The sequence below is a fragment of the Scyliorhinus torazame genome, chromosome 9 (genome assembly GCF_047496885.1).
Source record: "Scyliorhinus torazame isolate Kashiwa2021f chromosome 9, sScyTor2.1, whole genome shotgun sequence".
NCBI classification, from domain to species: Eukaryota; Metazoa; Chordata; class Chondrichthyes; order Carcharhiniformes; family Scyliorhinidae; genus Scyliorhinus; species Scyliorhinus torazame.
In genome coordinates, this window is record NC_092715.1 from 267,920,192 (window position 1) to 268,189,843 (window position 269,652).

The following is a 269,652-nucleotide window of genomic DNA, read 5'->3' on the forward strand; positions in this document are numbered from 1 at the left end:
AGCAGTGTGTCAAAGGGCAACGAGGAACAGGGAACTGAAGGCCCAAGTGGGGGAGGGGCGGGGAGGACAATAGTGAAGGAAAAACGGATCGATGGAAGAAATGAAAATGAATTGATAGAAATACCAATGGGGTGAAGGTGGAGGAGAGAGTTCACAGTCTGAAGTTGTTGAACTCAATGTTAAGTGCGGAAGGCTGCAACGTGCCTAATCGGAAGGTGAGCTGCTGTTCCTCCAGTTTGTCCTGGGCTTCACTGGAACATTGCAGCAGGCCCAGGACGGACATGTGGACGTGAGAGCAGGACGGGGAGTTGAAATGGCAGCGACAGGAAGGTCTGGGTCCTGCTTGCGGACGGACCGGAGGTGTTCTGCAAAGCGGTCACCCACTCTGCGTTTAGTCTCTCCAATGCAGAGTAGGCCGCACTGGGAGCAGCGAATTCAATAGACCAGATTGAAGGAGGTGCACGTGAAGCGCTGCCTCAGTTCCTGACTGCGTCAGACGAGGTCCACCTCTTTATAGAGAACATTTGGTCTGTGTGATTGCCTGGACTGCGCTTGATCTGCTGAGGAGGTCAGAGAGGAACGTTCCAGAATATTGTGTTCATTGGCGCTGGGTCTTTCTCTCTGGAATTTCCATCTCCCAGGGAGAAACCAGGAATGGGCAAGGAATGCTGGCCTAGCCAGCGAAGCCCACATCCCGTCAATGATTTAAAAAATGGAGACAACATGATTGTTGTTGGGAGGGAGAGACTTGTGAAGAAGTTTATCGCCATGATCTTTAAGTCATTGTGAGTGTGGACAGGCTGGATAGACCTCCCCCTGATACATGATACCCTTCGGGTTGAGAAGGCCTCTTTGGAAGGCGCTCCGACATTAACCCTTTCTCTCTCCCCAGTTGCTGCCAGGCTTGCTGAGTAATTTCCAGAATTTTCTGTTCTTAATTCAGATCTCCGGCATCAGCAGGGATTTGATAGGGCTGCTCAAAATCATGAACAGCTTTGATGCAGTAAATACGGAGGCTGGAGAGGTGGAAAACAGAGGGCAGAGATCTACATAGAACATACAAAGCAGAAGGAGGCCATTCGGCCCATCGAGTCTGCACCGACCCACTTAAGCCCTCACTTTCACCCTATCCCCGTAACCCAATAACCCACCCTAACGTTTTTGGTCACTAAGGGCAATTTATCATGGCCAATCCACCTAACCTACACATCTTTGGACTGTGGGAGGAAACCGGAGCACCCGGAGGAAACCCACGCAGACACGGGGAGAATGTGCAGACCTCGCACAGACAGTGATCCAACGGGGAATCAAACCTGGGACCCTGGCGCTGTGAAGCCACAGTGCTAGCCACTTGTGCTACCGTGCTGCCCATAAAGATCTAAGATATTTGACAAAAGAATGAGAAGTGGTATCAAGTGGTTATGATGTGGGATACACTGCCTGAAGGATAACGAAAACAGATTCGTTCGGAACACTCAAGAGGAAATCAAACAGTTACTTGAAGGGGACAAAGTTGCTGAACTATGGAAAAAGATTGTGGGTTGGCTGAAGGGGGCAAATAAGATAGACCGACCAAGGAAGCAGCACTGACACAATATGCTGCATGGCCTCCTTCTGTGTTATGTTACTCTGTGATTCTGCATGTATGCTGAAAATACCTCACCATTACCACTCTGGACACCCCCAGTGTATCGAAATGATCAGACGGTTTATCTGACATCCTGCACTGGAAGAGGAGAAAGTTCCGCAACTAAACATTGGGAAGTGATTGTCTTTGGTGCCTTCTCCAAACTACGTTGCCTGGAAACAGACTCAAGACCTCTCCTGTTAACTGCCCGAGGCTGCTTAGACTGTTTGCAATTTTGACCTCGAGATGAGTTTTAAGCCACAGATCCTCATCGTCGGGCGGACTGCCCATTCCCAGCTCGGTAACATTGTTATCTCTGCCTCCGCCTCAGCGGATCGCTCATCCCACTGTTGTCGTGTTGGGTGTTCCGCTATACAGACGAACCAACACGGTTGCAGATGGTACAACTCTGTTTTATTACTATCAATAACAACATTCGTAAACTTATGACTGTGGTTCGTTCTTTACCCTTTAACCTGTGGACCCAGCCCTAACACTATCTTAGAGAGGCACTCAGCACATGGTGAATGTCTGAGTGGCTTGCTGTGAGCTCTGTGCCCTGAGCTGTCTCCTGCTGGAATGAGCGGGAACTGTGGTGTTCCCCGTTTTATAGTGTGTATGCTCTTGCTTGTGATTGGCTGCGATGTTGCGTGTGTGTTGATTGGTCCGTTGATCTGTCCATCAGTGTGTGTGTGTGTTTGCACCATGATGTTTATCTGAATATCATGACAACAAAGAACAAAGAACAAAGAAATGTACAGCACAGGAACAGGCCCTTCGGCCCTCCAAGCCCGTGCCGACCATGCTGCCCGACTAAACTACAATCTTCTACACTTCCTGGGTCCGTATCCCTCTATTCCCATCCGTATGCCTTCTTGACTACCTTCTCCACCTGTGTTGCCCCTTTCAGTGACCTGTGGACCTGTACACCTAGATCTCTCTGACTTTCAATACTCTTGAGGGTTCTACCATTCACTGTATATTCCCTACCTGCATTAGACCTTCCAAAATGCATTACCTCACATTTGTCCGGATTAAACTCCATCTGCCATCTCTCTGCCCAAGTCTCCAAACAATCTAAATCCTGCTGTATCCTCTGACAGTCCTCATCGCTATCCGCAATTCCACCAACCTTTGTGTCATCTGCAAACTTATTAATCAGACCAGGTACATTTTCCTCCAAATCATTTATATATACTACAAACAGCAAAGGTCCCAGCACTGATCCCTGCGGAACACCACTGGTCACAGCCCTCCAATTAGAAAAGCACCCTTCCATTGCTACTCTCTGCCTTCTATGACCTAGCCAGTTCTGTATCCACCTTGCCAGCTCACCCCTGATCCTGTGTGACTTCACCTTTTGTACTAGTCTACCATGAGGGACCTTGTCAAAGGCCTTACTGAAGTTCATATAGACAACATCCACTGCCCTACCTGCATCAATCATCTTAGTGACCTCCTCGAAAAACTCGATCAAGTTAGTGAGACACAACCTCCCCTTCACAAAACCATGCTGCCTCTCACTAATACGTCCATTTGCTTCCAAATGGGAGTAGATCCTGTCTCGAAGAATTCTCTCCAGTAATTTCCCTACCACTGAAATAAGGCTCAGCGGCCTGTAGTTCCCTGGATTATCCTTGCTACCCTTCTTAAACAGAGGATCAACATTGGCTATTCTCCAGTCCTCCGGGGACATCCCCCCTTTTTTACAAGAATATGAGCCTATGTGGTAATAAATATAGATGTGTACTGAGTGCAGCTGAATGTGTGTGTGCAATATCTACAACATGTACATGAGGCTAAACTATATACATTGGAAGGTGTCAGGTGCAACATAGCAACGAGGTTGTACCATAAACAAAACAAGTGTAATCATCAAACATCAAAAACGAACTCCTGTAACGACAGAAAGAGAAACATATTAACATTGTGGCATAACACTTTAGTGAGTCCAATGTTCAAACAGGCTCATAAATCCAGCCTAGTACGTGGGCGACGAATTTGGGTTGACCGCCACAAGGGTGGGTCAGGATCCACCGGCTGAGGAATGGGCCTGGCCACGGGCGATAGAGGAATAGGCAGAGTGGCAGGAAGCTCCACGAAGTCGACATCAGGGACAACAGGAGGGCGTGGCACCGGTGTATGATTACGTAGCGAGCGCGGAAGCAGGCAAAGAGCCCGGCGATTACGCCGGCGAATGGAGCCATCAGGCATATGAACCAGGAACGAGCGGGGAACCACGGGTTGGAGAACTTCGGCAGTTGCCGACCAGCCACCCTCTGGTAGGTGGATGCGGACGTTGTCTCCAGGCGCCAAGGCAGGAAGATCAGTTGCCCGAGTGTCATGTGCCACCTTCTGCTAGGCACGCCGCTGTCGCATCCTTTGCAGTACTGGAGCATGGTCGGGTGTAGGAACAAGAATGGATGGCACAGTGGTCCTGAGGGCGCGACCCATCAACAGCTGAGCTGGTGAGAGGCCAGTGGATAGTGGGGCCGAGCGATAGGCCAGCAGGGCTAAGCAGAAATCCGATCCGGCATCAGCAGCCTTGCAGAGGAGCCGCTTGACGATATGAACGCCCTTTTCCGCCTTGCCATTTGACTGGGGATGCAGAGGGCTGGACGTCACGTGTGTGAAGCCATATGAAGCAGCAAAAGAAGACCATTCTTGGCTCGCAAAACAGGGCCCATTGTCCGACATGACGGTAAGCGGAATGCCATGGCGAGCGAAGGTTTCCTTGCATGCCCTGATGACAGCTGATGATGTCAAGTCGTGCAGGCGTATGACCTCTGGATAATACAAAAAATAGTCAATTATGATGACGTAGTCCCTGCCGAGCGCATGAAAAAGGTCCACACCCACCTTCGCCCAGGGGGACGTTACCAACTCATGGGTCTGAAGCGTTTCGGAGGGTTACGCCGGCTGAAACCTTTGGCAGGTGGAGCAGTTGAGCACTGTGTTGGCAATGTCGTCGCTGATGCCCGGCCAGTACACCGCTTCTCGGGCCCTCCGCCTGCACTTCTCAACCCCGAGATGGCCTTCGTGTAATTGTTCGAGGACCAGCCTGTGCATGCTGTGTGGGATCACAATCCAGTCCAACATTAGGTGGACACCATCAATGACGGCCAAGTCGTCTCGGACATTGTAGAATTGTGGGCACTGCCTTTGAGCCACCCTCCCGTCATGTGGCGCATCACACGTTGTAGAAGGGGGTCAGCCGCAGTCTCCCGGCGAATACGGGCCAGACTTGAATCATCAGCTGGCAGATTGGCCGATGTGAAGGTTACATGTGCTTCGACCTGACATACGAACCCCTCCGAATCGGTGCTCACTGCTCTGGACAGGGCATCCGCGATGATGAGGTCCTTTCCCGGGGTGTAGACCAGTTGGAAGTCGTACCTCCGGAGCTTGAGCAGGATGTGCTGGAGGCGAGGGGTTATCTCATTGAGGTCCTTTTGTATGATGCTGACCAGGGGGCGATGGTCGGTTTCCACGGTGAACTGGGGGAGACCGTACACGTAGTCGTGGAACTTATCAAACCGGTTAACAAACCCAGGCACTCCTTCTCGATCTGCGCATAGCGCTGTTCTTGTGGGGGTCATGGCCCGCGAGGCATAGGCGACCGGGGCCCATGATGCAGTGTCATCCCGTTGCAGGAGTACCGCCCCAATGCCGGACTGGCTGGCATCAGTCGAGATCTTTGTATCTCGAGTAGTGTCGAAGAACGCCAATACCGGGGCGGGGGTGAGCTTAATCTTGAGCTCCTCCCATTCCTTCTGGTGTGCGGGCAGCCACTGGAACTCCGTGGTCTTCTTCACTAGGTGGCGAAGAGCCGTTGTGTGGGAGGCAAGGTTGGGAATGAACTTCCCCAGGAAGTTGACCATCCCGAGAAAGCGTAGCACTGCCTTCTTGTCTGCCGGCTGCGGCATGGCTGTAATAGCTGTCACTTTGTCTGCATCCGGACGCACCCCTGACCGGGATATGTGGTCCCCCAGGAACTTTAGCTGAGTTTGGCCAAAAGAACACTTGGCTCGGTTGAGGCGCAGGCCGTGTTCTCGTATCCGAGCAAAGACGCGCTGGAGACGACTGATGTGCTCCTGTGGTGTGGTGGACCAGATGATGATGTCGTCAACATAGACACACACCCCTTCGATGCCCTCCATCATCTGCTCCATGATCCTATGAAAGACCTCGGATGCCGAGATGATGTCAAACGGCATTCTGTTGTAGCAGTATCTGCCAAAGGGAGTGTTGAAAGTACACAGCTTCCTGCTGGACTGATCCAGCTGAATCTGCCAAAAGCCCTTTGAGGCATCAAGCTTTGTAAAAATTTTAGCCCGGGCCATTTCGCTCGTGATCTCTTCCCGTTTGGGTATGGGGTAGTGTTCCCTCATGATGTTATTGTTCAGATCTTTCGGGTCGATGCAGATCCGGAGTTCGCCAGAGGGCTTCTTAACACACACCATGGAGCTGACCCATGGCGTGGGCTCCGTGACCCGAGAAAGCACCCCTTGGTCCTGGAGATCCTGCAGCTGCTGCTTGAGGCGGTCTTTGAGTGGTGCTGGGACTCTACGAGGTGCGTGAATGACCGGGGTGGCGTCCGGTTTGAGCCGTATTCTGTAAGTGTAGGGCAGTGTGCCCATGCCCTCGAAAGCCTCCTGGTTGTGGGCGAGGAGCGAGTGGAGCTGTGCCCTAAATTCTGCATCCGGGAAGTCGAACGTGCCTTCTGGAGACAGAATGTGTAACCGCTGAACGAGGTGGAGGACCTTGCACGCCTGTGCGCCTAGCAGGGAGTCCTGCGAGGATCCAACTATCTCAAAGGACAGTGTGGCTGTGTGTGAATTGTGTGCAACCTCGAGCTGGCAGGACCCCATGGCCGGGATAACATTTCCGTTGTAATCGACCAACTGACAGCGGGATGGCCGAATCGGTGGTTTGACCTTCAAGGTGTAGAAGGCTGACCATGCAATGAGATTGGCGAAGGCACCAGTGTCTAAACGGAATGTGATTGGTGATCGGTTGACCGTTAGGGTGGCACACCATTCATCGCCCGGATTAACGCTGTTCACTGGCATCGGCTGGTGGGTCCTACTTGGGGACATCCGGTTCCTGTCAATGACTGCAACACGGAAGGCTTCCCGGTCGTCGGTATCACCGGTCTGTACATCTTCCGGGTATGACTCGGTGTATGGAGGCTGAATGGTCCGCACGTCCCTGCGAGGCTGGCGGAATTGGGGAACATTGGCAGGTTGAGCTGCTCGACAGCAGGCAGCGTAGTGGCCCATCTTGCCACAGCGGAGGCATTGTCGATTCTTTGCTGGACTTTGCAGCTTTAAATGTGCGGATCCACAGTTGCTGCACATCGTGACGTCATGGCGTTCGTTGCACCACCGCGCATGCGCAGTTCGGTCCTGCGTAGAGCGCGCCTGCACGTCACGTCCCTCTGCGTCGACGTCTCTTTTGGCGCGTACAAGCGCGGGAGGCCGCGGAAAGCGCGCGAAATGGCCGCCCTCGTCCGGGCCGTGGGCTCAATCGACTGGACCTGCTCGGCCTCGTAGGACCCCTGCCGTGCCGATTCGGCCGCCTGGAATTGGGAGTAGCGGCTGGTCGCGTTTTCATGGAGGACGCAGGCTTCGATGGCTGTGGCTAAGGTGAGGCTCTTAATTTTGAAGAGCTGCTGGCGTAGGGTGCCCGAGGTGACCTCAAAAACTATCTGGTCCCGAATCATGGAATCGGAGGTGGCCTCATGACCGCAGGACTGCGCGAGGATACGGAGGTGTGTCAGGAAAGATTGAAAAGGCACATCCTTACCCTGCAGGCGCTGCTGGAAGAGGTGCCTCTCGATGCTCTCATTTACCTCGACGCTGAAGTGTTGCTCGAGTTTAAGAAGGACCGTCTTGTACTTCGTCTTGTCCTCTCCTTCCGCGAATGCCAGGGAGTTGTAGATGTGGATGGCGTGTTGCCCTGCCGTGGAGAGGAGGAGAGCGATTTTTCTGGTATCCGAAGCATTCTCCCTTTCTGTGGCTTCTAGGAAGAGCTGGAAGCGCTGTTTAAACAGCTTCCAGTTGACGCCGAGGTTTCCAGCGATTTGGAGCGGCTGCGGCGGGCTGATGGTGTCCATGGCGCAGGATAGCGGATCCCTGAAGATGTGCAGGTAGGTCTCACAGTTGCTGGGTTCCAATCCTGGTACTATGTCGTGTTGGGTGCTCTGCTACTCAGACGAACCAACATGGTTGCAGTTGGTACAACTCTGTTTTATTACTATCAATAACAACATCTGTAAACTTATGGTTTGTTCTTTACCCTTTAACCTGTGGACCCAGCCCTAACACTATCTTGGAGAAGCACTCAGCACATGGTGTATGTCTGAGTGGCACGCTGTGAGCTCTGAGCCCTGAGCTGTCTCCTGCTGGAATGAGTGGGAAGTGTTGTGTTCCCTGTTTTATAGTGCGTGTGCCCTTGCCTGTGATTGGCTGTGATGTTGTGTGTGTGTTGATTGGTCCGTTGATCTGTCCATCAGTGTCTGTGTGTGTTTGCACCATGATGTTTATCTGAATATCATGACAACTGTTTCCTCCAGATTTGATTATTCCAGCGGGCAGCCCCCCCCCCCCCCCCCCCCCCCCCCATAAACTACACCCTAACTCTGCTGCCTGGGCATTGACACACTCCGAGTCCTGTCAACACCCCGTCCTCCCTGATCTACACCTGCCTCCCCGTTCAGCAGCCACTCGATTTGACAATTTTCACCCTTGCTTCCAAACACCTCCAAGACCTCCTCTTTCTCACTCCCCCTCTGTAACCTTCTCCAGCTCCCCCCCTCCCCAGCCCTCCACAACCTTTCCCATGACCCTCCAAGGTGTTTCCACTCCTTGGCATTCCGGCCTCTTCAACATTCCTGATTTTAATCACTCTGCCATTAAGGACACAACTTCAGCCTCCTGGATCCTAATCTTTTCAATTCCCTCCCTAAACCTCGCTCTTTCTTCAAGACGTTCCTTACAAGTTAGCTCTTTGACCAGGTTTGTGGTTACCAATATCTCCCCTACGTGGTTTGATGCCAAATTGTGTTTTGAGTTACCCCCATGATGGGAGGTTTTAATACGTTAGATGCAAGTTGTTGCTATAAAAACAGAAATACAAGTTGTCACTGGTGTTGGATAATTCTATGTGCAAAGACTTAAACGAAATAAACCGGCCATTGTGAAAATGAACAGTATTTTTTTGCTCAAGGTTACCAGGGTCAGGGTGTCTGCAGGCAACTCAATCTGGTAACTGATCAGGTAGGGAGCGACCAACAGTTGTCCTTCGTGGCTCAACCCCAGAAAAGACCTTCACGGAATGAGTGCCGTCTGGAGTCAGGACTGAGATACAGTCGGGCTGACCCTACAATCCGGCAGAACGTTGTACCTGGCCCTCTGGTCCCTCTATCGTGGTCTTTGGCCGCGTAGTGCGGAAGGGGCAGCTGGGGGGGGGGGGGTGGGGGGGGTGGCCATTCACGGGCCTGCTAGTTGGACACGGCCTGCCAGGTGGGGATGCCAGTCTGGCTGCCTGCCTCTTCTCCGCAGTCTTCAACCCACCCAGTCTTTCGAACTCTGTTCCTCAAAATGTGGCGGAAGTGGAGTCTTTGAACGTTTTCAAGGCAGCGGTGGACAGATTCTCGATAAGCGTGGGGGGGGTGGGGGGCTACCGGGTGTGGAATCGATGTCTCAATCAGTTCAGACCAATAAGACATGATCATACTGAATGACCAATTCCTGGTCCTAATTCGTATGCTCGGTTTGTGAGCCTGGAGACAGAATGCAAGGTGTCCATTGCTTCCCCCAGGGGTTTTCTGTGACCAACGCCACCCCAGGGTCGAGGGGAGGCTGTACAACAACAACCTGCATGAGGTACCCTCAATAATGACGCTTAGAGATTAAACTGTAAAGAAGGCTTTATTAGACTAATAACTATGCTAGAACTAGAGACGAGAGCTGACTGTTACAGCCCATGAGGCAGCCCTTTATGTATGGCTCCCAGATGGGCGGAGCCAGAGGCGGAGTCCCCAGGGTTCCAAGCCCGGTCTTAAAGGGGACATCACCTTACAGTAACCGTACATCACATTCACCCCCTGTTTAAAAAGGAGTCCGGCGGGGGTGAAGTGCCATCACAGGTCCATCCGTCTCGGTGGCCGGATCGTCCTCCTCGACCTCCTCAATTTGGGCGGTGGTGCGGCGGGCACGGTTGAGGGCACATCCGGGAGCACAGCGGTCAGAGCTTCGGTCCGGGTCGGAGCAGAGGAACTAGGCAGGGCCAGGGGTAGCGGAGCCGGCACCGGCGGGGCGTGTAAAGGGGGGGCGCGGTAGGTGCTCACCAACGGGTGGTAGGGCCGGAAGGGGGTGTGTTGTAGGGGGCGACGGGTCCTGCAGGGGAGCGGCGCGGTAAGGGGCGTCTGTGGTGGAGGATCCAGCGGGTGCCAGATCCCGGAGGGAAACCGTATCTTGCCTGCCGTCGGAGTACTCCACATAGGTGTAACTGGGGTTGGCGTGGAGCAGTCAGACCTTTTCAACTCGGGGGTCCGTTTTATGGCTCCTCGCGTGCCTTCGGAGAAGAACAGGTCCCGGAGCCATCAGCCAAGGTGGAAGCGAGACCCCGGAGGTAGCCTTCCTGGGGAAGAGAAACAATCGGTTGTGAGGGGTCTCATTCGTGGCCGTGCCGAGGAGTGACCTAATGGAGTGTAGGGCATCGGGTAGGACCTCCTGCCAGCGGGTGGTGGGGAGATTTCTCGACCGCAGGGCCAGAAGGACAGCCTTCCACACTGTCGTATTCTCCCTCTCCACCTGCCCATTTCCCCGCGGGTTATAACTTGTCGTTCTGCTCGAGGCGATGCCTTTGCTGAGCAGATACTGGCGCAGTTCATCGCTCATGAACGATGTACCCCGGTCGCTGTGGATATCAGCGGGGAAACCGAACAGTGTGAAGATGCTGTGCAGTGCCTTAATCACCGTGGCTGAGGTCATGTCGGGGCAGGGAATGGCGAATGGGAAACGGGAGAACTCATCGATCACGGTGAGGAAATAGGCATAACGATTGGTGGACGGGAGGGGCCCCTTGAAGTCCACGCTCAGTCGCTCAAAGGGGCCCGAGGCCTTCACAAGCCAAACCTTGTCTGGCCGGTAGAAGTGCAGTTTGCACTCCGCACAGACTTGGCAGGCCCTGACCATGGCCTTGACCTCCTTGGTTGAGTAAGGTAGGTTGTGGGACTTGATGAAATGGACGAGCCGGGTAACCCCCGGGTGGCAGAGGTCATTGTGGATGGCTTGCAGGCGGTCCTCCTGCGCGTTGGCGCATGTGCCGCGGGACAGGGCATCTGGGGGCTCGTTGAGCTCCCCTGGACGATACTTGATATCGTACGTGTAGGTGGAGAGTTCGATCCTCTACCTCAACATTTTATCGTTTTTTATTTTGCCCCGTTGAGTGTTATCGAACATATAGGCGACCGACCGTTGGTCGGTGACGAGGGTAAACCTCCTACCGGCGAGGTAGTGTCTCCAGCGCCGTACAGCCTCCACAATGGCTTGTGCCTCCTTTTCGACTGCAGAGTGTTGAATCTCGGAGGCGGTGAGGGTTCGGGAGAAGAACGCTACTGGTCTGCCTCCTTGATTGAGGGTAGCAGCCAGGGCGATGTCTGATGCATCGCTCTCTACCTAGAAAGGGATGGTTTTGTCCACCGCGTGCATAGCGGCCTTGATGATGTCGGCCTTGATGCAGTTGAAGGCCAATTGAGCCTCAGCCGAGAGGGGAAAAATGGTGGTCTTTATGAGTGGGCGGGCTTTGTCCGCATACTTGGGGACCCACTGGGCGTAATAGGAGAAAAGCCCCAAGCACCGTTTGAGGGCCTTGAGGCTGCGGGGGAGTGGGAGTTCCTTAAGGGGGTGCATGCGGTCGGGGTCGGGACCTAGGACCCCGTCTTCCACGACATAGCCGAGGATGGCCAGCCAGGTGGTGTGGAAAATGCATTTGCCCTCGTTATAGGTCAGGTTAAGGGCTCGGGCGGTCTGGAGGAACTTTTTGAGGTTAGCGTCATGGTCCTGCTGATCATGGCCGCAGATGGTGACATTGTCCAAGTACTAGTTTAGTCTAATAAATTGAGGTACCCTCAATAATGACACTTAGAGATTAAACTGTAAAGAAGGCTTTATTAGGCTAATAACTATACTACAGCTAGAGACGAGAGCTGACTGTCACAGACCAAGAGGCAGCCCTTTAAATATGGCTCCCAGATGGGCGGAGCCAGAGGCGGAGTCCCCAGGGTTCCAAGCCCGGTCTTAAAGGGGACATCACCTTACATGATGATAAGGCAGTAACCGTTCATCACACTGCATTCATATGGCATTCATTTAACCTCCTCAAATATTCCAAGTTGCTTCGTAGGCGTGATAACGCAGCACCGAAATAAATGAGGAGGTAGGTTTCAGAGAGGTTTTACGAGCATAAGAAACACGAGCCTGAGCGAGCCATTCAGCCCCTCGAACATTCTCCGCCATTCAACATGGTCGTGGCTCAACGTCTCCCTCAGCCCCACCTTCCTACCTTATCCCCCTATCCCTTAGTAATCGAAAAGAGGAGAGGGGCAAAAGGTTTATGGGGGAACCCTAGCTTTTGAGGCTCAACAACAATAACATCATCGTTACTTCATTTTCTGATTTTCTAAAGGTCTATTTCCTTATTAACTGCACCAGTTGAAAAGGGAGCGCTGTCTGTTTGTGCTTCGTTAGATGACACGGGAGTAACCCCATTGCCTGGTTATGGTATTATTTAGATAAGACGAGACAGGATCAGGGGCTGGCGCAATAAGCCTGGCTGTTTTTGCATAGGGTACAGCAGGTGCACGCTGTGCCTGAGCTAACAATCTGTGCTACGGCAGGCACTGGGTGTCATTCCTCATTCATATGTATGCTGCCATTGTGTCTCGTGTTCTGCTCTTGATTGATGCTTTAGCAGCCCCAAGCTGCCTGACCCCAGGATTTAATGTAACAAACCTGTCTCGGCATCTTCGAGTTCACTTGGAAACTGTCCTTCTGGGCGAGTGCAGCAGGAGAGGAACCTTCAGCACCTCGAGCACGTTCTGATTCATCAAACCTCAGTTTAATGTATGCTGGAAAGGGCGAGGAATCTTAAAACAAACTCAGAGGTTAATCTCAGCACGCAATTTAATGTACCAGTGAAAATTAAGTACTGAAGTGGGCGTCAGAGTAGGATGTCCATAGTTCAGCATTAACTGATAGTAAATTGGTAATCTCACCTCGCAGAGCCTACTGGAATATCGGGTTCGTGGCGCTAGCTGCAACCTGACTGCAATGGCGATGCTGCGGCTGCAATGGTGGCACTAGCTGCAACCTGACTGCAATGGCGATGTTACTGCTGCAACAGCGGCACTAGCTGCAATCTGACTGCAATGGCGATGTTACGGCTGCAACAGCGGCACTCACTGCAATCTGACTGCATTGGCAATGTTGCGGCTGCAACAGCGGCACTAGCTGCAATCTGACTGCCATGGCGATGTTGCGGCTGCAGTGGCGATGTTGCAGCTGTAATGGCGATGTTGCAGCTGCAATGGCGATGTTGCGGCTGCAATGGCGATGTTACGGCTGCAATGGCGATGTTGCGGCTGCAATGGCGATGTTGCAGCTGCAATGGTGATGTTGCGGCTGCAATGGCGATGTTGCAGCTGCAATGGCGATGTTACGGCTGCAATGGCGATGTTGCAGCTGCAATGGCGATGTTGCGGCTGCAATGGCGATGTTGCAGCTGCAATGGCGATGTTGCGGCTGCAATGGCGATGTTGCGGCTGCAATGGCGATGTTGCGACTGCAATGGCGATGTTGCAGCTGCAATGGCGATGTTGCAGCTGCAATGGCGGCACTTGCTGCAATAGTGACACTTTGACTGCAGTGGGTGACCCTCCTACGTTCTTTCACATTGCAAAATGTCCTAGAACGTGTGATTGTCTTTTACAAGAGTAACACAACAAAACCTGTGTTTGTAAAACACCGTATCATTATCTGTGGGCATTTCGCACAATGAATTACTTTGAAGTATAGTGTCATTTGTAATTAGACAATTGTTACTGTTCTGCGCTGTTATCTCCCGCATGCTGTCAAGTCTCCACAGGCATCTTGCTGACACCAGCAGCGCTACGTAAATGACAATTGCCAAATCTTGTGGGGGTGACGGAGCAGGGAAAGGAATTTGAGATGGGGATTGTCATGATATTCAATTACGGCAACACTGGGGGACGTGATGCGCAGGTGCCCTCGACGCAAGACCGAACTGTGCATGCGCAGTGGTGCAACGAACGCCATGACGTCACGACGTGCAGCAACTGTGGAGCCACACATTTAAAGCGGCAATTTCCCGCAAGAACCCGACAATGCCTCCGCTGTGGCAAGATGGGCCACTACGCTGCCTGCTGTCGAGCAGCTCAACCTGTCAATGTTCCCCAACTCTGACAACCTCGCAGGGACGTGCGGACCATTCAACCTCCTTATTACGAGTCGTGCCCAGACGATATCCAGACCAGTGACACAGACGACCGGGACGCCTTCCGTGTTGCGGTCATTGATGGGAACCGAATGTCTCCAGCCAGGACCCACCAGCCGGTGCAAGTTAACACGATCAATCCGGGTGATGAATGGTGTGCCACCCTAACGGTCAACCGATCACCGATAACATTCCGCCTGGACACTGGCGCCTCCGCCAACCTCATAGCATGGTCAGCCTTCTACGCCATGAAGGTCAGACCACCAATTCGGCCGTCCCGTTGCAGGATGGTCGACTACAATGGGAACGTTATCCCGGCTATGGGATCCTGCCAGCTCCAGGTGACACACAACACACACGGCCACACTCTCATTCGAGATAGTCGGATCATCGAAGGACTCCCTGCTCGGCGCACAGGCATGCAAGGCTCTCCACCTCGTGCAACGAGTCCACGCTCTCTCTCCAGACGGCACATCTGACTTCCCGGGTGCAGAGTTCAGCGCACAGCTCCAATCGCTCCTCACCCACAACCAGGAGGCATTCGAGGGCATGGGCACACTGCCCTACACCTACAGAATTTGGCTCAAACCGGACGTCACCCCGGTCATTCACGCACCTCGCAGGGTCCCAGCGCCACTCAAAGACCGCCTCAAGCAGCAGCTGCAGGATCTCCAGGACCAAGGGGTCTTATCCTGGGTCACGGAGCCCACACCATGGGTCAGCTCCATGGTGTGTGTTAAGAAGCCCTCCGGCGAGCTCCGGATCTGCATTGATCCAAAAGACCTCAACAACAACATAATGAGGGAACACTACCCCATACCCAAACGGGAAGAGATCACGAGTGAAATGGCCCGGGCTAAAATCTTCACGAAACTGGATGCCTCGAAGGGTTTTTGGCAGATCCAACTGGATCCGTCCAGCCGAAAGCTGTGCACCTTCAACACCCCTTTCGGCAGGTTCTGCTATAACAGAATGCCATTTGGCATCATCTCGGCATCCGAGGTATTTCATAGGATCATGGAGCAGATGATGGATGGCATCGAAGGGGTGCGCGTCTACGTGGACGACGTCATCATCTGGTCCACCACACCACAGGAACACATCAATCGTCTCCAGCGTGTCTTTGCGCGGATACGAGAAGACGGCCTGCGCCTCAACCGAGCCAAGTGTTCTTTCGGCCAAACCGAGCTGATGTTCCTGGAGGACCACATTTCCCGGTCAGGGGTCCGTCCGGATGCAGACAAGGTGAGCGCCATTACAGCCATGCCGCAGCCGGCAGACAAGAAAGCAGTGCTACGCTTCCTAGGCATGGTCAACTTCCTGGGGAAATTCATTCCCAACCTTGCCTCCCACACGACAGCTCTGCGCCACCTCGTCAAGAAGTCCACGGAGTTCCAGTGGCTGCACACACACCAGCAGGAATGGGAGGAGCTCAAACTTAAGCTCAGCACAGCACCGGTATTGGCGTTTTTCGACACATCTCGTGCCACTAAAATCTCGACTGATGCCAGCCAGTCCGGCATTGGGGCGGTGCTCCTACAGCGGGATGACACTGCGTCATGGGCCCCGGTCGCCTATGCCTCGCGGGCCATGACCCCCACAGAACAGCGCGACGCGCAGATCGAAAAGGAGTGCCTGGGCTTGCTAACCGGGTTGGACAAGTTCCATGACTATGTGTATGGTCTCCCCCGGTTTACCATTGAGACTGACCACTGCCCCCTGATCAGCATCATAAATAAGGACCTGAACGAGATGACCCCTCGCCTCCAGCGCATCCTACTTAAACTTAGGAGGTATGACTTCCAACTGGTCTACACCCCGGGTAAGGACCTTATCATTGCGGATGCCCTGTCTAGAGCAGTGAGCACGCCGCCAGATTCGGAGGGTTTCGTCTGTCAGGTCGAAGCGCAGGTGGCTTTCACATCGGCAAATCTGCCAGCTGACGACTCCAGTCTGGCCCGCATGGATCCATTCGTAGGCGCAATCGCCGGGCTCTTCGCCTACTTCCACGCTCGCTACGGGACCTTACACCGACACCGCGCCCTCCTGATGTTCCTGATATCGACTTCGTGGAGCTGCCTCCCACCATGCCCCTTCCGTCGTCACCCGTGGCCTGGCCCATTCCTCAGCCGGTGGTTCCAGACCCACCCTTGAGGCGGTCAACCCGAATTCGTCGCCCACCTACTAGACTGGACTTATGAGCCTGTTTGCACATTGAACTCATACTATCACCGTGTTGTTTCTGTTCTTATCGATACAGGAATTCGTTTTGTTGTTCAACATTTCCCCATTCTTTGTTTATGGTACAACCTCGTTGTTATGTTGCACCCGACATCGCCCCTTGTATATAGTTTAGTCCCATGTACATGCTGTAAATTTTGCACACACACATTTAGCTACACTCAGTACACATCTCTATTTATGACCACGTAGGCACATGTTCTTGTAAAAAAGGGGGTTGTCAGGATATTCAGGTAAACATCATAGCACATACATACATACATACCGATGGACAGATCAACGGACCAATCAACACACACAACACGACAACCAATCACAGGCAAGAGCATACACAGTACAAAACAGGGAACACGACACTTCCTGGGCACTCGAGCAGGAGACCACTCAGTGCACAGAGCTCATTACAAGCCACTCAGACATCCACCATGTGCTGAGTGCCACGACAAGATAGTATTAGGAGTAGGTCCACAGAATCAAGGGTCATGATCGAACCTCAGTAAACAGTTTACCAGTGTGAATAGATGTTTGAAATAAAACTGCGTTGTACCATTCGCAACCGTGTTGGTTTGTCTGTGTAGCAGAGCACCCAACACTTCAGGGATGGGAGGGCGTAGTGGAGGGATTGGCCTGGTCACTGTGCTGCCAGGCAGAATTGATGAAGCAGCTGATCCCAATCCCGTGTTTGGATGTCCTCGCGTTGTACTGGCCAAAGGGTCATCTCCATTTCACACTTGAGTGCTGTCGTGGTATGGTGATTTGCGTTTAAAATAAAATGAATGTAATACAATCAGAGTTTGATTGTATTAGCATATTTTGAAGTCATTATAAAAATCAGCTATACTTGTGTTGCATGAACTAAAAGACATTATGCATTAATATATACAGTCAGTTAAGATGGATTTGTCAAGGTATAGGATTAATGCTCTGGTTGGCTGTTAAATTTAATCATGAATTGAGTTGATGACGGCGGCAAAGCAAATGGGCATTAAACAAGGAACTGGGAGATTAGCTGATTTGCACGAGATCCTCTCTCTGATTATTAGCTTATTTGATATTTTGAGTTTTAAAATCTGCAGCACCCTTCGAAACTCCAGAGAAAGTCCGAAAGAACTCCACAGCCAATTAATTAGTCACTGTCGCAACTTGGGAAACACAGCAGCCAATTCGCACACAGCAAGATCCCATTCATAACAATGTTGACAGTGACCAGACAAGCTGTGGTGTTTCTGAGATGCGGATTGAGGGATAAACATTGACCGCCTCACGCTCTCTGGGGAGAACTCCCTTGTTCTTGCTTGGAAGAGTGCCGTAGCAACTTGACCGCAAGAAAGGTCATCGAACCCATTGTGAAAGTTAAATCTTCTGTCCTTCAGTAAACAGTACTTCAAAAACTAAAGAGCTGGTCAATGACTTCAGGAAGCAAAGTACTGTACACACCCGTGTCAGCATCAACGGGGCCGAGGTGGAGATGGTTGGCAGTTCCAAATTCCTAGGGGTGCACATCTCCAAAAATCTGTCCTGGTCCACCCACGTCGACGCTACCACCAAGAAAGCACAACAGCGCCTATACTTCCTCAGGAAACTAAGGAAATTCAGCATGTCCACATTAACCCTTACCAACTTTTACAGATGCACCATAGAAAGCATCCTATCAGGCTGCATCACCGCCTGGTATGGCAACTGCTCGGCCCAGGACCGCAAGAAACTTCAGAGAGTCGTGAACACCGCCCAGTCCATCACACGAACCTGCCTCCCATCCATTGACTCCATCTACACCTCCCGCTGCCTGGGGAAAGCGGGCAGCATAATCAAAGATCCCTCCCACCGAGCTTACCCACTCTTCCAACTTCTTCCATCGGGCAGGAGATACAGAAGTCTGAGAACACGCACGAACAGACTCAAAAACAGCTTCTTCCCCACTGTCACCAGACACCTAAATGACCCTCTTATGGACTGACCTCATTAACACTACACCCTGTATGCTTCATCCGATGCCAGTGCTTATGTAGTTACATTGTGTACCTTGTGTTGCCCTATTATGTATTTTCTTTTATTCCCTTTTTTCTTCTCATGTATTTAATGATCTGTTGAGCTGCTCGCAGAAAATACTTTTCACTGTACCTCGGTACACGTGACAATAAACAAATCCAAATCCAAATCCATTGAGTTTGAATACAGTTTGGCTTCAGACACCAGCAGCAGTTCGACACAACTATACATAAACTCCTCGTGCCGAGATTGTTAACTTGCACAAGCCGCCTTCCTGATGACGTCACATACAGATGCACACTTTTGTTGAAGGCATCCATAATCAAATAGGAAACCACTTATTAAAACACCATTAAAACACGCTGTAAAACTTTGCCCCTCCTTAAATCTCAATTCCCCTTAAGGAGAGGCAACAACAAACATCATAACACACATGTCGCAACTAAAACGGCAGTTTTTCAGGAACTTCAAGGGTGGCACAGTAGCACAGTGGTTAGCACTGCTGCCTCACCGCGCCAGAGACCCGGGTTCAATTCCGGCCTCGGGTAACTGTCTGGGTGGAGTTTGAACATTCTCCCCGTGCATTCGTGGGTTTCCTCCGGGTGCTCCGGTTTCCTCCTGCAGTCCAAAGATGTGCAGGTTAGGTGGATTGGCCGTGCCAATAAATTGCCCTTAGTGTCCAAAAGGTTGGGTGGGGTTACTGGGTTATGGGGATAAGGTGAGGGAGTGGGACTAGGTTGGGCGCTCTTTCAGAGGATCTTCCAGTGCGGATTCGATGGGCCGAATGGCCTCCTTCTGCACTGTGGAGGTTCTCGCTGGTGACGCAGTGGGCACTGGTCAGTGTTGGTTCAGCTGAGCTGGACTTGAGGGCGCAGAAGTAGTTTGGTTGTCAGTGAGAGGAAGTCCTTCAACCTCTCCACTGAGTGCCCATGAGCAACAGGAACCACTTCCTGTCGAATTTCCTCAACAGCGTTTCCTTCTGCCGAGTGATCCGGAGCCGTAGCTGTCTCAGAGTCGTAGACGGTGTCTGTGGATTACCCTTCCATTCGTCAACTCACCACTAACAATACTGGGCAACTTTGGTTCATCATAACTCCAGGCAGCCATTGTTGGTCACTGCCGAAATTCCTGACACAGATACAGTGATCCGGGTTGAAATGTCTCTCCTTCGCATGGTAGTCCTGCCTCTCCTACATTTCCCCTCTTCTTCCAACTCTCGCTTTGACATCCGGTTGTCGCGGATCCAGATGGGACCTTGGCTTTCGACCCATCAGCATTTCAGCCAGCGAGAGTCCTGTTGCGATTTGCGGCGTGATATAATTTTTTAAAAATTAATTTGCGGGATGTGGGCGTTGCTGGCTAGGCTGGCATTTACTGGCCATCCCGAGTTTGCCCTTCAGAAGGTGGGGCTGCTTTCTCGAACCGCTGCAGACCTTGAGGTGTAGGTACACCCACTGTGCTGTCAGGGAGGGAGTTCCAGGATTTTGCCCCAGCGACAGTGAAGGAACGGACGATATATTTCCAAGTCGGGGTGGTGAGTGACTTGGAGGGGAACCTCCAGGTGGTGGGGTTCCCCAGGTATCTGCTGCTCTTCATACGATACTGGACCAAGAACCGTGAGAGCTCAGTTTCCAAAGTACCGCCAGCGATTGTCGACAGTCCTTCTTGCAGAGTCTGTACAGCTCTCTCTGCTAAACTATTCGGCGGTGGATGAAAAGGAGCAGAACGCACGGGGCGTATTCCATTTCTTTGCTTAAACCCGTGGAACAAATCACTGGCAAGCATTGTGCTGTTTCCAGACACCAGAGAATCCAGTCAGCCATGGGTCGCAAAAACTTGCCGTAGCTTCTGTATTTTAATGGACGCTGTGATGTTGCTCATGATGTGACTTCTAACCAGTCAGAATGCGCACCCACGATGACTTGAAAGACATGACCCATAGAACATAGAACATAGAACGATACAGCGCAGTACAGGCCCTTCGGCCCACGATGTTGCACCGAAACAAAAGCCATCTAACCTACACTATGCCATTATCATCCATATGTTTATCCAATAAACTTTTAAATGCCCTCAATGTTGGCGAGTTCACTACTGTAGCAGGTAGGGCATTCCACGGCCTCGCGACTCTTTGCGTAAAGAACCTACCTCTGACCTCCGTCCTATATCTATTACCCCTCAGTTTAAAGCTATGTCCCCTCGTGCCAGCCATTTCCATCCGCGGGAGAAGGCTCTCACTGTCCACCCTATCTAACCCCCTGATCATTTTGTATGCCTCTATTAAGTCTCCTCTTAACCTTCTTCTCTCCAACGAAAACAACCTCAAGTCCATCAGCCTTTCCTCATAAGATTTTCCCTCCATACCAGGCAACATCCTGGTAAATCTCCTCTGCACCCGCTCCAAAGCCTCCACGTCCTTCCTATAATGCGGTGACCAGAACTGTACGCAATACTCCAAATGCGGCCGTACCAGAGTTCTGTACAGCTGCAACATGACCTCCTGACTCCGGAACTCAATCCCTCTACCAATAAAGGCCAACACTCCATAGGCCTTCTTCACAACCCTATCAACCTGGGTGGCAACTTTCAGGGATCTATGTACATGGACACCTAGATCCCTCTGCTCATCCACACTTTCAAGAACTTTTCCATTAGCCAAATATTCCGCATTCCTGTTATTCCTTCCAAAGTGAATCACCTCACACTTCTCTACATTAAACTCCATTTGCCACCTCTCAGCCCAGCTCTGCAGCTTATCTATATCCCTCTGTAACCTGCTACATCCTTCCACACTATCGACAACCCCACCGACTTTAGTATCGTCTGCAAATTTACTCACCCACCCTTCTGCTACTTCCTCTAGGTCATTGATAAAAATGACAAACAGCAACGGCCCCAGAACAGATCCTTGTGGTACTCCAGTTGTAACTGAACTCCATTCTGAACATTTCCCATCAACCACCACCCTCTGTCTTCTTTCAGCTAGCCAATTTCTGATCCACATCTCTAAATCACCCTCAATCCCCAGCCTCCGTATTTTCTGCAATAGCCTACCGTGGGGAACTTTATCAAACGCTTTGCTGAAATCCATATACACCACATCAACTGCTCTACCCTCGTCTACCTGTTCAGTCACCTTCTCAAAGAACTCGATAAGGTTTGTGAGGCATGACCTACCCTTCACAAAGCCATGCTGACTATCCCTGATCATATTATTCCTATCTAGATGATTATAAATCTTGTCTCTTATAATCCCCTCCAAGACTTTACCCACTACAGACGTGAGGCTCACCGGTCTATAGTTGCCGGGGTTGTCTCTGCTCCCCTTTTTGAACAAAGGGACCACATTTGCTATCCTCCAGTCCTCTGGCACTATTCCTGTAGCCAATGATGACATAAAAATCAAAGCCAAAGGTCCAGCAATCTCTTCCCTGGCCTCCCAGAGAATCCTAGGATAAATCCCATCAGGACCCGGGGACTTATCTATTTTCAGCCTGTCCAGAATTGCCAACACCTCTTCCCTACGTACCTCAATGCCATCTATTTTATTAGCCTGGGTCTCAGCATTCTTCTCCACAACATTATCTTTTTCCTGAGTGAATACTGACGAAAAATATTCATTTAGTATCTCGCCTATCTCTTCAGACTCCACACACAACTTCTCATCCCTGTCCTTGACTGGTCCTACTCTTTCCCTAGTCATTCGCTTATTCCTGACATACCTATAGAAAGTTTTTGGGTTTTCCTTGATCCTACCTGCCAAATACTTCTCATGTCCCCTCCTTGCTCGTCTTAGCTCTCTCTTTAGATCCTTCCTCGCTACCTTGTAACTATCCATCGCCCCAACTGAAACTTCACACCTCATCTTCACATAGGCCTCCTTCTTCCTCTTAACAAGAGATTCCACTTCTTTGGTAAACCACGGTTCCCTCGCTCGACGCCTTCCTCCCTGCCTGACCGGTACACACTTATCAAGAACACGCAGTAGCTGATCCTTGAACAAGCTCCACTTATCCAGTGTGCCCAACACTTGCAGCCTACTTCTCCACCTTATCCCCCCCAAGTCACGTCTAATGGCATCATAATTGCCCTTCCCCCAGCTATAACTCTTGCCCTGCGGTGTATACTTATCCCTTTCCATTATTAACGTAAACGTCACCGAATTGTGGTCACTGTCCCCAAAGTGCTCTCCTACCTCCAAATCAAACACCTGGCCTGGTTCATTACCCAAAACCAAATCCAACGTGGCCTCGCCTCTTGTTGGCCTGTCAACATATTGTGTCAGGAAACCCTCCTGCACACACTGTACAAAAAACGACCCATCTAATGTACTCGAACTATATCTTTTCCAGTCAATATTTGGAAAGTTAAAGTCTCCCATAATAACTACCCTGTTACTTTCGCTCTTATCCAGGATCATCCTTGCCATCCTTTCCTCTACATCCCTAGAACTATTTGGAGGCCTATAGAAGACTCCCAACAGGGTGACCTCTCCTTTCATGTTTCTAACCTCAGCCCATACTACCTCGGAAGATGAGTCCCCATCTAGCATCCTCTCCGCCACCGTAATACTGCTCTTGACTACCAGCGCCACACCTCCCCCTCTTTTGCCTCCTTCTCTGAGCTTACTAAAACACCTAAACCCCGGAACCTGCAACATCCATTCCTGTCCCTGCTCTATCCATGTCTCCGAAATGGCCACAACATCGAAGTCCCAGGTACCAACCCATGCTGCCAGTTTCCCTACCTTATTTCGTATACTCCTGGCATTGAAGTAGACACACTTCAAACCACCTACCTGAACACTGGCCCCCTCCTGCGACGTCAAATCTGTGCTCCTGACCTCTATACTCTCATTCTCCCTTACCCTAAAACTACAATCCAGGTTCCCATGCCCCTGCTGCATTAGTTTAAACCCCCCCAAAGAGCACTAACAAGTCTCCCCCCCAGGATATTTGTGCCCCTCAGGTTCAGATGTAGACCATCCTGTCTGTAGAGGTCCCACCTTCCCCAGAAAGAGCCCCAGTTATCCAGAAATCTGAATCCCTCCCGCCTGCACCATCCCTGTAGCCACGTGTTTAATTGCTCTCTCTCCCTATTCCTCATCTCACTATCACGTGGCACGGGCAACAACCCAGAGATAACAACTCTGTTTGTTCTAGTTCTGAGCTTCCATCCTAGCTCCCTGAAAGCCTGCCTGACATCCTTGTCCCCTTTCCTACCTATGTCGTTAGTGCCAATGTGGACCACGACTTGGGGCTGCTCCCCCTCCCCCTAAGGACCCGGAAAACACGATCCGAGACATCACGTACCCTTGCACCTGGGAGGCAACATACCAAACGTGAGTCTCTCTCGCTCCCATAAAATCTCCCATCTGTGCCCCTGACTATCGAGTCCCCAATTACTAATGCTCTGCTCCTCTCCCCCCTTCCCTTCTGAGCAACAGGGACAGACTCCGTGCCAGAGGCCCGTACCCCATAAAAGGTCCTGCAAAGTTCACCTGAAGTCTAGACCAGGGACGGAAGACCACTCCCGTGGGTGGAGTGGGTTTGGTGCCACCATCTTTTGGTTTATTTGACACGCAGAACAGGATGGCACCTTGTTCTCCAAGTCCTTATCCATCTTTGACCCACCCAAACCCATAGGCCCATGCTAAACCTTGGGCGGCACAGTAGCCCAGTTGCTTCACAGCTCCAGGGTCCCAGGTTCGATTCCCGGCTTGGGTGACTGTCTGTGCGGAGTCTGCGCGTTCTCCCCGTGTTTGCGTGGGGGTTTGCTCCGGGTGCTCCGGTTCCCTCCCACAAAGTCCAAAGATGTGCGGGTTAGGTGGATTGGCCGTGACAAATTGCGCATTCGTGTCCCAAAAGGTTGGGCTGGGTTGCGGGGATAGGGTGGAGGATGGTCTTTCCAAGGGCTGGTGCAGGCCCGATGGGCCGAATGGCCTCCTGCACTGTAAATTCTGTGGTTCATTCGGGAGTCACCCTAGACGAGCCTCATGGGCTTCATCTACAGCTGGCGAAAAAAACAGGGGCGGGGGGGGGACCCACCACGCTGGACACCCACAGAAAGCAGTCGTCCTGCACACTCAGCTCAACCTTGCGTTTTGCAAATGGTCTCAGCACCTCATCATCTCTAACGGGGGCGGGGGGGTAAGGAATCTGTCCACCTGGGACAGGACGGGATCTCTGCCTGTCCACTGATTAATCTGGTCGGCATTCACAGGAGAATTTGAAAGTCGTTGGAAGAAGGGAATTGTCTCCGGAGGAAGTACTGTCTTGGTTGGCATGTCCGGTAAGGGAAGGCGATTCAGTGCGCCCGCATCTGGGTTTGCTTGTCCTCCCCTGCTCTGTACACAGCGTTGTACAGACAGGCTGACAAGGTGAGAGCCCTGCGCTGTAATCGCACCGAGCCCGTGGGAGGGATGCATCTGGACTCGCTGAAAAGACGCATCAAACGGCTGTGCTGTGGTCTGTTACATATGGCGAATGATCGCCCGTAAAGGTCCTGAGGGACCTTTCCACAGTGGAAACGATAGCTGGACCTTCCTCGCCCAGCCTTGAATATGTCTTGTCCCCTGAGATCAGCCTGGGTGAGGCAAATCCAGTGGGTTTTTCTGACCGCTCGTCTATCAGATGAGACAGCGGTGCCCGACGTCATAGGGCGAGGTGGCACGCGAGAGGATGAGCTCTCTGCCCTGATCACTGTGAACCAGCAGGATCAGCTGATTGTAGCAGCGTTTTCACATTCTTGGAAGCTTTCTCTCGGTCCTGGCTCCCCACTTCCATTGGGTCTCTATGTGGAGCGGCAGACGCAGTGGTGCCAACCGGGGTGAAAGCTCTGAGCTGGGACACATTCTCGGGATTTGGAGCTTCCTGGATAGCTCAAACCCTCGGACCCTGCACGGAGATTAACTCCTCTTCCACTTTGCCTTTCATGGCGTCGGGCAGCGTCCTGGGCTTGAAGAAGCGAGGGTCAATGAGCAATTTAACTGCCGCAAATCCTCCTGGAAGGTCTCCTCGCTGATGACAGATGCGGAGGGCTCCCCTGTCCACCTCCATCTTCTGTCCACTGACCTCCACTATCGCATGGAGAAGCCTCCGCACGCACATCGAACGCGTTGCAGGAGCACTCCTCCCTCTCCTTGCTCTGTGTTTTCCGGGTGATGTGTGGCAGAATGAGGTTTCTGTGAATTTAAATTTGGAATTCCGTGCTCAGCTCTTAGCTCTCCTGCACCTTTTAGCCAAGTGTTCCATTTTGTTGCAATTATGGCACAAGGTGTCCCTGGACTTGCAACGGTGAACATAGCGTCTGCCTCTGCACCTAAAACATTCCACTGTATTGGCCTTTTTGTCTGCTGACTCTTTTCTTACTTGGTGCTCTCTCTCTCTCTCTCTCTCTCTCTCTCTCTCCCCCCCCCCCCCCCCCACACACTTTGTAGCCTTGTCTGCAATTACATTTGCCAAGAAAAAGTGTCCCAACCTTTCCACATACTTAGTCCAGTCCTCATGGTCCTCCACAAACTCACTGATAGACCTGATCATAGCCATTGCCACTGACCACATTGTAAACAGTTGTGCCACCACGCTGTACCTCAAACTCCCTTATTAATTGTCCTTTTAAATCCTCATCGCCAGAAAAAAGTTGTGGTAACTTGACCACAAGAAAGGTAGTCAAACGAGTTGTAAAAGTTAAATCCTCTTCACTTCAGTAGGGAAGTAAGGGAGTCAAACAGTTTGGACACAGATACCAGCAGCAGCTAAACATGACAATACACAAGCTCCTTGTGGATAAAGTGTAAACCCGCGCAGGTCCGGGCTCCCAATCACGCCACAGCTCGTGCGCACTTTTGTTTAAGGCATCCATACCCATAATCAAATAGGAAGATGCGTATTAAAACATAGACATCGAATTTTCAGTGCAGAAGGAGGCCATTCGGCCCATCGAGTCTGCACCGGCCCTTGGAAAGAGCACACCAAACCTCCACCCTCTCCCCGTAATCCAGTAACCCCCACCTTTTTTGGACACTAAGGGCAATTTACCCTGGCCAATCCACCTAACCTGCACATCTTTGGACTGGGGGAGGAAACCGGAGCACCCGGAGGAAACCCACGCAGACACGGGGAGGACGTGCAGACTCCGCACAGACAGTGACCCAAGCCGGGAATCGAACCTGGGACCCTGGAGCTGTGAAGCAATTGTGCCAACCACTGTGCTCCCGTGCTGCCGTAAAACACTATTGAAACACTCTGGGCACGATCTAACGGCCTCGTCGCGGCTGACTCGGGGCGCGATGAGGCCGGTAAATCTTGCAAACGGTCTCATGCAGGATTTCCACAAACATGGATCAGGCGTACCGGCACTTGGGGGTCCTCCAGGCGATCGGTGGCCCCTGGGTGGTGGGGCTCTGGGTTGGGTAGTATCCGGGCACTCCCAATGCCACTCAGGCATGGCAGCCTGGCACCCTGGCAGTGCCACCCAGGCTGTGCCAGGGTGCCCAGGTGACATTGCCAGACTGGCTGGGGCATTTCTAGAGTGCCGGGCTGGCACTGCCAAGGTGCCCCAGGTGACATCTTGCCCGTGCTGGGAATTGGGTCAACGGGTGCCCTGTTCTTATGAGGTGGGATGCAGGGGGCTCGAGGACCCCCCTAATTGGGTCTTTGGTGGGGGGGGGGGTCCAGAGAGATGGCGTCCCGATCTCTTGCTGCACTGGTGAGCTGAGCTCGTTAGTGCAGGAAATGAGTCCACCCGCAGCCTAGGCAGGGCGCTCCTCGCTGGGGCCCAGAAGTGAAGCAGAGTGCCGTTTCCATTAAATAACGCCCTCGGTAACAAGTGCCGTGGGATCTTACACCCACCTGAGAGAACACGCTGGGCCTTGTTTTATCATCTCACCCTCAGGATGCCACCTCTAACAATGCCGCACCCCCTTAGTCCTGCGCTGGGAGTGTCAGCCGAGAGTCTTTTCAAAGTGTCTGGAGTGGGGTTTGAACCCACGACCCACCGACTCAGAGGCAAAAGTGCTCCCCACCGAATCCAAGGCTGACACCCTCTCAACTCATTGAGATACTCGGGGACAGACAGACAGGAAGGACAGCGATTATACCACCGGGCAAAGTAACTTCCTTGCGATAATTCCTAAACACATCACAAGGACCGACCGCATGTCAATTAATTAATTTATAAAATAAAATAAGGGCAGCACGGTGACGCAGTGGGTTAGCACTGCTGCCCCACGGCGCCGAGGTCCCAGGTTCGATCCCGGCTCTGGGTCACTGTCCGTGTGGAGTTTGCACATTCTCCCTGTGTTTACGTGGGTTTCACCCCCACAACCCAAAGATGCGCAGGGTGGGTGGATTGGCCTCGCTAAATTGCCCCTTAATTGGAAAAAATGAATTGGGTTCACTAAAAAGTTTTTAAAAAATCAATTTATAATATACCGTTACTGTTGTGACAGCTGATTTATGCACAGCATGGTCCCACAAACAATGAATAAGATAAATGGCTGGATGTTCTGGTTTTGTGGCAATGGGTTAAGGGTGAGCCGAGACACAGACTGCCAAAAGCCAAAGTACGATCTCCGTTCCATTCGGTGCAACGTTTGTTGTAAGGTTAACAGTTAATTCAGGCTGGCAGACTGTCACACATAATGCACAACAAAGCTTCTGCTACAACAGCTTGCATTTGTACAATGCCTTTAATGTTGTAAAATGGTTCAACTCGCTCCAGCGGAGCGATTACCAAAAGCAATAGGAACAGGAGGATTCCATTCGGACCCTCAAACCTGCTCCACCATTCAATATGAGCATGGCTGGATTGGCCACTTTGCTGCCTTTCCCACCCACCATTAACCGATTTGAGAAGGAGCCACATCGAGGATGTTAGGGCAGGTGTCCATAAGCTTAGTAAATGTGGTACGATTCAAGGAGCATCTTAAAGGCAGGGAGGTGGAGAGATCGGAATCCTGGAGCTTGCAGCTTCACCAGATGAAGGCATGACGGCCAATGATGGAGTGATTAAAATTGGAGATGTGCAAGGGGTCCGAATTGGAAGAGGGCCGAGGTCTGGGAGAGCTGGTGCAATGGGGGAGATGAAACGTACGTAGAAAATAGAGGGCAGCACGGTGGCGCAGTGGGTTAACCCTGCTGCCTCACGGCGCCAAGGTCCCAGGTTCGATCCCGGCTCTGGGTCACTGTCCGTGTGGAGTTTGCACATTCTCCCCGTGTTTGCGTGGGGTTCGCCCCCACAACTCAAAGATGTGCAGGGTAGGTGGATTGGCCACACTAAATTGCCCCTTAATTCGAGAAAAAAATGAATTGGGTACTCCAAATTTATTAATCAAAAAGAAAATAGAAACACGAGGCCATTCGGCCCCTCGAGCCTGCTCCACCATTCATTATGTTCCTGGCTAATGATCAAATTCGATATCCTACGCTGCATTCTCCCATATCCCCACAACCCTTTAGCTGCAAGAACTATATCTAATTCCTTCTTGAAGTTACAAAGCATTTTGGCCTCAACTACTTTCTGTGGTCGTGAATTCCACAGATTCACTACTGTCTAGGTGCAGAAATTTCTCCTCACCTCAGTCCTAAAAGGTTTACCCCCTATTGGTTGATTAATAGAAAGCAAAGAGTGGGGATTAATGGGTGTTTCTCTGGTTGGCAATCGGTAGCTAGTGGTGTCCCTCAGGGATCAGTGTTGGGCCCACAATTGTTCACAATTTACATGGGTGATTTGGAGTTGGGGACCAAGGGCAATGTGTCCAAGTTTCCAGCAACACTAAGATGAGTGGTAAAGCAAAAAGTGCAGAGGATACCGGAAGTCTGCAGAGGGATTTGGATAGGCTGAGTGAATGGGCTAGGGTCTGGCAGATGGAATGAATGTTGACAAATGTGACGTTATCCATTTTGGTAGGAATAACAGCAAAAGGGATTATTAATTAAATGATAAAATATTAAAACATGCTGCTGTGCAGAGGGATCTGGGTGTGCTAGTGCATGAGTTGCAAAAAGTTGGTTTTCAGGTGTAACAGGTGATTAAGAAGGCGAATGGAATTTTGTCCTTCATTGCTGGAGGGATGGAGTTTAAGACTAGGGAGGTTATGCTGCAAATGTATAAGGTGTTAGTGAGGTCACACCTGGAGTATTGTGTTCAGTTTTGGTCTCCTTACCTGAGAAAGGACGTACTGGCACTGGAGGGCGTGCAGAGGAGATTCACTAGGTTAATCCCAGATTTGAGGGGGTTGGATTACGAGGAGAGGTTGAGTAGACTGGGACTGTACTCGTTGGAATTTAGAAGGATGCAGGGGATCTTATAGAAACATATAAAATTATGAAGGGGTTAGTTAGGATAGATGCGGGCAGGTTGTTTCCACTGGCGGGTGAAAGCAGAACTAGGGGGCATAGCCTCAAAATAAGGGGAAGTAGATTTAGGACTGAGTTTAGGAGGAACTTCTCCACCCAAAGGGTTGTAAATCTATGGAATTCCTTGCCCAGTGAAGCAGTTGAGGCTCCTTCTTTAAATGTTTTTAAGATAAAGATAGATAGTTTTTTGAAGAATAAAGGGATTAAGGGTTATGGTGTTCGGGCCGGAAAGTGGAGCTGAGTCCACAAAAGATCAGCCATGATCTCATTGAATGACGGAGCAGGCTCGAGGGGCCAGATGGCCTACTCCTGCTCCCAGTTCTTGGACGCAATTCTCCCATCGGGAGACTAAGTCCCGACGCCGGAGTGTTTCACTCCGGCGTCGGAGGCCGTTCCCAAACCCCTATTCTCCCGCCCCCGGGGGGCTAGGAGCGGCGCCGTGTCATTTACGCGTGCCGGGCCTTGGCGCCGCGTAAATGACGCGACCGGTGCCGCGTAAATGACGTCACCCGCGCAGGCACAGTTGCCGTCCTCCCCGAGGCCACCCCGCAAGAAGATGTCGGATGGATCTTGCGGGGCGGCGGAGGAAAGGAGGTTCTCCTTCAGAGAGGCCGGCCCGCTGATCGGTGTGCGCTAATCGCGGGCCAGACCCCTTTTGAGCCCCCCCACCCCGGTGCAGGAACCCCCCTAGCCCCCCCGCAGGCCGCCCCCCCCCCCCAGCGTTCCCGCACTGTTCCCGCCGGCAGAGACCAGGGGGCGAGATTCTCCGGCCCCCCACCGGGTTGGAGAATCGCCGGGGGCTGGCGTGAATCCCGCCCCCGCCGGTTGCCGAATTCTCCGGCACCGGATATTTGGCGGGGGCGGGAATCGTGCCGCGCTGGTTGGCGGGCCCCCCCCCCCCCCCCCCCCCCCGCGATTCTCCGGCCCGAATGGGCCGAAGTCCCGCTGCTAGGATGCCTGTCCCGCCGGCGTGGATTAAACCACCTCTCTTACCGGCGGGACAAGGTGGCGCGGGTGGGCTCCGGGGTCCTGGGGGGGGGGGCCGCGGGCGATCTTGCCCGGGGGTGCCCCCACGGTGGCCCGGCCCATGATCGGGGCCCACCATTCCGCGGGCGGGCCTGTGCCGTGGGGGCACTCGTTTCCTTCCGCCTTTGGCACGGTCTTCACCATGGCGGAGGCGGAAGAGACCTCCACCACTGCGCATGCGTGGGGTGCCGTGAGTGGCCGCTAACGCTCCCGCGCATGCGCCACCTGGAGATGTCATTTCCGCGCCAGCTGACGGGGCGGAAATCAGTCCGGCGCGGGCCGAGCCCCTCAACGTTAGGGCTCAGCCCCCCAAGATGTGGAGGATTCCGCACCTTTGGGGCGGCGCGATGTCCGACTGATTTGCGCCGTTTTTGGCGCCTTTCAGCGGACATCGCGCCGATACTGGAGAATTTCACCCCAGGTGTGGACAGCGCCGACGGGAACCTGTCGTGTTGGGCAGGCCGCTCGGCCCATCCGGGCCGGAGAATCGCCCATCGCCCATTACCAACGGCAAGCGGCAATTCTCCCAGCGGTCAGCCATGATTCGCTCCGCGCCGGTTTGGGGGGGGGGATGGGAGAATCGCGTGTGGGCATTGGGGCGGCGTGGCGGGACTCATGCGGCGCCCGGGCGATTCTCCCACCCGGCGTGGGGGGGGGAGAATTCCGCCCCTTATGTTCTTATCATCTTCAAACTATAACCCCAAATCCTTAAGTGGTGACCCCTGGTTCTGGACTTCGCCCACATCGGGAACATTCTTTCTGGATCTGTTTTATAAGTTTCTATGAGATCCCCTCTCACTCTTCTGAGCTCCAATAAATATAATCCTAACTGATTTGGCCTCTCCTCGTGTGACAGTCCCGCCCTCCCAGGAATCAGTCTGGTAAACCTTCGCTGCTCTCCCTCCATAGCAAGAACATCCTTCCTCAGAGGAGGACACCAAAACTGCTCACAATAGTCCAGGTGTGGCCTCACCAATGCTCTTTACAATTGCTGTAAAACATCCCTATTCCTGGGCGAAATGCTCCGTTATCGGCGGAAAGTCCGCCGATCGGCGCAAAAAACGGCGCAAATCCAACTTGCGTCACGTCGGAAAAATGGGCCGCTAGTCTCCGGCCCGAAATGGGCTAGCAGCGACGTAACGGGAACCGCGCTTGCGCAGTGGTTCACGCCGTGCAGCGTCATACGCGCCGCACGGCGTGACGGCTCATAAGGCCGCGCTGCTCCCCCCCACCCGACCGGAACACCCGACCGCAACACCCGACTGGATGGCTGGCCGTCGCTCAGCCCCGAGGTTCGAGTCACGCGATGTGGAGGCGCTCCTGGACGCGGTGGAGCAGAGGAGGGACGCCCTGTATCCCGGGCACGGCCGCAGAGCTGCCCCACGCCACAGCCGGCGTCTGTGGAGGGAGGTGGCAGAGGCCGTCACCGCTGTGGCCCTGACACCACGGACAGGCACCCAGTGCCACAAGAAGGTGAACGACCTTGTCAGAGCAGGCAGGGTGAGCCTCCCCCATATCCCCCCTCCCCCATATCCCCCATCCCCCATATCCCCCCTCCCCCATATCCCCCCTCTCCCATATCCCCCCCTCCCCCATATCCCCCCTCCCACATATCCCCCATATCCCCCCTCCCCCATATCCCCCCTTCCCCATATCCCCCCCTCCCCCATATCCCCCCCTCCCCATATCCCCCCTCCCCCATATCCCCCCTCCCCCATATCCCCCATATCCCCCCTCCCCATATCCCCCCTCCCCATATCCCCCCTCCCCCATATCCCCCCTTCCCCCATATCCCCCCTCCCCATATCCCCCCTCCCCCATATCCCCCTCCCCATACCCCCCCTTCCCCCATATCCCCCGTCCCCCATATCCCCCTTCCCCCATATCCCCCTCCCCATATCCCCCCTCCCCCATATCCCCTCCCCCATATCCCCCCTCCTCCATATCCCCCCTCCCCATATCCCCCATATCCCCCATATCCCCCCTCCCCCATATCCCCCCTCCCCCATATCCCCCCTCCCCCATATCCCCCTCCCCCATATCCCCCATATCCCCCCTCCCCCATATCCCCCTCCCCCATATCCCCCATATCCCCCCTCCCCCATATCCCCCCCTCCCCCATATCCCCAAGTGAATCCAGCCCTAACCTTAACCTCTGCAATACACGCGCAACCGATGGCGTGCATTCATATACCTGCCTAACAGTGTTGCCTTTTACCCCTGCCACCGCCCCCCCCACAGGAGAAACGCGCACACAACAATAGGGAGCATGTGAGGACTGGAGGAGGCCACTGACCGAACACGAGGAAAGGGCCCTGGAACTGGCTGGCGGACCTGAGGACCGGGAGGTTGCTGATGCAGAGGTCGGGGGCGTACTAGCAAGTGAGCCACCAACAGCCCGTCCCCATATCCCCCCTCCCCTATATCCCCCTCCCCCATATCACCTGATCACTGCCTGATGTCTAACCATGCATGCTTCATTGTGTATCGCAGAACCAAACGTCCAGGCACCCATCCCCGCAGATGCAGACCGCCCGCAGGATGCCCCTCGGAGACCACAGGAGACGGAGAGACCCGGACCCTCCAGCATGCGACGCCCGCAGGATGCCCCTCGGAGACCACAGGAGACGGAGAGACCCGGACCCTCCAGCATGCGACGCCCGCAGGATGCCCCTCGGAGACCACGGGAGACGGAGAGACACGGAACCTCCAGCATGCGACGCCCGCAGGATGCCCCTCGGAGGCCATGGGAGACGGAGAGACCTGGACCCTCCAGCATGTGACGCCCGCAGGATGCCCCTCGCACACCACGGGAGACGGAGAGACCTGGAGCAACAGGGAGACGACACCCCCGTCACGTGCGGGAGCGACCACCCAGCGACGAGGGGGGCAGCCACAGGCCCCCGTCACACCGAGCCAGGACACCATTACCCAGGACACCACTACCCAGGACACCACTACCCAGGACACCACTACCCGGGACACCACTATCCGGGACACCACTACCCGGGACACCACTACCCGGGACAGCACTGCCCGGGACACCCCTACCCGGGACAGCACTCCCCAGGAAGACAAAATACCGGACAGTGACTCAGAGTGGATGGGTGGAGACGAACACCCACCCCAAAGTGCCATGGACTCAGAGTGGGACTCAGAGCACGACACAACGCCACTGCTGTCACCAACACCCTCCACCATCGCAGAAACACTCACCTCGGTTGGGCACTTTAGTGATGAGGCGTCTGGTACACTCACTGGTGCGCACAACACAGCCGTCCCGGTACAGCAGGTGGAGGTAGGAGCAGCAGAGGGGCCGGGCGGTCGGAGGGCAGCCCAGCCCAAGCGAACATCTGCCGCCCAGATGGATCCCGGGTTCCTGGAGTTACCACACCCACACATAGAACCGATGCAACCACCGACCCGGAGAAGAGCGAAGAGGGTGACGGGCGGCTTGCGGCGGCTGCAGTCGCAGGTGGAGGAGTCCACCCGCGTCCAGGAGCTGGGAGTGGTGCCGGTCATGCGTGCCACCCAGGCCGACACCGCACGGGTGGCGTCCGCGGTGGAGGCAATGGGTGCGACGGTGTCAGACATGGGGAACGGTTTGCGAGGCCAGGGGCTTTCCGTGCAGGCGGCGTCTGTGGCCCAGGACATGGCTGCCCTCTCACAGGAGGCCATGAGCCAGTGCCAGCGCCAGTTGGCAGAGGCGCTCAACGCCATAGCCCAGTCTCTGCAGGCCATGGCCCAGTCTCAGCAGGCCATGGCCCAGTCTCTGCAGGCCATCGCTGAGGGCATCGGCGCCAGTGGCCATGTGCGAGCCGGCGTCGCACTGTCACAGACAGGGTTTGCCAACCCCCTGGGCTCCAAGGCTGCAAACCTGCAGACCCCCGTCGATACCAGCACGGGCCTCCAGGACTGGCAGCGCCAGATGGCGGGGGGGCGTCGGATGGCCAGTCCGTTCGCATCCCCCACCCATGTAGAGGCCTGGGGGCCATCGGGCACCCCGAGGGAGGAGGAGGTGGTGTGGTCCGTCCCGGCTCCCCCTGTAGGGGAGGTCCCGGTACACCGCGACACCTCAGACTCCCCCCCCTTCCGTCCCAGGTGCCTCGGGTGGGCAACAGGCAGGACAGGCTGGCAGCTCGCCATCCCAGTCGCCCGGGCCACAGCCTGGCCCATCTAGGCCAGGACGCCCCAGGAAACGGCCACCAAAGGGATCCAGTGTCAGAGGGCAGGAATCACAGGAGTCCACCTCCAGTTCTGCTGTACCGTCTGGGGAACCACGTCGACGTAGTCAAAGGGCTCGTAAGGCCAAACAATTAGACACTGAGTAAGTTGGCACGGGTGCAGGGCACAGATGAGTTTTAGGGGCTAGGGCACGTGCATGAACTCCTTTGGTTATTAAAGTCAATGTTACACCTACAGAAGCTGCCTTTGTGCTCTGTCCAAAGCGTGCGGGGGTGTCATGTACGTTGAGCGCAAGTGTGTGTGTGAGGGGTGGTCTTACCTCAGCCCCAGGTGAGTCTGCCCCCTTCCCCCTGGGCCACCATCAACATCCCCCGGGCAGAGGACGGGACCGTGCGCTGCAGTGTCACAGCCGCATGCAGGGATGGTCCGGGTGGATGGTGGTACTGTGGCCATGGGTCAGACATAGTCCAACGATGTAGAGCCAGGAGCTCACCGCAGGGCGGGTTGTCATCATCCTCCATGGCCTGCAATAGACACGCGTCCATCCGCAACTGTGTGAGCCCGGCCCGTTGTGCCGCAGGTGGATCGGCAATGGGGGGGGGGTGGTGTGCATGCGGGTGGGGTGGGTGGGGTTGGGGAGGGGGGTGAGGGTGCTGGGTGGGTGGATGGGTGGGGGGTGTGGGTGGTCGGCTGTTGCCATGGTGTGCGGTCTGTGGCCATACTACCCGATTCCCACGCCCATCTAGTCAGTGAAGCGGGCGGCTATCAGTCTGTCCCGTGCCCGCTGGGCCAGCCGGTAACGGTGGACAGCCACCCGCCTGTGTCTACCCCGTCTGCCCTGACCATTACCCCCATCCCCCTCATCTGGGGAGGACTGCGCCTCTTCCTGCTGCTCCTCCACTCCGCCCTCCTCTGCCTGCGGCACATCGCCCCTCTGCTGGGCTATGTTGTGCAGGACGCAGCACACCACAATGATGCGGCCGACCCTATCTGACCGATACTGGAGGGCGCCCCCAGAGAGGTCCAGGCACCTGAAACGCATCTTAAGCACGCCAAAGCACCTCTCTATCACTCCCCTTGTCGCTACGTGGGCATCATTGTAGCGGTTCTCCGCCTCATTGCGTGGCCTCCGTATAGGCGTCATCAGCCACGATCGCAATGGGTAGCCCCTGTCGCCCAGCAACCAGCCCCTCAGCCGGGGATGGTGTCCCTCGTACATGCCGGGGATCGATGACAACACGTATGAGTCGTGTACACTGCCTGGGTAACGGGCGCCGACGTGCAGGATCATCATGCGGTGGTCGCAGACCACTTGTATGTTCATCGAATAGGTCCCCTTCCTATTGGTGAACACGGCCCTGTTATCTGCAGGTGGCCGCACGGCGACGTGCATCCCATCAATCGCGCCCTGGACCATGGGGAACCCGGCCACGGCAGAGAAGCCCACAGCCCGGGCATCTTGGCTGGCCCGGTCCACGGGGAAGCGGATGTAGCGGTGCGCCATTGCATATAGGGCATCTGTCACTGCCCGGGTGTCACGGACCCCCCATCCCCCTCCCCGGCACGGACCCCCCCCCCAACCTCCACCCCGGCACGGACCCCAACCTCCACCCCGGCACGGAACCCCATCCCCCTCCCCAGCACGGACCCCCCCCCCCCAACCTCCACCCCGGCACGGACCCCCCCCCCATCCTCCACCCCGGCACGGACCCCCCCAACCTCCACCCCGGCACGGACCCCAACCTCCACCCAGGCACGGACCCCCCATCCCCCTCCCCGGCACAGACCCCCCCCCAACCTCCACCCCGGCACGGACCCCCCATCCCCCTCCCCGGCACGGACCCCCCCCCAACCTCCACCCCGGCACAGATCCCCCCCCAACCTCCACCCCGGCACGGACCTCCCACCCCCTCCCCGGCACGGACCCCCCCATCCCCCTCCCCAGCACGGACCCCCCATCCCCCTCCCCGGCACGGACCCCCCCCAACCTCCACCCCGGCACTGAACCCCCCCCAACCTCCACCCCGGCACGGACCCCCCATCCCCCTCCCCGGCACGGACCCCCCCCCCAACCTCCACCCCGACACGGACCCACCATCCCCCTCCCCGGCACGGACCCCCCCCAACCTCCACCCCGGCACGGACCCCCCCCATCCCCCTCCCCGGCACGGACCCCCTCCCAGAACTCCCCCGGAGCCCAGCCCACTCTAACCACCCACCACCGCACACACACACACACACAACCCGAGACACACCTCTCCTCACGCATTCAGATTGCGGCCACGCCATCGCCTGCCCAGAGCCAACTCCCCAGGCCGTCACTCACCTCCACGCTGGTCGGCGTGAACCTGGAGCACAGGTTCACGCTGATGAAAAGGAGGTTTAATTTACGTCGACGTGAACGGTCATCACGTCGACGGGACTTCGGCCCATCCGGAAGGGAGAATATCGGCAGGCCGAAAATCGGCTGCCTTGCGCAGACCCGTGACATTCTCCGACGGCAGCGGCGACATTAACGCCCCGCCGACTTTTCTCCCTTCGGAGACTTCGGCAACCGGCGGGGGCGGGATTCACGGCGGCCAACGGCCATTCTCCTACCCGCTGGGGGGTCGGAGAATGACGCCCCCGTACTCAAATCCTCTCGCTATGAAGGCCAACATACCATTTGCCTTCTTTCCTGCCTGCTGTACCTGCGCGCTTACTTTCAGCGACTGATGACAAGGACACCAGGGTCTCGGTGAGTATCCACCTCCCTCAATTTACACCATTCAAATAATAAGCTGCCTTCCTATTTTTGCAACCGAAGCGGATAACCTCACATTTATCCACATTTTACTGCATCTGCCATGCATGTGGCTACTCACTCAGCCTGTCCAAATCCCACTGAAGCATCTCTGTATCCTCCTCACAGCTCACCCTCCCACCCAACTTTGTCTCATCTGCAAATTTGGAGATAATATATTAGTTCTCTCGTCCAAATCATTGATATATAATGTGAACAGTTGGGGTCCGAGCACAGATCCCTGCGATATCCCACTAGTCACTGCCTGCCAATCAGAAAAAGACCCATTTATTCCAACTCTTTGCTTCCTGTCTGCTAATCAACTTTCTATCCATCTCAAGACACTATTCGCAATCCCATGTGCTTTAACTTTACATAGTAATCCGCAATGTGAGACCTTGTCAAAAGCCTCTTGAAAGTCTAAATAAACCACATCCACCAGTTCTCCCTGGTCAACTCTACCCGTTACATCTTCAAAGCATTCTTGTGGATTTGTCAAGCATAATTACCCATTCATCAATCCATGCAGACTTTGTATAATTACACCACTGCTTTCCAAATGCTGTGCTATGAAATGTTTGATAAAGGACTCTAGAAAGTTCCCTCCTACCGGCGTTAAGCTCGTTGATCGATAGTTCCCTGTTTTCTCCCGCCCTCCCTTTTTGAATAGCAGGGTTACATTAGCTATCCTCCAATCTGTCTTTACATAGAAAGAGGCTACTTGGCCTATTGTGCCTGTGCTAACCCTCGGAAAGAATTATCCAATTAGTCCCGCTCCCATTCTCATCCTGGAGGTGACTTCCTTCCAAGTATTTATCTAATTTCTGTTGAAAGTTACTGCTGAATCTGCTTCCAGCGCCCCTCGTGATAGCACACCGCAGATCGCAGCAACTCCCAGTGTGAAAAAAAGGTTCCTCATGTCGCCTCTGATTGTTTTGTCTTTTAATACTATGTCGTCCGGTTACCGACCCTCCTGACACTCAGCTTCCTTACCCCACCAAAGCCTCTGGTGGTTTTGAGCACCTCTACTGTTATGGGCCACGGTTTAGAGAAGCCCAAAGTGTATCATGGAGTTCACCTGACCCACAACTTTTACTAGATTGTGGTGTGGGGAGCACACGGCCCACTCTACAGGTGTGGTACAGCAGAAATGGAAAAGTATTTTTTAAAGCAAAACAATGTTTATTCTATGACCTCAAGTTAACCTTTCTAAAACATACAGTGAACATCTTAGCAACCATTAATTCAAATACAACCCCCAAAGACTACAATACTAAATAATCCTTAATAACTTCCCAAACAACATCCAGAAGACAAAAGAAACACCTTTTAACAGAAGCACATTAGGTTTACATTCACTACTGAGAACATTCATAATTCTGAATTCACCAAATTATCAAGATTCATGGCAGAGAGAACAACAGTACACCTGCTTTGTCTGGCTTCAGCTCCAACACTGAAAAAACGGAACCAAAAAAACCCAAGCTTTTCTCAAAGTGAAACTAAAAAGCAGAGATAGAGCTCAGCTCCGCCCACACTCTGACATCATTGCAGTAACATGAGCAGACAGACATTTCTTAAAGTGACATTCTCATGACACTACCAAATCTCCTCTTTCTCTCTACGACCCCAGCTTCTCTGTACACCCCTCGTCAATGATGCTATTCTGGTAAACCTCCCCTGTCACCTCTCCAAGGCCTTCACACGCTTCCCAGTGCACTTGCTCACCCGAGCGTGCTGGGCCATGTGTCAAGCTTTCAAAAACCTGTTACTGACTTGTTAATGCCTCAGTGCAATTGTGCAATAAGTTAAAGTACCTCTGCGTAATATTAGTGAAAACAAAGTCCCAAATCTCCAGGTTTCCGGATTATCAGAGACCAGTATGCAGTCGGATATGCACATGGGGGCCACACGGATGTTTAAACCTCCGATGCGCAACTGTCCAGCCACGCTGAACCCTTGGCCAATGTCTCTGATTGCGTTTGAGTCAGAGACTTCAGACAGTTCCCCAGTACTTATCAGATAGTTACCCAGGATATGTGAAACAGAAAGGTCCCAGCCGAACACCTGGGTAACTACACAATTGACACCTCAACTGCCCCCCAGATCCACCTGCCCTCCCACCCACCTGCCACCTCAACCACCTGCCACATCACCCATCCTGCCCACTGGCCTCACCCACCTCCCACCCTACCCATTTACTCATTTATCCTTCCATCCATTCACACAGAAACTCAAAAAACTTACATACGGCAGCGGGGGACCATAAATAGGGAGCAAGCCCCCTAGAAGATTAAGAGGAGGCCTTATTGAAGTGTTCAGAATTCTGAACAACTTTGACAGGGGAAGGAAGGATATTCTCTTTGCACTGGTTGGTAAGTCAGTGACTCGGTGGGGGTGGGGGGTGTCACAATTTCAAGATGGTCAGCGAGAGAGCCCAGGAGTGAGATGAGGAGACACTTCTTTACTCAGAGAGCTGTTGGGGTTTGGCCTCCTTTCTGCGCTGTAAAATTTGATGATTCTATCTCCTGTCCCAACTCCCCCCCCCCCATACTCCGCCCCCCCCCCCCCCCCCCAACCCCACCCTGCTGCGACGGAGCTCTCCGAGGGCCACTGTGCTCCATATTCCCGGGAAATTCGGAAGGCTCGGAAAGAAATGCGGAGCAGCGTCGAGTGGTGGAAAATCCCGGCCATTTGTACGGAATTCTCTTCGCGGTTGAGAGGCCAAACTATTAGTTTTGAAATGGTTCAACACCTTTGTCAAAACAGCTGAGGGACACCAACGTGTACAGGACTTTTCAATCTGAGTGTCTTTCCATCTCGGCAAGAAGCATCATAGCTAAATCTGTGGGACACCTGACCTTGTTTTAATTGACTTTGGTTGCATCCTGTTATATCATCTAATATTAAAAGAGGGAAAGACTGCCATCTGCTCAGACATCTGTCACCTGGGCCCACATGAAGTTCAACGAGAACATTCCAAGAGGTGTTGCAGCTACGCTGAAGCCAAATCTGTGAGTTTTCTTTCAAAAAACATTGAACCACTCCCCGAGGTCGGAAAGGGAGATCCAGGGTCTCAGTGTCCCCTGGACAACTGGGATCTTACCCCCTTCTGGCATGAGCGGCGAGGCTTTGAATACCCGAGCCAGCTGCTTGGGAAGAAGGTTTCCGTGAGTCTCCGAAGGATGCTTCCTTATCCTTTCCCAAGGACGTGTCTTCCTCGTTAGGGTGGTATCGATCTCCTCAACTCCATCAGAGCTCTCAGTTCTTCGTCTCAGATCAAGGCTGGTTTTGCGGCCACCACGGTGGCGCAGCGGTTAGCACTGGGGTCTCACGGCGCCGAGGTCCCAGGTTCGATCCTGGCTCTGGGGCACTGTCCGTGTGGAGTTTGCACGTTCTCCCCGTGTCTGCGTGGGTTTCGCCCCCACAACCCAAAGATGTACAGGGTAGGTGGATTGGCCACGCTAAATTGTCCCTTAATTGGAAAAAATGAAATGGGTCCTCTAAATTTTAAAGAAAAGGCTGGTTTTGCATGTAGACACCGGGATTGCTGTTAGCTTCTGCACTCATACCCCTGTCCACCCAAACCAACTTCTGCGGCAAACCAAATCTATTCAATAATCTCTGCTCTTCTTTCAAATGGGATTTCCATTTGCCTCTTTTATTTTGTCGCTTGCTCAACGTGTGTTGCATCTCCAACATTTTCCAGTTCTGTTGAAAGGATATCACTGTAGCACAGCGGTTAGCACTGTTGCTCCACAGCTCCAGGGTCCCAGGTCCGATTCCCGGCTTGGGTCACTGCCTGTGCGGAGTCTGCACGTTGCCCCCGTGTCTGCGTGGGTTTCCTCCGGGTGCTCCGGTTGCCTCCCACAAGTCCTGAAAGACGGGCTGTGAGGTGAATTGGACATTCTGAATTCTCCCTCAGTGTACCCGAACAGGTGCCGGAGTGTGGCGACTAGGGGCTTTTCACAGTAACTTCATTGCAGTGTTAATGTGAGCCTACTTGTGACAATAAAGATTATTATTATAAGCTGAAAGGCTAACTCTGTTTCTCCCTCCAGACTTAGAATCGTAGACACATAGAATGGTTCCATCACAAAATGAGGCCATTCAGCCCACCGTATCGCTGCTGGCTCTCTGCAAGAACAATCCCCCTGGTCTCACTCCCTTTTCCCCCATGCACCTGCAATTTCTCTCCTCTTCAGATAATGATCCAATTCTCTTTTGCGAGCCGCGATCGGACAGGCCGACACCACACTGCCGGGCAGCACATTCCAGATTCGAACCCCTCGCCGTGTACAAAAACCTTTCCTCGTGTCGCTTCGATTGCTACTCGCCTTAAACGGGTGGCCTCTGGTTCTCAAACCTTCCACCGATGGGAACAGTTTCTCCCTGTCAACTCTGTCCCAATCCCTCATGAGTTTGATCTCCTCGAACAAATCTCCTCCCAACTTTCCCTTCTCCAAAGATAACAACCCATCTTCTCCAATCTGTTCACGTAACTGAAGTTCCTCATCCTGGAACCATTCTTCTGAACTTTATCTGCGTCCTCCCTAATGCTTTCACATTCTCCCCAAAGTGTAGCTCCGAGAATTACACCCCATACTCCAGTTGAGGTCAAACCAATGTTTTCTCCAGGCTTCTCGTAACTTCCATGTTTTTGTACGCTGTGACTCGACAGAATTCTACAGTTGAATTTATAAAGCCAGTGCAGGGAGCCAGTGCAAGGAACAAGCTCAGGAAGCCAGTGCAGGGAGCCAGTGCAAGGAGCAAGCTCAGGAAGCCAGTGCAGGGAGCCAGTGCAAGGAGCAAGCTCAGGAAGCCAGTGCAGGGAGCCAGTGCAAGGAGCAAGCTCAGGAAGCCAGTGCAGGGAGCCAGTGCAAGGAGCAAGCTCAGGAAGCCAGTGCAGGGAGCCAGTGCAAGGAGCAAGCTCAGGAATCCAGTGCAGGGAGCCAGTGCAAGGAGCAAGCTCAGGAAGCCAGTGCAGGGAGCCAGTGCAAGGAGCACGCTCAGGAAGCCAGTGCAAGGAGCCAGTGCAAGGAGCACGCTCAGGAAGCCAGTGCAGGGAGCCAGTGCAAGGAGCAAGCTCAGGAAGCCAGTGCAGGGAGCCAGTGCAAGGAGCAAGCTCAGGAAGCCAGTGCAGGGAGCCAGTGCAAGGAGCAAGCTCAGGAAGCCAGTGCAGGGAGCCAGTGCAAGGAGCAAGCTCAGGAAGCCAGTGCAGGGAGCCAGTGCAAGGAGCAAGCTCAGGAATCCAGTGCAGGGAGCCAGTGCAAGGAGCAAGCTCAGGAAGCCAGTGCAGGGAGCCAGTGCAAGGAGCACGCTCAGGAAGCCAGTGCAAGGAGCCAGTGCAAGGAGCACGCTCAGGAAGCCAGTGCAGGGAGCCAGTGCAAGGAGCAAGCTCAGGAAGCCAGTGCAGGGAGCCAGTGCAAGGAGCAAGCTCAGGAAGCCAGTGCAGGGAGCCAATGCAAGGAGCAAGCTCAGGAAGCCAGTGCAGGGAGCCAGTGCAAGGAGCACGCTCAGGAAGCCAGTGCAGGGAGCCAGTGCAAGGAGCAAGCTCAGGAAGCCAGTGCAGGGAGCCAGTGCACGGAGCAAGCTCAGGAAGCCAGTGCAGGGAGCCAGTGCAAGGAGCAAGCTCAGGAAGCCAGAGCAGTGAGCCAGTGCACGGAGCAAGCTCAGGAAGCCAGTGCAGGGAGCCAGTGCAGGGAGCAAGCTCAGGAAGCCAGAACAGGAAGCCAGTGCAAAGAGCCAGCTCAGAAAACCAGTGCAGGGAGCAAGCTCAGGAAGCCAGTGCAGGGAGCCAGTGCAAGGAGCAAGCTAAGGAAACCAGTGCAGGGAGCCAGTGCAAGGAGCAAGCTCAGGAAGCCAGTGCAGGGAGCCAGTGCAGGGAGCAAGCTCAGGGAGCCAGTACAGGGAGCCAGCTCAGAGAGCCACTGCAGGGAGCAAGCTCAGGAAGCCAGTGCAGGGAGCCAGTGCAAGGAGCAAGCTCAGGAAGCCAGAACAGGGAGCCAGTGCAAGGAGCAAGCTCAGGAAGCCAGTGCAGGGAGCCAGTGCAAGGAGCAAGCTCAGGAAGCCAGTGCAGGGAGCCAGTGCAAGGAGCAAGCTCAGGGAGCCAGTGCAAGGAGCAAGCTCAGGAAAACAGTGCAGGGAGCCAGTGCAAGGAGCAAGCTCAGGAAGCCAGTGCAGGGAGCAAGTGCAAGAAGCAAGCTCAGGAAGCCAGTGCAGAGAGCCTGTGCAAGTAGCAAGCTCAGGAAGCCAGTGCAAGGAGCAAGCTCAGGAAGCCAGAGCAGGGAGCCAGTGCAAGGAGCAAGCTCAGGAAGCCAGTGCAGGGAGCCAGTGCAAGGAGCAAGCTCAGGAAGCCAGAGCAGGGAGCCAGTGCAAGGAACCAGCTCAGGAAGCCAGTGCAGGGAGCCAGTGCAGGGAGCAAGCTCAGGGAGCCAGTGCAGGGAGCAAGCTCAGGGAGCCAGTGAAGGGAGCCAGTGCAAGGAGCAAGCTCAGGAAGCCAGTGCAGGGAGCCAGTGCAAGGAGCAAGCTCAGGAAGCCAGTGCAGGGAGCCAGTGCAAGGAGCAAGCTCAGGAAGCCAGTGCAGGGAGCCAGTGCAAGGAGCAAGCTCAGGAAGCCAGTGCAGGGAGCCAGTGCAAGGAGCAAGCTCAGGAATCCAGTGCAGGGAGCCAGTGCAAGGAGCAAGCTCAGGAAGCCAGTGCAGGGAGCCAGTGCAAGGAGCACGCTCAGGAAGCCAGTGCAAGGAGCCAGTGCAAGGAGCACGCTCAGGAAGCCAGTGCAGGGAGCCAGTGCAAGGAGCAAGCTCAGGAAGCCAGTGCAGGGAGCCAGTGCAAGGAGCAAGCTCAGGAAGCCAGTGCAGGGAGCCAGTGCAAGGAGCAAGCTCAGGAAGCCAGTGCAGGGAGCCAGTGCAAGGAGCAAGCTCAGGAAGCCAGTGCAGGGAGCCAGTGCAAGGAGCAAGCTCAGGAATCCAGTGCAGGGAGCCAGTGCAAGGAGCAAGCTCAGGAAGCCAGTGCAGGGAGCCAGTGCAAGGAGCACGCTCAGGAAGCCAGTGCAAGGAGCCAGTGCAAGGAGCACGCTCAGGAAGCCAGTGCAGGGAGCCAGTGCAAGGAGCAAGCTCAGGAAGCCAGTGCAGGGAGCCAGTGCAAGGAGCAAGCTCAGGAAGCCAGTGCAGGGAGCCAATGCAAGGAGCAAGCTCAGGAAGCCAGTGCAGGGAGCCAGTGCAAGGAGCACGCTCAGGAAGCCAGTGCAGGGAGCCAGTGCAAGGAGCAAGCTCAGGAAGCCAGTGCAGGGAGCCAGTGCACGGAGCAAGCTCAGGAAGCCAGTGCAGGGAGCCAGTGCACGGAGCAAGCTCAGGAAGCCAGAGCAGTGAGCCAATGCACGGAGCAAGCTCAGGAAGCCAGTGCAGGGAGCCAGTGCAGGGAGCAAGCTCAGGAAGCCAGAACAGGAAGCCAGTGCAAAGAGCCAGCTCAGAAAACCAGTGCAGGGAGCAAGCTCAGGAAGCCAGTGCAGGGAGCCAGTGCAAGGAGCAAGCTAAGGAAACCAGTGCAGGGAGCCAGTGCAAGGAGCAAGCTCAGGAAGCCAGTGCAGGGAGCCAGTGCAGGGAGCAAGCTCAGGGAGCCAGTACAGGGAGCCAGCTCAGAGAGCCACTGCAGGGAGCAAGCTCAGGAAGCCAGTGCAGGGAGCCAGTGCAAGGAGCAAGCTCAGGAAGCCAGAACAGGGAGCCAGTGCAAGGAGCAAGCTCAGGAAGCCAGTGCAGAGAGCCAGTGCAAGGAGCAAGCTCAGGAAGCCAGTGCAGGGAGCCAGTGCAAGGAGCAAGCTCAGGGAGCCAGTGCAAGGAGCAAGCTCAGGAAAACAGTGCAGGGAGCCAGTGCAAGGAGCAAGCTCAGGAAGCCAGTGCAGGGAGCAAGTGCAAGAAGCAAGCTCAGGAAGCCAGTGCAGAGAGCCTGTGCAAGTAGCAAGCTCAGGAAGCCAGTGCAAGGAGCAAGCTCAGGGAGCCAGAGCAGGGAGCCAGTGCAAGGAGCAAGCTCAGGAAGCCAGTGCAGGGAGCCAGTGCAAGGAGCAAGCTCAGGAAGCCAGAGCAGGGAGCCAGTGCAAGGAACCAGCTCAGGAAGCCAGTGCAGGGAGCCAGTGCAGGGAGCAAGCTCAGGGAGCCAGTGCAGGGAGCAAGCTCAGGGAGCCAGTGAAGGGAGCCAGTGCAGGGAGCAAGCTCAGGGAGCCAGTGCCGAGAGCAAGCTCAGGAAGCCAGAGCAGGGAGCCAGTGCAAGAAGCAAGCTCATGAAGCCAGTGCAAGGAGCAAGCTCAGGAAGCCAGTGCAGGGAGCCAGTGCAAGGAGCAAGCTCAGGAAGCCAGTGCAGAGAGCCAGTGCAAGGAGCAAGCTCAGGACGCCAGTGCAGAGAGCCAGTGCAAGGAGCAAGCTCAGGAAGCCAGTGCAAGGACAATCTCAGGAAGCCAGTGCCGAGAGCAAGCTCAGGAAGCCAAAGCAGGGAGCCAGTGCAGGGAGCAAGCTCAGGAAGCCAGAGCAAACAGAAAGTTCAGGAAGCCAGTGCTGGGATCATGCATAGGAAGCCAGTGCAGGGAGCCAGTGCAAGGAACAAGCTCAGGAAGCCAGAACAGGGAGCCAGTGCAGGGAGCAAGCTCAGGAAGCCAGAGCAGACAGAAAGTTCAGGAAGCCAGTGCTGGGATCATGCATAGGAAGCCAGTGCAGGGAGCCAGTGCAAGGAGCAAGCTCAGGAAGCCAGTGCAGAGTGCAAGCTCAGGAAGCCAGTGCTGGGATCATGCACAGGAAGCCAGTGCAGGGAGCCAGTGCAAGGAGCAAGCTCAGGAAGCCAGTGCAGGGAGCCAGTGCACGGAGCAAGCTCAGGAAGACAGAGCAGACAGAAAGTTCAGGAAGCCAGTGCAGGTAGCCAGTGCACAGAGCAAGCAAAGGAAGCCAGTGAGGAGCCAACACAGGAAACCACTGCAAAGAATAATTACAGGAAGCCAATACAAAGAGCCAGTGCAGGCAGCAAGCTCAGGAAACCAGTGCAGGGAACCAGTGAAGGGTGAATGCTCAGGAATCCAGTGCAGAAAGCAAGCTCAGGCAGCCAGCGCAGGGAGCCAGTGCGGGGACCCAGTGCAGGGACCCAGTGCAAGGACCCAGTGCAAGGAACCAGTGCAGGGAGCCGGTGCACGGAGCCAGTGCAAGGAGCAAGCTCAGGAAGCCAGGGCAGGGAGCCAGTGCAAGGAGCAAGCTCAGGAAGCCAGTGCAGAGAGCCAGTGCAAGAAGCAAGCTCAGGAAGCCAGTGCAGAGAACAAGCTCAGGAAGCCAGTGCAGAGAGCCAGTGCAATAAGCAAGCTCAGGAAGCCAGTGCAAGGAGCAAGCTCAGGAACCCAGTGCAGAGAGCCAGTGCAAGAAGCAAGCTCAGGAAGCCAGTGCAAGGAGCAAGCTCAGGAAGCCAGTGCAGAGAGCCAGTGCAAGAAGCAAGCTCAGGAAGCCAGTGCGAGGAGCAAGCTCAGGAAGCCAGTGCAGAGACCCAGTGGAAGAAGCAAGCTCAGGAAGCCAGTGCAAGGAGCAAGCTCAGGAATCCAGTGCAGAGACCCAGTGGAAGAAGCAAGCTCAGGAAGCCAGTGCAAGGACCCAGTGCAGGGAGTCAGTGCAGGGAGCCAGTGCAAGGAGCCAGTGCAAGGAGGTGCAGGGAGCCGGTGCAGGGAGCCAGTGCAAGGAGCCAGTGCAGGGCGCCGGTGCAAGGGGCCAGTGCAAGGAGCCAGTGCAGGGACCCAGTGCAGGGAGTCGGTGCAGGGACCCAGTGCAGGGAGCCGGTGCAAGGGGCCAGTGCAAGGAGCCAGTGCAGGGACCCAGCGCAGGGAGCCGGTGCAAGGGGCCAGTGCAGGGACCCAGTGCAAGGACCCAGTGCAGGTAGCCGGTCAGAAGATAATTTTGCACGTTGTCTTCTTGTTAAAGCGAGAGGAGGATGTGTATTGCATAGAATTACATCAGCCAATAGTACAGAAACGGGCCAATTGTTCTACCTGGTCTGTGTCAATGTTAGCTCCACACAAGCCTGCTCCCACCCCTCTTTATCTCTCTCCCTGTCAACAGATCCTCCAGTTCCTTTCCCCCTCACCTGTTCATCCAGTTTACCCTTATATGTAACTTTGCTGATCACCTCAACCAGACCCCTTATTGCGAGTTCCACATTCACTCCATTTCTGTCCCCTGATCTCCCGTAGGTGGGAAACCGTCTCTCCGTCTACCCTATCGGACACTTTGACAATCTGAAAAGACCTCAGCCTTCCATTTTCTATAGAAAAGAACCCAAGCCTTTTCAGTCTTCCCTGCAAACTAATGCACCCCAGGCCCGGCACACGCTCATTTTGTTTTTAAGGAAAGAAATGAATGAAATGAAATGAAATGAAAATCGCTTATTGTCACAAGTAGGCTTCAAATGAAGTTACTGTGAAAAGCCCCTAGTCGCCACATTCCGGCGCCTGTTCGGGGAGGCTGTTACGGGAATCGAACCGTGCTGCTGGCCTGCCTTGGTCAGCTTTCAAAGCCAGCGATTTAGCCCTGTGCTAAACAGCCGACCAACAGAGAAATAAATAAATCTGGAACGGAGAAGAACCCTTCGTAACTGAGAACATCAATTCTTGGCGATCGGAATGAAAATATGATGCGGGGGGATGGTCCCGATTAAACCCTTGGCCAATCCCAAACATGGCTCGTCTATTATCGACACTCAAACATCCAAATGGATAAGATAAAACTGGGTCCGTTTAGCGGCCGAGATTCAGATTGTTTTAACCCTGGGTGAAGTCCAACCCTGGTGGGACGGAGATGTTGTTTGACTCAGAGCTCGAGGTGGGGCGTGCGGAGTTGAATTCTGTCGATCTTAATTAAACGAGCCATTAACAGCAACAGCCTTAAATCTAGTACCTAACTGTGCAGTCGACTCGGGGAGCTTTATCTTACTAATATATTCCTGCAGCAGCAGGTGTGATTCTTGTGACTCAGATATATAGTTAGGTTAAATGTAGGGGTGATAACTATGAATTGAAGATAAGAATGATTAAATGTTTCGGATGTAATTGGCTTTTAATGCGGATACAACCAGTAATTTAACAGAAACAATCATATCTTCAGATCCTTGCAATGCTGGAAGACTAGAGTATAAAAGCTTTACAATTAACAGCACTACATGTTTTGAAAAGAGACTAGAGAACGTCTGCCTCATCATATTAGTGGCATCATTACGAAGGATGGGCTAGGGAAAGAGATGGTGATTAAATGCTGACGGAGAAGAAAATAAGTGTGGAAATGCGTTCTGGAGATCGGAGCGTGGACAAGATGCAATTTTACCGTGTTGACAAAACCTGGACCTAACTTCACGGAGGGAAGTGAACTGAACTACTGCAACTTCTGACGCCCCATCCAGAAATCTACGCAGCAGTTTGAAGGTTCTGGGAATCTACATCAAATATCAAAAATACAGGGCGGCACGGCGGCGCAGTGGTTAGCACTGGGACTACGGCGCAGAGGACCCGAGTTCGAATCCCGGCCCTGAGTCACTGACCGTGTGGACTTCGCACATTCTCCCTGTGTCTGCGTGGGTTTCACCCCCACAACCCAAAGATGTGCAGGGTAGGTGGCACTAAATTGCCCCTTAATTGGAAAAAATAAATTAGGTACTCTAAAAAAATACTGCAGATGCTGGCAATCTGAAATAAAATCAGTAAATTCTGGAAACACTCAGCTTCTGTGTGAGAGAGAGACACAGTTAACAGCATTGGTATCAACTTAATTTCAACCCCATTCCCATTGCAAGATGGAGAGGGGGCTAAACACTGAAAAAGATGAGCAAAGCTTACCGTTCAGTTGGCCTTTTGTATGACGATGGTCAGTGATGATGGTGGGGGGGGTGATGCACAATCAATTGCACAAAGATGCAGATTGGGTGCAACTGTGGCTTTATTACAGTCAGATGCGTGGCCTCCTGCTGCAGCTGGCGAAATGGCAGGGCACTGGAGGTCATGCATATTTATACAGATCTTAGTGGGCGGAGCCAGCCGGCAGGAGCTACCGGCGAACCTGTAGTGCAGGTCCTACCTTACATCTCCTATTACAGTGGTTCACCACATTCACCCCCTGTTAAAAATGAGTCCGGCGGGGGTGATGTGAAACTACATACAATTAGTGCAATTATGTACAGTGGTAGGGAAAGAAAAGTCCCATCTTGACCGTCCGGAGTCCGTCAAAGGTTCAGCCGGTCCGGTGCTTTGGTGCTTCGTTGGGAGCGGCGTAACGGTGGCGGCGAAGTTGGTGCTGGCGGTGGTGGAGGTGGCACCGATGGCGGTGGTGGCAGTGCTGATGCTGGCCAGTCATCGGGGAACTCTGGGAGCGTGCAGAAGTCCTCTTCGTCCTCTTGTGCGGAAAGGGGGGGGTGGTCTGGTGGGGTCAATGTTGACGGCGTGGTGGGAGGGGGGGCGGCGCAAGGCTGGGGGAGTGTGTTGGGGTGTAACCTGACAGTGCCAGGTCCCTGAGTGAGACAGTATCTTGGCGGCCGTTGGGGAACTCAACATAGGCATATTGAGGGTTGGTGTGGAGCAGGTGAACCCTGTCCACCAAGGGGTCCGCCTTGTGGAGTCGGATGTGCCTACGGGGAAGGACCGGTCCTGGAGCAGCGAGCCAAGTCGGGAGCGACACCCCGGATGTGGACTTCCTGGGGAAGGTAAAAACACGTTCATGGGGTGTGTTATTAGTGGCGGTGCACAATAGTGACCGGATAGAGTGTAGAGCATCAGGGAGGACCTCCTGCCAGCGAGAGGCTGGAAGGTTCCTGGACCATAGGGCCAGCTGGACGGCCCTCCAAACCGTCCCATTCTCCCGTTCTACTTGCCCGTTTCCCCGGGGGTTGTAGCTGGTCATCCTGCTGGAGGCTATACCCCTGCTGAGCAGGAACTGACGCAGCTCATCACTCATGAATGAGGATCCCCTGTCACTGTGGATGTAGGCGGGGAAACTGAACAGAGCGAAGATGGTGCTGAGGGCCTTGATGACGGTGGCAGACGTCATATCGGAGCATGGGATGGCGAAGGGGAATCTGGAGTACTCATCGACCACACTGTGAATGTACGTGTTACGGTCGGTGGAGGGGAGGGGCCCTTTGAAATCCACGCTGAGGCGTTCAAAGGGGCGGAAAGCCTTCACCAGGCGCGCACGGTCTGGCCGGTAGAAGTGCAGCTTGCACTCCGCACAGACCTGGCAGTCCCTGGTGACTGTCCTTACTTCCTCGATGGAGTAGGACAGATTGCGAGCTTTGACCAGATGGTACAATCGAGTGACCCCCGGGTGACAAAGGCTGTCGTGTAGGGCCCGGAGTTGGTCCACTTGTGCGCTGGCACATGTACCTCGGGAGAGGGCGTCTGGGGGCTCGTTGAGTTTGCCGGGGCGATACAAGATCTCGTAATTATAGGTGGAGAGCTCGATTCTCCACCGCAAGATTTTATCATTTTTGATCTTGCCCCACTGTGTGTTATTGAACATGAAGGCTACTGACCGTTGGTCAGTGAAGAGAGTGATTCTCTTACCGGCCACGCAATGCCCCCAATGCCACACACCTTCAACGATAGCTTGAGCCTCCTTCTCGACAGATGAGTGTCGAATTTCAGAGGCATGAAGGGTGCGGGAAAAGAATGCCACGGGTCTGCCTGCCTGGTTTAGAGTAGCGGCAAGGGCGACGTCTGAAGCGTCGCTTTCTACTTGGAAAGGCAGTGACTCGTCCAGTGCGCGCATCCCGGCCGCGTGTACCGATTGATGGTCTGGCTGTAGTCCATGACCATCCTGTGTTTCTCCCCAGTTTTAACCACTACCACTTGGGCTCTCCAGGGGCTGTTGCTGGCCTCGATAATACCCTCCTTAAGCAGCCGCTGGACTTCGGACCTGATGAAGGTCTTGTCCTGGGTGCTGTACCATCTGCTCCTGGTGGCAACGGGCTTGTAATCCGCAGTCAGATTGGCAAAAAGGGAGGGGAGATCGACCTTGAGGGTCGTGAGGCCGCAAACGGTAAGGGGGGGTAGGGGCCCACCGAATTTGAGGGTGAGGCTCTGGAGGTTGCACTGGAAGTCCAGGCCCAACAGGAGTGCAGCGCAGAGATTAGGAAGGACATAGAGGCAGAAGGTACTAAATTCTGCGCCCTGGACCGTGAGAGTGACTGTACAGAAGCCTCGGATCGGGACGGAGTGGGATCCGGAGGCTAGGGAGATTCTTTGATTGGCAGAATGGACCGCTAGGGAGCAGCGCCTTACCGTATCTGGGTGTACGAAGCTTTCGGTGCTTCCAGAGTCCAGCAGGCACGAGGTCGCGTGGCCGTTGATTTTCACCGTCGTCGGTGGCCAGGTTGTGCAGGCGAGATTGGTCCAGCGTCATCGAAGCGAGCTGCGGGTAGTCGTCGGATGCTTCGGATGGCGAGCGTGTGCGGTTCCGATCTCGGGATGTCCGAAGACTCTGTGGGGAACAAGATGGCGGCGCCCATGGTGCGCACATTGCGGGGTCGGGACAAGATGGCGGCTCCCATTGTGCGTTTGACGTGGCGGAGGGGCCGATAGCGGGCGCGATCGCAGCGACTGCGCGGGCCTGGCACATAACCGCGAAGTGGCCCTTCTTACTGCAGGATTTACAAACTGCAGTGCGGGCCGGGCTGTGTTGGCGGGGATGCTTCTGCTGACCGCAGAAGTAGCAGCGGGGACCCCCGGGGTGCGCGGATCGGCGTGCGGCGCAGGCGTATTGGGAAGGCAGGGCCCCGGCTGAGGAGGACGTCGGCGGGGTCCAGGAGGGGTAGGAAGGGGGTAGAAGGGTGGGCAGCGCGGCGGGAGAGGTACGATTGCACGGTGCAGGATGCGACCGTCATGGAGAGCACCAAGGTTTTCGTCTCCGCCAGTTCGTGCATGGCCCCTTCCAGTAATCGTTCTCGGATGCGGTCCGACGCAATCCCCGTCACAAAGGCATCGCGCATGAGGAGGTTAGCGTGTTCAACAGCCGTAACGGCCTGACAGTCACAGTCCCGGACGAGTGGAATTAGGGCGCGCCAGAAATCTTCGATTGACTCACCAGGTAGTTGCGAGCGGGTGGCGAGTACATGCCTGGCGAAGGTCATGCATATTTATACAGATCTTAGTGGGCGGAGCCAGCCGGTAGGGGTTATGCATGACCTCCAGTGCCCTGCCATTTCGCCAGCTGCAGCAGGAGGCCACGCATCTGACTGCAATAAAGCCACAGTTGTACCCAATCTGCGTCTTTGTGCAATTGATTGCGCTTCAATTTATTGCAGTCAGATGCGTGGCATCCTGCTGCAGCTGGCGAAATGGCAGGGCACTGGAGGTCATGCATATTTATACAGATCTAAGTGGGCGGAGCCAGCTGGCAGCGGCTACCAGCGAACCTGTAGTGCAGGTCCTACCTTACATCCCCTAATACAGTGGTTCACCACAGGGTGTCTGAGAAAGGCTTAATTAACACATCAAGGCTCCTGCCCTGTTATTGGGAGCATGGTTGATATTTAACAGCTGTAGCCGAGGGTGTGGGGAAACAGGCAGTGATAGGGTGTGGGGAAACAGGTGGGAGCAGACAGGTCCAGAAGGGAAATGGGTTTTACAGCACTCCTTGTGGACCAGGAGGAGCAGGATTGTGGCTCAATGATTGTGACCCCATTCCCTCTCGCTCCCATTTACTAGGCATTGTTCCAGTGATTCTCTCGACACTGCTCATGGGGCTGGTGTTTCCTGCTTTTCAATGTGTCCACTGCTGGGGAAATCGAAGTAAGAAATGTGAATGTCCATGCATCTTCCCTGCCCCATTCCCTTCACCATCCTCACCTCCTCCCACTCTCCCTCTCCCTGCTATACTCTTCCTCCTTGTTCTTTCACTTTTCCCGGCTCCTTCCTCATACCCGCTCTGTACTCCATCGTCTCCTCTCCCTTACCTCCTCCCCTTCCTCAGAGCTGCTTCACCTCTCCCCTCCTCCCTACTTCCCTCCCCACCCGGCTCCCGATGACAAGGTCTCGGGGGTATTCCTGTCTAACCACGAAGGAAAGATGTGCCTGGACAGTGATCCATAATCACTAACGATTCAAGGTTGATTAAAAACAAATGAGATTTTGTAACCGGTAAAACAATCCCGTTATTCATCACTTTTCATAGCTCTCAGGAGGTGGCACAATGGGTTAGCACTGCTGCCTCACAGCTCCAGGGTCCCAGGTTCGATTCCGGCTTGGGTCACTGTCTGTGCGGAGTCTGCACGTCCTCCCCGTGTCTGCGTGGGTTTCCTCCGGGTGCTCCGGTTTCCTCCCAGAGTCCAAATATGTGCAGGTTAGGTGGATTGGCCGTGATAAATTGCCCTTAGTGTCCAAAAAAAAGGTTCGGTGGGGTTACTGGGTTACGGGGATAGGTTGGAAGTGTGAGCTTAAAGTGGGATCCTCTTTCCAAGGGCCGGTGCAGACTCGATGGGCTGAATGGCCTCCTTCTGCAACTGTCGGGATTCTCCCGGGTGCATCTCTGGAATAGAAATAAACAGCAAGTACTTCATACATGTTTTGAACAGGAATTTTTAAATCACTAGAATTAAAAAATTCTCAGCCTTGTCAATTATATAGATATCTAAAATAATAGAGTGTCCCAAGATGCTTCACAGGTGCCTCAAAGCAAGTTGAGAAGGAGATATTAGACTAAATGTTCAAATCCCTCCATGTCCTCATGCCCTCCCTATCTCTGTAATAACCTCCAACTTAACAACCTTCTGAGTTCTCTGCACTTGTCCAACCCTGGTCTCTTGTGCATTCCCAATTTTAATTGCTGCACCATTGTTGGCCGTGCCTTCAGCTGCCGAGGCCCCCAGCTCTGGAATTCCAGCTATAAATCTCCGCCTCGCTACCTTGCATCCCTCCTCAGGTTGCTCCTGAAAGCCGACCTCTTTTATCGCCTGTCCCACTCTCTCCTTGGGGGCGATTCTCCAAAATGGAGACGAAGTGTTCGCGCCGTCGTCAACACCGTCGGGTTTCACGACAGCGCGAAACAGGCACGACCGATTCTGTCCCCCACAGGGGGCCAGCACGGCGCCGGAGTGGTTCGCGCTCTCCAGCCGCCCTTCCCGGCGGCAAATGGGCGCCGCGCCAACCCGCGCGTGGCGGGGGGCTCCTTCCGCGCGCCGGCCCCGACTCAACATGGCGTCGGTGTTCCGGGGCCGGCCGCGCAGGAAAGTAGGCCCGGGGGGGGGGGGGGGGGGGAGAGGCCGGCCCGCCGATCGGTGGGCCCCGATCGCGCGCTAGACCCCATCGGAGGCCCCCCCCCCCCCCCCCCCACAGGCCGCCCCCCGACCCTTCGCGCAGAGTTCCCGCCGGCAGCGACCAGAGCTGAACGGCGCCGGCGGGACTCTGTCGTATCCGCGCGGCCGCTCGGCCCATCCGGGCCGGAGAATCGGCGATTCCAGTGGCCCGTGGCCGGGGGCACGGCAAACGCGCCGGCGCAAATGGCGCTGGTTCTCCGCACCTTGGAGAATCGCGCACCGGTGTCGCCGCGCCGCGCGCGGTTGCGGCGATTCTCCAGCCCGGCATGGGGCTCGGCGAATCGCCCCCCTTATGTGGCTCACGGTTAAACATTCTTTGACAACACTGCTGTGAAAATATTAATGGTGCTAAAGAGGGCAGGGGGTGACACTGTGGTATTGTCAGTGGATAATAACGCAGAGGCCCAGGATAATGCTCTGAGGCCCCAGGTTCGAACCCCACCAGGGCACGTGGTGGAATCTGAAAGTCCAGTGATGAGCACGAAACCATTGCCGTGAAATCCCACCTGGTTCCCTAATCGGTGGCACGGTAGCACAGTGGTTCGCACTGTTGCTTCACAGCTCCAGGGTCCCAGGTTCGATTCCCGGCTTGGGTCGCTGTCTGTGCGGAGTCTGCACGTTCTCCCCGTGTCTGCGTGGGTTTCCTCCGGGTGCTCCGGTTTCCTCCCACAAGTCCCGAAAGACATGTTTGTTAAGTGAATTGGACATTCTGAATTCTCCCACAGTGTACCCGAACAGGCGTCGGAATGTGGCGACTAGGGGATTTTCACAGGAACTTCACTGCAGTGTTAATGTAAGCCTACTTGTGACAATAAAGATTATTAAATTAATGTCCTTTAGGGAAGGAAATCTGCCGTCCTTACCCAGTCTGGCCTACATGTGACTCCAGACCCACAGCAATGGGGTTGACCCTTAACCGCCCTCCGGGATGGACAATGGATGCTGGCCTAGACAGCAACGCCTGCATCCCATAAACGAATAAACAACCCAAAGATGTGCAGGTTAGGTGGATTGGCCACGCTAAATTGCCCCTGAATTGGAAGAAATGAATTGGGTACTCTACATTTATTTAAAAAAAGAAGAAATTGGGCAGCACGGAGGCGCAGTGGTTAGCACTGCTACCTCACGGCGCCGAGGTCCCAGGTTCGATCCCGGCTCTGGATCACTGTCCGTGTGAAGTTTGCACACTGGATTGGATTGGATTGGATTTGTTTATTGTCATGTGTACCGAGGTACAGTGAAAAGTATTTTTCTGCGAGCAGCTCAACAGATCATTAAGTACATGAGAAGAAAAGGGAATAAAAGAAAATACATAATAGGGCAACACAACATATACAATGTAACTACATAAGCACTGGCATTGGATGAAGCATACAGGGTGTAGTGTTAATGAAATCAGTCCATAAGAGGGTCATTTAGGAGTCTGGTAACAGCGGGGAAGAAGCTGTTTTTGAGTCTGTTCGTGCGAGTTCTCAGACTTCTGTATCTCCTGCCTGATGAAAGAAGTTGGAAGAGTGGGTAAGCTCGGTGGGTGGGGTCTTTGATTATACTGCCCACTTTCCCCAGGCAGCGGGAGGTGTAGATGGAGTCAATGGATGGGAGGCAGGTTCGTGTGATGGACTGGGCGGTGTTCACGACTCTCTGAAGTTTCTTGCGGTCCTGGGCCGAGCAGTTGCCATACCAGGCTGTGATGCAGCCTGATAGGATGCTTTCTATGGTGCATCTGTAAAAGTTGGTAAGAGTCAATGTGGACATGCCGAATTTCCTTAGTTTCCTGAGGAAGTATAGGCGCTGTTGTGCTTTCTTGGTGGTAGCGTCGACGTAGGTGGACCAGGACAGGTTTTTGGAGATGTGCACCCCTAGGAATTTGAAACTGCTAACCATCTCCACCTTGGCCCCGTTGATACTGACAGGGGTGTGTACAGTACTTTGCTTCTTGAAGTCAATTACCAGCTCTTTAGTTTTGCTGGCATTGAGGGAGAGATTGTTGTCGCTACACCACTCCACTAGGTTCTCTATCTCCCTCCTGTATTCGGACTCGTTGTTCGAGATCCGGCCCACTATGATCGTATCGTCAGCAAACTTGTAGATGGAATTGGAACCAAGTTTTGCCATGCAGTCGTATGTGTACAGGGAGTAGAGTAGGGGGCTAAGTACGCAGCCTTGCGGGGTCCCGGTGTTGAGGACTATTGTGGAGGAGGTGTTGTTGTTCATTCTTACTGATTGTGGTCTGTTGGTCAGAAAATCGAGGATCCAGTTGCAAAGTGGGGAGCCAAGTCCTATGTTTTGGAGCTTTGATATGAGCTTGGCTGGGATTATGGTGTTGAAGGCGGAGCTGTAGTCAATAAATAGGAGTCTAATGTAGGAGTCCTTGTTTTCGAGATGCTCTAGGGATGAGTGTAGGGCCAGGGAAATGGTGTCTGATGTGGACCGGTTGCAGCGGTATGCGAATTGCAGTGGATCAAGGCGTTCTGGGAGTATGGAGGTGATGCGCTTCATGATCAACCTCTCGAAGCACTTCATTATGACTGAAGTCAGGGCCACTGGTCGGTAGTCATTGAGGCACGTTGCCTGGTTCTTCGTTGGTACCGGTATGATGGTGGTCTTCTTGAAGCAGGTGGGGACCTCAGAGTGGAGTAGGGACAGGTTAAAGATGTCCGTAAATACCTCTGCCAGCTGGTCCGCGCAGGCTCTGAGTGCACGACCAGGGATCCCGTCTGGGCCCTTCGCCTTCCGAGGGTTCACTTTCAGGAAGGCCAATCTGACTTTGGAAGCTGTGATGGTGGGTATGGGTGAATTATGGGCTGCTGGGGCACTCGACAGCAGATTGTTGCTTACCTGCTCGAACCGAGCATAGAATGCATTGAGTTCATCGGGGAGGGGTGCGCTGATGCCAGAGATACTGCTCGGCTTCGCTTTGTAGCCCGTTATGTTGTTTAGTCCTTGCCACAACCGCCGAGAGTCTGTCTGTGACTCTAGCTTGGTTTGATATTCTCTCTTGGCATTCCGGATGGCTTTGCGGAGGTCGTACCTGGATTTCTTGTATAGGTCAGGGTCGTCTGCCTTGAACGCCTCAGACCTGTCCTTCAGTAGGGAGTCAATCTCGCGATTGAACCATGGTTTCCGGTTGGGGAACGTACGTACTGCTTTCTTTGGCACGCAGTCGTCCACACATTTGCTGATGAAGTCTGTGACGGTGGTGGCATACTCATTTAAGTTGGTCGCTGAATTCTTAAATATGGACCAGTCCACTGTCTCCCCGTGTTTGCGTGGGTCTCACCTCCACAACCCAAAGATGTGCAGGGTAGGCAAATTGGCCACGCTAAATTGCCCCTTAATTGGAAGAAATGAATTGGGTACTCTAAAGTACTCTGCATGAGTGTGTGAATGAGTGAGTTTCAGTGACTGAGTGAGTGAGTGTGAATGAGTGAGTGTGAATATGGGTGAGTTTCAGTGAGTGTGAATAAGTGAGTGAGTGTGAATGAATGAGTGAGTATGAATGAGTGTGAATGCGTGTGTGTGAATATGAGTAAGTTTCAGTGAGTGAATGTGAATGAGTGAGTGTGAGTGAGTCAGTGTGAATATGAGCGAGTTTCAGTGAGTGAATGTGAGTGTGAATGAGTGAGTGTGAATGTGTATGTTTCAATGAGTGAGTGTGCAATAGAAAGAAGTTGACATCACAGCCTGCAGGTAAGGGATTGGCTGGTGACTGGTAAGTAGTTTTTCTTTTATTTTCCATCAGGTGTTATCGTGCGGGGTGCAGAGGTTGCTGAGTGATAGCTTGCTGAGAAGGGGAGTGAATAACAGGTAAGCTCTTTCATTCTTTTTCTTTTTTTATCTGGAGGGGATGACAGGGAAGGTAGTGCAATGTTCCTCCTGCAGAATGTTTGAGGTGAGGGACGCTGTCAGTGTCCCTGCTGATTTCATCTGTGGGAAGTGCACCCATCTCCAGCTCCTCACAAACCGCGTTAGGGAACTGGAGCTGGATGAACTTCGGATCATTCGGGAGGCAGAGTTGGTCATAGATAGAAGCTTCAGGGATGTAGTTACTCCGAAGAATAAAGATAGATGAGTGACGGTGAGAGGGGCTGGGAGGAAGCAGTCAGTACAGGGATCCCCTGTGGTCGTTCCCCTTAGTAACAAGTATACCACTTTGGATACTGTTGGGGGGGGACTTACCAGGGGTAAGCCATGGGGTACAGGTCTCTGGCACAGAGTCTGCCCACGTTGCTCAGAAGGGAAGGGGGGAGAGGAGCAGAGCATTAGTCATTGGAGACTCCATAGTTAGGGGGATAGATGGGAGATTCTGTGGGAACGAGAGAGACTCGCGGTTGGTGTGTTGCCTCCCAGGTGCCAGGGTGCGTGATGTCTCGGATCGTGTTTTCGGAACCTTTAAGGGGGAGGGGGAGCAGCCCCAAGTCGTAGTCCACATAGGTACCAACAACATAGGTAGGAAAAGGGATAGGGATGTAAGGCAGGAATTCAGGGAGCTAGGGTGGAAACTTAGATCTAGGACAAACAGAGTTATCTCTGGGTTGTTACCCGTGCCACGTGATAGCGAGACGAGGAATAGGGAGAGAGAGGAGTTGAACACGTGGCTACAGGGATGGTGCAGGAGGGAGGGTTTCAGATTTCTGGATAATTGGGGCTCATTCTGGGGTCGGTGGGACCTCTACAAACGGGATGGTCTACACCTGGACCAGAGGGGTACCAATATTCTGGGGGGAAAATTTGCTAATGCTCTTCGGGAGGGTTTAAACTAGTTCAGCAGGGGCTTGGGAACCTGAATTGTAGCTCCAGTATACAGGAGGTTGAGAGTAGTGAGGTTATGAGTAAGGTTTCAAAATTGCAGGAGTGTACCGGCAGGCAGGAAGGTGGTTTAAAGTGTGTCTTCTTCAATGCCAGGAGCATCCGGAATAAGGTGGGTGAACTTGCGGCATGGGTTGGTACCTGGGACTTCGATGTTGTGGTCATTTCGGAGACATGGATAGAGCAGGGACAGGAATGGTTGTTGCAGGTGCCGGGATTTAGATATTTCAGTAAGCTCAGGGAAGGCGGTAAAAGAGGGGGAAGGGTAGCATTGTTAGTCAAGGACAGTATTACGGTGGCAGAAAGGACGTTTGATGAGGACTCGTCTACTGAGGTAGTATGGACTGAGGTTAGAAACAGGGAAGGAGAGGTCACCCTGTTAGGGGTTTTCTATAGGTCTCCGAAAAGTTCCAGAGATGTAGAGGAAAGGATTGCAAAGATGATTCTGGATAGGAGCGAAAGCAACAGGGTAGTTATTATGGGGGACTTTAACTTTCCAAATATTGACTGGAAATGCTATAGTTCGAGTACTTTAGATGGGTCCGTTTTTTTGTCCAATGTGTGCAGGAGGGTTTCCTGACACAGTATGTAGATAGGCCAACGAGAGGCAAGGCCATATTGCATTTGGTACTGGGTAATGAACCAGGATGGGTGTTAGATTTGGAGGTAGTTGAGCACTTTGGTGATAGTGACCACAATTCGATTACGTTTACTTTAGTGATGGAAAGGGATAGGTATTTACCGCAGGGCAAGAGTTATATCTAGGGGAAAGGCAATTATGATGCGATGAGGCAAGACTTGGGATGCATCGGATGGAGAGGAAAACTGCAGGGGATGGGCACAATGGAAATGTGGAGCTTGTTTAAGGAACAGCTACTGCGTGTCCTTGATAAGTATGTACCTGTCAGGCAGGGAGGAAGTGGTCGAGCAAGGGAACCGTGGTTTACTAAAGCAGTCGAAACACTTGTCAAGAGGAAGAAGGAGGCTTATGTAAAGATGAGACTTGAAGGTTCAGTTAGGGCGCTCGAGAGTTACAAGTTAGCTAGGAAGGACCTAAAGAGAGAGCTAAGAAGAGCTAGGAGGGGACATGAGAAGTCTTTGGCAGGTAGTATCAAGGATAACCCTAAAGCTTTCTATAGATATGTCAGGAATAAACGAATGACTAAGGTAAGAGTAGGGCCAGTCAAGGACAGTAGTGGGAAGTTGTGCTTGGAGTCCGAGGAGATAGGAGAGGTGCTAAATGAATATTTTTCATCAGTATTCACACAGGAAAAAGACAATGTTGTCGAGGAGAATACTGAGATTCAGGCTACTAGACTAGAAGGGCTTGAGGTTCATAAGGAGGAGGTGTTAGCAATTCTGGAAAGTGTGAAAATAGATAAGTCCCCTGGGCCAGATGGGATTTATCCTAGGATTCTCTGGGAAGCTAGGGAGGAGATTGCTGAGCCTTTGGTTTTGATCTTTAAGTCATCTTTGTCTGCAGGAATTGGGCCAGAAGACTGGAGGATAGCAAATGTTGTCCCCTTGTTCAAGAAGGGGAGTAGAGACAACCCCGGTAACTATAGACCAGTGAGCCTTACTCTGTTGTGGGCAAAATCTTGGAAAGGTTTAAAAGAGATAGGATGTATAATCATCTGGAAAGGAATAATTTGATTAGAGATAGGCAACACCGTTTTGTGAAGGGTAGGTCATGCCTCACAAACCTTATTGAGTTATTTGAGAAGGTGGCCAAACAGGTGGATGAGGGTAAAGCAGTTGATGTGGTGTATATGGATTTCAGTAAAGCATTTGATAAGGTTCCCCACGGAAGGCTACTGCAGAAAATATGGAGGCATCGGATTCAGGGTGATTTAGCAGTTTGGATCAGAAATTGGCTGGCTGGAAGAAGACAAAGGGTGGTGGTTGATGGGAAATGTTCAGACTGGAGTCCAGTTACTAGTGGTGTACCACAAGGATATGTTTTGGGGCCACTGCTGTTTGTCATTTTTATAAATGACCTGGAGGAGGGTGTAGAAGGATGGGTGAGTAAATTTGCAGATGACACTAAAGTCGGTAGAGTTGTGGACAGTGCGGAAGGATGTTACAAGTTACAGAGGGACATAGATAAGCTGCAGCGCTGAGCTGAGAGGCGGCAAATGGAGTTTAATGCAAAAAAGTGTGAGATGATTCATTTTGGAAGGAATAACAGGAAGACAGAGTACTGGGCTAATGGTAAGATTCTTGGCAGTGTGGATGAGCAGAGAGATCTCGGTGTCCATGTACATAGATCCCTGAAAGTTGCCACCCAGGTTGAGAGGGTTGTTACGAAGGCGTACGGTGTGTTAGCTTTTATTGGTAGAGGGATTGAGTTTCAGAGCCATGAGGTCATGTTGCAGCTGTACAAAACTCTGGTGCGGCCGCATTTGGAGTATTGCGTGCAATTCTGGTCGCCGCATTATAGGAAGGATGTGGAAGCATTGGAAACGGTGCAGAGGAGATTTACCAGAATGTTGCCTGGTATGGAGGGAAGATCTTATGAGGAAAGGCTGAGGGACTTGAGGCTGTTTTCGTTAGAGAGAAGAAGGATAAGAGGTGACTTAATTGAGGCATACAAGATGATCAGAGGATTGGATAGGGTGGACAGTGAGAGCCTTTTTCCTCGGATGGTGATGTCTAGAACGAGGGGACATACATTTAAATTGAGGGGAGATAGATATAAGACAGATGTCAGAGGTAGGTTCTTTACTCAGAGAGTAGTAAGGGCGTGGAATGCCCTGCCTGCAACAGTAGTGGACTCGCCAACACTAAGGCATTCAAATGGTCATTGGATAGACATATGGACGATAAGAGAATAGTGTAGATGGGCTTTAGAGTGGTTTCACAGGTCGGCGCAACCTGTACTGCGCTGTAATGTTCTATGCTCTATGTTCTTTGTTCTCTGTGCAGATGAGTGAGTTTCTGTGGGCAAATGAGTGAGCGTGAATGTGTGAGTTGCAGTGAGTGAGTGAATGTAAGTGTGGCTGAGTGAGTGTGAATGAGTGAGAGTAAATATGAGTGAGTTTCAGTGAGAGCGAATGAGTGAATTTCAGTGACCGAGTGAGTGAGTGTAAATGAGTGAGTGTGAATGAGTGTGAACGAGTGAGTGTGAATGAGTGAGTTTCAGTGACTGAGTGGGAATGAGTGAGTGTGAATGTGAGTGTGAGTGAGTGTGAATGAGTGAGTGTGGATGAATGAGTGTCAGTGACTGAGTGTGAATAGGCGAGTTTCAGTGAGTGTGAGTGAATTTCAGTGACTGGAGTGTGGAAGAGTGAGTGTGAATGTGTGAGTGTGAATGAGTGAATTTCATTGACTGAGTGAGTGTGAATGTGTGTTTCAGTGACTGAGTGTGAATGAGTGTGAGCAAGGGGCTCATCTCGATAGTTTTCACAGTTCTTGGCCATTTCCCCTGGGACAGAGTCTCCTTGTCCAGCATCGAATCTAAAAGGTGAAAATGAAAACACTGGACAACAATTTTAGCAAAGGTGGCGGAAAGAGATGAAACACAGAGGGAGAAGTGAGCTCTGGAGAATGGCAGGGCTGTCAACTGGGATTTCTCTGATGCACGATTTGAAGACACTGCCTTGTGTTCAGTCCTCCAATAATCCCAGATTCAACTGATCTGCATAACTTCAAAGCTCCCGAGCCTTTCACCCAGCCTCAGCCCCTAGCTCAGCATTTAGATCACAGGCTGCCTTCAGCTCTGTCATTGTACAACTCTGCAGCAGCAACAGATTAGATCCCAGTTAAAGTCTAGCTCTGCTGCTGCTGTACAGCCACACACAAGCTCGCCCCTTGTTTACAGCCTGGGATTAATGGTCTCAAGCTCCTTCTCCCACACAGCAGCCACCCAGACAAGGTGAGTGGTGGGGTGGGGAGGTGAGGGGAGTGGGGTGACTGGGTTGGGGGGGGGGGGGGGGGTGCCTTGCAGCTCAAGGGTCCAGGGGGCATTTTTAGCCACAGAGCTGGGAACTGGACCTTCTTAATCTTTCTCTTTGGGCAGTGTGTGCCTCACGTCACAGGCTAGTTCACTTCGCCAAGAGGGAAGGGACATTGAGACATCTTAAGGGTGAAAAAAGTTTCATCACAGAGAGGGGGGGGGGGGGACAAGTGTCACACTCTGGACCTACTGAGAACTTCCCCCAGACCTTGTCAGTGTAATAAAAAAATACATCAAGGTGGTGGTGGTGGGGACAAGACCGAACAATCCCAGGACTTCACTGGCTGGCAAGGCAGATGCAAGAACTTTTAAATAGTTTTTCCTCCCAGTCTTGTGTCCTGCCCTCCCCCCAATAAAAAACCTCCACTCCTTCCTTCATGGGTTCAAGTGTCTGTCCCTGGCACCTGTTAGATTGGCTCATTGCCTGGGGATGGTGGGAAGGCGTCTTCTCTCTCCCCCCCCCCCCCTGTGGCTGCTTTCTGCTCAACTCTTTCCAACCTCCCCCACACCAACGCTTTGTCAGCAACTTTTTTTTTCAATCTCTCTCTCTCTGCCTTCTCCCTTCTCTCTCTCTCTCCCTTTCCTGCCAAGTGCCCGTCACAGATCAGGTCATCTGCAGTTTTAACAGCAAAGAGGAGGAGAGAGGGAGGGAAAGGGGAAAAAAAAATAAAAGCTGGAGTGGGGGAGGGAGAGAGAGAGATGGCGACCCTCTAAGATCCCTGCAGGCAAGCCCCATGAAGGAGGAACTTTCAACAGCAGGGCAGCCAGAGAGAGGGAGGAGGTGGTGGGGGAGGCAGATCCTGCTCCTCCTGAGCTTGGGAGTGAATGGTGCCGGCAGGAAGACTGCTCCTCTCCAACTTGCCAATGCTGATCAGTGAGAGGCGAGCCTGTGTTGCATTGATGTGTGCCTCTGCTTTCTCCAGTGGCAGAGGTGGTTAGTGCTTGCACACACACAGGGAAGGCAGCTCTGGAGGACTAGGAGCGAAGCCAGAGTCCCATCTTTTTTCTTTCTCTCCCCCCACCCCCCCTCCCTCTCAACATTTCTCAACATTTCCTCTTCCCCTTGCATGGATCTTGCGCTTTCCAGGAAGGAGGAAGGTCCCTCAACACACTGTGGCCGTGCAAGAGGTGAGTGGTCTCTTTGTTCTTTTGTTTTTTTGAATGTTTCTCGTGGCTCCCCTTTGAGTTGAGAAGGGAAAGTGCTCCTCTCGCTCTCTCTCTCTCGCTGTGCCTCAGCTAACGCAGAAGCCATTGCATCCGGAGCTTTTGCTTTATTTGGTTGGTGTATTTTTTTTGTTTCAGGAGCTGCCTGTGACCATGCTAGCATTCTCTCCATGAAAGCTCCTTTAGCTGTGGTGCAGCTGGTCTCAGGTCTGGAGACAAAGGCAGCGACAGCAGCAGCCAGAGCTGAACACCATTACACTTCCTCATAAGCCACCTCCCCCCACTGCTCTTGGTGTCTCTGTTCTCCTAAATGTGCCTCAGACCTGCCTTCCTCCCCCCCCCCCCCCCCCTCTTTGAAGGTCTATCTCAGTTTGAAAAGCAAGGTTTTTTCATGTACTTGAGTGTGTTGTGGAGAACTCCCTCCCTCCCCATGAGGGTCCATAGGAATGACTCCTCCTCTAGCCTGATGTGAAGCCATTTTTTTTAAAGAACAGGCTCAGGGGAGTGAGTTGTGTGAAGGAAGAACGACTTCTTAGTCTGTAGATGTTGCTACCACTGGAAGCGCCAGAGATCCCTCTTGCATTCAGGTAGGCCCACATCATTGTCCTTCAGAGAGAGAGAGAGAGCAAAAACAACAGAAAATGGTGGAGAAAGAAACTGTTTTCAGCCTTGCATTCTGGGGGAGATTAAGATGCTTTTGGTAAGCGAGAGATCTTTTTTTAAAAAATCCCTTTCCAATTTGATTCAGTTATGGTATCCAAGTTCTGGGGAACTGTTTGCGTGGCCATGCTAAACCTTTTTCAAATCATTTTTGTGTTGGGTGGTTTAGGAAAGGTGAAATTCATTCCTCCCTGAACGCAGGTCCTGGCAGAGATCAGGAAGGATGGACTGAGAGAGGCGTTGCAAAATGTGATGGTCTTTCCATGTATGTTCTGAAATCTCAAGGACAGAAAATTGAAAGATCTCCAGAATGAGACATGCTGCATTTCTCAGAACCTTGTTTTTTGAGTTTTAATTATTTTTGAATGTTGTCTCTGTTGCTGTTCTCCAATTAAGACAATTAAGGCTACAATTAAGCTGAGCTCTGCAGATATTTGAGAGCTTTGCTTCCATGGTTTGGTTGAATTTAAAGGTTTTTTGGGGGGAGTGTCCAGCATTGATGAGATTTTTTTAAAAATTACATATTGATGACGGTCTAGCAATAAGTGCATCATAAATTAAAATGAGATGGTTCATGACTATTAGATGACTATTAAATATACGATCTTGGACATTGAATCTGTGACAAAGTATTTCAATATGCGCTGAAGAGAAAATGGAGATCATTTCTCACCGATATCAAGGAACAATGATGCTTAAACAAGAATATTGCCCATGTTTTGAAAGCCATGTTGTGGTGTCCTTTCAGCATCACCGTAGAGAAGTTGCTTATGGAGGTTTGCTTGTAAATATCTTTAGTGTTGTCCTTGGTTTGGAGGAGAGACCTGTTGTTAATAGAATGGGAAATTGGGAGAAGTTGTTCCTGCTCCCCTCGTGCTCAGTTCTCCTTGCTGTGCAGTCATGGTTGCACAGATCTTGAATCTGCCGGGTCCACACCAAAATAGTTGTCAATTTCTGGCATCCCCAACTCATCATCTGCTTGTTGAAGGAGATACAGTGGGCAATTTCTCAGGGCAAGTTGGACTTGATTGCCCATAGTACCTTCCTGTGTTGTTTTTTTGAATAAAGGAAATGCCAGATGTGAATCCATGTTGGTTATTCTCAATGGATGCTCCTTAAAAGTAGCCATTTTGTAGAGACAACTCCAGTTTCAATGTGGTGACCAAGACTATTGAATGTTGCATCAGATTTACAGTCGAAGGTTTGACACCAGGAAGGCCTGATTTATTCGAAGAGATGTTTTGCAGGACTTAATTATTTTACGAATTTGTTACGAATGGAAACAGAGGGCCAGGTGAGACATTTATTTAATGTCTCAACCAGCCTACATTCTGGAATGCTGAAGATCCCTGGACGAACACTGACTTTGCTGTTCATAGTTTTATAAATATGTCTTGGTGGAAGCTCAATCTTTATTAGATCCCAAGAAAGTATAGGACATTCAACCTAGTAAATGTGCCTGATTTCTGTGGGGGAGGATTTTGGAATACATGTTCCAAAAATATCGGGATTTGTTCTGGGAAAGATGGATAGGCTTCTGGGATGTGTTCTAGAAGCCATGGGGATCTGGACTTCAGAAGTTGCTACTTTTCAAAACTTTTAAAAAGACGATAATTTGAGGGTTACATTAGAGTGGTCAGAGTGCATGGAAACTTCTAGAATCTTGAACTTTACAGATGTGTTTGTTCTGTGTCCTATATCCTTGTGATTTAAAAATATGCAAGCAATATTGGTCACAATAGAATACGGACTGATTATTTCTGATGTACTTTTGCAACATCTGTGGAATTTTCCCCTTGGCACAGGATCTGGAAGCACCTTTAGGCAGGAAATATAACTTAGCTAGGTGACAGGATGGACCTTATTCTGAGAGAGATTTGGACACCGCTCATCCATTTTAGCAAGAAGCTAGCTTGTAAAATGGCAGACAATCTTAAAATTATGGGATACATGAGAGGAGTTCAATTTTGCAACTTTCAGACCCCTTTTTATTCTGAAACTCTTGTGTTTCTCTTGTGAACAAAGGCAGTCGCTAGATCTTTCTGAAATGTGGCATTTGCTGGCTCAATTGTGAAGTGCAGTAGTCAGTCATTTCCTCTTGAGCTTTTAGGATTTTCCACGTTTGACCATTGCTTTACTTCCAGTTTGCAAACCTGTATGTGGGGACTGCAACCTTGAGGAGCTTTACTCTAACTCTCAAATGAGATAGCTGTGATAAAAATGCTGAATAAACAACATGTAGCTGACCACGTTATTAGTGATGACAACTTGTTTTATTGGTAAAACTGAATTATTTTAATGCAAATGGAAACTCCATCACCCATAGTCTTTCTGCACTATCTGTGCTCCCTTCTAGATCGTTCCATTTTCTATTCATAATACCTGCTCTGCACCTACTTGGGACATCCAGAACTTGTGTAAAAATGTATATTTTCAAGTCAGAACCATGTTAAAGTGAAGAGAAGCCTTTCGTTCTATACAATAAGCCACCTTCCTGCAGCTCATCGTAGCAGACATGGGCATCGGTCTGCGAAGGGCTGAGACTTGATTGGGAATTCTAATAGTGCAGTTGTTGATGGCAAGAAAAGTGTAAAGGTTGTTTTTCTGAGTACGAGGTTTAGAAGGTTCAGCACTGAAGACCTGGTGAGACAGGGAAGCAATATGTCGGTCTCAGTGGGGACTTGAGTCATATGATTGATGTTACCCTGTCCACGACTTTAGATTGTTTAACAATGAGTGCCTCTCAGTTCTGTGAATTAATGTTTTGGGTGCTTTCCAACGAGCCTAGCACAAGATGGTGGTTTAGACACTCCAAGAATGTAGCCTGTCGAGATCTGTAATGGCTGCAACCTAATTGTTCTTCCTGAATTTCAATGCGTGTATAGACAGTGGTCTTCTTACCCTGCTCTGCTGGAACTATTTCACTGTCAAGTCTCTCGTGTTAGACTAATGAGATGCCTAAGAATGATGGATTAAATTGGTGTAAAGAAAGGTGGTGTGTGTCTTTGTGTCATGCGTAGGCTATTGGAAAACGTGAGAAGACTTTTCTCTTGAAATATGGAAATGGGATCTTTGTAGACTAGAGAGATTTAATATTATTCAGGATAGAAGGTCATCAGATTTTAAACTCTGGTTGGGAGATGAAGACTCACTCGGGCATCATAGATGTGAATGAGTGATGAATCAGCCAGTGTGGTCAAAAGCTTTGACTGATAAAGGTTGTTGTGGGAGCTACAGATTGTGATGTATATATTGTTTAATTTGTCAGTTTTATCAAGAATACTTGTCAGCCACAATACAGACAGATCCTTAAAAAACAATGTCGGTTGTGAGTTGGAACCTTTTTTCTGTGGCTGCACGTTTTGAGAAGAATTTGACTTGATATTGCAGGACCTTCAGAGAATTTCATATTTCTTTGCAAACATCACCTCCACAAAGGATTGTGCTGGGAAAGGGTTAAAAAGTGGGAAAGAGTCATTGTTAGGGAATTCCATTGTTGTGTCAGGCCGCCTTTTCCTATTATATGCCTGTGCTAATCTGAGAGGAAACCATTCTTTAGATTAAAAACTAAGGACTTGGTTGGAGAGACCAGAAGAAGACTAAATAACGGTGTAGCTCATGAAAAATGAATGAAAATCGCTTATTGTCACAAGTAGGCTTCAAATGAAGTTACTGTGAAAAGCCCCTAGTCGCCACATTCCGGCGCCTGTTCAGGGAGGCTGGTACGGGAATGTTTATGGAACGTTTGGCCTGGACAGAATCCCAGGTAAACATGACATGATTTACTTTTTTCTTTAACACAAAAATTACCTCCATGTTGTCTTAAGGATGTTCCAGTAAATGGAAACTTGTATCCTTTTTCGAACAAAATATCAGAGCTCTTCAGCAACTGCATCCAGGGATTAAATTGGTCTTGATCTGAGAGAGCATAGTCATCCACCTCCAGTACCAAAGACTGCGATGGCACCTTGAATTGCAGCTTCTGAGAGAGCTGGTGCAAAGGTGGAGTTAATATACCTGCTGAGCTGCAGAAGGACTGTGCAGACTGTAACTTGGATGTGTATATGCACTGTTGTGCAAACTCATGAAGTGCAGGAGCAAAGAGAACGAGAAGCCACCAAATCCTGTCAAACTGGATTCCACGTATTTGGACAACTGCCAATAGGAATCTTGTTTTGCTTCAGAGAAGCAGAAAATGGCGATTTGAAGTGTGACCTGGAAAACTGCACCCTCCATGGGAGGGTTGAGTCTGTTAAGTATGAAACTGGTTGCATTTTAGATCTCCACCCGTCTTTATTTTTTGTGAAGCAGAAGGTAAAAGGTGAAGTAATCTGTCCTGACTCTCTCCTCATCTGCAAGTCCACACAATGAGTATTGCATGAGCTGTCCCTTTAAAGGAAATAATGGGATTGGTGATTGATGTCACTTGCTGAGAGAGCAACCAGTGAATGTTGACGCTGTAAGGAGATAGTGTCTGGGTAATCCACACTGTCCTACTTTTTTACCCAAGGTTGCGAGGGGGGGGTGGGGGGGGAGAGAAAAAAAACTGCTTTGCAGTTTGACTTTCCAAGGTGGGCAGTAGGCAGGCAGGCTGAGATTTTGATAAAAGAACTCATGGGATCTAACATGTGCATTGTGGTCGTGTTCAATGCTTTTTTTTTAAAGAAAAGATCTGCATCTGGAGAGTTGCAAAATGGGGCCTCTGATCTGCAAAGCTAGCAAGCCTCTGCTGCCAGAGCTGTGACGCAGGAGATAAAATTGTTGGGCAGCAGCAGCTGGGGGGTGGGCCCACAGAGAAGGATGTAGTGTCTACATGAAGAGCTTGGCTTGGCAGAAAGCAGGCAGCCATTTCATCTCTGTAGATTATAATGCTGGTTGCTAGGAGAGTTTGCAACCAGCACCAAAGGAGGAGGGGGGGGGGGGGGGGGGGGGAAAGAAAAAAAATGTAGAGTTAGATTCAGAACTTCAAGAATAATTTTTAAACACCTGGCAAAAAAAAAGTCCCAAGTTTGATTTTTCCTCAGAAACAAAATCACCTCCTGACAGGACCATTTCATTTACTCTTTTTTTTTCCTCTCTCTTTTCCACCCCCCCCCCCCCCCCCCCCCACCCCTGCCCCAGCTTGAACCCTTTCCTTTGTGTGCATTGACTTGAGATTTATAAAACTACTGCACAATTTTAATAAGAAAATGGTAGTCACAGTAGTGTTCATTTTTTTCCTAGGGACCTGCTGAACTGTTGGTTCGTGATTGTCTAGTTAACACTTGGTGCATTACCCCCCCCCCAAACTTAGATCCAGTCAGTCAGTAAAGATTCTGATGGAACTCTTCTGCAGCGTCGAGGCAGATATGTGCAGAATTCCTTGGTTCAATTAGAGATGGAAGGTTCAGAGATGATGGTTAGCAGCTTGCCCGAGATGTGGGTTTAGCCTAATTTGAGGGAAGCGGGACGGAATTAGAAAACAGTTGACGAAGAAGAGCAATTAATGTCCTTATCTTCAGATCCCCATATTTTATCGAGTGAATGCGCTGGTGGAATTGTTCAAAGTTCAGGTGCTGGATCGGTAATTTGCATGCAGCAGTGTGTGTGTTCAGCTTCGCAAACCTGTTTGGCATGCGTAGGGCATGCGGACCAGGCAGGCATCGAGCCGGACCACTTATTTGCAGATGGGGCAGAATGTTTTGTCTTCTCATCCGGTCGGGTGCTATCAAACCAACATTAAATCCAGCCGATGGAAGCGGCAGTCTTTGCTCACACCCTACTGCATTTAGGTCTATTGTCAGGATTGGGAGCTATAAAAAGCGGAGGGTGGGTGGGGTGGGATGGTGGGCGACTAATTTAGGGTGCATTGGTGATCTTTGCTTTTTGTGTTATTTAACTGCCGGATGTTCATGTGGATTGTTCAGGGTGTCAGATCATGGAAGCCCAGAGGCACCAGATCTAACACAACCATTTACGTAATTAGCATTTACTGGTGGCAAACTAAATACTTGTCTGTGGGTGTTAAATGTGCCGCCAAGGTGGATGCGCTACATTTGAGAATAGGACAAGGGCCTTTGTGCTTAAAATTGGGCCTGCCTTATCGGGGCCCGTTGTGACCCCAGCAGCCCCTCATCTTGTTCCGACTCTCTCCATTTCCAACTCTCCCTCACCATTTCCGGTTTCATCAATTAGATTAACCCAAGACGCTTGGGATGTTGGCGCGTCCGGCCTGGACTAAAACTCTTGAACGTTTGGGAATTGTCTTTTCCTAATGGCAGTGGGTCACTTGAGAAAATCCTGCAAGGGTGGGCTAGTTTTCCGAGAAGTTGGGATGCACGAGTAGATCTGTATCAAAATGTGATCTTTGCTACAAGCAATGGATTTTCAATATAGTGGCTGCGTTATCCCTAGAATCTCTACATTGCAGAAGGAGACCATTTGGCCCATCGAGTCTGCACCAACCCTCCTGAAAGGGCGCCCCACCCAGGCCCACCTCCCCGCCCTATCACCGTAACCCCACCCCAGCCTGCACATCTTGGGACTGTGGGAACACCCGGAGGAATCCCACGCAGACACTGGGAGAACGTGAAAACTCCCCACAGCCAGTCACCCAAGGCCGAAATTGAACCAGGGTCCCTGGCGCAGTGAGGCAGCTTAAAGTATGCTTGTAAGATTCTGTACCTAAAGAGCAGGACAGGTTTCTCTGACAAGTGCCAGATTCAAGAGTTGAAAATTCCCCTTGGCTGGGAATCTTAGAAGCTCAGTTCTTGCCTGGAGGCCTTTTGTTTTATGGTATGTCTGACTGGGAAGGCGACAATTATTCATTATCCTCCCCTGGCCATTTTCAAATTGGTTACAACACTGAAGAAAATCTTCCAGTGTCAGATCGCTCAGAAGCATGTAATTTTGCCTTTGTTGATGTGCTGGCTCTGGAAGCAAGCTGTCCCAATTGGTCCCACTCCCCATCTCTGTTCCCCCTTGAGAAGCAATTTTCTCACTATCATCTGCCAGGGTTTCCAAAGAAAAGGGCACCTTTAAAATCCAGAAAGATGTTTATAGAGAGGCTCTCGTTTGGCGATGAGCACGGTAGAGGGTTTGGTACACGATTGGTGATCACTGTGAAGATCTTTGCCCTTAATGCCTGGTCAGAATGATGTATCTATCAGCCAAGTCTTTGCTGAAATGTGAATTTTAGGAATAAATCCCATCTCGGATGGTAGACAAAGGGAGACTATTGTGAATCGCTGATGCATAATAAATCATGTGGGGAACTGGTTCACTTTCTTGAAGTGTTGGGGCGCATGGTTTAAAATGGTGGCCATGTGTAGAAAGGGAAGTCAAATGGAAGTTCTGCAGCCATAGCACAGCCATTGCAGAGTGAGTTACCAGGGGAGGCCAGTTGTATTTGTTTGTGGAGGTGGGGATTAATAGCAATTAATAAGGTGACGAGCACGTGTGAAATAATGTGCGAGGTTAGGTACAGGGGCTCGATGGGCTGAAATGATTTCTGCTTCAGAATACCCTCATCAGCATAGTTTAAAGCTGGTTGAAGACGAACGAGGCCCTTTTTCTCCATTTAATCTCTCTTTGTGACATGAAGATGGGGGAGGAGTCGGGATGAATGTGCTATCCTTTCAAATGGGACTGTTGCAAGACGATTTAAAGCCTTCTGATCTATCTGCTTTTGTAATGTGCGAGTCTGCCAGCATTTCTGAATCGTATTGTGTCAGGACCTGCCTCATAAGATGATTTCCTAGCTTCAAGGTAATATTGGGCTTGATAAATGGACAACTTGCCTTGTGAAGTAGGTGGCTTCGTGCAAGTTTCAGATAAGTTCAGTTAACACAAGGTATTTGAATGGTTTAAAAGGACCGTTTGTTCTTTCGAATGGATCAAACGTTTTATTTTGGGAAAAGAAATCTTTGCATTTTACTGCCAATATCTTACAGAAGCTTGAATTCATTATTCTTCAGGTTAAGGAGAGATTTAATCGATATATTCTAAATGGTTTGATAGACGAGGCAAAACGGTTTTGAGTGACAGGATGGTCAGTAATCCGAGGACCAGACGAGGAGATTATTTTTTTAAAAATTGCCAGGTACCTGGTTTTGATCAGTCTTTGAAAGTGCGGTGGAAGCAGATTCAATTATAACTTTCAAAAGGGAATTGGATAAATATTGAGAAAGGGAAAAAAACCAATGGTAGGGCAGTGGGGAGGAACGGTGGAGAGTGTGACAAATTGTGTAGTGCTCTCAAAGACCACAGGAGCGAAGGGCCAAATGGCCTGCTTCTGTGCTTTATGCTTGTCTGGATTTGGGGAATGTATGGGACAGGGATTTCCAAACCGTGGGTCCAGGATCGTTGGCCCCATCATTTAGGATCACACGGTCCGAGACGACAATGGTGACTCCCAAATAGATTACCAATAGGACGGCTTTTTACTGTCCTGATTCGTCAAATGGTGCTTACCATTCATTGCTCCGAGGCTCCACCGGACCTGCAAACAACCTCCTCCGCGCCCCAAACCATTCACAAACGCCTCAACTCAATATCGTTCCCCCTGCCCACATTCCCTCCGCCGGCGTGGATTGTGTCCAGATCTTAAACCCACCTCCTTCTAACTCGGGTTAGAAAGTGCCGTCCGCTGAGACATCACATTAATGTTTCCAGAGATGGACTCAATCTGTGTTCCACCTTCTCACAATGTCTCATCTTTCTCTTCTAACTTCATCTGCTCAGCTTTGAAATATAGATTGCATGATTCTCCTCTGCAAACTTGTGTGGCACTCTTTCCCTTTGCATCATAAGGTTCTCGGTTCAAGTCCCAATCCAGACACTTGAGTGCAAATGAGAGGCCGACGCTGTCGGGGTCGCACTAAGGGCGTACTGCACTGTCAGAGGTGCTGTCTTTCAAATCGGGTGTTAAACAGAGGCACCATCTACTCTCTCGGGTGGACCTAATAGATCCCATGGCACTATTTCCAAAAGAGTAGAAATTTCTTGATCTCCTGGTCAGTATTCATTACTGAACCCACATTGTGTGTAAATTGGCCATGATTCCTGTATTACAACAGTGACGACACGTCAGAAAGTGACTTACTTGCTGTAAACACCTTTTGAGACGTACGGAGGACGTGGAAGGTGCTATGGAAATGTAAATCTGTATGTATATTTGCAGTAAGAATGCCTGGAGGTTGTCGCTGTAGCAATGAGGTAATCTCTTTGCTTCGTTGCAGTTGAATGTCCGCTTTGGCTCTGTGACTTGGCCCATCCTGAAGTGACACTTTGCATATTTGCAAATGCTAATCTGATGGATGCAGGTCAGGTATCTCTCCTCCGTGACGGGAAATTGGCACTTTGCTTTAAATCGCCTCCACCAAGATGGCTCTTGCTTTTGTGGTCGTGCGGAGACCATTTGTATTGAGATGTCTGCACCAGTGCACCCTGAACTCTGTACTATTTGAGGGAGGCACAGTGTGCAGCAGGAATGAGCGCACTCTGGTGAGGAAGTGCATCGCAATACAGTGTCTTTGTTTCCAGGAGGGCTCCCAAGTAATGGTAGTTATTTGCATTCCACATAGAGTGGTGTCTCACTGCCACTCATCTGTATGCTGATGCTGTCGCATAGCATCTCGAGCCTGTGAGCACAGACAATGCACCATCACATTGTGCCATTTGAAGCTCTTTAAACCCTCGATGCATGTGAAGGTCCATTGTTGTGTTGTACCAGCTGACTCTGCACCTCGCAAACAGCACTGACGCTTTGTGCCATCAGTTTCTATGGGAAGGGATCTTTGCATGATGTCCCTCTAGCAATCGTCATGTCTTCCAGTGTATGAAGCGCACTATCGCAAACTAATGGTCCGTTTCTCTGCATATGCCTGATTTGTAATGTCATTGAAGTATTTAGCTTGTAGGTGTCGGGCATGTGCCAACACGATGGGCTGACCTTCGCTGTAACTTTACTGCACTGAATATTCAGACTTTAATGAAAGATTTAATTTTTAAAAAAAAATTTGAGTACCCAATTAATTTTTTCCAATTAAGGGGCAATTTAGCGTGGCCAATCCACCTAGCCTGCACAGCTTTGGGTTGTGGGGGTGAAACCCACGCAAACACTGGGAGAATGTGCAAACCCCACACGGATAGTGACCCAGAGCCGGGATCGAACCTGGGACCTCGGCGCCCTGAGGCAGCAATGCTAACCACTGCGCCACCGTGCTGCCCGGAAGATTATTTTTTTCAAACTAAATTTAGAGTACCCAATTCTTCTTTTTTTCCCAATTAAGGGGCAATTTAGCGTGGCCAATCCACCGACCCTGCTCAGCTTTGGGTTGTGGGGCTGAGACCCACGCAGACACGGGGAGAATGTGCAAACTCCACACGGACAGTGACCGGGGCTGGGATCGAACCCGGGTCATCAGTGCATGAGACAGCAGTGCTAACGATTATGAAAGATTATTATTTGTATTTCACTTATTCTATGGCAAACGAACCACCGGGCGTACGAGGAAAAGGTTTTCCATGCAGCATGTGGTTAGGGTCTGGCTTGCGCTGCCCGAGAGCATGGCCGGGACAGAATCACTCCGGGCATTCGAGAGGGAATCGGATAGTAATCTGCAGGGTTACAGGGAGGGGCACTGGGTGAGGTGCTAGCTCTCTACAAGAGCAACGTCATGACTGACCGAATGTCCTCCTGTGCTTTCACCATTCTCGAGTCCAGCTGCATGGTTCAGTGTCATCATAACCTACAGTTAATCCTCTGTTAGTTTCCCTGCTGTTGGACCTTCCACATCTTTTGTTCTCTCTGGGGACTGCCATTAGCTCTCTTTCCCATTGGTTTCTGTGGCCATTAGCACCCGGTTTCCCTGGGTTTCTGTGGCTATGGCTCATCTTTCATTCTCACTCCACAGTATAAATATTTCCCACTTTCTCTGTCGTTAGCTTTGACAAAGAGTCATCGGACTCGAAACGTTCGCTCTTTTCTCCCCCTACAGGTGCTGCCAGACCTGCTGAGATTTTCCAGCATTTTCTCTTTCATCAAAACCTCCAGTTTGTAGGGCAGCAGGGTGGCGCAGTGGGTGAGCCCTGCTGCCTCACGGCGCCGAGGTCCCAGGTTCGATCCCGGCTCTGGGTCACTGTCCGTGTGGAGTTTGCACATCCTCCCCGTGTCTGCGTGGGTTTCGCCCCCACAACCCAAAGATGTGCAGGTTAGGTGGATTGGCCACACTAAATTGCTCCTTAATTCGGAAAAAAAACCCTCCAGTTTGAAATGCTGGGATGAAGAAATTTGCGGGAATTATGCGGTAAAGTCTGACAATCGAGCAATTGAAGATGGGGCAACACCAAGCTGGAGGAGTATATAGATTTCGAACCGAAGAACAGTGAACGGACAAAGTGTGAACAATAATTCCTGTGCAACAAATTTTCGAACAGCTGGGTTTGGTGAGGGAGGCGGGCCACTCGGCAAAAGTGGGTGTTCATCAACTGGGAAAACTCGCCATGATTTTAAGCATGCCGCTCCAGTGCCAGGGTTTACAGAAGCTAATTGAGTGTGAGGTGCACGCCCGCCCTCCCCAAGCACTCTGAGATTTGAGCATACGTTTTATAATCTGCACTCGAGGAGAAATCTGTTGTTGGGTCCGGGGCAGAAAGAGGGGGGAAAAAAAAAAATCATCTGGCTTTCCTGGTATATGGAGTAAAGACTGTTTGCGCAAAACTGGGAGGAGAGTAATCAAAGCAAAATGATGCCTGCTTGTGGAAGATTGGAGCTGGTGGGTGATGGCTCGAGTCACCTTCTGCAATATTATATTCTGCGATTATATAAATAGTAATCGAGGGAAGGAGAGGAAAATAGACTGGAGAGAATTGGTTTAGACCAAACCTGGTCGTATCGTATCTAGGTTTGTAGAAGCAACCCTGATTGTTGAGATTGGTTAAAAACCGACACCATTATCAGATTTCCCACAGTGAGAATTACATAATTTAGCGGTGTGGGGGGGAGGGGGGAGGTGTTAGCCCATTATGAAACCAGTCCTTAGTTTCACTTGGCATTGTGTCTTGCTGTGTGTAGAATTAAGTAAAAGATAAAAACAGCTTTTCTTAATTGAAAGGACAGGTTAGCCTCTCTCGCCGAGGAGCTGTGGTGGGACCACTGGTTGTGTGCTGCTGATTTAACATTGTGTTTGTAACGTTGTGACCCCATTCAAACCTCTGCCCCTGCCCTAACTCCCATCGAGCCCCATTCACCCATCGTTCCCAGTGCTCACTGATCCACATCAGCACTGCCAGCAATGCCTCAATTAAAAAATAAAATAAAAATCCCACCTTTGTTTTCAGATCCCTGCATGGCCCTCGCCCTATCCCGGTTCTCCTCCGGCTTTACAACCTGGATCTCTGCGCGCCTTCGACCCTGGCCACTTGGGAATCCTATATATATCCCTCCATCGCTGGAGGCCGTTATAACACCCGCAAAATCCTCGGGGGATGGTCAAACCCGTGGGGTTTGTGCAATCGGAGTTCCCGTATTGAGCGGGTGGAGAGTCGTCCATAGGGACTCGGTAGCGGGAATTTAAATAGTGTAACTCAGGCCGGACTGCTGTCCCCGATGGACCCGCGCTGGGACGCTTGTGTTGTACGCCCTGGGCTAAGGCTCCTGTTTTGTTTTAGAATAAACCTTGGGTTTGCTTAGCTTGGCTTCCACTGGCGACGAGGAAGAAGGAGAAGCCTTTACAGTAAATAAAATAGCTCGCTGGTAAGGGGAAAAAACCAGAGTGGAAAATGCTGTGTGACACGAACATGGAAGACTGAGCCCAGTATGCTGAGCAAATTCGCTATTTCTTTCGTGCCAACAACATAGGAGATGACAATCAGAATATGATCCTCCTCCTCTGTTTAGCGTCACAAAGAGCTTAATCGACCCAGCGGCCCCCAACTCCAAAACCTTCGAGCTGGTAGACCTACTGAGACCCAGTGCCATCAATGATACTCCAATGATACTGTTCTGATACGGCAGGGAGGACTCCAGGGAACCCGTCATGGAATTCCTTGGTGGGTTGCGGAAATTGGCAGAGTACTGTGAATTTGGCCAGCCCCTGACCGAGATGCTGCGCGACAGATTGGTGTTTGGAATTAACGATGTCCACAACTCAAAATGAATTACTGGTGGAGCCCAACTCGACGCTGAAAAAAAGCCATCTGACATAGCCATATCCCGAGAGAACATTGAAAAAGGGTCTCGGGAACTTCAAGGGTCACCAGACAGTGTCCTCTGGCTGAGGGGGGGTGGTGGGGGGGGGGGGGGGGTGGTGGTGGTGGTGAGGTGCCTCGCCTAGAGGGGTCTGCGTTTCAGTTGAAAGCACCAACGTGCATCGCCACGATCAACCCAACATCCTGTAGGGACGCCCTGTAGGTCTAAAAACGAGTGGCAACCCCGGGTATACCAGGAAACCACGCCGGAGGAAGGTAAAGTGCCAGCCGCTGGATTGTTACGAGTGCTGCAGAAAGGCACAACCTAGGTGAGGCTGCCAGAATGGGCAATATGGTCTTACCCATAGGGCAAGAAAGGAAGGTCAACTTGGGCTCATAACTCGTTGAACTACATCGTCGCAACCAAGGTTACCTCAATCAGGATAAGGTTACTTGCGAATGATCATTCCTTACAGGTGGAGGTGGATACGGGAGAGGCTATCGCAGTCATTGGTGAACATGCATTCAATCGCCTCCAAACGGATATTCCACCCGTATACCTACAGGATGCCAGAACCAGCCATGTATACGGGGACCACCACGGCCCTGGTAACCGGCTTGACTTTCGCTCAATCGTGCGAGGATCAGGAAGGAGCAAGTCTCATGGGCAGGGATTGGCTCCCGAAGATCCGACTGAACAGGCTGGAAATTTTTAAACTGGGGATTGGAGGACGCTGTGAGATTATCAGTAAATACCCAGAAATCTTACAGGAGGGCCTCGGTGAAATAAAAGGAGCCAGGACCAGAATCTATGTAGACCCCAGTCCCTGTTGAAATAGTTTGAGCACGACCAGTTCCATACTGTTGCTCGAGAAGGTGGAAACTGAGCTTGAACAATTGGGAAAACCTTGGGATGTTATAACCGATGCAGTCCGCGGGGCTGCACCCGTTGTTCCTGTCCTCAAACCCGACGGATCAGTCCGCCTTTGCGGCGATTATAAAGTCAAATAGGGTCTCAAAAACTGTGCCAGTACCCCGTGCCACGCAGAGTAGCATTTGTTATCTAAAGGAAATGATGGGCAGACCTTCACAAAACTGGACATGAGCCATTACTACCTCCAGCTCAAACTGGATGAACTATCCTGTAAATAGGTCACAATTAACGCACACAACGGCCTGTACAAGTGTACCCGCCAGTCCTTTGAGTCTCATAAACATTTACCATGTTTCATCATGTTATGGAGAATATCCTCCCAGGGACTTTCCAAGGAGGCAGTGTACCTTGATGACTTAGTGATTACAGGGGCTACAGAACGGAGCCTCCAGCAAACTTGGAGGAGATCTTGAGACGGTAAAGCAATGCTTCTTGTGCTAAGAGAACCAGAGGCTGCACGTTTCCGCTCTCCTACACCCGTGGGAGGGGCCAGGAAGACCTTGGGTACATGTCGACTTTGCTGGTCCATCTTCAGGTACCATGTTCCTCATCATGAGAGATGCCCATTCTAATTGGATGGAAGCACACTTCATGGCTCTGGAGCTTCTCATCCAGGATAGAGAAACTCCGGCAGAGCTTTTGCATTCACGGAATCCCGGTGGTCCTGGACTGCGACAATGGCACAGCCTTTACGTTCCAGAAGTCGCACGGTATCAAACACATTCGGACGGCGCGGTATCGCCCATCGTCTAATGGCCTGGCAGAGTGGGCAGTCCAGACTTTCAAATATGGAATGAAGAAACAGCCGACAGAATCCACGGAGACCAGACTCGATGGGCAGAATGGTCTTCTGCACTATCGGAATTCTATGATTCAACGAAGGTTGGCATGATTCTTGTTCGCTTATGGAAATGCATCCCTCCTTTCCTCCTCTGACGCTCATTTAAAAACCTACCTCTCAGACCAAGCGTTTGGTCACTTGCCCCTAATGTCTCCTCGTGCAGCGTGGCGTCAAATTTTGATCGTCTTGGCTCCAGGGAAAAACCTTGAGACGCTTTATACTGGAGGTGCAATACAAATGCAAGTTGTTTCTGCAACATAAGAATGCCATTGTTTGAACAGACAACTTGCATCCTGGAAAACGCAGCCGGAGAAATTCTTATTCGAAAACCGAGATTCCACCTGCAGAATGATTTGGGAATGGGGAGAAAGAAAGTATTTTTCCTAAACGAGCCTCTCGCAATGATCAAGCCAGCTGTAACTGGTTCTGGATTGGTCTACCTCCGAATGGCATCGTGTGTGTCTTGTCCCTGCCATTTGACTCCCTATTCCTTGGTGGGTTCCTGTGGTTATTTTGCATGTTCTGCACCTGGTTCAACAACACTGATGTCTAGCTAACAGATTCAGGAGTTTTATACTGTAGCCTGCGACTAGGCTGTTTTCTTGGCTAGAAGAGGCTCGCTGGAACTTCAGCCTTTTCTTCCAGTTCTCAAAGTGATTCGGAAAAGAAGAATGTGGGGCATGTTACCGAGAGTCATCTCTGAAGATGTTGTGTCTGAGGTTCTGTGTAGACCTCGCAAGAAGGACTCAACAAACCATGTTCTCTCATGGATGGTTTCCTCGAGTCTAGTACAGCTCATCACTGTCTCCATGGGGAACATTATATATTTTAAAAAATATATAAATTTAGAGTACTCAATTCATTTTTTCCAATTAAGGGGCAATTTAGCGAGGCCAATCCACCTAGCCTTCCCATCGTTTTTTTTGGGTTGTGGGGGCGAAGCCCACGCAGACACGGGGAGAATGTGCAAACTCCACACGGACAGTGACCCAGAGCCGGGATCGAACCCGGGACCTCGGCGCTGTGAGGCAGCAGGGCTAATCCACTGCGCCACCGTGCTGCCCTTGGGGAACACCATTAACCTCCCGTTCTTTCTTCGGGAACTTGAGGCTCCAGTCATATGCCTAATGAATAACGCAGGTGGCAGTAGAACATAAGGCAGAGCCTCTTCACTTGAAGCTGTCCAGTCCAACATGACCCTGAGGTTTCCCATTGAGTTATATTGTACCAATTCAGTCATGAATCATGCTACAGACTATCCAATAATGACTGGACTCCAGGAATGATGCATTGCCCACTCCCCCACCGACAGCCATGCATGCGTACCATCTACAAGATGCACTGCAACAGTCCCCAAAGGCTCCTTCCAACAGAACCTTCCAAACCCACAATCTCTACCACCTAGAAAGCCAAAGACAGCAGACACATGGGAACACCACCACCTGCAAGCTCTCCCCCCAAGTCACTCACCACCCTGCCTTGGAAATATATTGGCCGTTCCTTCACTGTCGCTGTGTCGAAATCCTGGAACTCCCTCCCTAACAGCACAGTGGGTGTACCTACACCACACGGACTGCAGCGGTTCAAGAAGGCAGCTCACCCACCACCTTCTCAAGGGCAACAAATGCTGCCAGCGAAGTCCATGTCCTGTGAATGAATGAATTTTAGAAAGTAACGCAATGTATTGAAGATATTTATTGCACCCTGTTTCAAAAGCAGGTAAGCCTGACTCTAGGTTTATGTGAATATTTTACAGAACGGAAACGTTAGCGGTTTGAGAGTGCAGCCAGAAAACCTGAAGGAACTAAATTGTACTTGGTTGATTCCTAAACACAACATGCAATTCATACTGGGGGGGGAAAAATGTATCCAGGTCCCTCCAGAGGAATCCTGTCACGTCGGGAACAGGGAGGAATCAAACTGGAGCTGGAACTGTTTTGGAAAAAGCGTGGACGGTGTTGTGTAGAATTGTCAAGTTTCTCTCCCGCCTCCAAGTACGTTGATTTCCAAAAGACATTGGGGACTGAAATGTAGATCCTGAAATGTAGATCCTTTTCCCCATGTTCCTGTGGTTTTGATGCGTGGATCAAACTTGCCGACAATCTGTGTGTTCTTACCACAAAATGGCGGCTATAAAAAAACACTTCCATACTTGGCCTGTCTAAAGTACTTAATATTCAACTGTGCAGAAAGACAAGTGATAAGACGCAAACATTTTGCATGATAAATTGATGACCTCTATTAATTAAACACTAAAATCCAATAAATTATAAAAGCAGCGTTTTTAAGGCAATCTCAAAGAGGACTACCTCCAGGCGCTGGAATGTGGCGACTAGGGGCTTTTCACAGTAACTTCATTGAAGCCTACTTGTGACAATAAGCGATTATTATTATTATTATTATTATTATTATTATTATTTTTTAAATTATTATTATTATTATTATTATTATTATTGTATTTCAAATCACATGAAGAGGATTGTCTCTATTCACGGCATTCTGGTGGCCTGTGTATTGTGCTTAGAAACAGGAAAAACGCCTCTCCCCATTTTGGGTGGTGCTATTATTCATTCAAAGGTGAGGTGCATCTTTCTGTGTGGCAGTGTCTTTGATTTATTGTTTTTAGCTGGTCTCACGTTACTGAAACCATCTACTTTGTTACTTCCACGTTGGACTACACCAGTGTTCATCTAGCTAGCTTCCCAGCGCGGTACAGTTGTGAGCTGAAATCCTGCGGCCCACGACCGAAGTCGTATCCTATTCACCCTTCACCCCCGTGCTCACTGACCAACAATGGTTCCTGCCAAGCAGATGCCGGACTGTAAAACGTTCACCCTTGTTCACCAAACCCCCCCGTGGCCTTGCCCCTCCCGATCTTTGTAACATCCTCTAACTCTACAGTCTTCTGCGATATTTGCGCTTCCTGCACGTGTGTGATTTCCATCGCCCCACCATTGGTGACCGTGCCTTCAGCAGGTTGGGCCCTAGGTTCTTGAAGTTCCTGCCTAAACCCGCTCGATGTCTCTCCTTTCTGCCTCTGACCAAGCTTTTGGACACTGATCTTCGAATCTCCTTGTATGACTCCATGTCAGTTGTTTTGATAAAGCTCTTGCAAAGCACCTTGGGTTAATGGTGCTATATAAATGCAAGTATTTGATTCATTGTGGATTAGTGTTTGCAGGACAGGTGGTTTCACCTGCAAGTTTTGATCAATTTAAGACTGAAAACTATGATAAAGTAACCTCCTTCCCCTATCCGGAACCAGTTCCACCCCAGGAATCAATATTGTTTGTACTTTTTATCACTTGTAAGGATGTAATTGATCTTGAGAATGTACAAAGGCCAGTAGCTGATATGATTTCAGTCATCACGTTGATTTGGAGCATCGGGAATTTAAGTGAGGATTGAGAAATTGGGCAAGATTTTTCTTTGGACGAGAGGAGACTTGACTATTGTTGTGCTGCCAATTAAATATATCTTGAGCTTTGTCTTGGCTTGTGATTAGCCTGTAATGGACAATGCTCGAAGAGCTACCAAAGCTAATAACCAGATTGCAGTAAAAACGCATCTGTCCTTTTAGGGAAAGAAATCTGCCATCCATACCTGGTCTGGCCTACATGTCATTCCAGATCAAAGCAATGGGTTGACTTGTAATTGCCTTTGGAAATGGCCTAACAAAGCCACTTATTTATTTTTTGTTATAAATTCAAGAGAACCCAATTTTTTCTTCTTCTCCAATTAAGGGGCAATTTAGCGTAGCCAGTCTACCTAACCAGCACATCTTTGTGTTGTGGGGGCGAAACCCACGCAGACACTGGGAGACTGTGCAAACTCCACACGGACAGTAACCCAGAGCCGGGAATAGAACCTGGGACTCTGGCGCTAAAAAGCTCTAGCTCCCTTTTTTTTTTAATTTAGAGTACCCAATTTTGTTTAACTTCCAATTAAGGGGCAATTTAGCGTGGCCAATCCACCTAACCAGCACATCTTTGGGTTGTGGGGGCGAAACCCACGCAAACACGGGGAGAATGTGCAAACTCCACACGGACAGTGACCCAGGGCCGGGATTCGAACCCGGGTCCTCAGCGCCGCAGTCCCAGTGCTGTCCACTGCGCCACATGCACCCCACAAAGCCACTTATTTGTGGGTAGCACAGCACTGCCTGCTCGAGGCCAGTTTGAGATGGGCAGCAAATGTGACTCCCACATCCAAAAAAATATTATATACATCCAGGTTTTGTGTCGGTCCCTTTTCCAGGGGGTTGCAGGGTAGGTGATAGTAAATTGTCCCTGCATCTGTCTGTGAAGCGAAAAAACTGAAGAATGGCTTTGCATGCAGTTTCCTCTGGAGAATACGTTCCTGCTTTCAAAGTTGAGTCTTATCTGATAGTCTTTTGTCAGAGCAGTGCAGATTATGGTAACATATATTTAATATCCGCGAGCTCTACTGGTCAGAATGCTGACAATATAGGTTCATGATACAACAGCGTGCATTCCGATGGTGCCGTTCACATGGCCAAACATCTCCAGGCACTTCAAAGCTTGGTCAAAGCTGAGGATTTGAGCAGTTTCCTGAAGGAGGAGACAGGCTGAGAGGTTTACGGAGGGAATGCCAGAGCTTGGGAGACGGAGGGCATTCCTGCCACTGTTGGAGAACGGTCAAAATGGGAGATGCGTAAGTGCACAGAATGAGAAGAATGCCAAAGTCTCGGGAGGGCTGGAGCGGGTTCCAGAGATGGGGAGGAATTCGATATTTAAATAAAAGCTCAGGAGCCTTGTAACTGAGCTGATATTTTAGATGATTAGAGTAAAGCTGCTGAAAAATTCATGTAAGGAGTCACTTTTTTTCTATCCCCCCACTGGTGGGGAAAATTGTTCTCGAGGTTTGCTTGTTCCTAAAGTGACCTGGCTTCCTTTTAAATAAAAAAAATTTCCCGAAAGGTATGTGGCTTGTGAACGTTGCATGGATTGGTATTTGCAGGATTCCATTTGCTGTTTTTTTTTCTGTTGAACGTTCATGCGTTGAACCTTCTGTATGTGAACACTACAGTAGGTTTACAGGCTGGCATTCTTGAGCACACTGCATGACTTTGGTGAAGGTCATGCACTGAGAAGATTAAAATCCTTGTGTAGGGTGTATGCAGTTGGACTTCCTCTTGCTTGGTTAATGGTTGACCTAGTTCTGTTACCATATGCTTCCTGCAGTACTCTGTTTCAGTGGCTCTGGGCTGAGCTATGAGTAGGAAAGTGGAGGCAGCATTGCAAAATGAGAACACTGTGAGGCTGAGAACTATTCTGGAGATGAAACATTCCTGTCGACGAGGATCTTAAATTAACCCATTCTGCGCCGCATCGGTGCAATAACTCCATTGGCTCTACCCTTTTTCACCTTCGTAGAAGCTTTTAGGAGTTTTTTCGTTTTTGACATGCAAACTTCGCAGCATTAAGCTGGTAACTTCAGAGAAACTTCATGTGATTTTTGAGACTTCGTCAGGCCATCAAACTGTGGCAGTCCGATGAACTGTTTTAACACCAGCATGCTGTTAATGGCAGTGTTTGTCTGGGCATGCGGCCCACTTCCTATGTATTCTACTGTTTGTTTAATTGAAACAAGTGGATAAATTTGCTTGCCATGGGTGTGGTGGCAGCTCACTGTCGGTGAAAACATGTCCTACGCTGTTCAGGACTTAACAGCGTTCCAGGCGGGATGGAGCGTCTTTGAGGTTGAATTGATGCTGCCTCTGTTTCTCAAGGTTGGAACCACAGAACAAGTGACCAAAGTGGTGAAGGACGCACAACAATTGGGTTGTAAATTATCCTTTTTCCGTACAGGGCCAGGATGTTTTTTTTGTCCTTCCCCATCCCATTATATTCTCTCTGCTGTTGATTGACTCCTCGCTGCGATATTGCACAACCAGAAATTCAGCCCATCTGCTCCATGCCGGTGCTTAACTTGAACCTCCCCCTACACCGTCGGCAAATCGCTTTCTTCCTCGTATCTATCTGGCTTCCCCTAAAATCCATCTATGCTATTTGTCCCAATCACTCCGCATGATCGCGAGGTCCATATTCTAGCTGCCCTCTGGGTAACAAATTTCACTGGATTTATTTCTGATTTTTCTTTTTTTCTTTGTGCATTGTGTGTGTAGGTTTCATCTCCAAAGTGGAAAGCTCTCTCCATTTACCTGATCGCTTGATAATTTTATAGACCTCTGTCCAATCACTTGTCCTCCTGCTCCTTGTTCGGGGAAAGAGGCCCCATTTGCTGAAAAATAATTTCCCAACTCTGGTAACGTCCTTCCACGCCTTTGTTTAATTGAGAGAGTTGCTCACCCTCCGATTCCTTGTCCACGGTTGTGTCGTGCCGATGTGCTGTTTGGTTTCATTGTCCGTTTCTGTCCTTCTCAGTGTCGCAATGTGTAACTTCAGGAGGGGTTTGCTGCATTTTCTGGTCAGGAACAAGGATCTTGGCTGGTAATTCCACACCTTATCCAGGAATGTCCTGTCCCATGACTTTTCTAAAGGCGTTTGCCAACTCGAAATATAATACACCGCAGCCTACACCACAGGTGTGAACAGAAGATGTGGCTGTTTCAGAATATTATGTATAATGCATGTAAAACTTCTGTTTGGGCAGAACTCATATGGCAATGTAAAATTCAGTGTTTTAAGTTCCCGGCATAATTTTTGCAATTAATTTCTTGATAATTTAAGAACATACGTCAGTAGGGAGACCTACAACCCTCGGGTTATACCATTCAGTTTGATCATGTCTGATCTGTATCCTCAGTGTATCTGTGTTGGGCCAGTATTCCACCCCCCCCCCCCCCCCCAGTCACATGCCACCAGGGAGCCCACTGTGGGAGAGGGGGGGATGGGGTGGCAATTGACCCAGCTGTGTAGGGGGAAAGAGTTGCAGATTTCCACACCGCATTGTGCTTCCTGACATCACCACTCCATGTCCTGGCTCAAATTTTAAGCTTCTGCCCCCTCTCCGTGTGTGCGTGGGTTTCCTCCGGGTGCTCCGGTTTCCTCCCACAGTCCAAAGATATGCAGATTAGGTGGATTGGCCATGATAAATTGCCCTTCGTGTCCAAAATTGCCATTAGTGTTGGGTGGGGATAGGGTGGAGGTGTTGACCTTGGGTAGGGTGCTCTTTCCAAGAGCCGGTGCAGACTCGATGGGCCGAATGGCCTTCTGCACTGTAAATTCTATGATTGTTCTGGACTCTCCCCAACAGAGGAAATAGTTTCTCTACATCAGGATCTTGTATGTTTCAGTAAGATCACCCCTCACTCTTCTGAACTCCCAACAGGTACGGGCCCAACCCGTTAACCTATCCTCGTAAGATAAGTCTCTGGATAAGGGGTAGCAAGGGCAGCAAGGTGGCACAGTGGGTGAGCACTGCAGCCTCACGGCGCCGAGGTCCCAGGTTCGATCCGGGCCCCGGGTCACTGTCCGTGTGGAGTTTGCACATTCTCCCCGTGTCTGCGTGGGTTTCGCCCCCACAACCCAAAGATGTGCGGGTTAGGTGAATTGGCCACGCTAAACTGTCCCTTAATTGGAAAAAATAAATTGGGTCGTCTAAATTTGTATAAAAGTAAAAGGATTAGAGGTAGCAAATTTAACACCGATTTGAGGAGAAACTACTTCTCCCAAAGGGTTGTGCATCTATGGAATTCCCTACCCCAGAGTGTGGTGGATGCTGGGACATTGAGTAAATTTAAGGAGGAGTTAGACAGATTTTTTTTTTTAAAAAGAGTTCCCAATTATATTTTCCGAATTAAGGGGCAATTTAGCGTGGCCAATCCATCTACCCTGCACATCTTTTGGGTTGTGGGAGTGAGACCCACGCAGACACTGGGAGAATGTGCAAACTCCACACGGACAGTGACCCGGGGCCGGGATGGAACCCGGGTCCTCAGCGCCGGGAGGCAGCAGTGCTAACCACTGTGCCACAGTGCCGCCCAAGATTTGTAAATAATAATGGTTTGAAGGGTTGGGGAGAACAGGCAGGGCAATGAAGTTAAGGCCATGATGAGATCAGCCACGATCCTATTGAATGGTGGAGCAGTCTCGAGAGGCTAAATTGCAGACACCTGCTCTTAGTTCATATGTTCTAAGAAATAACTATTCTGTCTAATTCCACCTTCCAGCTCTTGGTTTGTAACCCTGTAGATAACAGCACCTCAACTCAATTCTTGATGAGTAAGGGGATTTCTTGATTAATAAGGGGATCAGGGGTTATGGGGAGAAGGCAGGAAAATGGGGATGAGAAACCTGGGGATGAGAAACCTATCAGCCATGATTGAATGGCGGAGCAGACTCGATGGGCCGAATGGCCTAATTTTGCTCCTATTTCTTATGCTCTTGTATCAATCTCATCAAATTACTTCATTTTAAACGCTTCAAATAGATTCATAAATTTTATTTCTTTATTTGTAAAAATAAATTTAGTGAGTTCCCAATTCCCTTTTTCCAATTTAAGGGGCAATTTAGCGTGGCCAATCCACCTAACCTGCACATCTTTGGGTTGTGGGGGTGAGACCCACGCGGACACGGGGAGAATGTGCAAACTCCACACGGACAGTGACCCGGGTCTTCGGTGCTGTGACGCAGCAGTGCTAACCACTGCGCCACCGTGCTGCCACCATAAATGTTATTGATGATCATTGTCAATACCTTTTGATGTGCCAATCTGTTTGTCTTGATATCGATGAGGCGGAATTCCCCTATTCTGGGAGATGGTGGACTATATTTTGGCCGTTGTTGCATTTTCTGTGGAAAGCTTTCAGAAGGACCTCCGTAAGATGGAAACTTTAACCATACTCATTCCTTCTAGACATCCCTTCTATTTCCTGGGATGTTGTTGTACAGAACCTCTTGTGTTTCTCGCTTTGTAGAATTACATAGGATTCTGCCTCATGTTAATTACCTTCATCTTAAATACTATATATGAATACTATTGACCTCCAGCCACTCCCTTAAGTAGTGTGATCCTGCATTTTGTAAAGAAATTCCCCCCCCGAATTCCCAGTTGGATTTATTAGTGACAATCCTATGTTGTCAAAGATGTGCGGGTTAGGTGGATTGGCCATGCTAAATTGCCCCTAGGTGGGGTTATGGTGATAGGATGGGAGATTGGGCCTAGGTAGGGTGCTCTTTCAGAGGGTCGGTGCAGACTCAATGACCCGAATGGCCCCCTTCCGCACGGTAGGGATTCCATGGTTTCTGCCCCCCTAGTTTTTGACTGTTCCCACATCGACTCTTGTGACGACATGTGTTGGTCTGGTTCCTGGTGTTAACCTTCTAGGATTTGATCCCTTGTTTTCCGACAGTGCATCTGTCATGAGAATGTTGCTTTAAGAAATGGTGAGCTGCTCATGTTACTGCAGTGATGTCAGAGTGTGGGTGGAGCTGAGCTCTGGTTCTGCTTTTTAGTTTCACTTTGAGAAAAGCTTGGGTGTGTCTGTCTTTTTGGTTTCGTTTTTCAGTGTGTTTGCAGCTGAAGTCAGACAAAGCAGCTGTATTGTTGCGCTCTCTGCCATGAAGGACTAGCTCTTAATCATTTGGTGAATTCAGAATTATAAATGTTTTCAGTATTGAATGTAAACCCTAATGTGTTTCTGTTTAAAGGTTTGTTAAGTCTTCTGGGCGTAAAAGGACAGCATACAGGTTACTTAGTGATGTATTCTTTGGGGGTTGTATTTGAATTAATGGTTGCTAAGATGTTCACTGTTTGTTTTAGAAAGGTTAACTTGAGTTCATAGAATAAACGTTATTTTTGCTTTAATCAATACTTTCCATTTCTGCTGTACCACACCTGTAGAGTGGGCCGTGTGCTCCCCATACCACAATCTATTCAAAGTTGTGGGTCAGGTGAACTCCATGATACACTTTGGGATTCTCTAAACCCTGACCCATAACAATTGGAGGCTTGTCTGGTATAAAAGTCTATCTATTGGATTGGCTTAGTGAACTTAAAGACAGTGAGGGGTAAGCATATTGTGGTTGCTTTTCAGGTGTGGTATTTTAGTTTAAGCGGGGAGTGTGTTGTGGACAATGGCTCTTTCAGAGGCTCAGAAGTTTTTGGGGTGGAGACGGTCACACGCAGTACATTACGGACAGGGACTGTTCGATTTGGCAAAAACATTGCAGTTAACATTACCTGACAAAATGCAAAAAGCTGAGGTAATTATGGCGGTGGTTAAGCATTTAAAGTTGCCTGAGATACAGTTTGACTCATTGGAAATGGCAAAAAATTCAGTTTAAAATTAAACAAATGGAACATGAGAAAGATTTAAAGCAGCTTGAATACGAAAGAGAGGAAAAAGAAAAAGAGAGAGAAAAAAGGAAAGAAAGAATAGCCCTAGCAGAACAAAAAGAAAGGGAGATGCAGATCAGGGAAAAACATAAAGAGAGAGAGTTTGAACTTCAGAAAATGGCCATGAAACATGATAGTCAGTTAAAATTGGCAGACGTAAAGGGAAACGTACAGTTGGATGATAGTGATGAGGATAGTGAGAAAGAGCATCATAGTCTAAGGCGTGGTGGGGATCTATTTAAATATGTCCAAGCATTGCCAAGGTTTGATGAGAAGGAGGTAGAAGCTTTTTTCATTTCATTTGAGAAGGTAGCTAAACAAATGAAATGGCCACAGGACATGTGGGTATTACTGCTTCAAACAAAGCTGGTAGGTAGGGCTCGTGAAGTGTTTGCATCACTACCGGAAGAGGTAACTGGGACGTATGAGGAGGTGAAAAAATCCATCTTAGGTGCATATAGTGCCTGAAGCCTACAGACTAAGGTTTAGAAATTTAAGGAAAGAATTTGGTCAAACATACATGAGTTTGAAAGGCTCAAACAGAGTAATTTTGATAGGTGGATAAGGGCTTTGAAAATAGACCAAACGTATGAAGCCCCCGGAGAAATTATACTTTTGGAGGAGTTTAAAAATTCAATTCCTGATGTAGTGAGAACTCGTGTGGAAGAGCAGAGGGTTAAAACTGCGCGATTAGCAGCAGAAATGGCAGATGATTATGAATTAGTTCATAAATCAAAGATTGGTTTCCGACATCAGTTTCAGCCTGTGAGGGATAGAAACTGGGGATATGAAAAATACTCAAGTGGTAGAGGTAAAGGTGATCTGATGGGAGATAATAAGGAGAGTGTACCTCAGATTAAAAAAGTAATCCAGGAGGGTGGAAAAGAAATGAAAAGTTTCAGATGTTTTCACTGTAATAAACTAGGCCATGTAAAGTCAGTGTTGGTGGTTGAAGAAAAGCACTGGGAAGGCTGATGTGGTAAAACAGGATAAGACAGAGTGGTAAAGGAAAGTCCAAGGGAAGCGAAGGAGGTGCAAAAGATTGTACAGCCTGATCAAGAGGTGATTGATAAGAAGGTGCCAGATGTCTTTAAAGAATTTACTTGTGTGGGTAAAGTTTACTCGTGTATCTGGAGGAGCAGGTAAAGAAGTCACAATTTTAAGAGATACGGGAGCTAGTCAATCTTAAATGGTAAAAGGTGAGGAGTTATGTAGGTTGGAAAGAATGTTGCCAGAAAAGGTGGTAATATGTGGAATTCAGGGAGAGAGGAGTAGCGTTCCATTATATAAGGTAAGGTTGGAAAGTCCAGTGAAGAGTGGTGAAGTGGTAGTAGGAGTAATAGAGAAACTATCTTGTCCAGGAATACAGTTTATCTTGGGTAATGATATAGCTGGATCGCAAGTGGGAGTAATGCCTACTGTGGTTGATAAGCCAGTAGAAAATCAGACAACTGAAGTGTTGAAGGACGAATATCCTCGCATTTTTCCGGATTGTGTAGTAACAAGGTCGCAAAGTCACAGGTTAAGCCAAGAGGAGAAATCAAAGAGTGAAGTGGAAGTGCAATTATCAGAAACGATTTTTGATCAGATGGTTGAAAAAGAACAAGAACAGGTGGAGGATGAGGCGGATATTTTTAATTCAGAAAAATTGGCGGAGTTACAACAGAAAGATATAAATATAAAACGGATGTATCAGAAAGCATATACGGAAGAGGAATCTGAGTGTGTACCAGAGTGTTATTACCGTAAAAGTGATGTGTTGATGAGAAAATGGAGACCTTTACATATGCAGGCGGATGAAAAGTGGGCAGAAGTTCATCAAGTAGTATTGCCGGTAGGGTATAGAAAGGAGGTGTTGCGAGTTGCACATGCGGTACCAGTGGGAGGTCATTTGGGAATAAGGAAAACTCAAGCTAAAATCCAGAAACATTTTATTGGCCTGGACTACATAAAGATGTAGTTAAATTTTGTCAATCATGTCACACATGTCAAGTGATAGGGAAACCTCAAGCAGTGATAAAACCAGCACCCTTAATACCCATTCCAGCATTTGCGGAACCTATTACAAGGGTCCTAATTGATTGCGTAGGACAGCTTCCTAAAACAAAAAGTGGGAATCAATATCTTTTGACTATAATGGATGTGCCTACTAGGTTTCCAGAGGCCATTCCAGTATGTAATATTACAGCTGAAAAGATTGTGGAGGAGTTACTTAAATTCTTTACTAGATATGGACTACCCACAGAAATACAATCGGGTCAAGGATCAAATTTTACCTCCAAGTTATTGAACGAAGTTATGGATCGCTTGGGAATAAAACAATTTAAATCAACTACGTACCATCCAGAATCGCTGGCATCAGAAATTAAAGACAATGTTGAGGGCTTATTGTCAAGATTATCCAGAGTATTGGGATAAAGGAATTCCATTTGTATTGTTTGCAATTAGGGATGCACCTAATGAGTCAACCAAATTTAGTCCTTTTGAACTAATTTTTGGTCATGAGGTAAGAGGACCATGTAAATTGATTAAGGAAAAATTGGTTGGTGAGAAATCGGAAATTTCATTATTGAATTACGTGTCAAATTTTAGGGAACGATTAAATAGAGCAGGTGAATTGGCGAGACAACATTTGAAAGTTGCACAAAATTTGATGAAACGGGTCGCGGACAAGAAATCCAAAGTTCGTAGTTTTGCCAGTGGGGATAAAGTTTTAGTGTTGTTACCAGTGGTAGGTGAGCCTTTAAAAGCTAGGTTTTGTGGACCTTATCTTAAGTGAGGTGAATTATGTGGTTAAAAACACCAGATAGAAGGAAGACTCACCGAGTGTGTCATGTGAATATGCTTAAAACGTACTTTGAAAGGGAAGGAGAGAAAAAGGAGGAGGTTTTAATGATTCTAACTCAAAGTGATGGACCAAATCCAGATGACTGTGAATTTGACATACCTCAAATTAAATTAGAAAATGAGGATGTTCTTAAAAATTGGGATAAATTGTTGAGTTACCTTCCAGAGGAAAACAAACTGACCTGAAAGAGTTATTGATATTACATGGGCAAGTTTGTGGAGATAAATTGGGAAGTACTAAAATGGCTATACATGATGTAGATGTGGGAAATGCTGTTCCAATCAAACGACATCCATATGGACTTAATCCGTTAAAATTGGCACAAGTTAGCAAAGAGTTGAGAGTATGCTTAAAAGTGGCATAATTGAAGTGGGTTGCAGCCAATGGAGCTCACTCATAGTGATGGTACCTAAACCAGACGGTACCCAACGGTTGTGTGTGAACTATAGAAAGGTTAATGCAGTTGCAAGAACGGACTCTTATCCTATCCCACGTTTGGAGGATTGCATTGAGAAAGTGGGACAATCAGCTTTAATTTCCAAACTGGATTTATTTAAAGGTTACTGGCAGGTACCTTTATCCAAAAGGGCAAAGGAGATTTCAGCTTTTGTGACTCCAGGTGGTATATACCAATTCAAAGTTATGCCATTTGGCATGAACAATGCCCCAGCCACATTTCAACGGTTAACGAACAAAGTTGTTTCAGGATTACCCAATTGTGTGGTATACATCGACGATCTGATCATTTTCAGCCCGACATGGAAAGAACATTTAAAACATCTGATGGAGTTATTCGATAGACTTCAGGAGGCGGGGTTGGTGGTAAACCTAGCCAAAAGTGAATTTGGAAAAGCCCAAGTCACTTTCCTGGAGGAGTTTCCGATACCCTCGAGACAAAGGGAAATAATGCGATTTCTTGGCATGAGTGGATTTGATCGAACATTTATGCAAAGGTTTTGTAGCGTGATTGCTCCACTGATGGACTTGCTGAAGAAACGTCGAAGGTTTCAATGGACAGCGGACTTTCAACAGGCATTTGACGGCCTGAAAGCTGTGATAACCAATGCTCCTGTGTTGGAGAATTACAAGGGACTCTGTGATCAGATTGAACTAAAGTATCTGACTTTAAAGAGACATGCCGAGGCGTAGAGAAATGGACGGATTGTGTAAGGACCTTCTTGTTCAAAGACACTGTCAAATCGAGACGGATTTCAGTTGGAGGAAGAAGAACGAAAAAAAATGGACTATATTATTACACCTGTTTGAGTGTTTTTTTTGAAATGATAAAAGTATATTTACTGTGTGCATTTCTTAAAGGATAGTGAAAAGGTGAAAAATGAAACCATCTTGAAGTTGATGGTTTATTTTTTTTTCTTGGGGGGAGGTGTCATGAGAATGTCGCTTTAAGGAATGGTTAGCTGCTCATGTTACTGCAGTGATGTCAGGGTGTGGGTGGAGCTGAGCTCTGGTTCTGATTTTAATTTCACTTTGAGAAAAGCTTGGGTGCGTCTCTCTTTTTGGTTTCGTTTTTCAGTGTGTTTGCAGCTGAAGTCAGCCAAAGCAGCTGTATTGTTGAGCTCTCTGCCATGAAGGACTAGCTCTTAATCATTTGGTGAATTTAGAACTATAAATTTTTTCAGTATTGAATGTAAACCCTGGTGTGCTTTCTGTTTAAAGGTTTGTTAAGTCTTCTGGGTGTAAAAGGACAGCATACAGATTACTTAGTGATGTATTCTTTGGGGGGTGTATTTGATTTACTGGTTGCTAAGATGTTCACTGTATGTTTTAAAAAGGTTAACTTGAGTTCATAGAATAAACATTGTTTTGCTTTAAAAAATACTTTTCCATTTCTGCTGTACCACACCTGTAGAGTGGGCCGTGGACTCCCCATACCACAATCTAGTAAAAGTTGTGGGTCAGGTGAACTCCATGATACACTTTGGGATTCTCTAAACCCTGACCCATAACCATCTTATCGGATGTTTAATTTTTACACTCCCGCCCGGATGCCTATTGGATTCGCAAGTGCTGAAATAACATTGAAATAAATGCAGAGTTGTAAAGAGGAGAGTAATATGGTTATGTTATCAGTGGACTTTGCACAAGGCTGACCATGTAATAATAAAGTTTTTATGTGCCATAAATAGGCTTCTGGTGTGTGAAAGTATTGCAAGAAAGCCAGGGTTGGGTCTCCTGTTAAATCTAATCCAACTGACCATAGTTTTGGAAATGCAACTTTGAGGGGTTCATTGTTTTGGGGAAAAGCTTTGTTGGATTACACCTTATTATGAGAGTTGTGGACTGAAATTCAGGAGGCATTTTGTAAGTTCTGGCCCATGCACTCTCCTGAATTACTGCCCATGATTCAAGACTGCCTATTAATTCGACATTTTTTAATTGTTCAGTTAAAAACACTGACAAATAATCTGCGCAGCATCTCAACTGTTTTCCAAATTTAATGCCAACAAATAGGCTTGTAGATATGATATTTGGGGGGGGGATGAAATGTGGTTCTGAGCCTGTCGTGTAAGTGAAGTGTGTCACTTGCTCTGTTGTGAAATTGACAACTTTTAAAAAGAAATTTAGAGTGCCCAATTATTTTCGTTCCAGTTCCGGGGCAATTTCGCGTGGACATCTTTTTGGGGTGTGTGCGTGCGTGCGTGTGTGCGCGTGTGTGCGTGTGCGTGTACGGACACGGACCCGGGGGGGGGGGGGAAGACCCACGCAGACACTGGGAGAAGTGCAAACCCCACACTGACAGTGACCCAGCGCCGTGAGGCAACAGTGCTTACCACTGCTCCAGCGTGCTGCCCGAAATTAACCATTGATTCCGTGTGTCTACCTGTTGCAAAATTCAGAATTGTTAGCATCTTGCCACTTTCCTGTGAGTGGCTCTGTGAGCGGGTTCGGCAGGCTCAGAAAATCAAAGCATGTGCAGGTTTGATCACCGATGTGTTGTGTCTGCTTACCTCTGCTATTTGAAGCAGTGTGGCGGCTAAAATTGTTCTCTGCGTTCCTAGATATGGCTGAAATGTGGAAGAAAACAACCAAGAGATCTCTGCTGGAAAGGTTAGACATGGTGGGGGCCCATGCACATCCATGTGCATCCAGCCGAAGCTTTTTGGTGCATCAGAAAAATGTTACACTACTTTTCTTGATGATGGGTTTATTGACCGAATGCAGCATTACACATGCCTGCTTCCTCTACCTATGTCCCAGCAGACTCTCTTTGTACATGCTCGAAGTACTGAATTACATAATGCGCTTCATCCTGCATATCTTCACGTAATTACCGTACCATTAGCAGGGGAGACAGGATGTGCCTGTATTCACTAGTAACCGGTCTGTAATCACTGAAGGCTCATGTGCGGTGTCATTCAAGGAGTCCAAGAATTGACAGCTTCAGGAAAGATGCAGGTAAGGGTGGAATTGGAAAGCGAGAAAGTGTGGTAACATCAATGTAAAACAGGGCAGATAACCACATTTATACAGCACTTTTAACACAGGAAAATGTCCCAAAGCACTTCATAGTGATTATTAAATAAAATGTAATACCATGTCAGGGCGCTTGTTCAAAGGAGGAGGTTTTATGAAGCATCTTAAAAGAGGAAAGAGAGAGGGCGGGGTGGGGGGGGGGGGGGGGGTAGTGTTGCTCCTAATCTCCGTTTTAAATAAGGAGGCGCCTCATTTTAAACTGTGTCCTCCAGTTCTAGTCTCACCCAAAAGGGTTAATATCCTCTTGGTATCCATCGTGTCAAGCCCCTTCAGCGTCTCTTGTGTTTCAATAAGATCACCTCTCATTCTTCTAAGCTCCAATGGATACAGGCCCAACTTGTGCAACCTTTCTACATAAGATACCCCCCCCCCCCCTCCAGTCCAGCTATCAGTCGAGTGAGCCCTCTTTCAACTGCTTCTAATGCATTTTCTTAAATAAGGGAGACCAAAGCTGCACAGTACGCCTGATCTGATCTCAGCAATACCCAATACGACTGCAGCAAAACATCCCTACTTATATTTATCATTCCCCTTGCAATAAGCGGCAATATTCTATTTGCCCTCCCAACCACTCTGCAGTGGCATATCCGCAGACTAACTTTCTGTGACTCATGCAGCAGGATACAGATCCCTCTGTATCACACGCTGCATTTCTATTCTTCCTGCCAAAGTATGTTGCATTTTGCCATTCGCTCAACCTTTCTAGATCCCTTTTTCCGACCCCCTCGTGTCCTCTTCATAACTTACTGCCCCGCTTATCTTTGTGCCATCGGAAAATTTCGCAATTCTACGCAGGGATATGCTGCTAGGGTGAGGCGCGAGACGGCTTCTCGGGAGCACAGACACCAGCATGGACCAACTGGGCTGAATGGCCTGTTTTGATGGTGTGGAATTTTGTAACATGTAAAATTACATATTTGTGGATTTTGAAGAACGAGGATATTTCTAACCGCACTGACCTCATTAACATTGATCCACTAAAGAGAGTGGCGAGGGAGTAGGTGAAGGTACTTAGTTATATGCAAAGCTTTTCATACACTGGTAACTCCCGTGTGCAGGGAGCTCGGCAAATGTGCCCTGTTTGTATGGTTGAAAGTGAAAACCTGCCTGGCCTTTGGTGCGACCATACAATGGTATTGGAGACCACAGCAGCAAAGGCCTTTGTGAAATAATACCAGTGGATAGAGGAAATAAGAGCATTTATTGGGACTGCTTTGCACTGCACAGAACAGCGTCTTGTGAAAGTTTGGGCTGCATTTCTAAAGAACATGTTGGAGGTTTCAGCTGAATCCTGGCAAGGCCGGCCGAGCTTTAATTGGGGGCAGTGGGCTCAGTGGCGTGCCATGTAGGCAAGGAGGAGCCACTGGCGGCCAGGTGGAAATATCCTGACAGAGTGCACTGACTGTGCCATTAGACTGGCACTTGAGCCTTGAGGTTTTCGCAGTCAGTTAACGGTGGTTCTGTTTGATAACCGTTTGAGGACTTGAGACACGTGCCGAGTACATCGTTCATTAAGTGTCTGAACTTTACACGTTTTTATGCAGTGTTCATACAGGGAGTGTAGATCATGTTTAATCGCATGTTATCAATGTGCATCGATAATCTGGATGCAGCCCATAGGCCTCCCACCTGAAGCACTGCCGGGCGTTTTGGTATTTCATCGTCAAAAGTAGGAAAAGAGAACGTTCTTCTGTCGTGCATGTTTAGCGTGTTGGTCCCGTTTCTCTCGCCTGGCGACTTCATGCCAGCTGAGCACTAATTTTTGAAATTTACGAGTACCCAATGCAAACACGGGGAGAATGTGCAAACTCCACACCGTCAGTGACCCAGAGCCGGGATCGAACCTGGGACCTCGGCACCGTGAAGCAGCAGGGCTAACCCATTGCGCCACCGTGCTGCCCGAGGACTATTTCTTGTTGGACATGAGGGTGAGAGCATTCTCGGGCGCATTATGGGTTTATCTACCAGTTGTACAGAATGTTTCAGTAGCTGGTCTAATAAAAATTGCATGGAGAAATTATTTGCTGCCATGTTTTGTGTCCCAACATTTTGGGTTCAGAGGTTTTATTTGCATTAGATTGTTCTGAACCTGCTTTACGTTTTTAAAAAGAGTTGGCACTGGGCCACACTGGCCCATGCATCAATCCATTTGCAGCTCTGCATTAATTGTTATATGATAGCCAGAACATTCTATCCTAGAAAGTTGCATTCGAACCACTTTTTTAAGGACCTTGGCTTGAGGCAGTTGGGCGTTCCTGTAATTGGGGATGGTCTCCTGAAGCAGGGAGCTGGTTGGGTCATTGTGGCCTTTGTCTTGCTATGTTCTAGTCTAGCGCATTACTGCTGCCAATCCACTCTTAATTTTACACAGTGCGATCCCAGTAATTCCACATGCACTTTTCCCGAGAGCCTTGGCGACATCTGTAAAAAAAAATTTTTTTTTGCTTTAATTGAAACACCGAGGGGCCCCGATTCTAAACATGTAGGAATCCTGTCGCGAAATGTCGGAGCTAGCGCAAGATCAGTTATGAGTAAAAATTAATTTGACTTTGTTGTCATCCCCTTGTTTGAAGAAATATTGCTCATCCATGTTTTGTCTTCACATACACCCCGCCTAATTCACGAGGATCTGCATTTTTAAAAAATGTTTTGAGATTACCCAATTATTTTTTCCAATTAACGGGCAATTTAGCGTGGCCAATACACCTAGCCTGCACAATTTTTGGGTTGTGGGGGGGGGGGGGGGAGCGAAACCCACGCAAACACGGGGAGAATGTGCAAACTCCAGACGGACAGTGACCCAGAGCCGGGATCGAACCTGGGACCTCGGCGCCCTGAGGCAGCAGTGCTAATCACTGTGCCACCCTGCTGCCCGACGATCTGCATTTGATGCCGTTTGAGACGGCTGTGGGCTTTTGTTAGGCGGTGTGGGGGCGCATTAACATAATGCTTTGGTGGTGCAGTAATGCAAAATGCGTTGTCAGCTCATCCGCCCGATAAACATCGAGGGTGGAAAAGGGATGTTTCCCAAATGAGAAACCCCGGGGGGGGGGGGATGGGGAAGAGTGGGCAGTAAAATTGCAAGAAAAGGCTGGTTAATAATATGACTACAGGGCTGGCAGTGGATCTGCTGACCCCTTTGTGTTCTCATCCTCGCTGATTAGCAGTCCTTCTTGTACAGTGAGCTTTTTTATGCAGATTGTTGAGTGGATCTCCTGAAGGCATCTCGTAGGTGCCGTGCCTTAACCCATTGTGTGTATCACTGAGGAGGGGGAGGGGGCTGCTGCTCGGGAGCAGATTGTTCTTATTCCCCCTGGTTGGTGTTGGATTAGTCAGCGACAGGTTTCGGTGTTTTTTATTTGTCCTGGAGAGATGGGAGACCTGAAAGCAAAGGGTCACCAGCACTTGTGTGAAACTTGTCATTTTATTAAAAAAAACGTGTGCTGTTGTCTATTCCAAAGGACCTTCTTTCACCAGTGCAGCAGTGTGTGTGTGTATGTGTGTGGAGGGAGGGTGCTAACATTGGGAGAGTTTGCTTATTTGCAGAGAGCCTGGCTGGTGATTAACAAAGGTCAGTAAACTTTGGAATCTCCTGAGTGGAGCTAGATGGTCTTTGTCTCTCTCTCTCTCTCTCTCCCTCCCTCTCCTTGTGAGACCATTGAAAGTTTTGAGGGTGGTGCAGGTATTATGGAATGCTTGTATCTGCTTGCTTCCACCAACAAAGCCATTAGAAGCAGCAGCTCTGTTTGGAGGGCGGGGGGAGGAGGAGGAGGATTATGGAGTAGACAGAGCTTTCTCCTGTTAAAATGAACGTGCGTCCAACTTGCTTCATGTGAGCAAGTGTTATTACTGTCTTTCCTCTGGCTAAATGACTCATTTCAAGGGGAGTAGAGCTGTGCTAATTTTCATGGGGTGAAGAGCTGTGTGTGATTTTCTCTTTTTCTGTTGTTGAAGAAAGTGAGAAAATCTTAAATCACTTGAGAGAGGAAGGGGGAATTTGAAGGGGGGGGGGGGGGGGAGAAAAAAAAACACCTCCTCAGACAATCTCATCCCTTTTCAGCAAGGTGTTGGCAGGAGAAGCTAGCTAGGAATTTTGAGCAGCATTTTTTCAGTGCCTCAGATGCTTGAGATGAATGGTAGATAAGTGAGGCCATGTTGTGCTGCTGCCTGGAGCTCTGCTACTGAGAGCTGGTGGATTGTCTGGAGGTAAAATGGCTGCTCCTGGTAGGACTAGGCAGCTTTATTGTGTGTCTTAAAGCTGCACTGACGAGGCAGCAGATACCGTGTGCCTCCCTCCCTCCCTCTCTCTCTCTCAACATCTAATGGTTGCTAGAAACTGGTCTCATTTTGAGCAGGAGGGAACAAGGGGTGGTGGTTGTGTGGGGAACTGAAGACTTGAATGATCTGCTAATTCTGTCCTCAGAGCAGGAGCCACATACAGAGTGCGCGCGCGAGAGAGAGACAGAGCCTTGAGATTTGTTCAATGATGTGCTGGCCTGCCCTGAAGAAGAATGGGGTGGGGCCTGTCCTTTTCTCTGTGCTGTAATTTGATCCACATCTCAGTTGGAAACAGCTCTCTCTCTCTCTCTCTCGTCTCTTTATTTTGTAGATACAGGTCTGGGAAGTAAACCTTCAGCTCTGTAGGTGTCTGTGCATTTTTTTTGTTTTGCTTTCTTTGTTCTGAGCAATGCCAGGTCTTCTATGAAATGGTACACTGTCTCAAGGTGGAGCTACAGAAGATTATAACCTCCTTGTTTTAACATCATTTCAGAAGATGGAGGAGAGTGAATGAAGATGGAGGGGAAATGGAGCTGAATTTCAACAGTAAGTACTGCTAACGTGGTTGCAAATTTGCAGGGAACGCCGTCCTTTGATAGCACCCTTGCAGTGTTGCTGCATATTAATGTGCAGGAGGATCAGTGAAGCAGGGAAGCATCTTACCTTTTCAGCCTTTGCAGACCTCGCTGGATCTTGAGAAGATGTGTGATGGATGCCCCTGTGTGCTTCTGGCTGTGCCTCCTCCATGGGTTATGGTGCAGCCAGATTCTGCACGTTCCACTCCAGCCCCCTTCACACCATGACCCCGATTAAGGGGCGGGCAGTAGGGGAAGGTCACTGTGGAGGGAATTGTCTTGGCTGCAGGAGATGATTGTGAACTGTGCTAGATGATTGCAACCTTCAGTCACAAGTGAGACTCATTTTGAGATGCACCTAATTTTCTTTCTTTTTAAAAAGCTTATCTTATGCAAGAGCGGAACTGGACGGAGAGGACAACCTTCCCTCGTCTACCAGATCCACTGCAATGATTCAAATTAAAGAAAAAAACACCTCGCTAATTTTTCTTTTAAAAAAAAAAATATATATTTTTATTGTAACTGCATTAGCAGCTTTGAGCACACAACTGTTCAAATGCAGTTGTTTCAAGTTGTGTATATTGCTGTTTAGGACATTACAATTCTTCTTCAAACACATGGTTGTTTTTTAATCTGAGGGGGTTGTGTCTGAGCACAGTCAGAAAAGAGAGGAATCAGTGAATGGGGAATGAACGTGGAGATGTTTAATTTATAACTTTGGGGATGCTCCTTCTGCTTGTAATCCACAGCAGGACGTCTCTTCTTGAACTCGCTCCCATTTCTTTTGGGATGGCACCAACTGACTGTCTCTCCCACAAAACTCCGAGGGGAAAGTTTTTTTTCTGTCTCACCCCGTGTCCTCCTCGGACCTCCATCGCATCCCAGTCACCATTCTAGACCACCTCCTATCCGCTCCCCGTACCCGACAATCTCATGCTCCCTCCCGTGTGAGCCGGCCAGTTTTAGCCCCGTGGACGTTCGATGTATTTTTGGATGCTCTTTACTTGCAGAAAGCTGTCCCAAGCTCCTGTCCACCGACCCTTGCACCCCCTTGGTCGGAGAGTTGGCACGTCTGAGTGAGCCCCAGAGGTGAAGGCATGTTGTCCAAAAACCCAATGTACTTTCCAAGTTCTAAATGTTCTCTCATTTGTAACAAAGTTTGAGCAGTGGTTGTTCGGGGGAGACGCTCTGAGTTTACTGGAGAAGGACTGCGAAAACCTGTTACTTTGGTGTTGGATTTAGTGCAACACTCGGTGAATGGAGCATTCATCTATGGAGGATTTTGGTTTAACTTGCTTATTAGTGGTTACATCTTCTAGTTGCCATGAATTCAAAATAATCACACTTAAGACTCAGAATGTTGGGTCTTCGAGTGTTGGATCTTCATTGACACCCTAGGATATAAATTCACTTAATTAGTCCCCAGCTCTATAACATCCCACTTTTTTATATATATATATATATTATATGTATGCCTCTATAAATGTTCCAGTCAACTTTTTTCTAGACCAAAGATTAACAATCGACTTGGCCTTTCATAGACTTTTTTTCTTTTCCTCAGTAAAACATTACTCATGGTGTCACTTGGGACCCATGTCTTCTGGTCTTGTGGGTTATGGGGAGAAGGCAGGAGAATGGGGATGAGAAAATATCAACCATGATTGAATGGCGGAGCAGACTCGATGGGCCGAGTGGCCTAATTCTGCTCCTATGTCTTGCGGTCGAATGTTGTGCCCCCCCCATCTTGTGGATTTGGCATTTATTACTCTCAGCCGACTACGTTAGGAGTCACCCTTGATGCCGCGAACATGTCACTTGTTGGTGATGTTGCACCGTTTGTTTTTTAAGTTTACTTTTTTTTCTTGGGAGTTGTGGGCGAATCGATTAGCCTTCCCTAATTGCCTTTGCTGGGCCATTTCTGAGGGGCAGTCAGGTGCCGATCACATAGCTGTGGGTCTGGAGTCACATGTAGGCCAGACCAGGTAAGGACGGCAGATTTCCTTCCCTGAAGGGAGATTAGCGAACCCGATGGGTTTTCATGACAATCGGCAATGGTTTTTCATGGTCATTACCGAGACTGACATTTTGTCCCTTATTTCATTGAATTTAAATTTCACCATCTGCTGTGATGAGTTTTCAACCCTGGTCCCCGAGACCTCTGAATTACTAGTCGAGCGACATTACCGCCACTCCATCGTTTTGGTGACATTTGTTGATCTGTCACTGGTTGGTGTTGTTGATGTTATGTCACTGGTTAGTGATGTTGTTGGTGTTGCTGCAGATCTTTTCTGCTTTTCTAGCTCCGAGAAAGATGGGAGTATGAACTCTGTTACTTCTCAATTGCTTACTGGTTTCAGTCTCAACGATGGGGAGTTCTTGGGAGTCCCAGCTTCACCAATAACTTTGCCGGGTTCCAGGTTCTCGTGATTGAATCCTGTACACATACAGTCCGTCCTTTCAATAGCTGGATACAAAAGGTGGATACAGAACTGGCTAGGTCATAGAAGGCAGAGAGTAGCAATGGAAGGATGCTTTTCTAATTGGAGGGCTGTGACCAGTGGTGTTCCACAGGGATCAGTGCTGGGACCTTTGCTGTTTGTAGTATATATAAATGATTTGGAGGAAAATGTAACTGGTCTGATTAGTAAGTTTGCAGACGACACAAAGGTTGGTGGAATTGCGGATAGCGATGAGGACTGTCAGAGGATACAGCAGGATTTAGATTGTTTGGAGACTTGGGCGGAGAGATGGCAGATGGAGTTTAATCCGGACAAATGTGAGGTAATGCATTTTGGAAGGTCTAATGCAGGTAGGGAATATACAGTGAATGGTAGAACCCTCAAGAGTATTGAAAGTTAAAGAGATCTAGGAGTACAGGTCCACAGGTCGCTGAAAGGGGCAACACAGGTGGAGAAGGTGGTCAAGAAGGCATACGGCATGCTTGCCTTCATTGGCCGGGGCATTGAGTATAAGAATTGGCAAGTCATGTTGCAGCTGTATAGAACCTTAGTTAGGCCATACTTGGAGTATAGTGTTCAATTCTGGTCGCCACACTACCAGAAGGATGTGGAGGCTTTAGAGAGGGTGCAGAAGAGATTTACCAGAATGTTGCCTGGTATGGAGGGAATTAGCTATGAGGAGCGGTTGAATAAACTCGGTTTGTTCTCACTGGAACGAAGGAGGTTGAGGGGCGACCTGATCGAGGTCTACAAATTATGAGGGGCATAGACAGAGTGGATAGTCAGAGGCTTTTCCCCGGGGTAGAGGGCTCAATTACTAGGGGGCATAGGTTTAAGGTGAGTGGGGCAAGGTTTAGAGTAGATGTACGAGGCAAGTTTTTTATGCAGAGGGTAGTGGATGCCTGGAACTCGTTACCGGAGGAGGTGGTGGAAGCAGGGACGATAGTGACATTTAAGGGGCATCTTGACAAATACATGAATAGGATGGGAATAGAGTGATACGGACCCAGGAAGTGTAGAAGATTGTAGTTTAGTCGGGCAGCATGGTCGGCACGGGCTTGGAGGGCCAAAGGACCTGTTCCTGTGCTGTACATTTCTTTGTTCTTTGTTCTAGCTCGGGCAGAAATTTAGCATGTTTGTGGAAGTGTTGACCTGTGCACCAGTCTTCCTGCTCACTAAGGAGGAGTATCTTGCTTGGTAGAGTGGTTGTGTATTTTCGAGCATTGAGCAGCTCTGTAGGTGATTTCATCCCAGCCTTGAGAGGTAGGTGTCGATCGGGATGGCTTATTTCCAACCCTCTTACTGATCTGAATGTGTGTGTGAATTTCCTCTCTGGGGACTATCACAATTTCGCTCAGCTGCATGGTTCCTCTGCCAATCGTGTTCTCAATCTCAGCACCCTCCATTCTTTTGCTAATCATTTCCCCCTATTTGCTCAGATAGCTCATTTGCCTTCTTTGTTCTGAACATCTTCTCCCAGTGATTGGTCTTTGCAGAAGCTCATCTGGGACATTTCCTTCAGTCTGAGAATTTGTGGTCAACAGCTGTTGTACATCTTTCCCTCTGGTGGGCATTCTCTTGTTGCTGTTTTACTGCATCGGCCTTGCTGCCTTTCTCCTGACTTAACCAACAGCTAGCCATCCGGGCAGTTCGCGTCTTCACCGGCTTCCGGTGCCCTGGCAGTGTCTACTCTACAGCCCGCAGTATTGTCTCCTCCAATTAAATCTTTTTGGATTTCAGTGTGTGCAGAGCCTCAAATGAACTGATCCATCATATCTTTGTCCTTGAATTTACATTTTCAGGTTGCGGTTTTCAATCTTGTTCGGAAATTGTCAGCAGGCTCACCTCGTTCCTGCCCCGGCCCGGAATTTCATAAGGGCAAATCTGATGATTTGACTTTGGCTGGGGATGTGTGCTGAATTTTTCAAAACTTTTGTTTGTCTGCGGTTCAGCAAACTCCCAAGTAGCAAACAAATTTAACTCCTTCCATTCGCAAAAGGGTGCCGTTGATCCCTTCCTCTTCATTAGTGCCCTTGAGATAAATGTTCATTTTTAACTTCATTTACGGGATGTGGGCGTCGCTGGTTAGGCCAGTGTTTATTGCCCATCCCTAGTTGCCCGTCAGAAGGTGGTGGTGAGTTGCTTTCTTGAGCCGCTGCAGTCCCAGGGGTGTAGGTACACCGCAGTGCTGTTGGGGAGAGAATGCCAGGGTTTTGACCCAGCGACAGTGAAGGAACGGCCGATATATTTCCAAGTCAGGCTGGTGAGTGACTTGGAGGTGAACCTCCAGGTGTTGGGGTTCCCAGGCATCTGCTGCTCTTGTCCTTCGAGATGGCAGTGGTCGTGGGTTTGGAAGGTGTTGTCTAAGGAACCTTGGTGAGTTACTGCAGTGCATCTTGTAGATGGTACACATGGCTGCCACTGTTCGTCGGTGGAGGCATTGAGCGTTTGTGGAACGGGGAGCAATCAAGCGGGGCTGCTTTGTCCTGGATGGTGTCGAGCTCCTTGAGTGTTGTTGGCAAGTGGGGAGCATTCCATTACACTCCTGACTTGTGCCTTGTAGATGGTGGACAGGCTTTGGGGGGTCAGGAGGTGAGTTACTCTCCGCAGGATTCCCAGCCTCTGACCTGCCCTGGTAGCCACAGTATTTATGTGGCTGGGTCCAGTTCAGTTTCTGGTCAATGGTAACCCCCAGGATGTTGGTTGTGGGGGATTCAGCGATGGCAATGCCATTGAATGTCAAGGGGCGATGGTTAGATCCCCTCTTGTCAGAGTTGGTCATTGCCTGGTACTTGTGTGGCACGAATGTAACTTGCGACTTGTCAGTCTACACTTCCGTTCAAACTTCTCAAATGCCTCTACAACAACTCCGTTTCCCAATTCATCAGGGGCTGGAACAGTGTCTCTTGCTGCGTTAGGAGCCAATTTGATTTTTGTACGATTTGCTAACCCGGGTTAATCTAATTCAGCATTAGCTTTGTTGTGTTCATGCTCACTTACAACGTGCTGCCACCATATTATGTTTCCTGGATCCCATAAGTTAGAAATAATCCAACTGTAGACTCCCATCATATTTCCTGCTCTCTCCATGTGGCTGATAACGTCGTTAATCGACACCTGACTAGTGCAGAGGTAAAATGTGGCACCCGAGGATATATAATCACGTAAGAGTTCAGACATTCGCCTAAGGTGTCACAAGTAGGCTTACATTAACACTGCAATGAAGTTACTGTGAAATTCTCCTAGTCGCCACATTCCGGCGCCTGTTCGGGTTCACCGAGGGAGAATTCAGAATGTCCAATTCGCCTAACAGCACGTCTTTCTGGACTTGTGAGAGGAAACCGGAGCACCCGGAGGAAACCCAGGGAGACACTGGGAGAACGTCCAGACTCCGTGCAGACAGTGACCCAGCGGGGAATCGAACCTGGGTTCCTGCAGCTGTGGAGCAACAGCGCTAACCACTGTGCTTCAGCTCCTCAAAGGAGAATATTGTTGTTGTTTTTTGCTTGGTGCTGATGCTCCAGGATAGTGGTCTAATCCCACAGTTTAGTACCTTGCAAAACGAGTGGGAAAGCAAGTGTGTTATCACGCAATTCACCGTCTGAGGCCGGAATTCTCAGGCCAGAATTCTCCGGAAGTTCGCTGGAGGCGGGGTTCTCCGGTACCGCAGGGGGTGCACCCCCCCACCCGTAGGTTTCCAGACGGTGTGGGGTAGCTTCAATGGGGATTCCCATCCGCAGCGGTGGGCCGCCTCCTGCTGGGAGGATGGAGAATGCAGCCCTTCGCGTTGGGGTCGTAGATGAGAGGGGTTTCAGACAAACGTGCCGCCGATATTTGGAGAGGTCTGCGGCATTTGGAAACGGAAACATTTTGCACCGTATGCTGAAATCCAAAATCAATCCGATAGACTGACGAGGAAGACTGATTCACGGGATGGGGGGGGGGGGGGGGGGGAGGACGGGATGGGGGGGGGGGGGGAGGGAGGCCTTTCAGACACACTGTGTATATTTTATCATTGAAGCATGACCACAGAAGGTTGACTATCCTTGTATGGACTTTAGGGCAGCGCAGTGGTTAGCACTGCTGCCTCACGGCGCCAAGGTCCCAGGTTCAATCTCGGCTCTGGGTCACTGTCCGTGTGGAGTTTGCACATTCTCCCCGGGTCTGCGTGGGTCTCATCCCCACAACCCAAAGGTAGGGTAGGTGGTTTGGCCGCGCTAAATTGCCCCTTAGTTCGAAAGAATACGTTTATTTGAAAAAAATCCTTATATGCCCTTTGCTCACAAAGCTATTGACAATCGATGCAGACTACAAAGGACGAGGTGGTGGTCATCTCACTGGGTGGGTGGTCCAGGCTAATATCCTGGGGACAGCGGTTCAAATCCCACCACGGCAGCTGGTGAGAGGTGAATACACCTGGAATTGTCAAGCCTGTCTCGGCGATGTTGGCCCTGAAATCGTCAACGATCGTTGTAATGGCCGACAGGTGACTCCAGGCCACAGCAATGTGGTGGACTCTTGACGGCCCGGTGAAATGGCCGAGCGAGACACTCCGTTCAGGGGCAAACGCTGGCCAGGCCAGTGGAGCCCACATTCCATGAAATACTTAAGAAAATAAAAATCACTCCTTGCTCATTTTGGTGAGGAGTCTGCAACGTAACGGTAACGTTAGTACGAGATTTTTGCATTTCCCGCACCTGTCGTCCAAATTTATGATGTTGCAACTCCCATTATGCTGAGGTTTATTCCTATCAATGTGCTTGACCGAGCATGCAAGGAAACCTTTATCGCAGTGAAGGAATTCGGGACTGCAGTGATGGAGACGTTGAGGGCAAGGGGAGGATTTGGAATACACTTTGCTAGATTTGCATGATTGCCAAACGGGGATATGTACCTTGAATAGGCAAAGTACCTGCAAAGACACGTTGCACATCATTGATCTTGCCTCACCTACATGCCTCAATAGCCACTCTGTTGTCACAATCCAGGTGTTTTTGGAGAGTGGAGAGAGGGCGGAAGGAAAAGAGAGCTTATGGGAGTTTGATCAATTTACCTGGCTCCGGTTGATCTTTCAACTAAAAACTGCAGCAGTATTTCCAGATCTGACAATGCCCATCTTGCCCGCAATGAATACTCTGCTGATTTTTGCGATGGGAGCTCGGGAAATTTCTCAAATTAATTTGGATGGCGACCGGTTGTTTTTGGTTTCTGTTTTTCGTCACTGTTTTATCGACAATGGAACTCGAGTTGTGAAGCGAGCCTATTGCTTTCCCTATCCAATTGCCGGTCACTGTGCCTCCTGCCAATGTAAGATGGCAGCCCTGCCTGTGGGCGCATTCACACTTGGGGCCAGCCATGTGCCAAAGCCAGTGGCCTGTCATTTGCAAGCGACGTGGATGTGGATTGCGGGTCGATTGTATTTGGAGCCTGAAGCCGTTCGCTGGTCTTCCGATCCCCGTTTGTGACGGGCTCGCGGGGTGCATGCAGCCCCCCTACAGATTCCGGGGGGAGGGGGGGGTGCTTTTGATCCACCCAGTCCTGGCTGCAATTCCATTTGCGGTATCGCGCGCGGTGTGTTGCCAGTGACAGACACACATTAAGGGAAAGAGGTGCCGGAGCAGGAGATTCGGCAAGTGTGAGGGAGGGGGACCTGCTTTCCCTTTCGTAAAAGAAGTTATCTTGATGATGCTGTTGATATTTGGAATTCCTGGTTGTGACGACTGTGTATGTGCCCTGCTACATTAGGCCCAGACCGGAAGATGGCGACTGTGCTTATGACTGTGCATGCAAACACAGCCCTGTCAATCTGGCTAAACTCAAATCTCTGTGAATTGATTTTTCTCTATTTGGTGGGGGAAAAGATAGCTGCTGAAAGATTTCGTCCAAGTTGTTTAAACGCAGCGTGCATTTCTATAGCACCCGTTGCATCATAAAATATTGCAAATTGTTTCACCGGAGCGATTAACCGACAGCGTTTGAGACTGAGCCACAAGATACTCGGACAGGTGACCCGAGAGTTGTGGTGTATTCTGAAATAGGATTACATCTGCAGTAAACTCAGTGAAGTGTTTATAATGTTGATTATTCTCCAATTATTGCTGTTACTCGCGAGCACGTAACTGACATTTGCGGTAATGTGTTGGTACCTATTGCAAAGCTTCGAGTGTTTTTTAGCTACAAGATCTTTTGAAGATGACCCCCACCACGCTCCGGCCTTCAGTATTGTTATTTCATAGCTCCTAGGTCCCAGGTTCAATTCCCGGCTTGGCGGGGTCACTGTCTGTGCGGAGTCTGCACGTTCTCCCCGTGTCTGCGTGGGTTTCCTCCGGGTGCTCCGGTTTCCTCCCACAGTCCAAAGACGTGCAGGTTAGGTGGATTGGCCGTGCTAAATTTCCCTTGGTGTCCAAAAAGGTTGGGTTGGGTGGGTTACGGGGATAGGGAGAAGGCGTGGGTTTAGGTAGGGTGCTCTTTCCAAGGGCCGGTGCAGACTCGATGGGCCGAATGGCCTCCTTCTGCACTGTAAATTCTATGATTTCTCTCTCATTATTTGCATGCCCTTTGGTGTTAAGGTTTGCCAAAAGAAAAATAGTGCGCAGCAAGCTCCCCCAAAGTGATGTTGATTGAAGGATGATTATTGGCCAGGGGAGAACTTGAAATAATGCCAAGGAATCTTTCAATTCACCTGTGAGGGCTGGTTCAGCTTCCTTCAAAAGCAGCAGCTCTGCCGTTGCAGCGCTCCCATCAGTTGGCTGTGTGGCCCGCGCTCGGTGCTCGCCCTCGGGCCATGCGGACGGCGCTCGGCGCTGAGCTGAGAGTTTTAGCCAAGGGACTCAAATCTCTGGAATGGGAAATGAAACCACAAACTTGACTCTCCGATCGGAGTCCCTCTTAACTGAGCCACGTCTGACCGCTTCTTTCCTGACTGCACTGGATACTGCAAAGCACACTGCTTCATTGCTGCCGTCTCAGTTCATGTTTCCCTGGGCTAATCAGAGAGTGCACTGTCAGGGTCACAAGTGTCAGGCTCCGCATGTAGTGTGACGACACCCAGATCCAGCTCGGGACACCACCTTTCTGGAACCCTCCCACACCTCTGATTTTTAGAATCTTGTTCCGCGGGATGTGGGCTTCGCTGGCTAGGACAGCATTTAGTGCCCATCCCGAATTGCCCTTGAGAAGGTGGTGGTGAGCTGCTGTCTTGAACCGCTGCAGTCCCTGTGGTGTAGGTACACCCACTGTGCTGTTAGGGAGGGAGTTGTAGGATTTTGACCCAGCCACAGTGAAGGAACGGCCGATATATTTCCAAGTCGGGGCGGTGAGTGACTCGGAGGGGAACCTCCAGGCGGTGGGGTTCCCAGGCATCTGCTGCCCCTTGACCTTCCAGATGGTAGAGGTCGTAGATTTCACGAAGGAGACTTGGTGAGTTGCCTCCGAGCATCTTGTTGATGGCACACATTCCTGCCTCTGTGGAAGTAGTGCATGTTTAAGATGGTGAATACCAAGCAGATGTTTTGTCTTTGACGTGATCTTCATGAATGTTGGAGCTGTATTCATCCAGGCAAGTGAAAAGCATTCGATCACATTCCTGACATAAAAACATAAAAATTAGAAGAGGAGAAGGCCGTTCATTATCAACCTCCAACTCAGCAACCTGTTCCCACTTTTCCCCCTCGTATCCTTTGATCCCTTTAGCCCCAAGTGCTATATCTGACTGATTCTTGAAAACGTACAATGTTATGACCTTCAACTGCTTTGTGTGTTCGAGAATTCCACAGGCCTACCGCTCTCTGGGTGAAGAAACTTCTCCTCATCTCTGTCCTAAATGGTCTACCCCGTATCCTCAGACTGTGACCCCTGGTTCTGGACACCCCCACCATCGGGAACACCCTTCCTGCATCTACCCTGTCCAGTCCTGTTAGAATTTCATAGGTTTCTATGAGATCCCCTCCCACTCCCCCCATTCTTGTAAACTCCAGTGAATATAATCTTAACCGACTGCCACTGTTTTCCACGTGCTCAGCTATTAAATCTTTTATCATAGATTCTAGCATTTTCCCCACTACCAACGTCAGGCTGACTGGTCTATAATTCCCTGTTTTCTCTCTACCTCCCTTTTTAAATAGTGGGGTTACATTAGCTACCCTCCAATCTATAGCAACCGTCCCAGAGTGTGTAGAATCTTGGGGGATAGCCACCAATGCATCCACTATGTCTAAGGCCACGTCTTAGACTCTCTGGGATATCAATTCTTGGGCCCTGGGGATTTATCGGCCTTCAATCCATCAATTTCCCCAACACCATTTGCCTGCTAAGATTGATTTCCTTTGTGTTTTTCCCAACACCTCGGGGACGTTATGTGTGACCTGAAAACGGAACCAAAATATGTACTTGGTTGTCTATTCCCCATTATAAATTCCCCTGTTTCTGACTGGAAGGATCCTTCATTTGTCTTCACCAATCTTTTTGCCTTTACATACCTATAGAAGCTTTTAGAGTCCACATGCTTACTCTTGCACTCCTTCGCTGAATTTTAAACTGCTCCACATCCTCGGGGCTGCTGTTTTTTTTCTTGGCCGATTTGTAAGCTTCTTCTTGGATCTAGTACAATCTCTAATTCCCCTTGTGAGCCATGGTTTGGCTACCTTTTTTGTTTACCTTTTCCACCAGACAGGAATGAACAATTGTTGCAGTTCACCCACACACTGTTTGAATTTTAAAAAATATAAATTTAGAGTTCCCAATTCATTTTTCCAATTAAGGGGCAATTTAACCTGGCCAATCCACCCACCCTGCACATCTTTTGGGTTGTGGGGGCGAAACCCACGCAGACACGGGGAGAATGTGCAAACCCCACACGGACAGTGACCCGGGGCCGGGATCGAACCTGAGACCTCGGCGCCGTGAGACAGCAGGGCTAACACTGGGCCACCGTGCTGCCCCACACCCTTTGAATTTTTGCCGTTTCCTATCCACCATCATCCCTTCAAGTAACATTCCCCAATTGATCAGATCCAACTCACGCCTCATACCATCATAATTTTAAAAAGAAGTTGAAGTATGCATTTCATTTTTCCATTTAAGGGGATATTTAGTGTGGCCAATCCACCTACCGTGCACTGGGGCTGGTTTAGCACAGTGGGCTAAATAGCTGGCTTGTAAAGCAGACCAAGGCCACCAGCGCAGGTTCAATTCCCGTACCAGCCTCCCCGAACAGGTGCCAGAATGTGGCGACTAGGGGCTGTGATGAACGGTTACTGTAATACTGTACCCTTGTCATCATGTACGGTGATGTCCCCTTTAAGACCCTGGGGGACTCCGCCCATCTGTGAGCCACCTTGTGGGCGGCACCCAGTTAGCACCCATCTCAGCACCAGGCTAGTTCTTCGCTTATTAAAGCTTTCTTTACCGTTTACTCTCTAAGCGTCGTTATTGAGGGTACAACAATTTAATAAGCTAAACTACATCAGGATGGACGCAGGCCTAAAACCAGAGAAACTCAATCTGGAAGCACGGACACCGGAGGCAAAGGAAATTTTTAAATACTGGCTCCGATGCTTCGAGGCCTACCTGGACTCCTCCGAGACCCCCATCCTGGGGCCACGCAAGCTGCGTATACTCCACACCCGGGATGAGTCACAGAATCTCCGCCACGCTTGAAAAGGCGACGACTTATGAAGAGGCGGTCGAGATACTCCGCAAGCGGTTCGTCCAACCCATCAACAAGGTACATGCCAGGCATCTGCTCTCTACCTGCCAGCAGCGCTCTGGGGAATCGCTAGACGAATTTGTCGAGAAACTCACCCCGCTTGCCAGGGACTGTGACCACCAGGATGTGACAGGGGAAACCCATATTAACCTGCACATCCGAGACGCTTTCGTGTCCGGCATCCGCTCGACCTACATCCGGCAGCGGCTGCTCGGAAACGGGGCAAAAGACCTCCAGGACACGCTAACGCTCGCCTCCTCGCTGGAGGTGGCCCGACATAACTTGGGTACGTACCCCGCGGACTCTGCGAGCCTTCCTCAGACTCAGCCACGTTACGGGCCTGTGCCACGTGGCGACCCGCTCATCCTGGGGGCACACCGTGCTACTTCCGCGGGCAGGGCCAGCACCCACGCCCACGCTGCCCAGCCTGCTCCGCGATCTGCAGCGACTGCGGGAAGAAGGGGCATTTTGCGAGGGTCTGCCTGGCCAGTCCCAGGGGCCAGAAGAACAAAGAACAGCCGGCCCGAAAATCAGGCTCTCAGGCCCGCAGGCCTCGCAATGCTGCTGCGCACTGACCCGACACGCCCCCTTCTGACGCGTCATCAGCCTCATGCGAATCATGGGAGCGGCCATCTTGTCGGCGGCCATCTTCTCGACCCGACGCATGAGACCGGCGGCGGCCATTTTACGAGTCCGACTCGGCTGAGGACTCTGACTACCCGCGAGTGGGAGCGATCACCCTCGACCAAACTCGGCAAAAACATCTGCAAAACCTGATGATGCAGGTCCAGGTCAACGGGCGCGACACTGTATGCCTCTTCGACTCTGGGAGCACGGTGAGCTTTATCCACCCTGAAACGGTAAGGCGCTGCTCCTTGCGCACCCATCCCGCGTCCCAAACCATAGCTCTCGCATCCGGGTCCCACTCGGTACAAATCAAGGGGTACTGTGTCGCGGATCTCTCAATCCAGGGTGCCAAATACACTCGTTTCAAACTTTATATCCTCCTTCACCTCTGTGCCCCCCTGCTGCTCGGACTGGATTTCCAGTGCAGCCACCGAAGCCTGACACTGAAGTTCGGCGGACCCTTGCCCCCCCTCAAGGTATGCTGCCTTGCGACACTGAAAGTCGCACCACCCTCGCTATTCGCGAACCTGACTCCCGACTGTAAGCCCGTCGCCACCAGGAGCCGGCGGTGCAGTGCCCAAGGTATGACTTTTATCAGAGGTCCAGCGTTTACTGGGAGAGGGTGTCATCAGGCTAGCAACAGCCCTTGGAGAGCACAAGTGGTGGTAGTCCGGTCCGGGGATAAGAAACTGGTGGTCGTGGATTATAGCCCGACCATAAACCGATTCACGCAGCTTGATGTGTACCCCCTTCCTCGCATAGCAGAAATGGTAAATCGGATCGCCCAATCCACGGTCGACCTCAAATCCGCCTACTACCAGCTCCCCATCCGACCAAAAGACTGCCCCTATACTGCCTTCGAAGCAGCCGGCCGGCTCTTCCACTTCCTCAGGGTCCCCTTCGGCATCACAAATGGGGTCTCCGTCTATCAAAGGGCGATGGATCAAATGGTGGACCAGTACGGTTTGTGGGCTACATACCTGGACTTGGACAATGTCACCATCTGCGGCCATTGGACCATGACGCAAACCTCAAAGTTCCTCCAGACCGTCCGAGCCCTTAACCTGACCTATAACGAGGAAAAATGCGTTTTCCACACAACCCGGCTGGCCATCCTCGGCTATGTCGTGGAAAACTGGGTCCTAGGTCCCGACCCCGACTGCATGCACCCCCTTAAGGAACTTCCCCTCCCCCGCAGCCTCAAGGCCCTCAAACGGTGCTTGGGGCTCTTCTCCTACTACGCCCAGTGGGTCCCCAAATATGCGGACAAAGCCCGGCCACTCAAAGACCACCATCCCCCCCCCCCCCCCGGCTGAGGCTCGATTGGCCTTCAACCGCATCAAGGCCGATTATCATCAAGGCCGCTATGCACGCGGTGGACAAAACTATCCCCTTCCAGGTAGAGAGCGATGCGTCAGACATCGCCCTGGCTGCTACCCTCAATCAGGCAGGCAGACCAGTAGCGTTCTTCTCCCGAACCCTCACCGCCTCCGAGGTTCGACACTCTGCAGTCGAGAAGGAGGCACAAGCCATTGTGGAGGCTGTACGACACTGGAGGCACTACCTCGCCGTTAGGCGGTTCACCCTCGTCACCGACCAACGGTCGGTCGCCTTTATGTTCGATAACACGCAACGGGACAAAATTTAAACCGGTAACATTTTGAGATGGAGGATCGAACTCTCCACCTACACGTACGATATGAAGTATCGTCCAGGGGAGCTCAACGAGCCCCCAGATGTCCTGTCCCACGGCACATGCGCCAACGCGCAGGAGGACCGCCTGCAAGCCATCCACAGTGACCTCTGCCACCCGGGGGTTACCCAGCTCGTCCATTTCATCAAGTCCCGCAACCTACCTTACTCAACCAAGGAGGTCAAGGACATGACCAGGGCCTGCCAGATCTGTGTGGAGTGCAAACCGCACTTCTATCGGCCAGACAAGACTCGGCTCGTGAAGGCCTCGGGTCCCTTTGAGCGACTGAGCGTGGACTTCAAGGGGCCCCTCACGTCCACCAATCGTAATGCCTATTTCCTCACCGTGATCGATGAGTTCTCCCGTTTCCCATTCGCCATTCCCTGCACCGACATGACCTCAGCCACGGTGATTAAGGCACTGCACAGCACCTTCACCCTGTTCGGTTTCCCCGCTTATATCCACAGCGACCGGGGTACATCGTTCATGAGCGATGAACTGCGTCAATATCTGCTCAGCAAAGGCATCGCCTCGAGCAGAACGACCAGTTATAACCCGCGGGGAAACGGGCAGGTGGAGAGGGAGAACGCGACAGTATGGAAGGCTGTCCTTCTGGCCCGACGGTCGAGAAGTCTCCCAACTACCCGCTGGCAGGAGGTCCTACCCGATGCCCTACACTCCATTAGGTCGCTCCTCTGCACGGCCACGAATGAGACCCCTCACGACCGATTGTTTGTCTTCCCCAGGAAGTCTACCTCCGGGGTCTCGCTTCCACCTTGGCTGACGGCTCCGGGACCTGTTCTTCTCCGGAGGCACACGAGGAGCCATAAAACGGACCCCCTGGTCGAGCAGGTCCGATTACTCTACGCCAACCCCAGTTACGCCTACGTCGATTACCCCGACGGCAGGCAAGATACGGTTTCCCTCCGGGATCTGGCACCCGCTGGATCCCCCACTACAGACGCCCCTTCCCGCGCCGCTCCCCTGCAGGACCCGGCACCCCCTACAACACGTCCCCTTCCGGCCCCACTCCCCGTTGGTGAGCACCTACCGCGCGCGCCCCCTAGCGCCCCCCCCCTACACACCCCGCTATCCCCAGCCCCACCTATTCCCCCTGCGCCCCGTTCCCCTACCCCGGCCCGGACCAAGGCTCCGACCGCCGTGCTCCCGGACGTACCCTCAACCAAGACGTCCGTGTCCGCCGCACCACCGCCCAAGCTGAGGAGGTCGTTAAGGACGATCCGGCCACCGAGACGAATGGACTTATGGCACTTCAACCCTGCCGGACTCTTTTTAAACAGGGGGTGAATGTGATGAACAGTTACTGTACTACTGTACCCTTGTCATCATGTAAGGTGATGTCCCCTTTAAGACCGGGCTTGGAACCCTGGGGGAGTCCGCCTCTGGCTCCGCCCATCTGGGAGCTGTATATAAGGGGCCGCCTTATGGGCGGCACCTCTGTTCGCACCCGTCTTGGCACCAGTCTAGTTCTTAGCTTATTAAAGCCCTCTTTACCGTTTGCACTCTAAGCGTCGTTATTGAGGGTACAACCGGGGCTTTTCACAGTAACCTCATCTGAAGCCTACTTGTGGCAATAAACGATTTTCATTTTTCAATCATCTTTTGGGTTGTGGGGGCGAAACCCACGCAGACACGGGGAGAATGTGCAAACTCCACACAGACAGTGACCCGGGGCCGGGATCGAACCTGGGACCTCAGCGCCGTGAGGCAGCAGTGCTAACCACTGCGGCACTGCGCTGCCCGCCATCATATTTTCCTTTATTTAGATTCTAGTCACAGAATTAACTAATTCACCCTCCATCTTGATGAATCATATTATGGTCGCTCATCCCCAAAGGGTCTCGCACAACTAAATTGCCAATGATTCCGTTTTCATTGCACAATACCTAGTCCGGAATGGCCTGTTCGCTAGTTGGCTCCTTAACGTATTGGTCCATAAAACCATCCCATGTACACTCCAGGAATTCCTCCTCTACAGTATTGTTACTAATTTGATTTTTCCAATCTATATGCAGATTAAGTTACCCATAATTACAGATGTTCCTTTGTCACATGCGTCTCTAATTTCCTGTTTACTGCCATTCCCAAAATCACCACTGCAGTTTGGGGCCTATATACAACCCCTCCTGAGGTTTTTTGTCCCTTAGTGTTTCTCAACTCGACCCATACAGAATCCACATTGTCCGAGCTAATATCCTTTCTCACTATTGCGTTAATTTCTTTGTTAACCATCTCCTTTTCCTTTTTGTCTGTCCTTTCTAAAAACCCCTGGCGGTTCAATTCCCATCCCTGGTCACCCTGCAGCCATGTCTCCGTTATCCCAACTGTATCATACCTGTAAATTCATCCACTTTATTGTGAATGCTCCGTAAGGTACTAAGAAAGCCTTGAGGTTGATCTTTTTAACATTTCTTGCCCCTTTCCTGGTATTTTTTCACTGCGGCCCTGTTTGACTCTGACCCTTGACGTCTCCGCCTATCACTTTCCCGGACCAGCCTCCCCGAACAGGCGCCGGAATGTGGCGACTAGGGGCTTTTCACAGTAACTTCATTTGAAGCCTACTTGTGACAATAAGCGATTTTCTTTTCATTTCATTTTTCACTTTCCCTGTTCCCCTTTCTGTCCCTTGCTAGTGTCTGTGCTCTCCCCTCCCCCCCCCCCCCACCCCACCCCGCCTCTGGTGGGGGGGGGGAAGAGAGAGGGGCTTTGGAGAGTCATGTGACCGATTGCTCGTGTGATGCTCGGAACTGGGTAAGCAAGAATGTTTCCTGGTTAAACAGTGGGCCGAGCGCCACTGCGTCTCCTGCTCCCAACACCAACTCCGTGCTGACGGAGGCCGGACAAGACAATTTGAAACCTTGGGTGTCCTGCGCACGTTGCTATTGCTTTGGCAGGGGAAGGCTCACAACGCCGTAATACTCAACACCGTTTCATTCTGGTGCAAAATTGCAGCTGTGTGTTAACAGCAGTTGTGTCCCTTTAAGATTACAAGGTGCAATTACTGTCACCCTGCTTCAATTAAAGGCTAATTGTTCTTGGCAGATAGTCAGGTCAATTAGAGGTCAGGCTTGACTTTCTTCTTTTGATATATATATTTATATTTAAGAGTCCCAAAAACATTGTTTTGTTTGCTGGGGGAGGGGGTAGCACTTTCTCTCTCGACTGGGAAATTGTGCATATATTATTTTTTTTAAAATATTTTTTTACATACTTGACTGAAATTTGCTTTTATGTCTCCAAACCTAACATATGCCAACCGCCTGTGGCATTGCCCAGAGTCTGGCTGGAGGCCAACCATGTGTAAAGGACACTTGAGGCGGGCGGGGGTCTGTAACCTGTCGCTCCAGAGCAACGTGGAGACTCTTTGCCATCTCATTTGTGACTCCCAGACTTTTCCAGTTCGACAGGGTGATCACGAGAAAATAAATCCGGAAAGGTACGAGCCTCGCTGATCTCTGTTGGTCAGGCAACGTTGTAGAATGGGCTTGCTCTTTGCATTTTGTACTGAACAATGGTAATTCGAAGCGGTTTTCTTAATGCAGCGGAGAACGGGTTTCTAATCGTTTTTTTCAAATGATGGTCGTTCCCCCGTGAGCGACCCATTCCTTAAAAATGACTTGAAAACTGCCCTGAACTGTGTTGTATTTTCATGACGGCTCCGCCTTCTCAACCTTGCCCCTCGCCTGAGGTGTGACCCTCGGGTTAAATCACCACCAGTCAGCTCTCTCCCTCAAAGGGGGAAAGCAGCCCATGGTCGGCTGGGACTGTGGCAACTTTACCGTGCCCAGTTTTATTGCTGTATACTTTTTTTCTTATAAATTCAGAGTACCCAATTATATTTTTCCAACTAAGGGGCAATTTAGCGTGGGGCCAATCTGCCTAATCTTGCACACCTTTGGGCTGTGGGGGTGAGACCCACGCAGGCACGGGGAGAATGTGCAAACTCCACACGGACAGGGGCCGGGATTCGAACCCAGGCCCGCGGCTCCGTGAGGCGGCAGTGCTAAACACTGCGCCACCGTGCGGCCTATCATTGGTGTACACTTTGTCAGTTTGATATGGAAAGTCTTTAGAACCAAGCTTCATGGTGTTTGTGTAAAAGTTAATGAAAACTTTCCTTAAACCAGGGCAATCAGCAGAATATGGGGGCAGCACCTGATCTGGGTGAATAGGAGCTGGATCCAGGGGTTGCGATTGTAGAAAATGAGGTTGGGGGGGGGGGTTTCACCTCCATGATCTCCAATTCTCTGTGGTCAACCATTTCCACCTGGACTCTGGCGCGGTAATGTGGGAAAGTTTAGCAAAGTGGGAAAGTTTAGCAAATGCTGGAATAGTTCATAATTATGTGATTGCCTTTGCTTTACACCTAACCCCCCCCCCCCCCCCCCATCCCACCCATCCAAACCGTGTGACAAATTCAGATTGGACGTTGTCAAACGATGTGTGATGGACAGGAAGTACATAGACCAGTAAAAAATTTTATAATTGATATCTGCCTACTTTGATCGTCAGTGCAAGGGAAGGTTAATCGCTATCATTCCAGCTTCAGTACTGAAACTTTGGGAACAAGCTGTTCTTTCATAGGTCCGTGAGGGGTGGGTGGCGTAGGGATTATGTTGCTGCTCTAATATTCCAGAGAACGTGAGATCAAATCCCACCAGGGCTGCCTGAGAGATTGAACTCAGCTTTAAAGATCTTAGTCGCCAGTCAAAGCTTGAGATTTTGGTCTGTCACTAGTTCTCTGTTAGAGAAGGAAGCCGGCCTTTCTTGTCTGCCCATATGTGACTCCAGACGCATGGCAATGTGGGTGACCCCAATGCTTAACCGCGCTCTGAGTGACTTTGTTCTGCTTCCATTCAGGGCAGGGGGATGGTCAATAAATGCTGGCCTTGCCCGTGGTGCCCGTATCCCGAGAGTCAATTGCAAACAAAAACACAAACTGAATGAGGAATGCCTTTTGGGAAGCGGGTAAAGCGGCCTGTGACATTGAACATGCTGGAGGAAGGCCTGAATTGGAGCCTGTCGCAGTCAGAGTGGATGAAGGATGTGCGAGGGGAGGCAGTGTGAGGTGAGGTATCACATGGTAAGTGGGGAGCGACTATGTACACAGGTTGGGGAGCCCTGGACAAGGAGGCAGAGAGAGCGAAGATATCAGAAATTTGGAACTCTCTCCCACAAGTGGAGCTGGATCAATTTTGAGCGGCCTCCTCCGGTTCCAGTCTTACTCTGAGGTTTGGATGAGGGTTTCCTCGGAAGCTAACAGTGGGTAGAGACTTGGGATTGGTTGAAGAAGGGAACTGAATGACTTCCAGGACATGGAAGCGCATTGGCACAGTGGTTAGCACTACTGCCTCACGGCGCCAGGATCCAGGTTCAATTCCGGCCTCGGGTCACTGTCTGTGCGGAGTCTGCACATCCTCCCCGTGTCTGCGTGGGTTTCCTCCGGGTGCTCCGGTTTCCTCCCACAGTCCAAAGATGTGCAGGTTAGATGGACTGGCCATGATCGGTGTGCAGAGTTACGGGGTTAGAGCGGGGAGGTGGGCTTAGGTAGAGTGCTCTTTCGGAGGGGCGGTGCAGACTTGATGGGCCGGATGGTTGTCTCCTGCACTGTCGGGGTTTGGACATAGGGCGAGATTTAGCGAAATGGGAACAAGGTCCCATAGCGAGCCTGTTTAGCTGCGTGTTGTCCCAGCGCTTGCAGCCCCGAGAAACGGGGCCTCAGTGGAGAACGCAGGGCCCGGGCTGCACATGGCCCCGTTTTGTGCACTTGAGCTCCGCTCACCAGAACTCCTCGGTGTAGCGAGAGATCAGGACGTCATTTAAAAGTGGCGTCACGATCTCTGGAGCCCCCGAAGCTACCCCAGACCAGCCCCCAAGCCCCTGCACTATGGGAGGGTCTCCCGACCCCGAACAGCCATGTAGGGCACCCCTGGTCAGATCGCCACCGCACAGGAAATGCCAACTTGGCACCCTGGCAGTGCCAGGCTGGCTCCCAAGTGGCATCAGTGACAGGGTACCACCCTGTCCAACGGGCATGCACCGGGGGGGGGGGGGCCTCGGGTCCCCTGGGAGACCCCCACGCGTGTCGTTCCGTCCACTCCCCGTTTGTGGGGACCAGTGCTGAATGGCGCTCACCCGAGGTCTCTGAGGCGAAGGGGATTAATCCCACACCTTGGGTACCTGGGGAATCTGCACATTAATAGTGAGGCCAGCTGTCTCGCTCTTAATATTCAGATTTGCCTAAAAGTGAGCCTGCCCACGGTGTTTACATCGCAATGTCTCGCGAGATCGTGTTAGAGCGAGACCGCTGTCGTGGGCCGGGTGGATCCCGGGAGCGGGATCTCCAGGCTTCTATCGACCACGGCGAGCTGCTTTTTGGGCGCTGCGTGGACATTGGATCGCGCCCATTGACTATCTGGGGAGAGCTCTGACATTCACACCGGAGTGAGGGGACCTGAGCCCAACAGGGAAGGTGTTTGGGTGACTTGAGTGAAGTTATTCGGTAAGGGGTGGAGGCACTATGGTTAAAACATAAATACTGTCCTGGAAATTGGGGAAATCAAAAACAGTCGACTGGAATTTATTTTCAAAGTGAATGAGTTGCTTCCGTTGCCAGCGATCTGACTGGAGGTGGAAGTACAACCCTCACGGCATCGCTGTGAACACGGCCAAAGCCCTTTCCAATGGCGAGATCGCAGACCATGTCCATTTCAACACCAATAAATTGAAACAGAAACACTTGGTCTCTGCTGTTGTGTTGGACATTGTGGGCACGGATAATGCAGAGTTCCAATTGGCCAACTGAGGTCTGTGTTGTGCATTGTGTGTCTTGCAGTTTTGGAATCTTCCGCTGATTGGCACTGCCGCGCCAAAATAGGTAACTTGGATGGCAGCAGGAATAGTTGGTCGACACGATCGCTGGGGAGCAGAGAAGGTTGAGGGGAGATTTAGTAGAAGTGTTCAAAATTCTGAAAGATTTTGTTCGAGTAAATGAGGAGGAAGTGTTTTTGCAGTGACAGGTTTCGGGTGACCAGAGGGCGGCAATTGACAAAATAGCCAGAAGGGAGATTGAGTATTTTTGTAATACAGCGCGTTGCTGTGGCGTTGGAAACCGATTGAACAAGTCGCTTGCACAAGGGGATTGGAGGAATACTCGGTGAGAAAATTCCGGGGGCGATGGGAAAAGGGCTATTGGGTAGATCTTTCAGAGGGCTAGCCCACAGGAAGGGTGGGCTGAGTGGCCTCCTTGAGTCATTCTCTTTTCGTAACAAGCCCACAAAGCCGCTCAGCAAGGTAAACAGCATTTTAGAATTTTGCTTCAGATTGTGATAGAATCACATCTCGCCGAAACCCATAATAAACGATAAAAGTAGTTTGTATTGACCAAAATCAGAGGGGTTCTGGTGCAGAATTCTGCATTTGTTGTATTTGCATATACAGGCAGTAATAAAGCTGTCATGACTGCTCAATTATCGCAGGATAGATGCACGGGTTGAAGTGTTGTTCGGAGGGCTGTAGTGTGCGTTCAAAATTTCAATTACTGCATCAGTTTGAACCAGGGCAAGCTGGGGGTGGAGAATCAGGAAATTATATATTTGTGACCTTCTCAACGGCAGCACGAACAAGAGGTGGCCTCAAGTTCTTGGAGAAATGTGAGTTGATAAACTGATTTCCCCCCCCCCCCCCCCCCCCCCCGCCCCTCCCACCCCCATTGCTTTAATTCCTCTATTAGTGGCCGCGCCTTTGACTGTCTGAGCCATGAACTCGACAATTCCCTCCCTCAACCGCTCTGTTCCTTAAAATCTACATCTTTTACCTCCTATTGGTCACTTGGCCTGAGGTGGCTTGGTGGCCTATTTAAGACTACAAGGTATAGAAGCAGAATTAAGCCATTCGGCCCATCGAGTCTGCTCCGCCATTTGATCATGGCTGCTATGTTCCTCTTTCCCCATTCTCCCGCCTTCTCCCCATAACCCCTGGCCCCTTTCTTAATCAAGAAATTCCATTATTAATCGGGAATGCCAGATTTGTGCTTGAGGTGATGTTACCTACAGGCCAAGAGCTGGAATGTGGAATTGCACATAATAGTTCTTCTCAATATATAGGAGAAGTATACAATTTAGCCTCTCGAACCTGCTCCACCGTTCAATATGATCATGGCTGATCTCACCCTGGCCTCGTCTCCACCGCCCTGCCCGTTCTCCATAACCCTTCAACCCATTACCAATTAAAAATCTGTCTAACTCCTCAAATTTACTCACTGTCCCAGCATCCACCGCACTCTGGGGTAGCGAATTCCACAGATTCACAACCCTTTGGGAGAAGTAGTTTCTCCTCCACTCTCTGTTTTAAATTTGCTAACCCTTATCCTGAGACTGTGACCTCTCGTTCTAGAATGTCCCACAAGAGGAAACATCCACCACGTCTACTTTATCCACACCTTTTATCATCTTGTATACCTCAATTTGCTCCCCTCTCATTCTTCTAAACTCTACAGTTAGACCTAAACTGCTCAATCTCTCTTCATAAGATCAATCCCTCATCTCGTAGAATCCCTGCAGTGCAGAAGGAGGCCATTCGGCCCATCGAGTTTGCACCGGGCCTTGGAAAACACACCCTAGCCAATCCCACGCCTCCACTCTATCCCAGTAACCCCACCTAACCTTTTTGAGACTATGGGACGATTTAGCGTGGCCAATCCACCTAACCTGGACATCTTTGGACTGTGGGAGGAAACCGGAGCACCCGTGGGAAACCCACGCAGGCGCGGGGAGAACGTGCAGACTCCGCACAGTCACCTGAGGCCGGAATTGAAGCCGGGACCCTGGAGCTGTGAGGCAGCAGTGCTAGCCACTGTGCCGCCTCAACCCTGGAACCTAGTGAACCTCTTCTGAACTGCCTCCAATGCCACTACGTCTTTCCTCAAATAAGGGGACCAAAACTGTGCACAATACTCCAGGTGCACAATACTCCAGGTGCGGTCGGTCTTCCCTATGCCTTGTATAGTTTCAACAACACTTCCTTACCTTTTATACTCTATTCCTTTAGCTATAAATGCCAACATTCCATTTGCTTTCTTTATTATCTGCTGCACCTGCATGCTCGTTTTCTGCGACTCCTGCTCAAGGACCCCCAGATCCCTCTGCACTGGAGCTCCTCCCTATTAGATAAGAAGTTGCCTTTCCTTTTCTGACCAAAATGGGTGACCTCACACTTCTCCAGCAAAGATAAAAGAGAAGGACCCGTAAAAATGTGATAGATAATAAGCAGATAATCGATTTAAAAAAAAATAAATTTGGAGTACCCAATTATTACTTTTTTTTTCCAATTAAGGGGCAATTTAGCGTGGTACAGAGGCGAGGGTATCTGGTCTCTCCAGCGCAAAGTTTAGTGCGTGTACCGTTTGTTTTTTGTAGACGTGTGTTGTGAACGGATTTAATAATCAGAGTATCCAACCCCCCCTCCCCGTACATTGGTGCTGAGGGGAGGGTGCCCTGTTTCTCCAACACAAAATTAGTGTTTGTACCGTTGGGCTTTGTATAGATTTTTTACTGTTTTAATAAAAAGATATGGCCAGTCCGCCTACCCTGCACATCTTTGGGTTGTGGGGGTGAAACCCACGCAGACACGGGGAGAATGCGCAAACTCCACACGGACAGTGACCCGGGGCCGAACCCGGCACCGTGGGGCAGCGGTGTTAAACACTGCGCCACCGTGCCGCCCCGCAATAATCTATTTTATTGATATTGAGGGATAAATATTGACCCGAGTCCGTGAGGAAAACACCCCTGTTTTTTGATGTAGGAGCCACGAGATCTTTTCCAATCTTTTGACGGTATGGATGTGACGTCAGTTTTGGTTGAAACTTTAAAGATGGCATCTTAAGAGCAGCACTCACCGAGAGAGCCAGCCTGGGCAGGTTTTCTCAACTCTCTGGAGTGGACCGTGAACCCAAAAACTACTAACTGAGAGGAGAGCGCAAATCATTAGGACAGCTGGCAACTTTTTGTTCTGTTGCACTGGTTTCAGTCAATAAGTGAATTGCTAATTTGATTGCCTTCCAGATCCTCTTAACTGAAAGTGATGGAGGCCCTGCAGTGCGATGGGTGCGATTACCGAGCGGAAACCTACGACGACCTGAAGGCTCACATCCAGGATGTCCACACGGTGTTCTTGCCCCACGTGGAAGTTGCCGAGGACAATGGCAGTCAACCCCGATCTGTTACCCCCACCCAAGATCCTGAAACCGACGGGAACCTGCCTGCGGTGAAGACGGAGCTTGGCTCTTCCGTGGAAACAGCAGGTGAGTGAGTTCCTTTCCAAATTTAAAAAGATCACAGGCGCGCACACGCCCAAGCAGACAGTGGGTGTTGGTTGTAATATCCCTGGTGTACTGTTTCCGGCCCAGTCTTGATGACACGCTCAACCAGTGCCTCGCATTGTTTGCATTTGGTGTACTTTAGACTTCGAGCTGGCAGGCGAACGGTTAGCCTTTGCCAATTTGGACTGAGATTTTGCTCCGTTCCAGTTTAAATTTTCAGTTTTAAATTTGGTTAGTCGCCTTTTCTTTTGAAGGGCAAGTTGGAACTCTGTGATGGCTGCTTGAGCTCATCAGAGCGTGGTGAAAGAGCGTTCACCTAAATTTCTTTTAATTGAACTAATAATATTCCTACCACCTTTTATTTGTGAGCCATATTTTAAAATAATATTGCATCTTATCATCTCCAGCGTTATTCCATGCGTTAGGGTTATTCGATGGCGTGGTGACGCAGTGGTTAGCACTGCTGCCTCATGACGCGGAGGACCCGGGTTCGATCCCGGCCCCGGGTCACTGTCCGTGTGGAGTTTGCACATTCTCCCCGTGTCTGCGTGGGTTTCGCCCCCACAACCCAAAGATGTGCAGGGTAGGTGGGTTGGCCACACTAATTTGCCCCTTAATTGGAAAAAAAATAATTGGGTACTCTAAATTTAAAGAAAAGGCTATTTGATGACACACATCCCCTAACAAATTATCTTTTGTGATTTTGCTTAATGGAATAGTTACAGCACAGCGGGATGACACTCGGTCTGTCATCTTTCTGCAAGAACAGCTCGCCTGGTTCCACTCCTCCACCTTTTCACCCAGGGCCCTTTTCTGGTTGTCCAATGAGAACAGTGCTTCCTGTTTACTCTGTCCAAACCCTTTTATTTTTCAGTACCTCTTGTCAAATCTCCTCTTGCAATTTAAATCACATTGGAGAAAATTATTATTTTAAGGAACTTGATGTTAGATTTTGGTGCAGATTCTGATGTTGGGTCAAAGTCCTTTATTTTGAAGCGGTGCTCAAATATTACGAAGCTGTATGGGCTACACAGGAGCACTGGTTAGCACTGTTGCTTCACAGGATTTGCCCTCGGGAATTATTTGCCTGCAGTTTTTATGCTTCTGCTGTGGCGAACTGCGGAACACGAATGGACACGAGCCCCGATGCTGGGATGAGGGAGTTGCTGGCTAGGCCAGCATTTAATGGTCATCTCCAATTGCCCGTGAACAGGAGGTGCGGGAGGCCCCTTTTTGAATAGCTGCTGTCCGCGTGGTGCCGGTGCACACACGGTGCTGTTTTTCTGCAGTGGCTCGACACGTTGAGTGACTTATTTAGGCCACCTCCGAGAGCAGTTGGTCAACCTTGTTGTTCTGGGCCTGGAGTCACATATAGGCCAGACCAGGTGAGGGTGGCAGACTTCCTTCCCATCATTTTTATGACCAAGTCACCTGTTACCCCATTTCGTTTGACCCTATCAACCGATCCAATAATCTTATGTAAAGAATATGACCCCTCCACACCCTCCACATCTTTACTCTGATGAGATTTGGCCACAGGAGAATTGCGATAAAGTAGTTTTGAGAGTTGAAGTGTGGAGTTGTGACTTGGGCCATGTTGCCTGAAAGGGCAGTGGAAACAAATTTACAAACCTTTCAAAAGGGAATTGAATAAATACTTGACAATTGTGGGACTTGGGGGGCGTTGATCAGATAGCTCTCTGCGAGGGCTAGCACAGGAATGACTGGCTGAATGGCCTCAATTGTTCTGTATTTTTTCCCTTGGATTGAAAAGTTAGAGCAATCCTCCCTCAGCCCAGTTCAGTGAGGGCTGCTTCAACTTTCCCGCGATTTAACTCTGTAAGAATGAAAATTGAAATAGCGCTTGCATGTGCCACGAGTTCGAGAAAAATGTTGATAATGCTTCCCTTTTCTTTTTAAAGCACAAAATTCCTTTCACCCCGGACCTTCTAATTTCGCCAGCAACAGCCCATCGGTTTTGTACAGTCATCATGTCGATCCGCACTCCAGACCTGCCAATAAGTTTTTTCAGTGCAAGTACTGTGTCCGCTACTTTCGATCCAGGAACCTTCTGAGTGAGCATACCAGGAAGATCCACGGGCAGGTCGAAGGCCCGTCGTTTGGCGGAGAGACGTCGGACATGGCCCCGCCCCCCGCACCTTCCAGTTACCACGTCTTCCTGCACGAAGGTTTCGGCAAAGTCTTTGCTTGCCGCTACTGCACGTACAAGAGCCCCCGACGGGCGCGGATCGTCAAGCACCAGAAGCTGTGCCACAGGGCCGCCACCAAGGTGCAGGAGATGGTGGCTGACGTGCCGATGGACGCAGTAGAGCGCAGCATCCTGGAGGCACAGGTGAAACCCTTAACCAAGTCGAGGGGCAGCTTTTGCTGCGAATGGTGCGGGTACCACACCTCCAGGAGAGAGCGCTGGTGCGACCATTTGATGAAGAAACATCGGAATCTTTTAGCCCAGGGTTTGGTGAAGATCATTTCATCCTTGAGGCAGCAACAGTCTGGTTCAAACGGTAGCCCCACAAAGCCCCAACTGAAGGATGTCCAGCAGTCCTCTCCAAACTCTAATTATCTGCCGAGGAAGGTGTCTGAGGGAGAAATGCAGTTACCTCATTATCCTGCTCTGAAAGGCTCGTTGGGGAGCTCCGCCTTGAAGCAGGCTCCTGCTGCTGCCCCCAGGTTTGCTCCCATTAAAATAAAGTTTCCCTTTCCCAAAATGAAGCCCAAGGCTTCTCCTGATTCTGCTGAGGCTGGGATGATCGGGAGGTCCTCCTTTGGAATGGCCGACCTCAACGTGGCCAGTTCTGGTTTGGAGACCAGCAGTTTGTTGAGTGACGATCGGAGTACCTCCGATGAGGATGAGCAGCAGGACGTCGACGAGATGGACTCTTTGGCGTCGCAGAGTTCCGAAGGGTCTGGGAAGAAGCTGTTGACGGTTGGGAACACCAAGCTGTTGGAAACCAAGGGGATTCCCTTCCGGAAGTACATGAACAGGTTCCAGTGTCCTTTTTGTTCTTTCCTCACGATGCACCGTCGCAGTATCTCCCGTCACATTGAGAACATTCATCTGTCAGGAAGGACCATCGTGCACAAGTGTAACCTTTGCTCCTTCACCTGTACCACTGCGCAGAAGCTGGTGGCCCACAAGCAGTCCCATTCCTCGGAATGGGACACCGTTAGCGTACAAAATAGCAGTACTGCTCCGCTGAATGACAGCTTAGTTACTGTGGATGCAAATCCGAGTCAAGTGGTGAATGGAGAAAAGCCAGCCTTGGTCGGGGATTCGAAGCAGCAATACCCTTACAAATGTACTATGTGCAGCTATTCTACAGTTACCCTAAAGGGGCTGCGCGTACACCAGCAACATAAACACTCGTTCTGCGACAACGCTTTACTGGCCGCGAGCGAAGAGACGGCAGACGCGTTACAGGACACTTCATCATCACAGTTTGAAGCTCTCCCATCACCAGGCATTGTGAAAACCCAGACCTCCATACTTGGATCGACGTCCAAGAATTCCTTTTTGTTCAAGAAAGGCAAAAGGTTGGTGGCGGACAGTCCCTTGGACTTGTCCCCAGCCAAGAAGCGCACCAGGATCGACGAGATAGCAAACAACCTGCAGAGTAAAATCAGTCAGGCCAACCAACAAGCTAACGAGATGGAGTCGGTGATTGCTGTCGAGGAGGAGGGGGAGGAGGAGGAGGAGGAGGAAGAAGAGGAGGAAGAGGAGGAGGAGGAGGGAGAGGGGGATGTGGAAGTGGAATTGGATATGGATGGTGATTTAGATGAGGAGGGAGGGAAGGCTGATCACCTGATGGAGATGCAGAACTACACTTATGGTGGCCACCAGATGTGGGTGGAGGGAACAGATCGAATGCGCGAAGAGACGGGATATGGGACTTTGGAGCAGGATTATTCTGTTAGCAACAGTGCAGAGATTGAGCTGACTCTCTCCGATGACGAGGAATTTTACGGCAGTTCCAGTTCAGCGGGCCTGTGCGACGGCTCGTCACGCAAGCAGATCGGGAACATGGTTTACAAAAAAGTTAGCTCGGAAAATAGGGATAGCTTTCAGGAAAACCCGGAGGCCGCTGAAGACTCTGGCAAGACGTACTATTGCAAACATTGCAACTTCAGCAACAAAGTGGCGCGCAGTGTGAGTACTCATTACCAGCGGATGCACCCTTACATTAAATACAGCTTCAGGTACATTGAAGATCCCACAGATCACAGTGCCGTGTACCGCTGTCTCGAATGTTTTGTGGAGTACGCGGAATTCGAAGATTTGAGACAGCATTACGCTCAATTCCATCCTGAAGCTCAGAATATCCTCAACTTTCATCAAGCCAACCTGACCTACAGGTGTCGTTTCTGCTCCTATACCAGCCCAAATGTCCGCAGCCTTATGCCTCACTACCAAAGAATGCATCCAACAGTAAAGATCAACAATTCCATGATATTCTCCAGTTACGTTGTGCAGCAAACCAATGAGATCAGCGCCGAGTCCCAGACGCTGAGAGAAATTCTCAACTCTGGCGTGAAGAACATCGGGACGTCCACTCCGCTATCTCAGCGCGCCGCTTCCTCGAGCCCTTCGAACATGAACTCGCCCAAGAGCATGAGCCCGAAGCAGGGGGAGGCGTCGATGATTAGTGCTGTGGTGTACAGTTGTGATGTCTGTCCGTTCTCCAGTCCAAACATGCATTCGGTCTTGGTCCATTACCAGAGGAAGCACCCAGAGGAAAAGGCGTCCTATTTTCGAATTCAGAAGACGATGCGTGTGGTCTCTATACAGAATCCTGCACTCAATGCTCCGAATATTGTGGAGATGAGTTCTGCGTCGTTAACTATCGAACCACCGGCCACCCCTCAGACAGTTGAATTTGAACAGTTGTATTACTGCAAGCATTGTGTGTACAGCAATCGCTCGGTTGTTGGTGTGCTTGTCCATTATCAGAAAAGACATCCAGAGGTTAAGGTAACAGCAAAATACATCAAACATGCGCCTCCGACTCCAGCCCTGAGGAAGACTATGGAAGAGCTGCAGATTACACCAGCAAGACCACTCATTCCAAAGCAAATGAGCCAGGGTAACAAGGCCAATTATGATTCCGCTGATCTAAGCCCCCAGCAAAGGTTGATTGAGAAGGGGGAGGGGGAACTAATGTTCTTCTGCCAGCATTGCAACTACGGGAACCGAACGGTGAAGGGGGTGGTCATTCACTACCGGAAGAAACACCGGGACATCAAAGCCACGGCTGAGCTGGTCCGTCAGCACACGGCAGCGGTGAGAAGCCAGCGCGAGAGGGCCACGAACAATCAGGCAGGTGTCAGTGCGCCAGTGGCCGCCCCTCAGCAGGAGACGGAGGGCGAGCAGCTGCGGTTCTTCAAGTGTCGGCACTGCTCTTACACGGCCCATTATTTGTACGCTGTGAAAAAACACTTGCGGAAGCAGCACCCAAGCGTGAAGGCCACCGTCACAACTATTTTGCGGTGGGCGTTCCAGGATGGGGTGGTGACTGCCGGGTATCACTGTGAGTGGTGTATTTACTCGCATCAGGAGCCCAGTGGCTTATTGATACACTACCAGAAGAGACACCCGGAGCATCCTGTCGATTACACTTATATCTCCAGCAAACTCTGGGCAGGCCCTGACCCTTCCGCCAACCCGTCGCAGATCGCACTCATTGACCTCAAACACTACAAGTGCAGGGATTGCGTGTTTGAAGCCGCCTCGATTTGGGACATTACAAACCACTATCAGGCCTTGCATCCCTGGGCAGTCAGCGGCGATGAGTCCGTGCTCCTCGACATTATCCTGGGGAAGGACGCTTCGGAGCAGAACAACCCCACCGCACACGATTATTCCGCTATGGATTCCTGTAGCATTCCCGAGTCCGGTGTGGCCGAGGAGGAGGTGCCCCCAAAGGACTTTGTTTCCTCTCTGATTCATCCTCCCCCTCGAGCCCCCCCCAGTTCGGTCCCCACGGGGTCTCCCTACCAGTGTAAGATTTGCAAATCCGAGTACAACAATTTGCACGGCCTCCTGACCCACTACGGGAAGAAGCACCCGGGGGTGAAAGTGAAAGCAGCAGAGTTTGCCCTGGAGAAAGACGAGAAGCCCAGCACCCTGTACAAATGCCGACATTGCCCGTACGTTAACACTCGGATCCACGGTGTCCTGACGCACTACCAGAAGCGGCATCCTTCCATCAAGGTCACGGCCGATGACTTCATGAATGAGGCCGAGAAACTCCCCGATGGGCAGGGCAACGACCTGGAAGAGATGACCAAAGTGCCAAAGCAAGGGTTTGGTGCTTACAGGTGCAAGCTGTGCCCATACGCACATGGCTCCCTGGAGAAGCTCAAGGTTCATTATGAAAAGTACCACAGACAGCCGGCCGTCGACATGTTCACCGATTCCGTGGCTGAGGCAGCGGAATCTGAGGAACCAAATACCTCTGAAGGATACAAAGGTGACGGATATAAAGCGGCAGAAGTACCGGCCCCACCTCCTTTGGCTCCTCCCTTTGTAAGTGGCAGTTCCGACCTCAGTACTTTATTTACATGTCAATTGTGCAAATACTTCTGCTCCTCCAGGAAGGGCATCGCGAGACACTACCGTAATAAGCACAACAACGTCCGAGCCCAACCAGAAGGCAAGAACAACATCTTCAGATGTGCCTTGTGTGCGTACACTCACCCACTCCGCAAAGGGCTGGCCGCTCACTACCAAAAACGCCACGATATTGATTCATACTACACACACTGCCTGGCTGCCTCCAAAATGATGGTCAGTAAGAAGCCAGAGAAACTCATACTCCCCGTCGAGTCCAAACCAGAGTCTCCACCCCTGAGTGAGGAGCTCAGGCGGGCAGTGGAAAAAAAGAAATGTTCACTGTGCTCATTCCAAACCTACACAAAAAAGGGTCTTGTGTCCCACTATATGAAGCGCCACCCTGGAGTCTATCCGCGAAAGCAATATGTAAGCAAGTATAATGGCTACTTCACTGTTGTGTACTCTGATGACCAGGAAGAATGCAGTGTAAAGGATGAGGTTACTGCTGTAGAAACTACCGGAATGAGTAATGGGAGAGAGAGCGAATGGCTCCCTTTCAAATGTGTGAAGTGCTTCAAACTCTCGTTCAACACACCAGAGCTCCTCTGCATGCATTACACAGACCATCACAGCCGGGACCTGAAACTAGATTTCACCTTGCTGCCCGGCAGCACCCGCTCGCACAGCCCCACCTACGAGTGCAACCACTGCTCCAGTAAGATCCTCAGCACGCTCGAACTCAGTGCTCACCTCACCCAGCACAACGAGTGCTTCAGCCGGCGGGCAAAGCTCCACCATGAAAAGGTGAAGGCGCTTGAGGCCGACCAGCCTCGAGAGGAAGGTCGGCCTCGAGGGGAGGATAGGCCTCGAGAGGAAAGTCAGCCTCGAGGGGAGGATAGGCCTCGAGAGGAAAGTCAGCCGAAAGAGGAAGATCGACCTCGAGGGGAGGTTCAGCCGAAAGAAGATCCCCCTGCTTCGGTAGAACACCCTAAATGGGCAGATCACCCTGAAGGCGAAGGTCACCCTGAAGGCGAAGGTCACCCTGAAGGCAAAGGTCACCCTGTAGGAGAAGAGCGCCCTGAAGGTGAAGATCACCCTCTAGGAGAAGATCACCCTCTAGGAGAAGATCACCCTCTAGGAGAAGATCACCCTCTAGGAGAAGATCACCCTCTAGGAGAAGATCACCCTCGAGGAGAAGATCAGCTGAAAGGTGAAGATCAGCTGAAAGGTGAAGATCACCCTGAAGAAAGAGAGGAAAGCCCTAAAGAGGAGAAACTGAAAGAGGAAGGGAAAGTGGAGACTACTGAAGTAGACAGCAACAAGAATCAGGTAGGATGCCACTTTATGCGTGCTGTATTTGTATAATACTAATGACCCCTTTCAGAAGATAACAAGTGTGTTCATTTAAATGCAGTGATTTATGACAGAAAATCAAGACAGCAGTATCACTGACCAACCCAACTTGGTCATTGCAAACAAACAACATGTTAAACAATGGCAGAAGTCTGATTAGTTGTTATTATTATTAGTAGTAGTAGTATGCAGCTCTGACCGTTCGATCCTCAATGCCGGACTGAGAGAACTCCTGTGTACCTCAGGTGCTCTGACCCTAGATGCCCCCAGCTGCAGAATTGGCTGTGTGGGCTGTATTGTAAAATATATCCATAATTGACGATTTTGTCGCCTCCACTAAACACCGCCCTTGTATTAACCCACTGCCTATAAATGTGTGTTTCCTGCACTCCCCTCATCCGACCAAGCTTTTTCCCAATGATGTTCAGGTGACTTGTAAATCGCCAGTGCTTCACTCTCTCTGATTTGTCCGTGTCACAACTCTTTGCTGCCCTCTTCGTTCTCGCAAGTTTACATTTTCTCTGCCTACTTTCCTCCCACGCCTCCACCACCACTCGAGATGTTAAGAGGACCACCGTTGGTGAAGACGTTACGATGCTGAGTTGCAGCTCAGGAACCAGCAGAACGGGGCCCATTCCAGTCTCAGTGCCCAACGTGGGTCTTCTCCATTTCCCTCTTCATTTAACCCCATTCACATCTCCCTTTATTCCTTCCCCCCTTGTGTCTTTATCCAGCTTCGCACTCTCCGGCATTTCTCCCGAATTCCCTATTTTATTGAGCAGTGACTGTTTTGTGTTTATGGCCTCTAGTTTTGGAACCACCTCCCCACCCCTGCCACAAACCCCACTCGTGAACAATATGCGAGCGCCGACTAAAAGATTCACAATTTACCCCAGCCTTGGAGACATGCACAGCTATTCCACCGGCTATAAAGAAAGAAACATGCATGGCCCTGACCTCCGGAAGCTTCACAGCCAATTAAGTATTTTGTGAAGTGACTTCACTGTAACGTGGGAAACATGGCAGCCAATATGCGCACAGCAAGCTCCCAGAAATAATGAACACAAGCTGATGTGCCTTAGTTGGGGGATAAATATCAACCTGGGCATTGGGGAGAACTCCCCTGCTCTTGTTTATAATAGTGCCATGGGATCATTTGAAACTCGCCTAGGAGGGCAGACGTGGGCAGATTGGGAATGTCGGCCCAGATTTTGTGCTCCTGTCCATGGTGCGTAATTTCGTTTCGGAATCACCTGACTTTGAGACGAGTGCTATACCACTGAACCATGATTAGTCGATCGCACTTCTGCCCAATCTTGATTATTGTTTCCCGGTAAGGGTACCAGAACCAAGACAGCTAGATGGGGGCTGAGATGCAAATCAATCATGGTCGATTTGATTGGTGGAGCTGGATCCAGGACGTGATTGTCCCACTCCTGTTCCTTGAGTTCCATTTCCATCACCTATCGTCTCGTATTTGTCTTTCAGGCTCTTTCCCCTTTTCACTTTGTCCCCTTGGACTTCCCACTGCATCTTCCAAACTCCGCACACACCACACGTTTGTGTCTATAGCTTCCCACCTGCTCTCTCCGTTTCCGTGAGAAACTTGGTTTCAATGCCCCTTCACCTTTCTCGTGACCTGTCAGCTCCGTCACCTCCTCACCCGACTGACCAACTGTTTCTTTCGAATTTTTAAGCACCCTTTGTCAAGCAAAACTTCTTTCAGGACCTCTTCGTTTTCCCCTGTGAGAATGGCCAAGGGGATGTTTCGCTCTTGCACAGTGCGTTATCCTGAACCTGGCTCTCCACCTCTCATCAAACAGACACTCAGAACTTTACCCGTGCTTCCCAATTCTGTGTTTGTCTCTACTTTTTTAAAAATACATTTAGAGTACTTAATTATTTTTTTTCCGAATTAAGGAGCAATTTAGCGTGGCCAATCCACCTAACCTGCACTTCTTTGGGTTGTGGGGGGTGAAACCCACGCAGGCACGGGGAGAATGTGCAAACTCCACACGGACAGTGACCCAGGGCCGGGATTCGAACCCGGGTCCTCGGCGCCGCAGTCCCAGTGCTAACCACTGTGCCACATGCACCCCCTGCTTGTCTCTTTGCGTTTGTCTCTTCTGACCACCATTTTATGTCTGCCTCTTTTGGAGCACCGCACCCTCCGTCAGCCAGCCATGTCTTATTTGGCACAAGAATCCTGCAAGAATTGCCACTTCCCCAAGACCAGTTGTTGCTTTCACTCTTCTTGCGCTCCTCTCGGACCAGCTGAAGTGTTGAGTTGCCCCACCTCCCCTTCCCATCAGCTCCAGTCGAATCTGATATGACGCTCTGTTTGCTGTAACTACCGCCCTTCCTTCTATTTCGGAAAAAGAGGCCCGGCCTTCCTTGTCACTGACCCATCCAATTGGCTTGAAGTACGCAGCCTGTGTAAATGTGCTGGGTTCACGTTCGCACAAGGAACTTGCATCAAAAAGATGCTCGCCTTGGCTCCTGGGCAGCTGCTCATCTGGGGGCTTTGCCAGAACTGCCACTCCAAAGCCAGCTTTCCACAACCTTTTTATCCTTGCAAATGCTAACTTTCCCAAAGAGAAACTGCGGAGTTATTATTGCCTGGCTCGATAAGCTGTCCGCCATTCCTGATGACCTTGCTAAAGGTCCACCCCGGGCCACTTGGTTATTCTTTATGGTTGTTCAGCACCGTTTTCTATTCCGTGTGGCTTAGATATTCCACACTCTCTGGATGTCAGTAAAGAGCTCGATCTATTCCTACAAACCTACCACTGACCGGCATAACTTTCCGCAGTCTCTTGCGCTGAGTCCTCCTGCCGCAGGGATTTTCAGTTGACCTCCGCCTGGCCTCACGGCTTTTTGGTGGGAAGAACATTCCGGATTTCCACCCCCCTTTGTGCGACATCGCCCCTGATAGGCCTCGCTGACAATCGTAACCTTTTACCCCCTTATTCTGGACTCTTCCCCGTCCCCCGTCCCCAACTCTAGGAAATATTTTTTTCTTTATATCTACCCTTTGCTCAACTTAAACATCTCAATGAGATCGCCTCCTAATCTCCTATACTGGAGGGATTACAAACCTAGCCTCTGCAACCTGTCGTTATGATTTAACTTTTTCAGCCCTCGTATCATTGTGGTGAATCAGCACTGCACTCTCTCTCTCTCTCTCTCTCTCTCTCTCTCTCTCTCTCTCTCTCACTCTCCCAAGGCCAATATTTCTTCCCAAGGTGCAGTGCTCACAGCTGTTTTCGATCTTACTCCATCTCCTGTTTTTTTTCTTTTTGCCGTCTTTTCACAGGCGCTGCAGATCTGTTGCCTTCCTTTTCTTTTTAAGACGCAAATTACATTTGCTGCTTTGCTTTGATGAATTTCTAATGTGTCTCAAAATCAATCGTGGACTTATCAAAGCCACAAGAGGCGGTGTGGAGGCAACTTCTGTAGTAATTTTCCAATGGGGTTTGGATGAATCCTTGAAAGGGGAAATATTTGCAGGACCCTGCGGGTTGGGGGGGGGGGGGCAAGGGGATAGTTTTTGCACAAGTACGGGGGGGCTGAATGGCCTCCTGAGCCACACCAGTTTGTTTTGGGCAGTAGATTAAAAAGGGGTGGGGGGGGGGGGGGAAGCCAAATTTGAGAAATGCTCATTGTGATGAGTAAGAAAGTTGGGAATGCGTTTGTCATCCTGCTGGGTGCAAAGTGATAGAGCAAACCGGTTTAGCTGTAGGATTCACTGGATGGTGTAGGGTTGAGGAGATCACAGTGGCGCTCTTGAATGTTTCATTCTCCATTATTCACATGAAAAATATGTGGCAATGTGCCAGGCCTTGTAATCTGCTCTCTCGAGACATCAGCACACAGTAGCATCTATTGAAAGTCAGGACATTGAGAAAGTGCTTATTTGGAGATCAGACCTTTTCCGAATGAATGAAGTATTGGATTCCAGTGACAGGCATGGCAAAATCTTTCTTTTTAAAAAAAAAACATGGGTGAAAATGAGAAGATTTGAAGAGGGAGGGAGAAAGATGTAGACAAGCTTGAGGACTAGAAAATAGCAAATGTTATACCACAGGACAAGGATTGAATACAGGAAATATAAGCCATCGTGCTTGTCCTTACGCCCATGATGGTCAGGAAATCCTGATTAAATAGTTCCTCTCCATGTACCCTCTCCTTATGCTCACCCCACCACCATCTTTATGGAAAAAGCTTGCCGTTTCTTTCTTGTGAAGCCAAGCCTTTTCCATAACATCTCCAGGGAGAGACAGGGAAAATAAGAGAAAAAAGATACCCTGTGAAATTCCTCTCCGATCTCCGCAGACGAGCGAGACCAGTCCAGGAAAGCACACTGACCAAGTGCTCTCCATAAAGACGCAGACCTTCGATGTGATGTGACCTCTGTCCCCAGTTAGGATCCAGTCCAGCTCGCTCTTGAAGGCAAGGTCTGCACCAGCTGCTGACACATTTCAGAACCTCGCTGCGCTTTGGCGGGGGGAAAATGAACTGGCACCATCCCAATCCATTCCTCCCCCCAACGCAGTTTGAAATGATGCCTCCTGATCCTCCTCAATCAGTTAAACCCCAGGGACGCTAACCAGCTATTCAATTATTTTATCAACTTACAACAGACCACCTCAGAGTTTGCAGTGCTCTACAAATAGACCGCGGCCATTATGACACATCTGAGGTTCTTTAACGTAGGAATCGTTTTGTAGCATTCTTCGGGATTATTTTGAAGATCACTCGATCAGTTGCCATGACGGATTACCAGACTGGGCTCCGTATTCCAGTCACAAGCCTAGCCAATGTGACATGCATCGCAGGTTAATTTGAATTTGAAAAACCCGCATGTTTTGGTGAAGGGAAATGGAAGTTCCACATAATTCTAAAAGTAGAGTGGACGTTGCTCGAACCCACTTGGTTTGGAGTGGGAACCAGTGACTGTGGGAAAAGTAGTCGAGAGCTGTTCAACTGTGGGGATCATTGGAATTGAAAGCTGTGCGAATGGCGCCATAGCGATCGGAATCCTGGAATCACTGGATTCCTCATACCTCCCCTCCCATTCCTCTCGGGTTGCAGGGTCAGAGTTGGAAGTGAAGGGGTATCACGAGCGAAACGTGCGGTCGGGGGGGGGGGGGGGTGGGCACTTTTATTTGCGGGTGCCGAGAAGCTGGCCTCCTCTCATCGTCACAACGGCCCTGCAGTTGCCGCCACGTTTTGAGAAATGGGGACGAAAGGCTGATGGTTTTTTAAAGGAAAAACATCCAGCTATTGTTCAGGGGAAATGACAATGTGCCGAACAATGCCGTTTTAGAAACCCAACAGGCAAGATCATTTTTAAAGGACCAGTTGCACACCTTGTGACCTGTAGTGAAAAAAGACCCTGCTCCCATGCCCACATGTCTGTCCTTGGCCAGCTGCAATGTTCCAGTGAAGCTCGACGCCAACTGGAGGAACAACATCTCATCTTCCGGTGAGGCACGCTACAGCCTTCCGGCCTGAACATCGAATTCAACAACTTCAGATGATCAGCTCTATCCCACCTCGACCCATTTGTTTTCATCCCAATTCATTTAACTGTCTTTTGCCTTTTATTTCTTTCTTGTCTTTCTTTATATATATTCCACCCCCCCCCCCCCCACTCTGTCCACCTATCTTATTCCTCCTTCCCTTCCCTTTTCTCCTCTTTGCTGCCCCCTTTTACTCATTTTGCCCCTCTCCCACCCATGTCCCCCCTCCCCCCACATCTTTTTTTTTAAAAAAATATTTTTGTTGGGATCCCCTCCCACATCTACACCTGTCACAGTTTACCCTCTGATGGTAGTTTCTCTGCTGTTTGGCCTTTCAAACCTTTTATTCTCTCTGGGGACTGCCATTAGCACTCTCTGCTCTGAGTTTCTGTGGCTTTGACTCATCCCTCATTTCCTCACTCCACAGTATAAATATCTCCCGCTTTCTATGTCCTTTAGCTTTGACAAAAGGGTCACCTGGACTCAAAACGTTAGCTCTTTTCTCTCCCGACAGATGCTGCCAGACCTGCTGAGATTTTCCAGCATTTTCTCTCTCAGTTTGTGACTTGCAGCGTTCTTTGTTATTGCCTTTTGGGCTTCAGTCACCTGGAGGAAGTGAGTAAATCTCTCACCTCGGAGTCGGTGGTTTGTGGGTTCAGATCCCACTAGATCCAGATTGGCCCTTCCAGTGGAGCGCTGGGGGAGTGCTGTCGAATTCGAGGTGATCAGGCAACATTGCTGCTTGTGGGATCTTCCTGTGTGGGGAGTCAGATTATTTTTGAGGCAAAGCCTAACTGAAGAAATTGACACTTGTTCAGAGATTAATGATATTTAATGTAGATCAAGTGAGCTGCATTGGTGATGGGTATTGGTGTGAAAAATCCCTCTAGCACCAAGGCCAGATGAGGTAATATCAGTAGGGGGATTTTTTTGGGGGGTACGGTGAAGTTATTGCCCCATTGCAGCCAATTAATATTTGGGTGCACAGAGTATGATTCTTGAGGATTCAGCATTTGCACTACAACGGAATTTGTTCGAACACACAAACACAGCATTGAATCGCATTCCGACCCAGCCCTCTCCAGTCTGAAACTGTCGGCGAAGCTGGAGGAACCGAGACGTGACGGTGGGGAGGGTTCCAGAACTTGGGCCAGCGTCTTGTGAGAATGGACCGAGGGAACTGTGGTCAAATCTTTGGGGGCGTGGTCCGAGTTTTTTTTTCTTTTTCAAGAGCACTTTTCAGAACATTGTGACAGGACTCTGCAGCATTAGTAATAAAATAAAATGCCTATTTTTGAATGTTAATGACGTGGCAGTTTTATTTTTAGATCCACCTATTTGCTGAGCAGATTGCACCTCCAGGCGAGACTGCGGAACAGAAATAAAAAGTCCACGTTAATTAGGGGTTAGAAATAATTCTCAAAATTCCAAGGTGCAAGTTCGGAAGAAATGAGAAGGATGCAAGAAATGGATTTTTCACTGGAAGGAAACTCGTAACTTCCTTCAACAAAAAAATAACATTTGTGAATAATTAAATTTGATGTGCGTCCTGGAATAAATAAGGCTCCTTGGAGCTTTACTTTTTTTTTACACTGTCAGTTTTGCTTAACTTGATTATTTTCCTACGGCTCCACAACCCTGTGAGGTAACTGCACTCTGCTACTTCTGGCCTCCTTTTACGTCCCCTGTTTGCATCGCCTCACCAATGACCACGTGTCTTCACAGCTGCCTGGGCACTCTGCAATTCTCTCCGTTAACCTCTCTGTCCCTCTCCCTCCTTTTTAAGATTCTCCGAAAAACCCACTCCACCTGTTCAGCTATTTTGTTTTTGTGGCGTGGTCTCCAATTCTGTTTGTTCATCACTTGTGTGAGCTTCCTTGGGATGTTTTAGCCCTATTAGGGGTGCTTCACACAGAGAGTGGTGGGTACCAGGAATGTGGTGCTTGCGGATGTGGTGGAAGCAAGCAAGCACTTTAGCACCATTTAAGAGGCATCTCTTAATGAATGGGGAAGAAATCGAGGGATACGGACCGAGTGAGGGCAGAAGGTTTTCTTTTTAGTTCGGGCATCGTGATCAGCACAGGTTTGGAGGGCCGAAGGGCCTGTTCCTGTGCTGTACTTTGTTCTTTGTTAATAAATGAAAGTGTTGTGGATAATATGGACATTCAAACAATGCCTCTCAAATGAGCAGTGTAATGTTTTACTTTTTATTTTAAAAATAAGGTGGTGTGAAACATAATGGGTGGGACCCGGCAGCCGGCCAATTGGGTTTACCATTCTGGGCCCCACTCCGTCGGGACATCCCCGGGGGTGAATGCACTGCCGGCGAAACGGAGGATCCCGCTGAAGGAGAGCCCCGCCCGATACCTTTTTTTTTTAAAGAAAAAGTTTGTGCTTTGAATTGAAATTTGGAAGATTTTGTCCCGAGAGGCCAAAATTCAAAATGCAATTAAAGAAACCAGACATATGGGGTAGCACGGTGGTGCAGTGGTTAGCACTGCAGCCTCACGGCGCTGAGGTCCCGGGTTCGATCCCGGCTCTGGGTCACTGTCCGTGTGGAGTTTGCACATTCTCCCCGTGTCTGCGTGGGTTTCGCCCCCACAACCCAAAGATGTGCTGGTTAGGTGGATTGGCCGCGCTAAATTGCCCCTTAATTGGAAAAAATGAATTGAGTACTCACACATGTATCAGTCACTGGGTAAATGTAACTGAAGCACATCAACATGATTATTATGGTGCGTATTCAAAACTGGCAACATAAACTTGCATTTCTGTAGCATCTTTCCTGAATTCAGGTCAGCCTTTTACAGCCATTTAATTCATTTTGGAATGATGGGCAGACACTGGATCGCCTGTTTTGGGGTTGTTGTTGTTGTCGGAGGGATAAATGCTGACAGCACCACGGAAGCTCCCTGGTTCTCTTTTGAAATATTGGCCAGAGAATGTTTTGCGTCTTCCCTGGGCCTCGGTTTAATGTCCCAGCTGAAAGAGAGTTCTCCCGACAGTGCAGCTGACCCTCGGTACTGCACTGGGGAGTGTCAGCCTAGATTCGGAGCTCAAGCCCTGGAGTGGGGTTTGAACCGGTAACTGGGAGGTTGGGAGTGCTACCCCCACTGAGCAGCAGCTGACACCGGGAGCAAGGAACCGGAAGCCATTCGACCCAGTTTTGTTGTTACTCTGCTCCTGTCAATGAAAAACTGTAAACTGTTCGATATTCTTGCTCCCTCTTTCACGCTAGCCGGTCGCTGTCCAGACAACAAGCTCAATCTCGTTGGTTAAAGAGCGGAATGTTGTGGGGTACAAGTGCAGTTTCTGTTTCGAGGTCCATCCAACACCCAGAGCTATATCGAACCACCTTCGGAAGCACGTTGCCTTTGGCGAGTCGTTGGATGCTGCTCGGAGCGGTGAAGAGGTGAGCTTCACTGTTGTGCGCTTGTTTCAAATGGGCCCTCGTGTCTGTTCGAAGCCTAAACTCTGGAGTGACATTGCAGCAAGTAGGCAAACTGTGTGTATTTTTTAGAATTGATAAGTTTTGTTTCTGTTCTGATCCCTTTGAGTAATTACTCCTCCACCCAAGCCTTTCGTTAAGTTTCTGTGACTCAGCAAAGGCAACATAATTAAAATTATCAATGCTACGCTGTTCAACTGACAGGAAGCTGCATCCTGCTCGGCCTGACCATCTGTCCTGTAGTGTAGACTCTCCCTCGTCTAACTCCCTTTGGCTATGAAATCTTCAAACACAGGCTCATGTGCCTGATTGCTGGTCCTGAGAATTTAGCCCATAAATCAGCTACAAGACGACAAGCAGGTGGGGACGTCCTTTTAGAGGCACCACATTGTCTTTCTAAAACGAGAACTCAACTCGCAGGCAACAGTTGGAACTACCTTCCTTATTTGGGGAAGGCATTGCATGTCTTTTGGTTTCTATAATCGAATAGAATTGTGGTTAGCACAATTGCTTCACAGCTCCAGGGTCCCAGGTTCGATTCCCCGCTGGGTCACTGACTGTGCGGAGCCTGCACATCCTCCCCGTGTCTGCGTGGGTTTCCTCCGGGTGCTCCGGTTTCCTCCCACAGTCCAAAGATGTGCAGGTTAGGTGGATTGGCCATGCTAAATTGCCCTTAGTGTCCAAAATTGCCCTTCGTGTTGGGTGGGGTTACTGGGTTGTGGGGATAGGGTGGCGGTGTTGACCATGGGTAGGGTGCTCGTTCGAAGAGCCGGTGCAGACTCGATGGGCCGAATGGCCTCCTTCTGCACTGTAAATTCTATGATAATATAGAATAGCTCTTTGAGTCTGTTCATTATTCAGTGAGATCATCGGCTGATCTGACCCAAGTCTATATACCCACCTTTGCCGCATATCCCTTGCCTAACAAAGATTTGTCTGTCACAGATTTAAAGTTAACAACTGGCCCAGTAGAAATTGTTATTTGTAGGAGGGAGTTCCAAACCACTACCACCGTTTGGCGTGGAGATGTGTTTCTTAATTTTATTCTTTAAAGGTCTGGACTAATTTTTAGATTCCTAAACTCGAGACTCCCCAAGCCAGCGACAGAGGTGTCTCTTTCTCAGTTCCATTAATATCTTGGAAACTTTGATCAGACCACCCTTAAGCCTTATTCATTCCAAGGAACACAACATTCACTCACTCCGCTTCGTCTTGATTGGCTAGCTCTCCTTGCAGGCTCACTTCTGATTTGGCCCCCGTTGATTTGTCTAATGTACAAGATGTCAGATTTGTGAACATTAGCTTAACTTGGGCTGGGTTTAACTTGAGGTCGCCAGAGTTGAAGGGATGTTTATCTAAATGCCTGTCCAAAAATTGGTCTTTAATAATATGCAGACCAAGTTGTCTTCAACATGTAGCAGTTTGGGACCACTACTGACTCACTAAGAAAGGCAGGGAAAACGGTTGGAATTGATACAACTTCTGTTTTAACAAAGCTACGATAATGCAAGAACTAAATTCTCCCAAATGTGAATTCTTTGTTCAAATATGTCATTGAATGCTGGCCTCCATTTTGCACAGCACTGGTTAACCTGCGACATACGCATGGGATTAAGGTAAAAGTTGAAGCTTCATAAAATTTGGCAGGAAAAAAAAGGTATTTTTTTATTGTAATAAAGGAATTTGACGATCAACAAATATGAAATTAGGTTTTCGGGGGCATTGAGGGAGTTTAGTAGTAATTATAAATTTAGTATGACTTTTTAAAAACCCGGTCATGTCTCATTCAATGAGGTGCATCTTTTACAATGTCTTTTAAAGTGAGACGAACCGTGTTGGAGTGAAAACTGCCATCGGTTCAGTGGTTTCTAATATCCTGTGGGGCTTCCACAGCGTCCCCTATAGAAAGGCACGGAATGAACTGGCACTACAATCCGATCAGCTGTGTTCATATTGAATGGGGAGTGAGGTGGAGGGGCCGAATGGCTTGTTCCTAATTCCAATGTAATGCCTGCATTTCTTTTTTATAAATTTAAAGTGCCCAGTTATTTTTTTCCCCCAATCAAGGGGCAATTTAGCGTGGCCAATCTACCTACCCTGCGCTTCTTTGGGTTGTGGGGGTGAGACCCATGCAACACAGGGAGAATGTGCAAACTCCACACGGACAGTGACCCGGGATCGAACCTGGGACCTCGGTGCCGTGAGGCAGCAGGGCTAAACAACCCCCCCCCCCCCCCGTGCAGCCTTTAGCACGTGCATTTCTGCATCCAACTAATCCAGAAGTTGATGTCAGTTTCAGTACTGTAATGTAAGTGAAAGCTGATGCAAAATCTGGGCCCATTATCCATCACAAAGTTCAGTCATGTGGAGTGATTAGAGAAGCGGAGATTTTTCTCCTTTGGGCAGAGAAGGCTAAAGGTTGATTCAGTAGCGGTTTTCAAAGCTATGACGAGTTTTGATAAGTTTTCTCTAGTATATGGGTCAGCAACCAAAGGTTTACAATAACGGACAAAAGGGCTAGGGGGGAAACAAAGAGAAATGCCTTTAAAACCTTGTTTTCCTTTCGCACTAAGTTTCATTTGTCGCATTTTTTTTTTTGGCACTGTTTTTATTTAAGTGCATGTCCCAGGCAAGTGGGGCGACTTGCTCATTGCTTAACTGTGTGGTCCAGCTCTTAAATTGCAATATTATACAGTTCAGCAACACACATGTGGCTAATGGTTCAAATGCACGATTTAATCCCTGGAGAATTGGATAATCCTGCATGGGTACAGGAATAAGTCACCCTTTACGTCAGAGGAGGAATGCATGTGGAACACATTTGCGAATAAGCAGCCCTCCAGGTTCTACGCTGCGCTGGAAGAAAGAGAAATAAGATGTGTTTGTTTTTCCTGGAGTTCTGTAACACCTGTGACTAAATGAGTTGTGGAAGAGATGTTTTTATGTCTGTGAGTAGCCTGAAGTGACGTGCTTGGAGGTGTACACAGAGGCTGCAAATCAAATTGTGTAATTAGCACTAATATACCTGACTTCAGGTCTGCACTGGTTGCTGCAAAGCATCGTGAGCTTTGATTCATCATCATTGCACCCGACAAGTTTTAATGTCGCCCATCGGTTTTAATGAATAATTAGCATGAGTGGCATCTGCTGCTCTGAGACAGGGCCATCTCAAAATGTAATTACTAAATTACACAAACTTTAAAAGTCTAACTGTAGGGAAGGAAAGTTATTGTTGTCCCCAGTGTCTACCAGGTCCTCCTGTCCCTCTGATGCCCACTGGTGGCGGGAGGCCTGGGGTTCAATTTGCAAGCTCCCTCTCCGGAAACCGTGGACAGCAGACACAGCCAGGGAAGGGAGGGGTTGGACAGTCGGGCTGAATGAGGAGCCCTCCCCCAAGCGCACACCAGACATGAGGAGCCCTCCCCCAAGCGCACACCAGACCAACTACTGCCTGGACCTGTTGACAGTCACTTGGCCAGCCCCAGCAACAGGCCCAAGAAGAAGTGCTCTTGTTTGGCCCTCTCGAACCGGGTGGCCAAAGATCGGGGACAGGAGTACAGCCAGAAATCGAGGGGCAACCACTTCAAATCCACACACGTAATCACCCACTCTTCCCAATCCGCACATTTTCCTCCTTTTAAGTATTAATTCAATACTCTTTGAAAGTTATTATTACATCTTCCACCGCCCTTTTAGACAGCACATTCCAAATCGCAGCAGCTAGCTGCGTTTAAAATAAAATAAAATACATTTGATGATCTCAGCTGTGGTTATTTTGACGTTAAATTTTTGCCCTGATTTTGGAGCCTCTTGCCCCGATGAAAACTCCTCACCGACTTATCGCAATGCCTCGCACCTTTAAACAGTGCTATTGAATCTCCCCTTAACCACCTCGTCTCGAAAGGTAACGACCCCACTTTCTTCACCATAGCTGAATTCCCTCGCGATGCCATGCAAAGCATAAAATATATTTGTGCTCTCTCGCTCAAAATCTCGGTGAATGATAACATTTTTGTCTATCTTCATGCCTTCATGGGGTGAACTATTTAGGACTGAGTTGCGAAATTTCTCCATGAGGTTTATGAATCTTTGAAATTCTCTACTCCATGGGGGCTGTGAATGCTGAGTCAGTGGGTTTATTCATGACTGAGATTGATGGATATTTGTTGACACTCTTAAAGGGAAGTAAGGGATGTGGGAGAATGTGTGACGGTGGAGTTGAGGTCGATCAGCTCTGATCTTATAGTGGACCCGGTTCCTGCTTCTTACGATGTGTTATTTTCTCAATAGGACAAAGAAGGGGATAGCGCTTCAGTTTGTTCGGCTGATAAACCAACGGAGATGTTACCAGAGCAGCAGAGTATGGAGGGGGAGGAGGATGTCATCGGTGTGGACGGCACCATTGGGGGCTACCCCTGTAGCCAGTGTGATCGGATCCTCATGTCTTTGCAAGGCCTGCGTTCCCACGAGAGGAGTCACACGGCCTCCGCCTTGTTCAGTCGGGAAGGCAAACATCACTGCCAGTACTGTTTGTTCGTCACTGCTTTCCGGCAGAAGTAAGTGAACGGTCGGGGTCTTGTTTCATTGAGAGTCACAATCGGGTCCCACGTTGTTGATGATCCAACCTTTGAGCATCAGAATCACCTCTGCTTCCTTCGCATGTATGACGACAGGGACCAAAGCACCTTCGCGGGTAAAGCAACAACATTTGACACTGAGCCACAGAAGGAGATATTGGGACAGGTGACCCCTAAGCTTGTTCAAAGAAAGGGATTTTCAGGAGGGTCTTGGAGGAGAGAGGGATGGTGAGATTTTGGAGGGAATTCCAGAGTTTAAGTCCGGGAAGCTGAAGACTCGATTAAATCATCTTTGTGGCTTTTGTTACATTAATTGCTGACAATTGGAATTAGAATCCTTGTGATCGTAATGAAGGTCCTATTATTTTAAGATGTAAAGGACAGTCAGTCTGCCTTTGCACAGGTAAATGATTAATTTTATGAAGGGAAGGGAATATCTACAGCATGCCCCTCACTGGTGTAGGAATATCCTTGAGACTTCTTTCCGATCCTCTTCTTTTCTTTTATATAAATTTAGAGTACCCAATTCTTTTTTCCAATTAAGGGGCAATTTATCGTGGCCAATCCACCTACCCGGCACATCTTTGGGTTGTGGGGTTGAGACCCACACAGACACGGTGAGGATGTGCAAACTCCACACGAAACGGGATCGAACCCGGGTCCTCGGTGCCGTGGGGCAGCAGTGCTAATCACTGCGTCGCCCTGCCGCCCATCTCTCCGATCCTCTTCCGATGGGAAAGATCCCAAAGGTCGCAAATCATCCGTCCCACGACGGACCTCCCCTTCACCCGACGCCTTCTCATAACGCTGTGGCTGACAGCACGAACTGAGGAAGAAAGTGTTCGACTGGTTTGATACCTTCCATTGCACGCTGCTCAGTATCGGACTCCCAATTCGCAAACCCTTTACTCCTTGTTGAAATTCCCAGGTCGGGACAGAGACCGATCACCAGTGAGAGAAAGTTAATTGCCCTGAATTGACGAGATGTGAGCTGATTGAAACTAAAGGGTATTTTGTGTAAAATGTCTGATTTCATAAATTCCAGATGGTTACCAATTGCTCTCTGTTTTCGAACAGTTCTCTAATTTTATTTTATAATATAAATTAGAATAAATTCAGGTCTTTTAAAAAAGATTGGTTGAGTCTGTAGTTGGGTAGCTTAATTTCTCTGAATAAAAATATCCATTTGTTACGTTTTTTTTTTTAGCCCCTTCATTTGTTATTTTTCTTGACTGTAGTTCCAGCGCTCAGCAGTAGCTCTGTACTGACCCTCGCATTCCGCTCATTGCACTGTTTTTATTTAGGCCAGAGGTTTTACTGATTTAATGGACCTATTTAATAGACACATTAATTATTTTATTTACGGGGGTGGGAATGTTGACGGTATTGCGTGACTGCGCCTGTTTACTGATTAACATTTTGGTGGGGAATTTTCTTTCAGAATGTTATTGTTTAAAATACCACAAGACTAAAATTAGTGTCGGTTGACCGCGTGATTTTGTATAAATTTAAAATAACCACCCGTATTTACTGATCTGTTCCGATCATTCTGCCGGCTTGTGAGCTGATATCGGTTTCAGTCGTTGGGGAGGAATTTTAAGTATTTGCGAACCTTACATAGGGACCATGTATTTATCATCATTTCCTAGCACTGTTACAGTACAGAAGGTGGCCATTCAGCCCCTCGTGACTATGCTGCCGGCTTCAGAGTAAGTAAGTAAAGTCACCGTAGCCCCAGACGACCATAGGCTGACTGGTGGTGGTTTAACCCGAGGGTCACCACGCCTCGGGCCAGGGACAAGGTTGGGAAGGCGGGGCCTTCCTGAATAGCCTCAGCCGGTACGGGGATTTGAACCCAGGCTGCTGGCCTTGCCCTGCATCACAAACCAGGGCGGGATTCTCTCAGCCCGGGGCCGGGCCGGAGAATCCCCGCGACTGGCGCGAATCACGCCACCCCGATGCCAGCACGTGATTCTCCGCAGAGCGGAGCATCGGCTCCGACGTGGTTGGCGCTGCGCCGGTCGGAGGCCGCTCTACGCGGCCCGGGATGGGCCAAGCGGCCGGCATAAAAACAGCATTGGGTGTGATGTCAACACACAGGAGTAGATTAAGCGACGGTTAGCACATGTTCTTGTCAGTGGATGGGGGGTGGGGGTGTTGGGCGCAGTTTCATTGTAAGCGTGGTATGTCGTATTTTTGCCCCGGAGTCAGAACGTTGTGACGTTCCACTCGAGAGACCTGAATATGAATTCCAGTTCAGTAATGAAGGAGTGCTGCCCTGTCCGAGGTGCTGTCGCAAACCAGAGGCCTTGCCTGCCCCCTCGGGTGGGTGGGAACGACCCCCCCCCCCCCCCCCCCCCTCCCCAGGCAGTAACATTCACCCTGGGTCACGGTAGCACAGTGGTTAGCACAATTGCTTCACAGCTGCAGGGTCCCAGGTTCGATTCCTGGCTTGGGTCATTGTCTGTGCGGAGTCTGCACATCCTCCCCGTGTGTGCGTGGGTTTCCTCCGGGTGCTCCGGTTTGCTCCCACAGTCCAAAGATGTGCAGGTTAGGTGGGTTGGCCATGATAAATTGCCCTTAGTGTCCAAAATTGCCCTTAGTGTTGGGTGGGGTTGCTGGGTTATGGGGATAGGGTGGAGGTGTGGAGCTTGGGTGGGGTGCTCTTTCCAAGAGCCGGTGCAGACTCGATGGGCTGAATGGCCTCCTTCTGCACTGTAAATTCTATGATTCTATGGCCAAGCATTACCACTGCTAGCATTAATGAAAATAGATTTAGTGAAGGTAGATGACCTGGTAATTGTCACATTGCTGGTTCTGGGATCTCGCTTAAAATATATACAGAGATGGAAAATTCTACCGAGCTCTGGGCAGAGGGACGTGAGACTAATTGAATAGCTCCTTCAATGAGCTAGCATGGGCAGGATGGACTGAATGGCCTGTTCTCTGTGGGTCTTGCGTCTCTGGTGCCTTTCACATCCACAGGGTGTCCCCAAAGCACTTCAGCCAATGAAGTACTTCTGAAGTGTATTCACTGGTGTAAGAAATAAGGCAGCCAATTTATACACAGCATGATCCCATCGGGTATCTGGGGTGAATCCAGAACCTCGTATCTCCAGAGGTGAGAGCACTGGGCACTGAGCCACAGCTGACTCTGGAAACGCATTAGAAATGGGTCTCGAACGTTTGCACAAATGCAGACTTTTGCTAGTTTTACCTCTGTCCAGACGGCTCTGAATGGAAGGGATCACACGCACGTTTTGAAGAAAGACCGTGTTAATCTTTTCGATTGTTTGACGTGATGCCGGTGGTGAGAGTGAACGTTTCGCGTCGCTTCCCTCTCCCAGACACGGCGAGCTGAGCAGTGTTGGTTTTTTTTTTCATTGTACAAATTTCTCCACTCTCTCTCCTCTGCCAGGATAAGGGAGTTTTTACCCGATGTTAAGTCTTCAGCCTCATGCCTTTCCCTCCTTGCTCCCACTATGGCGTTAGCACATAACCCATGATTTTCATTGCCAGACAGAAATCGCAAGTTGCCGCCTATGACGCTTTGATTTGTATTGGTGTTTTCGCAGCTTGGAACGCCACATGCAAAACCAACACGGACACCAAAAACCATTCAGATGCAAACTTTGCTCATTTAAGACTGCCTTTATCAGCGGCCTCAAAAGCCACATACAGAGAGCTCACGCTGGTAAGATTGCTTTTTAATATATAATATACATTACACTTTTGTATATGTTGCTGAGATGTAATGTGAGATTAGTAACAGATTCAAGCAAGCAGATAATTTGCGTCCATTTGAAAGTAATTAGATTTTTAAAATCTATGTGGTCAGGGTAAGGATTGTGAATGATGTGTGAGCGCCTGTATGTGGTTTGTTGTGTTGTACGAGCTGTGTGTGTCTGTGCTGCTCTGTCTGTAATGTATTCTTCTGTGTTTGCTTTGTTATATGGTTGTTTTTGTTTGAGTTTTAATCGGGACAGTAACAATTCAGGCAGCGTAATCTAGTCTACGTCAGTGTCCCATTTTAATGTGTACTTACCTGAACACCACTGCAAGTGACTATCCTATCTCGTATCAGTCTCTTAAAATAATAATCGGAGACAATTTGTTGTCCTAATCTTTAATTACATGTCCGGCTTGATGAGTGATGTTCAACCATTTTCACAGTAACTTCATTTGAAGCCTACTTGTGACAATAAGCGATTTTCATTTCATTTTTTTAATTGCTCCGATATTTCCTAACACTTTCAAAGAGATCTATCTCTCGATGTGATGGCCTGACTGTAAATATTTTCAGTGTCCTGTTGATGCAACATGGGATTTCTTGATTCCCATGTATCCTAGGGCACAGCATTGTCATGCATACACACAACACACTGGTATTTCAGTGCTTCGCCAAGCTAATACACCTGCAGTTAACGCACTTAGATTTTAAACTAAAGTTCTGAAATTCCCTCCCTCCGTCTCTCTCCCTCTCTCTATTCCTTTAAGACACTCCTTGAAATCTGCCTCTTTGGCCAAGCTTTTAGTCCCCAATATCACCATACGTGGCTCAGTGTCAAATTTTGTTTTATAGCTTGGGTCATTAATTTATATAAATGTGTTATATTGAAAGTCACTGGCCATTTCTCAACTAAAAATTAAACATTTTAAAGTTTACTATTTCATTAAAAGAAGACAATTCAGCTTGCTCCTTGGAAGAGCAAGCCATTTAGTGCCCCTCATCCCTGCTCTTTCCTCATAGTGTTGAAAAACTATCCAATTCCATTTTGAAAGTTATTATTTTGAACACCGTAAGAAGTCTTACAACACCAGGTGAAAGTCCAACAGGTTTGTTTCGATGTCACTAGCTTTCGGAGCGCTGCTCCTTCCTCAGGTGAATGAAGAGGTATGTTCCAGAAACATATATATAAACATATATTGAACAGGCAGCGAGTTCCAGATGACGACTCGCTGAGTTTTTATTTCAGAAAAAAATCTGCTCATCTCCCCGTGGTTCTTCTGTCAGCTGTGGATATGGTAGCGCAGTGGTTATGTCGCAGGATCAGTAATCTAGAAGCCTGAACTAATGATCCAGACACGGGGAGTTCAAATCCCACCACGGCAGCTGGGGAATTTTAATTCAATTAACAAAATAAACCAGCCATTGAAAAAAGGATGGTGCCAGAAATGGTGAAACGCAGCCACTGACTGTCATCAAACTCAGCTGGTCGTTCTGGTGTCCTTTAGGAAACAGAATCTGTTCTCGCCTGGCCTGGGTTTACGTGTGAATCCAAACTCACAGCAATGTGGTTGACTCTTTTTTTTAAAATAAACTTAGAGTACCCAATCATTTTTTTTTTTCCAATTAAGGGCCAATTTAGCGTGGCCAATCCACCTAACCACATCTTTTGGGTTGTGGGGGTGAAACCCACAGTGGTTAGCACTGTTGCTTCACAGCGCCAGGGTCCCGGGTTCGATTCCCAGCTTGTCTGTGCGGAATCTGCACGTCACGTCCCCCCCCCCCCGTCCCCCCGTGTCTGCGTGGGTTTCCTCCGGGCGCTCCAGTTTCCTCCCACAAGTCCCGAAAGACGTGCCTGTCAGGTGAATTGGACATTCTGAATTCTCCCTCTGTGTACCCGAACAGGCGCCGGTTTGTGGCGACTAGGGGCTTTTCACAGTAACCTCATTGCAGTGTTAATGTAAACCTGCTTGTGACACTATGAAAGATGATTATTATTACACTGAAGTAACCCCGGTGTCAGTCAATGTTCCGGTGAAATGCCACGGGATATTTTACCAGCTAAAGGCACTATATAAATGCAGGTTCTAGTCCATTGCCTTGAACCATATTAAGCATGATGATCATCTCTGGAAGGTTAAACATCTGCTCGATCCTCGCGATGACCTGTTCAGGGAGAGGCTCGGACCAAAGCATCGAGCTTTTCTTTTAATGACTGGTTCAGTCTCCCAGCTCTCCTCCCACACAGCCCAGCATTCCAGCTATCCCCTATTTCTAAATATTCCGACCCCTGGTGAGGCACTCCGACTGAAACAAAACGTCAAATTAACGCAACTAAGTAAACCCAAATACCATTCCCGGGGGTGACGTTGCTCCCACGGAGCCCACCGGGCACGGGAGGCCGGACGCATGCTGGGGACATCGCCGGTGCCTCTGTCAAGGCCCCTTGACCGTGAATGTAGCCATGGTAGAGGGGCAGACAGTCAGTTTGGACGATCCCCTCGATTGCCTGGACCTGTTAATGGCCCGCCCCCTATTTATCTGTGCTCAAAACCCCCCCCCAATTAATACCCATCACCTGTTCTCTTAACAACGTCATTGACATTATCGAGAAGTCCTGTCACTGCTACGAGACTGACTCAACACCACCTTCCAGCTCGTGTTAAAACCAAAGCTACAGTCTGACCACCTCTGACAGATGCTGATCTTGTTGAACCTGCTTTTTTAAAAATTGAGATACAGCTGATTTATCAGCCCAAATTGTGGGGCCAGACAATTACTCATTATACTCTTACCAGGGATTAAGTGAGGACAGTTTATTCGCACAGAGCCAAGCCCCGAGCAGCCCAGTGCAAGGCTATGTTTGAACAGTCCATCCACTAAAAATTAATCCCAAGGCTGTCGGTGAATAACCAACTTTTTTTAAAAAATCATTAATGGGATATGGGCATTAATTGCCTTTGAGAAGGTGGTGCTGAGCTGTGTTTCTGATCTGCTGCTGTCCCTGTGGTGTAGGTACACCCACAGTGCTGTTAGGGAGGGAATTCCAGGATTTTGATTAAGCAACAGTGATATATTTCCAAGTCGGGATGGTGAGTGCGTTAGAGAGGAATGTTTCTGCTGATCCTTCGAAATGAGAGTGTTTGGAAGGTGCTGCCTTGAGGAGCCTTGGTGAGGTCCTGCAGTGCATCTTGTAGATTAATGGACAGTGGTGGAGGGTTTGAATGTTTGTGGAAGGGGTGCCAATCAAGCTTTGTCCTGGATGGGTGTCGAGCTTCTTGAGTGTTGTTGGAGCCGCACTCATCCAGGCAAGCGGGGAGTGTTCCATCACACTCCTGACTTGTGCCTTGTAGATGGTGGACAGGCTTTGGGGAGTCAGGAGGTGAGTTACTCGCTGAAGAATTCCAACCCTCTGACCTCTTGCAGACACAGTATTTATCTGGCTAGTTCAGTTTCTGCTTGCTGTAACCCCAGGAAATTGATAGTTGGAGATTCAGTGATGGTTATGTCATTGAATGTGAAGGGGCGATGATTCGATCTTATTGGAGATGGTCATTGCCTGGCACTTGTGTGGCATGAAGGTAACTTGTCACTTGTCAACCTAAGCCTGGATATTGCCCAGGCCTTACTGTATTTGGACATAGACTGCTTCATTATCTGAGGAGTGGTGAGTGGTACTGAACATTGTACAGTCATCAGCGAACATCCCCACTTCTGACTTTTTAATGGAAGGAAGGTCTATGATGAAGCAGCTGAAGATGGTTGGGCCTAGGACACTACCCTGAGGAACTCCTGCAGTGATATCCTGGAGCTGAGATGATTGACCTTCGAACACCACAACCATCTTCCATTGTGCCGGGTATGACTCCAAACCCCCCCCCCCCCGCCCCCCCGATTCCCATTGACTCCAGTTTTGCTCGGGCTCCTTGATGCCACACTCAGTCAAATGCTGCCTTGAAGTCGAGGGCAGTCACTCTCACCTCGCCTTAGGAGTTCAACTCTTTTGTCTAAGGACATAATGAGGTCAGGAGCTAACTAACCCTGATAGAACCCAAATTGCTGAGTAAGTGCCCCTCGATTGCACTGTTGATGACTCCTTCCATCACTTTGCTGATGATGGAGAGTAGACTGAAAGGGCGGTAATTGGCTGGGTTGGATTTGTCCTGTTTCTGGTGTACAGGACACACCTGGGCAATTTTCCACATTGCCGGGTAGATGCCAGTGTTGTAGCTGTACTGGAACAGCTTGGCTAGGGGCACGGCAAGTTCTGGAGCACAAGTCTTCAGTACTATTGCCGGAATATTGTCAGGGCCCACAGCCTTTGCAGTATCCAGTGCCTTCAGTCGTTTCTTGATATCACCTGGAGCAAATCAAATTGGCTAAAGACTGACATCTGTGATGCTGGGGACTTCTGCAGTTGACCGAGATGATCATCCACTCGGCACTTCAGGCTGGAGATTGACGCGAATGCCCCACAAGTTGGATAAATTAACATAAACAGAAGTGGGTTGTGTATTCCAAAAGTTAGCTTAACTTTAAAACTACTCTCTTTTTTCATAGCGTAAAAGCCTTTAATTATTTCATTACCTCCAGGTTTCCATTATTAATGCCCAGTCTGTGTGTTGAATATTAAATCGAGTTTTGCACTGACGTTTTTGAGTTTGAGTACAAAAATGCAAAGTACTGCAGATGCTGAAGAAATAAAAATCCGTAAGTTCTGAAAAAGCTCAGGTCTGGCGGACAGCACCTGTGGAGACAGAGAAACAGCGTTAACGTTTCAATTCCCTGTGTTCAGTTCTGGAGCATTTTTATTTTTTGGTAAATGTGAAACTAGGAGGAATGGAATCTATATGCATCAGTTTTGCGGATACTGCTACACTTGGGTCTGTTACCGTAACCGTGGCTCCGTTACATTGGTGGCCAAGCACATTCATTTAAACCTACCAAGTGTAAACTCCAAATTAGACGCACTGATTCTGTTCAGGGGGTTGCGAGGCAGAGAAGGAAAACTTTGTATAACTGGATAATTAGGTTAATAGTTACTAACCGAGGGTTTGAAAACCACACGGGTATCTCCTGTAATTCTGGAACTGGGTCATTTTGCATTGAGGGTGGACACCGAGTTTCTCATTCCCTGAGGATCATTGTTCGCCCTGTAACGACATTTGCAAGCATAGGGTTATGCTTTGCAGCTTCGGTGGTAATATCGTTCCCTATTTCGCACTGAGTGATTACAACCACATTTTTCAAATTCTGAAACATTTGCTTTTTAACATTCCCCTCAAAAACAATTATTTTTGAGACAATAGACAATCTAGTTTGGCATCGCACAGTGGTGGATTAATGAGCTCATTCAGTTTTCAGCTGTAATGCAACCACATTACAAAGGAGCACAGTGCCCATTAAACCCCATCATTTTATCACTGCTCTGCCCAATTAATTCTTAGTGTTCCGCCCAAACACTATTATATGTAGCCTTCTGTAATTTGCTTCATATTTCATCCTGACTACCTGCAAATCCTGAATCTAATTTGCGGCGAGATTTGGTGGTAACATTTTAAAATTTACCTATGATCGGTGTCCGCACTGTTCGGTTGGACTGCTGGATTATCCCTTGGCCCACCCATGTTTGATGTACTCTCAATCTGTTAACCAATGTTTTTAAATTATGCAACTTTTCACAAGTTGGATAAATTAACATAAACAGAAGTGGGTTGCGTATTCCAAAAGTTAGCTTAACTTTAAAACTACTCTCTTTTTTCATAAAGTAAAAGCCTTTAATTATTTCATTACCTCCAGGTTTCCATTATTAATGCCCAGTCTGTGTGTTGAATATTAAATCTTCTTTCAAGTTGGGAGTCAAAACGCAATTTCTGTATTTGTGGATGTCAACCAAGTCAGGGTCCAAAATAGTCAAATGCTGAGGGCGAGTGCAACAGGTTATAGGAGGACTTGATAAACTTGGAGAAAGGATAAATAATTGGTAAATGAAGGTCAATACTGTGAGGTAGTACAATTTGGTAAGACGATTAGGGAGGTCACTTGTTACTTGGAAGGTACACGTCTGGATAGGATAGTGCAACAATCAGTAAAGGTTGCACCAAAGGTTAACAAGGCCGGTTTTTTTTTGATGTGGAGGTGCAGGCGTTGGATTGGGGTAAGGCACTGTATGAGGCCTTGCAACACCGTGATCAAGTCCAACAGGTTTGTTTAGAATCACGAGCTTTCGGAGCGCAGCTCCTTCCTCAGGTGAGTCCTGAGGAAGGAGCTGCGCTCCGAAAGGTAGTGATTCAAAATAAACCCGTTGGACTTCAACCTGGTGTTGTATGATTTTTTTGGAAAGCAAACCAGGCAACGGCAGTGCAGTGGTTAGCACTGCTGCCTCACGGCAGCGAGGTCCCAGGTTCAAATCCCGGCCCCGGGTCACTGTCCGTGTGGAGTTTGCACATTCTCCCCGTGCCTGCATGGGTCTCAGCCCCCAAAACCTAAAGATGTGCAGGGTGGGTGGATTGGCCGCGTTAAATTGCCCCTTAATTGCACAAAAATAATTGGGTACTCTAAATTTAGAAAGCAACAGGAAAGCAAACCAGGCCCAATGCTTTATTGCCAGAGGGATAGAGTCGTAAAGTAACAAAGTTAACGTTAAACCTGTAAACCGAGCCTTAGTTAGACATCACTGCGTACTACCTGAAGTTCTGGTCATCGTACTAAAAAGAATGTAGGGGTACAGGAGGGAGTGCAGAATTTGGGTAAAGCCAAGCTTGAGAAATTGCCCGAGGCAGAGGTACTCTCGACAAACAAGAAACCGACATCGGAGTCACATACTAATCCCGTGTAAATCCAGACCACCGCACGTGGAGGCACATCCCAGTCACTCAACCAGTTTAAGAGGAAACTACAAAGAGGGAGAAAGGAATAGAGAGTTACGATGGTAGATTTAGATGAGAACGGTTGGGAGGAGGGTTGAGTGGAGCATCAACACCAACATGGACCAGATGGGCAGAATGTCCTTTTTCTGCCACGTATATCCTGCGTAAGCTGAACTATTAATGCACATCTATTTTAAACAGGTACTTGCGATATGGCCTTGATGATTATGGTAGACCTATCCACCGAGGATTGCGTTGTACAGTTAGTTAGTTTGTCAGTTCCCGTCTGCCTCGGGCAATTACTAGCGCCCCCCCCCCCCCCCCCCCCCCCCCCCCCCCCAAATTTTGCTAATCCGATACCTTCAGGAGAAATCTGAATTTAAATTTACAAAGAAAATCAAAGTGAATGTGTAGTGTTGCAGCAGGAGTATGTGTAAGAACAAAGGACTGGGGAAGCAGAGCACAGAAAGGTGGGTGGAGTTGAATCCTTTATTTATCTGTCGGTGCTTCCCTGGAGCGTTAGCGAGCAAAGTTTGACGTTGAGCCTACGTACGGCGATATTTTGGGGCGGGTTTTACTCCAGTGTGGTGCCCAGGATTAAATGCAATACATCCACTGAGTCAAACCAGAGTTTTGTTTTACCGTAATGACCTTGCTTTTGTATCTTGTGTCTCTATTCACCAAGCTCAATCCTTTCGCAATTTCTCAACTAATCCTGCCACCTTGAAATGATTGCCCGCATCCACTCCCAGGTCTCTCTCTTCCCCCATCCCCTTCAGCTTCCCACATCGCTCGTCCAGTTTTGTCAATCTTTTTGCGCCCTCCCTCGTGCCTCTAATTGCAAATAACCAGCTCACTTTTGATTTAATGTGTACAGTGCAGTGGGGGAAATAATAGATGGATCTGCAATGTAGCTTCTGTTCAAATCCTAGTTCTCAAACCACGCCAACATTCTCCGTCCTCATGATCAACTTTCATTATAACACTTTAGAAGCTTGACTTGAATCAATTACAGCCACATCCACAATCTCCAATTCCATCAGACCCTCGTGACCTGCATTAACCCACGCCATTGTGAATTCCCCCGCCTTTTGAAAAGTCCAGCTCTACAATAGAAATGTTGGCTGCTGAGATGCGAGAAACGGGAGTCACTCTCTCTTCGATCAGAGAAGGTTGAGATGAGATTTAATAGAGGGAAAGTAATTAAGGAGCAAAGGTTTGCACTGGCAAGTCAGTTGGTAAGCAGAGGAAACCGATTTTAAAATAATTCCTAAAAGGACCAGAGGGGAGATGGGAATTTTTCTCCGCAGCAAGTTGTGATCAGAAACGCCCTGTGTGACAGGATAGTGGAAGCTGATTCTATAATCTCTTTTTAAAAGGGAATTTTATTAATACTTGAAGGAATAATTTACCAGGGTGTAGAAAACCAGCAGGAGAGTGGAATAATCGAAGAACTCCAGCCACAAACAGCTGTATATTTAAGAATGATAGCTATAACCTCTGTCCTGGATCAGGAAGAACTAAACTGGCTGGGGCTCCGTTCTCTAGCGGCAACCTGATCAAAGAGATCTTCGAAATGAAAGAAGAGGTTTGATAGGGTAGATGTGGAGAAGGTGTTTTCACTCGATACATGAAAATGAATAAATGCAAGTTGGTTATTGATCAACCCAATGTGGAATTCAGGGCAAATACCTTGCGACATGGAGTGGAAATAGAGGGATAAGTGGATGGGGTGTGATGGGGAGGAGGCTCTGGTGGAAATAAACACCGTCACAGAAGTTAGAAGAATTAAAACCACTCCCAACTCCTCGGTAACTATAATAACTGACCACCTCCCCCGTCCACCCACCTCCCCCCAAACACCTGACTACATCCTTGGCTATCTTTGGGCAGCACGGTAGCATTGTGGATAGCACAATTGTTTCACAGCTGCAGGGTCCCAGGTTCGATTCCCGGCTTGGGTCACTGTCTGTGCGGAGTCTGCACATCCTCCCCGTGTGTGCGTGGGTTTCCTCCGGGTGCTCCGGTTTCCTCCCACAGTCCAGAGACGTGCAGGTTAGGTGGATTGGCCGTGATAAATTGCCCTTAGTGTCCAAAATTGCCCTTAGTGTTGGGTGGGGTTACTGGGTTATGGGGATAGGGTGGAGGTGTGGACCTTGGGTAGGGTGCTCTTTCCAAGAGCCGGTGCAGACTCGATGGGCCGAATGGCCTTCTTCTGCACTGTAAATTCTATCTATGAAATATCTCCCTGATCAACCTAACACAAAGGCTATGGGCCCTGACAATATCCCGGCAATAGTACTGAAGACTTGTGCTCCAGATCTTGCCGAGCCCCTAACCAAGCTGTTCCAGTACAACTACAACCCTGGCATCTACCCGGCAATGAGGAAAATTGTCCAGGTATGTCGTAAACACAAAGCATGATAAATTAAACCCAGCTAATACCGCACTACTCTCGATCATCGGTAAAGTGATGGAAGGGGTCATCAAACGTTTATCAAGCGGCACTTACTCAGCAATAACCTGCTCACAGACGCTCAGTTTGGGTTCCGCCAGGGTCACTCCGCTCCTGACCTCATTGCAGCTTTGGTTCAAACATGGACAAAAGAGCTGAACTCCAGAGGTGAGGTGAGAGTGACTGCCCTCGACATCAAGGTAGCATTGGACCGAGTATGTAATCAAGGAGCCCGAGCTAAACTGGAGTCAATGGGAATCGGGGGGAAAACTCTCCGCTGGTTGGAGTCATACCCGGCACAAAGGAAGATGATTGTGGTGGTTGGAGGTCAATCATCCCAGCTCCAGGACATCACTGCAGGAGTTCCTCAGGGTAGTGTCCTCGGCCCCAACCATCTTCAGCTGCTTCATCAATGGCTTCCTTTCCATCATAAGGTCAGAAGTGGGGATGTTTGCGGATGACAGCACAATGTTCAGCACCATTCCTGACTCCTCAGATAGTGAAGCAGTCCCTGTCCAAAGGCAGCAAGACCTGGACAATATCCAGGCTCGGGGTGAAAGTGGCAAATAACCTTTGCGCCAATACAAGTGCCAGGCAATGACCATCTCCAACAAGAGAGAATCTCCCCATCAGCCCTTGACATTCAATGGCATTACCATCGCTGAACCCCCCCCCCCCCTCCCAAAACAGCATCCTGGGGGGTTACCATTGAGCAGAAACCAAACTGGACTAGCCAAGAGCAAGTCAGAGGTTAAGAATTCTGTGGCGAGTAACTCCCCTCCTGACCCCCCCCCCCACCCCAAAAGAAAGCCTGTCCACCATCTACAAGCCACAAGTCAGGAGTGGGAATGGAATATTCTCCAATTGCCTGGATGACTGCAGCTTCACGAACACTGAATCTGATACCATTCAGGACAAAGCAGCCCCGCTTGATTCGCACCTCATCCACAATCATTCTCGCCTTCCACCAGCAACGCACTGCAGCAACCGTGGTCCCGTCTACAAGATGCACTGCAGCAACTCCCCAAGGCTTCTCAGACAATACGTACCAAACCCACGACCGCTGCCATCTAGAAGGACAAGGGCAGCAGCTACCTGGGAACCCCAGCACCTGGCAGTGACCCTCCGAGGAAATATATCGGCCGTTCCTAAACTGTCGCAGGGTCAAAATCCTGGAACTCCCTCTCTAACAGCACTTCACGACTCCAGTAGTTCAAGAAGGCAGCTCAGTACTACCTTCTCGATTGGGAATGGGCAACATGTCGGAATAGCTAACCATGTGCACATCCCATGAATGAATAAAACAAAAACGCAAAGAAAATCTCTCTCCTAACAGTTAAAAGTATAAATGCCGCGGAGAGGCTGACAGAGTCAACAGGGTAATGCGATGATTTAGTCACTGTGCAAGTAGCTCTTTTGTTTGTTACTGGCATTGGCACAGGGAGTGTCTGCTTCCCTGAGTGAATTGTTTAACTGTAAATGTGTCCTGGGAGCAGAGGGCACATTCTATTGTTTAGTTAAAGATATGCCTGTGTGGGCGTGTGTTTATATCTATCACCATTATATTCGAAAATATAATTAGGCAATGAATTTATTATGACGTGAAGGCATTTAAACTGACCTGGGCTGCATTGCGCCAATCAAAGTGCCAACTAATGATTTAGCAAACCGTTTGCCCTTAATTTCTTTTAAAAAACATAATCTGAACGGTTGTGGAGAGGAGAGGAGAGGGGGGGGGGGCTCCCTGAGCAGCAGTTTCTTTCTGAAAAAAAAGCATTTTGTTGTGTCTTGCCAGTGGAGTGCACGTACAGCTGTTCCTACTGCTCCTTTTCCACATTGATGGTAACTCAGCTGAAACAACATGCGCTGAGAGTGCATGGCCACACACTGACCGTGTCCAGCCTCCACACTGACCTTCCAGCAGACTTCACTCCTGCCGAATACCCACCACAGACCCAGTCCCCGGCTGAGGGAATAGCAGAATCAGATGGTAAGCTGCTCATGGCTATCTCTGATATATTCAAGTCTCGACTTGGAAGTTATTTTAAATGCCTTCAAAACGTTAGCTCACAGAAACGAGGACGCATTTGATGTCTTTTTTCAACAACAAAAAAAATCCAGCTTTTGTAACAGTAACTTGTGCTTGAACTTGTGTTCCAAATTCTGCCGTGTTGTCCAACGTCTAACACCGCTCTCTCTCTCTCCATTTGAGAGAGTTTGAAAAGGCTAGTGAAATGCGTCCGTGAAAATTGTCCGACTCTAAACTGATGTGGGGAAAGCCATTGCTGCTATCGACATAGTTCGAGCTGTATTCTTCTGTTAAGAATTGTTAATAGCTGAGTTTATAAGACCACTCTCGGAAATGATGTGAGACCCAGTGTTACTCTGTCCTTATTCCAGACCCCACCTTCTTAAAATTCCCCTTCGTCAGAAACAAAGGTAGGAGATGGTCAACGTTTCATTTTGCACTCTCTTTATTTGTGAGCAATGTTCTTTATTGGCCATGTACAATCGCATTAAAAAGTTAAAGTGACGAGAGCATAGTCTGCTGCTGCAAACTGCTTTTTCAGCATAACCAAACCAGCTGGCTGCTCTTCACTGTCCTGTGAGTGGTTTTCAGATTCAAATCGTTAACCCCCCCAGTCCGTGAAGTATATTTTCACCGTGAACACCATTCACCCGAGTAATGGCTGGAATTTCTCCGAGGTCCGATGGGGACGGGGGAAATTCTTCCCATTTTCGTTTTGATCCGCTTTCTTGCTCTCGCTGGCTTCTCCTGCTGGTTCCAGATGCTGTACTTGCTTTACTGTGGCTTTCTGTGGCAAGGGTTTTGAGGCAATGGTTTGATAATGGGGGGGGATAATTTGATGGCTCGGTTGTTGTGCTTTTGAGCTTTTATCTGAATTACTTCTGCGGGAAGTGGGAGGGGTGGGCATTGCAGATGGGGGAGTGTTGGATTTTATACTGTTTGTGTGCACCGACTCTTTATGCACAGATTCTTCATACTCTGAGCCGCCAGATGTTCAGCAACAGCTCAACCATTACCAAACGGCCGCTATGGCGAGGAACCGTTCCAGCCCCATCCCAGCACCTTCTCCAACCGCTTCCTCCGAACAAATATCCAAGGGCTATTTCAGCTGTGAGTTCTGCCAGTTTAACTCCGAGTACATTCAGAGCATGAGGCGTCACTATCGAGACCGGCATTGCGGCAAGAAACTCTACAAGTGTAAGGATTGCCCATTCTTCACGGGATTCAGGTAAGAAAATGCAACGGCGCCCCAGCAAGAAAAGGACAAACGCCTCTCTTGAGCTTTTGAATGGTGATTTCCGAAAGGAGGGGCAGAGCTCGAGCCATAAGATGCGGGAGCTGAAGTGGGCCATTCAGCCCATCGACTCCATGAGACCATGGCTGATCTGATATGCAACCTTTCTGCCTTACCCCCTTGATTCCCTCACTGGTTAAAAATCTGTCTATCCCAGCCTTCAACATTTTTAAAATATATAAATTTAGAGTGCCCAATTCATTTTTACCAATTAAGGGGAAATTTAGCGTGGCCAAACCACCTACCCTTTTGGGTTGTGGGGGCGAAACCCACGCAAACACGGGGAGAATGTGCAAACTCCACACGATCCAGGATCGAACCTGGGACCTCGGTGCCGTAGGGCAGCAGTGCTAACCCACTGCGCCACCGTGCTGCCCTACATTGAACATTCTTAGCGACCCCGCCTCTACAGCTCTCTGCGGTAAAGAGTTCCACAGATTCACTCCCCTCTTGAGAGAAGAAATCCCTCCTCATTTCTGTCTGAAATGTGTGACCCCCTTACTCTGAGATTCAGCCCTCTGGTCCTAGACTCTCCCACAAGGGGAAACAACCTCTCAGCATCGACCCTGTCAAACGCCCTGAGAATCCTATATGTCTCAATAAGGTCACCTCTAATTCTTCCAAACTCCAATCAGGACAGGCCCAACTTACTCAACCTCTCCTCATAAGAAAATCCCTCCATACCCGGGATCAACCCAGTCAACCTTCTCTGTACTACCCCCAATGCCAGAATATCTCTCCTTAGATAAGGGGACCAAAACTTTTCGCAGTATTCCAGATGTGGTCTAACTAGTGCTTTGTATAGTTTTAGCATGATTTCCCTATTTTTATACTCCATTCCCTTTGAAATAAAGGCCAACATTCTGTTTGCCTTCCCAATAACCTGCTGAAATTGCATGTTACCATATTGTGATTTATGCACAAGGACCCCCAGATCCCTCTGAGCTCTAGCTTTCTGCAGTCTCTCTCCATTTAAACAATATTCAGCTCCTTTATTCTTCCTACCAAAGTGCGTAACTTCACATTTTCCTACATTACATTCCATCTTTTTTTTGGGAACATTTAGAGTACCCAATTATTCTTTTCCAATTAAGGGGCAATTTAGTGTGGCCCATCCACCTACCCTGCGCATCTTTGGGTTGTGGGGGTGAGACCCTCGCAGACACGGGGAGAACGTGCAAACTCCACACGGACAGTGACCCGGGGCCGGGATTGAACCCGGGCCCTCGGCGTCATGAGGCAGCAGTGCTAACCACTGCGCCACCGTGCCACCCCATTATATTCCATCTGCCAAGTCTTTTGCCCACTCACCTAACCTGTCTATATCCCTCTGTAGATTCTTTGTATCAGTCTCACCACTTGCCTTCCCACCTATTTCTGTGTCATCGGCAAACTTGGCAATAGTGCATTCACCTCCCTCCAAGTCATTAATATGTATTGTAAATAATTGTGGCCCCAGCACTGATTCCTGTGGAACTCCAGTCTTTCGCACGGTACCTTGATGAACACTTTTTAGAAATCCAAGTATATTACATCCATTGGTTCCCTTTATCTACCCTGCTCGTCGACCTTGCTGGAAAAACGACCAAACGTTAGGTTTTGTTGGTTTCCAGGCGTTGTTAACCCAAAATCACAATGTCCCGTTATGGTGGGGAGGATGGAAAAACACATTCAAAAAAAATGTGCGTCCCACCGACACAAATGTTTTATTTTGAACGTCTAATTGCACCCGACATTTCAACAGGTCAGTGATGCTGAACACCGTTTTTGTGTTGGATCTGAGGAAAGACTGAATAGGCTGGGGTGGGATTGTTTTCCTTGGAACAGGGGGTGTTGAGGGGAGATTTAATTGAGGTGAATTAAAATCATGAAGGGAGTGTGATTTTTTTTTTTTTTTTTTTTTTTTTTTTTTTCAGTCCACTTGTTAATCCATGAGCAGAGAGTTCAATAATTATGGGCCCCCCAGATTTGAAGTAATTGGTGTGAGAGGTTTGGAGGGGAGTTGAGGAATTTCTTTCACCCAGAGGGTTGTGGAATTCACTGCCTGAAAGGGCTATAGTGGCAGAAATCTCCACTCGTGCAGAAATAATGGATATATACTTGAAGTGCTGTACCCTACAGGGCTGGAAACCAAGAGCTGGAAGATGGGATTAAGTCTGATTGCTTTTTCTCAGCTGGCACAAACACAATGGACCAAATGGCTTCCTTCTATGTTCCAACCCATTGAGGACGACATTGTTTTATTTTATTTTTGCTGCTCTTGTTGAGTAACTTGGTTGCTGATGACTAAATCCTCCCTGTGCCCAGTTTTAAATGTGTGTTTAACAATCAGTGTCAGCAACGAGGAATAATGTTGTTAATCTGTGAGGAGATGCTGAAGGGGGCAAGGGTGCCCCGAGGATCATCATCGGCAGTCCACCTACCCTGCACATCTTTGGGTTGTGGGGGCGAAACCCACGCCGACACGGGGAGAATGTGCAAACTCCACACGGACAGTGACCCAGAGCCGGGATCGAACCTGGGACCTCGGCGCCGTGAGGCAGCAGTGCTAACCACTGTGCCACCGTGCTGCCCTTGGAAGCAGATTCAATAATAACTCTCAGGGCTGTGGGTAAAGAACGGGGGAGTGGGACTAGGTGGGTAGCTCTTTAAGACAGGTATAATGGACTGAATGACCTCCTTCGTGTTATCTGATTCAATGTTGAGATGCTGAGCGTGTATTGGTGACGGACCCGCCTGTTTCGGGTTTTTTAAGTCAGTGGTGATGGCTTCCGTTTGCTTTGCAGGTCTACATTTTCTATGCATGTTGAAGGGAGCCATACAGCTCCTCCCATTGAGGGCCCGAAGGACTTGCGTTGTCCTCTCTGCCTGTACCACACAAAATACAAAAGCAGCATGATTGACCATATCGTCCTTCACCGAGGTGAGCTTTCTTTTGTGTGAGGGCGTTTGGAAATTGAGATAAGTCAAATCAGAGCCTCAATCGAATCTTTTATGCTGACGTTCCAGAGCACCGGTTTTCCCCTGATTATTTTCCAAACCATTTTCAGATGGTAAAATTTGTGGTTGTAAAGCCTGATGCCGTTAACTCTTTTCAGTAAAACGTCAATTCTGAATTCTCTCTCGGTGTACCCGAACAGGTGCCGCGGTGTGGTGACTAGGGGCTTTTCACAATAACTTCATTCAGTGTTAATGTAAGCCTACTTGTGACAATAAACATAAGAACTAGGAACCATCTGGCCCCTCGAGCCTGCTCCGCCATTCAATGAGATCATGGCTGATCTTTTGTGGACTCAGCTCCACTCTCCGGCCCGTGCACCATATCCCCGAATCCCTTTATTCTTTAGAAAGGTATCTATCTTTTTCTTAAAAACATTTAATGAAGGAGACTCAACTGCTTCACTGGGCAGGGAATTCCATAGATTCACAACCCTTTGGGGGAAGAAGTTCCTCCTAAACTCAGTCCTAAATCTACGTCCCCTTATTTTGAGGCTATGCCCCCTAGTTCTGCTTTCACCCGCCAGTGGAAACAACCTGCCCGCATCTATCCTATCTATTCCCTTCATGATTTTATATGTTTCTATAAGATCCCCCCTCATCCTTCTAAACTCCAATGAGTACAGTCCCAGTCTACTCAACCTCTCCTCGTAATCCAACCCCTTCAACTCTGGGATCAACCTAGTGAATCTCCTCTATTAAAGATTACTGATTAAAGTCTGTGTCACCAACGGGCACTTCATAATTGGTCAACCACACTTGTGGTTGTGAAACGTGCCAATAAATTCTTGTCTGGGGTAAACTGAAGCAGTGGATTTTTTTGTTCCATCGATTTTAATAAGTGCCTAATTACTGGTGGCAAATTAATCGCAGATCTCACTCTTCTTGTTATCCTTGGCTGTAGAGCAAAACGATCTTAATCTCTCTGAAAAAAATGCATGCGTGGCTTTCTATATTCATTCACCAGCAGCGTTTTGCCTCTTTTGGGTTGAATGGTGGCCGTTTGTGAGGCTGGTACTGACGAATTTTTTTGAATCTTTTGCCCTTGCATAGAGGAGAGGATTGTCCCCATTGAAGTCCGTCGCTCGAAGCTCTCCAGATACTTGCAGGGAATTGTGTTTCGCTGTGATAAGTGCACGTTTACCTGCTCCAGCGATGAGACGCTGCAACAACACATGGAAAAGCACAAGGAAATGAAACCATACAAGTGCCAACTGTGTTACTATGAGAGCAGAATAAAAGATGACTTGGAGAATCATCTTCAGGAAGAACACAAAGTAACTTTCATTATTGTTTTGGATTGTATCCTCTCCTGGCCTGTAATTTAGTGATTAAACCATCCCATTAACACTCGACTGTCAAGTGTTTTTCTACCATTAAGCAGTAGTGTTGAACTCTTCAAAATGCCTCCATCCTACTAATTCAGGTTAATTGTTGACACAATTATGTCGCTTTAACTGGTAAATGATGACCACCTAAATTTGCATTCAGGAAGGAATAGGTCCGTGCTGGTTTCTGCTCTGTCCCAGCCTCCTCGCACCCCTCCTCGTCTCGAGCTATTATCATCTCCTTCCGTCCCTTTCTCTGCCATGTGCTAATCCAGCAGTCACTTGTGTGTCTCTGCGATCTCTTCAACTAATGGCTGTGGAAGCGGGTTCTACATTCTCACTACTCTCCGGGTAAAGACGATTCTCCCGAATACCCCATTGGATTTAGTAATTGCTTTATATCGATGGCCCCTAACTTATGAACCTTTTTATCGGAAAATTGCACGTCACTTTCAACAGCCTTTTCATTCAGGCAGTGCTCTGACGGTGGGGTTGTTCTGCACATTTCGCCTGGATTTTGTTACAGGACCCTGGGCAATTTTTAATCAAACTGACAACTTTACGGAGAAAGGAATAACTTGCCGAGAGAAAATGCTCCAGACTTTAGATTTTGCAGGTTAAAGGACAGAATATAGACGCACCTCATTGTGTGAGTGCCTCCCACTCCTGTGGGACAGACTCCGTTACGGGGAGGAAAAGGTTGTTGTGGGAGTGGGAAGAATACAAGGCAAAGGGGGTGGGGCCTAGCCTAAGGGCGGTGGAAGCAGATTTAAAAGGAAATTAAATAACTTGCGTCGGAAAGAGGTGCAGGGCTACGGGGAAAAGAGCAGGGGAGTGGGACTAATTAAATACCTCTTTCAAGGAGCCAGCATAAACATGGTGGGCCGAATGGCCTGCTGCACTCCTCGGTCTTTGATGAAAGCGGATTGGGATAGGAATGTCTCGGCTGATTCTCGCAGAGCTGCTCGTTTTTCAATTGCAGTCAAACTGGAAACCTATTTCAATTCGATCACCCCTTGTGTTTTTCCAGCTCTCACTAACCACGCAGCACGATAGCACAATGGTTAGCACTGTTGCTTCACAGCTCCAGGGTCCCAGGTTCGATTCCCGGCTTGGGTCACTGTCTGAGCGGAGTCTGCACGTTCTCCCCGTGTCTGCGTGGGTTTCCTCCGGGTGCTCCGGTTTCCTCCCACAGTCCAAAGACGTGCCGGTTAGGTGGATTGGCCATGCTAAATTGCCCTTAGTGTCCAAAAAGATTAGGTGGGGTTACGGGGATGGGGTGGAGGTGTGGGCTGGGTAGGGTGCTCTTTCCAAGAGCTGGTGCAGACTCGATGGGCCGAATGGCCTCCTTCTGCACTGTAAATTCTATGATAATTCGGCATCTTTTAAAAAAAAAAAAAAAATCTTGTATCCCACTTTTTTTAACCAATCGCCCTGAATCTGCTTACTGACCCTCCTATCACTGGAAATAGCTCCCCCTCGATCCTGTTGAAACCCTTGCTGGTATTGAATGCTTCATTAAATCTCCCCCTTTGCCTAGTAATCTTCCCACCCCCATAACAATCCCCGCTCTAAGCAGCACAAATCCCAGTCTCTCCATTCTCTCCAAGAGTCCTTCGTCCCTGGTCTCGTTCTAGTGAATCGCCTGTGCCCCCCTGCCCATAGGCTTGACTTCCTTCCCACAATGTGGTGCTCGGAATTGGACACAATTCTACAGCTGAGGTCTTAGCTATCATTATCGAAAAGTTTAGCCAAACGCCCTTGCCTCCGTGGATTCGTTTTGATGAATGGATGGGGAGACGATGTTTCTGAGCTTATTTTATTGGCAACCTTTCCATTTGAAACTATATATTTAGGGCTCTCCCGATAAGGAACTAAGAGCATTCGGTTGGGAGTAATTGACACCATCACACTGATTGCTGTATTTCTGGCAATGTAATTTGCATTTGAAAAGCCCCCGGCGATCATTGCTACATATTCACATGTGATGATCTCGGAGCTCACGAGCACACAATCCCTGTCGTCACAGTTGATATTGGTACTGTGTCAAAGGTAATGTTGGCTCTGCTGTTGCCAAGTGCACACAGCAGGGTCTGCCATCCCTTACACTTTGGAAGCTTTCAGCACAGATTCCTGGTCGACACTCCCCATCCCAACACTGAAGGGGTTAATTCAGACTCTTCACGAAGGCTCTGCCTTCTCGACCTTGCCCCTCGCCGGGGGTGTGGTGATTCTCGGGTTTAAATCACCACCAGTCAGCTCCCCGGCAAAGGGAAAAACAGTCGACGGTCATCTGGGACTGTGGCGACTTTACCGAGGGAGTGCCGCACTACCGGAGGCGCCGTCTTTCCGATGAAACGTTAACCCGAAGCCCTGCCCACCCTCTCCAGGTGGTTGATTATTTGGAAGAGGAGCAGGAGGCGTTCTCTGCAATGCCTGACCAATATTTATCCACCAACCCAAACGACACTTAAAAAAAGATGTGATCGTTACGGCATCGCCTTTTTCGGGAGCTTGCACATTGGGCTGCCGCATTTCATACAACTGGTACCTCGTTTGGCCAAATGTTTTTGGGCGTCTTGCGGTCATGAAAGGTGCTATATAAATGCAAGTTTTGGGTTTTTTCCCCCCTTGCACCTGTAATACTGGCGACTTTTTTTTTTTAAGGAAGCGTCATGAGCTTCAGTCATTTGTCAGATTGGATGAGATGAAGTCAGGGTGGGAGGAGGTTTGCGTGGAGCTTGAAGACTGGGCCCTGACTGGTCGGGCTGAATTGCCTCGTGCCGTGAGTGGTCAAATGTTCAACAGTCTTGTGTTATTTTTCCCGATTTCAGGTAGTTCGCAACTTTGAGCTGGTCGGCCGCGTCAACCTCGACCAGTTGGATTCTAAAGATAAGGATTGGTTCAGCAGTGAAGAGGAGGCCAGAGAAGAGGAGAAGGAACATGTTGTTGAACAAAGAGGTTCGTACGTTCGAGAATTTGGCTTTTTTTAAAATAAAGGTTTTTTATTGTGTTTTTGAACAAAGTATATTTACGCTGCAATTGTATAAGGTGTTAGTGAGGCCACACCTGGAGTATTGTGTTCAGTTTTGGTCACCTTACTTGAGAAAGGACGTACTGGCGCTGGAGGGTGTGCAGAGGAGATTCACTAGGTTAATCCCAGAGCTGAAGGGGTTGGATTACGAGGAGAGGTTGAGTCGACTGGGACTGTACTCGATGGAATTTAGAAGGATGCGGGGGATCTTATAGAAACATATAAGATTATAAAGGGAATAGATAGGATAGATGCGGGCAGGTTGTTTCCACTGGCGGGTGAAAGCAGAACTAGGGGGCATAGCCTCAAAATAAGGGGAAGTAGATTTAGGACTGAGTTTAGGAGGAACTTCTTCACCCAAAGGGTTGCGAATCTATGGAATTCCTTGCCCAGTGAAGCAGTAGAGGCTCCTTCATTAAATGTTTTTAAGATAAAGATAGATAGTTTTGTGAAGAATAAAGGGATTAAGGGTTATGGTGTTCGGGCCGGAAAGTGGAACTGAGTCCACAAAAGATCAGCCATGATCTCATTGAATGGTGGAGCAGGCTCGAGGGGCCAGATGGCCTACTCCTGCTCCTAGTTCTTATGTTCTATGTTCTTATGTTATGTACACCGAATAAGATATATAAGAGAAGGGCACCCACAAACCTACCAAAAACAAGTAATAATAAAAAATTAAAAGATAATAAAATAACTGGTAAGGTAAGACTTTGGCTTTCTTTTATTAAAAAAAAAAATGAAGTCTTGAGTTCACTTTGTCTCGAGGTGAGTTGCAGATGAGAGGAAGGTTTGGAGATTTTATTACATCATCAGCAGCCAAAGGGAGGTCCGTATTGGAGTCTTTTCCATTGTTGTGGTGTCACTGCGGCCTTTACAGGTTGCCAGTGTGGCAGGTTGCGGTGAAGGAGATTCTGCTGGTGTTCTGGCAATGCAGCATTGTTCACGAGGCAGAACGAGGAGCAGGAGTGGGTAATACAGCCCTTCGAGCCTGCTCCCCTATTCAGTTCAATCATGGCTCAATCTCACCTCTGCCTCTTCACCACCTTATTGCCGCTTCCCCTAACCCTTCATCCCACGACTAATTAAACACCTGTCTATCTCAAATTTATCTGGGCGGCGCAGTGGTTAGCACTGCTGCCTCGCGGTGCCGAGGACCCGGGTTCGATCCCTGCCCCGGGTCATTGTCCGCGTGGAGTTTGCACATTCTTGCCGTGTTTGCGTGGGTTTCGCCCCCACAGCCCAAAGATGTGCAGGGTAGGCGAGCTGGCCACGCTAAATTGCCCCTTAATTGGAAAAAATGAATTGGGTCCTCTAAACTCTGGGGGAGAAAATTCCCCAGATTCACCAGCCTTTGAGTGAAGTGATCCCTCCTCATTTCTGTTTCAAATCTTCCACCCCTTAGCCTAAAACTATGGCCTCTCATTCTGGAAAGTCCAACCTGGGGAAACATCCCCTTCACGTCTACCCTGGCAATCCCCTTTAGCATCTTCTATGCCTCAACTCGATCTCCAATCATTCTTCTGAACTCCAGTGAGTGCCGACCTAAGCTGTTCACTTTCTCTTTGTAGCAAAAGTCCTTCAACCCTGAAATCAATCTAGTTAACCTTTACTGAACCGCCTCTAATGCATTTGCGTCCTTCCTCAAGGGGATCAAAACTGCTCACAGTACTCCAGATGTGGTCTCGCCAATGCCCCTCTATACAGTTGCAGCAACACTTCTCTACTCTTATCCTCTATTCCATTGACCTTCCTTATTGCCTGCGGCAGCTGCATACTAACTTTCTATGATTCCCACACGACACCCAGCTCCCTCTGCAACAAAGCATTTTTGAAGTTCGATAGTGAAGGTTGACCGAAGTTCACGCTAATTGCATTTTTCCACACTCAAAAAGCTGCGACGACGTCAGAATTTGAGTGGACCGTGCTCCGGCTTTGAAATATCGGAACCGGGTGTCATTTCAGAAATGTGTGCGCAGTGGCTATTCCAGTTTGTCTTTCCTCTGGGAGCATTGAAGATATGGGTCTGATCCCAGATCACTGTTGGTGGTAGTTTTTTCTTTAACCAAGCTGCCCGTTACCGTGCGCCTCATCTGTGAGTCTAAACGTCGTGGGTTCAAGACTTGCTTCAGGGGTGTAAGTGGACAATTCAAGCTGACGTTCTTTCAGATGAATCCTTTCATCGAGGCCCTGTCGATGGATGCAAAAGATCCCGTGACATTGTTTTGGAGAAGGATGGCGTTTGCCCTGAATCCGGGCCAACATCTATTTGGAAGTGATGGCACATTGCTTAACCGGGAGCCAGGGTGGATTGCGAACAGGGCATTATTTGATCTTTACGGAGCGTTCTGTTTGCAGATTGGCTGCTGTTGTTTCCCTACATTACAATCGCGACCGCACTTTGTAAGTGCTTTGGGAGATTCTGAGCTTGTAAAATGCGCTAAATAAATGAATGCTGACAGAAATGAGACCGAATAAGTCATTTTCCTGTGCAGCCTGATTTGGATCAGGAACCTGGGGTCTTCAAACTTGCATCCCACTCAATAATAACAAAATCTATCTCAAAGTTTGAGAGAGCCTTGTTTGTCGGTCTTTGGTTTTTCAAAGAAGCTGCAAATGGTTCAAGTGGGAACAATACTGTATTAACCTTGGCCTGGCTCGTCATTGTGCTGCCTCTCTTTAACCATCCTCCAGTCTTACGATATGTGCAACGTTAAAATTGGTGTCAAACCAGATTTGACTGATGGGTTTTGGAACAAATTCTATTGCAGGAATTGAAACGTGCCCAGGGAGTGGCATTCGTATTTACAATGAGAGAAGATTCCCCTGTGAGTTCTGTGGCCGCACGTTTGCGCGTGGTTTTGATTGGGAGCGTCACATTCAACGACATGGAATGTAAGAACTTAAATTACTCAGAGGGTGCTCAAAGAAAGTTTGGTTTACGGAAAGGGGTGGCACGGTAGCACAGTGGCTAGCACTGCTGCCTCACAGAGCCAGGGTCCCGGGTTTGATTCCCGGCTCGGGTCACTGTCTGTGGGGAGTCTGCACCTTCTCCCCGCGTCTGCGTGGGTTTCCTCCGGGCGCTCCGGTTTCCTCCCACAAGTCCCGAAAGACGTGCTTGTTCGGTGAATTGGACATTCTGAATTTTCCCTCGGTGTACCCGAACAGATGCCGGAGTGTGGCGACTAGGGGCTTTTCACAGTAACTTCATTGCAGTGTTAATGTGAGCCCACTTGTGACAACAATAGAGATTGCTATTATTACATGGAAGATGAAATGGCTATCTACTTCTACATGAAATGTTGCCCTTAAATTATTGTTTTGTGTTTTATTTTTAAACCAGGGCTCTGAATGAGAGTAATCATCACAAAAGTGAAAGCAATCCAGTAAGAGAGAGTGCCAGTGATGAGAATAACACTACACCTTCAGGAGTTCGAGAGCATTTAGATACAGCTGACAATTTACATACAGAAATCTCTTTCCAGGATGTACCATCCTGTCCAATATCTGTAGCATTAATAAAGGAAAACTCCCAGGATCTAGATACTGAGACCAAAAATAGAAAGTCCGAGCTGTGTTAGTATTCTTGAAGCATTGTGCAAGTCCTTTCTAATTTCCCCCCCCATCCCCACCCCCATGTCCTCCTGATTCACTTTGGCGCAAAGTTCCGTGGGTCCACCTGACCCCGTTAGTACCTCATCGAAGTGTCTGTTCTTCACGTGCGAGTCTGAGTGGAAAGCACTGACAGACTCTGGGCTGAAAGAGGTAGGCCGACAGCTCAGCCCAGTCCTGCTATTGATGTCTCCACACACGGGTGCTGGAGTGTGAGCAAAACCAGGGATCCTGTACCTCTCCTGGACTGAGGCAAATTGTAGAACCTCGACTGCCACCCAAGGTCAGATCAGTTAACTCAGATGAAAAATTAAGCCTTTCGGACACTTCTGAACATTGTAACTCTGAGTCATATACCACGTGGTGTTCACCTACTGAGCCATCTGGGGAGCTCTCACTCCTCCCCTTTCCTCCTCCGCTCAGCCCTCCCCCTCCGCTCCCACCTCCCCCTTCCTCCTGTCCTGCCACTCCTCTCCCAGCCCCCTCTTTCCTGTTTCCCAGTCCTCTCCTCCCCTCTTCCATCCTCTTCTCCTCCCCTCTCACCCCTCCCTTCTTGCGCCTGCCTCTTCCCCTCCGCCTCCCTTTCCCCCTCCCATGCTACCTTCCACTCCCCCCCCCCCCCCCCCCCCCCCCCCCTCCTATCCTCTTCAAGTGAATTGTGTAAAAGAAAAATAATATTGGGCACTGCCTCATTAATCTAGTAAGTTGTGTTTTATTTTAAACTTAGTATGGTCTTGTGGGAATATCATTACTTCACTAGGAATTGTGACATTCATTGAAGTAATCTTTCATATTACTCTTTTCTTTAAAGAAAACACAAAATATCAAATGTCTGAATTGAGAACCCCACCCCCCCCCCCCCCAAAAAGAAATTGACTTTGATACAGTTTTGAATCCATTGATACATCTCCAGTGGGTCCTGAGAATTGATCGATCAAGCACCTCTGATTCAGTGAGTTTTATGTTATGATGGGACATATTTGCCACTGCTGCACTGCAGCCTTAACTGGTTGAGTTCAAGGCACTTGGCTGATTCGCGTCCAAAGTACCATTTTTAAACCAGTTTGTTTAACTCTCCATGGGTCGCACATTGCAGGCTGTAACTACTCGAGGTGGTCCTCCTCTTTCCCACCCAGTTAGATATGATGACATTTACCTCATGAGTTAGAGGAGAAATGGAAACATCACCTGTAATAGTTGACTTTTCCTGTAAGCTTAGGACTGTTTCCGAACTGGTGTTAACAGTGAAATGACTGAGGCATTCTCAAATTGTGGACGAACGACCAGTTTGGACCCAGGTTGCTATAGTTTGGCAGATGCTAAGCCCGACTCGTAGCACCAACATTTATTTGATTTTTCTCTCCCCCCGCCCCCCCCCCCCCCCCCCCCCCCCCCGGGTGTAATACAGAACTGAACAAAGCTTACCATACTAAGAGTACATTGTTTTCTTGCACTAATGCATCTGGTAAAATGTTTTTTTAAATCGATTTATTTAAAAAAAAATACTTGTTTGTATAGCAGATATGGTCCTAACGATTACTATTAATGTAGGAAAAGTTGGTGCAAAAAGGTGATATGATTTTCAGTACCTCAGCATTAATCTTTACTGAATGTTCATTCTGTATCCGTGTTCCCTGTTCATAAAACTGTGTAGATTTTACTTTTCGTTTCCCGCTGTACCTCTCTGTTGAGAGGTGCATTGCAATGTTGTAGTGAGACTAATCTACACGAATAAAGATTCCATAGGTTAGGTTTTGTTTGCCAAGTTTACAGTTTATTCTACTTTTGTTTTATATAAAACACTTTAATTAAGTCACTATATACGGGTTGTCTTAGCCCGTTGCTCATTCAATGACCACCTTTGTTCAGCCCACGTCTCCACAGTTTTGATCCAGCTGTTTGCATTTTCAAATGAAATATTATTGTGATCAAGGTATTTTTGAAATGATGCTTTCGGAGGAGAACAGCAACGAGTGTCCTGTTCCGCGAAGCAGTTCATTAAACATCACCTATTTTCATGTTGAAAACGGGGCAAAAAAATGGGAGCAGTTTCTGTGAAAAAGACAGGGATGTTGCCGATTACCGTGTATATTGTGTTCTTTCTGTTGTCTACATTGTAGTTTAGGAAACTTTTAAATATTTTTGTTATCTAAGATACTTTCGAAGTTGACTGTTTAGGACATACAGTGGAAGCCTGTTGTAATTTTAAAACCAACTGTTAAGGTTTGAAGAAATGAACTCTGTAAACATTACCAAAATTGATTGGCTTTCCTCTGTATTTTGATAGTGCAGCTTCTGAATGATGCTGCTTTAGATTCTAGGCTGATCTGTAAATACTGTACTTCCTGGTATTTTGTTTTGCTGACTTGATAAATAAAAAGTGATGACTCCTTTTTAATTTTGTAACTTTCTTGGGAGATTTATTTCCCCCCCCCCCCCCCCCCACCACCACCCCCCAAATCTTAAACACCATATCAACGAATAGCTTGGCTGTTATTAATCGTACTTGCGGTCAGCTAGATCTAGTACCTCGTCCCGCATCGGGGGAGTAGGATCCTTAGGGTTCCAGCTCTTGGTCAGAAAGTAGCTTAGTTGCTGCGATTATCCAGATGTGACCGTGAAATTGATCGCTGCAGTAATTGCCCCCAACATAGCAACAGGGAATGATAGATTCTGGTCGAGCTTTTTGTAAAACATTTTTAAAAATAAATTTAGAGTACTCAATTCATTTTTTACAATTAAGGGGCAATTTAGCGTGGCCAATCCACCCACCCTGCACATCTTTGGGTTGTGGGGGCGAAACCCACGCAGACACCGGGAGAATGTGCAAACTCCACACGGACAGTGACCCAGAGCCGGGATCGAACCTGGGACCTCAGTGCCGTGAGGCAGCAATGCTAACCATTGTGCTGCCCTTTGTAAAATTTTGAAGGGCTTTGATATGGTGCGGGTAGGGGCATGTTTTTCCATTTTGGTCTTGTCCAAGAAAAAAACTAGGGGCCATTAATATAAATCCAGTTGGAAATTCAGGAGAAATTTTTTTTAAATAAGTTTAGGAGTGCCCAATTCATTTTGTCCAATTAAAGGGCAATTTAGCGTGGCCATTCCACCTACCCTGCACGTCTTTGGGTTGTGGGGGGGGAAGCCCACAGACACGGGGAGAATGTGCAAACTCCACGTAGAAAGTGACCCAGAGCCGGGATCGAACCTGGGACCGCGGCGGCGTGAGGCAGCAGGCCAGTGTGTTGCCCAGGAAATTCAGGAGAAATGTCTTTCCCAGAGAGTGGTGAGAATGTGGCACTCTGCCAGAGGGAGTGGCCGAGGCAGTAACGTGCCTGCATATCGGAGGAATCTAGATGGATATCAGTTTGTATTTGCGTCGTACCTTTAATGTAATAACGTTCCCCAACCTGCTTCACAAGAGCATTGTGAAAGCAAGTGTGAGTCACAGGTCAGGTGACTAAAAGCTTGATCATGGAGGCAGAGTTGAGTGTCTCAAGGAAGGAAAGTGAGGCGGAGAGGTGTAGGGATGGAATTCCAGGGCCCAGGCAGCTGAAGGCACACCGTGAGATGAAGTAAGGACACGAGGAGGTTCAATAACTGATGGACATGTTGGAGCGTTTGGTGCTGTAAAACCCACCTAAATAACATTCGGCTTCCACCTTCACTCAAATGGTTAGAAAGTGGTAATTGGACAAATGTCAATAGCATATGGATGATTGTACTAGGAGAACAAAGCTGGTTTAAGGGATTTATATTTGAATTAGTAAACATTAAAAACAAGGTATTGTTTAAGGTGGGTTTAATTAAATGTTTCTGTGCCACTGTTGGTGAATCTCCTCGTGTCCTTATCTCACTGTCAGTATCCTTGTACCCTTTTCTCCCTCACGTCTCGACTGAATATTGCAGCCATTTGTGATCCCCTTTTCAAACGTTCTTGACTCCGTCCCCCTTCCTAACATCCGACACTTATCCAGTCTGTTGGGTCAGATTTGACCTGCCATGAGATTCCAACCTCATGTTTGTGGGACACTAGGATCATCTACTTCCACCTCCATAGCATTTCCCAGGGGTGTTGCATAAACCCCATCGATGTATTTCTTAGCGCGAGGCTGGACTATTCCTGACTGGTCTCCCACATTTTACCCTCTGTAAACTTGAGGTCATCCAAACTCTGCTGCCCGCGTCTTGAACTGCACCAACTCACACTCGCTCATCACCCCATGCTTGCTTGACCAGGAACCAATGAAGGTCATCAATGTCTTGACTTTTAAAATTCTCGTCCTCGTTTTCAAATCTCTCCATGGCCACCTCCCTCCCCATCTCCTTCACCACCACATCTTGGTTGTACATTGCTCTTGCGAAGCACCTTGGGGACTGTTATTACATGAAAGATATGATGTAAATATAAACTGATATTCATCTAGATTCCCCCCCGCCCCACCAGACAGTGCCACATTATCACCACACTCCTGAATTTCCGATTGGATTTATATTAATGGCCCCTAGTTTTGGACATCACCCAAATGGAAACATGCCCCTACCCGCACCATATCAAAGCCCTTCAAAATTTTACAACGGTCTCTACCAGAATCTGTCCTGGATTAGAAATCCAGAGACACTTAACTTGTGGCGAGAATGTTGTCCACAGCCAATCTGTTTTTTTTAAAAAAAGGACTTTGTGTGCCAATGAGGCCATTGTGCATTCAAATGTACTGTCATCTGTGTTAATTATAAAACCTGTGTGTAATTGTTAACCTAAGGGGGGAGTAAAGGAGTATTGTATAATTATCCATTTTTTCTTTTTAAAACTAGTTACCAGCTTTGTGACTCTGACACTCCATGTTGTGATTTAAAAAAAATTAAAGTTACGGGACTTTAAAGCCAGGATTCCATTCAGTTATAACAACTGGGATTGTAACAATGGGCAGCATGGTAGCACAAGTGGATAGCACTGTGGCTTCACAGCGTCAGGGTCCCAGGTTCGATTCTCTGCTGGGTCACTGTCCATGCGGAGTCTGCACATTCTCCCCGTGTGTGGGTGGGTTTCCTCCGGGTGCTCCGGTTTCCTCCCACAGTCCAAAGACGTGCAGGTTAGGTGGATTGGCCATGATAAATTGCCCTTAGTGCCCCAAAAAGGTTAGATGGGGTTATTGGGTTACAGGGATAGGGTGGAAGTGAGGGCTTAAAGTGGGTCGGTGCAGACTCGATGGGCTGAATGGCCTCCTTCTACACTCTATATTCTATGTTCAATTACAATCAACAGACAATTTTAAAAAAGCAAATTACAAACTCCTTCAGAATATCCTGGAGCAACTCTGGTGAGGGGGACGCAGGTAGAATAGCTGCTGAGTTGTCACGCTGTTGCTTGCTTGGAGGTTTTGTTATGGGCCAGGGTTTAGAGAACCCCAATGTGTATCATGGAGGTCACCTGACCCACAACTTTTGCTAGATTGTGGTATGGGGAGCACACGGTCCACTCTACAGGTGTGGGACAGCAGAAATGGAAAAGTATTTTTTAAAGCAAAACAATGTTTATTCTATGAACTCAAGTTAACCTTTTAAAAACATACAGTGAACATCTTAGCAACCATCAATTCAAATACAACCCCCAAAGAATACAACACTAAGTAATCCTTAATAACTTCCCAAACATCATCCAGAAGACAAAAGAAACACCTTTTGACAGAAGCACATTAGGTTTACATTCACTACGGAGAAGATTTATAATTCTGAATTCACCAAATGATCACGAGATAGTCTTTTCATGGCAGAGAGATCAACAGTACACCTGCTCTGTCTGGCTTCAGCTCCAACACTGAAAATGAAACTAAAACACACCCTGCAGCAAACAGCCCAAAACGAAAGTAAAAAGCTGATAGCCCAGCTCCACCCATTCTCTGACATCACTGCAGTAGTAAACACCCATTTCTTAAAGGTACTCTCACTACAGGTATTTATATACACACCCATTTCTTAAAGATACTCTCACATGACAGTTTCAAATCGACTCCTGATAGTGTGAGTTGATGAAAAGTAGTAACAACCAATATGTGTTCATGTGATTTAGTTGCTAATCCACTAACCTCAGTGTGTGAGGTTGCACATGTAATGAGTGACTAAGCTGACACTGAGAATGTGGTTTTCCCTTCGTGCTGCACCCAGCACGGAGCCAGGCACAATGGACCCATCGCAGCAGATGCCCAAATCACCCTTCGAGCCAGGTGTGTAACCTCGTGTGAGTCACCTGATTCGCGGTGCCTGGCGCAATTTTAAATATGCCGACGCCACATTCGTCCGCTGCCCGGGAGTGACCGGCTGCACTGGCAAGACCACAACTGGGCGCCGATTAGCTCTGATCTCTGTAAGCGGACACCAGTCGTTATGACCACTTTGGGGTCTCGGAGGCCATTGGAAGCCCCAGGTGATCGGGGTCAGGGCGGTGCCCTGACACTCCCCCTTCACACCTGGACACCATGGCAGTGCCAACCTGGCACTTCCAGCCTGGTGAGGGCACTTGGTGCCAAGTGGGCGGAGCCAGGGTATCCAGGTGCCAGTTTGATACTGCCAAGGGTCGGGGACAGAGGAGGGTTATGTCCATGAAAGTGGGGGGGGGGGGGGGGGGGGGCATTCCAAGCATTAAGTGATTCCAATCACTCTATAAGTGTGATTTCACTGCACTTACCTCTCTTTGATGTGGTCAATGATTACAAACATTGGGGTTTCACGACTTAGGCCACTGAACCCTGAAGGGAGATGAATGAATCAAAACTGCAGACGGTTTGCAGAAGCTGTCAATAACAGACCACTACTAGAAAGCTATGAATGTCTTGCAGCGAATGGATCGGTGGGAACCAGACTCAGCGGCTTTCCCTCCAGGATGGACACATGGAGCTTTCAGGTAAATGTTGCAGCTGTAATTCCTCATACTGCCCCTGTGAGGACTGCTATCAAGCTTCCAGGCAGGGGTTTATGAGGGGGGGCTCATTTATGAGGGGGGGGGGCTCTAAGGGGGGTACCTTCAGGCAGGGGGTTCCCCCTATTACAGGGATCCATGTCGGGGGGGGTGTCTCCCTATTACAGGGGTCCCTGTGGGGGTTTCCTTATTGCAGGGGTCCCTGTGGGGTGTCTCCCTATTACAGGGGTCCCTGTGGGGGGTCCCCCTATTGCAGGGATCCATGTCGGGTGGGGGGTGTCTCCCTATTAAAGGGGTCCCTGTGGGGGATCTCCCTATTACAGGGGTCCCTGTGGGGGGTCTCCCCATTACAGGGGTCCCTGTGGGGGTCTCCCTATTACAGGGGTCCCTGTGGGGGTTTCCTTATTGCAGGGGTCCCTGTGGGGGGTCTCCCCATTACAGGGGTCCCTGTAGGGGTTTCCTTATTACAGGGGTCCCTGTGGGGGGTCTCCGTATTACAGGGGTCCCTGTAGGGGTTTCCTTATTGCAGGGGTCCCTGTGGGGGATCTCCCTATTACAGGGGTCCCTGTTGGGGTTTCCTTATTACAGGGGTCCCTGTGGGGGGTCTCCCTATTACAGGGGTCCCTGTGGGGGTTTCCTTATTACAGGGGTCCCTGTGGGGGGTCTCCCTATTACAGGGGTCCCTGTGGGGGTTTCCTTATTACAGGGGTCCCTGGGGGAGGGCATGGGGAGGTCTGGTAGAGGAGGCGTGAAGGAAGCAGTGCATTGTTGAGGGCTCAGGTGGCCTCTATCAGCATAGCCCTGGTATGGTGGACCACACGGTGGGCCAAGGGGGCAACTGTTGCCCCTGTAGCCCATCGCGTGATCCACCATGCCAGGGCCACGCAAGCAGAGGTCGCGCGTGATCTGGCCCACGTGATTCCCGGCTGTGGGGACCAGAGAATGAAGGAAGGCCGGAGCACAGGGGCCGTGTCCACTAAACAGATGCAAATTGATCATTAAGGCCCATTTTAATTTATTTACGTGCTCCTGCTGGAGTGGTGAATGGGCCTCCTTCCTGCTGCCATTGGAGAGGTGGAGCATCAGGTTTGGATCGGCGCCTACGCCAATCCCAATTTTCCCGAATGCCCGATTCTCTGTCCCATCGGGAAATGCATCCCGGGATGAAGAATCTGCCCTTTATCTCCCAAATGGAGAGTTCCAGTCATCTGTCCACAACAACAATATCCAGAATTAAAATCCTAAAGTAGTTCACAGGAGCATTAGAAAACCGAGTGTGACATTGAGCCGCACCAGGAGATATGGGGACAGGTAATGAGAAGCTTGAACAAGGGTTTTAAGCAGTCAGTGAGGCTGGAGAACTTTAGTAAGGGATTTCCAGATCTTGAGGCTTAAGCATAAATCATAGATCATAGAATTTACAATGCAGAAAGAGGCCATTCGGCCCATCGAGTCCGCACTGGCCCTTGGAAAGGGCACCCTACCCAAGCCCGCACCTCCATCCTATCAACGGAACCCAGTAACCCCACCTAACATTTTTGGACACTAAGGGGCAACTTAGCACGGCCAATCCACCGAATTTGCACAGTTGTGGACTGTGGGAGGAAACCCACGCAGACACGGGGAGAACGTGCAGACTCCACAGAGACACTGAACCAAGCCGGGAATCGAACCTGGGACCCTGAGCTGTAAAGCAACTGTGCTAACCACTGTGCTGCCATTGAAGACATGGCTACCAATGGTGGAGTGATTCACATCTGAGATGTTGAAGCAGCCAATATGAAAGAGCACAAACATGGCAGGGTTGTGGGGCTGGAGGAGATTACAGAGATGGGGGGGGGGGGGGGGGGGCGCGGGGGGGGGGGGCACGGGGGGGGGGGGCACGGGGGGGGGAGGGAGGGGGGAGAGGAGGAGGAGGAGGGAGGGGAGAGCACAGGGGTGATGCGTGAATGGGAGTTTGTGTGAGATGGGACACAGGCGGTAGAGTTTTGGATAAGCTTGAGTTTACAGAGGACAGAATGTGAGATACCAGCCAGGCCAAATAGGAGTCACTGCAAATAGTTAAGATACTTTACTCTCTGGTGTCGTGTTCAGTGTCCCTTCTACAGCACGGTTGCCTGCTTACCAGTCACTGCAGGCTTGTGGGGTTACGATGTCAACGTAAAGATGCAGTGTAACTACAACTTGCATGACGCCTCAGGGTGTTTAACTATGAGGTGTTATCAAACACGAAGCCACACAAATAGAGTTATCAGGATAGGTGACCAAAAGGCTTGGTTAGAGAGGTAGGTTTTGAGCAGGTTCGATTGGAGGAGGTGAGTGGGAGCGAGCTGCCCAGGATTAGGGCAGGAATTTCAGAGTATGGATTTGAGGCAGCTGCAGGTACAGCCAACAGTGGAGCCATGGACATGAGATGTGATCAAGAGGTCAAAATTGGGAAGTCAGCAGGAGTGGCGAGTAGTGTAGCGTTCGGACTTTAGAATCTTGTTTACAGGCTCTGGAAAGAGTAGCCGCACAAACATTTACATTTAAAACATCTTCAACCAAATAAATTCAAAACAGCAATACCCGTCTGATATCCTCACATTAAATTCCATAATCTTGCCAACCTCTGTGTACCAAGCTTTGACAATGTGCGCAGCTTAATGAGAAAGAACCAGCAGAAAAAAACATTTGCTGATGAAACATGATATGTGGAACTGGAGCGTCCAAACAAACATATTCAGCGAAGGAAGGATGGTAATTCAGTCTTGCTGAACTCAGCCCACTAATATTAAACATTAACATGAACAAATTTTCCAATGAAAGATAATTAATGACTCAACAAACAGCTTTAAACACAAAAGCTGCCATTTGGGGTGCAATTATCATTGGCTGAATAAAGCTGTGATTATTAGATTGACCCACTGACCATTGGAAATGAGAAGTAGGTTTGCATTACAGTTGCCCATTTATGTTTCCCTCACTCTCTACACAATAAACATTAAAATAAACATGAACGTCATGGAGCAGGGCGAGCACTTTGTGTGAAACATTCTGTGAGTAATCACCGATGATTTTCCCGTTTGTTTTCTGTATTTAATGTTAACTGCCGTTTAATTAACAAGTTCAGTTGTCCGTATCCACCCTGCATATAAGTCTGTATGCAGTGAAAATCTTTGTCTTTTGAACAACAAAGAACAAAGAAATGTACAGCACAGGAACAGGCCCTTCGGCCCTCCAAGCCCGTGCCGACCATGCTGCCCGACTAAACTACAATCTTCTACACTTCCTGGGTCCGTATCCCTCTATTCCCATCCTATTCATGTGTTTGTCAAGATGCCCCTTAAATGTCACTATCGTCCCTGCTTCCACCACCTCCTCCGGTAGCGAGTTCCAGGCACCCACTACCCTCTGCGTAAAAAACTTGCCTCGTACATCTACTCTACACCTTGCCCCTCTCACCTTAAACCTATGCCCCCTAGTAATTGACCCCTCTACCCCGGGGAAAAGCCTCTGACTATCCACTCTGTCTATGCCCCTCATAATTTTGTAGACCTCTATCAGGTCGCCCCTCAACCTCCTTCGTTCCAGTGAGAACAAACCGAGTTTATTCAACCGCTCCTCATAGCTAATGCCCTCCATACCAGGCAACATTCTGGTAAATCTCTTCTGCACCCTCTCTAAAGCCTCCACATCCTTCTGGTAGTGTGGCGACCAGAATTAAACACTATACTCCAAGTGTGGCCTAACTAACGTACAGCTGGGAATGAGAAAAGCCAATTGGTATCCATACTTCCTACAGAATATACTGCACCATGGACCAGTGGTTTAGTAAGAGGCTATTCAGCCCCTCAAACCTGTTCGTCCACCCAGGAAGATTACAACTGCTCCGTATATTAACTCTATCGGCCCACCTTGGCTCCAAATCCTAAGGGTTATCCACCAACCGAGCAAAAATCTGTCAGATTTAAAAATATTGAGCCAGCCGCTGCATTTTGCGGCAGAGAATGCCTCACTTTTATGAAGGAGCGATTTCTAACTTAAGCTTTTCAATGGCCTCGCTCTTGGAGAGAATTCTCAGGGTCAGGATTTTTACCCATTTGGAAACAAATGGACTCATTAGCGGTAGACAGCATGGTTTTGTGAAGGGGAGGTCGTGCCTCACTAACGGGATCAGGTTTTTTGAGGAGGTGATAAAGATGATTGATGAGGGGAGGGCGGTGGATGTTGTTTACATGGACTTCAGTAAAGCCTTTGACAAGGTGCCTCCTGGCAGACTGGTACAAAAGGTGAAGTCACACGGGATCAGAGGTGAGGTGGCAAGATGGACACAGAACTGGCTCGGTCACAGAAGGCAAAGGGTAGCAGTAGAAAGGTGTTTTTCTGAATGGAAGGTTGTGACTAGTGGTGTTCCACAGGGGTCTGTGCTGGGGCCTTTGTTGCTTGTAGTATTCATAAACGATTTGGAGGAAAATGTAGCTGGTCTGATTAGTAAGTTCGAGGATGACACCAAGGTTGGTGGAGTGGTCTTTGTTCTTTGTTTTAAACTAATATTTCCTTGACATAGACTCCCCTACCACTTTACATTTTTACACAAACATAGAACATAGAACATACAATGCAGAAGGAGGCCATTCGGCCCATCGAGTCTGCACCGACCCACTTAAGCCCTCACTTCCACCCTATCCCTGTAACCCAGTAACCCTCCTAACCTTTTTGGTCACGAAGGGCAATTTATCATGGCCAATCCATCTAATCTGCACGTCTTTGGACTGTGGGAGGAAACCGGAGCACCCGGAGGAAACCCACGCACACACGGGGAGGACGTGCAGACTCCGCACAGACAGTGACCCAGCGGGGAATCGAACCTGGGACCCTGGCGCTGTGAAGCCACAGTGCTATCCACTTGTGCTACCGTGCTGCCCTTGCACAACCTATCTCTGTTAAATGTTCTCAAAATCCTAAAGCCTTCAATAAAATCACCCCTTAACCTTCCATATTCCAATGAACAAGCCTGATTTAAGTAACTCTCCTCATAACCTAACCATGATGTGGAGATGCCGGCGTTGGACTGGGGTGAGCACAGTACGAAGTCTTACAACACCAGGTTAAAGTCCAACAGGTTTGTTTCGATGTCACTAGCTTTCGGAGCGCTGCTCCTTCCTCAGGTGAATGAAGAGGTATGTTCCAGAAACACATATATAGACAAATTCAAAGATGCCAAACAATGCTTGGAATGCGACCATTAGCAGGTGATTAAATCTTTACAGATCCAGAGATGGGGTGACCCCAGGTTAAAGAGGTGTGAATTGCATCAAGCCAGGACAGTTGGTAGGATTTCGCAGGCCAGATGGTGGGGGATGAATGTAATGCGACATGAATCCCAGGTCCCGGTTGAGGCCGCACTCATGTGTGCGGAACTTGGCTATAAGTTTCTGCTCGGCGATTCTGCGTTGTCGCGCGTCCTGAAGGCCGCCTTGGAGAACGCTTACCCGGAGATCAGAGGCTGAATGCCCTTGACTGCTGAAGTGTTCCCCGACTGGAAGGGAACATTCCTGCCTGGTGATTGTTGCGCGATGTCCGTTCATTCGTTGTCGCAGCGTCTGCATGGTCTCGGCAATGTACCACGCTTCGGGACATCCTTTCCTGCAGCGTATGAGGTAGACAACGTTGGCCGAGTCGCACGAGTATGTACCGCGTACCTGGTGGGTGGTGTTCTCACGTGTAATAGTGGTATCCATGTCGATGATCTGGCACGTCTTGCAGAGATTGCCATGACAGGGTTGTGTGGTGTCGTGGTCACTGTTCTGAAGACGGGGTAGTTTGCTGCAAACAATGGTTCGTTTGAGGTTGCGCGGTTGTTTGAAGGCAAGTAGTGGGGGTGTGGGGATGACCTTGGCAAGATGTTCATCGTCATCAATGACGTGTTGAAGGCTGTGAAGAAGATGACGTAGTTTCTCCGCTCCGGGAAAGTACTGGACGACGAAGGGTATTCTGTCGGTTGTGTCCCATGTTTGTCTTCTGAGGAGGTCGGTGCGGTTTTTCGCTGTGGCGCGTTGGAACTGTCGATCGATGAGTCGAGTGCCATATCCCGTTCGTACGAGGGCATCTTTCAACGTCTGTAGATGGCTGTTACGCTCCTCCTCGTCTGAGCAGATCCTGTGTATACGGAGCGCTTGTCCATAGGGGATGGCTTCTTTAATGTGTTTAGGGTGGAAGCTGGAGAAGTGGAGCATCATGAGGTTATCCGTGGGTTTGCGGTAAAGCGAAGTGCTGAGGTGACCGTCCTTGATGGAGACGAGTGTGTCCAAGAATGCAACTGATTTTGGAGAGTAGTCCATGGTGAGTCTGATGGTTGGATGGAACTTATTAATGTCATCGTGTAGTCGTTTCAGTGATTCTTCTCCGTGGGTACAAAGGAAAAAAATGTCATCGATGTATCTGGTGTATAACGTCGGTTGAAGGTCCTGTGCGGTGAGTAGGTCCTGTTCAAACTTGTGCATGAAGATGTTGGCGTATTGGGGTGCGAATTTGGTCCCCATGGCTGTTCCGTGCGTCTGGATGAAGAACTTGTTGTCGAAGGTGAAGACGTTGTGATCCAGAATGAAGCGGATGAGTTGCAGAATTGCGTCTGGAGATTGGCAGTTCTCGGTGTTGAGTACTGAGGCTGTTGCAGCAATGCCGTCGTCATGGGGGATGCTGGTATAGAGTGCCGAGACGTCCATTGTGATGAGGAATGTTCCTGGTTCAACTGGTCCATGGGTCATTGACATGGATACCACTATTACATGTGAGAACACCACCCACCAGGTACGCGGTACATACTCGTGCGACTCGGCCAACGTTGTCTACCTCATATGCTGCAGGAAAGGATGTCCCGAAGCGTGGTACATTGGCGAGACCATGCAGACGCTGCGACAACGAATGAACGGACATCGCGCAACAATCACCAGGCAGGAATGTTCCCTTCCAGTCGGGGAACACTTCAGCAGTCAAGGGCATTCAGCCTCTGATCTCCGGGTAAGCGTTCTCCAAGGCGGCCTTCAGGACGCGCGACAACGCAGAATCGCCGAGCAGAAACTTATAGCCAAGTTCCGCACACATGAGTGCGGCCTCAACCGGGACCTGGGATTCATGTCGCATTACATTCATCCCCCACCATCTGGCCTGCGAAATCCTACCAACTGTCCTGGCTTGATGCAATTCACACCTCTTTAACCTGGGGTCACCCCATCTCTGGATCTGTAAAGATTTAATCACCTGCTAATGGTCGCATTCCAAGCATTGTTTGGCATCTTTGAATTTGTCTATATATGTGTTTCTGGAACATACCTCTTCATTCACCTGAGGAAGGAGCAGCGCTCCGAAAGCTAGTGACATCGAAACAAACCTGTTGGACTTTAACCTGGTGTTGTAAGACTTCGTACCATAACCTAACCATCAGAACTCTTGTAACATCCTGGTGAATTCGTGCTGCATTCCTTCAAAGGTTAATCTATCCTCCTGAAGGTGCGACGTCAGGAACTGTACACAGTACTCCCAGAATGTGATCTAACCAGGGCTTTAGAACATAGAACATGGAACTGTACTGCACAGTACAGGCCCTTCGGCCCACAATGTTGTGCCGAACTAGTCTGAAACTAAGATCAAATCAACCTACTCCCAAACATTCTAGTGCACTCCATGTGCCTATCCAATAACCGCTTGAAAATTCCTAAAGTGTCCGACTCCACTACCATAGCTGGGAGTGCGTTCCACACCCCAACCACTCTGAGTAAAGAACCTACCTCTGACATCCGTTCCATACATCTTCCACCATGAACCTTATAGTTATGCCCCCTTGTAACAGATACATCCACCCGAGGAAAAAGTCGTTGAACGTCCACTCTATCTATCCCTCTCATCATCTTATACACCTCAATTAAATCACCTCTCATCCTCCTTCGCTCCAAAGCGAAAAGCCCGAGCTCCCTCCAAACCAGGCAGCATCCGGGTAAATCTCCTTTGCACCCTTTCCAATGCTTCCACATCCTTCCTATATTGAGGTGACCAGGCTTTGTCCAGCTGGAACAAAACCTGCTCCTTTATATTCTATCTATAAAGGTTAACATTCCATTAGCCTTGTTTGAGCATACCCCCATGCCCGGAGGAGATGGCCGCCGCACGCAATTAATTCTAAGATAATAGAGCAAATGTCTTACCTAAATAAATGGACTAATGGGAGAAATTGGATTCCTCTTTGCAGGGCCAGTGCAGACGTAATGGGCCAAATGGCCTCCTTCTGCACTGTAGAAATCTCAAGTGCTGGAAATGATTCATAGAAGAGCCATGAACCTGTAGCCACCTGGGTTGGCCACTTCCCGACTTTAAAATGGAGAACCGCAAAGAATGCTGGGAAATTCAGTCAAACGCAGGAGAAACAAGCAGGTGCAAAGTTTCCTGTCTATCAGAACTTGCAGGAACCCAGACAGCACTGAAACTAACAACCATCTACACATTAATGAGCGATCCCCGGGAACAATTGGAAACAGTTAAGATAAACAAGGCCAAGTCAGACTCCTCGGCGCCAGCAGGAGCCAAGACAAAGGAAGGCCAACGGACACTCAGGAACCGCCCAGCGTTCAGGGAACAGCTTCAGTATTGGAGAAATCGATCCAAGTGATCAGAACTTAGTCCAATCACTTGGAACTAGGTACGGGGTCCGCCCAAAAGGGCGCGAAGCCCCTGGGGACTTTAAAATAGAGTCCCCAACTTCAATTCGTCCTTCTTGACAGGGTCTCTCAGCAGCTCGAAACAACCCTTGACAGTGACCTGCCTAGTAGCTGCACCAACCAAGTAAGTCTCCAGTCAACGCACGCTATGAGATAGGCGCTCCCAGCTACCAGTCCATACCAGCTTTGAAGCCTGCAGACTCAGAATCGAACGGAAGGCCATTTGTTTCCCTGACCTGGTGTGCCAGTTCCCGAAGCTAAGTATTGGCCTTTTAGTGTTAGAGATAGTCTAGTAAGTAGAGTTTTATGCATGAGTAGTGATTTACTGTGTATAATAAATGTGTTTTGATTTGAAGCTTACTAACTGGTGTATTGAGTTATTGATCATTACTTGAACTTGAACCTCGTGGCGGTATCATAAAGATACCTGGCGACTCTAGAGCAAAGGTTATAGAAACAGAGCAAATTAAGTAAAGACACAACGAGCAACATTAAAGAGCCAACCAAAAGTTAGCAACATTTCCTGGTGACTCCGCCGGGACCCGACTTAGAAGTGGCCTAACCACTCCCAGAGAACCCAAAATTTGAATTGAGAATCCAATTGGGAACAGAAACATTCACAAGTGTTCAAGCAGTTCTGATCAATCCTCATAATTCGGAAGCGTATTAATACATGCGTAACTAACAGGGCTATAAGGTAAAACTGATAGATTTTGTTGCGAAAAACTGTCGGGAGTTTGTATTCCAGAAAATAGCGAACGCAGTACCCGTGTTTACAGCACTGCCTTAGTACCCCTCGTTCCAAATTTTAAAAGAGAGCATTCAGATAGGAAAAATGGCAAGGAAGGCAATGGAACGCCTCATTAACCCTCAAGAATTCGTGGTCACAGCGACCAGCAGCAGAGTAGGTCAGTGCCCCGTTTGGGAAGTTGAGATTAGAAGGTACCTCAAAGGGAAGGGATGGCCCCTTTGGAGTGACTTTTGTTCAAATGAGGAAACAGGTCCCGGGAGTATAGGACATACTTGGTGGGAGAAACTGAGCAAAATCCATAAGAAGAGCTTGGGGAAAGCTCGCAAGCCGATGGCAATCGTGTGTCCTGTCTGGCACAATTGCGAGGCACAGAGGAGGTTGTTCGGACGCTCCGCAAAGAGATAGAAGAGAGACATCGAATGAGCAAGGTCGATGTTAGTGAGATCGAGAGAGAGAGAATCTAGAATTGAGAAGGAAGTTGGCAGCAAAGGACGGAGAGGTGGATGATGCCAAGCGGGCACACCAGTCTTGTCTAGCGCATCTGAGCATCTTCCAAATCCAATACGATAAGGCCTATCAGGACACACAACGTGCAGTCCTGGTACGAGAAGAGACAGAGAAGCAGGTAGAGGCATTGCAAAGGCAGTGCAGCGATCTAAAAGCAGCGTTAAGAGCACTCCATGCTGCCACCACGGAGCACAGACAAAGCTCAGTGGATCATGCAAAATGCCGGAAGCAGATTGCGGAACTGCAGTCTTTGCTTTCAGTGCAAAATGGGTTTCATAGCACCTTTGGATGAAGAAGACGGCCCTGATTGGCAAGCACTAAATGAAACCGAGCATAGATATGTACAGGGAACATGTGCGCAAGGAAAGCCCCAAAGGAGAAAAGCACCCCAACTCCCCACAGAGCAGATAGATCAGCACCCATGAATCCAGTAACTACCCACCGCACAGTCACATCGGACGGAGACGCGGAATTCCTTTACACCACCCCCTTAACCGTAACCCAATTACGGGACGCGTGCGAAAAGATCACACCGTTCCTCCCCACCTCAGACCCCCACCACTTCTTTGCTAGAGTGAAGCAGCAGGCGACCATGTACGGCCTGGATGAGCGTGAGCAAATGAAGCTCACAGTTTTAAGCTTAGACCCTTCTGTTGTAGCAGCCCTTCCCGACCCACAGAATGTAGGAGGAGGCACCCTTGCAGAGATGCACACGGCGATCCTAGACGCGATTGGTTATAACAGAGGTGACCCAGTAGAAGGCCTGAATAAGTGCAGGCAGAAAAAAACAGAACATCCCACAGCGTTTGCTGGACGCCTGTGGATCCATTTTTCAGCCGTTTTCGGAAACTTAGACCGCGCCCATTTGTCCCCAGACAACATGGCCAAATGGACCCGCACCCTTATCTCCCATGCCAGAGAGGCAGGACAAAAAGCTTGTACTAATTATGACCCCTCGGAAGAAACGCACAAGGAAAAGTGAGTTTTAAAAAGATTGTCCCGCTCCTGGGAGCAATCTGTCCACAACAAACCCGCGATTAGAAAACCCGAAGAAGAGCAGGCAGAGGCAGATATTCAAGCAGTTAAAGCGCACCAGAACCCCGCATGGGTGAACAAAGGCAGGAACAGCCCCCCACAGAATCCACAGGAGTGTTACAACTAGGTCAGTTTGCACGAGAGTGCAATGCCGCACGAAAGCCACAGCGAGCCCAGCAGGCAGGCACTCTGAATAATAACAGGACAAAGCCCATACATAGTGTAAGCACCCGTTCAGACCAGACAGACATGAACGGAACTGACTGACGGTGTTCGGGCTTCCCCACCTGGGTCTGCGACACCCTTTGGGATAGGTCTGGCCGACCAGTCGTTGCAGCGAAAATACGGGGACAGCCCATTGAATTGCTCTGGGATACAGGAGGGTCCCGCACCACAAGTAATTCCTCCACCATGTTCCAAAAAGACATGTGGCTCACTACAGCCACAATCACCCTCAGCGGCTTCACAGGCCACTCACAGCAGGGACACATCACAGCCCCTATACCTATTCAAATTGGCAACATTACAACAAAACACCCCATAGTTTTGGTCGATCTGCCCCACACAGCAGAACACATTTTGGACAAAGCACAGGACAGGATATTTGGTATTATTAAAGTACGAAGTCACTACCGTTCCTCCCCACCTGGAAATGTAAAAGCCGACGCACTGGCTAAAGCAGGTTCCAGACATGGATATTTTTGGAACCCCCCCGAAAGCGCCCCGCTGAATGCAGTTCAGGTCTCACAGACAAATATCGAGGATTTAGTGCAGGCCCAGAAGCAAGATAGTAATCTCAGGGAGATTTTAAAAGGAAAATTTCCAGCCCCATACGATAGGTTTAAAAATGCACTGACCACAAATGACGGTGTGGTCCTAAAAGACACCCTTTATGTGGTTCCTGAACAAGACAGGAATCCGCTCATTTGTTTGTTCCATGATAGTCATGGGCATCAGGGAATTGACCCCACTACAGCCCAAACAGGCAGCTCTGTTGGTGGCCGAATTTAAAGGAAGACGTCACGCACTATGTAGAAAATTGCCTTATCAGTGCCCAAAACAATCCGGACAGATATGCGAAGAAAGCTCAGCTTAGCCACACCCGCCCCGTTAATGGCCCCTGGACTAACCTCCAGATTGATTTTATAGGACCATTGCCCCCTTGCAGGAATGGTCACAAGTATGTGTTAGTTGTGATAGACACGTTTACGAAATGGGTAGAAGCATGCCCATCTAGAACAAACACGGCAAAGACTACAGGTAAGATTTTAACCCACCACATCTTTACGAGATGGGGACTCCCCCGCAGCATTGAATCCGACCAAGGTTCCCATTTTACGGGACGTGTCATGAAGAACGTCCTCACGATATTCGGCAGTACCCAAAAATTCCACATCGCATACCACCCCCAGTCAGGTGGCATCGTGGAGCGAATGAATCGGACGAATGAATCGGACCCTAAAAGCAACCCTCAGGAAAATGGTCCAACAAAACAGCACCACTTGAGATTCTGTCCTCCCTTTTGCACTAATGTTTTTGCGTAACACTGTTTCGACATCCACAGGATACACCCCACACACTCTCATGACCGGACGCCCCATGAAAGGCACCAGAATTTTTATTAGGACTTGACTTGACCAGCCCCGAAGTGACGGCCCTCACACACGAGAACGCAGTGAAACAATTAGTAGAGAATGTAAAAACGGCTCAGCTAGCAGCCGCAGTAAAATTAGGCACCAGGAAGAAACAGAGCAAGGCCTGTTTCGACAAGACAGTGCATGCGACTGAGTTTGAGGTAGGACAGCAGGTCATGCTCTCCATTTACAACCCAGGCACGCTCCTGTCACCTAAGTATTCGGGTCCGTACTCCGTTGCGGACAAAGTAAGCCCCTCCGTTTATAAGATTAAGTACCCCAACGGGAAGACCGCGTGGTTTCATATTAACCAGCTCCAGGCAATGGCTCGCACTAACCACGCACACGTCATGCTCGAAGCAGCAGACCACGCCCCGCCCACAGCCAATGCATCCCCACCCTCCCCCAACACATCCACCCCATCCACGGACTCGACCTCGACTCCACCCCCGCACTCTAGACTCTGCCCCGGAACGCCCACAGACAGCAGCAGCAGCGACAGCGACTGTGACACAGACGATAGCCACAGCACGCCTCCCTACTAACCCCATGCAACAGGCCCCACACCCAGTGAATCTGAACACGATTCGAGTGATCCCTTCCTGATCACATTCCTTAACAAACCTCACCAAAGACTACCGCCCTACGATGACGACCCCAACTCCACCTCCACAGAATTAGACACGACTATTTGGCACCGTGACAATTCGTACAGACTCGTCCGAAACGACGAGATGGACCCTAAGTCACACCATGCAGCTTTAGCAACCCTCATCCATTCAAGAGTATGGCATCCGGGAGAAGATGATGACATTGAGTCTGACTCCCAAAACGAGAACCCCTTTGCGACCCTGTTCGCAACTGATAACTGAGGTGTCCAGATGATGTTTTAAAAGGAACCGCTTGGGAGAAACATAGAACATAGAACATAGAACATTACAGCGCAGTACAGGCCCTTCGGCCCTCGATGTTGCGCCGATCTGTGAAACCACTCTAAAGCCCCTCTACACTATTCCCTTATCGTCCATATGTCTATCCAATGACCATTTGAATGCCCTTAGTGTTGGTGAGTCCACCACTGTTGCAGGCAGGGCATTCCACGCCCTAACTACTCTCTGAGTAAAGAACCTACCCCTGACATCTGTCCTATATCTATCTCCCCTCAATTTAAAGCTATGTCCCCTCATGCTAGACATCACAACCCGAGGAAAAAGGCTCTCACTGTCCACCCTATCCAATCCTCTGATCATCTTGTATGCCTCAATTAAGTCACCTCTTAACCGTCTTCTCTCTAACGAAAACAGCCTCAAGTCCCTCAGCCTTTCCTCATAAGATCGTCCCTCCATACCAGGCAACATTCTGGTAAATCTCCTCTGCACCCTTTCCAATGTTTCCACATCCTTCCTATAATGCAGCGACCAGAATTGCACGCAATACTCCAAATGCGGCCGCACCAGAGTTCTGTATAGCTGCAACATGGCCTCATGGCTCCGAAACTCAATCCCTCTACCAATAAAAACAAACACACCGTACGCCTTCTTAACAACCCTCTCAACCTGGGTGGCAACTTTCAGGGATCTATGTACATGGACACCGAGATCTCTCTGCTCATCCACACTGCCAAGAATCTTACCATTAGCCCAGTACTCTGTCTTCCTGTTATTCCTTCCATATAAGCCATATAAACGGTGTCCTTTCTGATGGAACCTGCACCATGTTTGTTGAATGTTTGTTCGATTAGTGTTATCGTTAAGTGTTGTGTGTAAACTCGAAAGTTTTCATGGCCCCATGTCACCACTCCTTTAACGCCCCCCGGCTGTTAATGGAACAAGTTTGTCCCAGACAATAGTTCAGAGGAACTAGTTTGTCGACAGAAAATTGTTAAAGGTACAAGTTTGTCCCAGACAATAGTTCAGAGGAACTAGTCTGTCGACAGAACCCGACTCATAGTTGCTCTCCTAATTCGAGAGGCAGCCCCCACGACGACCACATTCTTACCCGTTCTTGCCGGTTGCTCAGGCAGTGGAGAAACGGCATTGGTCCCCGCCCTGCCTGAGGACCCCCGTCTGGTCAGCTACGCTCGGGTAGAGCACATACGGCATTGATCACCGTCCTACCCGGGGATTCCATCCAAATCTTACCCGTTGTGGCCCATACGCACCCCATTTTGGTTTGTTACATTCAAAGTTCTTTTGTTTGGTTTTGGCAACCCTTAGGTTGCTTCCCTATGCTATATACATCCTCAAACACTGGGATGGTAAATCACACAGGCTGCAAGACGGCTCGCAGTACCGCAGTATTTTCTTAGATGTCTTGTGCAAATATTCGAGTTTTTTAAAAAAAATGAGGGAGTCACACATGGTGATCAATTATAAAGGGAAATTGGCACTAAAAGACAGACATGCTAACGTACAAGATATTAAACAAGATAGTAACAGAAACTATGCTTGATCCACAGAATTCCAGAAGTTCCAGGAAGAGAGAAGAGACGAAAAGGAAGAGAAGAGAAGAAAGAAGAGAACAATGAAGACATCATACGTGTTTTTCGTTATCATTATAATTTGTATTCGGTTACGCGCGAACGCGAACCCCCTGACTCCAACGCCCCTCCCCCCGGCCATCAATGATTCACTTCCCCATAGCACCCAGAGCCCAGTGACAAGTTACAACACACCAGCATGGTGTGATAGGTTTATAATGTGGTATTCCCTTTCATATGTAATTGAATCCCTTTTAGCATTGGCGATATTCTGCAGCATCGTGCAGACTGTCCGCATGAGAAAATGGCGAAGGAGAGCCTACCGCTCTCGCACCCCGGTATACAGGATAAGATCCCCTATTTTCAGTTTTCACCAGGCTCCCGAACTCCTTGATCAACAATAAAGGACATTCGTTTTGCGTCATTTGTAAATAAAAAAAATCTAATTTGCAACTGAAAGATTGTACAACTCTGTGCTTGACCGCCAGGCCAGAGGAAAATGTGAATGCTGCTATTATTGTTGTATTGTTAGGAAGTTAGTATGATTGGATATTTAAGTGAGTGTAGTTTATGGAAGATAGTTAGAGGTACCGTTTTTTTATATGTTGTACTGCATGTCCCTGTTGTGACATAGCGCCACTTAGAATTGTCAGTTAAAATGTTCTTGCATAGTTATGGTCAGTGTAGAGGCCATGGAAGAGTGCTCACTGGGTCAGGGAGTGAAGACGACGCAGTTATGTGATCCTTCATACTTCGCATTAGGGATCACAAGGAGGGTGTGTAGCCACCTGGGTTGGCCACTTCCCGACTTTAAAATGGAGATCCGCTAAGAATGCAGGGAAATTCAGTCAAACGCAGGAAAGACAAGCAAGTGCAAAGTTTCCTGTCTATCAGAACTTGCAGGAACCCAGACAGCACTGAAACTAACAACCATCTACATATTGATGAGCGATCCCCGGGAACAATTGGAAACAATTAAGGTAAACAAAGCCAAGCCAGACTCCTCGGCGCCAGCAGGAGCCAAGACAAAGGAAGGCCAACGGACACTTAGGAACCGCCCAGCGATCAGGGAACAGCCCCAGTATTGGAGAAATCGATCCAAGTGATCAGAACTTAGTCCAATCACTTGGAACCAGGTACGGGGTCCGCCCAAAAGGGTGCGAAGCCCCTGGGGACTATAAAATAGAGTGCCCAAGTTCAATTTGTCCTTCTTGGCAGGGTCTCTCAGCAGCTTGAAACAACCCTTGACCGTGACCTACCTAGTAGCTGCACCAACCAAGTAAGTCTCCAGTCAACGCTCGCTACGAGATAGGCGCTCCTAGCTACCAGTCTATACCAGCTTTGAAGCCTGCAGACTCAGAATCGAACGAAAGGCCATTTGTTCCCCTGACCTGGTGGGCCAGTTTCTGAAGCTAAGTATAGGCCTTTTAGTGTTAGAGATAGTCTAGTAAGTAGAGTGTTATGCATGAGTAGTGATTGACTGTGTATAATAAATGGGTTTTGATTTGAAGCTTACTAACTGGTGTAATGAGTTAGTGATCAGCACTTGAACTTGAACCTCGTGGCGGTATCATAAAGATACCTGGCGACTCTCGAGCAAAGGTTATAGAAACAGAGCAAATTAAGTAAAGACACAACGAGCAACATTTAAGAGCCAACCAAAAGTTAGCAACATACCTTTGAGTGAAGCATGAGAGCATGAGGACGCGGGTGGAAGTGAAGTCTCTGAGATAATAGCAAGGCTATTCCACAAAGTCGCTTCAAGTGAAGGATAAGGATTCAAAATATAATTTAGCACTAATGTCATGAAGCTCTGGTTCACTCCAAGAGTGGTCAACACATGAGAATGGAGTTTAATTGGCAGAGTGGAGATTAAATACTAGAAGAAAGAAACAATTTAATGATATGTTGTGGGAAGGGGGCGGGAGGGGGATTTGTGCATCAAGATGGGCTGAATGGCTTCCTCATCCATGTTTTGTGATCTTCTGGAAAGGGGTACTTTCAATTGTGCAATTAAATATACTTTCCGCTAACACCTTTTGTCTCTGCCATCTGCTGCACGTTGTTCCTAAGGAAGTTATCACCAGGATGTGGCATTGCAACCTTACATCAGTGTCATCATCCTGTGGATCAGGGGAAGCTTCATAACAAATCTTAACCAGTCTCTGCAAGGTTCGCCAACCGCCGGGAGCCCATGTGAAGGAAGGTTAACCCCGTGTTGACAGCCATGCTCACCAACGCGGCAAAGGGAAGGCTGAGGGATTGCCTGATCGAGATCTTGGAAAATTTACCACGGGTAGACATTGGGAAAATGTTTCCACTCTTTAGGGAGACCAGGAATATGAGACAGCGACTAATAATTCCAATCGGTAATTCAGGAGTCACACCCTTACTCAGGGAGTGGTCAGGCTGTGGAACTCGCTACCCCATGGATTAGCTGATGCAATTGAGGGTGGCACAGTGGTTAGCACTGCTGCCTCACAGCGCCAGGGACCCTGGTTCAATTCGCTGCAGCCTTGGGCGTTTGTCAGTGTGTAATTTGTACGTTCTCTCCGTGTCTGCGTGGGTTTCCTCTGGGTGCTCCGGTTTCCTCCCGCAAGTCTCTAAAGAGGTGTTATTAGGTGAATTAGACATTCTGCATTCTCCCTCTGTGTACCCAAATAGGCGCCGGAGTCATAGATTATCATAGAATTTACAGTACAGAAGGAGGCCATTCGGCCCATCGAGTCTGCACCGGCTCTTGGAAAGAGCACCCCACCCAAGTCAACACCTTTACCCTATCCCCATAACCCAGTAACCCCACCCAACACTAAGGGCAATTTTGGACACTAAGGGCAATTTATCACGGCCAATCCACCTAACCTGCACATCTTTGGACTGTGGGAGGAAACCGGAGCACCCAGAGGAAACCCACGCAGACACGGGGAGGATGTGCAGACTCCGCACAGACAGTGACCCAAGCCGGAATCGAATCTGGGACCCTGGAGCTGTGAAGCTATTGTGCTATCCACAATGCTACCGACTAGGGGATTACCGTCTGGCGACTAGGGGATTTTCACAGTAACTTCATTGCAGTGTTAATGTAAGCCTACTTGTGACAATAAAGACGATTATTAACAAAAACATTTAGAGTGCCCAATTCATTTTTTCCAATTAAGGGGCAATTTAGCGTGGCCAATCCACCTATCCTGCACATCTTTGGGTTGTGGGGGCGAAACCCATGCAAACACGGGGAGAATGTGCAAACTCCACACGGACAGTGACCCAGAGCCGGGATCGAGCCTGAGACCTCGGCGCCTTGAGACAGCAGTGCTAACGGTGGCGCAGTGGTTAGCAAAGTTGTCTCAAGTAGGCGTTGAGCATCTCAGCCTCCTGGATCTCGTTAGGCGGAGGCGACGGTGACGGTGATTGGTGTGGCAATCCGGGTGGTTCTCTAGCCGGGTGGCCTAGGTGTGACGGAGACCACGGGCGGACCCGGACTGGAGCATCCTGAGCTCTGGAGGTTCGTGCGTGCCACGAGGAACATGGTCCAGGTGGTTGGCTGGCTTCATGTCCCTGTGCCCGGACCAAATATGAAACTGGACCAGTGGCCCGGAATACCACGTCCGGGATCCACGTGGTGCCAGGGCTGAACTTAAAACGTACCCAGCGACTCTCGGTTTGAAGTCGCGCAGCTGCGTGCGGTGACCAGAGTCCGTCTCGGAGCCGTCCTGATGGATCCAAACACCTATAGAACATACAGTGCAGAAGGAGGCCATTCGGCCCATCTAGTCTGCACCGACCCACTTAAGCCCTCACCTCCACCCTATCTCCTGAACCCAATAACCCGTCCTAAACTTTTTGGTCACTAAGGGCAATTTATCATGGCCAATCCACCTAAACTGCACGTCTTTGGACTGTGGGAGGAAACCGGAGCACCCGGAGGAAACCCACGCAGACACGGGGAGAACGTGCAGACTCCGCACAGACAGTGACCCAGCAGGGAATCGAACCTGGGACCCTGGAGCTGTGAAGCCACAGTGCTAGCCACTGTGCTACCGTGCTGCCCAAATGCTATGTCCGGAATGACAAGGCTGAGGCGAGCCATGAGCCGATGTCCCATCAGTAACTCTGCCGGTGCCACTCCTATGGTGGCATTTGGGGGTCATCTGGTAACTGCGGTACCAAGGTCCAGTGGTCAGTTTCATCTTGGCCCTTTTGAAGGTTTGGACCCCCGGCTCGGCCAACCCTTCAGGGGCCGGGTGATGCGGGGCGGTCCGCACACGTCCAATCCCGTTCGTGGCCGAGGACGACTCAAACTCCCCGCTGGTGATCGCGGCGCCGTTATCGGACACCAACACTTCGGGTATTCCATAGGTTCTGACCGTATGCCGCAGTCTGTCCACGGTGGCCTTTGCGTTCACGGTCTGCTCCTTGTGGACCTCAAAGCACTTTGAGTGGGTGTCCACCATGATGAGGAACATCGCCGGTGAACTAACACGCGGGACCAAGATTTTCCAATCCACTCCCAAGGGAGCATCTGAGCAGCAGGTGGGACCTTCTGGTCCCCTGGCAAGCAACGCAGCGTTGTGCCAACGTCTCAATGTCTGTGTCTATCCCGGGCCACCAGACCTAACTGCGGGCGAGCTCCTTCACCTTGGATAATCCCGGGTGTCCATTGTGGAGGTCTTGTAGTCAAAGGGATCGTGTTCCGGGACCACCACACGTGTCCCCCACATCAAACCGCCGACCTTCACTGTCAGCTCCGGGGGTTTTGTGGTATAGGCCTGCAGAACGTTGGGCAGGGCTCTGTGTTGGTCCCTGTATTGGACAATGTGCCAGACCCGGGGTTACTGCAGGTCTGTCTGGGTCCATTCTTTTTTTAAAATTTAGAGTACCCAATTCATTTTTTCCAATTAAGGGGCAATTTAGCGTGGCCAATCCACCTGCCCTGCACATCTTTGGGTTGTGGGGGCGAAACCCATGCAGACACGGGGCGAATGTGCAGACTCCACACGGACAGTGACCCAGAGCCGGGATCGAACCTGGGACCTCGGCGCCGTGAGGCAGCAGTGCTAACCCACTGCGCCACCCTGCTGCCTTTGGATCCACTCTTTCACGTGAGCTGCCGTGATCGGCAAAGAGTCTATGAAGTGGAGGGCTGCTGTCCCTTCTGCGGCCGAGGAGGGTGCCGACAGCCTCATGGCGAGTGGCAGGCAGTTCAATGCGTTAGGGTGCGGCATCCGTGTACCCGGGCAGTGTTCCAGTGGACACTCGCACGCTGCTAGGAGTAACGTGCACTGCTGGACCCTGGCGGACGCGTTTAGGAGAATCACTTGATCCTCTTTGAGCAGCCCAAGCAGAGGTTAAATTATTTTATGTGGTGAGCTCTGCATTGCCCTGACCTAAAGGGCGGTGGAAGCAGGAGCGATCGAGACTTCAACATACACCAAAAAAAGGAACACTTCAAGGGATATGGGGCAAGGGCAGGAGAGTAAATTCTAAACATTTATTCCTGGGTAGTGATTATCACCCATCCCTAACCTCGAGAAGGTGGGGGTGAGCTGCCTTCTTAAACCACAGCAGACACTGTGGTGTAGGTACACCCACTGTGCTGTTAGGGAGGGAGTTCCAGGATTGTGACCCAGTGACAGTGAAGGAACGGCCAATATATTTCCAAGTCAGGATGGTGAGTGACTTGGGGGAACCTCCAGGTAGTGCCTGATGTGTTAGGCAGGTCGGTTCGGTGTGGACTGCACTTGATGCAGCGATGCGAGAAACAGACCTCTAAGACTGTAGAAGATCCAACACGGTTTTATTGAACGATAGAACTGATATACATATTTAATTGTGGGTCGACACTATACTGAACTGACTGGAGGCCTTGTACTAGTCTGACCAGACTTACTAGCTACCGCATGGTGTTTGCACTGTGCTAGCTCGTGGACTCTGACTGTCTCAGTGGCTGGGTCCCGAGAGAGCGGGAAACCTAGTGCCCTCTGGCTTTATAGTGGTGGTGTCCTGTCTGGTGATTGGCTGCACTGTGCTGTGTGCTTACTGGTCATCCTGTGTGTCAATCACTGCCTGTCTGCATCTCATTATATACATGCGTGGATATTATGACATCTCCCCCCCTTTTTGTTTTTCTAAAATAAATACTGAGGTGTGGATGCTTATAAATATATATATATATATATATATATGTGCCTGACTATATACAGAGAGATGTCTAAATGAACGTATATACATAGGAAGGTTGCGATAGTGCAGATACATGGCAAACAAAACAATATTTACAGAGGTCCAATTGGTGAAGTCACAAAATGTACAGAAGCTCAGTCTATAGATTCCGTCTTTGTGGTGGGCGACGAATTCTTGTTGATCGCCGCAGAGGCGGATTAGGAGCCGCCTGCGTTTGGAGAGACGGGATCGCTGGCATCGCGGTGGGCACGTGGGCCGGCAGGATTGCTACGTCCGGAGGAGGCATCATAGGCGGCAGGGCACGCCGGTCAGGTAGCGGGCGTGGGACTCTTCGCAATGCCCGTCTGTTGTGCCGTGGCAGGGAGCCATCAGCCACGCGGACGAGGAACGATCTTGGGGCCACTTGTTTGATCACAACAGCTGTGGCTGACCAGCCGCCCTCAGGCAACTGGACACAAACATGATCAGTTGGGGGCAGCTCGGGTAGATCCGTGGCATGAGCATCGTACGTGGCCTTCTGTTGGGCCCGTGACTGCTGCATTTTCTGTAAGACCGTGAGGCGGTCAAGGTCGGGAACGTGGATGGCTAGAACTGTGGTCCTCAGAGTGCGATTCATGAGCATCTGTGCTGGAGACAACCCAGTGGACAGTGGGGTTGCCCTGTATGCCAGAATCGCCAGGTTGAAGTCGGAGCCTGAGTCTGCAGCTTTGCACAGCAACCGCTTTACAATATGGACCCCTTTCTCGGCCTTCCCGTTTGACTGCGGGTAATGGGGACTGGAGGTAACGTGATGGAAGTTGTAGGACTGTGCGAAGTCAGACCATTCCTGGCTGTAAAAGCCAGGAATCATTGTCGCTCATTACCGTGAGTCGTATCCCGTGCCTGGCGAACGTTTCTTTGCAGGCTTTGATTACCGCCTTCGATGTGAGGTCGGACAGTTTCACTACTTCTGGGTAACTGGAGAAGTAGTCGACCAGGAGTACGTAGTCACGCCCCTTGCTGTGGAAAAGGTCTACACCGACTTAGGACCACGGAGAGGTCACAATCTCGTGCTGCTGCAACATTTCTTTGGGTTGAGCTGGCTGAAACTTCTGACAGATAGGGCAGTTGAGGACTGTGTCGGCAATGTCCTGGCTGATGCCCGGCCAATAGACCGCCTCCCGAGCTCTGCGCCGGCATTTCTCGACCCCAAGGTGACCCTCATGGAGTTGGCCCAGCACCATAGCCCGCATACTCTGAGGAATTACGATTCTGTCGAGTTTCAGAACGGTAGCATTGTAGATAGCACAATTGCTTCACAGTTCCAGGGTCCCAGGTTCGATTCCAACTTGGGTCACTGTCTGTGCGGAGAATGCACATCCTCCCCGTGTGTGCGTGGGTTTCCTCCGGGTGCTCCGGTTTCCTCCCACAGTCCAAAGATGTGCAGTTTAGGTGGGTTGGCCATGATAAATTGCCCTTAGTGTCCAAAATTGCCCTTAGTGTTGGGTGGGGTTACTGGGTTATGGGGATAGGGTGGAGGTGTTGACCTTGGGTGGGGTGCTCTTTCCAAGAGCCGGTGCAGACTCGATGGGCCGAATGGCCTCCTTCTGCACTGTAAATTCTATGATAATAATCTATGATTCCCTCCACCACCGTCAGGTTGTCTTTTACGTTATAGAACTGGGGACATTGTCCCTTCTGCCAGCCATGGGTAAGGTGCTGCATCACACGCTGCAGCAGAGGATCCTTGGCTGTCTCCTCACGAATTTGGACCACCCGTTCGTCGGAGGCCGGAAGGTTCGAGGCACACAACTGCACTTGGGCTTCTGTGTGACAGACGAAGTCACTTTGTTCATGTGGTGTGGTAATGGACCTGGATAGGGCATCTGCAATGATCAGCTCGTTACCTGGCGTGTAGACCCGTTCGAAGTCATAGCGGCGTAGCTTTAGAAGAATACGCTGTAACCGAGGTGCCATGTCATTTAAATCCTTCTGGATTATGTGGACTAGAGGCCTGTGGTCCGTCTCTACCGTGAATTTCGGCAGGCCATAACCATAGTCGTGCAACTTGACTGTCCCTGTCAGTAGGCCCAGACACTCCTCCTCAATCTGAGCGTACCGTTGCTCAGTGGGCGTCAAGGCCCTGGAGGCATACGCCACTGGAGCCCAGGACGCAGAGTCATCCCGTTGAAGGAGCACCGCCCCAGTGCCGCCCTGGCTGGCATCAATTGATATCTTGGTTTCCTTGGTTGGGTCGAAGAACGCTAGGACTGGGGCTGTGGTGAGGTTTGTCATGATATCCACATCAGCATATCACGGTGCAATCACACACACACTGATGGACAGGCAGTTGGACCAACCAGCACACACATAACATCGCAGCCAATCACCAGAGAGAGCACACGCACTATAAAACAGGGACCACCACAGTTCCCGCTCATTCTACCAGGAGATAGCTCAGAGCACAGAGCTCACAGCGAGCCACTCAGATATAGACCATGTGCTGAGTGCCTCACTAAGATAGTGAAAGGGCTGGGTCCACAGGTTAGCTGGTGAAGCACGAACCCAAGCCAGCAGTTAGTTGTAACTATTGTTTCGACAATAAAACAGAGTTGTACCATGTACAGCCGTGTTGGATCATTTGTGCACCAGAACACCCAACACGCCAAGCTTTGCTTTCAGCTTGCGCCATTCCTCTTCATGCGTGGGCAGCCACTAGAATTCCGTCGACTTTTTGACGAGACGGCGGAGGGCCGTGGTGTGGGATGCCATATTGGGAATGAATATGCCGAGGAAGTTGACCATTCCGAGAAAGTGGTGGACCGCCTTTTTGTCCTCCGGGGTCTTCATGGCGTTGATCGCCGAGACCTTGTCGGCGTCTGGCCGTACGCCCTGCTGCGAGATGTGGTCACCTAGGAATTTGATCTCCGATTGACCAAATGAGCACTTGGCCTGTTGAGCTGAAGACCATGTTCATGAATTCTTTGGAATACCTGCTTGAGCTGAGCGATGTGTTCCTGGGGCGTTGTGGACCAGATAATGACATCGTCAATGTACACTCGCACCCCCTCGATGCCCTCCATCATCGGTTCCATGATGCGATGAAATACTTTGGAGGCAGATATGATGCCAAAAGGCATCCGGTTGTAGCAGTGGCGACCGAACGGGGTGTTGAACGTGCACAGCTTGCGACTGGACGCGTCCAGTCGTATTTGCCAAAAACTCTTGGAGGCGTTGAGCTTAATAAAGAATTTGGCATGAGCCATCTCACTGGTCAACTCTTCTCATTTTGGTATCGGGTAATGCTCCCTCATGATGTTGCGGTTTAGATCCTTAGGGTCAATGCAAATGCGAAGCTCCCCTGACGGCTACTTGACGCAGAACATGGAGCTGACCCAGTCTGTGGGCTCTGTGACCTTTGATATGATGTCCTGGTCTTGGAGGTCTTGTAATTGCTTCTTCAGACGATCCTTGAGGGGCGCCGGCACCCGGCGAGGTGTAGACACCGGCGTCCTTTTGCCAGACATTGCCGCTTTAAATGGGCGGAGCCACAATTCGGACACATCATGACGCTGCGTCAGCGCGTTCCGTGCGCCATCGCGCATGCGCGGTCGGTCAATGTACGCACCTGCACAGTAGGGTTGTCGGGCTCGTCGTCCACTCGGTCGTGGCGCGCATGCGCAGGGACCCGGGAAAAGCGCGCGAAACGGCCACTATCCTCGATGCTCAGGCCCTGCACCCGTTTCTGCCGCCCTGATGTGGGAGTAACGATTCTCGATTCTTGGCATGCTCATGGACAACGCACGACAGAGAGGTTCAACTGTTTGACTTTCAGGAGCTGCCGCCGAAGGGAGTCGGAGTGGACCCCGAAAACAATCTGATCCTGGATCATGGAATCAGCCGTCGATCCATAGTTACATGACTGCGCGAGGATGCGGGGATGGGTCAGAAAGGATTGAAAAGGTTCATCCTTACCCTGAAGCCTCTGCTGGAAACGTACCGTTCAAAGCTCTCATTCACCTCAATGTCGCAGTGACTGTCAAACTTCAGCAGGACTGTTTTGAATTTTGTTTTGTCTTCGCCATCAGCGAACGTGAGGGAGTTGTAGATGTGGATGGTGTGGTCCCCCGCGGTGGAGAGAAATAGCGCGATCTTCCTGGCATCCGATGCTGCTTCGGGGTCGGAGGCCTCGATGTACCAGAGGAACTTTTGCTTGAAGAGCTTCCAATTTGTGCCGAGGTTGCCAGAGATGCGGAGCTGCGGAGGAGGCTGGATGTTTTCCATGTCACTGGATGGCTGCTTGCTGGTCAATGCTGATTCACTCGAGGTAGGTCCGTCAATTTTCAGTATCACTCCGTGGTACCATGATGTGTGCGGCAGGTCGGTTCGGTGTGGACTGCACTTGATGCAGCGATGCGAGAAACAGACCTCGAACACGGGAGAAGATCCAACACGGTTTTGTTGAACGATAGAACATATTTAACTGTGGGTCGACACTATACTGAACTGACTAGTGACCTTGTACTAGCCTGACCAGACTTACTAGCTACCGCATGGTGTTTGCACTGTGCTAGCTCGTGGACTCTGACTGTCTCAGTGGCTGGGTCCCGAGAGAGCGGGAAACCTAGTGCCCTCTGGCTTTATAGTGGTAGTGTCCTGTCTGGTGATTGGCTGCACTGTGCTGTGTGCTTACTGGTCATCCTGTGTGTCAATCACTGCCTGTCTGCATCTCATTATATACATGCGTGGATAATATGACAGTGGCGATCCCAGATATCTGCTGCCGTTGTCCTTCTAGGTTGCAGAGTTTGTGGGTTCGGAAGGTCCTGTCCAAGGAGCAAGTCACTGCAGTGTATTATTAGATGGTACACACGGCTGCCACTGTGCATTGGTGGTGGGCGAGATGCCAATCATGCGGGCTTCTTGTCCAGAATGCTGTTGAGCTTCTTGAGTGTTGTTGGAGCTGCACTCATCCAGGCAAGTGGAGAGTATTCCATCACACTCCTGACTTGTGCCTTGTAGATGGTGGACAGGCTTTGGGGGGGGGGGGGTCAGGAGGTGAGTTACTCGCTGCAGAATTCCCAGCCTCTGACCTGCTCTGGTAGCCACAATATTTAAATGGCTGGGTTCAGTTCAGTTTCTGGTCAATGGTAACCCCAGGATGATGGTGGTGGAGGATTCAGTGATTGTAATGCCATTGAATTTTGCTGAGAGATGGTTCGATTCACTCTTTTTGGAGGAGCCCATTGCCGGGGCACTTGTACGGCGCGAATGTTACCTATTACTTAACAGCCCACACCTTATTGGATAGCTTTTGCAAAGAGCCAGCACAGCTATGCTGGGCCGAATGGCCTCCTTCTGTGCTGTATGATGGGCCGAATGGCCTCCTTTTGTGCTGTATGATGTTATAACTGCTTCAGGGTCGTTTTCAGGAGGAGCTCGTTCACTACAGCACACCCAGACCCTGATTCAGGAGCATGGCATCCAAAATCAACAAGCGATTTATTGCGGAAGCACAGAACTAATGCAGCTGCCACAGCCGGGGTCTGATTATGAGTCTACAGAGTATCTGTTCAAATAAATCTCGTTCTGTTTTCCTCAGTTACAGAGAGCTGTGTGCCAGTTTCAATTTGAGACGTGGGGTTTGCAGTTGTAATTGCTTTCGATGAAACGCACAGGAGCATTTTTTATTTTGGACACTGCCAATCAGCCCAATTGATCACACCGCTGTCGATAGACGTGGACCACAGCAATGCAGCACCATCCTGTAAACATGCTGTGCTTGGATGGTTATGTGGAATGCTACGTATTCCTGTCCTCAGCTGAAATTTAGCGGCCTTCCCTCCTGAGTCAGAAACGTCGTGGGTTCGAATCCCAGTCTGGAATCCGGAGCACAAATCTGTCATTCCCAGAGCGGTACTGAAGGAATGCCGCAGTGCTGCCAGTGCTTTTCTTCGTAAGATGGCGAAGCTCGGTCTACCTTTTTACGTGGTTTAAAAGACCCCTTGGCCACTATTTCAAAAGAGAATGGGTGCGACCTTCCCAAACAACAATTATCCTTCAGCCAGTATCACAAAAACAGGTTCCGATTGCATTCGTGATGTTCGAGCTGCTGTGCACAGATTGCCAGATTCCGATATTCCAACATCGGCTAATCTTCGAAAATAATTTCACCAGCTGACAGTGCTTTGGGAGATTCTGAACAAGTCATAGGCGATATACAAATGTAACTTCTATCTTTTTTACTTTCTTGTAAGTCCAGGGACACAATAAAGGTGAAAATAAATTATCATCATCTACAATGTAAATGGACGGAATATCGAACGAGCCAGATGTTGAATCCAAACGACCCTGTTAAATACATCCCTGAAACCTCATCCAGCTTTTCTAGGCTTTTCACAGTAACTTCATTTGAAGCCTACTTGTGACAATAAGCGATTTTCATTCATTTTTCATTTCAGTCCCTACAAGCCTCCCTATCTTTGTAACCTCCTCCAGTCCCCGACAACCCTCCCTATCGCTGTAACCTCCTCCAGCCCCTACAATCCTCCCTATCTCTGTGACCTCCTCCAGCCCCTACAGCCCTCCCTATCTCTGTAACCTCCTCCAGCCCCTACAATCCTCCCTATCTCTGTAACCTCCTCCAGCCCCGACAAGCCTCCCTATCTCTGTAACCTCCTCCAGCCCCTACAGCCCTCCCTATCTCTGTAACCTCCTCCAGCCCCTACAATCCTCCCTATCGCTGTAACCTCCTCCAGCCCCTACAATCCTCCCTATCTCTGTAACCTCCTCCAGCACCGACAAGCCTCCCTATCTCGGTAACCTCCTCCAGCCCCTACAACCCTCCCTATCTCTGTAACCTCCTCCAGCCCCTACACCCCTCCCTATCTCTGTAACCTCCTGCAGCACCTACAACCCTCCCTATCTCTGTAACCTCCTCCAGCCCCGACAACCCTCCCTATCTCTGTAACCTCCTGCAGCACCTACAACCCTCCCTATCTCTGTAACCTCCTCAACCCCTGCAACCCTCCCTATCTCTGTAAACTCCTCCAGTCCCTACAACCCTCCCCATCTCTGTAACCTCCTCCAGCCCTGAGAATCCTCCCCATCTCTGTAACCTCTTCCAGACCCTACAATCATCCCTATCTCTGTAACCTCCTCCAGCCCCTACAACCCTCTTTATCCCTGTAACCTCTTCCAGCCCCTATAACCTCCCTATCTCTGAAACCTCCTCCAGTCCCTACAATCCTCCCTATCTCTGTAATCTCCTCCAGTCCCCTACAACCCTCCCTATCTCTGTAACCTCCTCCAGCCCCTGCAACACTCCCTCTCTCTGAAATCTCCTCCAGCCCCTACAACCCTCTTTATCCCTGTAACCTCTTCCAGCCCCTATAACCTCCCTATCTCTGTAACCTCCTCCAGTCCCTACAATCCTCCCTATCTCTGTAACCTCCTCCAGCCCCTACACCCCCCCTCTCACTGTAATCTCCTCCAGCCCCTACACCCCCCCCTCTCACTGTAATCTCCTCCAACCCCTACACCCCCTCCCTATCACTGTAACCTTCTTCAGTCCCTAGAACCCTCCCTTGATTTGTTATGTTGTAGGTGTAACATAAGCGGCTTCCTTGTGGTGCACTTGACAAAGGAAGGTTCAGACGTGGAGATAACTTCAACACGTTTCTTAAACTATTTACACTTCTATTACTCGGGTTCGACACTACTGCTAATCCTACTATAGCTACCCAGACTGACTAACCAGTTGCTGCAATCCACGTGGTGGGTGTAATATTGAATCAACCCTGTGTCTGTACTCACTGACTGTCTCCACTGGAAAGAGGCAGATCATGTGTGTGGTGTCCTTTATATATGGGTTGGTGTAATGCCCTCCTGTGGTGGTGTCACCTCTGTGTGTATCGTGAATGTCCATTGGTCACGTCCTATCTAACTGATCGATTGGTTGAGTGTGTGCGTGTGTGTGTGATGTTTCTAGTGCGCCCTCTAGGGTCTACCTAGCCTACATGCATTTACATTGAAGCACATCACCACATCCCTATCTCTGTAACTTCCTCCAGCCCCTACAGCCCTCCCTATCTCTGTAACCTCCTCCAGCCCCTACAACCCTCCCTATCTGTTTGCTCCTCCAGCCCCTACAACCCTCCCTATCTCTGTAACCTCCTCCAGCCCCTACAACCCTCCCATTCTCTGTAACCTCCTCTAGCCCCTACAACCCTCCCTATCTCTGTAACCTCCTCCAGCACCTACACCCCTCCCTTTCTCTGTAACCTCCACCAGTCCCTAAACTCTCCTTATCTCTGTAACCACCTCCAGCCCCTACAACCCTCTCTATCTGTTTTAACTCATCCAGCCCCGACAACCCTCCCTATCTCTGTAACCTCCTCAAACCCCTACACCCCTCCCTATCTCTGTAACCTCCTCCAGCCCCTACATCATCCTTATCTCTGTAACCGCCTCCCGCCCCTACAACCCTCCCTGTCCTTCGAACCTCCTCTAGCCCCTAAACTCTCCCTGTCTCTGTAACCTCCTCCAGCCCCTACAACCCTCCCTGTCTCTGTAACCTCCTCTAGCCCCTACAACCCTCCCTGTCTCTGTAACCTCCTCCAGCCCCTACAACCCTCCCTGTCTCTGTAACCTCCTCTAGCCCCTACAACCCTCCCTGTCTCTGTAACCGCCTCCAGCCCCTACAACCCTCCCTGTCTCTGTAACCTCCTCTAGCCCCTACAACCCTCCCTGTCTCTGTAATCGCCTCCAGCCCCTACAACCCTCCCTATCGCTGTAACCTCCTCTAGCCCCTACAACCCTCCCTATCTCTGTAACCCCCTCCAGTCCCTACAACCCTCCCGATCTCTGTAACCCCCTCCAGCCCCTACAGCCCTCCCTGTCTCTATAACCTCCTCCAGTCGCTACAACCTCTGAGATTTCTACACACTCCAAATCTGACTTTCTTGTATCTCCTCTGATTTTCTACACCCCCACACTGGCGTCAGTGCCTTCAGCTGCCTGGACCCAATCCTTTGAAATTGCCCTCAAACCTGCTACCTCCCTCTACACACTTGCCTTTACCAATTTTTTGGTTCACCATCCTCATACCTTCTTATGTGGCTTAGTGTCAGATTTTGCTTGTTTACCTTCCGGCCAGGCGCTTTGGGATGTTTTGTCACAATCAAGGTTCTATGTAAATGCAAGTTGTTGTTGTTGTCAGTTTCCAGATGACCAGATTGGGAGATCGTATTAACTAGTTAACGCCGCCCAGTCTCAGACAGCTGATGGTGGATAGAAAAACCGGGGGCATTGTTTAAAAATAGGAGAGCTCCCTTTTCGGACAGGGATGAGGAGAAATGTTTTCTCTCAGAGGATCGTTAGTCTGTGGAATTCTCTTTCCCAGAGACGGCACGGGAGCACAGTGGTTGGCACTGTTCCTTCGCAGCTCCAGGGTCCCAGGTTCGATTCCTGGCTTGGGTCACTGTCTGTGCGGAGTCTGCACGTTCTCCCCGTGTGTGTGTGGGTTTCCTCCGGGTGCTCCGGTTTCCTCCCACAGTCCAAAGAGGAGCTGGTTTAGCACAGGGGTAAATCGCTGGCGTTGAAAGCAGACCAAGGCAGGCCAGCAGCACGGTTCAATTCCCGCACCAGCCTCCCTGAACAGGCGCCGGAATGTGGCGACTAGGGGCTTTTCACAGTAACTTCATTTGAAGCCTACTTGTGACAATAAGCGATTTTCATTTCATTTCATTTTCATTTTCAGGTTAGGTGAATTGGCCATGATAAATTGTCCCTTTGTGTCTAAAAAGGTTAGGTGGGGTTATTGGGATAGGGTGGAGGCGTGGGGCTTAAGTAGGGTGCACTTTCCAAGGGCCGTGCAGACTCGATGGGCTGAATGGCCTCCTTCTGAACTGTAAATTCTGTAAGTATAAAATTCTGTATGTATAAAAGAGCAGTAGAGGATGCTGGGTCCTTGAATATACTCAAGGCTGAATTAGACAGATTTTAGATAGACAAGGGAGTGAAGGGGAATGGGGTGGGGGGGGGGGGGTGATGGGGGAAGGTGGGGGGGTGATGGGGGAGGTGGAGGGGTGATGGGGGGAGGTGGAGGGGTTGATGGGGGAAGGTGGGGGGGTGATGGGGGAAGATGGGGGGGTGATGGGGGAAGGTGGGGGGGTTATGGGGGAAGGTGGGGGGGCTGGGGGGGTGCTGGTGGAGGGGCTCTGGGGGGGGGGGGAGCTCACCGTCATGCCCTTATCGAATGGGGGACGGGTGAATTTGCATCGTCCTATTCCTAAGTCCAAGGTTCCTCTATTTATAATATTTGGACCTAGTTTGGTAAACAGTGAAGTGGAAATTAATTCCTAAAATAGTGTAACATCAACTATTCTCCTTCACATTAACATACCGAAGAGCTGTACTTTTATAGAGCTTTCTGGTGTCTCTCACAGTAATCTCAAAACATTCACTTAACAATGAATTGCCTTGAGATGTGTTGGCTTCTATGTAAGAGCACTTAAAATGATGATTTTGCAACATTTCATGTCTTATACTATCTGGATAACAGTCATAAAATTATGCCAAACCTGCTGATGGAAGGTGAAATGAGTCCTCAAAACTCTCCGAAAAGAATGTTTAACGATCAGTTCTTGGGGATTTACTGCTCCAATTTTCAGTCATTTCAAATTGTGTTTGTAATTCCTTGTTAACGAGTTAACCGTGGCTCGCGCAGTGGGCAGTCTTGAGCTGGTTAATAAACATCCATCCAGAAACCTTTTCAAATTGTTGCCAAAATGCGTGATTCATTTCTGTGTGTTTTAAGTAATGACTTGCACACTGTTGCTGTTGGTCCGCGCCAAAATAGGTCTCCTGACAATACGGCTGCTCCATTTAAGCACACACGCTCTGCAGTGAGAAATCAAACATCAACTGAAGCTGGAGGAGCAGTTGCACAGGACTCCCAGTGTAATAATAACACACATTTCCAGGCATCAGAGCACTGTAACCTAGGGACCCTGTGTAATCAGGGGAATGGCTTGGATTTGCGAGAAGGTGAAGGAGTGTCAGTTGTTGAAACTACACTATAAAATTGAGGCAAAACAACAAACGCAGCTGTATTAACAATCCTGCCAGATAAATACGCTTAAACTGCAAAATAAATCTTTCAAATATGGGATAATTACGTTAGAGACACACTTGGCATATACAGAAGCACAGAAGCGACAGAACCAAACTCCTTGCTCCACCAGTTGATTTTGCGTGGCCAATTTGACACGAGCAGCTGATTTGATTTGGGCGGGATTAAACGACTTGGTAACCGATGTACTTTGAATTGCAGAGTCAGCTGTGGTCACACAGCAGTGATGGCGTGCCTGCGGGTCGCCGTAGCTCTGGGGAACGATCTGTGGCTGTCCGAGCTGGAGCTGCTCGAGGAGGAGAAAGCTGCAGCAGCAGAGCGGGCAGCAGCGGAGTGGGCAGCAGCGGAACGGGCAGCAGCGGAACGGGCAGCAGCGCAGCGGGCAACAGCGGAGTGAGCAGCAGCGGAGTGGGCAGCAGCGAAGAGGGCAGCAGCGGAACGGGCAGCAGCGGAACGGGCTGCAGCGGAGTGGGCAGCAGTGGAACGGGCAGCAGCGCAACGTGCAGCAGCGCAGCGGGCAACAGCGGAGTGGGCAGCAGCGGAGCGGGCAACAGCGGAACGGGCAGCAGCGCAGCGGGCAGCAGCGGAGCGGGCAGCAGTGGAACGGGCAGCAGCGCAACGTGCAGCAGCAGAGCGGGCAACAGCGGAGTGGGCAGCAGCGGAGCGGGCAACAGCGGAACGGGCAGCAGCGCAGCGGGCAGCAGCGGAGCGGGCAGCAGCGGAGCGGGCAGCAGCAGAGCAGGCAGCAGCGGAGTGGGCAGCAGCAGAGCGGGCAACAGCGGAGTGGGCAGCAGCGGAGCGGGCAACAGCGGAACGGGCAGCAGCGCAGCGGGCAGCAGCGGAGTGGGCAGCAGCGGAGTGGGCAGCAGCGGAGCGAGCAGCAGCGGAGCGGGCAGCAGCAGAGCAGGCAGCAGCGGAGCGGGCAGCAGCAGAGCAGGCAGCAGCGGAGCGGGCAGCAGCAGAGCGGGCAACAGCGGAGTGGGCATCAGCGGAGAGGGCAGCAGCAGAACGGGCAGCAGCGGAGCGGGCAGCCGCGGAGCGGGCAGCAGCGGAGCGGGCAGCCGCGGAGCGGGCAGCAGCACAGGGACAGGAGGCAGCCGGTCAGAATGGAGAGCCGGCCGCCCAACAGGCCGAGGAGGAGGAGGTGCCGCGTGAGGCCTCGTGGGTACCGACACCGCCTGTCATTCGAGGACCTGCCGGACGGGCAGGCCGTCGGAGACTCCGGCTGAGCAGGGAGACAGTGCGACATATCTGCCAGATGATATCACACCTGGCACCGCGGGGGTATAGGGTAGGACACCCGCTACCGGTTTTCGTCAAGGTGATGGTCGCTCTGAACCTTTTTGTCATGGGGTCCTTCCAGGTGCCAAGTGGAGGCCTGTCCGGCATCTCGCAGACCTCGGGGCACAGGTGTACCCGCGCCATCACAGACGCCCGAAGTGCCCAGTCAGCACAATACATCCATTTCACTGCGGACTGAGCACACTAGGACGCCCGGGCAGTGGGGTACCCGCCATCGCCAGGATGCCCGGGCCCAGGGGGTGATTGACGCGATGCGTGTCCCCCTACGGGCACCTGCAGGTGACAGGCCGCTCGACACAAACCGAAAGGGGTTCCACTGGATGAACGTGCAGCTGGTGTGTGACCTTCGTGCTCCTGATACCCAGGCAGGGTGAACGATGCCTTCATCCTGGCAGACTAGACAATTCTCGGCCTCTTCAAGGCGCCCCCCGGCTGCGGGGCTGGTTGCTGGGCGACAGGGGTTACCCACTGCGGCCGTGGCTGGTGACGCCTATCTGGAGGCCACAGACCGACTCTGAGACCCGCTACAACTCCGCCCACGCAGTGACCAGGGCTGTGATCGAGCAGTGCTTCGGCCTCCTGAAGATGCGGTTCTGGTGCCAGGACCGCTCTGGCGGGGCCCTCCTGTACAAGGCTGAGAGGATCGCCTGTATCATGGTGCCTGCTGTGACCTCCACAACATCGCCCAGCAGAGGGGCACTGCGCTGGAGGAGGAGGATGAATGCCAGGCCTCGTCCGATGAGGACAATGCGGGGGAGGGAGAGGATGGGCAGGATATGGGGCCTGGGCAGGCCGCACAACGTGTGCATCAGGGCCCTCACACACGGGACGCTCTGATCGCCTCCAGGTTCACCAACGGACACGGCACCCCCCACCCCCCCCCCCCCCCGACCATTCCCTGCCTGCAACCCCCTCCATGATTCCTACCTGCCGCACTCCGGGGTCCGGGCCCTGGGTTGGCAGTATCGGAGGGTCTGGTCCATGGGATTGGAGGATAATGACAACGCACTCTGCGATGAGCTCTGGTGTTCCGCTGCAATGCCCAGGAGGCTCTGGGACATGGCTCCCTGTGAGGGGGCCGCCCTGTCCTGGGCCTCGGCCCCCAGGCCTTGGAGATGGGCTGATCCACAGCCAGAAATCTCGTCCCCAACGCCCCCACCATAGACGCCACCCATGCAGTGTTGGCCTGGATGGCACACATGGTCGGCACCACCCCCTGCTCCTGCACGCGGTTGGACTCTTCCACCTGTGGCCGCAGTTTCTGGACGCTCGCTGCCAACTCCTCGTGTCCCTGGCTCTGTGACCACTTCTCCACAATCGATGGGACTGTCCGTCCCAGAATCCCGAAACCCGTCTGGACGGCAGCTAGACCCTGGGGTCGGCCTGCCTTCTGACTGTCCGCCCCCTCGGGAGTTCCTACCTTCACCTGCTGTACCAGAACGTGTGTGACCTTCACCTGATAGTGTCCCAGGAGCCTCTTCACTAATGTGTCCAACCGAGGTGAGTGTCTCTGGCACAGGGGTGAGGGTAGTGTGGGGGTGGTGTGGGGGTGAGGTTCGTGTGTGGGTGAGTGTGGTGCGAGGGTGGGGGTGAGGGTGGGGGTGAGGGTGGGGGTGAGGGTGAGGTTGGTGTGAGGGTGAGGGTGGGGGTGAGGGTGAGGTTGGTGTGAGGGTGAGGGTGGGGGTGAGTGTGGTGCGAGGGTGGTGTGAGGGTGGGGTGAGGGTGGGGGTGGTGTGAGGGTGGGGATGAGGGTGGGGGTGAGGGTGGTGTTGGGGGGGTGAGGGTGAGGGTGGTGTGAGGGTGGAGATGGGGGTGAAGGTGGTGTTGGGGGGGGTGAGGGTGGTGTTGGGGGGGTGAGGGTGGGGGTGAGGGTGGGGGTGAGGGTGGGGGTGAGTGTGGTGCGAGGGTGAGGTTGGTGTGAGGGTGAGGGTGGGGGTGAGTGTGGTGCGAGGGTGGTGTGAGGGTGGGGTGAGGGTGGGGGTGGTGTGAGGGTGGGGATGAGGGTGGGGGTGAGGGTAGGGGTGGTGTGAGGGTGGGGATGAGGGTGGGGGTGAGGGTGGGGGTGAGGGTGGGGGTGGGGGTGAGGGTGAGGGTGGGGGTGAAGGTAGTGTTGGGGGGGTGAGGGTGGGGGTGAGGGTGGGGGTGGTGTGAGGGTGGAGATGGGGGTGAAGGTGGTGTTGGGGGGGTGAGGGTGGTGTTGGGGGGGTGAGGGTGGGGGTGAGGGTAGGGGTGGTGTGAGGGTGGGGATGAGGGTGGGGGTGAGGGTGGGGGTGAGGGTGGGGGTGGGGGTGAGGGTGAGGGTGGGGGTGAAGGTAGTGTTGGGGGGGTGAGGGTGGGGGTGAGGGTGGGGGTGGTGTGAGGGTGGGGATGAGGGTGGTGTGAGGGTGGTGCGAGGGTGGGGGTGAGGGTGGGGTTGAGGGTGGGGGTGAGGGTGGGGTGAGGGTGGGTGTGAGGGTGGGGGTGGGGGTGAGGGTGGTGTGAGGGTTGTGCAAGGGTGGGGGTGAGGGTGGGGTTGAGGGTGGGGGTGAGGGTGGGGTGAGGGTGGGGTGAGGGTGGGGGTGAGGGTGGGGGTGGGGGTGAGGGTGGGGGTGAGGGTGAGGGTGGGGGTGAGGGTGGGGGTGAGGGTGGTGTGAGGGTGGGGGTGAGGGTGGGGTGGGGGTGAGGGTGAGGGTGAGGGTGGGGGTGAGGGTGAGGGTGGGGTGAGGGTGATGGTGGGTTGAGGGTGGGGGTGAGTTGAGGGTGAGGGTGGGGGTGAGGGTGAGGGTGGGGGTGGGGGTGAGGGTGGGGGTGAGGGTGAGGGTGGGGATGAGGATGGTGGTGAGGGTGAGGATGGGTCGAGGGTGAGGGTGAGGGTGAGGGTGGGTTGAGGGTGAGGGTGGGGGTGGGGGTGAGGGTGGGGGTGGGGGTGGGGGTGAGGGTGGGGGTGAGGGTGGGGGTGGGGGTGAGGATGGGGGTGGGGGTGAGTGTGGGGGTGGGGGTGGGTTGAGGGTGAGGGTGATGGTGAGGGTGAGGGTGGGGGTGGGGGTGAGGGTGGGGTGGGGGTGAGGGTGGTGTTGGGGGGGTGGGTTGAGGGTGAGGGTGAGGGTGGGGGTGGGGGTGAGGTTGGGGGTGAGGGTGGGTGTGGGGGTGAGGGTGAGGGTGGGGTGGGGGTGAGGGTGGGGGTGAGGGTGGGGGTGGGGGTGAGGGTGAGGGTGGGGGTGGGGGTGAGGGTGAGGGTGGGGTGGGGGTGAGGGTGGGTGTGGGGGTGAGGGAGAGGGTGGGGTGGGGGTGAGGGTGGGGGTGAGGGTGGGGGTGAGGGTGGGGATGGGGTGGGGGTGGGGGTGAGGGTGAGGGTGAGGGTGGGGGTGAGGGTGGGGATGGGGGTGAGGGTGAGGGTGGGGGTGGGGTGGGGGTGAGGGTGGGGGTGGGGGTGGGGGTGGGGGTGAGGGTGGGGGTGGGGGTGAGGGTGGGGGTGGGGGTGGGGGTGAGGGTGGGGGTGAGGGTGGGGGTGGGGGTGAGGATGGGGGTGGGGGCGAGTGTGGGGGTGGGGGTGGGTTGAGGGTGAGGGTGATGGTGAGGGTGAGGGTGGGGGTGGGGGTGAGGTTGGGGTGGGGGTGAGGGTGGTGTTGGGGGGGTGGGTTGAGGGTGAGGGTGAGGGTGGGGGTGGGGGTGAGGTTGGGGGTGAGGGTGGGTGTGGGGGTGAGGGTGAGGGTGGAGTGGGGGTGAGGGTGGGGGTGAGGGTGGGGGTGGGGGTGAGGGTGAGGGTGGGGGTGGGGGTGAGGGTGGGGTGGGGGTGAGGGTGGGTGTGGGGGTGAGGGAGAGGGTGGGGTGGGGGTGAGGGTGGGGGTGAGGGTGGGGGTGAGGGTGGGGATGGGGTGGGGGTGGGGGTGAGGGTGAGGGTGAGGGTGGGGGTGAGGGTGGGGATGGGGGTGAGGGTGAGGGTGGGGGTGGGGTGGGGGTGAGGGTGGGGGTGGGGGTGGGGGTGGGGGTGAGGGTGGGAGTGAGGGTGTGGGTGAGGGTGAGGGTGGGGGTGAGGGTGGGGGTGGGGTGAGGGTGGGTGTGGGGGTGAGGGAGAGGGTGGGGTGGGGGTGAGGGTGGGGGTGAGGGTGGGGGTGAGGGTGGGGATGGGGTGGGGCTGGGGGTGAGGGTGAGGGTGAGGGTGGGGGTGAGGGTGGGGATGGGGGTGAGGATGAGGGTGGGGGTGGGGTGGGAGTGAGGGTGGGGGTGGGGGTGAGGGTGAGGGTGGGGTGGGGGTGAGGGTGGGTGTGGGGGTGAGGGAGAGGGTGGGGTGGGGGTGAGGGTGAGGGTGGGGGTGGGGTGGGGGTGAGGGTGGGGGTGGGGGTGGGGGTGGGGGTGGGGTGGGGGTGAGGGTGGGGGTGGGGGTGGGGGTGGGGGCGGGGGTGAGGGTGGGAGTGAGGGTGTGGGTGAGGGTGAGGGTGGGGGTGAGGGTGGGGGTGGGGTTGGGGGTGGGGGTGAGGGTGAGGGTGGGGTGGGGGTGAGGGTGGGTGTGGGGGTGAGGGAGAGGGTGGGGTGGGGGTGAGGGTGAGGGTGGGGGTGGGGTGGGGGTGAGGGTGGGGGTGGGGGTGGGGGTGGGGGTGGGGTGGGGGTGAGGGTGGGGGTGGGGGTGGGGGTGGGGGTGGGGGTGAGGGTGGGAGTGAGGGTGTGGGTGAGGGTGAGGGTGGGGGTGGGGGTGGGGTGGGGGTGAGGGTGGGGGTGGGGGTGGGGGTGGGGGTGGGGGTGAGGGTGGGAGTGAGGGTGTGGGTGAGGGTGAGGGTGGGGGTGAGGGTGGGGGTGGGGGTGGGGGTGGGGGTGCGGGTGAGGGTGGGGATGGGGGTGGTGTTGGTGGGGGGGGTGGTGTTGGTGGGGGGGGTGGGTTGTTGACACACGTGTCACGGAGAACTGCGACCCAGCGGGGTCTCACTTCTGCACCTGAAGCCAGTTTGCTCCCCGGCGATTGTCCTTTCCTCGGGCCGGGTCCCGCGGCGCTACCGCAGTGAGGGGTCGCAGGTCAGGCGCTCGTTTCCCGTTCCCAGCAGTTATGGATGGAGGGGGAACGGTCCAGAAAACGCAGTGTTTCGACAGTCCGACGCATGCAGCCCAGGGGGTGGGCAGCTGGTGGCTTCAGTGGGCAAGGCACCCGGCCATGGCGGCTGGTATGGGTGCCGGTGGGGTTTCGGCTGCCCGACAGGTGGCGGCGGGGTTGGGTATGGTTACAGGCAGGGGTTAGTGCCAGGGTCTCGGTGCTTCCTGCTCACCCTGGCCGCCCTAAGGAGGCGGCGCAGTTTCTTACGGCACTGCTGGCCGGTCCAGACGGTGTTGCCCACGGTGCTGACCGCCTCTGCCCAGGCCCGGCGAACGGCGGCGGCTGGCGGCCTGCTTTCCGGGCCGGGGTACAGGGTCACCCGCCTCGCCTACACACCGTCCAGCAAGGTCTCGAGCTTGCCGTCCGTAAAACAGAGTGTTGCTCTCCTCGCTGCCACCTTGTTGGCTGGGATGAGTGTGTGTGGGGAGTGTAATGTGTGTGTTTGGCTGGGATGAGTGTGTGTGGGGAGTGTAATGTGTATGTGTGGCTGGGATGAGTGTGTGTGGGGAGTGTAATGTGTGTGTGCGGCTGGGATGAGTGTGTGTGGGGAGTGTAATGTGTGTGTGCGGCTGGGATGAGTGTGTGTGGGGAGTGTAATGTGTGTGTGCGGCTGGGATGAGTGTGTGTGGGGAGTGTAATGTGTGTGTGCGGCTGGGATGAGTGTGTGTGGGGAGTGTAATGTGGGTGTGCGGCTGGGATGAGTGTGTGTGGGGAGTGTAATGTGTGTGTGCGGCTGGGATGAGTGTGTGTGGGGAGTGTAATGTGTGTGTGCGGCTGGGATGAGTGTGTGTGGGGAGTGTAATGTGTGTGTGTGGCTGGGATGAGTGTGTGTGGGGAGTGTAATGTGTGTGTGCGGCTGGGATGGGTGTGTGTGGGGAGTGTAATGTGTGTGTGCTGCTGGGGTGAGTGTGTGCGGGGAGTGTAATGTGTGTGTGCGGCTGGGATGAGTGTGTGTGGGGAGTGTAATGTGTGTGTGCGGCTGGGGTGTGTGTGTGTGGGGAGTGTAATGTGTGTGCGGCTGGGATGAGTGTGTGTGGGGAGTGTAATGTGGGTGTGCGGCTGGGATGAGTGTGTGTGGGGAGTGTAATGTGTGTGTGCGGCCGTGATGAGTGTGTGTGGGGAGTGTAATGTGTGTGTGTGCGGCTGGGATGAGTGTGTGTGGGGAGTGTAATGTGTGTGTGTGGCTGGGATGAGTGTGTGTGGGGAGTGTAATGTGTGTGTGTGCGGCTGGGATGAGTGTGTGTGGGGAGTGTAATGTGTGTGTGTGGCTGGGATGAGTGTGTGTGGGGAGTGTAATGTGTGTGTGCGGCTGGGATGAGTATGTGTGGGGAGTGTAATGTGTGTGTGCGGCTGGGATGAGTGTGTGTGGGGAGTGTAATGTGTGTGTGCGGCTGGGATGAGTGTGTGTGGGGAGTGTAATGTGTGTGTGTGCGGCTGGGATGAGTGTGTGTGGGGAGTGTAATGTGTGTGTGTGGCTGGGATGAGTGTGTGTGGGGAGTGTAATGTGTGTGTGCGGCTGGGATGAGTATGTGTGGGGAGTGTCATGTGTGTGTGCGGCTGGGATGAGTGTGTGTGGGGAGTGTAATGTGTGTGTGCGGCTGGGATGAGTGTGTGTGGGGAGTGTAATGTGTGTGTGTGGCTGGGATGAGTGTGTGTGGGGAGTGTAATGTATGTGTGCAGCTGGGGTGTGTGTGTGTGGGGAGTGTAATGTATGTGTGCAGCTGGGGTGTGTGTGTGTGGGGAGTGTAATGTGTGTGCGCGGCTGGGATGAGTGTGTGTGGGGAGTGTAATGTATGTGCGCGGCTGGGATGAGTGTGTGTGGGGAGTGTAATGTGTGTGTGTGGCTGGGATGAGTGTGTGTGGGGAGTGTAATGTGTGTGTGCGGCTGGGATGAATGTGTGTGGGGAGTGTAATGTGTGTGTGCGGCTGGGATGAGTGTGTGTGGGGAGTGTAATGTGTGTGTGTGGCTGGGATGAGTGTGTGTGGGGAGTGTAATGTGTGTGTGCGGCTGGGATGGGTGTGTGTGGGGAGTGTAATGTGTGTGTGCGGCTGGGATGAGTGTGTGTGGGAAGTGTAATGTATGTGTGCAGCTGGGGTGTGTGTGTGTGGGGAGTGTAATGTGTGTGTGCGGCTGGGATGAGTGTGTGTGGGGAGTGTAATGTGTGTGTGCGGCTGGGATGAGTGTGTGTGGGGAGTGTAATGTGGGTGTGCGGCTGGGATGAGTGTGTGTGGGGAGTGTAATGTGTGTGTGCGGCCGGGATGAGTGTGTGTGGGGAGTGTAATGTGTGTGTGTGGCTGGGATGAGTGTGTGTGGGGAGTGTAATGTGTGTGTGCGGCTGGGATGAGTATGTGTGGGGAGTGTAATGTGTGTGTGCGGCTGGGATGAGTGTGTGTGGGGAGTGTAATGTGTGTGTGCGGCTGGGATGAGTGTGTGTGGGGAGTGTAATGTGTGTGTGTGGCTGGGATGAGTGTGTGTGGGGAGTGTAATGTATGTGTGCAGCTGGGGTGTGTGTGTGTGGGGAGTGTAATGTATGTGTGCAGCTGGGGTGTGTGTGTGTGGGGAGTGTAATGTGTGTGCGCGGCTGGGATGAGTGTGTGTGGGGAGTGTAATGTATGTGCGCGGCTGGGATGAGTGTGTGTGGGGAGTGTAATGTGTGTGTGTGGCTGGGATGAGTGTGTGTGGGGAGTGTAATGTGTGTGTGCGGCTGGGATGAGTGTGTGTGGGGAGTGTAATGTGTGTGTGCGGCTGGGATGGGTGTGTGTGGGGAGTGTAATGTGTGTGTGCTGCTGGGGTGAGTGTGTGCGGGGAGTGTAATGTGTGTGTGCGGCTGGGATGAGTGTGTGTGGGGAGTGTAATGTATGTGCGCGGCTGGGATGAGTGTGTGTGGGGAGTGTAATGTATGTGTGCAGCTGGGGTGTGTGTGTGTGGGGAGTGTAATGTGTGTGCGCGGCTGGGATGAGTGTGTGTGGGGAGTGTAATGTATGTGCGCGGCTGGGATGAGTGTGTGTGGGGAGTGTAATGTATGTGTGCAGCTGGGGTTTGTGTGTGTGGGGAGTGTAATGTATGTGTGCAGCTGGGGTGTGTGTGTGTGGGGAGTGTAATGTGTGTGTGCGGCTGGGATGAGTGTGTGTGGGGAGTGTAATGTGTGTGCGGCTGGGATGAGTGTGTGTGGGGAGTGTAATGTGTGTGTGCGGCTGGGATGAGTGTGTGTGGGGAGTGTAATGTGTGTGTGTGTCTGGGATGAGTGTGTGTGGGGAGTGTAATGTGTGTGTGCGGCTGGGATGAGTGTGTGTGGGGAGTGTAATGTGTGTGTGTGGCTGGGATGAGTGTGTGTGGGGAGTGTAATGTATGTGTGCAGCTGGGGTGTGTGTGTGTGGGGAGTGTAATGTGTGTGTGCGGCTGGGATGAGTGTGTGTGGGGAGTGTAATGTATGTGCGCGGCTGGGATGAGTGTGTGTGGGGAGTGTAATGTGTGTGTGCGGCTGGGATGAGTGTGTGTGGGGAGTGTAATGTGTGTGTGCGGCTGGGGTGAGTGTGTGTGGGGAGTGTAATGTGTGTGTGCGGCTGGGTTGAGTGTGTGTGGGGAGTGTAATGTGTGTGTGCGGATGGGGTGAGTGTGTGTGGGGAGTGTAATGTGTGTGTGCGGCTGGGATGAGTGTGTGTGGGGAGTGTAATGTATGTGCGCGGCTGGGATGAGTGTGTGTGGGGAGTGTAATGTGTGTGTGCGGCTGGGATGAGTGTGTGTGGGGAGTGTAATGTGTGTGTGCGGCTGGGGTGAGTGTGTGTGGGGAGTGTAATGTGTGTGTGCGGCTGGGATGAGTGTGTGTGGGGAGTGTAATGTGTGTGTGCGGCTGGGATGAGTGTGTGTGGGGAGTGTAATGTGTGTGTGTGGTTGGGATGAGTGTGTGTGGGGAGTGTAATGTGTGTGTGCGGCTGGGATGAGTGTGTGTGGGGAGTGTAATGTGTGTGTGCGGCTGGGATGAGTGTGTGTGGGGAGTGTAATGTGTGTGCGGCTGGGGTGAGTGTGTGTGGGGAGTGTAATGTGTGTGTGTGCGGCTGGGATGAGTGTGTGCGGGGAGTGTAATGTGTGTGTGCGGCTGGGATGAGTGTGTGTGTGGGGAGTGTAATGTGTGTGTGCGGCTGGGGTGAGTGTGTGTGGGGAGTGTAATGTGTATGTGTGCTGGGATGAGTGTGTGGGGGGAGTGTAATGTGTGTGTGTGGCTGGGGTGAGTGTGTGTGGGAAGTGTAATGTGTGTGCGGCTGGGATGAGTGTGTGTGGGGAGTGTAATGTGTATGTGCGGCTGGGATGAGTGTGTGTGGGGAGTGTAATGTGTGTGTGTGGCTGGGATGAGTGTGTGTGGCGAGTGTAATGTGTGTGTGTGGCTGGGATGAGTGTGTGTGGGGAGTGTAATGTGTGTGTGTGGCTGGGATGAGTGTGTGTGGGGAGTGTAATGTGTGTGTGTGTGGCTGGGATGAGTGTGTGTGGGGAGTGTAATGTGTGTGTGCGGCTGGGATGAGTGTGCGTGGGGAGTGTAATGTGTGTGTGCGGCTGGGATGAGTGTGTGTGGGGAGTGTAATGTGTGTGTGCGGCTGGGATGAGTGTGTGTGGGGAGTGTAATGTGTGTGTGCGGCTGGGATGAGTGTGTGTGGGGAGTGTAATGTGTGTGTGCGGCTGGGGTGAGTGTGTGCGGGGAGTGTAATGTGTGTGTGCGGCTGGGATGAGTGTGTGTGGGGAGTGTAATGTGTGTGTGCGGCTGGGATGAGTGTGTGTGGGGAGTGTAATGTGTGTGTGTGTGGCTGGGATGAGTGTGTGTGGGGAGTGTAATGTGTGTGTGCGGCTGGGGTGAGTGTGTGCGGGGAGTGTAATGTGTGTGTGCGGCTGGGATGAGTGTGTGTGGGGAGTGTAATGTGTGTGTGCGGCTGGGATGAGTGTGTGTGGGGAGTGTAATGTGTGTGTGTGTGGCTGGGATGAGTGTGTGTGGCGAATGTAATGTGTGTGTGCGGCTGGGATGAGTGTGTGTGGGGAGTGTAATGTGTGTGTGCGGCTGGGATGAGTGTGTGTGGGGAGTGTAATGTGTGTGTGCGGCTGGGATGAGTGTGTGTGGGGAGTGTAATGTGTGTGTGCGGCTGGGATGAGTGTGTGTGGGGAGTGTAATGTGTGTGTGCGGCTGGGATGAGTGTGTGTGGGGAGTGTAATGTGTGTGTGCGGCTGGGATGAGTGTGTGTGGGGAGTGTAATGTGTGTGTGCGGCTGGGGTGAGTGTGTGCGGGGAGTGTAATGTGTGTGTGCGGCTGGGATGAGTGTGTGCGGGGAGTGTAATGTGTGTGTGCGGCTGGGATGAGTGTGTGTGGGGAGTGTAATGTGTGCGTGCGGCTGGGATGAGTGTGTGTGGGGAGTGTAATGTGTGTGTGTGGCTGGGATGAGTGTGTGTGGGGAGTGAAATGTTTGTGCGCACGGCTGGGATGAGTGTGTGTGGGGAGTGAAATGTTTGTGCGCACGGCTGGGATGAGTGTGTGTGGGGAGTGTAATGTGTGTGTGCGGCTGGGATGAGTGTGTGTGGGGAGTGTAATGTGTGTGTGCGGCTGGGATGAGTGTGTGTGGGGAGTGTAATGTGTGTGTGTGGCTGGGATGAGTGTGTGTGGGGAGTGAAATGTGTGTGTGCGGCTGGGATGAGTGTGTGTGGGGAGTGTAATGTGTGTGTGCGGCTGGGATGAGTGTGTGTGGGGAGTGTAATGTGTGTGTGCGGCTGGGATGAGTGTGTGTGGGGAGTGTAATGTGTGTGTGTGTGGCTGGCATGAGTGTGTGTGGGGAGTGTAATGTTTGTGCGCGGCTGGGATGAGTGTGTGTGGGGAGTGTAATGTGTGTGTGCGGCTGGGATGAGTGTGTGTGGGGAGTGTAATGTGTGTGTGCGGCTGGGATGAGTGTGCGCGGGGAGTGTAATGTGTGTGTGCGGCTGGGATGAGTGTGCGTGGGGAGTGTAATGTGTGTGTGCGGCTGGGATGAGTGTGCGTGGGGAGTGTAATGTGTGTGTGCGGCTGGGATGAGTGTGTGTGGGGAGTGTAATGTGTGTGTGCGGCTGGGATGAGTGTGTGTGGGGAGTGTAATGTGTGTGTGCGGCTGGGATGAGTGTATGTGGGGAGTGTAATGTGTGTGTGCGGCTGGGATGAGTGTGTGTGGGGAGTGTAATGTGTGTGTGCGGCTGGGATGAGTGTGTGTGTGGGGAGTGTAATGTGTGTGTGCGGCTGGGATGAGTGTGTGTGGGGAGTGTAATGTGTGTGTGCGGCTGGGATGAGTGTGTGTGTGGGGAGTGTAATGTGTGTGTGCGGCTGGGATGAGTGTGTGTGGGGAGTGTAATGTGTGTGTGCGGCTGGGATGAGTGTGTGTGGGGAGTGTAATGTGTGTGTGCGGCTGGGGTGAGTGTGTGTGTGGTGTGTAATGTGTGCGTGCGGCTGGGATGAGTGTGTGTGGGGAGTGTAATGTGTATGAATGAATCCAGGTGCAGCACCAAATTTTGCTATTGTAGAATCCTGCATCAGCTTCAACTCCTAGTCTCAGGAACGGAGAATTCTGGCGATAGTATATAGACATTTGAAATAACTCTTATAGTTGTTAGCAAACGGAATCAAGAGACTCTTAAAGAAATATTGTCAGTTTCTCCAATTTGTATAAAATGCATGAAAGATATTTAGATTGTTGGTAACTTTACATAATTATTCCCATAATTATTATAAGATTTAACTTGATCTGCGCATCTCAGAAGGTATCTCAACACTTCACACTAATCGGGCAGCAGGGTGGCACAGTGGTTAGCACTGCTGCCTAACGGCGCCGAGGTCCCAGGTTCGATCCCGGCCCTGGGTCACTGTCCGTGTGGAGTTTGCACATTCTCCCCGTGCTGCGTGGGTTTCGCCCCCACAACCCAAAGATGTGCAGGGTAGGTGGATTGGCCACGCTAAATTGCCCCTTAATTGGAATAAATGAATTGGGTACGCTAAATTTATATTTAAAAAAATACTTCACACAAATTATTCTAATGCATTACACCGTCTTCATGGTGTCTATTTCACTACAGATTTGAAATAGAATAATAGAAACATAGAACACAGACAGAGGCCATTCGCCCGTTATGCTGGTGTTGTCTCATTGAAAGAGCTGCCCAATTAGTACATTTCTGCCCTCAGAGAATAGAATCATAGAATTTACAGTGCAGAAGGAGGTCATTCGGCCCTTGGAAAGAGCACCCTAACTCAGGCCCACGCCTCTACCTCATCCCCCTAACCCAGTTCCCTTTGTGCTTTGCTATTTCCTCAGTGGTTCACAGTGTGCGGTTATTTTGAACCGGCTTCAACGGTTCTGGATTCTGTCGGTTATTCTGCGGCATACGTGGATCAATCAAAATGTGCTTTTCAAGACAGCCAAATGACTGTTTCACAATGGATTACATTCATTTGTCCGCTGGGTTCTATCCATGCTTGGCGTGTTTTAATGTAGTCTATGGCCTTCCAAAAAAAACAACAGGTTATCCTGTTCAAACCAACAATTATCAGTTGATGCTCTGCATTTGGCAGTCGGAGAGAGAATAATTTTCTGGGCATTGCACAGTTCTGGCAGATTGACGGAATCAGAAAGCTGAGGGTTGATTTGCACTGTCAAATTAACTGATGGCAACCATTTCTCCACATGGTGCAGCAGGCTAAAGCCAGGCTTGGAAAGCTATCAACGGGCACAAGGTGTGTTGAGGTCAATTGCATTTATGGAGCAATGAATGGAGGACTTTACTTACCTGGAGAGAGACTGGACAGGCTGGGATCACCCTGCTTAGGGCAGGGTGGGATTTAACAGCCGTGTTCACGATCATGGGAGATTTCGATGGGGTAGATCAGGAGGAGTTGTTTCCAGGGGATACAGATTCAAGGGGCGGGATTCTCCCATTTGACAGCAGAGTGTTGACGCCGTCGTACAAACTGGAGGGTTTACCGACGGCGTCATCAGACCGCTAGGTGTAGTGATCCTCTGCCCTACAGGAGGCCAGCACGGCACTGGAGCGACCCACGCAGCTCCAGCTGCCGATATCGGCGTCAAGTGGGTGGCGCGGATCTGCGCATGCCGCTGCGACCGGCGCGAATGCGCGGTGGCTTCCTTCTCCGCGCCGGCCCTGACGCAACATGGCGTAGGGCGACAGGGGCCCTCGCGGAGCAAAAGTGGCCCCCCACCGCGAGCGGCCGGCCGGCCGATTGGTCGGCCCCGATCGCAGGCCAGGCCACGGTGGAGGGCCCCCCCCCCCCCACCCCAACCAGGCCGCCCCCGACAGGATGGATGCTGAGGTCCCGCCGGGTAAGACCAGATGTGAACGCCGCTGGCGCGATTCGGGCTTTTTTGGGCGGCCACTCGGCCCATCGCGGGTGGAGAATCGCCGGGGGGGGCGGGGGGGGGGGAGGGTCGCGTACAGCGGCCCCCGACCGGCGCCGCGCCGACCTTGCCGTCACCAATGGCGCCGATTCTCTGCTCTCCGGAGAATCGGCGGACCGGCGTCGGGGCGGCGCCACGCGAATCGCACCCGGCCCGGCGATTCTCTGGACCGGGCGTGGGCTGAGAAAAACCCGCCCGTGGTAGCAGTGGTGATGAAATGATGTTTCTTCCTTTAACCCAGCAGGTTACAGTCTGGGATGCACAGACTGGAACATGAGTAGAAGGTGATTCCGGAGGGATTTGGATAAGTACTTGAAGGGGAGGAATTCCGGAACAATGGGGAATGGGCAGGGGGAATGGGACTGATTGGGTAGCTTTTTCAAAGAGCTAGGACACGCAGGATGGGCTGCATGGCCTCATTCAGTGCTGTAAGATTCTTTGGTTCTATAAAGTCGTTAACCCTCTGGAAACGTTTGTTACAAACCCTGGACCTCGTGTTTTAAACCAATGGGAAGACGTTGCAACTGAGAAGCGAGCCAGTTGCCATGATGACCTTAAAGCTGGATTCACTGAGGCCCTCTAAATTTGTAGCTCGCCATCGATATCTAACCGCTTTGACTTTGGTCATGCTGCCATTGGCGGCGGTTCTCCCAGTAAGCGTGGACCATAATCCCCTCCCTATACCTCCCTAGCTGCTTTGGGGTGTGTTAGTACATTAAAGGCATTATAGGGATGTTAGCCATGATGTGGAGATGCCGGCGTTGGACTGGGGTGAGCACAGTAAGAAGCCTTACAACACCAGGTTAAAGTCCAACACCTTCCTCAGGTGACTCATCAGGTATGTTGGCTGTTGTTAGGTTGAGAATTCCAAGAGTTTGACAAAGGAACAGTTGATACATGTCCAAGAATATAGTTTGTGAATTGGAGGGGAACTTGCAGGCAGAGGGAGCGAGTGTTTAAGTTGGTTGTTGCGGCTGCATTGTCCGGGATGGCATTAGGCTTCTTGCATGTTATCCTGGATAGGAGCGAAAGCAACAGGGTAGTTGTTATGGGGGACTTTAACTTTCCAAATATTAACTGGAAATGCTATAGTTCGAGTACTTTAGATGGGTCCGTTTTTGTCCAATGTGTGCAGGAGGGTTTCCTGACACAGTATGTAGATAGGCCAACGAGAGGCGAGGCCACATTGGATTTGGTACTGGGTAATGAACCAGGACAGGTGTTAGATTTGGAGGTCGGTGAGCACTTTGGTGATAGTGACCACAATTCGATTACGTTTACTTTAGTGATAGAAAGGGATAGGTATATACCGCAGGGCAAGAGTTATATCTGGGGTAAAGGCAATTATGATGCGATGAGGCAAGACTTAGGATGCACCGGATGGAGAGGAAAACTGCAGGGGATGGGCACAATGGAAATGTGGAGCTTGTTTAAGGAACAGCTACTGCGTGTCCTTGATAAGTATGTACCTGTCAGGCAGGGAGGAAATGGTCGAGCGAGGGAACCGTGGTTTACTAAAGCAGTCAAAACACTTGTCAAGAGGAAGAAGGAGGCTTATGTAAAGATGAGACATGAAGGTTCAGTTAGGACGCTCGAGAGTTACAAGTTAGCTAGGAAGGACCTAAAGAGAGAGCTAAGAAGAGCTAGGAGGGGACATGAGAAGTCTTTGGCAGGTAGGATCAAGGATAACCCTAAAGCTTTCTATAGATATGTCAGGAATAAAAGAATGATTAGGGTAAGAGTAGGGCCAGTCAAGGACAGTAGTGGGAAGTTGTGTTTGGAGTCCGAGGAGATAGAAGAGGTGCTAAATGAATATTTTTCGTCAGTATTCACACAGGAAAAATACAATGTTGTCGAGGAGAATACTGAGATTCAGGTTACTAGACTAGAAGGGCTTGAGGTTCATAAGGAGGAGGTGTTAGCAATTCTGGAAAGTGTGAAAATAGAAAAGTCCCCTGGGCCGGATGGGTTTTATCCTAGGATTCTCTGGGAAGCTAGGGAGGAGATTGCTGAGCCTTTGGCTTTGATCTTTAAGTCATCTTTGTCTACCGGAATAGTGTCAGAAGACTGGAGGATAGCAAATTTTGTCCCCTTGTTCAAGAAGGGGAGTAGAGACAACCCCGGTAACTATAGACCAGTGAGCCTTAATCCTGTTGTGGGCAAAGTCTTGGAAAGGTCTATAAGAGATAGGATGTATAATCATCTGGAAAGGAATAATTTGATTAGAGATAGTCAACATGGTTTTGTGAAGGGTAGGACTTGCCTCACAAACCTTATTGAGTTCTTTGAGAAGGTGACCAAACAGGTGGATGAGGGTAAAGCAGTTGATGTGGTGTATATGGATTTCAGTAAAGTGTTTGATAAGGTTCCCCACGGTAGGCTACTGCAGAAAATACGGAAGCATGGGATTCAGGGTGATTTAGCAGTTTGGATCAGAAATTGGCTAGCTGGAAGAAGACAAAGGGTGGTGGTTGATGGGAAATGTTCAGACTGCAGTCCAGTTACTAGTGGTGTACCACAAGGATCTGTTTTGGGGCCACTGCTGTTTGTCATTTTTATAAATGACCTGGAGGAGGGCGTAGAAGGGGAGGGGTGAGTAAATTTGCAGATGACACTAAAGTTGGTGGAGTTGTGGACAGTGCGGAAGGCTGTTACAAGTTACAGAGGGACATAGATAAGCTGCATCGCTGGGCTGAGAGGTGGCAAATGGAGTTTAATGCAGAAAAGTGTGAGGTGATTCATTTTGGAAGAAATAACAGGAAGACAGAGTCCTGGGCTAATGGTAAGATTCTTGGCAGTGTGGATGAGCAGAGAGATCTCGGTGTCCATGTACATAGATCCCTGAAAGTTGCCACACAGGTTGATAGGATTGTTACGAAGGCGTACGGTGTGTTAGCTTTTATTGGTAGAAGGATTGAGTTTCGGACCCATGAGGTCATGTTGCAGCTGTACAAAACTCTGGTGCGGCCGCATTTGGAGTATTGCGTGCAATTCTGGTCGCCGCATTATAGGAAGGATGTGGAAGCATTGGAAAGGGTGCAGAGGAGATTTACCAGGATGTTGCCTGGTATGGAGGGAAGATCTTATGAGGAAAGGCTGAGGGACCTGAGGCTGTTTTCGTTAGAGAGAAGAAGGTTAAGAGGTGACTTAATTGAGGCATACAAGATGATCAGAGGATTGGATAGGGTGGACAGTGAGAACCTTTTTCCTTGGATGGTGATGTCTAGCACGAGGGGACATAGCTTTAAATTGAGGGGAGATAGATATAAGACAGATGTCAGAGGTAGGTTCTTTACTCAGAGAGTAGTAAGGATGTGGAATGCCCTGCCTGCAACAGTAGTGGACTCGCCAACACTAAGGGCATTTGAATGGTCATTGGATAGACATATGGACGATAAGGGAATAGTGTAGATGGGCTTTAGAGTGGTTTCACAGGTCGGCGCAACATTGAGGGCCGAAGGGCCTGTACTGCGCTGTAATGTTCTATGCTCTATTTGTCGGGGCTGTACTCATCGAGGCAACGTGGGGAATATTATCTGGTCCCATCTTTTCGTATTACAGTTCGATTTTCATGAAGGCAAATCTCAAACAGAATTCTGCAGGACAGATGTGCGCCATCCTGTGGCCATGAGTGTGCAATACGTGCCTATGGATGGAGAAAACCCACTCATAATTGTGCTTCCGAAATGCATCCCGAATTGCTACAGGGAAGCTGTTCCCTGCACCATCGAACCTCAGCGTGTATTACCACTTGTTAACACATCTGTGAACACAGGACCTGCTGGCAACATAGGGCCAGGAGGAAGCCAGTCCCAGTGAGATGCTAGGTGACCCACCACCTAACGCTGTAACGCTTTTCCTTTATGTCTTTGCTTTCGCAGAATTCCATCAATCGCAGTTTGAAAACGAGACATCGGCATTCATTGCCGCTTGCATAAGAGGGTTCCAAATTTCTATCAACCTTTGTGTGAAAATGTGTTTCCGAATTCCACTCCTGGAAGGTCCGATGCTATTTTTTAGACGATGTCCTAGATTTTCCAACCAGTAGCAATTGTTTTTCTCTCTCTATCCCATCTGTTCCCCTGAATTAGCCCACATGTGACACTGTCGGGGTGTTCGAGCAGTTCAAATGGAGACGCGGAATATAAATCTTCCAATAATGCCCGATAGGATAACCGCAGTGGAAGCAATGCGCACAGTTCTGCTCCCCATATTTTAAGAAGAATATTGAGCACTTGCAAAAATGCAAAGAGTATTTACAGAGCTAAGAGGTTATAACGATGAGTCCAGATGGAACATGCTGAGCTCTCTTTACTCGAAATGCAAAGGTCAAAGTATGTTCTGATCGAGTCAGAGGGAGGAATTTTCTCATTTCCCCCCCACCCCCGAAGTGTTAACTAAGGCGGGAGCGGTGGTGCGTGAGGATTACTGGCTGAACTGCCAGCTTTTCCCACTGAATCTTCGAACGCTCCGAGAAAAAAGGAATCCAGGGGCCGTGTTCCACAATGTCATGCTGGTAAAAGGCTTTAAAAATGTTTTAAAAAGAACTTACCACCACCCAACAAGAGGGCAGTGGCAGGGGGCAGTGGCAGGGGCTAGCGCCAGGGGGCAATGCCAGGGGGCAGTGCCAGGGACAGTGCCAGGGGACAGTGCCAGAGGGCAGTGCCAGGGGCAGTGCCAGGGACAGTACCAGGGGGCAGTGCCAGGGGGCAGTGCCAGGGACAGTACCAGGGGGCAGTGCCAGGGTGCTGTGCCAGGGACAGTGCCAGGGTGCAGTGCCAGGGACGGTGCCAGGGGGCAGTGCCAGGGAGCAGTGCCAGGGGGCAGTGCCAGGGAGCAGTGCCAGGGAGCGGTGTCAGGGAGCGGTGTCAGGGGGCAGTGCCAGGGAGCAGTGCCAGGGAGCAGTGCCAGGGACAGTGCCAGGGATGTGCCAGGGACAGTGCCAGGGGCTAGCGCCAGGGTGCAGTGCCAGGGTGCAGTGCCAGGGTGCAGTGCCAGGGGCTAGCGCCAGGGTGCAGTGCCAGGGGGCAGTGCCAGGAGACAGTGCCAGGGGGCAGTGCCAGGGGGCAGTGCCAGGAGACAGTGCCAGGAGACAATGCCAGGGACAGTGTCAGGGACAGTGCCAGGGTGCAGTGCCAGGGAGCAGTGCCAGGGGGCAGTGCCAGGGTGCAGTGCCAGGGACAGTGCCAGGAGACAGTGCCAGGGACAGTGCCAGGGTGCAGTGCCAGGGTGCAGTGCCAGGGTGCAGTGCCAGGGGGCAGTGCCAGGGTGCAGTGCCAGAGGGCAGTGCCAGGGACAGTGGCAGTGCCAGGGTGCAGTGCCAGGGTGCAGTGGCAGGGGGCAGTGCCAGGGCCAGTGCCAGGGGCAGTGCCAGGGACAGTGGCAGGGGGCAGTGCCACGGGGTAGTGTCAGGGGCAGTGCCAGGGGGCAGTGCCAGTGGGCAGACCCAGGGGGCAGTGCCAGGGGACAGTGCCAGGTGGCAGAGCCAGGGGGCAGTGCCAGGGGGCAGTGCCATGGGGCAGAGCCAGGGGGCAGTGCCAGGGGGCAGAGCCAGGGGGCGGTGCCAGGGGGCAGTGCCAATGGGCAGTGTCAATGGGCAGCACCACGGGGCAGTGCCAATGGGCAGTATCAGGGCAGTGCCAGGGGACAGTGCCAGGGGGCAGTGCCAATGGGCAGTATTGGGGCAGAGCCAGGGGGCAGAGCCAGGGGACAGTGCCAGGGGGCAGTGCCAATGGGCAGTATTGGGGCAGAGCCAGGGGACAGTGCTAGGCGCAGTGCCAGGGGCACTGCACGGGCATGCCCTCTCCCCCCCGGAGCTGTACTTACCTCTGCACCCCCTGGCCAGTTCCATTTGTCAGTTCCATTTTTAAACGCCTGTTGTAAACTTCGAACAAGGGGACGTCACGCCGCCGGGGGGTATTTTCCCACATGGGGGGTTGGGGGGGTGGGGTGGTGTTACCGAGGCAAGGCCCACTAATTGTGTTGGCATGCATTCAGAATGTATTCAGATGGATTTCCTGCCATTCCAGGGTGGGGGCGGGTGGCGGGGATAATCCAACAGCAACATTCCGTCAGTGTAAACACTGATTCTCCGTCTCGCACCGCCATTCCTGCCTGCTGAAAACGGGGGGCGGACCTCCCCCCTCCACCCCCCGGCCCCAGTATAGAGTCCTTAGGTCATTCAGCTCATCGGCTCCATGCCAGCTCCCGATAGAGCCATCCAGTCAATCCAGTTCTGTTGCCTGGATAGTTTATTTCCCTCTGGTCTTTATTACTATGAAAGGGTTGGATTGGCTGGATGTAGAGCAGATGTTTCCACGTTAGTATCAGAGACCCAAATGAAGGCACGTAAATATAAGCTAGTCCATTAAATCCAATCGGGAATGCAGGAGTTAGTCAGAGAGAGGTGAGAATACAGAACTGGCCATTACATGTGGTGCTGGATGACTACAGACTGTAGCTGTAGAACTCTATTCTCAGAGTGTAATTGGAGAATACATTGTCAGGAAGTCTCTGTACTGAAAGCGAAACTATTTACACAAATCCCTTTCAAAATAACACAAGGTTATCGGAATGGACATAATTAAATCTAAATGGCCTTTGCTTTGTTGGCTGCACTGAGTTGAACTTGCTTAAATCTCTACGTCTCAAATTAGTATCACAGGAACACTCTCACTGCCGTGTTAATCACCCTGGGGTAACGCGGACTGCAACTGGATGCAGTTGTACTTGAAAGTAGACTCCAAACTTTGATGTTAGTTCAATATGCATTATTGAACTTGTTAAGCAGTGCACACAGTTCGCTGTGGGATTGACACTCTACTAATCTAAGCGTGCTTACTGTAACTAACCAGACCAGACTAGCTCTGAGCCACGTGTAGAAGGTGCTAACTGATATATACACCCTGACTGTCACTACAGTTGTCACCAGTGGAAAGAGGGCAGAGTGTTGATGCCGCGTGTGTTTTATAGTGGGAGACCACCTTCCAGTGTTCTGCCTGGTGATTGGTTGTGTTCTGTCCTGTGTGTTGATTGGCTGTCCTGGGTGTCTGTCACTGCCTGTCTGTATCTCATTATGTGCATGAGTGCAAATCATGACAGCCTGAACATCCAAGTTCCTCTTTGAGACACACACTATCAGGAACTGGAAAATCCTGCCGCTAATTCAACAGCCTCCCCACTGCCATTTCTCAATTACTATCAAGTTCAAAAGCAAGGAAGTTGGGGGGGGGGGGGGGGGGGGAGCGCGGGTACGTGATGTGGGTATCTTGACGTTTCTTCTTCCTCGGTGCTAGCATTCCCATTGGCTCGGGCCAATTTCTATATCCCTTCCTGTTGGGGAGGGGGGCCCCTGGGTTGGTGGGGGGTAAGGTTAGGACTGGGTTGATGGGGGTTAAGGTTAGGACTGGGTTGGTGGGGGGGAAGGTTAGGACTGGGTTGGTGGGGGTTAAGGTTCAGACTGGGTTGGTGGGGGGTAAGGTTAGGACTGGGTTGGTGGGGGGGAAGGTTAGGACTGGGTTGGTGGGGGTAAGGTTAGGACTGGGTTGGTGGGGGGGAAGGTTAGGACTGGGTTGGTGGGGGTAAGGTTAGGACTGGGTTGGTGGGGGGGAAGGTTAGGACTGGGTTGGTGGGGGGTAAGGTTAGGACTGGGTTGGTAGGGGGTAAGGTTAGGACTGGGTTGGTGGGGGGGAAGGTTAGGACTGGGTTGGTGGGGGTAAGGTTAGGACTGGGTTGGTGGGGGGGAAGGTTAGGACTGGGTTGGTGGGGGGTAAGGTTAGGACTGGGTTGGTGGGGGGTAAGGTTAGGACTGGGTTGGTGGGGGTTAAGGTTAGGACTGGGTTGATGGGGGGTAAGGTTAGGACTGGGTTGGTGGGGGGTAAGGTTCGGACTGGGTTGATGGGGGGTAAGGTTCGGACTGGGTTGGTGGGGGGTAAGGTTAGGACTGGGTTGGTGGGGGGGAAGGTTAGGACTGGGTTGGTGGGGGGTAAGGTTAGGACTGGGTTGGTGGGGGGTAAGGTTCGGACTGGGTTGATGGGGGGTAAGGTTCGGACTGGGTTGGTGGGGGGTAACGTTCGGACTGGGTTGGTGGGGGTTAAGGTTAGGACTGGGTTGGTGGGGGGTAAGGTTCGGACTGGGTTGATGGAGGGTAAGCTTAGGACTGGGTTGGTGGGGGGTAACGTTCGGACTGGGTTGGTGGGGGGTAAGGTTCGGACTGGGTTGGTGGGGGGGTAAGGTTCGGACTGGGTTGGTGGGGGGTAAGGGTTGGGGTTGTGTGGAATTTCCTCGGGTGAGGTTCTCCTCAGGCCCTGTGCTGTGGTCATTATCCCACCGTCCCCAAGGAATGTGCGTCCCCTCTTTCAGGGAGCCCGCAGGGGGGGCCCGTGGCTGGGCCTGGCACCTGGGTAGGACGTGACCCTGGGACAGGGCAAGCGTTGTACCTAAGGCAAGCTCTCATACAGTTTGGAATGCCTTGGATGGTACCCAGGCAGCTGTGTTATCCGGAAGCTTCTGATAGTTCTTGCTCCTTTTCTTTCTCATGAGGGACCCGGCTGAGTCCCTCACTTGATTCTTGTACTTTGTTTTCTCCTGAGCGACTTGCAGTGATGTTAAGGTGGCGGCTCTTAGTGCCACGGTTAAATGAGCGGGCCTTTTGACCCGTGGTCTTGTGGTCACCCTATCCCTTTCTGCTGACTCTTCCTGGTTGTCGAGGTGGGTGGGGAGGGGGGGGGGTGGGTGGGGGCGTGTGGGTGGGGGGGGGGGTGGGAGGGGGGGTGGGGGGGAGGGGGGGTGGACTGGCCCTGCCGTGACGGCTCGCTCTTCTGCAGTGGTTATTCCCCCTCCCAGCTGGACTCTGATGATAACCTTCTTAGCCTTGAGCCTCATGGCTATTCTGGTGTCCCCCGAGGAGTTGTGTCTCTGTTCGATGATCCAGTGGCCTATTCGTTCCCTGGATCTGAGACCTGGTGGGAGGGGTTTGGTCGATAGGGTCCCGTGTTCTCGTTACAGCTCATTTCTTAATCTTTTCTTAATGTTCAGTGGGAGACCCTGGGCTGGATTCTTCGGGATTTTGGCGCGGGGGCGGAGAATCCACTTTCACGCCGCAATCGGGCCCGTTGCCGGTCCGGCAATTCTCCGGTACCTGAGAATCGGCGTGATCGAGGAGTACGCCGCGTGGCTGGGGGCCCATTGCCAGAGGCCCAGCCCAGCGATCCTCCGCTCCCGACCGGCCGAGTTCTCGACGGCCTGGAACTAACCACCTATCGCCGGTCGGGATGCTGCCGTGGTGGCTGCGGACTCAGTCCGTGGCTGCCCTGGTGGGGGGCGGGGGGAATCGGACAGTGGGGGGGGGGGGCCTTACTGGCGGCCGGGGGTTAGATGCTTGGGCGCACAGCCGATCGGGGGGGGGGTTAATTTTTGTGCCTGGCTCCGCGGCCCGTGTCTGCCATGGCGCTCGGTGCGGCCGCTGGAGGCCGCCATGCACATGCGCAGACTGCGAACCGGAAGTGCGGGGGTCCGTATCCACAGCTAATGCTGCGTGGATCACTCCGGGTGTCTGCTCGCCCCCTGCAGGGCAGGGAATTAGCTGATCTTTTTTCCAGGAATCTCTGGAGTAAAACCCCAGCATTTTTACACCGGCGTGGGGACATGGTCCCATTTTGTGTTGAGGTTTGTCCCGCTGTGTTTGAGATTTGATGTCTGAGGACTGAGGTCTCCTTGGACATGTGATTGCGTGGCCTCTCCTTATTTCCCTGCAGTTATATGATGGTTGTCTGCTCTGTCCTGGGCCTGGAAGGGAGTTGTGTTGTGTTGTGGGTGCCAGTGTAATTCCCCCGTAGCGTCGGGGTTTTTATTCCTGTTATTTCTGTTATAAAGCTGTGGGTATGATGTAACTCTGCGTTGTGGCTGTATCCTGTTACGGTGCAGACAGATCTTGTATCCGTGGAGGGAACACGTTGGCGATATTGTCCCTGATTCATCCGCACTTATTGTTCGCCTGTTGGAAGTGACTTCTGCTATGCGCTGTACCTGTTTTACATCGATATCTGCGACTTGTTTCTCTTTCTCTTTTGTTTTGATCCGAACAGTGTAAAAAAAAACTTGAAACCGTCTATAAAAATACATTTTTAAAAATCGAGGAAGTTAGAAGTCAGCCATACTGTGTAGCAAAGAGGTTAAAGCTCGAGGCCTCACCTTCAGGGACTCGAGTGCATAATCCAGGCTGACGCCTCTGTGCCGTACTGAGGAAGCACTGCACTACATTGAGTTGTTAAACCTCGGCCCTGTCTGCTACCTGTGGTGGACATGAAGGATCCACGGCATTCTTCCGAAGAAAGGCAGATAGATTCTCCCCGGCGTCCAGGGCAGTGTTTATCCCTCAATCATCAACATCACTACAAGCAAGAGGCCTGGTCAGGATCACATTGCTGTGTGTGGGAGTTTGCTGCGCACAAATTGATTACCAAGTTTCCCGTGTTGCAACAGTGACTTCAAAATGTATGTGAAGTACTTTGGGCAGCTTTGAGGTGACGAAGGAGCTCTGGAGATACAACTTTCTTTTGTATCCAGTCGCAATTGGTAGAAAGGATTGCAGTAATTCAAGAAAGTCAACCCTAACCCTTCTGACTGTCAGGCAGGGGTGCGTGACAACATTGAAATTCTTGCCCGTATTCCAAGATCCAAGAAAAAAAGTCAGTAGGCTGCAGAACAACAATAGCATCTTGTGTTCAAGGCCCCTAGGACCTTTGGCACAGGTAGTTTATCTAATTTTCTACAATATTGCAGACAATGATCATCTGACAGGACAAGAACTCACTTCCCTACAAGCTGCTTTTGAAAACTTCAGTATCAGTCAGTTTTTTCTGCAAATCACTTCTTTCAACCATCGCCATCCCGATTTCTCACTTCTGGTAGCCCCAGCTGTCACACACAATGTGAATAGAATGACTTTGAATTCACAGTGCAGAGAGTCCGCCCAGCTGCTCCCTGCTGGAGTTTATGCTCCACGCACACTTTCCTCCCGCATGACTTTGTCCCAACCCCAACAACATATTGTCCCATGGCCCACATTCTCTCAGGCAAGAACAAAGAATAATGCAGCACAGGAACAGGCCGTTCGGCCCTTCAAGTCTGTACCGGTCATGATACCAACCTTTGCGAAAACCCTCAGCACTTCCTTGTGCCGTATCCCACTGTACCCATCCTATCCACGTGTTTGTCAGGATGCCTTTTGAACGCTGTTAATGTATCTGCTTCCACAACCTCCCCAGCAACGCGTTCCAGACACTCACCACCCACTGTGTAAAAAACCTGCCTCGCACATCTCCTCTAAACTTTGCCCCACGGACCTTAAACCTATGCCCCCTGGTGACTGACCCCTCCACCCTGGGAAAGAGTGCCTGCCCATCCACTCTATCCATGCCCCTCATAATCTTGTAGACCTCTATCAGGTCACCCCTCAACCTCCGTCATTCTAATGAAAACAGTCCGAGTCTATTCAGCCTCTCCGCATAGCTAACACCCTCCAGACCAGGCAACATCCTGGTAAACCCCCTCTGCACCCTCTCCAAAGCCTCCACATCCTTCTGGTAGTGCGGCGACCAGAATTGTGCGCAAAATTCCAAGTGCGGCCTTACCAAGGTTCTATACAACTGTAGCAGGACTTGCCAGTTTTTATACTCGATGCCCCGTCCAATGAAGGCGAGCATTCCGTCTGCTTTCTTGACGACCTTGTCCACTTGTGTTGCCACCTTCAAAGATTATCATCTTTGGAATGTAGAAGAACGAGAGGCGATCTGATCCAAACATGTCAAATTCTGAAGTGGATTGACAGGGTAGGTGCTGAGAGAACGTTTCCCTTGTCTGGGGAATGTAGAGCACCGGGGGTGAGGGGGCCACAATCTCAGAGTAATCGGTCGGCCATTTTGACCTGAGGTGAGGAGATTTATTTTGACTCAAAGGGTTGTGGGTCTCTGGAATTCCCTCCACCAAGGAACTGCGTGTGCTCAGTCCTTGAGACAAAGGTTAATACATTTTGGGGGAACCGAGGGAATGAGGGGATGTGGAGAGAGTGTGGGAAGGTGGACGTGAGGCAGAAGACCGGCCGTCAGCTTGCTGATTGGCTTACCCCAACTCCTCGTTTATATTTCCCATCTTCTTTCCTTTCCCTCTCATGCATTGATTGGGCTTCCCCTTACATGCATCTATACGCCATGGTCTGACCACACTCCGGTCAAAAAGGTTTCCCATGAGCTCTTAAATCGTGCAGCGAGGGTTAACTGTTATTCAGCATGCAAAGAAAGACATTCTAATACGAATGAGTGACAATGAAAGTACAGACTGTACCGCCACCCCGTGGCTGATGTGTGTTCAGCAGGAAAGTACAGTACGAAGTCTTACAACACCAGGTTAAAGTCCAACAGGTATAGACAAATTCAAAGATGCCAGACAATGCTTGGAATGCGACCATTAGCAGGTGATTAAATCTTTACAGATCCAGAGATGGGGTAACCCCAGATTAAAGAGGTGTGAATTGTCTCAAGCCAGGACAGTTGGTAGGATTTCGCAGGCCAGATGGAGGCATTCAGCCTCTGATCTCCGGGTAAGCGTTCTCCAAGGCGGCCTTCAGGACGCGCGACAACGCAGAATCGCCGAGCAGAAACTTATAGCCAAGTTCCGCACACATGAGTGCGGCCTCAACCGGGACCTGGGATTCATGTCGCATTACATTCACCCCCCACCGTCTGGCCTGCGAAATCCTACCAACTGTCCTGGCTTGATGCAATTCACACCTCTTTAACCTGGGGTTACCCCATCTCTGGATCTGTAAAGATTTAATCACCTGCTAATGCTCGCATTCCAAGCATTGTTTGGCATCTTTGAATTTGTCTATATATGTGTTTCTGGAACATACCTCTTCATTCACCTGAGGAAGGAGCAGTGCTCCGAAAGCTAGTGACATCGAAACAAACCTGTTGGACTTTAACCTGGTGTTGTAAGACTTCGTACTGTGCTCACCCCAGTCCAACGCCAGCATCTCCACAGCAGGAAAGTGATTAACTTTGTACGAGTCAGTTTGGAACATTCTATGATCATTTACCACCAGGGGTCATTCAAACAGCAATGATGAAGCGGATCGATACAGCGGGGAACAAAATCAAACTCAGGCAGGCTTTAAAAGACAGGTTGACCTTGAAATGCCCAATGTCCCTGGGAGCCTAATTGGACTGACCTGCGGTGCACTGGGAACGGGGCCTTGGGCCCCATTAATCTGAAACCTACTGATCCTCCCTCGGGCAGCTCGCTGGAGAGATTTCAGACCAATGATGTGGAAACCGAAATGGTGCACAGTGCCCCAAGTGTGGTCTAACCAAACTTCGGTCCAAGTTTAACATAATTCCTCTGCTGTTCAATTCTATCCCTCGAGGAATGAACCACAGAGCTTGTTTTGCACTTTTTGATTTGAAAGAATTTCATAAATTTCATAGAATTTGCAGTGCAGGAGGAGGCCATTCGGCCCATCGAGTCTGCACCGGCCCTTGGAAAGGGCACGCTACCCAAGCCCACACCTCCGCCCTATCCCCGTAACCCAGTAGCCCCACCTAACCTTTTTGGGACACTAAGGGGCAATTTATCATGGCCAATCCACCGAACCTGTACATCTTTGGACTGACTGACATAGTGACCTTATTTAACCTGCATTGCTTGGATTAGTGATTTGCCTCCAGAGAACTCACGGCAAACCCAGCCCTGCCGACCCTGCAAACTCCTCCTCACTAACATCTGGGGGCTCGTGCCAAAGTTGGGGGAGCTTCTCACAGACTGGTCAGGAACAGCCAGACATAGTCACACTCACAGAATCAGACCTTATAGACACTGTCCCAGACACCACTATCACCATTCCTGGGTGAGTCCTGTCTCACCAGGAGGACAGACCCAGCAGAGGTGGCTGCAATGTGGGATACAGTCGGGAGGGAGTTACCCTGGGAGTCCTCAACATCGACTCTGGACTCCATGAAGTCTCCTGGCTTCAGGTCAAACATGGGCAAGGAAACCTCCTGCTGATTACCCCGTACCAGCCCCCATCAGCTGATGAATCAGTTCTCCTCCAAGTTGAACATCACTTGGAGGAAGCACTGATGGTGGTGAGGACACAGAATATACTCTGGGTGGGGGATTTCAATGTCCATCACCAAGGGGGCTCGGCAGTACCACCACAGACTGAGCTGGCCGGGTCCTAAAGGACAGAGCTGCTAGACTGGGACTGCAGCAGGTGGTGAGGGAGCCAACAAGAGGGAAAAACATACTTGACCTCACCCTCACCAATCTGCCTGCTGCAGATGCCTCTGTCCCTGACAGTATCGGTAGGAGTGACAACCACACAGTCCTTGTGGAGACAAAGTTCTCTCTCCACATTGAGGATCCCCTCCATCGTGTTGTGTGGCACGACCACCGTGCTAAATGGGATAGACTTCAAACAGACCGAGCAACTCAAGACTGGGCCTCCAGGAGGCGCTGTGGGCCATCATCAGCATCAGAATTGTATCAACCACAACCTGAAACCTCATGGCCCAGGATATCCCCCATCACCACCAAGCCAGGGAATCAACCCCGGTTCAACGAAGAGTGCAGGAGAGCATGCCAGGAGCAACATCAGGCATACCAACAAATGAGGTGTCAACCTGGTGAAGCTACAACACAGGACTACCTGTGAGCCAAACAGCAAAACCGGCAGAGCTAAGCGATTCTGCAATGAACGCATCAGATCTGAGCTCTGCAGTCCTGCCACATCCAGCTGTGAATGGTTGTGGACAATTAAACAACTCACTGGAGGAGGAGGCTCCACAAATATCCCCATCCTCAATGATGGAGGAGCCCAGCACATCTGTACAAAAGACAAGGCTGAGGCATTCGCAACAATCTTCAGCCAGAAGTGCCGAGTGGATGATCCGTCTCAGTCTCCTCCGGAGGTCCCCAGCACCACAGATGTCAATCTGAAGCCAATAAGATTCACTCCCCGTGATATCAAGAAATGGCTGAAGGCACTGGATACTGCAAAGGCTGTGGGCCCTGACAATATTCCGGCAAAAGTACTGAAGACTTGTGCTCCAGAACTTGCCGAGCCCCTAGCCAAGCTGTTCCAGTACAGCTACAACACTGGTATCTACCCGGCAATGTGGAAAATTGCCCAGGTGAGTCCTGTACACAAGAAACAGGACAAATACAACCCAGCCAATTACTGCCCTGTCAGTCTCCTCTCCATCATCAGCAAAGTGATGGAAGGAGACATCAACAGCGCAATCAAGCGGCACTTACTCAGCAATAACCTGCTCACAGATGCTCAGTTTGGGTTCCGCCAGGGTCACTCAGCTCCTGACCTCATTACAGCCTTGGTTCAAACATAGACAAAAGAGCTAAATGCCGGAGGTGAGGTGAGAGTGACTGCCCTCGACATCTCGGCAGCATTTAACCGAGTGTGGCATCAAGGAGCCCGAGCTAAACTGGAGTCAATGAGAATCAGGGGGAAAACTCTCCGCTGGTTGGAGTCATACCCGGCACAGAGGAAGATGGTTGTGGTGGTTGGAGGTCAATCATCCCAGCTCCAGGACATCACTGCAGGAGTTCCTCAGGGTAGTGTCCTCGGCCCCAACCATCTTCAGCTGCTTCACCAATGAACTCCCTTCCATCATAAGGTCAGAAGTGGGGATGTTTGCGGATGACAGCACAATGTTCAACACCATTCGCGACTCCTCAGATAGTGAAGCAGTCCATGTCCAAATGCAGCAAGAACTGGACAATATCCAGGCTTGTGCTGACAGTGGCAAGTTACATTTGTGCCACACAAGTGCCAGACAATGATCACCTCTGACAATGGAGGATCTAACCATCGCCCCTTGACATTCAATGACATTACCATCGCTGAATCCCCCACAATCCACATCCTGGGGGTTACCATTGATCAGAAACTGAACTGGACTATCCACATTAATACTGTGGCTACCAGGGCAGGTCAAAGGCTAGGGATCCTGTGGCGAGAAACTCACCTCCTGACCCCCAAAGCCTGTCCACCATCTACAAGGCACAAGTCAGGAGTATAATGAAATACTCTCCACTTGCCTGGATGAGCGCAGCACCAACAACACTCAAGAAGCTCAACACCATCCAGGACAAAGCAACCCGCTTGATTGCTCCCCTTCCACAAACATTCAAACCCTCCACCACCGACGCACAGCGGCAGCCGTGTGTACCATCTACAAGATGCACTGCAGTAACTCACCAAGGTTCCTTAGCCAACACCTTCCAAATCCACAAACTCTACCATCTAGAAGGACAAGAGCAGCAGATACCTGGGGAACCCCACCACCTGGAGATTCCCCTCCAAGTCACTCACCACCCTGACTTGGAAATATATTGGCTGTTCCTTCACTGTCGCTGGGACAACATCCTGGAACTACCTCCCTAACAGCACAGTGGGTGTACCTACACCTCAGGGACTACAGCGGTTCAAGAAGACAGCTCACCACCACCTTCTGAAGGGCAACTAGGGATGAGCAATAAATGCCGGTCTAACCAACGATGCCCATACCCCGTAAATGAATAAAAATAATATAAATTGTGATGAACTTTGAGTCGTACAATGAGGGCATTTGTAAAAAAAACCCAGAAAATGCTGGAAAGACCCAACAAGTCCTGTGCCGCCTGTGAGAGAGAAACAGAGTTAACGTCTTGTGTCCGTATCATACCAACTCAGTATTTCCAGCATCCACAGTATTTTGCTTTCGGTAAATTTGTAAGTTATTTTAAATGCCCGTGGAATCTGCGATTGTTTTCAACTATGTTTGAAAGCGTTTGTGTCAATTTGTAATTTCCTTGATGTTATAACCAGTGCAGGTCTCCACGGGGACGTGGAACATCCCTCCCCCCCCCCATTAGACCCGTGCCTATGCGGGTTATAACACTTGAATAGTAAGAAATGCTGGTCCATGTGGCCTGGAGATCCTTGACCTGGAAACAGTACCGTTGGGAGGAAGTTAAGATACAAAACAGTCATGTGGGTGGACACAAAGGAGATCTGCACACAATTGTTGCTGCTTTCTGTGTTGCAACTTTTTAATGATTCTCTATAGTCCATTCATCCATGTCAGAGATTTTTTTTAAAAATTCTCTCAATTTGATTTTTCTTTCTCTCTCTTTCTGTCCCTCTATTTTCTCTCACCCAATTTCCTTCTCTGACGTTCCTCTCTTTCTTTCTCAATTCTTCAGTCTCATTGGTGAAGGGGTAAGGCTGTTGGCCCGGCTGCTCACTGAAGTACCACCAGATGTCTCGCTATTATCGCACTCTGTCATTATCAGCTGACGCTCCCAGCAAGTTGCAGCAGGGAAAAAAATCTGACTAACGGGGCACTGCATGAGATATCACTCTCGGAACAGCCACACAATTGTGTAACCAACATGCAACTTGTAACACGGAATACAAGAAGGCATTTGTATCACACCTGCTAACTGATAGGAATTTCCCTGCCTGCGCACACTGCTTCATTTTAGCAGTCACGTTATCAATTTATCGAGGTGGTCCTGTGTGGCACAGTGGGTAACGCCTCTGAGCCCGAAGCCCCGGGTTCGAGATCTACCCCAGGACTTGGTGGCCAAGGAAGGTGTGTTCATAACGCGGCCAAACCGGCCGAGTGTGCCAACCTGCGAATCCTTCCGCCACACCAGTAGCTGACGGTATGAGACTCCATGCTTGATGTGGCTCCTGGTGATAGACTGACAACCTGTTCCAGGAAAAATAGCATTGGGAACCGACAAAGGTCTGCCTTAATGAGCCATTGGATTCAGGAAGGGAATTGGAATGATCAATTTATTCAGTAGACACAATCCTTTTCAGTGAATCGTAGATCAAGATCGTGTCAGGGTAGCGCACTGGCAACATTACCATGTAATAACCACTGAATATATTAAATAACATAATTCAAAAAAATAGCATCTCAGTTCAGAACTGAGGGAGTGCAGCATGTTCAGAGATGCTGTTGTTGGGTGAGAGACCCTGTCTGCTTTCTGAATTGAACACAGAAGATTCCTTGGGACTAATTCACAAGAGGAGGAAGAGTATTGTCATCACTGACCACCATCGCTGAAAGGTAGATGATCTGATCATTACTCCATTGCTGATTCTGGGAGCTTGCTGTGAGCAGATTGGGTGCCCCCCAATCTTACACCACCACAGTGGCTCCACCTCAGAAGTGCTTCATGGGCTATGAAATGCTTTGGGGTTCCTGAGGTGGGGGAAGGCACGTTATGGGGGTAGGGCTTGCAAGTGGGCTTGAGGGCGAGGATTGGGGCTGGTTTAGCACAGTGGGTTAAATAGCTGGCTTTTAAAGCAGACCAAGGCCAGCAGCACGGTTCGATTCCCGTACCGGCCTCCCCGAACAGGCGCCGGAATGTGGCGACTTGGGGCTTTTCACAGTAACTTCATTGAAGCCTACTCGTGACAATCAGCGATTTTCATTTTCAGACGCGAGTGGCTGTGGGGCTGAGTTACGTTGTCAAATGCAATTTCCTACCTTTGTTGAGATGCACTGCTCAGGACTTTAGCAAAAGAAACTCTGCAGAAATAGAAGTGTTTGGAGTGATTTTACGTGGCGGTAACCCAGGCTTGTGAAGTGACAACTCAGCAGTAATGAACGTGTTGTATTTTCTAGTCTGCTGTTGGTTATGAAGGTAACAAGATGTGAGTGATTATTATCATTGTCGCTGCAAAACCTTGCAAGCTACGGTGCCAAACAGCTTCATCCCATTACTGCTGTATCATTGTAGATCTCTGTGGTTTCTGATGTTTCCGTACCATGTTTTAGATCAGGAAGTACATTTTTTTTGGAAGTATGTCAGTAATTCTATAAATTTGCTGAGGAAACAAATGTGATAAATTGAGTTCAATGGGACATCAATTCTCAACAGATTGTTGCAAATCTAAACTGAGCTCAGAGCGCCACCTGGGGCTCATTGCAGCAACTGCTGATTATCACGTTGATCTTCATTTGATTTCCTTTTTTTTGGATCATAGAGCACAGAGGAGGCTGACCCAATTAGGCCCCCTCCCCCATCATATCTCACCACCCCTCCCCCCTTTCCTCTTTTCCCAAAACCTCCAAAATCTCTGTTGTGAATCGAGCAATGACTGAGCCACCCACAGCTCCCTGGAGAATTCCAAAGATTCCCACCCTTCCGAGTGACAATATTTCTCCTCATTACAGTCCGAAACGGCCGAACCCTTAACAGGAGACTGTAGTGGCCACAGTGCATGATGGGATTTCAGGGAGCTAACTTGCCCATGTTTTTCAGACAAACAGGATTAGACAGAAATAATGTGGTCAGCAATAACACAATCAGCTCAGTAAACAGTTCTTCTAAGATCCCCCAGTATCCTGTCTTGCTGGCTCAATACTCAGTCCTGCAAGGATCGACCTCGACTCTTCAACCTGAGTGTAACTCGTGATTTCCCCAGTGCCCAGGGCGGCATGGTGGCACAGTGGTTAGCACTGTTGCTTTACAGCGCCAGGGTCCCGGGTTCGATTCCCGGCTTGGGTCACTGTTTTTGCGGGATCTGCACATTCTCCCCGTGCCTGCGTGGGTTTCCTCCGGGTGCTCCGGTTCCCTCGCACAAGTCCCCGAAAGACGTGCTTGTTGGGTGATTTGAACATTTTGAATTCTCCCACCGTGTACCCGAACAGGCGCCGGAGTGTGGCGACTAGGGGCTTTTCACAGTAACTTCAGTGTTAATGTAAGCCTACGTGTGACAATAATAAAGATTATTATTATTTATAATTGCTGAGTCATCTCCCAAATCCTGCTTCGACACCTCTATTTATGAAGCCCATTGGATCCGAATATTCCCAGTGCTCCTTTGTTGAGGATTATTCCCTCCAATCTCAGGAATTGAGATCTGGACTTGGTCACGTACCATCGCCTTCTCGGGATAAGACACAAGAGGATTTCTTTGCGCGATTTCTTTCAAAACTGTGGCGATGTGAACTAGAATTTACTCTGCGTGGGAATTCTCAATCGAATATTTAGTTGAAGTTGGCAGTTTCTTATCCTTACAGAGCGAGCAGCGATTCTGTATCAGTCTGGATGAATCATCTCCTCCGAGAGTCTTGCTGGTTGGGAATTCTGCGAGTTCTCAACACAGTTTTGCCAAAGGGAGGCAGTTAAAGTTGGGAAGGACAAACCTTCCTTCAGGCAGTCTGTAACTGAGCTCAGGCCCCACTTTATTCTGGCAGGTCACGGAGAGGGATAGTCCAGGTGTCACTGATAATCTGTACGAAATAATGTGTGGTCGTCTCTTTCCCCAGCACACATGTTTTGGAATGTTGCAGCAGTATGAAGGCATGGACAGTGTTGGGAGGGGGTAAGGGAAGAGGAAGACCATAGAATCATAGAATTTACAGTGCAGAAGGAGGCCATTCAGCCCATCGAGTCTGCACCGGCCCTTGGTAAGGGCACCCTAATTAAATCCACACCTCCACCCTATCCCCATAACCCAGTAACCACACTTAGCAATTTCTTTTGGCCACTAAGGGCAAGGCCAATCCACCTAACCTGCACATCTTTGGACCATGGCACGGGAACACTCGGGAAAGAGGGCTATAGGCTTTAGGCATTTAGTGTAGCAGCACTGAAGGGTGGCTATTTCCCGGGTCAGGTGCTGGGAGGGCCTTGACGTTTAGTGGCGCTGGTGGAGCGAACGGCGACGGGGAGGGAAGCATTGTGAAGGCGCGGGGCGGGGGGGGGTAACATTTTCACAGGGATCCTGTAATCTCACAGTCATAACTTTTGGGGGAAAGATTGGCAGAAACTGCGAAGAGGTGGCACAAACCACCATTCACACATTTTCTTCAGTTTCTGCTCCTCTCCCAGCAGGAGACTGGGGAAACCGCCCAGCAGAAATTCAGCCCCCCCCCGGTTAGCAAAGTGGGGAAGTTGTCTACATCTGGGGGCACTGGGAGGATGATTCCAAAGTCTGAAAGCTTCAGAAAGGGGATTGATTCCCAGTTTTTTTTAAAGTGCTGGGACGGTGGGCGGGATTCTCCACTCCCGCGCCGAAGTGGCCGCGCCGTCGTGAACGCCGTCGAGGTTCACGACGGCGCGAAACGGCCGGGATCCCGACCGATTCAGGCCCTGACAATGGGCTAGGATCGGGGCCGCGTCACCTACACGCGCCAGGCCTTGTCGCTCGCGTAAAAGCGGCGCCGCATAGATGACGCGGCCGGCGCCGCATAACGGGCGTAACCCGCGCATGCGCGTCCTCTCTAAGTCCGCCCCGCAAGAAGATGGGAGACGGATCTTGCGGGGCCGCGGAAGGAAGGAGGTCCTCCTTCAGAGAGGACGGCCCAACGATCGGTGGGCACCGATCGCGGGCCACCCCACATTCCGGGTGAAGCCTGGTGCAGGATGCCCCCTCGCGCCCCCACACAGGCCGCCCCCCCCAGCGTTCACGCACCGCCCACGACTGCAGCGACCAGGTGTGGACGGCGCCGGGGGGAACCCGCCGTTTTGGCCTGGCCGCTCGGCCCATCCGGGCCTCAGAATAGCGGGGGTGCCGGAGAATCGCCATTTTGGGTGTCTCCGGCGATTCTCCGGCCTGCGGCCCGCGAAACACGACCGGGCCGTTCCCGCCGCTTGGGCGAATCGCGGGAGGGCATCGGACCGGCATCCCGGGAAATTTTGGCGGCCCAGACGATTCTCCCAACCGACGTGGGAGTGGAGAATCCCGCCCCTAGTCTTTGGGATCGCTGGTTCACAGGAAAAAGAAAGACATATTTTCCAGCAATCCACATGGTGTCCCAAGCAACGTCACAGCCAGGTGAAGCGATTTTTGAATTGTAGCCACTGTTGCAAAGTAGGAAACTCGGCAGCCTGTTTACACACAGCAACATCCCACAAGCAGCCATGTGGCAATGACCCGATAATTTATTTGAGTGGTATTGATTGAGAGTTAAATATTGGTCAGGAAATCCTGCCTGAATCTTGTGTCCAACAGCGCCACTGGGAGGCTGCGGTTGCCGCCGGAAGTACAGGCACCAACATCCCTGGATCGCACAGCGTCCTAGCTGTCCCAGGCCACAGGTTTGCTCAATCTTGTGCGGCTGTACGCCACTTGTCCCTCTAAAACTCCACTGCACTCCTTTGAAACATTGCCATTGTGTGACATGAGAGGGCTGGCAGGATTCAGCTTAACGTATCATCCAGAAGGTGGCACCTCTGGCAGTGTCGCACTCCCTGGGTACTGCCCTGGGGGCCTAGATTTTGTGCCCTGAGTGGGACTTGAACCCTTGGCTTTCTGGCTCAAGAGGAGATAACGCTACCCGCTGAACCGCGGCTGCTCCTGCAGACGGCGGAATCCAGCATGGAAAAGGGTCTGGGCGGGATGACGATCTGTCAACATTGAGGAGAGCTGGAGGCTGACACAGCTGAGGAGGGTCGCCGGGTGTCAGGGCCCTGGGCAGTCTCCGTTCCCAACAAGAAGCCAGTTTTAAATATAAGTGCTCAATAACATTGTTGCTGACCAAACAGTTCTAATAACCATCGCAGCTGTAAGAGATTAGAATGTTTAGAATCGGATAACACGGGTGTTTTACTTAGCTTCACAAATTCAGGATTGAAACCTAAGTGCGATAATTAGCCCCTCTCTGCTTAACTGCAGGGTTTTCCAAATTCAATCCCTTTGTCTTATAAGAAACGAAAAGCCTCAGAAATGGCACACGGGGGAAAAAACCAAGACTTTACAATTAGATGATTAAATCTGAGTTTGTTTCCCCAAATAGTTGAGACCTCAGCTCCCTCTCTGTCTGTCTCTGTCCCTCCCTCTCAGTCTGCCTGCCTCTCCGTCTGTGGGCTGGATTCTCCCATTCTGGGGCTATGTCCCCATTCCGCGTGGCAACGGTGGGGGCGGAGAGCACCCGACTCTAGCTGCCGATACACCCCGGAGAATTGCCAGTCCGTGGCCGCACATGGCAGCCTGCAGCGGCCGCGCCGTCCTACATGGCGGAGGCCGCTCACCGGCCCGGCCCGCGAAACAGTGCCCCCACCCACCTTTGGCCGGCTCGTGCGGCCTGGACCGCCCCAACCCCCACAGCGCCCCCAGCCCCAAATAAAGTCCCCCCCCTGCCGCGGATCAGACCCCCCCCCCCCACCCGACTGTGGTGGCGCTGAACCGAGTCCGCAGCCGCCACGCTGGGTTCCCGATGGGTGAGACCCACGCCGTCGGGAACTCGGCCGGTCGGGGGCGGAGCATGGGGGGGGGGGGGGGCGGGCCGCAGGCAATGTCCCGAGGCCGTCGATACCCCGCTTTGGAGGGGGCGGTGCATCGCAAATGCGGCGCCGCCCCCGATTTGGTCGGGAACTCTGATTCTCCGCCCGATCGCCGAAAGCGATTCCGGTCTCGGCGACCGGGAAATCCAGCCCTCTGTCTCTCTGGTTGTGTCTGTGATTCTCTCTCCTCACTGGGAAGAATCTTGTTGCGGTGTCGCTGGTTTTACTGGCTGGCTGGACAGTTGGTGGGGAACCGAAGCTGCCTCTTTCCGGGAACATTACTGCCTCCCCCACCGAATCACCCGCCTATCAGGCAGTGGCAACGCCGCCGGCCGGCCTTCCCCCGGAATCCAGACCCAGTCGGCAGAGGTTTTGTCTACCTAGAGCTGCCAGCCACTCAGAGACCAGCAGCTCTGGTGTCCAACAGCACCACTGGGAAGGCCGTGGTTGCAGCCGGTAAGTACAGGCACCAACATCCCTGGATCGCACAGCGTCCTAGCTGTCCCAGGCCACGGGCGCGATTCTCCACCCCCGTGCCGAAGTGGCCGCACCGTCGTGAACGGCGTTGAGGTCCACAACGGCGCAGAACAGCCCCGGTCCCGACCGATTCAGGCCCTGACAATGGGCCAGGATCGGGGCCGCGTCACCTACACGCGCCAGGCCTTGTCGCCCGCGTAAAAGCGGCGCCGCATAACGGGCGCCACCCGCGCATGCGTGGTTGCCGTCCTCTCTAAGTCCGCCCCGCAAGAAGATGGGGGACGGATCTTGCGGGGCCGCGGAAGGAAGGAGGTCCTCCTTCAGAGAGGACGGCCCGACGATCGGTGGGCACCGATCGCGGGCCACCCCACATTCCAGGTAAAGCCCGGTGCAGGATCCCCCCTCGCCCCTCCCCACAGGCCGCCCCCCAGCGTTCACGCACCGCCCACGACGGCAGTGACCAGGTGTGGACGGCGCCGGGGGGAACCCGCCGTTTTGGCCTGGCCGCTCGGCCCATCCGGGCCGCAGAATAGCGGGGGTGCCGGAGAATCTCCATTTTCGGTGTCTCCGGCGATTCTCCGGACCGCGTCCCCGGAAATTTTGGCGGCCCAGGCGATTCTCCCAACCGGCGTGGGAGTGGAGAATCGCGCCCCACAGGTTTGGGGTGGGGAGGGGGGGGGTTCTTTGCAGGGTGGGTGTCATGGACAGTGGAGTGCAGGGGAGAAAGCAACAAGGGCAGGAAATGGCCCTCTGTGGACCTCCCTCCAGCCCTCACTTCCCAATGTCCAGTCCCTCAATAAGGCACTGAGTGCCTTTGATTGAGGGAGCACTCCTGGGAGGGGACAAGCTGGTTGCGCCATTTCAGCTGTTGTGAATCCCACGTGGCCATAGGTCAGTCGGCCACTGAGTGGCGAATGAAGCCCTTAAGTGGTCATTAATTTTCTTCTCAAGGACCTTGATAAATGGTGGGGGAGTAAGTTTGATCAACGGCGTTCCCGACCAGAATTCTGAGAGAGGCGGGAAGGCAGTGGGATTCCGATCCTGCCTAAATACACGCCGCCCTTCCCACCTCCAAGCTCGCCATCAGCGAGAGCACAAGATTCCGCTCACTGTATCTGTCTCTCTGCCTGCCTCTCACTGTTACTCTCTCTTTGTCGCTGCCTCTCTTTATATTTAACAACCAGAGTCAAGTAAACAAACAAAACTCCCCCACTCCACCAGCCCCCCCTCACCCGCCCCCCGCCCCCCCCCCCCCACCCCCACGGTGGATTGGAGGGCGGGCGGATGTGCAGAATCTGGCAAGAGCCAAAAACTTCGGCCTCGGTCAATGGCGGTCAGTCACCACGCTCTACGCTGGCCGAACGACATTTGCATTAATTTATATCTCATGATCGGTCATTGAATCCCATCAGGCCCTCCATTCTTGCGTCATGCCAACGGGAAACAGCGTCGGCGACAAACCCGATTGATAAAGGGCGGCGTGCACAAGTTGCCCCTTGGTTTGCCTGACACTTAGGGGTGAGATAAACAAAGCTTCCTGCCACGGTGCTGCATCACTCCTGATGCTCTGTTCACCTCTCTGCCGGGACAGACTGCTTCTTGCCTCCATCTCCACGCCGAGCTGGTCTTCATGGCGAGCACCGTGCTGCTTTTTATGATCTCGATTGGTGTTATAACTGGACAATAAGACCAAAATAACTAGCAGCAGAATTAGGCCATTCGGCCCATTGAGTCTGCTCCGCCATTCAATCATGGCTGATATTTTCTCATCCCCATTCTCCTGCTTACTCCCCTTTTAATCAAACACCTATCTATCTCTGTCTGAAAGACACTGAGTGATTTGGCCTCCTCAGCCTTCTGCGGCAAAGAGTTCCACAGATGCACCACCCTCTGGCTGAAGAAATTCCTCCTCATCTCTGTTTTAAAGGATCGTCCCTTTAGTCTGAGGCTGTGCCCTCGGGTTCTAGTTTTTCCTACAAGTGGAAACATCCTCTCCACGTCCACTCTATCCAGGCCTCTGAGTATTCTCTAAATTTCAATGAGATCCCCCCTCATCCTTCTAAACTCCATCGAGCACAGACCCAGAATCCTCAACTGCTCCTCATATGATAAGTCCTTCATTCTGGGGATCATTCTTGCGAACCTCCACTGGACCCTTTCCAAGGCCAGCACATTCTTCCTTAGATACGGGGCCCAAAACTGCTCACAATACACCAAATGGGGTCTGACCAGAGCCTTATACAGCCTCAGAAGTACATCCCTGGTCTTGTATTCTAGCCTTCTTGACATGAATGCGAACATTGCATTTGCCTTCCTAACTGCCGACTGAACCTGCACATTAGCCTTAAGAGAATCCTTAAAGGACTCCCAAGTCCCTTTGTGCTTTTGATTTCCTGAGCCTTTTCCCATTTAGAAAATAGTCTATGCCTAAATTCCTCCTTCCAAAGTGCATAACCTCACACTTTTCCACATTATATTTCATCTGCCACTTCATTGCCCACTCTCCTAGCCTGTCCAAATCCTTCTGCAGCCCCCTTGCTTCCTCAATACTACCTGTCCCGCTACAGATCTTTGTATCAGCAAATTTAACAACAGTGCCTTCAGTTCCTTCCTCCAGATCATTAATGTATATTGTGAAGAGTTGTCGTCCCAGCACAGACCCCTGAGGCACACCACTAGTCACCGGCTGCCATCCTGAAAAAGACCCCTTTATCCCCACTCTCTGCCTACTGCCAGTCAGCCAATCCTCTATCCATGCCAGGATCTTACCCTGAACACCATGAGCTCTTAACTTATGTAACAGTCTCCTATGCGGCACCTTGTCAAAGGCCTTCTGGAAATCCAAATAAATCACGTCCACTGGTTCTCCTTTGTCTAACTTCCTTGTTACCTCCTCAAAGAACTCTAACAGATTTGTCAGACACGACCACCCTTGATGAATCAGTGCTGACTCTACTTCTAAGTACTCCGCAATCTCATCCTTAATAGATTTAATTGACACTGTCATAATATCCACTAATGTATATAATGAGATGCAGACAGGCAGTGATTGACACGCAGGATAACCAATAAACACACGTGACACATGACAACCAATCACCAGACAGGACACCACCACTATAAAGCACACAGGGCATTAAGACCCTCCCTCTCTCTACAGGACACAGCTACTGAGATAGTCAGAGTGCACAAGCCAGTGAGCACTATCACCATGAGGTAGAGAGTTAGTCTGGTCAAGCCAGTAGGAGATTATCAGTTAGATTGATAGAGTGTCAACTCACAGCAGACTATGTACAGCAATCAGGAAGTTCAGTAAAACAGTGTTGGACCATCTCCTGTGTCAGAAGCCTGTTTCTAGTTTCACTGCATCGAGTTGCAGTCAACGTTGAACCAACTTACTTAACACATCAGACTCTACAGTCCCGCCAACAACCTAAGTCAAGCTAACCGGCCTATAATTTCCCATCTTCTGCCTCCCTCCCTTCTTAAACAGGGGTGTTACATTAGCCATTTTCCAGTCCTCTGGGACCCACTATGACTCCAGCGATTCCTGAAAGATCACCACCAATGTCTCCACAATCTCCTCAGCTATCTCCTTTAGAAGCCTGGGGTGTAGTCCATCTGGTCCAGGTGATTTATCCACCTTCAGATCTTTCAGTTTCCCCAGAACCTTCTCCTTAGTGATGGTCACTGCACTCACCTCTGCCCCCTGGTTCGCCTGGAGCTCTGACATCCCACTGGTGTCTTCCACCGTGAAGACTGATGCAAAGTAACTATTCAGTTCCTCTGCAATTTTTCTGTTTCCTATTACTACTTCCCCAGCCTCATTTCCCAGCGGTCCAATGCCCATTCTTGCCTCTCTATATCAAAAAAACATCTTGCAATCTCCTTTTATATTACTAGCTAGCTTACACTCCTATTTCATCTTCAACCCCTTATTTCTTTTTTAGTTGTCCTCTGCTTGTTTTTAAAGGCTTCCCAATCCTCTGGCTTCCCACCAATTCTCGCCACTTTTTACACTTTTTCTTTTGCTTTTATGCTGTCCTTGACTTCCCTCGTCAGCCATGGATACCTTGTCCTCCCCTTAGCATGTTTCCTCCTCCTTGGGATGAATTTCTGTTGTGCCTCCCGAATAACCCCCCAAAACCCCTGCCATTGCTGTTCCACTGTCTTCCCTGCTAGGCTCCTTCTCCAATCAACTCTGGCCAGCTCCTCCCTCATGTCTTTGTAGTTACCCTTATTTAATTGTAATACTGTTACATCTGATTGCAGCTTCTCCCTCTCAAACTGCAGGGTAAATTCTATCATATTGTGGTCACTGCTCCCTAAGGGTTCCTTCACCTTAAGTTCCCTAATCAAGTCTGCCTCATTACACATCACCAAATCCAGAATTGCCTGTTCCCTAGTAGGCTCTGTCACAAGTTGCTCCAAAAAAACATCTCTTAGACATTCCACAAATTCCTTTCCTTGGGAGTCACTACCAACCTGATTTTCCCAGTCCACCTGCAGATTGAAGTCCCCCATGATTAATGTAATATTGCCTTTCTTACATGCCTTTTCTATCTCCTGATTTATTTCCTGCTGCACATCCTGACTATTGCTATGGGGCCTGTACATAACTCCCAGTGAGGGCGTGATCCAAATAATGATATTTAAATGAGCCATCATGTCCCTCAAATGTCCCTCCTTCCACTGAACCACTTTCTCCTTATTTACTCTGTCAACGCTCTTCCTGATTTTGAACACCTCTTTTAAATCTCCCCCTTAACATTCTCTGTTCTAAGGATGCCAATCTGTTTTCCTGCACAACTGAAGTTCTCCATCACTGGTATCTAGATTTATGTTCCATTATTCCTCACAGTCGCAACTCATTCCCAAAGAACGTACAACTCAAATCTATCAGACTTACTAATGTAACCTTTGCTCAATGTCTCAATTATAACTTTCATCCCAGATTCCAGTCTGCAATTTCATAAATTTCATCAGAATTCCACTGACTAAGATAGAGTTTGACCCTTAAAGCCATGAAACAATTTGCATTCATTCGAATTGGGTTTTGAAAATGCTACTTTTCAATCCAAGAACATAACTCCGTTTAACCCGTGACCCTGCTGACTGGAAATTCTTACTGTCCAATTCAAACAGGGAGACTAATCAGTCGCAATAACATATAAAATAGAAACAAGGCTGATATTATTGTTCTTGCCTGAGTTTGCAGATCCAAGCAGAGATTCTTTCTCCACCCCCCCGCCCCCCCCCCATGAACACATCCAAATATTTTACATCCTTGATTGAAGATTAATTGTCGATGTTTCTGATTTGACCATACACCATGGATTTGAATGGTATTTTTAAGATATTGGATCATATTATGATTTATTTCTTCAGAATCACAGAATTATACCGTTTAGCTTCATCACGCCTGTCCTGTCTAATTTGCCCCTTCCCCTAGCCTCTCCAATTTTGTTTGCTGGAGATATTTATTCAATTCCCTTATCACACCAAATAATTTAATCGTTATTTACTTCCATCCCAGGGTTTTCTTCATGTTCATAGTTGAGCCTTTCCGAAATTTCGTTTATTTATATAATGGAGTATCTTTGAACATAGAACATAGAACATTACAGCGCAGTACAGGCCCTTCGGCCCTCGATGTTGCGCCGACCTGTGAAATCACTCTAAAGCCCATCTACACTATTCCCTTATCATCCATGGGCGAAATTCTCCGGAAATGGCGCGATGTCCGCCGACTGGCGCCCAAAACGGCGCAAATCAGACGGGCATCGCGCCGCCCCAAAGGTGCGGAATGCTCTGCATCTTTGGGGGCCGAGCCCCAATATTGAGGGGCTAGGTCGGCGCCGGACGAATTTCCGCCCCGCCAGCTGGCGGAAAAGGCCTTTGGTGCCCCGCCAGCTGGCGCGGAAATGACATCTCCGGGCGGCGCATGCGCGGGAGCGTCAGCGGCCGCTGACAGCATTCCCGCGCATGCGCAGTGGAGGGAGTCTCTTCCGCCTCCGCCATGGTGGAGACTGTGGCGGAGGCGGAAGGGAAAGAGTGCCCCCACGGCACAGGCCCGCCCGCAGATCGGTGGGCCCTGATCGCGGGCCAGGCCACCGTGGCGGCACCCCCCGGGGCCAGATCACCCCGCGCCCCCCCCAGGACCCCGGAGCCCACCCACGCCGCCTTGTCCCGCCGGTAAGGTAGGTGGTTTAATTTACACCGGCGGGACAGGCATTTTAGCGGCGGGACTTCGGCCCATCCCAGCCGGAGAATCGAGCGGGGGGGGGTCGGAGAATCTCGCCCCATATGTCAATCCAATGACCATTTGAATGCCTTTAGTGTTGGCGAGTCCACTACTGTTGCAGGCAGCGCATTCCACGCCCTTACTACTCTCTGAGTAAAGAACCTACCTCTGACATCCGTCTTATATCTATCTCCCCTCAATTTAAAGCTATGTCCCCTCGTGCAAGACATCACCATCCGAGGAAAAAGGCTCTCACTGTCCACCCTATCCAATCCTCTGATCATCCTGTATGCCTCAATTAAGTCACCTCTTAACCTTCTTCTCTCTAACGAAAACAGCCTCAAGTCCCTCAGCCTTTCCTCATAAGATCTTCCCTCCATACCAGGCAACATTCTGGTAAATCTCCTCTGCACCGTTTCCAATGCTTCCACATCCTTCCTATAATGCGGCGACCAGAATTGCACGCAATACTCCAAATGCGGCCGCACCAGAGTTTTGTACAGCTGCCACATGACCTCTTGGCTCCGAAACTCAATCCCTCTACCAATAAAAGCTAACACACCATACGCCTTCTTAACAACCCTCTCAACCTGGGTGGCAACTTTCAGGGATCTATGTACATGGACACCGAGATCCCTCTGCTCATCCACACTGCCAAGAATCTTACCATTAGCCCAGTACTCTGTCTTCCTGTTATTCCTTCCAAAATGAATCACCTCACACTTTTCTGCATTAAACTCCATTTGCCACCTCTCGGCCCAGCGCTGCAGCTTATCTTTGTGACTGGATCCAATTAAATGGGGAATCGACACAATAGACAGCACATTTGTAAAGTCCTCACTGAAGTTCATTCTGCAAAGGGTAACTATTTGGGAATATGAAAATTCTCTGCAAGGTTCTGGTCCGATTTTATGACTAGATTAATTAACTACTGTGTTCAACATTCCATATGGAAGGTGATGTCCTGGTAATCTCGGTGGATTAGTAATCTGGTGACCCAGGCTAATGTCCTCCTGGTGGACAGCAAAGAAATACCTCCAGTAAAGAGTTTTTACAGCACGTAAAGAGCCTCTTTGGCCCATCACGTCCATGCTGGCCATCCAGCACCTAACTATTCTAATCCCATTTCCCAGCACTCGGTCCGGAGCCTGCCTCTACCACCCATTAGGCAGTGAATCCAGATTCCCACCACCCTCTGGGAGAAAACTCTTTTCCTCACATCTCCAGCCAGGGGTACATACTTCTGTCAGCACCGAATGATAGAATGTACGGTGCAGAAGGAGGCCATTCGGCCCATCGAGTCTGCACCGGCCTTTACAAAGAGCACCCTACTAAAGCCCACGTATCTACCTTATCCCCGAAACTGAGTAACCCCCACTTAACAATTTTTGGACAGTAAGGGCAATTTAGCATGGCCAGTCCACCTAATCTGCCCGTCTTTGGACTGTGGGAGGAAACCGGAGTACCCGGAGGAAACCCACGCACACACGGGGAGAACGTGCAGACTCCGCACAGACAGTGACCCAGCAGGGAATCGAACCTGGGACCCTGGAGCTGTGAAGCAGCTGTGCTAACCACCATGCTACTGTGCTACCTCATCTCTAAGGACATTAGAAATAGTTTCTTTCCTGAAGCCCCAACTGAGATATTTTGTACACACTGTCTTCTCTCCATTATACAGTTCGCACCATGCCCCTCTCCCCCAGCACCAACCCCTCTCCTTCTCTAACAGCCTGTTTAAACACTGCTTCTCTCAGTCTCTCTGAGCCATGTGGTTTATTTAAACTTTCAGATGGCTTTCGAAAAGATCTCACATAGCAGATTACGATGTAAAATGAAAGTGCGCAGGATTACGGGTAATGTCTTGAGATGGATAGAAAGTTGGTGAGCAGTTAGGAAGCAAAAAAAGTTGGAATAAATGGGTCTTTTTCTGATTGGCAGGCAGTGACTAGTGGGGTACCCCAGGGATCTGTGCTGGGACCCATGTGGCGACTGTTTTGTTATGCTCTTGTCGTAGCAGAAGCTGCTTCCTTGATGTGCACTCTGACAAAGGAAGGTTCAGACTTGGAGATAGCTTTTAACACGTTTATTAAACTATTAACAATTCTCCTACTTGGATTCGACGCTACTGTTAATTCTGCTATAGCTACTCAGACTGACTAACCAGTCTGCTACAATCCACGTGGTGGGTGTGATGTTCAATCAGCCCTGTGTCTGTACTCACTGAGAGCTTCCACTGGAAGGAGACTGAGCATGTGTGATGTGTCATTTTATATGGGTTGGTGTAATGCCCTCCTGTGGTAGTGTCACCTCTATGTGTATCGTGACTGCTCATTGGGCGTGTCCTATCTTACTGACCTATTGGTTGACTGCCTGTGTGTCATGTCTCTGGTGTTCCCTCTAGTGTCTAGCTAGGTGTAGTGTATGTACATTAACCCTTTGTGTACTTACAGTGATGTATATCACCACAGCGACTAGGGGCTTTTCACAGTAACTTCATTTGAAGCCTATTTGTGACAATAAGCGATTTTCATTTTTTCATTTCATTTCAACTGTTCACATTATATATTAATGATTTGGACGAGGGAACTAAATGTATTATCTCCAAATTTGCAGATGATACAAAGTTGGGTGGGAGAGTGAGCTGTGAGGAGGATACAGAGATGCTTCAGCGGGATTTGTACAGGCTGAGTGAGTGGGCACAGGCATGACAGATGCAGTATAATGCGGATAAATGTGAGGTTATCCGCTATGGTAGCAAAAATAGGAAGGCCGATTATTATTTGAATGGGTGTAAATTGAGAGAGGCGGATACTCAGCGAGACCTTGGTGTCCTCGTGCATCAGTCGCTGAAAGTAAGCGTGCAGGTACAGCAGGCAGTAAAGAAGGCAAATGGTATGTTGGCCTTCATAGCGAGAGGGTTAGAGTACAGGAATAGGGATGTTTTACTGCAATTGTAAAGGGCGTTGGTGAGGCTACACCTGGAGTATTGTGAGCAGTTTTGGTGTCCTTATCTGAGGAAGGATGTTCTTGCTGTCGAGGGAGTGCAGCGAGGGTTTACCAGACTGATTCCTGGGATGGTGGGACTGTCATATGAGGAGAGACTAAGTCGGTTAGGATTATATTCATTGGAGTTTCGAAGAGTGAGAGGGGATCTCACAGAAGCTTTAAATATTTGAACAGGATTAGACAGGGTAGATTCAGAAAGAATGTTCCCGATGGTGGGAGAGTCTAGAACTAAGGGTCTTGGTTTGTAAATAAGGGGTAAACTTTGCAGGTTGGTACAGTGGGTAGCACTGTTGCTTCACAGTTCCAGGGTCCCAGGTTCGATTCCCCGCTGGGTCACTGGCTGAGCGGAGTCTGCACGTTCTCCCCGTGTCTGCGTGGGTTTCCTCCGGGTGCTCCTGAAATACTTAGCGTGGTGACTGGGGATTTTCACAGTAACTTCATTGCAGTTGTTAATGTAAGCCTACTTGTGACACTAATAAAGATTATTATTATTTGAGGGCTGAGGTGAGGAGAAATTTCTTCACCCAGAGAGCGGTGAATCTGTGGAATTCACTCCCACAGAAAGTAGTTGAGGCCAAAACATTGTGTAATTTCAAAGAATTAGATTGGGGCGAAAGGGATCAAGGGATATGGACGGGGGGGAGGCAGGATCAGGGTCTTGAACTTGATGGTCAGCCATGATCATAATGAGTGACGGAGCAGGCTCGAAGGGCCGAATGGCCTCCTCCTGCTTCTATTTTCTATGTTTCTATGTTTCCATTTCAAGACTCACTCGCTCGCTCGCTCACTCACTCACTCATCCACTCACTCACTCACTCACTCACTCGTTCGCTCACTCACTCATCCACTCACTCACTCACTCTCTCACTCTCTCGCTCTCTCGCTCGCTCACTCACTCACTCATCCACTCACTCACTCACTCACTCATCCACTCACTCACTCTCTCACTCTCTCGCTCTCTCGCTCGTTCGCTCACTCACTCATCCACTCACTCACTCACTCTCTCACTCTCTCGCTCTCTCGCTCACTCACTCACTCACTCATTCGCTCACTCACTCACTTGGCAGGTCGAGTCTGCGCACGGCTGGCGCCATGTTGCACGGCGCCACCGCCGCAGGTCGTCACCGTGCGCACGCGCGACCACGAACCTGGCCATTCTCCAGCCGTTTTTGTTGCGGGTGCCAGGAGTTTCACCCGGTGCCGCTGCTAGCCTCTCACCGGTGAGGGTTCGGTGCCGATTTTGTGGTCGCAAAACGCCCGCTAATTCTTCGTTTCAGCCGGTACTTAGTCGCTGAAACGGAGAATCCAGCCCAAATCTTTTTATTTAAGAGCTGATTTTCCTACTCACTTTGTAACTGGAGTTAAAATGATGCTGTGTGCTGCCTGTTTAAAATGAAATAAAATTAATTGTAAGCCGTGATTTTTGGCAGATTCAGTCACTTTTCCTTTGAACAAAAGGAAGATTCCATTTTAGATCTTCACACCACGATGTTAACCACTGGCACCGTTCTCCATTCTTTCCTCTCTCAGTCTGTCTCTCTGAAGTCTGATTGAAATGTCTTATGTATTGATGTGACTAATGGAACTAACAGTAAGTTACTTCATGATAAACAAGCCAGAAGCAGAAATAAAATCTGTTCCAAAGTTTTTTTCAAATGTGCAAAGTAAAGATACTTTGAAAAATGTAAGATTTTAAATAGTTTATTACATTTTCTTCATAATTTAATCCCTCTGTTGGTTCCACATTTAGCTCAAAGATTAATTGGCTATGTTGCAAAGAAGGGAATTTGTTTAATGTACTCTACTCATGATTCTCAAATTAATTTTGGTTTCAGTTATCTTCCTGGGCAGAGTTTTTACTATCACAGAGTACAAGTTGTGTGAAAGTTTTTAACAGACGACATTCACGAAGTCAGCACCTTGAGAAACTTCTGCAGGTAATGACTGGCAGTACTCAGAGAAGATGCACTGTCAGAGGGTCAGTACTGAGGGAGTGCCGCACTGTCAGAGGGTCAGTACTGAGGGAGTGCTGCACTGTCAGAGGGTCAGTACTGAGGGAGCGCTGCACTGTCAGAGCGTCAGTACTGAGGGAGTGCCGCACTGTCAGAGGGTCAGTACTGAGGGAGCGCTGCACTGTCAGAGGGTCAGTACTGAGGGAGTGCTGAACTGTCAGAGGGTCAGTACTGAGGGAGTGCTGCACTGTCAGAGGGTCAGTACTGAGGGAGCGCTGCACTTTCAGAGGGTCAGTGCTGAGGGGGTGCTGCACTGTCAGAGGGTCAGTGCTGAGGGAGTGCTGCACTGTCAGAGGGTCAGTGCTGAGGGAGTGCTGTATTGTCAGAGGGTCAGTACTGAGGGAGTGCTGCACTGTCAGAATGTCAGTACTGAGGGAGTACTGCACTGTCATAGGGTCAATACTGAGGGAGTGCTGCACTGTCAGAGGATCAGTACAGAGGGAGCGCCGCACTATCAGCGGGTCAGTACTGAGGGAGTGCTGCACTGTCAGAGGGTCAATACTGAGGGAGTGCTGCACTGTCAGAGGATCATTACAGAGGGAGCGCCGCACTATCAGAGGGTCAGTACTGAGGGACTGCCACACTGTCAGAGGATCAGTACTGAGGGAATGTTGCACTGTCATAGGGTCAGTGCTGAGGGAGTGCTGCACTGTCAGAGGGTCAGTACTGAGGGAGTGCTGCACAGTCAGGTCAGTACTGAGGGAGTGCTGCACTGTCAGAGGGTCAGTACTGAGGGAGTGCTACACTGTCAGAGGGTCAGTACTGAGGAAGTGCTGCACTGTCAGAGGGGCAGTACTGAGGGAGTGCTGCACTGTCAGAGGGTCAGTACTGAGGGAGTGCTGCACTGTCAGAGGGTCAGCACTGAGGGAGTGCTGCACTGTCAGAGGGTCAGTACTGAGGGAGTGCTGCACTGTCAGAGGGTCAGTACTGAGGGAGTGCTGCACTGTCAGAGGGTCAGGACTGAGGGAGTGCTGCACTGTCAGAGGGTCAGTACTGAGGGAGTGCTGCACTGTCAGGGGGTCAGTACTGAGGGAGTGCTGCACAGTCAGGTCAGTACTGAGGGAGTGCTGCACTGTCAGAGGGTCAGTACTGAGGGAGTGCTACACTGTCAGAGGGTCAGTACTGAGGGAGTGCTGCACTGTCAGAGGGGCCGTACTGAGGGAGTGCTGCACTGTCAGAGGGTCAGTACTGAGGGAGTGCTGCACTGTCAGAGGGTCAGCACTGAGGGAGTGCTGCACTGTCAGAGGGTCAGTACTGAGGGAGTGCTGCACTGTCAGAGGGTCAGTACTGAGGGGGTGCTGCACTGTCAGAGGGTCAGTACTGAGGGAGTGCTGCACTGTCAGAGGGTCAGCACTGAGGGAGTGCTGCACTGTCAGAGGGTCAGTACTGAGGGGGTGCTGCACTGTCAGAGGGTCAGTACAGAGGGAGTGCTGCACTGTCAGAGGGTCAGTACTGAAGGAGTGCTGCACTGTCAGAGGGGCCGTACTGAGGGAGTGCTGCACTGTCAGAGGGTCAGTACTGAGGGAGTGCTGCACTGTCAGAGGGTCAGCACTGAGGGAGTGCTGCACTGTCAGAGGGTCAGTACTGAGGGAGTGCTGCACAGTCAGGTCAGTACTGAGGGAGTGCTGCACTGTCAGAGGGTCAGTACTGAGGGAGTGCTACACTGTCAGAGGGTCAGTACTGAGGGAGTGCTGCACTGTCAGAGGGGCCGTACTGAGGGAGTGCTGCACTGTCAGAGGGTCAGTACTGAGGGAGTGCTGCACTGTCAGAGGGTCAGCACTGAGGGAGTGCTGCACTGTCAGAGGGTCAGTACTGAGGGAGTGCTGCACTGTCAGAGGGTCAGTACTGAGGGGGTGCTGCACTGTCAGAGGGTCAGTACTGAGGGAGTGCTGCACTGTCAGAGGGTCAGCACTGAGGGAGTGCTGCACTGTCAGAGGGTCAGTACTGAGGGAGTGCTGCACTGTCAGAGGGTCAGTACTGAGGGGGTGCTGCACTGTCAGAGGGTCAGGACTGAGGGAGTGCTGCACTGTCAGAGGGTCAGTACTGAGGGAGCGCTGCACTGTCAGAGGGTCAGTACTGAGTGAGTGCTGCACTTTCAGAGATTTTGTCACCTTTTGAATAAGACATTAAACTCTCACTCATTTGGATGTAAAAGATGAAATGACATTTCAGAGAACACCAGGGAAATTCTCCGTTGTATCCTGGAGTCAGTATTTAATCATTTATCCAACGTCACTGGAACAAATAAACTGGTGATAATCACATTGTTGTTATTGGGATCTTGAACTGTTCGAATTGGCCGCCACGTTTGTTGAATTACAACAGTGCCTAAACTTTGAACGTACCGTGTTAGGTGTAAAGTGCGTTGGAATGTCCTGAGGTTGTGAAAGGTGCTACAGAAATGCAAGCCTTTCTTTTCTTCACTCAAAGAGAAAGTCCATTCGGTGACTTTAACACAGTCAAGCATTGATAAACAGCACCTCCAGAACACCCTCCGTAATCGAACATTTCGACATGTAGAACATGGAGCCCCATCTGTACTGTGATGTTTTTCATTAGAACCGAAGAATAATTAGTGTCTGCGATTGTGTTACATGGTTCGGACGCTCTTGAGGGGCTCTAACCAATTACATAGCACAACCGTGTTCCAATGTCCCCGTTTGAGCGTTCTGTAAACTCTCTATGAAAAAAAAATCCAAACCTTTACTGTACCTTGTGTTACTGGTGCCAAGGCTTTATGATTGTTGCTGAGGATGAAATAAAGACATGTTGGAGAATATTATATTACTGCACATCAGCAATGGCACATACTTGAAGAAATAATTCATAATTCTCAGTCCCCTGGAGAATTAAACACTCCACTGGAAAAGTGGTTCAACCGTAGCTAACCAGAGAAATTAAGGATTGTATTAGATTAATAGAAGAATCTCACAATGTTGCCAAAAGGATTAGACAGCCTGAGGATTGGGAGGGTTTAAAATATTGAGTGAGGATGATCAAAAAATTGATGAAGAGGCAGAAAACCAAATAAATCAGCAAGAAATATAAAATCAGTTTGTTTGAGCTTTTATCAGGTTCTGGTGTGGGTAAACGTGGGTTCTTTCGAGGTTCAGACAGGAAGAACTATAATGGGAATAAGTTATATTAAACTGCTACAAAAAAAGGTGTAATTATTTCTGGTTATCCTTGTTTGAAGAACGTTTGAAAGAAAGGAATCTTACAGGCTTGATACGAAGATACAAAAAAAGATCGTGGCAACCAACAGTTTACAAAACAGAATATTTTGTATCGCTGTTTTTGAAATACATCGATGACAAATAATTTTATTGTTAAACTTTGTCTAAGTGCTTTTCACAACTGCAGAACATCCCAAAATGTTTTGCAGCCAGAGAAGTGCTTTTCGCAGACGTAGTCACTGCGGTAATGTGGCAAATGTGGCGGCCAATCGGCACAGAGCAAGATCCCAGACACAGCAGCGTGAGAATGTTGGCTGAGGGGAAGAATATTGAACTTGGTGCTCACAGTGAAGGCAGCACTTCTTCCTGCTTCCTCAATACTACCTGTCCCTCTACAAATCTTTGTATCATCTGCAAACTTAGCAACAGTGCCTTCAGTCCCTTCTTCCAGATCATTAATGTATATTGTGAAAAATGGTCCCTGAGGCACACCACTAGTCCCCGGCTGACATCCTGAAAAAGACCCCTTTATCCCCACTCTCTACCCTCTACCAGTCAGCCAATCCTCTATCCATGCCAGGATCTTACCCTTAACACCATGGGCTCTTAACTTTTTTAACAGTCTCCTATGCGGCACCTTGTCAAAGGCCTTCTGGAAATCTAAATAAATCACATCCACTGGTTCTCCTTTGTCTAACTTCCTTGTTACCTCCTCAAAGAACTCTAACAGATTTGTCAGACATGACCTCCCCTTGACGAAGCCGTGCTGACTCAGTCCTATTTTACCATGCACTTCCAAGTTCTCCGCGATCTCTTCTTTAATAATGGACTCTAAAATCTTACCAATGACCAAAGTCAGGCTAACCGGCCTATAATTTCCCTTCTTGTGCCTCCCTCCCTTCTTAAACAGGTGTGTTACATTCACCACTTTCCAGTCCTCTGGGACCCTCCCTGCCTCCAGTGATACCTGAAAGATCACAACTAATGCCTCTACAATCTCCGCAGCAATCTCTTTTAGAACCCTGGGATGTAGTCCATCTGGTCCAGGTGACTTATCCACCTTCAGACCTTTCAGTTTCCCCAGGACCTCTCCTTAGTGATGGTCACTGCACTCACCTCTGCCCCCTGGTTCTCCTGGAGCTCTGGCATCCCACTGGTGTCTTCCACCGTGAAGACTGATGCAAAGTAACTATTCCATTTGCCATTTCTTTGTTTCCTATTATTACTTCTCCAGCCACATTTTCTATTGGTCCAATGTCTATTTTTGCCTCTGTTACCTTTTATATATTGAAAAAAACTCTTCCTATCTTCCTTTATATTACTAGCTAGCTCACACCATATTTCATCTTCTCTCTCCCCCTTATTGCTTTTTTAGTTGTCCTCTGCTCGCTTTTAAAGGCTTCCCAATACTCTGGCTTCCCACTAACCTCGCCACTTTGTATGCTTTTTCTTTTGCTTTTATGCTGTCCTTGAATTCCCTCGTCAACCATGGTTACCTTGTCCTCCCCTTAGCATGTTTCCTCCTCCTTGGGATGAATTTCTGTTGTGCCTCCAGAATAACCCCCAAAACTCCTGCCATTGCTGTTCCACTCCAGCCAGGCAATAGA

The 269,652-nt window shown here is 50.3% G+C and overlaps 1 protein-coding gene and 2 long non-coding RNA genes across 11 annotated transcripts; 1 reads left to right on the forward strand and 2 right to left on the reverse strand.

Moving 5' to 3' along the window:
- Positions 1-9,542: 9,542 nt before the first annotated feature.
- LOC140430107 (uncharacterized) lies at positions 9,543-12,962 on the reverse strand. The gene is made up of 2 exons (XR_011949331.1): positions 12,649-12,962; positions 9,543-10,273 (listed from the first exon to the last, which is right to left on the reverse strand). It is a non-coding gene; the product is annotated as an uncharacterized lncRNA (long non-coding RNA).
- A 50,701-nt stretch (positions 12,963-63,663) lies between these two features.
- znf462 (zinc finger protein 462) lies at positions 63,664-178,137 on the forward strand. Of its 9 annotated transcripts, none has more exons than XM_072517463.1 (15): positions 63,664-63,727; positions 102,015-102,067; positions 126,667-126,905; positions 128,846-134,823; positions 143,611-143,784; positions 148,111-148,376; positions 151,973-152,091; positions 163,244-163,438; positions 163,849-163,887; positions 164,444-164,705; positions 167,558-167,694; positions 168,822-169,045; positions 171,931-172,057; positions 174,899-175,022; positions 175,471-178,137. In XM_072517463.1, the coding sequence occupies exons 3-15, from the start codon at positions 126,686-126,688 to the stop codon at positions 175,706-175,708; spliced, it is 8,103 nt and encodes a 2,700-aa protein (XP_072373564.1). In that variant the 5' UTR covers positions 63,664-63,727; positions 102,015-102,067; positions 126,667-126,685; the 3' UTR covers positions 175,709-178,137. The 9 variants fall into 9 exon arrangements, with proteins under 9 accessions (XP_072373564.1, XP_072373562.1, XP_072373565.1 ...); XM_072517461.1 differs by lacking the exon at positions 63,664-63,727 and adding an exon at positions 64,325-64,936; XM_072517462.1 differs by lacking the exon at positions 63,664-63,727 and adding an exon at positions 65,386-65,559.
- Positions 156,674-157,273, reverse strand: LOC140429909 (uncharacterized). The gene is made up of 2 exons (XR_011949238.1): positions 157,172-157,273; positions 156,674-156,871 (listed from the first exon to the last, which is right to left on the reverse strand). It is a non-coding gene; the product is annotated as an uncharacterized lncRNA (long non-coding RNA).
- Positions 178,138-269,652: the final 91,515 nt, after the last annotated feature.

Bases quoted from the DNA above. Each gene is read 5' to 3' on its own strand.
- znf462 (XM_072517463.1), top strand. From the start codon at position 126,686: ATGGAGGCCCTGCAGTGCGATGGGTGCGATTACCGAGCGGAAACCTAC. The intron at 126,906-128,845 runs GTGAGTGAGTTC...TTCTTTTTAAAG, and splicing joins CTCTTCCGTGGAAACAGCAG to CACAAAATTCCTTTCACCCC. The intron at 164,706-167,557 runs GTAAGAAAATGC...TTTGCTTTGCAG, and splicing joins CCATTCTTCACGGGATTCAG to GTCTACATTTTCTATGCATG.